This window comes from Macrotis lagotis, chromosome 1 (genome assembly GCF_037893015.1).
Source record: "Macrotis lagotis isolate mMagLag1 chromosome 1, bilby.v1.9.chrom.fasta, whole genome shotgun sequence".
Taxonomy (NCBI): Eukaryota; Metazoa; Chordata; class Mammalia; order Peramelemorphia; family Peramelidae; genus Macrotis; species Macrotis lagotis.
In genome coordinates this window covers 414,887,479-415,175,836 of record NC_133658.1, presented here as the reverse complement: position 1 = coordinate 415,175,836, position 288,358 = coordinate 414,887,479, and the positions used below count along the sequence as shown (strand labels likewise).

The following is a 288,358-nucleotide window of genomic DNA, read 5'->3' as shown; positions in this document are numbered from 1 at the left end:
GTAGGAGGAAAACCAAAATTGAGAAGTATTATGACAATACAAAGAAGAGAAAATGATCATCAGATTCAAATGCAACAGATTAGGTTTTGGGGGGGGGTTTGTTTAGGTTTTTGCAAGGCAAATGGGGTTAAGTGTCTTGCCCAAGGTCATACAGCTAGGTAATTATTGTCTGAGACAGGATTTGAACCCAGGTACTCCTGACTCCAGGGCTGGTGCTTTATCCACTGTGCCACCTAGCCGCCCCTTTTTTTAAATTTAATATTTATTTATTCTCATTTTGTACAAATAATTTTTATACATTAATAAAATATTCTTGTTTAAGAGTAAACAAAATATCCCCTCTCCCCCCCCAAAAAATATAGGCTTGCTTGAGCGATAAAGTAAAGGGGAGAGAAAAAATTAAAATCAAAATTAAAAAATAGTAATAATTGTAGGTATGGCCAGGTGGTGCAGTGGACAGAGCACCAGCCCTGGAGCCAGGAGCACCCAAGCCCATATCCAGCCCCATATACCCAACAATCACTCAGCTCTGTAACATGCCAGCCACCCCAACCCTACTGCCCTGCAAAAAACAAAATAAAAGAAAAAAAAGACCCAAAATAAAAGAAAATAGTAACAATAGTAGGGGTGGTTGGGTGGTGAACAGAGCATTGGCCCTTGAGCCCAGAGCACCCGGGTCCAAATCTGGCCTTAGACACCCAATAGTCACCCTGCTATGTGGCCCCAGGCAGGCCACCCAGACCCATTTGCCCTGCATCCCCCCCAAATAATAATAATAAAACATGTGCTTCAGTCTGTGTTCCAACACCACCAACTCTGTCGCGGGTGGATCACATTCTGTATGGTAAGTCCATCACAAAAGTTACTTCCATATTTTTCCACCATTGCCATTGCTGATCGCAACTCTCCTTTTGTATTTCTCCACTACCATGTACTATATTTTCTCTCTCCTTTCACTCTGACTCTGCTGTAGGGTTGCTGAGTGGCAGAGAAGACAGATCCCTGGCCCTGGGGCCAAGAGGCCCCAAACCCCCATACCCAGCATCCACCTGGCCCTATGGTCCTGGACAGGCCATCCAATCCCAGCCCCTTGCAAGAAGCAAAAAAGAAAATGTGTTATATCTGACCACTCTTCCCCCATGGTCCATCCTCTCCTCCATTATTCACATCCCCACCCCTTCCCCCTTTCCCCCTTCTCTCCTTCTTACTCCAGATATCTATACCCCATTGAGTATATATGCTGTTTCCTCTCCTAGCCACCTCTGATGAGAGCAAAGATTTCCTCATTCCCCCTTGCCTTCCCCCTTCCATATCATTGCAATAGCTCATTTTAATAAAGAAAAATCTTATTATATGAAATATCTTAGCCTATTCCTCCTCTCCTTTTTCTTTCTCCCATTACATTTCCCTTTTTATCTATTGACTCCATTTTTACACCACAATATATCTTCAAATTCAGTTTTCTCCTTTTCTTCATCTATAAAAGCTCCTTCTACCTGCTCTGTTAATTGAGAAGGTTCATATGAGTATTATCAGTGTCATTTTTCTATACAGGAATACATCCAGTTCATCATTATTAAGTCCCTCATATTTTCCCCTTCTCCTCCAATCTCTATGCTTCACCTGAGTCCTGTATTTGAAGATCAAACCTTCTGTTCAGCTCTGGCCATTCCAACAGGACCATTAGGGAAAAGATCATTAGATCTGGCAATGAAGAGATTATTGAAGCATGGGGAAAGTGCTACAAGAATGAAAAGGGGGCACATTTGTTTTGATTTCCAAAAAAATCTGCAAATGATACAAAAGCATTGACTTTGATTCTTGGTAAAACATTGTAACACTATTAAAGGAATGGTATAAAAAGAAGAGAATTTCCTTTTACAGGAAAATAGGTTAAACAAAAGAGTTCTCAGTTCCAGGAATGTTACAAATACTGCTTAAACCAGGAAAATGTCATGTCCTTATTTGTCCTTATATATTAAATAACACCCAAGGGCAAGGTTGTACAGGATCCAATTCCTGAACCACTGACCAACAACCCATATAATTCTTTGGGCTGCATTCCTAAGAGAGTGCTAAGCCAGCATTGCTCAGTTCCTAAACAAAGAACTCAGATTCATATAAAACAGGATATTTTGAGCCAGTGGGGGGGGGGGCTTATGATTCTCAGTTCCCCATATAGTTGGCTACTTTGCAGGGATTTTGTAAGCGTTTCAGCCTACCATTGCAAGCGTATGCTCCCCATCTCCCAATTTATTCTTTTCTGTCTTTAAATAAAGTCACTTTCACTACCATCTTTTGATTCTTCTTGTCATGGATTCCCACAATCCCTAATCTGTATCCTCTAAAGACAGTAATTAATATCATGAAAAGGATTGTGGAAACTTCTCCACAAATACCAAGTTGTTCTTCAGAGTAATTTTAGGGGAAAAATCAATGAAAAGAATCCAAATCCCCGAGTAATCACTGTCATTTATTTATATGGCCCTCCATATGTCTTCTCAAACTGAAGCACTTGATAACATTTTCTTTTGGAGAATATCCAGTTCAAAAGATGCAATAGATGTTTCATAAAAAATTTCAGCTTCTGAGAATCAAGCAATCAATTGATTAATCAATAAGTTTTTCTTAGATTGTTTTTTTTTTGACAAGGCAATGGGGTTAAGTGGCTTGCCCGAGGGCCACACAGCTAGGTACTTATTAAGTGAGCACCTAGCTGCCCCTAAGTACCAAAGATGTTAACAACAATTTAAAAAATTTGGAAATTGAATTTGAAATCTGATCATACAATCTGAAAAATATATGTATATAACCCATAACATGGTATTGGAAAATAAAACAATCTGGGCATCCCCTTGAGGCAGAAGAACTAGCTGGTCTGGACTAGACACCATCCTTCCAGCAGTCACAGAAACTGACTTTCTTTTCAAATTCAGTAGCCAAAACTGGGGGGGGGGGGGCGGAGGAGGGAGGGGGGGCTTGTTCAGTTAGGTTTGGTTTGGTTTGGTTTGCAGTGAGAGTTGGGATTCAAATTTTATCTCTCATATATGCTACTTTTGTGACCTTGGACAAGTCACTTAAATTCACCAATGTAGCATCTGTTCCTGGGCAATAGGATAATGATAAGAGACAGTAAGGTAGAAACATCTTTTCTAAAAGAAAACTAAAGTAGAATAAACAGATTAATTTAGGACAAGAAAATCAATTAGGTTCTGCCAAGGGTCATCTGCATTTGTACACCCTGTGAATTAAGAATTATTTTTGAAAAGTTTCATTGTATTTTAAGATGTAAAAACAGCAACATTCTTATCTGAGAAGAGTACAAAAAGAGTCAAATTTGACCTTCAGACTATAGTATATTAATGTGGGGAATATTTGACTAGAAAAAAAGGGGGGTAATGCAAACTCCCATGATATGAAAATATTTGACAATTAGATTCAGAGCTGGAAGGTGTTAAAGGATATCTAGTCCAATTCTCTCATTCTATATATAATATTCCATCTGAGGTCACTTCCCTAATTCACACTCGTATTGATTGGATAGGTCTCCAGAAATCAGCTAACTATCTTATAGTTCTAGAGCAACTCTTTAGGTTTGAGGGTTTCTGATAGGGTCATTCATAATCCCCAATCCATTGTGTTGCCCATTATCAACAAATTTTACCTTTTTTTAGAAAGGATTTCATCTTTTTTTAGAAAGTATATTTCCTAAATAAATATTGCAGAAATGTCTACATATGTATCTGTGCAGCCTCTTACACAAGCCCCCTGGAGAGTTTGGGCTTAAAGTTGCCAGAGGATACTTCCTCTCTCTCTCTTTTTGCAGTTCTTATAAATTTCCCTTATGTGTGAAATGTATATTGTTGGTCTCTGAGAAACAATACTTTATTCTGGAGCTCCTTTCCTCATTGTGTCTTGTTTGTCTTCAATGGATGTGGCATGAGGGGGTGATAGGTGATGCAGAGCTGAGCCTCACCTCTGACTGCATACACCTGGGGAATATCCTAAATATGTACTAGGTATATATACTGAACCCTTCACATAGTAAAGAGCTGTCCTTGACATTATGGTGCCTACTATAAGCAGAAAATGAGAAAAGTCAATAGCTGCTAAGTTCTTTGCAAGACATACATAAGTCAAACCAAAAGTTATCAGTCAGTAAACAGAAGGTGGGAACAGTGGCAAGAGGAAATTTGAAGAACACGTGAGAGTGGATTGCTGTATCACAGAAATGAAAACAGTGGGAAATAGCTCACATTGAATTGTGCTTAGAATGCACAAAGACAGATCCCTCAGATTGCTGGGGACAGCATCTACTGGTGTCCAGAGTCTTTCTGGAGATTGAGACCAAAACTTTCTAGAGAAAAATGGCTAGGAAATGACACTTTCCAGGATTTGGACCGTAACTGTTCTCTTACTAATCAGCCTAGGATGTAAGTCCCTTATTCAATTCCCTTGGCATTATAATAAATTGGATTTATATTCAAATACTTTGACAGACTTAATTGTTCTCAGAATAAAAACACAGAGGGAAGAGAGAAAATGAGTTAGATTTCTTGTATTTTTTAACTTTTTTCAGTTTCTGCAAGGCAATGGGGTTAAGTGACTTGCCCAAGGTCACAAATCTAATAAGTATCAGGTGTCTGTGATCAGATTTGAAATCAGAACTTCTAACTCCAGGGCTGGTACTCTAGCTACTGCTCCACCTAATTGTCCCAATTCTTATGTTTTTAGAGAGACTTTCTGAGTTTGGGCAAATGTAAGCCATATCCAATAGCCTAAACAAAGGGAGGGAGACATGCAAGTGAAGCCGGCCTCATCTGATATTCTTGATTTGAGATGCAGGGCTCCATCATAACTGAGCTTCCAAAGTAGCCAGTTACAGGACATTTAGAAGTCTGGAAAAGTGAAGAAGTGACATTGGGTTGGGGCAGGTGGGGTATGGGTGGAGGGGGGATGGGGGACCCCAGGAGGGTAGAAGGTGGACATTTCTTGAACTCAAAAATTTGTAGAAGTGTATTATCACAACAAGAGTCTTTCTTTTCAAAAGTTATGTCTTCCTAATATGTAAACATTTTAAACACAAATGTACACATACAATGTTCACTAGACAATTTGTCAGTGAAGACAGGGGGGTGGGAAGGGAGGGTAGAAGGAAAATTATGTGACATAAACATGCATGAGGATGAATGCTGAAACAGTTTCATATTGAAAAAATAAAATAAAATATCAATAAGAAAAAACTGATGTCTTTGCAGCTGATTTAGAGTGACCAAGATAGAGATCTACTGCTACTTGGTGGTAGTATAATTAAAGGCAGCACCAGGTAGCCCAAGCAAAGGATGCAAAAAGAAAGATCCTCTCCATCAAAGATCTGTTTCCCTATATCCCACCACCATTTTGCAATACACTCAGTTCCAGGATGTCTTCCCCAGGTAAAGGAACTGCTCATTTACAGACTGAGACAACTTGGATTGGAGGTCCAATTTTCATTTATTCAATTAATCAATAAACATTTACTGTGGGCCAGGAATTGTATTAACTGCTGAGGATACAAATGAAAAATAAAACAAAAAGTGAAATCAAAAGAGATTTTTTAAAAGTAATATATACAAGATAAAAGACAAGATAGTTTTGGGAAGGAGTATACCAACAGCTAAAAGTATCAGGAAAGGGTTAAAGTAAAAGGCAGTACTTGAATTGAATCTAGAAGGAAACCAAGTTATTCATTTATTCATTTATTTCATTCCTTCAACAATCATTCATTCAGGACCTAATATTTACCTGGATTTAACACTTCTTTCCTATCTCTATTTCTCTACCATCACTTGATTTCTTTTAGACCTACCTTAAATTCATTCCTAAACTTAAATTTACTAAATTCTCAACTGTCAACAAGGAACTTAGATAATGTCTTTTACTGACCACATACTAAACAAAACAAGGTAAAGGACTGATCTCTCAGTCACTCTAGTAGAAACTTCCTTCAAAACTAACATTGAGCTATTAACATAGTTTTTCAGTCATCTAACTGGTCACAAATCCACCCAGCTGGCCCATCACCTAGTCCACATCTCTCCATCACATTCATAAAAAGAATATGAATGAATTCATGGCAATAGAAATTCTGAATTCTAGGTCAACTAGGACTGCAAAATTCTCCTAATTTTCCAGTCTAATTACACTGTCAGTTAAGAAGGAAATGCAGTTAGGCTAGCATGACTAGCTTCAGGTCAAGACATACCAGATCTTAGTGATCACCCCCTTTCTCTTTCTAAATGTCCAAAAATCCTTCCTTTAACAAACTCTTTTGGAATTTTTCCAGAAATCAAAGTAAAACTATAGTCTTGCAGACTCTATTAATTCAACATTTTAAAAATTGATACAACAAATATCTCTCTAATTACTGTGGTGCTTCTCCAATTCTTCATCATCTCTCAAAGATCACCGACTGACTCAGCAATCATACTCACCAGCTCTTTCAGTACCCTCTGATGCATTTCATCCAAGATTGATGACCCAGATCCATTGGGGGCAGTTAAGTGCTCCTACTATTTCTTTAATAAATATTAGATTTCCGGGGCAGCTAGGCGGCGCAGTGGATAAAGCACCGGCCCTGGAGTCAGGAGTACCTAGGTTCAAATTCTGTCTCAGACACTTAATAATTACCTAGCTGTGTAGCCTTGGGAAAGCCACTTAACCCCATGTGCCTTGCAAAAACCTAAAAAAATAAAAATAAAAAATAAATATTGGATTTCCTTAATTATTTCTTTAATTGTACAGGAAAGTCAAGAATTGGGTTTCAACTATTGATTAACCAATTTGTTCTATAATTACAATTCTAAAAATTGTATGTAGCTCTTCAATCATATTTCTCAATACAAGTGATTATCTCTGAAGTATAAAAAGTGTCCATATTATACAATGGTTCCAATTTTACCTAATGATTGTAGACCTATATTTTATCCTGACATTGAGCTATATCAGTATAGAGTTCATTCTGATTTTTCATATGTTATTTTTATTTTAAAAAATCTTTCAGAGACAGCTAGGTGGTGCAGTAGGTAGAACACCAGCCCTGGAGACAGGAGGATCTGAGTTCAAATTCAGCCTCAAACACTTAATAAATGCCTAGCTGTGTGACTGTAGGCAAGTCTCCTTAGATAAATAAAAATTAAAAATAAAAAAAAATCTTTCAGGCATACTGAAATTTTCTCTTGATATGCCATTGTCACCAATAAATGTGGAAAGTAACAAAAACAAAGTAACAATTTCAATAATATACACACATGAGGTTAAAATGAGATAAAATTCACAAAGTGCTTTGCATACTTAGTATTCTTTAAATGTTACCTATTATTCTTGCATATAATGAAATTAGTATCTTTATATCTGTTACTTTATTCACTTGCAATACTAAATGGGAAGATAGTTGCTTATCAATTAGTTGATTAAAGTCTTTAGAAAGACAGATAATTCTGGGTGTCTTTTGACTCTGTAAAATAAAGGGGCTAAAAAAGGGAGTCTCTAAGACCCTTTCCAATTCTAATAGTCTATTAGTCTCTGATATCTGTCTGCATTTAATTCTATCTCAGTTTAGTTTCAATTTTAATAAGAGTTAACTATGAATCTTCTCAGTGACCTTGGATAAGTCACTTTCCCTCTCTGAGGTCTCAGTTTCCTCCTCTGTAAAATCAAGGAGTTAGACTAAATAATCTCCAGGGTTTCTTCCAATTCTAACATATTTAGATTTAATTGTTTAGGGGGTGGGGTTTGTGAGGGTGAGGCAAGGATAGCTCCAAGTTCTCTTTAAGTCCCTTCTCCAAAAGCATCTATTTGCTATAAGGATTGGCATTTCACCTTCCACCCAGTAATAAGTCTCTGAGTCTGAACAAACAAATTTATCTTACACCCAGTTACTAAAAAAAAATTCTTTAAATCAGAACATACCTAATGGCTTATATCCTTTTGGGATACTAATAAGCAACCTCCCCAGTGGCATCCCCATCTCCAAATGATTTGCGATCTTGGGGGGGGGGGGGGGGGAGAGAGAAATTCAATTTTTATTGGAGAGAGTGTACTAATGCAAGAGGAGGTCCCAGAACCATATTGGAGCAATAGGCCCTCATAACAAATGTGGGAGTATATATTCACTGACAGTTCTGTCACTTACTTCCCAGTTCTGGGTCACATATCCAGCATAGACTAAGAAGATCTGGGGTAAGGGGGACTGTGAAGACCCATGGTGAGAGCCAAGTTTAAAAACAAGCAGAAAGGTGACTCAAACTTCATGAACAGGGCAGGGTCTAAGTTCCAAACTCTAGACTAGTCTGAAGTCCAATAAAGAGAGAGAGAGGGAGGGAGGGAGGGAGGGAGAGAGAGAGAGAGAGAGAGAGAGAGAGAGAGAGAGAGAGAGAGAGAGAGAGAGAGAGAGAGAGAAATGATTAGTCATGGCAGGAATCCCAGACCAAAGGGAAGTTTGCAGTTTCGTCATTGAACCAGTAGAGGTTCCCAGATGACAGTGATTGAATCCATCAGCAAGTCAAGAACTTGCAGAGCTCAAAGCAACAGGATAGTTATCAGACTCTGACCTGAATCAGACCACTTTGGGAATACCAGTACTTTGCAGGTTTCCAGCCTAATCAGTCCCTATGAACTTAAAATAACACAATACCCAGAGAGAAGCAGCAACAGGACCAATCAATACCCTTCCTTTAGAAGTAAATAAAACCTAGCCCTAACAATCAAGTCTGAAATCAGAAAATTGTCTGAAAAAAAGGAGCAAAGAAAAAAGTTATCATGGTGATAAAAAGTTATCATGGTGATAGGGACTCTCAAAACAGAAATCCAGAAAAGAATGGTTCCAAATATCTAAAAGCAAAACCTCAGAAAAAAAAAAAAACTTGGGCAAAAATTCAAATAGAATTCCTGGAAGAGATGAAATAAGAACTTTTTTTTAAGAGTTTAAAAGTGAACACACTTTATAAATGAGATGACAGCACTAGTTGAAAAATTTGGAAAAGAAATGAGAGGGGTGGCTAGGTGGCACAATAGATAGAGCACCAGCCCTGGAGTCAGGAGTACCTGAGTTCAATTCCTACCTCAGACACTTAATAATTACCTAGCTGTGTGACCTTAGGCAAGCCACTTAACCCCATTGCCTTGCAAAAACCTTAAAAGAAAAAAAAAAGAAAGAAATGAGAGTAATGGGGGTAGGGGAATTAGAAAGAAAAGAAACAATTTGGCTCAAGAGTTATAAAATCTTGCCAAGCAAAATTCCTTGAAAATTAGAATAGACCAATTAGAAGGAAGGAGAATAGACCATATAGAAGAGAAAGAAGTGCAGGAGAAGGAGGAGGGGGAAAGAAAGTACTGAGGAGCCATAATCAGTGTTACACATGAATTAGCTCCAGGAAAGGAGTGGAGAGCTTCCAATATTCTTTGAGAAGATAAAGGTTACAGGCTTACAACTAAGCTGAAAAGAGCTGTATTTTATTATTGAAACTGAGTGTGGGGGTTGGAGGGAGGGATGAGAGAGAGAGAGAGAAATGGACTCTTGATGGAGGACTTCCAAGTGTTTCTGATGAAAAGATAAAAGTTGCATAGGAACTTTGAAGATCAGACATAGTAAAGATAAACAAAAAAAGCAAAAATAAATAATCATAGGGGACTAAAGAAAGGATAAACTACTAACTTTCTATTATGGGAATATGATATATGTGTCTTCTCTGAAACTTACCAACATCAGGGGTCATAGACAGAATCTAATCATAAGTATCATAGAACGGAATCTAATTAGTCAGAAGAAAGGACAGAAAGGAGTGGTTCTGTAATATCTCGAAGATTTTAATATAAGAAAAGGAAAGGGGAATACACTAGGTGTGGGTTCTAAAGTAGTAGTTTGTAAAAAAAATGGGAGGGGGCAGAAGCTAACACTTGAACCTCATTTTACTTTTTTATTAAAGATTTTATTTATTTTGAGTTTTGCAATTTTTCCCCTAATCTTACTTCCCTCTACAGAAGGCAATTTGTCAGTCTTTACATTGTTTCCATGGTATACATTGATCCAAATTGAGTGTGATAAGAGAGAAATCATATCCTCAAGGAAGAAACATAAAGTATAAGAGAAAGCAAGATCAGACAATAAGATATCAGGTTTTTTCCCGAAATTTAAGGTAATAGTCCTTGGTCTTTGTTCAAACTCCACAGTTGTTTCTCTGGATACAGATGGTATTCTCCATTGCAGACAGCCCCAAATTATCCCTGATTATTGCATTGATGGAATAAACGAGTCCATCAAGGTTGATCATCGCCCCCATGTTGCTGTTAGGGTGTATAGTGTTTTTCTGGTTCTGCTCATCTCACTCAGCATGCAAATCATTCCAGGCTTCCCTGAATTCCCATCCCTCCTGATTTTAATAGAACAATAGTGTTCCATAACATACATATACCACAGTTTGCTAAGCCATTCCCCAATTGAAGGACATCTACTTGATTTCCAGTTCTTTGCCACCACAAATAGGGATGCTACGAATATTTTTGTACAAGTGATGTTTTTACCCTTTTTCATCATCTCTTCAAGGTATAGAACCAGTAGTAGTATTGCTGGATCAAAGGGTTTTTGTTGCCCTTTGGGTGTAGTTGAACCTCATTTTCATTTGAACTAGCCAAAGGAAGAATGAATGCTCACACTTAAAGAGTTGGTTACAGAAATACATTTCATTCAACAGGAAAATAGAAGGGAAGGGGGAAAAGGAGAAAAGGAATTAAGAGGGTAATTTAATAGAGGGATTAGTCTTAAGCAAAATAAATTCCAACTAAGGCTGTTCAAAAATATTGATAGCAGCTTTTTTTGAAGTGGTAAAGAATGGGAATCTAAAGGAATGCACACAAATGAGGGAATGGCTCAACTATTATGGTACATAAATATATAAGAAACAGTGAAGGAGATGGTTTCAGATAAACCCGGAAAGATTTGCAACGACTGATGCAGAGTGAAGTGAAAGAACCAAGAGAACGATTTTTTCAATGACAACAATATTGAAAAGACAAACAGTTTTAAAAGACTTAGAAATTCTGATCAGAATAATAATACAATCATGATTTCAGAGGACAAATGATGAAATATTACCCATTTTCTGAGAGGTGAAAGGTTTGGAGTGCAGAATTATATCCAGATAGAGATATATATACTCACACATTACTCACACATGCATATATTTTCTTCCAGTTATATGCAAAAGCAAGTTTCAACATTCACTTACAAAACCCAAGTTCCATATTCTCTCCCTCCCACTTTCATTGAAAAAGCAATTTATTTGATATAGGTTAAAAATGTATAATCATAGGGACAGCTAAATGGCATAGTGGATGGCACAGCCCTGGAGTCAGGAAGATGTGAGTTCAAATATGGCCTCAGATACTTAAAAAAATTACCTAGCTGTGTGACCTTAGGCAAGTCATTTAACCCCATTGCCTTGCAAAAACAAAAACAAACAAAATGTATAGTCATGAAAAACATTACCACAATAGTCATGTATAAAAGTAAACATAATAACCCCCCCCCAAAAAAAGAGAAACTTCAAGAAAAATAAAGTAAAAAAAAAGATGCTTCAATCTGTATCCATCACCTCTGTCTTTGAGTAGAGTATTTTTTATTTTTTAATTTTTTTCAATTTAAATATTTTTATTTATTTGTTTTCTCCAACTACATGCATAGGTAGTTTTCACCATGTATTTTTTTGGCAAGGTTTGGAGTTTTTAATTTTTCTCTTCTTTAAGTTTCCCTTCCCAATTCCCCTGACAGCAATCTAATATAGGCTCTACATGTATAACCATGCTAAACATAGATCTATATTAATCATGTTGTGAAAGAAGAATTAAATCCAAATCAAATCAAATCCAAGAAAACCAATATTAGAGAGGAAAAAACAACATATTAGACAATTTTTAAAAATTGAAAATATCAAGTTTTGGTCTGCATTTAAACTTCACAGTTCCCTCTCTGGATATGGATGGGGGTTTTTTCCCATCACAAGTCTTTTAGAATTATCTTTGATTATTGTACTACTGAAATGAACAAGTCTATCATAGCTGATCATCACTCAATGCTGTTATTAGTATGTATAATGTTCTTCTGGTATTATTCACTCAACATCAATTCATGTAAATCTTTCCATGCTATTCTGAAGTCCCATCTTTCAGGATTTCTTGTAGAATAATAATGTTCCATCACATTCATATACTATAATTCGTTTACTCATTCCCCAATTGATGGGGAATTCTTTGTCACTATGAATATTTTTGTACATGTGGGTTTTTTCCCCTTTTTGTGATCCCTTTGGGATACAGACCTTGCAGCAGTATTGCTCTATCAAAGAATATGCACAGTTTTATTGTCCTTTGGTCATATTCCAAATTGTTCTCCAGAAAGATTGGATCAGGGGCAGAGCCAAGATGGCGACATGAAGGCAGGAATTCCCAGAAACTCATTTCCCCAAAAAACTCCAAAAGTCATCAAATTATGACTCTAGCCAAAATTTAGAGGGGCAGAAGCCACAGAAAGACTGAGTGGTACAATTTCCCAGTCCAAGACAACTTAGAAGTTCCACAGGAAAGGTCTGTTTCACCAGGACTGAGGTTTGGAAAGAGTTGCAGCGCAGCTGCAGCCAACCAGAGCAAACCAGGTGCAGCCTTCCAGGAACAGCCTGTGGAATGCCTCAGTTCCTGGGGGTGCCTGGGTCCATGGCAGAGGGGCAGTTTCCAGACCTCTTGGCCCAGGGATTGTCAGGGACCGCTTGAAGGGGCAGGGGGAGAACTCTGCCACACCAGAGTAAGAACATAGTGCCAGCCTTAGAGCAACCCTGCAGTGAGAACCTGCAGTAGGAATCAGCAGAGGTACAAAACACTTCTAGAGCACCCAGTCCACAGATGGCAAGGGGGTTGAGGGAGACCGCAGAGGTCTCTCCACTCTCCCTAGATCCAGGATCAGTCTTGGCCCCTATACTACCATAGCCAACAAGGACCCTTCTCACAGCTCAAGGGCAGAGGGGAGAGCTTGTGGTCATCCACATGCCAGAGCACAGGCAAGAGAGCAGTCAGAGCCTTTTATAAGACCTTGGAGGAATTAAAGTCCCTGTGGGGTATCCCAAAAAACCCTCCAAAGCCTTGGAAGTGTGGTAAATTGGTCATAGGCTATGGAAATGAGTAAACAATAGAAAAAGAAGAATCTAACCATATAAAATTATTCTGGTTCCATGGAGGATGAAAATACACACTCAGAAGATGGCAAAGTCAAAGCTTTTGTATCCAAAGCCTCCAAGAGAAATAGAAAATGGCTCAGACAATAGAAGAGCTCAAAATAGACTGAAAAACAATTAAGGGAGGTAGAGGAAAAATTGAGAGGAAAAATGATGGTGATGCAAATAAATCATGAAAACCAAATCAGCAGCTTGGTGAAAAAATACAAAAAAAAATGAAGAAAATAACATTTTAAAAACCAGTTTAGGCAAAATGGACAAAGTAACCCAAAAGACAAATGAGGAGAAGAATGCCTTAAAAAGCAGAATTGGCCAGCTGTAAAAGGAGATAAAAAAGCTCTCTGAAGAAAATAAATCCTTCAAATGTAGAATGGAACCAAAGGAAGCTGATGACTTTGAGAGAAATCAAGAAACAATAAAACAATACCAAAAGAACGAAAAATTAGAAGAAAGGGTGAAATATCTCATTGGAAAAACAACTGACCTCAAAAACAGATCCAGTAGAGATAATTTAAAAATTATTGAGTTACCTGAAAGTCATGACTAGGAAAAGATCCTAGACTTAATTTTCAAGAAATAATGCGGAGTGGCTAGGTGGCGCGGTGGATAAAGCACTGGCCCTGGAGTCAGGAGTACCTGAGTTCAAATCCAGTCTCGGACACTTAATAATTACCTAGCTGTGTGGCCTTGAGCAAGCCACTTAACGCCATTTGCCTTGCAAAAAAACCTAAAAAAATAATAATAATGCAGCAAAATTGCCCTGAGATCCTAGAAGCAGAGGGTAAAATAGAAATTGATGGAATTCACCAATCACCTCCTGAAAGAGATCCCAAAAGAAAAGGTTCCAAGAATATTATAGCCAAAATCCAAAACTCCCAAGACAAAGGAAAAATACTAAAAACTGCCAGAAACAAACAATTCAACTAACATGGCTCTATAGTTGGGATTACATGGGATTTGGCAGCATCTACATTAAGGTCTCATAGGGCTTGGAATATGATATTCCAGAAGCAAAAGAGCTTGGTTTACAACTAAGAATCAATTACCCAGCAAAGTGAACATGCTCTTTGAGGGGAAAAGATGGATTTTCAATGAAACAGGGGACTTTCAAACTTCCCTATTGAAATGACCAGAGCTGAACAGAAAATTTGATCTCTAAGTACAGGACTCAGGTGAAGCATAGAGCGGATGGATGGGAAGGACTAATAATGAGAAGCTTCGTGATGCTCAACTCTGTGTATTCCTTCATGATAAGAAGCTACTGATAACTCATATGAACCTTTTCATTTATAAGAGCAGTTAGAAGGAGCAAATATCATCAAGGCAGGAGGGAGGCAAATATAATAATATAATATAGTATAAAGATGGTGTCAATTGGATGATAAAGGAAAGTACTAGGAAGAAGGGAAAGGAGAGGTAAAATGGACTAAGATATTTCACATAAAAGAGTCAAGAAAAAGTTTTTGCAATGGAGTGGAAAGGGGAAGGGCAAGGGGAAAGGAGTGAGCCTTCATTCTCATCAGAAATGGTTCAGAGAGGAAATAACATATACACTTAATAGGGTATCAAAATCTATCTTACCCTAGAGAAAAAAGAGAGGAAAGGGATAGGATTAAGGGGAGGGGGGAGGGGAGAGGGAAATAGGTGATAGAAGAGAAGGAAGATAGTGGGAGAGGGTCCTCAGATACAACACATGTCTGAGCAGGGACAGGGTGAAAGAAGAGATAGAGAATAGAATAAATGAGAGTGGAGAGGAATAGAATGGAGGGAAATACAGAGAGTAATAATGATTGTAGGAAAAGATATTGAAACAACTTCTCTGGTGGAATTATGATAAAGAAGGCAACACATGCCATAGAGAGAGAGTCATAGGGATCTGAACACAGACTGAAGTACATTTTTTTCCTCTCTCAATATTCTTGAGGTTTCTCTATCATTTTTGGGAGGGAGGGTTATGCTTACTCACACAAGATTATTGTAATAATATAAAATAAATAAGCCAGAATTGTGAAAAAAATATTGGATCAATTCACGATTCCACCAACAATATATGTATCCCAGTTTTCCTATATTCCCTCCAACATTCATCATTTTGCTTTTTATTATATTGGCCTATCTGATAGATATGAATACCTCAAAGTTATTTTAATTTGCATTTCTCTAATCAATAATGATTTAGAGCAATTTTTCATATGACTATAAATAGCTTTAATTTCTTCATCTGCCTTTCCATAAGCTTTGACCAGGATAGTATTCTTTATCATAAGTCCTTCAGTTCTCTTAGGTCACAGGATTGCTGAGCCAATGCCAATGAGAATAAGACTCACTCACTCACTCACCCTCATCTTCCCCCTCTTCCACTCCACTGCAAAAGTTTTTTCTTGCTTCTTTTATGTAAGTTAACTCACCCCATTCTATCTCTCCTTTCTCTTTTTACCAATACATTTCTCTCTTATCTATTCTCCATCTTTTTAATATAGTATACCTTCAAATTCAACTGCCACCTGAGCCCTGTCTATATGTGTTCCTTCTAACTGCCCTAATAAATGAGAAAGTTCATATGAGTTATCAGTATCAACTTCCCATGCTGGAATATAAACAGTTGAATATCAAGTCCCTTATGATTTGCCTTTCCTGTTCACTTTTTTTATTTGTTTATATTACTTTTGGACCAGGTCAATTCAGAAATCTGCTTTGCAACTGTACTTGTTTGTTTGGGAGAAAGGCAGATTTTTACTGATTGATTAAAAAACAAAAATATAAAATAAAATCAGGATTATATATTATCTCAAAGTCCTCTTCCAGTTCTGACATTGTGATTTCATGATCACCATGACAAAAGTCCTACATTAATTCAATTCAAAAGTGATTTATTAAATACCTTCTGTTTTGTTTCTTTGTATGGTTTAGGGTGATGAAAGTTTAGATAACACTTGGTCAGTTCTACTTTGTTGAAACTTGCAAGATCTCTCTCTTTTGGGGATGGGAGTGGAGTTGGAAATCACTCTACCAATGTAGATTGGCAATAGTTATGCAACCTATTGTTTTAAAGAGTTGCCTGGGGACACCAAAAGGTTAAACAACTTGCACAGTACAGTCAGTTCTTTTATAACTTATGTTTCAAAAATGAAAATTTGTTCTAATGAAATTAATAAATATGAGAACATTTTGAGCATATCATAAATTTTAAGTCTGCTTCTTCATTTCTTCTGAAACATCAAGAATACACTATTTCACAATAACTCACAATTTGCAACTCTTCCCTTGTCCACTTCTATAAGAAAACTTCAGGTCTTTATTAAGGTACAATGTCATATTTATTAATATCTTTTGGTTCATTAGGACCTTTGAATTAGAGAAAGCTAACCAATCCATCACTACCCCCAAACATATCCCTTCTTCTAAGACAGTACAAGGCCTCTACATATTATAGTATTTATGTATTTCTTAACCATTTACCATGTATATGTAGAGAAAGGTATCCTCATCCTGTAGCATGGGGGTGTCCTTGTGTAACAATAAGGAAGGCAGAATAGGCATCTCTAGCCTCTTCTTCCCAGACACATCTCCAAAGGAAACTTTAATTCTTTTCAGGAGTGGAAGTAAGAGGGAGAGAGAGAAAGAAAATGTGGGATCACTTTGTTCCCCTCAGGGAGAGGGGATATAGAACTAGAATTAGATCTATATCTCCTTTAAATATGATTAATTTAAAGGACATCATTTCTAGGTTCGAGCTAAACTTCTAATCACCATTTATTAATAAGGAAAAGAACTCTATATCCCAAGCTCTATATCCAAGACTTGATTTCCTTCCCACTAAATACCAGTTCCACAATAAACACACATAGAGCAAACAGCAAAGAAACCCATTACTTCAAGTCAATAGAAATCAGAAAGAGTACACATAGGAGAATATACACTGTATAATACAAAGGGGATGAAGGGCAGAGCAAGATCTTGAATTCAGTTCTTCCTGATGCTGAAGTAAGATCTCTATCCATTCCTCAACACCACTTCAACTATTTATCCTTTCATTCCACTCCCACCTCGACTTCTGTCCTCTTATACCACCATAATTCAGGTACCTTCTCACTCTAGATTTTCCTTCCACCATATCAACCTTCTTCTCCCATTGGCAAATTCCTTTCAATCTACATTTTGGAGTAAGAACCAAGCTAACTATCATAATTCATTCCCCTCCTGGCTATGCTTCTAATCCTCCAGACTTCATAATCATATTTCTATGCAAATACATTCTCTATACCACTCCTCCCCCTTTCATCTCTTTTTTTATGTGCTGTTTCCCCTCATGAGAAGTTTCTTGAGGATAGGGATTATCTGTCTTTTTTGCCTATATTTATAGTTCCAGTGGTTAGCATCACACCTAGAACATAGGAAGAACTTAATAGATACCTATTGCCTGCCTACCTAGGATTTATGGTCTCCTGAAAGTGATGTTTGTCCTTCATTCTCAAAGACCATGGCATCAAGCAGGTAATACCATGACAAGCATTTGATTTGAATGAGGGGGGTGCTGTGCTAAGTCACCAGTCTCACTTTCTCCTCCAGAGTCATTTGGTCCAGTGGCCAAATATGAATCAGGATGACTGGAGATGACCCTGGATATGACGCTTTCAGGATTATGTGACTTGCCCAGGGTCACACAACTAGTGAGTGTCAGTTGTCTGAGACTAGATAAACTTCTCTCCTCCTCACTCCAGGACCAGTGCTCTATCCACTGTACCACATAGTTGCTCTTATCTGGACCACATGCTCAAAAGATGGGAAAAAGACTTGGTGACAGGAGCCCTTTCCACCTATATCCTTGGAAAATCTTCCTTTCCTACAGAGTTCAGCAGGACCATGGGGCATCAATGCATACCCAGTAACTGAAAGGGAACAGTGTTCCTGGTGTGCCTGGCTTACCTCCTCCATGGAGAATTCTCCTTCCTTCCTGATTTGTACATACTTACTTAAGCCTGTTGGCCTATCCAGCTGTCCTCTCTCCTCCCCCAGACTCCCTACTGGAGACTTGGGTTCTATTTTTAAACTTGCAGTTCAGCAGCAAATGAAGAAATCAATGAGATGGAGAGAAATGCTGCTGAGCGGAGATGGGGAGGTTCTGCTCTAGGTGGGTCTCAAAAATATGTGTGGCTCGTACCCAGACATCTCAGTTTCAGTTTAAGGACCAGCCAGCTCATGGTAACATCACAAGCACAGAAACCTGTTGGAGACACTGGGATGAACAGTATTACTGACCAAGGGAAAGATAGGAATGACCTAAGATTTAAACAGGAATTCCCCATGTTTCTTAGATGCTTTTATTCCTAGAACTACCTTAATCTGTTGAACCCAGAATTCTTTAGTTGGAAGGAACCTTGAAAAGCCTTTTAAACCATTCTCCACCCAGCTTCCTCCACAAAAGAACATATATACCCTTTGACCCAGCAATACCACTACTGGGTATATACCCTGAAGAGATGAGGGAAAAGGGTAAAAACATTACTTGTACAAAAATATTTATAGCAGTCCTGTTTGTGGTGGCAAAGAATTGGAAATCCAGTAAATGTCCTTCAACTGGGGAATGGTTTATAAAACTGTGGTATATGTATGTCATGGAACACTATTGTTCTATTAGAAACCAAGAGGGACAGGATTTCAGGGAAACCTGGAGGGATTTGCATGAACTGATGCTGAGTGAGATGAGCAGAATCAGAAAAACACCGTACACCCTAACAGCAACATGGGAGTGATGTTCAACCTTGAAGGACTTGCTCATTCCATCAGGGCAACAATCGGGAACAATTTTGGGCTGTCTGCAAAGGAGAGTACCATCTGTATCCAGATAAGGAGCTGTGGAGTTTGAACAAAGTACAAGGACTATTCCCTTTAATTTAGGAAAAAAAAAACAGATAGCTTATTGTCTGATCTTGTTACCTCTGAGACTTCTCTTCTTAATTTCTCTCTCATCACACCCAATTTGGATCAAGGTACAACATGAAAACAAAGTAAAGACTGACAGAGTGCTCTCGGGGGGGGGGGGGAAGCAAGATTGGGGGGAAATGTAAAACTCAAATAATATCTTTAATAAAAATAAATTTAAATTTAAAAAGAACATATGTAAATAAACTTAAAGAAGATGAATACATGGAGTGCTGCCCTCATATGTTTTATATGCTTGTTGAATATTGACCATTTTTAAATGAACCCAAATACTCTATTACTCTGTCATAGTATCTAAAATTTCCACTATTCTATGCAATCTGCTGTGGGGTAACTAGATAGCATAGTAAATAGAGTTCCTGTTCTGGAGTCAGAAAGACCTGAGCTCAAATCCTATCTCAGATACTTAGTAATATGTCCCTGGACAAGTCACTTAATCTCATTTGCCTCATAATGAGCTGGAGAAGGAAATGGTAAACCAAGTATTTCTGCCAACTGAAATGACTGAACAATAACAACAAAATTTGATCTTTTAAATTATGGTATTGTCTCTAGAAAACCTTCTTAAAATATAAATATGTTTATTTTCTAGTTACTTCAAAGATCTGTGATTTTGTCAGTGTGCATGTACTCCATCCACCAAGGTCTCAGCTAGTTAAAAAAAAAAAAAGCAACAGCAACAAAAAAGTCAAATCCCCTTGAAGTGATCAGTTAGTCTATAATCATTTATTAAGCACCAGACACTGTGCTAAGCTCTAGGGAGTCAAAGGCAAAAGACAATCTCTGTCCTCAAGGAGTTTGCAATCTAATGGAGGAAACCACATGTAAATAAACATGCTATTTATAGAATAAAAGGGAAAGCATTAGATTTAAGAAAGATTGATAAAGGCTTCTTGGAGGAGGTGGGAAAGAGGGCAGAAGGTGTAGAGAGATAGCATTCCAGTCATGAAGGACAGCTAGAGAAAAAATCTAGACCCAAGAGGTAAAATGTCTCATTCAGGGAATGGTAAGAGGCCAGTGTCACTGAATCAAAAAATAAGAAGGTGACAAGACTTGGAGATGTAAGAAGTAAAAGGACTAGTGGGGAGGGGGGAAGCAGATTATGATTTTTTTAAGAAAAAACTTTTCATTTCAAGTTTAGTTTCACTATTCCAAACATTTTTTTTCACATAGGGATTCTAATAGACAAAGGAACTATTTACTTTTTCTTGAACCTTATAAAGAAAAAAAAGTTGCAAATAAAAGTTTTGCCTCCAAGGTTAATAGATATGGACTTGAAGGAGAAGCAACATTGAAGGAATTTTATTTTTGCAATGAAGAAGATATAAAATTTGAATTGACATTTCAAAATCCAAAGCCTCCCATCTCATAATCTTATGTACAACTACAAAAGAAAACAATAAGAATGACTACCGATAGAGTATTTGGAAATTCATTCGAATCCTGTCCTATCCAGATAAAACTTATCTCTGGTCAAAAGAACAAAATAAGGCCAGTTCTGAACTGACAAATGCCAAACAGAAGATTTTATATTTGATCCCAGAAGTGATAGGGGGCCACTAAAGTAGATTAAAGAGGGGAATGACATGGTTTATCCTGCAATTTAAGAAAATCACTTTGGAGGCTGCATTGAGGATAGATTAGAGTGAGGAGAAATTTGTGGCAGGCAGACTAACCATCAAATCTAAGGTATTAGAGCCTGCACCAAGGTAATAGCAGTATCATAAAATAGAAGAGGATAAGGTGAAGCAGTTCTACGATGTGTGAGATGAGAGAAAGTAGGAGACAGGGTAGGTTGGAGAGATTTGTGAATAGAAATGTCAAAGACAAGGTCGAGACCTAAAGATGAAAAGATGCTTTATCATGTGAAGGGAGTTTTCACATTCTTTTTGTCTGGCCTATTACCAAGAAAATAATTCTGTTCTAATTAATTAATCCTGATGAATCTAGAGGTACATAATTTTCATAATTAGTTGAAGCTGGTAAGAAAGCTAATCAATATTATCAACAAGTATTTATCAAGTATCAATTATGATCCAAAAGGAGCTAAATGGCAGAGTGGCTAATGGGCTGGGCCTGGAGTCAAGAAGATTTTTTACTGAGTTGAAATCTGACCTCAGTCTCTTACTTGTTGTGTGACCCTGAGCAAGTCACTTAACACTTTTTACCTCGGTTTCCTCATCTGGAAAATGAGCTGGGGAAGGAAAAGGCAAACTACTCCAGTATTTTGCCAAGAAATCTCTAAATGGATCTGGAAGAGTCAGACATGCAAAACAATAACAATTATAAGCCAAGCACTGAGGTAGGCTTGGAGACACAGGTAAAAAGGAAACAATTTCTGCCCTAAAGGAACTTCCATTCTATCAGATATACATAATTGAGTATATACAACATAAATGCAAAGAAAATAATAGAATGCAGAATATGTCTCCTGAAGGTAAGAAAAGTTAGTGGGCTGAGAGGGAGTGTATTCCAGGTGTGAGGATCCACCATAGAGTATAGGGAAGAGAATAATGTAGAAGACAGAAAAGGTAAAACAGTGCTGAATTGAAAAGGCCTTCAAAAGCTAATGGTGGGGGCAGCTAGATGGCACAGTGGATAGAGCACTGGCCCTGGAGTCAGGAGAATCTGAGTTCAAATCCAGCCTCAGACACTTAATAATTACCTGTGTGACCTTGGGCAAGTCACTTAACCCCATTGCCTTGCAGAAAAAAAGAGAGAGAGAAAGAAAAGCTAATGGCAAAGCAACTAGGCAGAGCAGTGAATAGAGCACTGGCCCTGGAGTCAGGAAAACCTGAGTTCAAATCCAGCCTCAGACAGTTGATACTTACTAGCTGTATGGCCTTGGGCAAGTCACTTAACTCCATTGTCTTGCAAAAATAAAAAATAAAAAAAAAGCTAATGGCAAAAAAAAAAAGAAAAGCTCCTTAGGGCTATATTTGGAGAAAGTGGAAGGTCACAGAGGAATAGGACTACTGTTCATGGTGAATAGGATAATAACAACTTATAACAGAGAGGAAGAAAAGTTCTCTAAATCTTATTTAAATTCGATTTCTCTAGCAAGTAGAATAACTTTTGTTCTGTTATTAACAGAGGACTTGGACTGGAACTTTCTTGGGGATGGGCCATGCTATGAGTCAAGCCTGTGCCCTGGCCACTTCCAGCAAGATATGGACTTTAGCCTTTTGTATAAATGTTTTTAGACTGGTACCAAGTGTGTCGCCTCCCCTACCATCTTCTCTCCTATCAGGATATCTGTATCAAAAAAAGGAATGGTCACTAAGCCACAGGAGCTGACCACTGATACTTTTTAAAAAATTCTTTAATTAGTTTTATTTGTGAAATTAAATAAACCAGGGGCAGCTAGGTGGTGCAGTGGATAGAGCACCGGCCCTGGAGTCAGGAGTACCTGAGTTCAAATCCAACCTCAGACACTTAATACTTACCTAGCTGTGTGGCCTTGGGCAAGCCACTTAACCCCATTTGCCTTGCAAAAAACCTAAAAAAAAATTAAATTAACCCTACTTCGAAAGATTATATTTCACAAGGTACTTGATTATATTTCACAAGGTATTTGAGGTACAAGTCATAACAATTCCCTCATATTTGAAATTTTGTTCACAGACTTAAGTTAATCCTTTTCACAGTTAAATCAAATCAAGGTTTAATATATCTTTGCTCTCAAAGTTGATTATGATTTGTTTACTGACTAATTCAGAAAATATTGAGAAAAGACATTAATAGACAAAATACTGTATAGTTTATATATAATTCTTATAACCACATAAAAACTATGGAAGCACTTTTAAAGGTCAGAAAACATATAAATTGAAAGAAGCAACAGTAGAAGTACATAAAACCAATACAAGAAATTTTCAAGCTTTGTAGTTCTGCTCTTACTTCATTCAGTAAGAAGGTACCTATTGGCCAGTGATCAGATGAGTTCCTACTCCTCTCAAACAACCCTTAGTTAAATCTAAAATAGAATAGTCATTTATGAATTAAAATCCTAGTTAAATAACCAATTTCACAGTCTGTCTTAAGAGTCACAGGAGGTTGTGACCAGTGATACTTTGAAGTAAGCTACAACTCTTGTTTTCACTCACTTCCTTCTCCCTCTCTTATGAAAGTGTGTCTTGGCCCCCCCATCAACTCTTGATTTCCCAGGAATGGAGTGAAAGGATATGTTCTTTTCTAAGTGAACCTGAGACTGTATCTCAAATCCCTGGTTGCCTCTTCTGCCTTATGCTTCTTTCTCTGAACATATCTGAGACATTCAGTTTCTCTAAATTGTAGATGAACAAACAGTGATCCTGAGATTCTGATGGACTATTTTGGAAGATCATATTTCCCTGGGTTCCTCAGATGGTGCCAACTGCCCATCAAGAGATGCTTCTTACAGTTACTACGTTACTTCTCAGAGCAGAAGATAACCCCCAACAGGAGAAAGAGCCCAAACTATGCCCTGGCTTGCCAGAAGATATGAATCTCAAGAGCAAGTTGTTCAGAGTTCAGAGCTCAGGTAGTAGTAGTAGTAGTAGTAGTAGTAGTAGTAGTAGTAGTAGTAGTAGTAGTAGTAGTAATAATAATAATAATAATAATAATAATAGCTAGCATTTATATTGTTCCAACTATGTGCTAGCCAAATGTGATAAGTAGTTTACAAATACTGCCTCATTTGATCCTAACAATAACCCTGGGAAGTAGGTACTATTATAATTCCCATTTTATGGTTAAGGAAACTGAGGCAGACAAAGGTTAAGTGACTTGACCAAGGTTATACAGCTAACAGAGGAGACACATTTGAACTAAGGTCTTCCTGAGAACCAGGCCAGTCCTCTATCTGCCTTATCACCTAGCTTCCTGTGAAATTGAAATAATGTTGAGGAGTCCCACAAATTGTTTCACATTTTAAAGTATAAGTATCAACCTCCTAGAAGGGTATAATAGGAGTTATTGTCAATTTTCCCTTATGAATCTTTTGCACTTTAAGCCTTTCTTTTGTGATGAAGGGAAAAAACTGTCCTATACTTAATTTGTTTTGTACTTTGAGTACTCAATTTCTTCATCTGCAAAATAAGGATTATGAAATCTATAGTACCAACCTCACAGAAATATTGTGAGGTTCAAATAAGATAATGTACATAAACTGCCATATAAACTTTAAGCAGCATATGACAACTATTATTTTTATGATGTAGGTTATTAATAGTTATTATTAAAATTAATTATTTGAGAATATTTTATTTATACAAAGAAGTAATTTTTTATTACTATTAGGATAAGGTCCTAAAAACAAAATTAAAAAAAAATCCACTGTTATAATTAGTTTTGGGATTCCTATGATAGTCAGTCACGTTACTTAACAAAAAAGTTGGCACCAACATGCAGTTCTACCAAGGATATAGTAAAAATCTGTTTCCGTGTACTCTGCCAAGATTTAATTTTATCTTTTTATTTACTCTTTCTTGCTAATTTAGTGGATATGATATATTTTAATAATAATTTGATAATGTTTTAATTTAATAATATTTTAAGTTTTGTTAATAATTTTCCTATTAAGAGTTGATTAATAATTTTGTGCTACTAATACTCTGTTACTAATGTTATACTAAAAATGGTACTAATTATCCCTTGACAATTATCTGTTGGTGTTCCTTGATATACAACATATATATATATATATATATGTACATATATATATATGTACATATATATATATTATTCTCCCATATATTCTTTTACACCAAAAACAGGAAAGCTTGAAACTTCCCCCACTAATATCCTACAATGTAACTTGCCCACAAGAAAAGAACTGGAATAGAGATCTTGGCTCTCTTTCTGGATGGGGGTTGATATTACAGGCCTAAAGAAGGAGAGAGGCTTTAGTCATCATCTGTGTATAGCATGCAGCTGTTCAGTTATGCTGGACATACCAACACAGCTCTTACAAGTTAAAAACAGATCCCCTGTGGCAACAAGACCCATATCGCTAAACTCAGCTAACTTTTTGGGAGCATAAGGGAAGACAATAGTTCAATTTCATTTATGATTGAACTCAATTTTCCTATTAGGAACCTCACATGAGGTTGCAGGAACACATAAGAAAATGGTTACAAAAACAGATTGAAAATTCCAAGCTGCATTTTAAAAGTACAAGTTGTACTATCATAACATATTTATTTTATTATTGTTGCAGATGCCAGACAGAGATTGAGGTCAAGTCCCAAGACCCAAACCTTTTGAGATAAGGGGAGCTTGTGGCTCTCTTTTGCAATTATTTTTGTCCCTCTAAGTCACACTATTTATACTAAAATTCTCTCCTTTTTTCTGTCTCCTTTTGGGGACAGAATTCCACAACCCATATCCCAAAGAGAGTCAATGGTAGGAGTCAGTGTCTTAAACATTTCTAAGAATCATAGAATTTTAGAACTGGGAAAGACAACCTAGTCCAGGAGTTCTAGTGTAACTGGATTTTATTAAAACATTTAGGAAAAAGTCTCTTGGGATACTTTATTAGACAAAATGTAGAGATAAAGGCACAATTAATTGTATTTATTACTGACTTTAATGGATATGCCCAAGGAATTTTAGAAAAAGAATCATTATCAACCAAGGGAAAAATATCTCTAGTTGAGTGTCCAAACCACTTACCATATCAACAACAGTCTATTGAATTTTTTAATCAAGTATTTGACTAAAGATATAAAAAGGGCATCAAGTTTGCAAAGGATATGAAGCTAGGGGGATTATGTAATATGATGGGCAATAGAATCAAGATCCTGAAAGATCCCAACAGGTGGGAATGATAGGCTCAGTCTAATAGGATTATTTTAACAGCAATAAATGTAAAGTCTTATACTTAGCTTCAAAAACTGAGCCTCACAAGAATGAGATGGAAGTTATGTGGCTAGATAGCCGTTCATGTGTGTAAATGGTTTGACTTTGACTTCAAATGCTATGTGAACCAACAAGATATCATAGAAGCCAAAAACAAGCAAAAACAAAATTAATGGGTGAGGAGGATAATCATTTATATAATATCTAATATGTGCCACCATTGTGCTTAGTACAATGTTATCTCATTTAATTCTCAAAATAATGTTGGGCAATAGTAGTTATTGGGGCGGCTAGGTGGTGTAGTGGATAAAGCACCGGCCTTGGAGTCAGGAGTACCTGGGTTCAAATTGGGTCTCAGACACTTAATAATTACCTAGCTGTGTGGCCTTGGGCAAGCCACTTAACCCCATTTGCCTTGCAAAAAAACTAAAAATAAAAAACAAAAAAAAAACAATAGGAGTTATTGTTATGCCCATTTTACAACTGAGGAAGCTGAGGCAGACAGAGGGTGAGTGATTTTTCTAAGGTCAGATTTCAGCCTAGGTCCTCCTAACTCTAGGGCTACATTCATGATACCACCAAATTTCCTTCATCTAGTATATTATGCTCAATATTTGATGCTGTACTTTAAATGAAACACTGATAACCGTAGGAAGTACAAATGAAGTAATTAGGACCATGAGAGGAATAGAGAGTATGCCAAATATGGATTACTTGAAGGAGTTAGAGATGTTCAAATAAGAGAAAACTTGAAAGGGTTGTGATCACTGTCTTCTCTGCTGAAGGGGGGGGGGGGGTAGAACAGAAGGGGAATCTCTCTCCACTAAAGATCTCTTTGGGGGATATATTTCCCTTTAATAAAATTCAGGGGTGGCTAGGTGGCATAGTGGATAGAGCACCGGCCCTGGAGTCAGGAGTACCTGAGTTCAAATCCAGCCTCAGACATTTAATAATTACCTAGCTGTGTGGCCTTGGGCAAGCCACTTAACCCCATTTGCCTTGCAAAAAACCTAAAAAAAAAACAAAAAAATAAAATAAAATTCAACATACAGAAACCTAAATTTACAACACCTAAACAGGGAGTTTCTACTCATGTTACAATAGGATTCCTTTAAATAACCAGCTTCTTTACTTGACTTTTTAAAAATATGCCTCAATTTACAAAAATCTGATTAATATACATATTTCAGGGATACAGTCATTGAAAAAGTACAGTGCCCTGGTATTTGCAATTTACAAAAGTCTTGAGAGAAGTTTCTTGGCTAACAGGTATATTTTGGAAACCAAGGTCTAGGAAGGATCTTAAGTTTAGAGATAGAAGCTCTAATGGTCTCATGGATCATTTAATCCAACACCTAATCATAGAGAATCAAGTTCAACAAATGAAATCCAATAAAGTTAAATGTCACACAGGTAGTAAGTGATGGAGCTAGGACTTGATCTGGGTCCTCTTTCTGCAAATCCATCCCTCTCCCTATTGTGCCATGCTGCCTCTCCACCTAATTCTCCCTTGTTTCCTAACTCTCCCTAGCCTCAATGAACCTGGAATATATATTTGCTGAATTGTACATAGATCAAATAAATATTTTTGTCCTAAACATGCCAAAGTCTGCATGACTTTTTTAGGATTGCCTTTCCTTCCTTTTATTTTGAGGGTTAAATTAGATACTCTCTGAAGTCCTTTTCAGTTCTCAGTCTATGATTCTACAAATCTTGAGCTTCCAGTAAAGAATTCCTTTCACACATCTAAAAATATTTCTTACCCTACAGCCTTCCATACATCTGAAGTCTCTGCAATGAAGTCTAATATTAAATTTCTGGATTGAGTGAGCTTGTGGTCCCAACCTAAGTAGCTATGGGCTGTATCTCCTGCCTTGAGGATCAAGAAACACAGCTTGTATTTCCTTTACATGACAAGATCAAAATTCTCCACATTCCAACTAAAAATGCCTTGCTCACCATGAACCTTTGGTTTCTGCCTTGTCTTTTATCTGCCTTGCTCTTATTTAGATTTGAGGTGTAATTCTTAATGGTTAACCCAGGGTCACATACTTTTAGCCCCTCCAAAGGGAAGACTGGCATTCTCAGAAGAATGGGCAGCAATGGCTGTATTGTAGGGGTGGACCCATGGGGACCCTTCTCTCTTGGGGCTGAAAGATGCTTTAGTTTGTGTTCACACAGCTGACATTCCAACTGTGCCCCTCCTTACTGGGGAGTGGGAATATGCATCAGACAAATTCAATCTTGAAGGGACTTCTCTGTGGGTGCACATAGGACTCTGCCTTTGGACAGATCTCCATCATTGTCTCAAAGAGGCAGCATCCAGAGCCAGGGACAGAGTGGAAGACCCTAAGGCTGTGAGTACCATTGGAGATAAAATTTCTGGTTGGTTGACTGGTTAGATTTTCTCGTGCCACATTCATCCAGTTCATTCTTTCTATAGGACCGAAGAGGAAATTTCAGTGATCCTCTTGTGTCCCAAAGGTGGGGATGCTTGTGATTTTTTTTCAGAGAGACTATCTAAACACTAGTGTTGATATCCTGCCTCTACTTTTAGAGCCAAATTCTTTTCTTCCTTTCTTAGTCCCTCCCCCTCCCTTTCTTGGTTCCTTCCTTCCTTCCTGCTTTATCTCTCAGATCAGCAGTTTAAACTTTGGTCCAGTAATTCTTTTGGATTCAATCCGCAATAATGGGCTGCCAATAGCTAACCATTTAAGCTCTCAAGATCTTTTTTCTACCTTTCTGGTGAGATAGCATGGTTCACTGAATAGAGCACTACACAATTGGAAACAGGAACACATGGATTCAGATGTCTCCTCAGATATTACCTTAGCTGTATGACATAACCTCTCCGACCCTCAGTTTCCTCATCTATAAAGAAAGGAGAGTTGTCTTCAATGGCCTCTAAGATCTATATCCACATTTAAGTTTCCTTTCTTCCTCTTTCCCTTCCTCTTTTCCATCTCCTTCTCTTTCCTCTACTCTATTTTCCAAAAAAGAAAATTCTTTGAATACAGCATTGTTAGATGCTATAAAGAATACAAAAATTTAGTGTCCCTTCATTATCTCTGGGTCACCAAGATCTCCATTAAGCTTTGGTTTGTGAGCAACATGGAGCCAAACCAAGACTGGGCTTAGTTAATAAATTAATAATGTAACTAAATTATTATTATTAAATTAATAAATCTAGAAAGAGAAGCAACCCCTCTAGCAAGTTGAGCATAGTGCCTGTACACAGCAGGTTTCATTGACTGAATGAATGACCTGCTGAACCCAGCATCATCCAGGGCCCTTTCTAAATTAACAAATCAAAATTTACTTAAATAATTAATAGCTTGGGGCAGCTAGGTGGTACAGTGGATAGAGCACTGGCCCTGGAGTCAGGAGTACCTGAGTTCAAATTCGGCCTCAGACACCTAGTTGTGTAGCCTTGGGCAAGCCACTTAACCCCATTGCCTTGCAAAAAAAAATAAAAATAAAAATAAATTTTTAAATTTTTAAAAATTAAAAAAGTTAACAGCTTGATGATTAACAAATGAATAAACATGTTATTAATAAACTAATAAATTTTCATTAACTGCTTCTAAAGTCATATCTAGCACAGGAATTCAAATTAAATAGTCACTTGTCTTCCCACTTCTTGAATTGTGGTCCGGAATGAAATATGCATTTTTAGACATTTGGGTTTGTTTTGCTTTACTGTAAGCTTTTTTTTTTAGTTATAAGGAAGAGGGAAAGAGTTATATGCATGCCAAAAAAGGTGAAGGAAGGAAGGAAGGATTTTTAAAATGCTCAGAGGAGACCAAAAGGAAGTTGAGAAGGGTACACAGATAAGCAGGGAAGTATTGGTAGTACTGTGTTGAACTTAATATATTCTTTTAAAAAACCAAATTGTATAGAACAGATTTGTGGTTTTATATACAATTATATGTAATCCTTCTTTTCTGTTCCTTGAAAATGGAAATGTACATATTTGCTGTTATTTATCAAGTATGCATTGAAAAGATTTTGAAAAGTGTTTGTTAAAAAGTGATGAGTAGTTGGTTTCTATTGAAGAAAGAGAAGAAAAATTGAAATTAAAAAGAGAAATTGAAAGAGAAAGCAAATCTTCAGTTTTAGGAAGCAGAGAGAAACTGTTGAATAACTTTAAAGAATAGGGTAAATAAGTATAGGGTCAACTTCGATTTTAGTGGAATGAGTTCTTGCCTAGGGAAAAGAGCTAGATGAGTAATCTTTGTGCTTCCCTTCTAGTCCTGTCAACCATTCCACGATCAAAAATCATTCCTGGAGCTAGGAGGTGGAGAGGGAGGGATGGAATAGCACTGAAGCACCGACCATCCGGATGGATGATATCTAAGAGGCTAAGTCTTAGTACTTAGCAGTAACCATTGCCAAGGTTCTTGAAGTCCAAAGGTTTTTCTCTTTCTGGCCATCAGTGAAGACACAGCAGGAATCATTTCAGTCATAGCCAACATTCTTCAAATACAGAAGGAAGTCAGCAGAACAGGTGTTGAAGGCAGGAACTATTATTGTTTTTCTAAGTCAAATCAAGAGATATTAATAATGGTTTACATTTATATAGTATATTTAAGGATTTCAAAGTATGTTTATCTCTTTTGCTCCTTACAATAACCCTATAAGATGGATATTATTGTTGCTGTCCCTATTTTATAAATGAGGAAACTGAGATAAGTTAAGGGACTTTCCCCATATTACAGAGGTGGTATCTGAGGTGGAATTCAAAGCCAGTTTTTCCTAAATTCTAATCCTGCATTATGTCCACTGTGGCAGGTTCACATAGGCCACTCACTTGCTAGATTAAGCTGGAAATTGGCCAGACTGCTTTTTAAAGTAGCAATAAGAATGAAAATGAACACCATCAGGAATTCTGTCTCTGGACAGATTTTGTCATTTGGTTGAAAAGAGGCTCAGTGATTTGATGAGGACTTGAGTAGAGACCTGAGGTTCTGGCACCTGAGTGGCACCTGAGGTGCCATCCTGTGAGTAACACATTTCTAATCCTAGGAGAATATGATTTCTAAAATAAACTACTACTAACCAAATAAAAGGATCCTAAATTTAGAGTTAAAAGAGACCTTAGAGGTCATCTAGAGGAAATCTCTCATTTTATAGATGAAGAGATTAAGATCTCAAGAAGTCAGGTGACTTACCCACATTCAGTTAAGTACCCACTAGCAGAACTGGGACACAAACCAAGATCCTTGGACTCCACAATCTATTGCTGTCCCATTACACCATGCTATCCCTTAGGTAAGCCAAGAACAAATCAGGCCAAGTTTCTATTTGAAGCTAAAATAGAATCAGTTATTCCTCCTGAGAATAATTGCATACCTGGCTCTCAGCTCTCACCTTGATGTTCTTACCCATCTCCCAGAGGAGTTAGGTTGACTAATTAGCTGATACTGACAAGAGTACATCACAACAGGTGCTAAGACCTGTTCCTGGCAGTGGTTTGTGGCATAAGCCATTTCTCAGACTTGGTCTCAATTGCAGAATACATTTGGTAAGATGATGTCAAGGCCAGCTTGATAGACAAGTTATCTAAATATTTAGCCCCTGGCAGGCAGAGTTTGGCTCCACTATATTTTTAGTGCCTTTCTACTTAGCAGTCTAGTCTGCTGACAAAAAGCCAACAATCTGAATTCACCACCTTCATTTGTCCCTTAACAATTTGCATTACATGCAGTTTACCCATATGAAATTTAGCCAGAAGCTTTTGTCTTCCATTCTTCAGCAAAGCTATCAAGACCCATCCATAATTTTCACTGGGTATTGATAAAGGGATTTCCCAACCTGGGCAGTAGTCTGGGAGATCAGTGTTTCCTTGACAGCAACCATTTCCCTGGAGAAGAAAGTGTGAAATCCTAGTCCCTGGATAAGAACATGTAGTCCCCATCTACATCATGTCTTCAGTAGGGCTTCTACTAGAATCTCTAGCCCAGGTTGTCCTGACTGGAGAGAGAGAGAGAGAGAGAGAGAGAGAGAGAGAGAGAGAGAGAGAGAGAGAGAGAGAGAGAAGTGAAAAGACATCACTTAAGCAATAGTTTCCACTTTATTCCATTTGGATTTAACCCTGCATAATTCATTTGACTGCAATCTTGTTCAGCTTGACAGGAGAGATTTATCCAGCACCAGCTGTCCCATATTTTAAAACTATACAACAGAGGTAAAATTAGAACCAAGTGAAGATCATGTTCCTTACAAAGAATTCCACCATGCATCCCACAGATTCCCTGAGTTATTAGCCGTTGTCCCAAACATCATTATCATAGAATATAGGAATTTCTGAATTGGTAGGGACTTTAGAGTATAGAATGTCAGATCTAAAAAGGACCTTAGAACATAGAGCATAAAATGTCAGAGCTGGAAGAAACCTCAGGACATAGTATGTCAGAGCTGGGAGGAAACTTAGAGATCATCTAGTTCAACCTTCTCATTTTACAGAGGAAGAAACTGCCTCTCCAGGAGTCCAAGGTCAAACATTAAGTTGGTATCGAGGCCAGAACTCACAGCAAGGGCTTCTCTTTTCCAGTTTCATGACTTTTCAGTATTGTTGCTGCTGTTCCTGGATATTGACCAAGCAGTCATGCCAGAGTGGATACAATATATATCCTAGAAAATCCCTAACTAGGGATTTTAACATTTAAATTTGAGCCAAGAGATATATTTTATGAGATAGCAGGGAAATGCTACCAGAACAGAAGGTGAATGTAGTCCATCATCACAGACCCTATCACCTACCAGTTTACTGTTTCAAAAATTTTCCAACTTGCATCAATGGCTTAAATTAGACCTGGGCTCAGAAAAAGAACGTTCAACTGTTTGTGGAATCAAACAAATGTCTCCAAATGTCATTGAGCTGCTCACAGATAATGTGTGAGTTGATTTATCTGATGAGTGAAGATAATTCTAATAAAAATTCTTCTTGATTAAAAAAGTACATGTTTTCAAATACATTAACCACTAAATATTTCCCATGAAATCATCATTGATCTGAAGCTGAAAAGGATTCTAGGGACCATCTAATCTGAACCCCTCATTTTACAAAGGAGGAAACCAAGATTCTTTCCCAAGGTCACACAGGAAGTAAGCAATCTATAGATTTCTGACTATATATATATATATATATATATATATATATATATACATATATATAGTCTATTATAGACCATCACATCTCTCAATTTAATTCAACACAAATTTAATTTAGTGCTTACCTGTCACAGATTAGGATAAATAGTTCATTTCAAGTAAGCAAGGTCAATAAGTTTATTGTATTGTAAATAAGAGAGTATATAAGACAGAATCCTAAGACTTCTTCTATGTGGAATCTAGTTCATTTGATAATGAATTAGTTAATGAGGTGGCCCTTCTTGCAGATGCTTAACCACCACCCTCATTTCCATTTCCTACTGCTTGCCCCTTGATTTTCTCCATGTGTGTTTTTCTGTATCTCTATCTGTGTGTGTGTGTGTGTGTGTGTGTGTGTGTGTGTGTGTCTCCTTCCCCCAGTTAATTTTCAACTTTCAACTTCTTATATATTGGCTCCATTCATTCTACTTTCAAACGTCCCAAATCCTCCCCAAACAACCTTATTTGACCTGAGCTCAATGAATTAACTCTTCAAGCTACTGTTCTATATTTCTACTCCTTTTTGCAACCAAACTCCTAGAAAAAGCTGTTTACAATGATTACCTCCACTTTCTCACTTATCAGTTTCTTGAGCCCTTATAATTTGGCTTCAGATCTTAACTTAGTTAACTGAAGATCTTTTTATTTCTGAAACCAATATCCTCTTCTCAGTCCTCACCTTCTTTTACTTCTCTGTAATATCTGACACTGTTGACCACTGTTGACTTTCATCCAGATATTTTTTCTCCCCATATTTTTGAGACAATGCCACCCATCATCATACATAATTGCAGAATTATCACTATCCTAAGGCTTGTTGATGAATACACTCCAGGGTTCATTCCTCTCTCTACACTGTTTTTCTCAGTGATCTTCTTATCGACCATGGATTCAACTGTCATGGAATTTCATATTTAGAGAGCAACAATCAAGTTAGTTTGTCTAGAACATAGAATGCTTTGGGGAGGAATGTGCACTACCTGATGAGATAGGTTGAATCCAGACTACAAAGGACTTTAAATGATAAAAGAGAAGATTGTATTTTATCCCAAAGACAATGAGTCACTGGATAAAAGAATGGCATGGTCATGACCTTGAGTTTTAAGAAGGATAATTCAGCAGCTGTGTAGCAAAGGGTTTAGAGATTATAGAGACTTGAGTCCAGGAAACCAATTAGAGGACTGTTGCAATAGCAAAATTGAAAGACAATGAAAATATACACTAGGAAGATTGTACTGTGAATAGAGAAAAGGAAACAGATTAGAGACATTAAGGTGGTGGGATTGGCAAGGCTGTGATCCTTTTGACCTGTATGGTTGTTTCCATCTCAGATATAATGAAGTTAGCAAAAAGAATGGATTTAGGAGAAAAGCAAATGAATTCTGCTTTGAACATGTTAACTTTGGGATGGATGCCTATGGTATAATCAAGTAGAGATGACTAGCAGACATTGGAGAAACATTGGAGGAATGTATCTGACAATAGAAGTGAGGATTGGATATATCGACTTTGGAGCCAACTGAACAGAGATGACAATCTTATTTAGAGTTTATTGAGGAAAATAGTATAATAAAGGTTAGAAATACAGAGGGGGGTTTCTTGGCTGTTATCTCCAAATGTACAGTTTCACCTTCAGTTCTGAGCAAGAGACTTGCGTTGAATGTATCCATTCAAAAAGCAAATATTAAGCTTCAAATGTGTGCTATGAATCGGGGACACAAAGATCAAAATGAAATAATCTCATCCCATAAGGAGCTTACATTCTTCTAGGGATATAAAAGAAGAAGATAAATGTATATATAAAATAAATAATTACCAATATATATGTGAATGGTGGCAGTTAGATGACTCATTGGATAGAATATCAGGTCTAGAATCAAGATCTCAGACACTCACTAGTTGTATGATCCTGGCTAAGTCACTTTAACTTTTGTTTTCCTGGAGAAGGAAATGGCAAACTACTCTACCACTTTTGCCAAGAAAACCCCATACAGAATCACAAAGAGACAGATATGACTGAACAACAATAAAAACAAATAAAAGTTAATATAAAAGTATATAATGTCTTAAATTAAATTATATATGCATACAAGTACATAAACAAATATAAAATCTATAACTATAATTTACATTTTTAGAGAACTTTTAAGAATTGCAAAGTGCTTTACATATAGTATCTCATTTGAGTCTTACAACAACCCTGTGAGTTAGGTATTTATTATCATCTGTTTTGTATGGAAGGCTCAAAAAGGTTAGCTGCCTTGTCCATAGTCATATAGTTATTGAATATCTGAGAAAGAATTTAAATCCAAGTCTTATTGACTCCAATCTCAGCACTCTATTCACTAAACTGCCCCATCTCTCAAAACTGGGAGAAAAACCTTAACAACCAGAGGGCAGAGGAATCAGAAAAGGCCCAATAAAGAAGCAGCCCTTGAAGGAAAGAGTTAATTCTTTGAACCAGCAATTAGTAAACATTTGTGTATAAGGCACTAAGGAAAACACAGAGGGTAATAAGACTCAGCTCCTGCTCTCAGGGAGCAGTCTAGCAGAGAAACTTACCTTCAGATAATATAGCTATATCCCCAAGAACCCAGCCTAGAGCTAATATCTTGGAAGTTAAGAAGACTACAAGAAAAATATAAATAAATTTAAAAAGCTTCATGATCCTATGGTTAGAGCCAGTTTAGGAAGTAAGCTAATTTTACTAATGATGTTTTCCACACATCTCAGCCCTTTTATTATTATAAAAATTCATGACTCCGTGTTCAGTGCTCTTACGTACTGTGTGACCTTAATTGCCACTGAGTTATAGGAAACACACAGACGCAAGTTGGTACCACTTTTGTAACCTAGTATTCAAAAGTTGACTAGGATACTAAGAAGTTAAACGATTTGGCCAGGGTATATAATAATGTGCGTTGAAATGGAGAATTGAACTGAAGTCTTCCTGACACCAAGGTCAACTCTCTATCTACCATGCCCTGCTACCATAAATGTTATAGATTTCATGGGGTACAAGGAATATTAATGGAGGACTAGCACCTCTAGTACTGGATACTGAGCTCTTTTCAGTTCTTATAACCTTGATGTTCACCTGTCACCCAACTCTCACCTGTGGCCCCAAGAAACTGTAGTATGTAAAGTGGCCACACCCCAGTAAAGCAACTGGTTAATGAGAATAGGCAATAGGCCTCAAACCCATCAGTGGTAGGAGGATGTCTACCTCACAAGATGTAAAGATTTACTCTCAACAGAATGGGTAGATGACAACAATTTGTTTTAATGGCCATGAAAAATGTTGAAATTAGTGTTGTAGGGTGCTTAGAGATTAGAAGATACCAAGGTCATCCACTGCATCTGAGCCATCACCAGTCATCATGACTTTTTGTTTATTACTGGACTCTGATGACTCTGGAAAAGAGAATGAATGTGCAATTCTGCCTCAAATATAATTCACAAGCAAGTCAAGATATCATTCCATGATGTCACTGGTCCTCTTTGAAAATGAAGGATGAACAATAGATTTTGTACAACATAGAAATAAAAAAAAATTGACAAAGTAATAGGAGAAAATAAGTATATTTGTTCATTGAAAAAATATTTTTAAATAATAAAATGTGTCTCATTCTCCATCTCTACTATATAATCTCTCTGCCAAGAGGCATGTAACATCATTAGTCTTCTGGAGCTATTGCTGGTCATTGATCAGAAGTCTTTAGTTTTTTCTAAAGTATTTTTCTTTGTATTATTCTGATTATCATGTAAATTATTCTTTGTGAATAGTTTCTCATGCTGGACCTTACACAACATACCTAAGGAAATGTTATATAGCTACCACTATCAGACTACTTTGGGCCGGTGGGAAGGGCTTATGGGAGATATAGAGAATGATTCGACATTCCTTTAAGTTCCTTTCACAACTATAGGGGTTGATTATTAAGTAGAATCTTGTAGGTTCTATACCCAGAGGAGCATGAACAAAACAATGAAGTGAACTCAAAGTTATATTAATGCTCATTTACATTTCTATTGCTCTTTAAATTTTACAAAACATTATTCTCATATTTGTTCTTCCTCCCATTTTAAAGATAAAGAAATTGTGGCCCAAGGAAATTAAATGATATTTCCAAGGTCATACACTTGATATCAAAATCTGGAAGTGTAATTGCTTAGCTCAGAGGAAAAAAGGCAGGGAGAGGAGGAGGAAGGGGGTGGGGGGCAGGGTAGAAAGAGAACATAAGGGTGTTCTTTATCTGAAGGGCTATCATATGAAAGAGGCCTTCAAATATTTTGTCTAGCTACATTAGTATAAACTAGGTACAAGTTACAAAAAAGCAGAGATTAGCTTCTTAGAAAGTCAGACTAACGTTGAGAGCTGTCCATAAACTAGAATTGTGAAGCAGAGCTTCTTGTCACTGAAAGTGATAAAGTTGAGGTTAGATGACCACCTGTCCTCCTTAAATTGAGCTGAAGGTTGGGCTAGATGACCTCTAAGGGACAACTCTAGGATTCCTAATGCAGACTTCTCATGGCCACCTATTAGTTCTTCTTCCCATGTCCCTGGAAAGGTACAGAAAGTAGAGATTACTTGTATTGGCCACTGGGCAAAGACCCAGTTACCCTTGAGGGGAGTGCCATCCCACTTACCACCCACTGCCAAGTAGGATGCTAACAGGGAAGTGAGCCAGGGGCATCTTGTTTTTAATTTGCAAAGCTGGCTTAATGCTACCCAATATCCTCTTGGGGACTCTTCTCATTACTCAGGGCTCCACCAGCACACATGGCTGTAGAGGTGGTAACCTGATTCCCTGCTAACAAGGCGGTAAAAGTCTTAGCTGTCCCCAATACACATTTACTCCTTGCAAGAGAAATAACTGCCTGTTTGTGGAAGATAGAAAAAAATGAGTCAATTAAATTCAGAGTGATCTTAATACTCAAGACCTCAACTAAAGGGAATGAAGTTGAAAAACTATATCTATATATATCTATATATCTATCTATATATCTATGTATCTAAATCTATCTATCTATATATATATGTATATATATATCTTCCTTAAAGACTTCCATTTGGGGATCTAACTTCAAAGCATAAAGAGAATGAGGCAAAATTTTGGAGGTAAGGAGAGGTGTCAAACCCACCTCTACTCCCTAAATATCATTATTAATTTGTATTCAAAATGATCCCACTATGAGAGATTCATTCCTTTGCACAATAGCAATGAGTCTCCTCTTGACCTCTTTTAAAATGAAAATCAACTGAGGAGGAATAACACATTAAAACTATTATAAGTTTATTTGCTAGCTATTAACAAACTAGAAACCCCAGGGACCAAGAGAGAACATTTAGTACTGTCTCAGATAAGTCACTGAATATTGTGTGACTTACTCCCTCACCAGTTTGTCAGTATCTTCATCTGTAAAATGAAGAGTTCAACTCCAGTGATGTCAAACTGAAATGAAAATGGGATAATTGTGGGGTCACTTGTGTGACTTAGAAAACCACATATTAATATTAACTATGCTATTTATTTTATTTAATATTTCACAATTACATTTTAATTTGATTACATCTGAATTAGATTGTCACTAAGGCTCCTTCCAGCTAGAACATCCTAGTGTTATAACCTTAAATTTTGAAGTAGGGAAGGGGAAAAAAAAGTATGGAGTTTAGTAATGGTGGTGGGAAGGCAGCTTTGGGAACTTGAAGAGCTTACTGCAGAAAATCACTGAGCACTTCGGTCAAATCACTGAACTTTGTCTACTTCACAATCATGGTTTTATCAAGTCTCCGGCCCCCACTTATTTTGTTTTTATTATTGTTCAGTCATGTCTGTCTCTTTGTGATACTGTTTGGAGTTTTCTTGGCAAAAGTAGTAAACACTGGGATAAAAACTACAGGCTACTTTAGTTTGTCATAAATAGAGGGGGTATCTGGGAAGAGTTAGGCAACTGTTCTCTGCCCTGGTAGAAACTACATAAAGAGAAAGCTTTAAGCTAGATAAAAGGAGGACCTTCCTAACAATTAGAGTTGGCACAGTGGGTCTGGAGTCAGGAAATATCTGAATTAAAATCTGGTCTCAGACACTTACTAGTTGTGTGACCCTGGGCAAATCACTTAACTTCTGTTTGTCTCAATTTCCTCAACTGGGAAAATGAGGATAATGGAAGTGCTTAAATTGTTATGAGGACTAAATAAGGCATTTTTTGAAAAAAAAAAAGCACTTAACACGATGCTCGAGACATAATAGGTGTTCTGTAAATGCTTATTCTCTCAAAGCTGAAGGTATTTAAGGGGAGGCAAGAAGACACCTATTGTAAGGGTCTAAGAATTCTTCTTCAAGATCTCTCCTGACTCTGTGATTCCTTGTAGTCCTTGTTAATACAGTGTAAGTCAGTTTTCTCCTTGGGCTCTTCCTCCAGGGTACAAGTTATAACTAGGATGGGGCAAATGGATCTTTAACCAGAACACTAACATGGGAGGGGGAAGAGTGTACTTCTTTCCCAGGAAAACACTATTCCTTCTGATAATTACGATCAACAATGTATATCATTTTAAAGGTCTCTGCTGATACTCACTGCTGCAGCAGAGTTGACATCTCCTAAGGCCTTACCACCCACTTTCTCTTCCCACTTCTGCAAGAATAAAAGGGTTAGATCACCCCCTCTCCAAGTTCAATGACATTCACATTTTTCTGTGCTTTCTCCATGTCTGCTCCCCTCCCTCCCCCACCTCAAGTATTCTTGCCTTAGGGGCATAATTAGGGTTCTATTAGAAGCACATAAATTGGGGCCCATGAAAATAGTGTAGTCAACCATTGCCCCACAGAGCTACTAGGTCAATTCCAAATCACAATTTCAAGTGGATAAAAGAAACTCAGGCAAACTAAAGTTAAACAGCTAACATAATATGACAATAATTAATTAATTAACTTTTGCTTCAAATCAGCTTTTCCTGTAGTGTCTAAATACCTAGGTTCTTGGAAGACCAAAATTGTCTAAATAATGATACCTCTAATTTATTCTCTCTGTACAGAAACAACATACTTATAAGAAATACAATAAATTATTCTTTTAAAGGAACATCTTTAATTAAAGGAAGAAAAATAGTTTCTAAGAAGTATTGCTATTCATGAAAAGGAAAAAAACCTCTTCATTCTTTTTAGGAGCAATAAAGAGGTTCAGGAAATGGTAGATTATAGCCTTTTTGTTTATAGTAGCATCTGTCCAAACAAAGAGCTAATGTCAAATATTGTGATCTTCAATATGAAATGGGATTATTAGATAATGTTGGGATTTTCTCTTTCAAGTGAGATACAACTTCTGCTTCTGGGATTCAGATAATTCATCTTGGTAGAATGGAAAAAGTTTGTGGTTTAGACTCAAATGATTTAAACTTAAATCTTGGTTCTGTTATATTTCACCTCTATGACCTAGACAAGTCACTAAACCTCTGTGGATGCTATAAAACATATTTCTTCACCTATTAAAAAAAAAAGATTAGACTAGTTGGTCTCCAGAGTTTCTTTCAGTCCTAAAACTATGATCCTATGATGCTAATAGAAGGGATAAGTCTTTCCACAGATAGGAGAGAGTAACTATAATATTTTGGTTTCTTCAGAAACAAAGTCATAATCCATACCTTCAGATTTGCATGAACTGATCCTGAGCAAGATGAGTAGAACCAGAAGAACATTTTATACCCTAACAGTAACATGGGGGTGATGATCAACTTTAATGGACTTGCTCATTCCATCAGTGCAACAATCAGGCACAATTTGGGGGTATCTGTAACCAGAGAAAGAATTCTGGAGTTTGAACAAAGACCAAAGAATATTACCTTTAATTTTTTTTAAAAAACCCATTATCTTATTATGTAATTTTGCTATCTCTTATACTTTATTTTTCTTCCTTAAGGATATGATTTCTCTTTCATCACATTCAACTTAGATCAACATATATCATGGAAACAATGTAAAGACTAACAGACTGTCTTCTATGGGGGGGGATAGGGAAGTGAAATTAGGGGAAAAAATTGCAAAATTCAAAATAAATAAAAAAATAAAAAATAAAAAAGTAATTCATACCTTCATGATTTCTCTTCTCTTATATGTATCTTTCCCCACCCAAACTTCTTTCTCTTTTTCTATATAACCACCCCTCTTTATATATTCAAAATGTTCACATAAAAACATTTAATAATAATAATAACAACAACAACAATAATATCTGCTTTTGAGTATACTGGAGTTTTCTTTCTTTCTTTTTTTGTAAAGGAATAGGGGTTAAGTGATTTGCCCAGGATATTAAATACAAGGATATACAAAGTAGTTAAAGACAAGGTGATCTAGGAGAGGAGGCACTAGCAGTTAGGGGAAATCAGGAAAGATTTCATAGAGAAGGTGATGTTTAAGCTAAATTTTTTTTCACATGGTAGACTCTTGGTTTATTTATTTTATATTATTACAATAATTTTGTTATAAGAGTAAAAACCCCCACCAGAAGATGAGGAAACTTCAAGAATAGTGAGAGAGAGAAAAAAATGTACTTCAGTCTATGTTCAGATTCCAATGATTCTGTGTCTGGGGTGAATTGTCTTTTTTATCATAAGTCCACCAGAAAAATTGCTTCAATATTTTCTCCATAGTTGTTATCACTAGCTGTATTTCCCTCCACTGTACTCTTCCCCACTCTCATTTATACTCTCTCTCCTTTCCTCTTGTCCCTGTCCAAAGTGTGTTGTATCCAAGTACCCTCTCCCACAATATTCCCTCTCTTCTATCACCCATCCCCTTCTTCCCTCCCCCCCATTCACCCTTATTCATCCCTTTCTTCTCATTTTTCTCTAGGGTAAGATAGATTTCTTTACCCTTTTAAGCATGTATGTTATTTCCTCTCTGAGCCATTTATGATGAGAATGAAGGCTCACTCATTCCCCCTTGCCTTCCCTGGTTCCACTCCATTGAAAGAGCTTTTTCTTGACTCTTATGTAAAATATCTTAGCTCCTTCTTCCTCTCCTTTCTCTTCTTCCCAGTACTTCCCTTTATCACCCATTGACTCCATCTTTTTACTCTATTATACCATTATATTCAGCACTTTCCTGTGCCCTGTCTATAGATGCTCCTTCTAACAGCTCTTATAAATGAGAAAGTTCATATGAGTTACCAGTATTTTCTTCCCATGTAGGAATACAAACAGTTCAATATCATTAAGTTCCTCATAGTTAGTCCTTGTCCACCCCTCTATGGTTCACCAGAGTCCTGTATTTGAAAATCAAACTTTCTGTTCAGTTCTGGTTGTTTCAATAGGAAAGTTTGAAAGTCCCCTGTTTCATTGAAAGTCCATCTTTTCCCCTGAAAGAGGATGTTCACTTATGCTGGGTGGTTGATTCTCGGTTGTAAACCAAGATCTTTTGTCTTCCAGAATATCATATTCCAATCCCTACAAGCTCTTAATGTAGATGCTGCCAGATCCTGTGTAATCCTGACTATAGAGCCATAGTAGTTGAACTGTATGTTTCTGGCAGTTTTTAGTATTTTCTCTTTGACTAGGGAGTTTTGGAACTTGGCTATAATATTCCTGGAAGTTTTTCTTTTGGGATCTCTTTCAGGAGGCGACTGGTGAATTTCCCTCAATTTCTATTTTACCCTCAGCTTCTAGGATCTCAGGGCAATTTTGCTGTATTATTTCTTGAAAAATAGCTCTTAAAAAAGGCTCTTTTCCTGGTCATGACATTCAGGTGGTCCAATAATTTTTAGGTTTGTTTTTTTTTTTTGTTTTTTGTAAGGCAAATGGGGTTAAGTGACTTGCCCAAGGCCACACAGCTAGGTAATTATTAAGTGTTTGAGGCTGGATTTGAACTCAGGTACTCCTGACCCCAGTGCCAGTGCTCTATCCACTGCGCCACCTAGCCATACCCCAATAATTTTTAAATTATTTCTTCTGCATCTGTTTTCAAGGTCAGTTGTTTTTCCAATGAGATATTTCACATTTTCTTCTAACTTTTGGCTTTTTTGGAAGTTTTATTTCTTCCTGATTTCTCGCAAAGTCATCAGCTTCCTTTAGTTCCATTCTGTATTTGAAGGAGTTATTTTCTTCAAAGAATTTTTTATCTCCTTTTCCAGCTGGCCAATTCTGCTTTATGAGGCATTCTTCTCCTCATTTGACCTTTTGTTTTGCTTTTTCCATTTGGCCTAAACTGGTTTTTAACATATTATTTTCTTTAGTATTTTTGTATTTCTTTCACCAAGCTGCTGATTTGGTTTTCATGATTGTCCTGTATCTCTCATTTCTCCTCCCAATTTTTCCTCTACCTCCCTTAATTGCTTTTCAAAGTCTTTTTTGAGCTCATTCATAATCTGAGCCCATTTTCTATTTCTCTTGGAGGTTTTGGATAAGTAAGTGAAAGCTTCAATTTTGTCACCATCCGAGTATGTGTTTTGATATTCCATGGGACCAAAGTAATTTTCTATGTTCAGATTTTTCTTTTTTTTTGGTTGTTTGCTCATTTCCTCAGCCCAAGACTAATTTACTGCACTTGCAAGGCTTTGGGGTTTCTTGGGAACATCCCACTGGGACCTTTATTCCTCCAAGGTCTTATGCTCTCTAGACTGTGCTTTAATATGTAGATGACCACAGGCACTCCCCTCTGCTCTGGAGCTGTGAGGAGGGTCCCTGCTATCTTAGTATAGAAGGCCAAACTGTAACCTGGATCTGAGTGTGGGCAAACAGCAGAGTCCTGCTCCAGGGAGAGCAGAGAGATTTCTGCAGTCTCCCCTGACCCCCTTACTGTCTGTGAGCTGTGCTCTGGAGGTACAGCCTGGTTTCCCTGATTCCTGCTGCAGGTTCTCACTTGCAGGGCTGCTCTGAGGTAGGTGTTCCTCACTCCATACTCATTCTAATGCAGCAGAATTCTCTCACTGTCCCCTTCAAGCTGTTCCTGGTGATCCCTGGGCTGGGCTGGGCTGTGGCCAGGGCTTTTTCTAACCCCTGGTCCTGGTGAAACACACCTTTCCCGCAGAACTTCTAAGTTATCTTGGACTGGGAAAATGTTCAGTTTTTTTATGGGTTCTTCCCCTCTAAATTTTGGCTAGAGTCATAACAGCTTTTGGAGGTTTTGGGAGAAGGAGTTTCTGGGAAATGCTACCTTCACGCTGCCATCTTAGTTCCACCCCCCCTTAAACTAAATCTTAAAGGAAGAGGACTCTGTGTCAAATTAAGTAGGGAGTACCTTTCAGGAACATGGGATGGTTAGTGCAAGTCATGGAGACAGAAGATTGAGTGATGTGTGAAGGAGAGAAGGCTAGCTCAGTTGGCAAAGAACAGGAAAACGTGTAAAATCAAATGATAATTTTGAAAGGCTTAAGAAAGATGTCAAGCTTAGATAGAATGGAGGTAGGTTGTATAAGGCTTTAGACAGAGGTGTTTATATTTATCCTAGATGGTATAAACTACAAAAATAGGAAGCCTTTGAAGTCTTATAAGTAGGCAAATCACAAAGTCAGATACACACATAAGAAAAATCACTTTGGTTGTAGGATTTACCAGAGTGAAGAGAAATTCAAGGCAGGGAGACCAATGGCACATGACAATTTACAAATCACTTTCTATTTTTAGGGGGGTTTTTTGCAACGCAAACAGGGTTAAGTGGCTTGCCCAAGGCCACACAACTAGGTAATTATTAAGTGTCTGAGACCAGATTTGAACCCAGGTACTCCTGACTCCAGGGCCAGTGCTTTATCCACTATGCCACCTAGCTGCCCTACAAATCACTTTCAAGGGATAATTGGCATACTGAATGAACCAATTCAGGATCCAAAAAGATCTTGACAAACTAAAATTACAGGTTGAATCTAATAAGATAAATATGAAGGAGTAGTCTTGGGTTAAAAAAGAAATAACAAGCTAGTGCCTGATAAGGGAGGTAAGTTTGGGCCACAGCTCCATGAAAATGATTTGGAGATATTCAATATGAATCAGCAATGCATGAGCATGGTCACCAAAAGAGCTAACACAACTTGAAGCTGTGTTATGGGAAGTCAGTGTCTAAAGCAACCATACTTTACCGTAATCAGATTAGCTGAAGTATTCTGTTCAATTCTGAAGTTACATTTTTATTAATATTTTATTTGTTTTCCAATTAGATACAATAATAGCTTTTTGTAAGGTTTTTCAATTTTACAATTTTCCTCACCCTCCCTTTCCCCCATCCCCCCACAGAAGGCAGACTGATCATCTTTACATTGTTTCCATGCTATACATTGATCAAAATTGAATGTATTGAGAGAGAAATCATATCCTTGAAGAGAAAATAAAATATTAGAGATAGCAAAAGTATGTAGTACATAAGACACTTTTTAAAAAAAAATGAAAGTAATAGACTTTGATTTTAGTTTAAACTCCACAATTCTTTCTCTGGATACAGATGGTATTCTCCATTGCAGGTACTCTAAAATTGTCCCTGAGTATTGCATTGATGGAATGAGCAAGTCCATTAAGGTTGAACATCACCCCATGTTGCTGTTAGGGTGTACAATGTTCTTCTGGTTCTGCCTATCTCACTCAACATCAGTTCATGTAAATTCTTCCAGGCTGCTCTGAAATCCCATCCCTCCTGGTTTCTAATAGAACAATAGTGTTCCAAAACATACATATACCACAGTTTATTAAGCCATTCCCCAACTGATGGACATTCATGCCGGGTTTTTATTCACAACGCCGGCTTCTTTATGCTAGTCCGTCCTCTTACTCACCAGTCCAACGCGTGATGAGTCTTCGGGGTACCTTCGGCCCCCACTCTTTGATGGGGGAAGAACCAGACAGAGCGCCTGAGGTGGGTAATGAGTCTTTATTCTTCTGTGATCACATTCCCGCTCCCCCCCACCTCTCAGCAGACACTTTTATCCCCTCTGTCCTCCCTCCCATGAACTCTTACTCAATGAGGGGCCGAGTTCTGTAACATTCCCTTATAAGGTGATTATGTTTCCCCCTCTAAGCGACCGCCAAGCCTCTTCCCCCCACCCCCAACATCTCCCCCTTTCTGTTTTACAAGGTTATCACTTGGTGTGACCTTAAGCGGTGCTGAGGTTAGCCTTAAGCGGTGTCATTTCTACTGGCCTCTGATAGCCGGGGGCGAGGAACCCTGTCTTAGGTCATCTCCTTCAACCCAGGACCTTGCCCGTCCTAGGCGCCCGACACCCTCAGGGCCTGTCTTAGGTGGCTGGGTCAGGAGAAGTTGCCCGTCTTGGGGTTTACCTCGTCTTACCCCTAGGTGTCACATGTCATGCATGGCGGCTAGCCAGACTTGGGGATCCGCCGGGGGCGAGGAACCCTGTCTTAGGTCATCTCCTTCAACCCAGGACCTTGCCCGTCCTAGGCGCCCGACACCCTCAGGGCCTGTCTTAGGTGGCTGGGTCAGGAGAAGTTGCCTGTCTTGGGGTTTACCTCGTCTTACCCCTAGGTGTCACATGTCATGCATGGCGGCTAGCCAGACTTGGGGATCCTCCCCCGTCTCCATGGCCATGAAGGCTTTCTGAGTAAGAAGCATATAGCCCCTCTGTCGCCTAGCTAGGCGGCAGAAACAGACAACAAGTAGGGTGATTCCCAGAATCAGCGTCCTTGTTCACCCTCAAGGGGGTATCCTCCCGCCATCTGGCAATCCCTCCATGGTATGGGATCCTCGATGTCTTCCCCTGTGGCCACACATGAGGGGCCCCACCGAGGCAGAAGGGAGCCCCATCGATGTATTGGTCACTAGCAGGCGAGGGGAGATCGGGGAGTTCTGTGCTACCGGAAGGGGAGAGGGAATAACTCGGAGTATTCCCCATGTCGGATTTCCTTCAGATGGAGCACCTCCAAGGATCCCTACGATGATCAGAAGGCCTGAAAAAGAAAGAAATTCCTCTCACCCCGTAGGGTTGGGCATTAATCAAGGTCTCTTATCTTGTAAACAGGGAGCCATCTTTCTGGCTCTTCTATCTTATCCTCGGGATGAAATGACAGGTGGCCCTGTCTTCTGTTCTTTACCGTTACAGGGCCATGCCAACCTCCCTCTTCATCTCTCCACATGACTTTAGAGCCTGGTAGGGCCTTGGTGGGAGAGGGCAGGAGCGTTGGTTCTTTCTTAGCATGTCCTTTTGGGGAGAAAAATCTCTGGGCGGCTGTAGTGCCGTCATCCCTGACTTGTAGGAAATTCATGGTAAATAGTACCTGAGACAGGTCTGAATGGGTCAGTGACCTGCCAACTCCCCCTTTCTGTTTAAAAAGATAGGATGTAGCAGAGTATCCATGTAAAGCTGGCACAGGGTGGGGCTATTGGCCATTCCCTGAGGTAGGACGGTGAACTGATAACGTTTACTGGGGGCTTGGAAATTGATCGCGGGGAGGGAAAAGGCAAATTTTTCTTTGTCCTCCGGGTGGAGGGGAATGCTATAGAAGCAGTCTTTAACATCAATCACTATAATAGTCCACCCTTGCGGGACTGCAGTGGGCATAGGGAGACCAGGTTGGAGGGTCCCCATGGGTACCATGTTGGCATTTACTGCCCGAAGATCAATCAACATTCTCCAACTCCCCCCTTTCTTTTTTATGACAAAGACGGGGGAGTTATACGGGCTAAGGGACGGTTCCACTTTGTTCTCGTGCAGGAGGGTCATTACTATGTCTGTGAGGGCGATGAGCTTTTCTTTTGTCAGGGGCCACTGCTCAACCCAAATAGGTTTCTTATTAATCCATGTTATTCTGGGGGAAAAGCTCATCTCTAGAGTGGCCCCAATTAATTTCCCCGCAGGCTATCAGGGGTGGCAAGTGTCAGGTTAAGCTGGCTCAAGATATCTCTACCCCATAATGCATAAGGGAGGTCGGGTAGGCACAGTGGGGTGAAGAGTCCAGATTCTTCCAAAGCTGACCACCGTAGGGCGTGTGCTGCTTTCATGGCAGATCTATTGCCCCCCACCCCCGTCACTGCTTGAGGGCTCTGTAGGAGTGGCCACTCGCGCCTCCACTGTCCCCTATTTATGACAGAGCAATCGGCTCCAGTGTCAATTATCCCTTCGAGCTTCTGATTTTCCACCGTGACGGTTAACAGTGGTCGCCCAGAGCTGACCGGGTGGACCCAGTTCACATGAGCGGGAGGGGCCCGCAAGGGCAGCGCCTTTCCTACCTCTTGGCCCTGTTTTACCAAGGTGGGAAAGGGGTGGGGGTTTGTGACCCTTACGGATGTGGGACTTCCGGGACCAAAAATGACCTGGGTATGGGTGACTAAGTCCACACATCTCTCAGCCCCTGTGATGAGCGCTGGGAAAATATTTAGCTCAATGGGAATCATCGAGGTTTTCCAAGGCCCGATCTCTCTCTGCTGTGTCCCTTCTCTATAGTCAACCCTCACGGGGATAGTCACAGTAATGGGGCCGCTGTCTTCGAGCACGGGGGGCCCCGCGGCCGGGCCCCTCCCTTTCCCTTTTCCCGACTTCCCTTTGGATCGGCAGAACCTGGCTATGTGACCTGGCTTTCCACAGGAATAACAGGTCGGAACTGAAGTGGAGGGGGGCCGCTGCCTGCACTGTGCTTTGAGGTGCCCTGGCTTTCCGCACCCAAAACAGGTGGGTCTCACCTGCATACCGTGAAGGGCGGTCAGGAGGCTATCCTCCCGGTTCTCCATGGCAGTCACTAAGGCTTGAATTGAATCCTCGCTGGGCATGTCCAGCAATTTGTCAACAATTTCTTCTAATGAAGCGTCGGGGGGAAGGCTGCTAATGGCTGCGATCCCTTTGGGGCGAAGACCCTCTTTAATCAATTGTCTCATAAGTAGATCAGATCCCGGGGTGTCTCCCATTATACGAGTCACTGTCTCTTTAACCTCATTCACAAATGAGAGGGGTGTCTGATCTGCTCTCTGCTTCAGCCCAACCAACTTCTGTGTGGCTCTCCCCCCTTTCATGGCTCCAATCTTATCCCAAGCTGCAACATGTGTTTCTTTAACAGTCTCTAGCTCAAACTGGCCATACTGGGCCTGAACAGCAGGGTCAGTATAGGCTCCAGTTCCACACAGGAGGTCAATGGCTAAATCCAGGGGAGTATAACCCCGGGATTTTGCCAGCTTAGAGGCCTCTCTGCGGGCCTGAGCCTTAAAAGCTAAATATAAGGAGGCATCTAGGCACGCGGCTGCAATTTCGTCAAAGTCAGCAGGGGTCCAAGGGTGCGTAGCAAAGAGGTTTTGCATCAGTCTTTTTACATAAGGGGAGCTTGGGCCGTATTTAGTCACGGCCTCCTTAAGTTCCTTAAGCATCTTAAAAGGGACAGGGCGGTAGTCTCGGGCTCCGGTAAGGGGGTCCGTAAATACCGGGTAGAGGCCCCAGTCATCCCAGTCCACCTCCTCCCCTTTCTCTATTGCTATGGAGGCACTGGTGGCAAGTAGGCCGGATGGGCGGAGCCCTTGAGGGGATCTCTGAAGGGCGGACAAGGAACATGGGGGATTTTTTGCCTCTGTTTCCTGGCTGGGCCACCAAGCCTGGGGCGCGGCAGCTGTCCAATCAGCGCGGACTTCTCCCTCCTCGTCAGCAGCCTCCCGGTCCCACCTACTCACGCTCCTCTTCCTGCCACCCCTGAGGACTGTTTGCACCCCTCCCTTCCCGCGCTCGGAAACTTCCGGCCCTGAATCTCTAAGTGTGCCACATTCATCGCCCTCCCCCTTTTCATTCTGTCTCGGTAAGGAGGGGCATGCGGCATTTTCTTCTCCCTGGGGGCCCCTTGTTCCCCCATTGTTTCTTCTAAGTTCCTCCCACAGATACAGGGGAGGGGGTGGCCTTCCCTCTTCCTCTGAGCTCTCTGAATCCGATCCCGCCAACGAGCTACCCACCTGAGTGCTGATTGTTCGTGCCAAAGTCACCTTCTGGGGATGCAGGGCTGCATCCACTATCTTATACACTGTAAAATCCTTGGGGGTCAGTTTTCCCGGGCAGGTGTCATTATAGGAGGCCATCTGCTGCCCTACCACCTTCCATTTATCTGGTTGGATCCCACTATGTTGCACCCAAGGGCAGATGTTCCAGATATTCTCAACAAAAGCACGGCACGTCTTGATAGGTAATTTACGGCCATGCTTAGCGCAGAGTTTATAAAGCTGCCCTGCAATGACCTCTTTTTCCTCCGGCTCAAAGGCGGGAATACTATTCCGGCCCCCCATGCTGTCTACTAGCCGAGGCTGCAATCCTAACAGGTGGCAGAACTGGAAAGTTCCCGTTCGGCAAAAGAGAAGGAGGCAGCAGGGCACAATCAGACAGGCCAGCACGGCAAGGAGCGTGATTAGAGCAGAAGGAGAAAAGGAAGGGAAAGGAAGCATAGTCAACACAATAGGGATATGTCCCTCAGGCAATATCTGAGAGTAAACGCCCTCTCCTTCCTCCCAGTCAGAAACGACCGAGGCTGTCTGGAGAATCCGACCAGCGGATTCAGACGTTCCCTAGCAAATCAGGTCCCTGTTCCGGGCGCCACTTGCCGGGTTTTTATTCACAACGCCGGCTTCTTTATGCTAGTCCGTCCTCTTACTCACCAGTCCAACGCGTGATGAGTCTTCAGGGTACCTCCGGCCCCCACTCTTTGATGGGGGAAGAACCAGACAGAGCGCCTGAGGTGGGTAATGAGTCTTTATTCTTCTGTGATCACATTCCCGCTCCCCCCCACCTCTCAGCAGACACTTTTATCCCCTCTGTCCTCCCTCCCATGAACTCTTACTCAATGAGGGGCCGAGTTCTGTAACATTCCCTTATAAGGTGATTATGTTTCCCCCTCTAAGCGACCGCCAAGCCTCTTCCCCCCGCCCCCAACACATTCACTTAATTTCCAGTTCTTTGCCACCACAACCAGGGCTGCTATGAATATTTTTGTACAAGTGATGTTTTTACCCTTTTTCAAGATCTCTTCAGGGTATAGACCCAGTAGTGGTATTGCTGGATCAAAGGGTATGCACATTTTATTGCCCTTTGGGTGCTATTCCAAATTGTTCTCCAGAAATGCTGGATCAGTTCACAGCTCCACCAACAATGTTGAAGTCACATTTTAGAATGGGTATTGACAAGGATTTATCTAGAGGAAAGCAATCAGGTTGATAAGGTGGTATGGGAAAACACCATATGAGATCATTTAAAGGAATTAGGAACATTTAATCTGGAAAAGAGATTTAGTGGGATCATTATAGCTGTCAAAAGCATTTGAAGTCTGTCATGTGGAAGGATTAAAACTTTTTCTATTCTACTTCAAAGAGCAGGACTAGGAGCAGTGTATGGAGATTGTAGAAGAAAAGAAAACCTCCTAAAATTAGGGTCATTCAAAAATTGTACCAGTTGTCTTAAAAGGTAGTAGTTTCCAACTTATCACAGGTCTGTCAACAAAGACTGGATGATCACTTCTAGAGAATATTGTGTCCAGGATTATTGTTTAGGTATTGATTGGAGTAGCTGACTTCTGAGGGCCTTTCATGTTCTCAGATTTGGTGATCCTTCAGACTGATACATTAATACAAGTAAAGTATCACTCAGAGCTAAGCCTACCTCTAATACTATCCTTGTCTTCTTCACTCTCCTTTTTTTAAAAATAAAAAGAATCTTTCAGATCTTTCAAATGTTCCTTTTTTTCCTCTAAAGTAGTTCCATATTTAATTTTCTGACCCATAGACATTCAATTTAATCTTTCTAGACCTTGTCTTATGGCTATACCAAAAGGAAGGTAATTATAACCCTTTAACCATCCTGGCTCTCCAGGCAATGTTCTAATGTCGTCATTGTTTGTGTACAGAGCATGGACGAGCTGTATGTATCTTGTAATCTCTCCAGCATAAGGTGGCAAAGGTCTTGGATTCTCCATGTGGTGCTGTCTAATTCTGTCTCTTTTACAAAGAGCTCAAGTTACACTTAGCAAAGGTTACCATTTACGTGAGGCATGGAGCCTGCTAGAATCACTCACTACCAAGGTAAAACCACAGCTGTTTATGCTCTCAAGGACATCCCAGTACTGCATCAAAATCAACAATGAATGCTTTAGCAAGGGTAATTTTCAGAGACCTTGGAGTTCTAAAATTCTTAAACCTTGTCTCTTTAGTGCCCTGTGGTTGAGAAGTATGGTGTCAAGGCCAGTCAGAAAAAAAAAAGGCAGTTTTATTTTCTCATAAGATTTTACTGAGTTTATTTATTAATAATATATTGTCCAAATACATATTAAAATAATAAATTATTAAAATAAATTATTTATTGAGTTTCAACTAGTGTCAGGAACTTTGATAAATGCTGGAATTACAGAATTTTAGAGCTGGAATGAACCTCAGCAACAAAAAATTTCTTACTGTAACATATTGGGGAAGAAGTTATCCAATTTTGTTTAAAGAGCTACAATGAGGGGGAATTCACTATCTCCCACACTACTCCATTACACTTTTGGACTCTCTAATTATTACAAAGTTTTTTGTTGCTATCCTTGTTTTTTGCTGATATAGTCTAAATTTTTATTTTATTAAAAATTCTAACCCATTTTTGAAACCTTTTATCTTACTCTCACCAACTCCTATCAGCCTCATTAGATAAAAACCTATAGATTCAGAATAAAAGGTTCCTGTGGTCCCATTCAACGTGTAGGTCCTCTATAGCTTCAAGTATTATTCTTCTTCATTTTTTAACCTGTCTTTTTTTTCTTAATCTTGACCCAAAATTACTCATCTCATAAGAATATTTGAAGGCTAGTCTCTCCAACTAACGCAATAAAAAAAAAGTCTTTTAGGCAGCCTCAGTATATCATGTTAAGATCTTAAATGGTCTCCACAGCATCTCAATTAACCTTCTGAACACTAGACCATGAACCAGAATGGACAAAATGCATTAATAATAAGCTGAACAAAACTCTTCCATTCCAGCATCTATCAAGGATTCCTCCAATCCAATAAGGAACTTTCACTCACTTTTCTCAATCTAAAAATCACACGACACATATACAAAACTGCTTTGAGGTCACACAATATCTTTTGTATGGTTCTTCTGATTATTCCCAAGCTCCCAGAGGTAAGCTCTAAGCTCAAAAATTTTGCAGAGCCTGAGGAATGTAAACCAAATAGCCTGACCTTGTGCCTGAAATTTGAAAGCCCTAAGAAAGAATGAGCCTTAAAAGGCTCAGTCTGATATAATAGAAAGAAACAGTCTTGAAGTCAGGAAAACTTTAACTATGTGACCCTGAACAAATTATTTTCTATATCAATGCCCTTTAGGCAACTCTCCAAAATTACAAGCTAGAGAGGGTTACCTAGTATTAATAAGAGTTCTCTGTATCAGTTAAGTCACAGTTGTGAAGAAGGAAGGGGAAGAAAGAGGAGGGAAGAAGGGGAAAAGAAAAGGGGGGAGGAAAAGGGAAAAAGGAAAGAAAGAATGAGAAAAGGAGAGAAAAGAGGGAAAGGAGAAAAGAAAGGGAAAGGACAAACAGAGGGAAAGAGTAGGAAGGAAAGAGGAAAAGGAGGGGAAAGGGAGAAAGAAAAAGAAAAAGGAAAGAAGTGGGGGAAAGGAAAAAGAAGGAAAAAGAGGAAAAGAAGATTTAAATTAAGAAAAGGAAAAGAAAGAGAAGGGGAAAGAAAGAAAGGGGAAAAGGAGGAAAGAAAAGGGAAGAAAAAAGGAAAGAGGGAAAGGAGAAAAGGAGGGAAAAGGAAAGAGTGAAAGGGGAAGGGAAAGGGAAGAAAGACTAGGCAGGAAAAGAAAACTCTCAAATTTTCACAGCTGAGAGGCACCTTAAAAATCATCTAGGGTAAGCCCCTCATTTTATATATGAAAAACTGAAGCTCAGGAGGTTAACATATCATTGCCCAGAGTCTTATTATGGCTCTGTCACTGACTAGTCAGAACTAAAAGCAAAGTCTCTGGACTAGCCCTAGGAGAGCTCTACCCCAGGAGCTCTTTCCATTACATTATATAACATCTCAGTGATTTGAACTAGGTTTGTTCCCTTCTCAGGTATTGAATATTTAAATCAAATCTACCAGTGACTGACCCAAAGTAGGATTCAAGGCATTTGTTATTTCTACCAGCTCCCACTGACTACTTCTACTTTAGTTCAATTCAGTAAACATTTATTAGATACCTAGTGTAAACAGCTATTGACCTGGGGCAAGTCACTTAACCCTGTTTGCCTCAGTTTCCTCAACTGGAAATTGAGCTAGAGAAGGAGATGGCAAACCAGTACAGTATCTCTGCCAAGAAAACCCCAAGTGGTGTCTTGAAGAGTCGGACACAACTGAAAAACAACTAAAGAGAAAGCTTTGCTCTATATGCTAGAGAGATTTATATTTTGTATAAAACATATTCTCTATCCTTATAGAGCTTCCCAGTAGGGAGATATGATATGTATACAAATTTCCCCTTCTTTTCCTCCTTTCTTTCTTTTCCCTTCTCTTTCTCCCCCCCTTTCTCTTCCTTTTCTTCATTTAAATCTTCTTTCCCTCTTTCCCCTTCTTTTTTCCTTCCCCCCCACTTCTTTCCTTTTTCTTCTTCTTTCTCCCTTTTCCCTCTTTTTACATATACTATATAATATGTATCAAGACATAATAAGCAGAATCATAGTAACCAAACTAAAAGGTACCTAAGAGCATTTTTTGGAGGCAAGGAGGGTTAAGTGACTTGCCCAGGGTCACACAGCTAGTATCTGAGATCATATTTAAACTCAGTCTTCTGACTGCAGCGCCAGTGTTCTACCACTGTTTGACCCAGCTGCCCCTCTCAGAGAACATTTTTTCAAGTGAGAAAATTGAAACCCAAGGAGCTAGAGGAATTTGCCCACCAGCTCATGCTAACAGAACTAGAATTTGAATCCATTTCCTCCAACTCCCAAATTGAGCATTCTCAGTCCATTAGAGAAATACAAAGAAAGTACTCCATCAACTTCAAGGAAAATGTTTGTACCTGATGAGAAGATCAAAGAAAGCCTCATGGGAAGAAGTAACATTTCAAAAGATGGGTAGGAATTAGGCAGATGAAAAAGAGGGAGAACATTCTAGGGCTGGAGCAATCAGGTATGGAGGCCATCAAGGAGCAAATAAACTGTGGGTGGGATATGAAATTCAAGAAAGGACAGTGAAATAGGACTCAAGTGGGAGAGTGGCACCAGATTGTAGAGGGCTTTGAATGCCAATTAAAGAATTGCATCTCCTTTCACAGGAAAGGAAATCATAAAGAGAAAACAACAGACTAGGCATCATGGTTGCCTTGGCATTTCTCCCATGATGTTAAATTGTCCTTGCCCAGCACAAGACATGCCTGGCATGGGAGGAAAATCCACATGACCTTTCCTACAATGGAAGAACTCCCAGGCTGCTGGAGGAAATTAAACTTGGCATTTCTCCTATTTTCTTCCTCTTCTGACAAGCAAGTTCTGGCTTCAAGTTGTTTACAGAAACATGAACATTCAAGCTATTCCTGCAATGTTTCCAGGGTTTCCTATGGAAAGGTTCATGGGCAAATTGGTATATTTCTTCCAAGATGTTCTGGTAACTATTTACATTATCTTACTTAAATCCCACATTTTCAAAAGCATTTCATCCTTTCCTTCCTGAATTCCTTAGTTGTTCATCTTCTGTTTCTCTAGAAAACAGAAAAGCTTCCCCAGGGAATATGATGAAAAGAGGAATGAATCTGAAGTGAGAAGACATGGGTTCAATATTGCCTTGGCTCCTTGTATGACCTGGCACAATTTCTCTCTGGTTTTCAGTTTCTTCATCTATAAATCAGAAGGTTCGACTAGATAAGTTTTAAGGTCCCTTTCAGTTCTAAATCTAGGAGACTGTGTTCCCTCTAAAGATGCCCAGCTGATCTTAGTCAATGCTGCTAGCAGAGGCAAATGAAGCAGGAGCCAACAAGTATAGCACTACAGAGGCAGGTGATAAAATCAATTAAGCACTTACTATGTGACAGACATGATGATAAGTGCTTAAGGACACAAGGAAAAGTAAAAATAGGTCCTGCTTTCAAGGAATATAGATTCTAATGGGGAATACAACATGTAAATAACTATATAAACGACATATACTCATGAGTGAATGCTAATCTGAGAAAGGAGGAAACTAGCAGAGCTGAGTTTTAAAGAAAATCTGAGTAACTAGAGGCAGAGGGGAGGGGCCACAGCACTCCAGGAGTGAAAAACAATCGGTGAGGAGGCATGGAAGTGGAGCATCACCTTCAGAGAATTGCCAGCAGGATGGTGTCACTGGGTCATAGAGAATGAGGAAAGTAAAAAAGACAGGAAAGGTAGAAAGAAGACAAACAGGTTATTTAAAAATCAAATAGAAGTTTTTACATTTGATCCTGGAAATAAAAAGGAACCACTAGAGCTCATGGGATGGGGGGAAGACTCAAAGAGAAAAAAAACATTTTGGTGAGGGAGGGGTATGTCATGGTTACCATTTACAAAAGGTGGTCGAAACATGATCAGCATTTTAGAAAAATCACTTTGGCAATTGAATGGAAGATGGATTAGAATGGAGAGAGACTTGAGATTAATATACCAATGAAAAAGCTACTGAAAAGGGTTTGAACTATGGTGGCAGTCATTTAAGTGGAGAGAAGGGAACATAAATTAGAAATACTGAGAAAGTTTAAAAAATCATAAGACATGGAAACATTTTGGATATGTAAGGTGAGTGAGAATGAAGGATGACACTGAATTTTTGAGTTAGAATAACGAAAAGAATGTTTGGAAGAGGGGAAGATTGGGGGGGGGGAACTAATGGGTTTTGTTTTAGATATGTTGAAGTTTGCAATGCCTACAGGACATCCAGATTGAAATGTTCATTGGGCAGTTGGTGATTGTGTTTGGAGCTCAGTATGCATAGAGATAATAATTGGACCTATGGGGACAATAATATTTGTAAAGCTTGCCATACATGGTTGTTATGGGGATCAAATGAGATAATACAAAGAACCACTTTGCAAACCTTAAGGGATGATGTAAATGGTAGTTACTAATATTCTAGTTTAAAAGTAAAATAATAATAATAATAAAACCCATGGAAAGTTAACAAAAGTTTTTAAAAATCATGAGAATAATATAGAGGGAGAGAAGAGGGCCCAGGATAGAACTTTGGGAGACTCCTATCCATGGTAAATGATCATGACTAGGTGAAGACTCCATCAAAGGAAGCTGAGAAACAATCAGAGAGGAAGAGAACCAGGAAAGAATGGTGTCACCAAAAAAAAAAAAAACTAGAGAAGAGGCAGTGTCAAGGAGACATAGATTAGAGGTGACTAATGCTGCAGAAAGGTCAAGAATGATGAGTATATAGACACATTAACCTAATACATATATATATATATATATATACATATATATCGGCAGCTTCAAAGGCTCAGATTGTATGCCAATCAGTTCAAACTTTGCATGCTTTGGGTCTGTGGAATGGACTGAGAGTTTGGAAATCTGAGACTCTTCCATTAATCCAATTCAAGAAACACATCCTAAGTATATAATAATGGCAAGACATTGCTCCAGTCATTGATGATGCAAAAAGAGAAAAGAAAAATGAAATTCAGTCTAATCATTACACAAGCCAGCCTTTCAAGCACCCAAAGATGGTTACATCCCTCCCATTAGTTTTCTCTTTTCCAGGCTAAACACCTCCAGTTCCTTCAACCAGTAGACTCTTATGACATGGACCGAAGAGTTATTCTTCTGGATGATCTCCAGCCTATCCATGTCTCTCTTAAAATACATCAACCCAAACTAAACACAATGCCAATATGATCAGGGCAGAGCACAAAAAGACTTCCTGAATCCCTGTAACCTACATCCTTCTTCATGAAGCCTAAGATGTTATTAGTTTTTTTTGGCTGCCTTATCACCCTGCTGACTAACATTGAGCTTTCAGTCCAATGGTAAAATATTCCAAATCATTTTAGAATATCTTACTATTCAACTATGCATCCTCCCATCTTGGATTTTGATTTTTGAACATAAGTGTAAGACTTCATAATTATTATTTTCAACTCACTAAGCAGCTAAGTTGCTTGGTGGACCTGGAATTGGGAATTTTGGTTGGTTGTTCACATTGACAAATGACTTTTTATGACCCCTTTTGGGGTTTTCTTGGCAAAGATATTAGAGTGGTTTGACATCTCCTTCTCCAGCTCCTTTCATAGATGAGGAACTTCTCTCACTCTCTTTTTTTTAATTTTTATTTATTTAAGGCAATGGAGTTAATTAACTTGCCCAAGGTCACAAAACCAGGTAATTGTTAAATGTCTGAGATCAAATTTGAACTCCAGTCTTCCTGACTGCAAGACCGGTGCTCTATCCACTGCGCCACCTAGCTGCCCCTATAGATGAGGAACCTGAAGTAAATTGAATCAAGTGCCTTCACAGGGTCATAGGCCCAGTACTCAGTCCACCTACCTGCATGGTCTGAAATACCCAACTTCAAGTTCTCTCTCAGATCCTTACTAGCTATATAACATTGGGGAGGGGGGTGGCGGCAGCTAGGTGGTGCAGTGGATAAAACACTGGCCCTGGAGTCGAGTACCTGAGTTCAAATCCGGCCTCAGACACTTAATAATTAACTAGCTGTGTGGACTTGGGCAAGCCACTTAACCCCATTTGCCTCGCTTAAAAAAAAACCCTATATAACATTGGACAAATCATTTCACCTGTCTGCCTCAGTTTCTTCACCTGTAAAATGAGAATAATAATAGCACCTACCTCCCAGGGTACTTGAAAAGACTACAAGCCAAGACCAAAGTGAAGTGAGTATTGGTGCATGCTCTTCTGTTTGCAAATGATCATGCACTCAATGCAGCCTCTGAAGTTGAGATGCAACAAAATCTGGATCAATTCTCTGCTACTTGTGCTCATTTTGGACTTACAATTAACAAGAAAACACTGGTGGCTCCATAAGCTATCATTACACTATCCATAAACGATATACTCATGAGTGAATGCTAATCTGAGAAAGAAGGAAACTAGCCGAGCTGAGTTTTAAAGAAAATCTGAGTAACTAGAGGCAGAGGGGAGGAGCTACAGCACTCCAGGAGTGAAAAACAGTCGATTACATCGATTACAGCAAATAGAGAAGTTTTGAGTACTGTGGACAAGTTCACTTACTTTAATGATATACTTTCCAGGGAGGTACACATTGACCAGAGCTTGCCAGAGCTTGCTCAATGTTTGAGGGGCTCCAAAAGCAAGTGTGGGAGACAAGAGGTATTAGACTAAACTACAGAGCCATTTTGCTGACCTCTTTGCTGTATGCCTGTGAAATCTGCAGGAAACTGAATCACTTTCATTTAAATTGTCTTAGGCGAATTCTGAAGGTCACCTGGCAGGAGAAGATCCAAGACACTGAGGTCCTTTCTTAAGCCAAACTGCCTCACATTCCAACATTACTACAGAAAGTGCAACTACAATGGGCTAGCCATGTTGTTCAAATGCCAAAGACTATTTTATAGAGAACTCACAAAATGGGTCAGAGGCAGCATTGTTGTAAGGATAAAATGAAATATTTTAAAGTATATTTTTGTTTTTTATTAATATTTTATTTGAGGAGAAGTTAGGAATAGAGAACTGGTCCTGGAGGCAAGAGGACTTGATTTCAAATTGGATCTCAGACACTTGATACTTACTAGCTGTATGATCTTAGGTAAATCTTAGGTAAGTATTGCCACACAAAACCAAAATAACAAAAATAATGATATTTTATTTTTCCCCAGTTAAATGCAAAGACAATTAACATTCATTTTCTAAATTTTAAGTTCCAAATTTTCTCTCTCTCCCTTTACCTTCCCTTTCACTGATTTAGGTTATTGTTCAATCATGCAAAATATATTATCATCTTAGTCCGTTTGTGAAAGAAGACACAGACCCTGGGGTGGGGGGGGCAAGAAGAAATCACACACACAAAAATAAAGTGAAAAATAGTATTTTTCTGCACCAGACTCCATAGAGTTCTTTCTCTGGAGGTGGATAGCATTTTTCATCATTAATGCTTGTATTGCTAAAAATAATCAAATCGTTCATAATTGATCATAATTACTATTAAAAGATGTTTTCCAAGGTCCTGTTCATTTCACTTTATATCAGTTCATATAAATCTTTCTAAGTTTTTCTGAAATCTATATGTTCTTTATTTCTAAAAGCACAGTAATAATCCATTACAATCATATACCAGAACTTGTCCAGCCATTTCCCAAATGATGATTGTTCCCTCATTTTCTAATTCTTTGCCATCACAAAAAAAAGCTGCTATAATATTTTTGTACAGATATACCCTTTCCCCTTTTTGTGAAACACTTTGCAAAACTTTAAGTGATATTAAAACAATTTTATTTAAATTCATTCCAGTGCTGTCAACCAATGCTGACTGTCAAGATCTTTTTAGAATCTGATTCTGTCATCTAGTCTGTTCAGTTATCTCAGTTTTATGAGCATGCCATCTATGCCTTTATCCAAGTTGTTGACAAAAATTAATACAGGGTCAAGCATTAAATCATTAACAATAACTAATTCTTGTATTATCTAATTGCATTACCATCTAGTCCACATTTCCTTACCTTTTCCACCAAAACAATGCTTTAATTTAGAACTACAGCATTTTCTCTTCTGTCTGACCATTCCTTTTCAGTCTCCTTTGCTGGATCTCCATCTGGGTCATACCCACTGGGTCCCATTGGGTTATTCCCTTGAGGCTTTGACCTGGGTCCTCTTCTCTGGCTCTTTAGAATCTTACTTTTTCTCTTAGGAACCTATGGATTCAATTTATTTCTATTCAAATGATTCTCAGATCTGTTTATCTAGTTCTATTCAGTCCTTTTTTCTGATACCCCAGTCCCACATCACCAAAAGCCTGTTGGACATTTCAAACTAGGTGTCTTATAAACACCTCAAATTCAACAAGTTCACAACTGAATTATCTTTCTCCCAGAACCCTTGTATCTTCCTGACTTCCCTGTCACTGTAAAAGGCAACATCATCTTCAAGGTCACTCAGGTTTAGGTATCATCCTTGTCTCCTCTATCCATCCAGTTGCCAAGATTTATCAATTCAATATAAACATAAAAATATACAAGTATAAATATATCAACAAAAATGTCAATAAAAATTTCTCTAAAAATGTATCTATTGATCAGGGTAACTTATTTCAGGGTATTTTGATAATGGTTGGAACACTTTGATAAAAAGAACAAAGATATCAAAGAAATACTGAATAATTATATTGAGTTTGCTGTAAAACCTACTATCACTAGAGTAATCAATAACCTATGTTATCATGAGAATAAAATAAAATTTAATTTAAAAAATAACACATGCTATATAAGACCACCCCACATACATAAAAATTAAACCAAGACACAACTACATAGTAGACAGCTATTGAGGTCTTCAAAACTCCCTATAAACATCTTTCCTCGAATTAGATACTGTCTCTTTTTTACCCTATGACATCTACTGAACAATGACTTCCACATAGGCACAACTGATAATGACAGATAAGAATTAAAGGAGGTTTTAAAGTCTTGGGCAAGAACCTGAATACATCAAGGACACGGGTGAAATTTTTTCACTGCTGCCAATTGAAGACCAAGGATGACAAAGAGAAAGAAAGATTTGGATTTCTGGACCATTTTTTAAAATACTGGCTCCTGGTCAGGGATGGAATACATCCAGCAAGAGCTAGTAAGAATGTATTTGTAGGGGCGGCTAGGTGGCGTAGTGGATAAAGCACCAGCCTTGGAGTCAGGAGTACCTGGGTTCAAATCTGGTCTCAGACACTTAATAATTACCTAGCTGCGTGGCCTTAGGCAAACCACTTAACACCATTTGCCTTGCAAAAACCTAAAAAAAAAAAAAGAATGTATTTGTCTGGAGTCTTGGAAAATCTAATCAAAAGGGATTTTAAACTAAAAAGGAAGGACAAAATTGCCATATAATACACCAGACCAAATACAATAAAAAGTATTTATCTTCCATACTCATTGAAGAATAGCAGTAGAGATGACTAGGAATGCTGAGGAGACTACAAGAAGAGAAGCTGCCAATAAAAAGATATCAGACATCTGTACTATCACATCTATATATATATTGTGAAGAGAGAAGGGAGAGGAGAGGAGACTGACTCAAGTCAGGCTTACACCTTGTTCTTCCATTTAAAATGTTAGAATGAAATGAGGTGGGACAGCTAGGTGGCAAAGTAGATAGAACACCAGCCTGGAGTCAGGAGGACCCAAGTTCAAATCCGATCTCAGACGCTTAATACTTGTTTAGCTGTGTGACCTTGGGGAAGTCACTTAACCCAATACCAAAAGAAAAAAATGAAATGAGGCACTCAAAAGTAATTGAAGAGTTATCAAAAGAAACTTAATTTAACTCTGACATGGAAGTGATATCCAACAAGGGATATTCAGAAGAGATACAGTAACTCTTAGCTCCAGTAGATATATCGTATGGAGTCATGTCAGGTCATTAGGCAGTGTCTAGTGATTCATGTGATCTTGGAGCATCTTCCCCTGAGAAAATTTATTCAAATATCTGAAGGATTTAGGGTTTAGATTTGTTCTTCTTAAACCTAGAGGGCAGATGAAGGACCAATGAGTCGACATTGCAAGGTGGCAGATTTAGGATAGATATAAGGAAAAAACTTCCTTAAAATTAGAGTTATTCGGGGCAGCTAGGTGGCACAATGGATAAAGCACCAGCCCTGGAGTCAGGAATACCTGGGTTCAAATCCAGTCTCAGACACTTAATAATTACCTAGCTGTGTGGCCTTGGGCAAGCCACTTAACCCTATTTGCCTTGCAAAAACCTAAAAAAATAATAATAATCTCTGTTCTTATCCTTAAATTAGCTCAAAAAGACATAACATTATTTAAATACAATTTTCTAAATCTTCTTGGTAACATAGAGACATGCAAGGTCAAAATACACTTTATATATATATATATGTATATATATATAAAGTATATATATATATATATACATATATATACATATATATATATGTACAATCTTAAATTCTTAAGTCTGATTTCACAGTGGCTAAGAATCACAAAGTATTACTAGAACCATAGTATAAACCAGAGTTGTCAAATTCCAGTCCCTAAACTTCCAAGATTAAAATGTACCTGAGAAATATTTAGCAAAATAAATTAAAATGCAATACAAAAGATGTTATTTTGTTGTCTTCTAATTCAATATGTAGTCCCACAAGGAATTTCAATCTGAGTTTGACACCAATGTTATAAAAATAACTTGACCATCTACGGTAGGTGAAATATGAAAATTGTGTTAGTTCAGAAAACTGAGTTCCATAATTAATTATTTGTGCAGCATAATTACAACCTTGACTACTCTATGTAAAAAATAAAATTCAGTCAGCACCTGAAGTGGAAAATGAAGTGGAAATGTTAGTTACTAAAAACATCCAAAAACTATGCCCTAAAACATTTCTAATTCAAAAGCTATTTTAGGAGGATTAAACACTGAACTACATTAAGAATCACAGAATTTCAGAGTTGAAAGGAACTGAGAGGACATCTAGGACCACACATATTTGTATAAGAATTTCCCTCATGGTCATCTAACCTTCACATTAAGACCATTAATGAGGGAGAATCCACTAATTTTTCATATCCAATTCCATTTGAGGATTACCTCCATTGTTTCTTCTTTATCTAGAATAAATTTGCCCACCTGACTTTTCCACTTATGGTTCCTAATTCTGCTCTTCATGACAAAGTAGAATAATCTGATTCCTCTTCCTAATGAGAGTTTTTCAGGTATTTGACAGTTATCATACCCTTCTAAATCTTTCCTATTTCAGATTAAAAATCCCCAGTTCCTTCAGGTTGCCCTCCTATACTTCGGTCTTGAGAAATCTCATTATCTCGATCACCCTTCTCTGTAAACTATTCAGTTTAGTTGTGCTCCTAAATTGTAGTCCTGAGAAATGTACCTAATATTTCTGATGTGGTCTCTCCCAGGATGGAGTACTTTCCTTGTTCTGGACACTATACCTCTCCTGGAGTGTATGAGGTGATCAGAGAGGATTTAGGACCTCTGATGAGAGGGCTCAAAAAGGTCAAGGTCTCCTACTGCATCCAGGGCCATCTCCAGTTGTCCTGATCCATATCTGGTCAGTGGACCCAGATGGCTCCAGAGTGAAAAATGAGGCTGGTGACTCTGCACAGCACCCCCTCACTTGAATTCAATTCACTTGCATGTTATGGTATCACCTCCCTGATGTCACGGTCTTCTTCAAGAACAGAGGACAAGGGGTAGCTAGGTGGCGCAGTGGATAAAGCACCGGCCCTGGAGTCAGGAGTACCTGGGTTCAAATCTGGTCTCAGACACTTAATAATTACCTAGCTGTGTGGCCTTGGGCAAGTCACTTAACCCCATTGCCTTGCAAAAACCTAAAAAAAGACAAAAACAAAAAAAAAGAACAGAGGACAAACAACAACCTCTGTGGGTGGTTTGCCAGTTGGGCTACACAGATCTCCTTTCTTTCTTCTTACTAGTAACAGCTATCATTCTTGTTCTCCAAGACCTCTCTGAATCTTGAGGAGGACAAAGAGTAGAAGTAGATAGAGTTTCCAGTAACCTTCAAAACTGGATTGTCCATATACTCACTTTTCTGGCTACCTTGTATCTGTGAGATCTGCTCAAGAATAAATTCTTTTCAGGTGTATATTTTGTCAACTTTAAATATTTTAGCTATTTAAACATTTGTAGGATATGTGGGAAGGGAAGAGAGAGAGTTACATTAGATAAAGAATCACAATATTAATTTTTGACATTCAAAAACTCCAAAACATTTCCTCTCATCAAAACCATATAAGCAGGAGAGAGCTCATTTATCTAATAGCAAAATTAACCAGGTTGTCCTCTTGCATAAGAGTGAAAACAGTTTTTCATGACAAAATTCTCAATGCACAAATAAAATTATTATTTTTGTTCACACCAAAAATCCAAAATTAATGGCTTAAGGAGAATTCAGTAATCTAATAATTCAAAGTCTATATAGCTTTTAGGAAACTTCAGGTGAAATTTTAGCTATCTAAATTAAGAGGAGTAATAGTATTAAGCAGAGTGGTACTATTGAGTTATCCATCTGCCATCTCTCCCTTAGGATGTGAGAATGGACCACCTTCATTTTCATATGTCTTCAATATAAACAAATAATCAGAATTAGCACATTAGAGAGGTCAGAGTAGCATTTGAAATTAGAAACATGAGGAATGACTCTTAGTTTGGAGGATCAGGGAGAGTTACATGGAGGAGGGAGCATACAAACTGAAATTTCAAGGAAAGAAAAGATTATAACAGGTGATCTAGAGCAAGATAATTCCAAGCAGGAGATTGGCCTAGGCAAATATATGAAGGATGCTATAAAAGAACAATAAGTAGTCCATTTTGGCTGCATAATCTAATTCATAAAGGGAAATAGTGTGTGCTAAAAATTGGAAAGTAGCTTGGAGAAAGATTGCAGAGGGTCTCTGAAGGTCAGAAGCGCTACTTGCTTATGGCATAGAGATGATATAGTGGATAGGATAGAGAGCTGAGGCTAGAGTCAGGAAGACCTAAGTTCAAATCCAGCCTCAGATAGTGACTAGCTTGAAAGATTATGGATATGTCACTTCATCTCTGTTTGCCTCAGTTTCTTCTACTACAAAATGGGGGTAATGATAGCACTTTTTTGCAGGATTGATGTGAAGACCAAATATGATATTTATAAAGCACTTAGCATGGTATTTGACAATAGCAAATGTTTAATCAAAGTGTATTCCTTCCTCCCTTCCCTTCCCTACTGGGGAGTCATTGAAGGTTTTAGAGCAAAAAAGTGAACAAGCTTGTGCAATAGTTTGGTTTATTTTAGCCTCAGTTTGGAGCATGCTACACGATGTAGAGTAAAGTAGTAGAAGAAGAAAGAGACTTGAGGTACAAACTGATTAGAAATTTATTCAAATAGTCCAGAAGAAAGGTAATAAGGGTCTGAACTAAGGAAATGGCAAGTGAGTGGGATCTAGAGAAAGAATGCAAAAGATATTTCTTAAAAAGAGATTTGATAGGACTTGATCACTAAATGGATGTTTATGAGTAAGGAAAAAAGAAAAATAAAAAATGATCAGGGGTTTGAGCCTAAGTGACAAGAAAATTATGGCCATCAATATGACCAGAAAGGATAATGTTCAGTGTTGGAAGGGATATGGGAAATCTGGGAACCTAATGCATTGTTGGTGGAGCTGTGAATTGATTCAACCTTTCTGGAGAGCAATTTGAAATTATACCAAAGGGTGTAAGTGTGCATACCCTTTGATCCAGCAATGCCACTACTGGGTCTATACCCTGAAGAGATCATGAAAATGGGTAAAAATCACTTGTACAAAAATATTCATAGCAGCCTTGTTTGTGATGGCAAAGAATCGGAAATCAAGTGAATGTCTATCAATTGAGGAATGACTGAACAAACTGAGGTATGTGTATGTTATGGAACACTTGTTCTATTAGAAACCAGGAGGGATGGGAATTCAGAGAAGCCTGGAGGGATTTGCATGAGCTGATGCTGAGCGAGATGAGCAGAACCAGAAGAACAACCTAACAACAAATGGGGGTGATGATCAACCTTAATGGACTTGCTCATCCCATGAGTGCAATAATCAGGGATAATTCTATGGATATCTGTGACTGAGAATACCATATGTATCCAGAGAATGAATTGTGGAGTTAAACAAATACCAAAGATTATTACCTTCAATTTTTAAAAAAAGTTGTCTTATGTATTACATAATTTTTCCATCTCTAATATTTTATTTCTTCCTCAAAGATATGATTTTTTTCTCTCAACACATTCAATTTTGATCAATGCATAGCATGGAAACAATGTAAAGATTATCAGACTGCCTTCTGTGGGGGAGGGGAAGAGAAGGGGAGGGAAAATTGTAAAATTCATTACAAAATATTACAAAAAATGATAGGTAGAAATTACTGTTGTATATAATTGGAAAACAAATAAAATATGGATAAAAAAAAGAAAATAGTGGCCATGCAGTAAATAGAAATACAGAAATCATAGAATAAAATAGGTATAACTTTGAATGAGTCATCTTATCTTTCTGGTCCTTGTTTTCCTCTTTTATTAAGTATCCCCCCTCACAAGATTATTGTGAAGATAAAATTAAATAATCTATGTAAAAGTTTTTAGAAATTGTAAAGCCCTATGCAAACGTGAAGGATTGTGAGATATTATTATCAGCATTGTTGTCATCATTAACAGTGAAAAAGAGCACTCTTGGTTGACTTGCTCTCTCTGGTGCTTTACTACTTTAATACACCTGGGGACTATCTACCCTCTTGTATTGACTGAATAGATTGTTATTACCATAGCATGAAAATGAAACTCCAACATAATCTTCTTTTTGTTCCCTGTAGGTACCTAGGGAGGCCAAGGGACATTCTCTCTGAGGGTGTGTGCTTGGAATGTTCCATAGAAATGTCAGAGTAAGTACAGGGATGGTCCAGGAGAGGGTTTGTTTGTCATTTAATAGTGCAAAATAGTAAGTCTTCCAAACAATCCAAACAATTCAAACTTACTAGAGCAAGCTGGAGGTAACTGCTTTACAAGGGAGACTCAAGTTGATTTGTGATTGTTCAAAGTTCACTAATTACTTATGTAACCTTCGACCCAGAACCACAATTTTGGGTTTATATGTACCACCTTCAATCTTGAGAGCTTTTTAATTTTTAATTTGTGTTCTTAGAGAGCATCCCTGGGAATACCAGTATGTAGACCTCTATAGAAAAGATCTATGAATTCTTCATTCTAAATTAAAAAAATAGAATGAATCCAAGCAGAAAATTGCAAAATTCAATAGGGTATAGGGGAGGACTAAAAACTTTGACTTTCTTGTGGGAGGAGTCCTTCACCTTACCCAGAGATAAGGCCCTCTTTGACAGAGGAAAGTACATGAGGTCACTAGGGAAATTGGATCCTTCTCCATTGAACTCCAACTAGTAGGGACCTATCCCAACCTAGGTTCATAGTTTGTGGTTGAGCACCTCCATCACACCAAGTGAAATTTAGACCACTAGGAAGTTGACCCATTTCCTTCTAAGGAGCTAATGAATTATTTCAAAAAAAGTACCCACTTTCCAGTGACCTCTCCCCTTTGGTGGAAGGAAAAGAATCCATCAAAGAGAAGTGCTATAGGTCTAGAATACTCCAGACACGTTAGAGAGATGGAGTATACCGTGAGAAAAAGAGTCTACTCCATATTTAAGAATTAATAGGAAAACAAAAATTTTATACCTAAAAGCAGAAGAGCAGAAATAGTCAATCCTTCCTTTACAGACTACAATACAATACAAATTATATTTAATAAAAGACCATGGAAATATAGAGGACAAAATTAGAGTCAGATCTTAAAGAATATATGGTTAAAGAACAAATCATAGAAACAATCAGTAATTTCATTAAGGAAAATTACAATATGAATAATGAAACAACATAATAAAACTTATGGGATACAACAAAAACAGTAGGAAATTTATATATAAAGAGAAAGAACAGATCAATGAACTAGGTATGCAATTTAAAGAAACTAGAGAAAGAACAAAGTAAAAATCCCCAATTAAACATAAAATTGGAAATCCTAAAAATTAAGGGTAAATTGAGTGTAAGAAAACCATTGAATTAATAAATAAAACCAATAGTTGATATTATGGGGGGAAGCAACAAAATAAATAAACCATTAGTTAATATGATTTTTAAAAAAGAGAAAATCCAAGTTACTAGTATCAAAAATGAAAAGGGTGACTATATCACTAAAGAAGATAAAAATCATAGCAATTATAAGGAGTTATTTTGCCCAATTGTATGCTAATTAATTTAACAAACTAAAAAAAAGTGGAAGAATATTTACAAAAACACAAATTGCCCAGATTAGCTGAAGAGGAAATATCTAAATACATATTAGCAAAAGAAATTGAACAAGTCTTATATGAGTCTCCTAAGGAAAAATCACCAAGACCAATAAGATCAGGCATGAAATAAGGATGTATACAATCACCAGTATTGTTCAAAATTGTTAGAAATTATAGTAATAGCAATAAGAGAAGAAAAAGAAATGAAAGAAATCAAAATATGGATGAAATAATAAAATTATCTCTTTTTGCAGATGATAAGATGATGTACTTGAAAAATCCTGACAATTTAGTTAATTGAAAATAATTTCACCAAAGCAGCAGGTCATAAAGTAAATCCACATAAAGCATTAGTATTCCTATTTATTAACAGGATCCTTCAAGAAGAAATAGCTAGAGATGCCTCATTTAGAATAACTCTAGACAGTATAAAATGCCTGGGAATACATGTATTAAAACATTCCTAAGATCTAAATGAACAAAAACATAAAAAAAAAACTTTATATGCAAATAAAATCAGATTTAAATAAATGGGGAAATATTAATTATTCATGGGAAGGCAGGATAATATAATAAAAATTACAATTTTACCAAAATTAATCTATTCAATGCAATTCTAATTAATTATCAAAAAATATTTTTCAGAACTAGAAAAATAACAAAGATTGATTTGAAAGAACAAAAAGTCAAGAATATCAAAAGAAGGGGTGGCTAGGTGGCACAGTGGATAAAGCACCAACCCTTGAGTCAGGAGTACCTGGGTTCAAATCCGGCCTCAGACACTTAATAATTACCTAGCTGTGTGGCCTTGGGCAAACCACTTAACCCCATTGCCTTGCAAAAACCTAAAAAAAAAGAATATCAAAAGAACTAATGGAAAAATGAAAAGGAAAGAGGTTTAGCAGTAACAAATCTTAAACTATGTTATAAAGCAGTAATTATTAAAACTATGGAACTGGCTAAGAAATAGAAAGGTAGATTAGGGGAACAGAGTAGACATGCAAATTTCACAACAAATGAATATAGTTACCCCATTTTTGACAAGTATAAATTCTTAAATTTTGAGTATAAGAATTTATTCTTGGAAAAATTATTGGGATAGCTGGAAAGCAGTTTGGCAGAAATTGAGCATTGACCAATAGCTTATACCATTTATCAAGATAAAGTCAAAATTGATACATGATCTAGATATAGAAATCATTACAAAATGATTTGAAGAACATGGAACATATTACCTATTAAACTTATAAAGAATTTTGTTGGGGATGGCAAAATGAATAATTTTGATTATTTTAAATTTAAAAAGGTTTATACAAATAGAACATAGACAAGAACAGAAGGAAAGAAGAAAACTGGGGAAAAAATTTTATAGACAGTTTCTCAGATAAAGGTCTCATCTCAAATATATAAAAAATTTTGTCAAGACTTATAGTCATTCCCCAACTAGTAAAGAGTCAAAAGATATAAACAGGCAGTTTTCCAATATAGAAATAATAACAATTCATAGCCAAAAAAAATCTTCTGAATTATTATTAGAGAAATGCAAATTAAAACAACTTTAAATTGTTGTTTTACACCTATTAAACTAGTTTAAGTGATAGCAAAGGAATTTTGGAGAGGATGTTGAAAAATTGGGACCTTAATTCTTTGTTGGTAGATCTTGAGTTGATCCAATCATTTTGGAGAGATGTTTGGAATTATGCCTAAAGAGTTATTAAACTGTCTATACTCTTTGACCCAGCAGCTCTACTATTAGGTCTGTTTCCCAAGATGATTAGGGAAATGAAAAAGAGTCTACATGTTCTAAAATATTTATAGCAGCTCTCTTTGTGGTGGCAAAGAACTGGAAATTGTGGAGACACATGTCAATTGGGGAATGGCTAAACAAATTGTGGTATTTGCTCACAATAGAATATTATCTGCTATGAGAAATCATGAACTCAATGATTTTAGAAAAACTTGTAGAGACCTCCACAAAATAAGACCAAAATCTGTATAACTAATAACAACAGTAATATTTTAAGAGCAACTTTGAGCAACCATTCTGACTATTATTAATACCCAAATTAACTCAAAGATCTTATGAAGGAAAATACTACTTAAATCCAGAAAGGAATATTTCTATGTATTTGAAATGATGAGCTAGTTGATTTAGAAAAACATGGAAAGACTTCAACTTATAAAGTTTTCACCTTCAGAGAAATACATATGAAAGGAGGAAATAAGCATAGTACAGTCTTACATATATGTATATTAGTATATCTATGCATATATACCAATATCTATAAACATATATACAGATTTCTATGAATATAGATATCTATAAATATGTATATGTGCATATATAAATGTATATTATATATATATATAATATATATCCATGATTAATTGTAGCCTTCTTTGGGGTGGAGAGAGAAAAATAAAGTAAAATGTTTATAACAAAGAACAAAAGAAAACTAATAAAGAAGCAAAGGAAAACTGCACAACATTGAGAACAACATATTGTATTTACTAAATAGGTTTTCTTGAAATAGAAATTCATTGTTTTATATTGAATCCTCTTTTATGATATGCTATTTACATAGCAATGTTGTTTTTCCTCATTTTATATTGTGTAAAATTTAAAAAAAAAGAATTCATAGAAAAGAACAGAAGGAAGGCCAGGAAGAAAACACAGATAAGCAAGATATCTTTGAAAGTTTCATTTTGAATTTATTAAAGATGTAAAAGATAAAGCAAGTTGTATATAAAAAGATTCATAGTATCAAGTGTAATTCTCTTTATGTCCTATTTTGCATGTAGAAATGCTCATTTTTTTGGTTATAAGTTAAAAATGTAAAAATAATTATTTTTAAAGGAAAAGAAATCTAATTATCTACTTCACTGGAAAGTAAAGGAAAAATTATTTCAACTATTCATGGGCTCAGATCTGGGTCTGTTGTGTTTTACAGCTTAACCTGTCAGGTTAAATACATCCTATCTTATATTTCAAGGGTGTCCAAAATGTGGCCAGCCTGTGGGTTTATTAAACACTTTAGTAAACAAAGTTGAGCTGACACAGAGCTCTCACTAAAATGGCAAAATATAGTCTATTGTTTCAATAAAAACTTTTAAAAGTAAGGTTGGACAGTCCTGCTATATTTAATAGTGCTTGCATCAGATTTGAAGACCCTTTTCTTGTAGAGACCTAGATTAATTATATTCTGATATTCCCTTGAGACAGTCAGGAATGGAAGAAAGAAAGAAAGAGGGTGGAGCCAAACCCTGTAATCCCAAAAGGAAACCGTGTTGGGTCATAAGAGAAAAGTCATTTTTGAGAAGTCTCCCAAGGGTGAACCTCATCCACCAAAGCTATGGATGCAATTGACAGTTCAGAGGACAGAGAAAGTTGAAGTGAAATGTTGAGAACCACTGTCCATTAAAAATTAATCAGAAATAAAGATTAAACTATCTTTGAAATATTTTTGCATATCAATAAAAACAGGATTCCATTTTCAAAAATTCACTTAATATACATCTCTTAAGGAGCACACAAACTAAGGAGAGCCATTAAAAGTCTATGAAACCTATGATTTCACTTAATTGTATTCTGTTTTATTTCCTTCACAGAACAAAGAGGAAAACCACGAGTGTTTCTCTGACCATCAGTTCTCCAGTCCATGAAGACTCCAATAGCTATGTAGTTCGCCCCAGTTTCTCTACCTTAGTTCAACCATTATCTATGGACCGCCAAAGAGTAGGTTGGATTTTTAAACCTTTAACAAGATTCTCTATATTAGAAAGGGGATATTTAAAGTCATTTTCTTGAAAAGTGTGAGCAAGGAATACTTCTCAGCTGTGTTTTCCAAAAAGAAAAAAAAAAAAACACACAAGAGTGATGGTAAACAGAATTAATTTGAGAGCACTGTAACAGGTCAACTCGGCCATTTGTCACTGTTTCCAAGAGCTAGATTCCCAGACAGACTATGCCAGCTATCCAGGAATGGAATTCCCCTTTAATTGAAAAGAAAAGAGCGATAAAAACTTATTTAAAACTAAGAGATCTAACATGAACAGATGTACAAGGATTTAAAGGCAGAGAATATTGTATTTCAACATCTCAGCTGGTGGAGATGGGGGGATAAATGAGGAAAGGGTGAGGAGGAGGATTCATAACAGAATTTCCATACTTTCTGTTATCTGGCTTCCAACTTTATCATTCAACCAAAATTGTTCTCTGAAAGACACTAAAAATCTTTTGATTGCCAGATTGCCAAATGGTCTTTTCTCAGTCTTCATTATTCTTGATCTCTTTGTGCTTTTTGACACTTTTGATCAAATGATCCTCCCGGATACTCTTCTCTCTAGATTTTAATAACATTGCTCTCTCCAGATTCTCTTCCTACCTGTCTGACCACTCCTACTCAATCTCATTTGCTCTCCCAAATAGCATTGGGCTTTAAAGAAGCACCAGCCTTTTCAGATGGTACAGATGGTACATATCTCTGAGTGATGGGGGTGAGGGTGACCTAATGAATGGTCACTCTCAAGCAAGGTTTTAGCATAGTGAATAACCGAATTGTATACCCTTTTGTTTCCTGAAACAGATGTCAAGTCCCTGCAGCAGCTTATCTGGATCCACTTGTGGAGCACCCCCTGTCTTTACCAAGGTAGTTTATCACAACACAGCATAACCAAGTTTAGGGTTCCTACATAAATCAAGAACTGGAAACCTAAAGGGAGGAAGTGGGAGCTAGGAACCCTAAAAGTTATCTAGCACAACACTGGACTTTGTTCATAGCATGCCTTTATTCAATTTAAAATAGTCTAACCCCACCATTTCACAGATGGGAAAGCTGAGTCAAAGAGGGGAAGTGACCAGCAGATGACAAAAGCCAGTGGTTTACTCTGGCTCTCTTGATTCTTGCTCCACGACAATATTTCAGTAATCAAAGATATATTTATGTTCCCTCTGGTCAGGTGGAATACATTCTGTCTAATCCCAAAAAACAGTGATGGTATCTTGACCTCCAAAGATTTCTTTCTGGTAATGTCATTAGACAAAGCAGGATTTGTAATCAGTTAATTCTCCATATTGGAGACAGGAGATTAAGGATTGTACATCAGACATAAGTAAGGAACTGGGCAATCCAGCAGGATCAAACAGACAGGGGCTACAGCCCTCATGCTTCTGGACTCTACCTCTCTATCTCCCCCTGACCCAGAACCAGATCTCAGGAACAAAGCCTCTTAAAAGTACAAGAGAATAAGTGAAGCAGGCAGTTCAGGAGCATTTTAAAAAAAACTGGATTAGAAGTCAGAAAACCTAAATTCAAATCCCAGTTCTGCCATCTCTGAGCTATGTGACTTGGGGAAGTCACTTCCCATCTACTAGATGACTTCTAAAATCCCAACCAGTTCTGAAGTCAACAATCCTACAAGTGCCTACCATTGACAAGATAGGAAAACCAGGGGAAAAAACTTGATTTGAACCTAGACCACGAAAAAATACTTCAAATAGACACCTAGGAATCTTATTGAATAACAAACTATCAGAAGGGAAATTTAACCATTTGCCACAAACTTCCCTTATTCTTCTGAATCGCTCTCATATCATAGAACTGGGAACAGTGGAAAGAAGGCTAGTTTTAGATTCAGAGACCTAGGTTCAAATCCCTGCTCTGCCATTTTCTTCCTGTGTACCCTTGATCATTTTACCTCTTAGGGTCTCAGTTTCATCTGTGAAATGAGGACATTAAATTCATTACCCATAAAGTCCCTTCTATCCCTGAATCTATGATAAATATAATTCCATGGTAAAATAAGACAGCTCTCAGTAAAAATTCACAATTCTGTATCACTTCAAAATTATTTCTTTGGAAGAAAGATTTTAACAAAATTTGGTGCCAAGATTAAAATCTCATCCTCATTTTACAAATGAAGAAAATGAGCATCTAAAAAGTGAAGTGACTTATCCACCCAGGTCATTAGAGATGGAGCCAAGATTTGAACCCAGTTCTCCTGGTCCCTGTATTCATTCTATGACATCTTTTTTACCTCTCTCCTGGGTCTCTAATAATAAGGGGACCTCAGGTATTTATTTCCTCTGACTTAAAAATCAGTGTATGGTTTTAGTAAAATTCTTGTGACAAACATAAACATAAAATGAGTTAAAAGAAAACTAACAGGGGCGGCTAGGTGGCATAGTAGATAAAGCACCGGCCCTGGAGTCAGGAGTACCTGGGTTCAAATCCTGTCTCAGACACTTGGTAATTACCTAGCTGTGTGGCCTTGGGCAAGCCACTTAACCCCATTTGCCTTAGAAAAATCAAAAAAAAAAGAAAAGAAAAAGAAAAAGAAAATTAACAACCAAAGATTTTTTCATGAGTTCACTTCAAGCTTACTATTTAGGTCCAAGCAGATAGAGTATTGAAGCTGAAATCAGTAAGTCCTGGGTTCAAATTTAGCTCCATATTTTTACTAGCTCTGTGACTTTGGGAAAGTCACTTAACTTCATGATGCCTTAGTTCCCCCATTGGTAAATGGGGAAATAACACTTCCCTCACAGTATTGCAATGAGGAAATAATGAGATAATATTTATAAAGTCCTTTGCAAACTTTAAAATGTCATATAAAAGCCATCTAATATAATTGTTATTATTTTATATACACATATGTGATTAACCCTTCATACTTTTCAAAATGCTTCCATATTTATGATTTCATTTGACTCTAATAACATCAGTCTAAACAGAGCATTTATTATTATTTGCCATTTTACAATTGAGAAAATTGAGATTCTAGTATTATAGAATAAAATTTGTCCAAGATATCAAAGTTAGGTGGCCCATGTAGTTGATAGAGTGCCTGACCTGGAGCAGGAAGACGTGAGCTCAAACCTAGCCTCACAAGTCACTTAATGCTGTTAGCCTCAATTTCCTCATCTGTAAAATGAGTTAGAGAAGGGAATGGCAATATCTTACCAAGAAAATCCCAAATAGGGACATAAGCACTCAAATATGACTGAAATGAATTCAACAACAACAACATACAGCTATAATCAAATATCTGAACTGGAGCCCAGGGCTCTTTCCATTATACTACTATACTATTACTACTATTCCCTTTATATTACCCCAACCCTGATGCCCAAAGGGCAGAATTATACTCAGAAACCAACAATTTTTTTAAAGCACTGTAAATTTTCAACCAACCTAGATTTAAAAGGTGAGAAGTAACTATTAAGTTGATAGATAACGAAGGACTGTGTAGACTTAATATGGGAAAAAAAACAGTTCCAGGTTTACAAAGTCTAGAACAATGCACATTTCATTAAATATCAATAAGTTGGTAATGGTAATTTTGAGAAGATAGGAACAGATGAGAAGTAGTGTTGCAGAGTGAATTAAGGATCAGCTTTGGATTCAGGAGGACTGAGTTCAAGTCCTTCCTCTGATATCAGCTTTACACTCCTGAGCAAGTCATTCAACCTCCCAGTAGCCTGGGCAATACTTTAAGAATATAAATCTCAGCAGATTTAGTGTTAAAGGAAAACTATTTAAACCTATTCATCAATGTTGGTGAAGGGAATTTCTATGCAGGGAGCTCCCCAAATGGGTTAAATCACATATCTAGTAAAAACAAAAAGTCCATTTATCCTCTTAATGAAGCTGTGTTCAACCTTCAGTTTCTGCAAGACATCACTGCAACCAAGGGCCAGTTTGTTGTGTTCGAGTGTCAGATCCAGACCCAAGGGTCTGTTCAAGTTCACTGGTACAAAGGTGAAGAGCAAATAGTGGACTCAGATGGCTTCCGGATTCTCAGGAAAAGTATGTGGATTAATTTTTCTATTTGCTCTGAAAATTTTTTTTTCTCAGGAGAATAAACCCATATACAAGCAGAAGGAAATTCATGTATGTGTATGTGCATCTCCCTCATTTGTTAAAATAGTATATGAGATATAATCAAGAATATCAACAAGCATTTTATTAAACAGTAATTTGACAGCCAAAGAGATAAGGGTTAGAGATACAAAGAAAGGCAAAACACTTGGTCTCTTGAACCATAGGCACTCTCATTCTAATGGAAGATGATTACATGAAAATAACTAGGTACTCACAAGATAATTTGAAGTCATTGACTGTGAGCTCCCTGTTCTTCAACTCCTATCATTCATATTTTTCATAATCATTTCCTTTATCCTTCCTTATCAATATCAATACCTGTTCTAGGAATCCCATTCCATCCTGTACCCTCTAATACATAGCCCCTTCTGTCAACCCCTCTCTATCACAGTCTCTGTGACTATTGGCTCTTTCTCTACTATCTATAAATAAGCCCATTCCTCCCCAACCTCAAAAAAAAAAAAGCAACTCTCATTTGATCCTTTTCCACTATCATGCAATATCTCTCCTGTTCTTGGTGGCTAAATTCCTTGAAATGACTATTTATAATAGGTATAATCACTCCTCTCATTCTTATCTTACTTCTTCCTTTCCTTAAAATCCAGCCTCCAACCACTGAAATTGCTTTCTCCAAAGTTAATAATGATCTCTTAATTGCTGAATTCAGGCCTTTTTTTAATCTTCATTCTCCATGACTACTCTGTAGTCATTGACACTGATGATTACCCTCTTCTCCTTAAAACTCTTTTTTTCTTTTTTAAATTTTTTTATAATACTCTTTTTTTTCTAGAACTTTTCAGGATACTACTCTTTCCCAATCAGACCACTCTTTCTCAGTTTCCTTTGTTGAATCTTCATCCAGATAATCTAACCATAGACTTCGCACAGGATTCTGTCTTAGACCCAACTTCCTTCTATAATATTCTTCATTTACTGATTTCATCAGCTTCCATATGCTGATAATTCTCAAATCTACCTATCTTACCCTAACTTCTCTGCTGAGCTCACATCTCCAAATACCATTCAGATATCTCAAACTGGATGTCTAATAGACATCTTAAACTTAACATGTCCAAAACCAAATTCATTATCTTACCTCCCCCAAAACTTCTCCTACTCCAAACTTTCCTGTTTCTATAGAGGGTACAGTTAAGATAGGCAAGGCTAGGTGGCACAGTAGATAGAGTACTCACCCTGGAGTCGGGAGTACCTGAGTTCAAATCCGGCCTCAGACACTTAATAATTATCTAGCTGTGTGGGCAAGCCACTTAACCCCATTGCCTTACCAAAAAAAAGTAAAAGAAATAAAATATAGGACAAACATCATCAGAGTACAGCACCATCTTCCCAGTTCCTCCAGCTCATAACCGAGGTGTCTTCCTGGATTCCTCACTATCTCTCACCCCCTGCATCCAATTTGTTGCCAAGGTCTATTAATTTCACCTTGGCAACATCTCTTCAATAAGCCCCTATCTCCTCCAACACTGATATCACTTTTCTGCAGACCTTCAACCTCTTATAATAGGTGTGTCGACCTGCCTCATCTCTCCTCACTCCAATCCATTCTTTATTCAGCCACTAAAGTGATTTTCCTAAAGCTCCCTATCACCTCCAGGATCAAATACAAATTCTGTGCATTTCTCAGATTCAAAGCCTTTTATAAACTAGCCTCCTCTGACTTTCAGTTTTTTAAAAACTTATTCCTTGCCACTTACTCTTAGATCCAGTGACATCAGCTTCCTTGCTCTTCCACAAAAAGACATTCAAGCTCTTGGCTCTGATCATTTTCCCTGGCTGTTTCCAATTCCTGCAATGATCTCCCTCCTCTTCTCTGCCTACTGACTTCCCTGGTTTCCTTTAAGTCCCAACTAAAATCTCATCTTCTATAGGAAATTTCTCCCAACTCCTCTTAATTCTAGTACCTTTCATCTTGTAATTAATTTCTATTTATCTAGTATATAGTTTGTTTGTATGTTTTCTCCCCTGGAGCCAAGGACTCTTTTTTTACTTTTGTACATGGAAAAATTTAACAAATGGTTGTAATGTAATCTCAATCAACAAATGTAATCACAGAGAGAAGGTATCAACAAGAGTAAAGGGTAAGGAGGAGGAATGGGAAAAACCTACATAAAATGAGATTTAATCTGAGTCTTAAAGGAAGATAGGGAGGCTGGAAGATAGAGGTAAGAAAGAAGAGTTTTCTAGACATAGATAACAGTCAGTGCATGTGTTAAAAATAAGCGAGATACCAATATCACTAGATAGAGGAGTAAGGGAAGGGAAGCTGTAAGAAGACTGAAAATATATGAGGGAAGCCAGGTTATAAAGGACTTTAAATGCCAAAAGAAGATTTTATCTTTAATCTTAAATAAAATAGGGAGCCATCAAAGTTTATCTAAGGCAGGGGAGTAGGGGTGACATGGTCATACCTGTACTTTAGAAAGATCAGTTTAATACCTGAGTAAAGGATAAATTAATTTATGAGTCTGGTTGACTCAGAGAATGGTGGTACTTTTGATGATAATACAGAAATTCGGAATAGGAGAGTATGGGGAGAAAGATGATAAGTTCTGTTTTAGACATGGTAAATTTGAGATATTTATGGGATAACCAGTTTGAAATGTCCAAGAAATACTTGATAATGTTGGACTAGAGCATAGGAGAGGCTAGAGCTGGATATAGATCTGGAAATCAACTTCAATGAAATAATCATTGAACTCATGGGAACTGATAAGCTCAACAAACTTAAAAATGGAGAGGGAGAAGAGAATCCAGGACAAAGTCTTGGGGGACAACCATAAATAATGGGAATGAGAAGGAACAGTGTCATGAAAACCTAGAGAGGAGAGACTCTCCAAGAAGATAAGGATAACCATATTAAAAGCTGCAGAAAAGTCAAAAAGACTGAGAAATGAGAAAAGGCAATTAGATTTAGTAACTAAAAATCATTGTAATTTTGTCAGGAGAAATTACAGATGAATAATAAGATAGGAGGCCAAAAGGCAGAGTATAAAGAAGGAAGAGAAAAAAAACAGGAAATGTAGGTACCTAATGTAGAGTGTTTTTTCTCAAGGAGTGCTATACAACCTGAGCTAATGGGGAAGTTTAGAACAAGTGAGGGGAGGGGAGTTAAATTTATGTGCTTGTAGAACAGAGAAGCAACCAGTAGTTAGGAATAGAATGAGGATTATTGAAAAAGCAACCTTCTAGAAAAGAGGGAATCAAATGTTCATATAAAGGGGTTTGTCTAGGCAAGAAGGGTTACCTCTTGCTGTGAAACAGGAGTGAATGGCATATTAGGGAAAGACAGTTGAATGATGTGGAGAAAAAAGAAAGTTCTTAGCAAATAGCCTCCATTCTTTCCAGGAAAGTATGAGGTCAGGTTCTCTGCTAAAAGGGTTAAGGGAAGACAAATACTGGAGGCCGCTAGGTGGCACAGTGGATAAAGCACCAGCCTTGGAGTCAGGAGTACCTGGGTTCAAATTCGGTCTCAGACACTTAATAATTACCTGTGTGGCCTCGGGCAAGCCACTTAACTCCATTTACCTTGCAAAAACTAAAAAAAAAAAAAAAAAAAAAAAAAAAAGTGAGACAAACACTGGAAGGTTCAAAGAGGGTTGAAAAACTTCGGAATAGTCCCTGTGGTGAGTGGAATAGTAAACTGATTATTAGGGTTAGGGGATTCTATTCTAATTCATGCATGTAAGTTACTTAACTATTAAAAAAACTTCACATTTAAGGAAAATCAGAAACTATTACTTATTAAGAAACAAGTTTGTTTTCATAAATAAATCTATTAAATATATTCGGACCACACACACTAAAAAACAAGTGAAAAAGATTATTCCATTGTCACTTCTTTAAAATCAGAGCTTGTGACATATTTTTTCATATATCTATTCCCAACATATTTACACAATGTTAGGGGTTTGAAAAGTGTTTTTACTAAATTGAAAACAATAAATCAAAATAAAAGATGATAAGATAGATGAAAGCATGCCTGATTTCCTAAATAAATTGTTATATATTTTTCTCCAAAATAATTCAGAGGGATCAAAGAGGAAAAAACAGGTTTGTGTTTTAATATTAACTGTAATTGCACTTTATTGGTAGATTTATAAAAACTAGGAGATATATTCACTAAGCAGAAAGTGGATATATTTTCTTAAGATGATGGACTCCCACATTTTAAACCTTGAATTTAAAGGGAAAGCAGGATTATCCTTGGTTAAAAGGATCTACCAAATGTCAATCTGCAATGAATCATTCATAGATTTCAAAGTTGGAAAGAACAAGAGAACTTCTAGTTCTTACTTTATGGGAAAATTGAGAGGCTAAATCAGTTATCAGCTGGAGAGGGATTAGGACCAAGGACTCAATTTCTAGGCCAGTGATCTCTATTGCCTCTTAGTATGATCCTCATGTCCTTTCATTCCTACACTAGAGTCCATATCACCTAAGTATTTGCTGCCTTATCTCAATGCCCATTTTTCTCTCACCTACCTCTCCAGTTTGGCTACTTATAATCACTTTAATTCTTTCTTCTTTCTTTTGTTTGGTCTTTCAGAAGTCTGCTTCTCAGCTGTTCCAGGTAAGTACAGTTGTCCAATATTCTGATAGCATGGATGATAATAAAATTCAAATGGACCTCACAGTTCCTGATCACCAGGACTACCTGAGATTTTCCTTACACACTTTTTGGGAGTGGGGGGGGTTATGGGGCAATGGGGTTAAATGACTTGCCTAACGTCACCCAGCTAGTAAGTATTAAGTGGTCTAAGGTCAAATCTGAAATCAGATCCTCCTGTCTCCAGGACTGGTGCTCTACCTACTGAAGCACCTAGTTGCCCCCTTCCTTACCCCTTTCACTTTACCTGTCAGAGAAGTGAATCAGGAAAATTAGAATCCACTGGCTTCTCAACTACAGCTGTTCCAGTTTGAATGTCTGTGATGAGAAGGTACAGAGTCTGCAGAAAATGGAAAATGTGGTCAACAGACTTGAGAAGAGAGAAGTCATGTCCCTTCCAGACACCAGAGCACCCATCCTAGAAGTGGAAGTAGCTGTAGTAGTGAAGCCTGAGATAATAACAATAGCTAGCAATTACATGCTTTGCAAACAAAGCATACATCATCTCTTTTGGTCCTCACAAAAATTCTACAAGTCAGATACTATTATTATCCTCATTTGAAAGATGAGAAAACTGAACCTGGAAGAGCTTACTTCTTTCAGGATTATTTGTTCAGGATTATATAATTTGGTGTACAACAGGATTTGACCTCAGCTCTTCCCAACTCCAGGATCAGCATTCCATTCCACTCCATGCCTGAGAACCAGTTGTCTTAGATCATGTCTATATGATGCTTTAGCACTCAAGAAAAAAGCAAAAAGGTCAAATCACAACATCAAAGGATGTCAATGCTTTCTCTTTTCCAAGAGGATATTTCTACTTTAAACCTGATTTTGAACTTGTGAAATGTCACATTCTCTCTTCTGTTAAAGAGTTTTCAAGAACCAGTAAGCACGTGGAGAAGAAGGGTTTGGTGGGATAGCTAGGTGGCGCAGTGGATAGAGCACAGGCCCTGGAGTCAGGAGTACCTGAGTTCAAACTTGGCCTCAGACACTTAACAATTACCTAGCTGTGTGGCCTTGGGCAAGCCACTTAATCCCACTGCCTTGCAAAAAAAAAATGAGGGGGGACTGGAAAGAATAATTTTTCAGGAAAGTGGGGCAGGAGGTTGAGAATAACAGAGGCAATACATCCCCTGTTGTTGGCTTGAGGTGGGATTCAGGCCTTCCCAATTAGAGGTCAAATCAATCTTCATTTTTTACCCAACAACAGACTAAACTTTTTACTGAAATGAGTGATTGTGTTATTTTAAAACAATCACTGTCTTATCTGCAAAAAGGATCACAAAACAGAAAATGAAAAGATGTAATCCCTCCCTACCCCTGAATCCCATCTCACACAAACAATAGAAAATTTCAACTTTAGATAGATCAACACAGAGCTAACCTAAGCAAAAGTGAAGACAGTAGTTTGCCTTTACCCTCCCTAATGCCCTGGCATTCTCTCCTACCTACCCTTCCATTAAACCTGTACTCTGAACTATCTGGTGTGAATTTAAGTCAGCGCTTTCTCTTTTCCAGGGGGATATTTCTACTTTAAATCTGATTTTGAACTTGTGGAATGTTACATTCTCTCTTCTGTTAAAGAGATTTCAAGAACTAGAAAGCAGGTGGAAAAGAAGGGTTTGGAAAGAATAATCTTTCAGGAGGGTGGGGCAGGAGGTTGAGAATAACAGAGGCAATACATCCCCTGTTGTTGGCTTGAGGTGGGATTCAGGCCTTCCCAATTCCTTGATATTACAACATATTGGTATAATAATTATAACTATTGCTGGGCCTCAGGGGTTGGAGTACTTCATCCCCTCCCTCTCCATTAAAGGACTTGAATTCTCTGGCTGTACATAGTCCAGCCTGGGTTCCATTCAAGGGAGTTGGCTTCTAACAAGTCTCAGACTCCTATTCTCACATTCTATGGATCAATAAACCTACCACCCCAGGAGGGAATTATTGTGGGTTTAAGTTTGATTCATATCTAGGGGGTCCCTTAAGAGGGAAATAGAAAACATCCTCAATGAAACAGGTATGGAATCACTTTATTTTCTCTGCAGAACAAGAAATATTAAATAAATCCAAGTTCCATAAATGCAAATTAATTTTTAAAAATACTTAAACAAGTCTTGGTGACATAACTACTCTTCTCTTTTAGGTTTTAAAACTGAGTCTTAAAAAAACATCAAAACTAAAAGCATTTGTTTGGTCTATTAAAAAGGAATTTTATACTATCATAATTGGACATATCCATTTTGGGGTCACTTATATATTCAGGAAAAGAAATACCAAAAAAAGACAATTAGAAGCCCCAAGGCCTAGGTTCTACTTGCCTACATGAGGGGCTGATCTAGCTACCACATGGGAATAGTCACCATTTCTTCCAGGGTGGGAAGGGCAAGCACTTTTTTCCCCATACTCCTCCAGAAAACAGGCTTAAATAGACCTAGCCCTATCTGCAGCCAGGAAGAGAAAAGAAAACACATTGGATAGTTTATTCTCTTCTGAACATCCTTTGCACTAGTGGCCCTTTCTGCTTAGTGAAAAATGGTAGATAAGATGGGAATAAAGTCAGCTATGTCTGCACTATTGTTATTCTAACTTGCTTCCCCAAGAAGTTTATTAACTCCTAGTCAAGCTGTCTCTCATTATCTTCTGAAGGGAAAAAATAAAATTGGCCAGCTCACATGTAACAGAACCTTAGGATATTGCTTTCACCATAAAGAGTAACTAAGATCAAATAACTGGCATAATTTATAAAATCAAAGTCTGATAGAACCAGAAAAGATCTTATGGAGATCATCAGCTTTATATCCCATTTTGTAGATGAGATGACAAAGGCCCCAAAAAAAGTGAAAGATCTTGCTCAAGATTACAGAGGAGCAGAATCAGAACTCAAATCTAAGATTTATGAATGAAAAATCTTAAGGTTCTTCCTATTATAATATATTGTTAACTGTGTATGTGTTTTTTAATCAGTTACTTTCTAAAATTTACTAAGAGATTCTGGTAGAAGGTAGATTGGATTTTCTGAAACTATCATCCCATGGCTCCTGATTGCTGGAAGTCTTTTTCCTCTCCTTTGTAGGATATCCAAGAAGTTCTCCTGGTATATTTTATTGAGTTCTTTGTAGAGCCATGAATCTTTCTACCTACATCTCATCAGTTCGTGATGCTACCAATCATTGATCTTTCAAAGGACAACAATACAATGCTAGCAGGAAGATGGGAAGTCCAAAATCCTCTGAACCCTTAAAGTCCAAAATTTCTTTCTCCAGTCAAGGAAGAGTTTCAAGGGAAAGGAGGAAATTTAGATCAAGACAAAAGTCATGAACTTCTTCATCAGCACCTTCCCCATCCCCAACTCCCTCTCAGAGACTTTTCTGGTTTCTTCTGTCTCTTACTTAGTTCATTCAAGTTTGAATTTTGAAATGGCTCCCTATTTCAATCTTTAGGAAAAGACCAAGTTTCCTTAACCAAGTCAAAGGCACTCACTAGACAACTGTTTTTTAACTTAGTCTAAAGTCTTTGGTTGGTTGAGACATGTTCTTACTTTAAATGAAGTAGGGTGATTTGTTTCATTTACTCAAACTCCACTACTATAAAGTCATGAAGAAGGGTGGTTGTCTATTGCCCACATCAGTGGACAGATGTAGATGAAGAAGGCATGTGGAACCAGACTTGGTTGGTCTCTCTAAAGACAATTATTTTGCTCAAAGTTTTCCTCTAACTTTCTTCTTTTCTTCCCTTCTTTGCTTTTTTCCTTCTTAAAAAAAAACTATGAATTCCCTCTTATGCTGATTAGGTTGCTTATCATTACAGAGGAAGTTTGCACCTTGGTCTTGACAGAAGTTTTTCCAGAGGATACTGGAGAATTTAAGTGCATTGCAGAAAATGAGGCAGGGGCTACATCCTCCAGTGCGTGGCTTTTTGTTTCTCCAGGTAATTAATCATAATCTGGGCTGGCTCACAAAGCTGACGAGATAACTCTACCTCTTTCTGAACAAATGAATAATTATTTTTCAGGAGAAGAAATGGAAAAATTTGAAGATTCTTTGAAGACACCAAAGAGACAAGCTTTCTTAAAGCCAGACTCTTGCCCCTGGACCAGAGAAAACCAGGCAGAGGAAAGAGATAAAGACACTAAAACACCAGCAGATCAGGAAAACTCCATTCCCAAGGAGGATATCCACTTCCTTAATAACAGTTCATCAGAACTACCTCCACAATGGTAAGGGCAGAAACACCTAACAATTTGCAATAAGTCAAATACTGATCAATTCTAAACTCATTTCTAAGATTCTAAAACAATGCCTGCCCTGGGAATTGCACTAAATGGAAGATTTATTATAGGAGCTTGCTGTTGAAATCAAGAAATTCTCAAGTTTCAAAATAGAATTCTGAGTGTGCTTTATTATTATTATTGTATAAAGTGAGCCTGGCATCCTCATAGATAACAAGCCTGTCTTTACTCACAACTCTGGTTCATTGTCCTTGTCTGTACTACCATTTAGAGAGCAACAAAAAGATTTCATTTCAGTCACAATCACAAACCAGTCTACATTTCAAGCAAAAATACAGGCAAAACTTACAAACCCCACACTTGAACAAAGGTGGAAATTTAACAAAAATGTGAATCTATAAATCCTTCTGAAGGATTTCCTATAATGGTAAGATGAGTGCACTAAAATATTTTAGTAGTCTGAGTAAAAATTACCCCTTCCTTAACTGCTAAATAAACACTGCCAGTCCAGAGTAGTATGGGAGATACTTAGTAACATGCAGATCATAGTATGGAAGAAAGAATAAGGGAGACTAGGGGGCTAGTAGAGAGTTGTCTTTGGGCTATTCTTGAAGATTCCCCATACTATGCCCCTATCTCATAATTCCCAGTGCTTCTACTTACCACTTACCACTTATGTGACTCAAGGCAAGTAATTAGCCTCACTAAGTCTAAATTTGATTTGGCAAATAGAGATAACAATACTTGCACTCTTTACCTCATGGGAATCTTATGAGGAAAGTACTTTATAAACCTTCAAATGTTTGAGAAATATGAGCCCATCAGTCACAAATCACAGTATGACTCATTGAGCATAAAAAAAATTTAAAAAAATAAAGACCAAAGTTTCAATCTCTAATCTTTTAATACCCACTATAGCTGTCTTCTAATTCCAACTCCTAAAGTAAAAATGGGGAGTGAACAAGTTTCATCTCATGCTTGAACTCTGACATTTAAAGAAACTTGTTGTAACTATTTTTAAAATAGCATATACACTTTAAGTATTGAACAGACCAACAACTGTATATAAAGGGAATGAGTGACACTGAGCAGCTGTTAGAATTGAGTTCTTAGAGCTAAAAGGGCCCTTCAAGTTCAACCTCTTCTTTTTTTTTACAAATAAGGAAACTGAGGCCTAGAGAGGGAAATTAACACAAAACAAGAATGGCAGATATATAACTAGAACTTTGGTCTCTAAAATCCTGAAATAGTGCAGCAGGAAAAATTTCCATTAGATATTAGATATTAAAAAGAAAGCTCATTGTTGTGAGGCACTGAGTACTTTTATCAAAGAAGAAAGTCTGGCGTCCTTGAGGTACTAAGAAAAGTAGAGACAGTCCTTCTTGGCTCTTTCTGCCCTGGTACTCTAAGATTTTCCCCCAAACCTTCAATTAGAAGGTTCAAACCTTTCAAATAAAGCAAAGTAAATCTAAATATATATATATATATTATATATATATATGTATGTATATATATATATATATATATGCAGTTGCTATAAAGATTTAGGTAAATACAAGCATGATATAGTCAGAATCTGACATTAAAGAGCCAAGATGTTTGGGCTAATGACCCCTAACTTTTAAGGATAGGGTCATCAGAAACAACCTTGACGTCTTTCCCAAAATCTCACTTTCCTATTTCACTCATTATTCCCTTTTTTGCCGGTCAGAAACAGACTCCTAAACTGAAAGGGGCATCCAGATGACTCAGTATTCCATTCTTATGTCTTACAATGAGAAGGAATGGGAGTGGGAGGTGGCCAGGGAGGGAAAAGGGACTATAACTTTCTGTCTGGTGTATATAGTACATATTTTAAAGGGTTTATCTTTGACTCTGTCTTCCTCTCCTGGGATATCCCAATTCCCTTAGACTTTCCTTTTCCATTTCCTACTAAAACTTACTATCAGGAAAGGTTCTGAGGTCATTCATATAACTCGGTGAAAACTGTATTTTAAGTCTGGAAAGAAATTAGCAATAATTGTGAACTAGAAAGCTTTAATGACTGTAGAATTATCAATGAGGAAGTAAGGTGATATGGGAGGAGTCCCTTCCAGTTCCCCTAAAAATAACATCTAAAACCATATACCTATTCCATCTGCTCATAAAGCTAACCTTGCATAATTTCTCTAGTGAATAATAGTTTCATGCCCAAACCACATACCTCAGACTTTTCTTGAAAATAAAGGCCTTGGGTAAGTCCCTTTGCCTTTTAAGGCCTCAATTTTCTTATATGTTGAAAAAGGGAAACATAGCTAGAGTATTTTCAAGATATAATATTCTTTGACTTTTTAAAAATGGTATTAAAATCTAAGTGCAAACTATTGAGTACATTAATATTTTAAATGTGTTTGTTATCTATTATATTTTCTATTGACAGTCATACTAGTGAGCAACTAAAACAGATGAGTTTTTACAAATGGGAGTTAGCATGCAAAGATAACCCCGCTGATTTCATTCTGTCCTCTCACCATCCATCCACCCTCTGTAAGTGTTTAGATTTTCTTTTTCACTTCTGAAATCAAAAGAGAGGAGCAGAGCAGAATAAAACAGAAGTTCAAAGGAGAAATTTCAATAAAAGATGAATGAGCCATCACAGTCCAGCCCTCATCATAAAGATTGTTTTATTATTCTTATTGAATCCTGAATGTGCATCTTATCACCTGTGTGATCTTTTTTCTTTACTGTGTCTCATGTCCTCCTTGGTAAAATAAAATTATCGGATTTTAAGGCAGTTCTGAATGTTTTAGGTTTTGGGGTTTTTTTTAACTGCCTTTTGGCAGTCAGTGACACTTATAGAGTTATAATAATGCTTTTAAAAACATAAAACAGGGGGCGGCTAGGTGGTGCAGTGGATAAAGCACCGGCCTTGGAGTCAGGAGTACCTGGGTTCAAATCCAGTCTCAGACACTTAATAATGACCTAGCTGTGTGGCCTTGGGCAAGCCACTTAACCCCATTTGCCTTGCAAAAACCTAAAAACAAAAAACAAAAAAAAACTATAAAACAAAATACACAGGATTATGAAAGAAACCAATTATGCTGAAATATATTTATTAAAATTTATAACATATATAAACATGTATATATGTGGGCATGTTGCATACGTGTACATAATATTGGTGTTTATATTATATACATACATTCATATGTACATATCACCATAACTTCATGGTTAAGAACTCCTGCCATTAGATGCTTGTAAGATTTTTTTCTTTCATCTGAATCGAAGAATTGGTATCTCATATTCCCTAAAGAACAAATGTACTCAGAGAAGATAGGTTTGTTTGCAAAGAAACAAACCCAGACTCAGATCTCAGCTTTTGTTTTACATATAAATATATGTTCCACTGCACTCTCTAGACCTCATCTCTTTCTTGGGGTCAGCTGCTTTAGTCATCTTTTGGTTGACTAAAACCTATAGAACAAGTCTAAACTGTGGTGTCATTGATAGGGGGAGTTCCTCATTGAGAGCTCCCTATGACAATGAAATAATAGGTGAGTTTAAAAAAAAATCCTAAGAAGTTGCCCTTCTTATGTCAAATCCAGTCTTATAACACTACACCAGGTTTCCTTCTGTCCTACAACCATTTAACAAACAGTTCTCAATCATGGAGTTGATGTTTCATTTTGGGGGATGACAGGATTTGAATATGAATAAAGGAAAGGGCTTTAATAATCATCTAATCCAATCCTCTCATTTTTGCAGAGGAGGAAACTGTGACACAGAGAAGATAATTACCTAAGATTACATTGGTCATAAGAAGCTCAAACAGGAGTCAAATCTAAGTCTCCTAACTCCAGATCTAGCACAATCTTAACTTTCCTCCCTTTCTCTAATTCTCAGCTCTTCCCCTACCATGTTATTAAAATACAGTACAAAAATCAGTTTTAAAACAAAGAAAGGAATAAGCACTAGGAGAGCCAAAAAAGATTCGTAAAAGCTTCATTCCTTAAATGTCACTAAAGCATTTAGAAAACTGTATTAGAGGATCACAAAATGTCAGAGATGGATGGGTTTTTAGAGATTACCTAGCCCTACCCTTCTTATTTTTGATCTGATTGAAGAAAATGAGACAGAAAGAATAAAAAGTGACTTGTGGGAAAGTCACATAGCTAGAGTAAGAGATGCTACTTGAACCCAATACTTCTGCCTAGCAGTCCAGGGCTCCTTCCACTATACTAGGGCTGTTTTAAATTGTGGACTTTTACTTTGACACACCAGCATAGGTAGATAGACAGGCAAGTACATCAGATGTCACTGTTTGGCAGCTGATAAAAGTCACTGGTGTTATAATACTAAGTACAAGGTCACTATGATTAGTCTGCAAGGGACCAGAATGCCTCTCCCTGCCCCTCAATAGTGGGTGAACACAGGTGGTACTCCCTGGAGCTAGAGGTAAGTCTCACCTTTGTTTTTACCAGTTTCTTCCAAATCAGTGGTCTGTTCTACAAAGTTTATTTATGGATATAAGTTTAGGAAACTGTAAATGCTAGAGATCACAGTAAGAAGATTGAATAAGAGAGAGATATAAAATCTTTTCATGGCTGGAATAGAGGGTAGGCTTGAAATATTGGTTATTAGTTATAAAAAGAAATATTTTTCTCCTTGAAAAAGGCTATTTAATATATGTCTGGAGGTTATAGGGAGTTTTACTGCTTGAAAGCACATCCTAAATAAGAGACTTAAGTACTTTTTGGGTAAATTTGCTAGGATGAAAATAGCATTGCAGCCTAAAATTTTAAGGAATTTTGAAATAAAGACAATAACAGTATCATTTGAAATAGATTAGTTTTTGCCCCATGAACATAATTTTAGAGACACTGCTGAATTTCTAACTGGCAGTAATAAGAAAAATGGACTTTGAAAGTAAGTTTACAAATTCTGAAATCTCTTGCTAAGATGATGGACAAATTGAGACTTTCAAATATCTGTGTTAAAATTAGCTTTTTAAAAACATCAGTAATTTCCCAGTTGCATAGACAAGAACCAGTCCCAAAATGCACAGGCCAGCATGGCATTCCAAAAGTGAATGTGAAGGAAAATAGAAACCTCTTCCCTGAACCTCTCTATTGGCTGTACCCTTAAATTGTTTATCCTTTTGTTATTTGAAATGACAGCTGAACAATTTGATCTCATAAGAAGGGAATTTAAAACCTAACAAATTCTTCTTTAAAGCCTGCAATGGAATGAACACAGCTTAATGAAACAAAGACTTTGCTTTAAAATGCAATCTTTTTGAGAAGTCCTAATTATGTGTTCTATAGACTTCTTTCTCTATCCTTCAATCCCCTTTTCTGCCTCATCTCCCACCCCCAATAATTTAAAGACTTAATGTAGTTCCCATCTAAAATGTATTCTCTAGAGAGTATATAATTTGAACTTGAAATTATGGTTTTTGAGACTTTTCAAGGGTTCCTTTCCATTACAGTTTTGATCTTGGCTGCTGAGTAGTTTCTTTGTCTTTTCATACAACAGTAAATTTAAGGCTTGGATTCCAACTATATGTTATATCTTAAATCTGCCCTGAACTTTTTTTGATCAGGCAAAAACGACAACAATCCTATCTTCTCATAATCACCAAATAAGTAATTTTTTGCATATTTTAAGCCTTGTCTATGTGATAAAAGGCATTCACTCAATTTAGTTAAGCAAAAAGTTCACTCATCTAAAGTGAGAGTGAGTTATAATAGAAAAACCTCTGATCTCTCTCCTCTAGGTGAAGTGGTATGGACCACAGGCTTGGAAACTGACTTATGTTATCCCAGACATGGTTCTTTTTTCTGGAAGGGGGGAGGGGAATCACTGAAGACATCAGAAATGTTAAAGAAGAATCACTAAAACATTTATTTCTCAAATAAAAATTTATTTCCCAAAATAAAACATCCCCCCCCAAAGCTTTTGAACTTAGAAAAAGGAGACCTGGGTTTAAAGCCTGACTTTACCATTTACAACCTTTATGATCATAGATATATTCTAGATCTGAATACTATCCTCCTACAGTTCACATAACCTCCTTAAATCTCAGTGTCCTGATCTTTAAAATCTGGTCTGATTTCTGGCTCTGTCACTTGCTAGTTGTGTGTGACCTTGACAAATCATTTAACTTTTCTGAGGCTCAATTTCTCCAAATGTAAAACTGGAATAATAATACTACTAATAACAACTCAGGTTATTGTGAGAAAAGTGCTTCATAAGTCATAAAAGACCATTTAAATGTAGATAATTATATTTGATCCATGTATATAATGCAAAACATCCTAACTGAAAATAACTATATTGACAGCTGGTAGAGATAGCCTCACCTGGGTAATTATCACCCCCTATCAATAGAAGAATAGAAGGGAGCAATGACATGTATCAACCAAAAATATCAGGGAAAATATGTTAAGGTCTAGTTTCTCTCTTGGGATGCAGTACATACTGGGACACTTTCACATATGTAGTCCCATATTTACCCACTCTGGACCCACCCAGCTGGGCAAAGCTGTCAGCCAGTTACCAGTCAGGTGGTGGTAGAACAGACTGTGAGTTGTACAAATGGAAAATCCACTTGCCAATATCTGAAAGTTGATGACAGTCAAGAATTGTAGGCGCAGCACACACTGTTCTATGGCATTGTGTCCGTGTGTGGGATGAGAGGGAAGTGGGAAAGATGGACATAATTGTGTCCCTTCTAAAAAAAAAAAAGGTCTTTTTTTATGCTGCCCTGATTTTATTTTTAATAAATACAGGAAATGATTTGTCAAAACTTTGAAATGACCAGAGTCAATTATATTTGCAAATTTGTGTTTTAGTGATTATAGGGAGAAAGAAAAACCTAAAGAGAATATAACTATAACTGAAAAAGAAGTGAAAAGGTAATAACTAGATGGTTTGGTGGAGAAAGAGCACTGCTGGACCTGGACTCACAAAGACCCGAGTTCAAATTCAGCAACAGATGGCTACAAGCTGTGTGACCCTGGCTAAGTCATTTCACAGTTATTTGCCTCAGTTTCCTCCTCTTTAATAATAGCACCCACTTCCCAGGGTTATTATGAGAGTCAAAGACTTTACAAAGGCTATGTAAAATACTAGCTGCTATCATTATTATTACAAATTTTTAAATCATTAAACCCTTATGGTTAACTAATCAAATGAACCAAATGGAAAACAAACTCAGGATGAGATTATAAATTGACACAATGCAACATCCTAGAACCAACTTCTTGAACAAATTTAGGTCATAGACGATAGGAGATAAAAGAAAGCTTGGAGAGAGATCATCTAGTACAATTCCTCCTCTGTAAAAGAGGAGGAATAACTTCCCCAAGGTCAGATGGTAATTTTGTGATGAAACTAAAAGTGAAACTTGGGCATCTTCTGACTTCTAGTCCAATGCTCTTTGATTTGACTTTACTGAATTTTAAAATATCCATGTTTATTGAAAAATAAAACCTAAATATAGTTTAAAAGTTATTTGATAATTTCCTTTAGTAAAGTCATAGAAGGTAGGAATGAAAATGAAAAGAAAAATTTTATTAAAAACCCTTTAAATAAAAATTTTAGTTGCATTTAATCTTCATATCTCCTTTCTCATTTTGAAGGGACAGTATACTTCAAGAGAGAACTGAGCCATCAAGGCTAACATCAATCTCCTCCCCAGAACTCATCCAGGAGAGGCAGACCAAGCTTTGTTCTGACTCCTTCCAGACTCCAGTTTTTTCAGGCTCACCACCCCTAACTCCAGGAACCTCACTACCAGGATCAAATAATAACTGCAATATCACACCTTCCAATCCCTCCGTACACCAGCCCACCATGTTTAACTACGAGCGTCCAAAACATTTTATCCAATCACAGAACACATGCAGCTCCAGGCTGCAGCCTCCAGGGCCAGAGACTTCAACCTTCTCTAGCAGCCAAACCAAACAATCTTCCATCCTCATCCACCCCCGGCAATGTGCAGAGCAAAGATATTCTGCTTCTTCTTCAGTGAGCTCTCAGATCACAGTATCCTCCTCGGCTTTCCCGGCTTCTGGCCAGCAGCTTCCTGGCTCTTCCCTGGGACAAAGGTTGACATCCACATATAACCAGTCCCCTGCCAGCTTCCTCAGTTCTGTACTGCCATCACAACCTGATTTCAATAGCAGTAAAACCCCTACAGCTGTGGAATCCAAGTAAGTGTCTTTTAAAAGATAAGTCACAATTGCTTATTTGAATTGGCTTTGAGCTTTTAGCCTAGAAGGAACAGAAATTCTGAAGTGGAATAGATAACAGGACATCAAGATCCCTAACAACCTTCTGAATCTTCAACTATTATATCCTATAGTACCTAGGACTAAAATGTTGGCAGGAACTTCAAGAGATTCATCCTCCTTCCTCCAAATAGTCATTTTTCTTGTTATTATATCCATAGTCTGTGACACCCACAGTCAGGTGGTCTTCCGTTTTGTCTAACCTAAGGCCCCCTGTAATTTAATCTTATTTTCTCTTCTTATGGGCTCACTGCACATAAAGAACAGCTGTTCTTCATCCTCTAGATAGGATTTCCTCAACTACATTTAAAAGCTCTTAAGTCTTCTCTCAACTTTTTTTTCCCTACCCAAAGCCTTTTTTTCTCCAAAACCTAAAATACAACTCAAAAAGAATCTAGGATTCTGATGGAGTAAATGAGCTTACCTACTCTCATATGGAGGAAGGATTGTAGAGAGATGAGTTTATGGTATTAAAGCTTCTTGTCAGTAATTTAAGCCTCACTTCCTCCAACTTCACTGGCCTGGTCTAAATTCAGCAAAGATTCCCCTCTGATCTGTACAAAATGCACTATTTCCAGAGGCCCTAAAGCTATTCTGAGAGAACCTGATACACAGAACATAGTACTTGTGCCTTTTTAAAAAACATGACCCTCAGGCTTAAAGCTTATGCGGACTTTAAGCCTATCAGCTTTCCTAAATCTTGGCCAGCCCATCAGTGAGTTATGAGGAACCTTGAAAATTTTTTTTGTGGACACTTTGTACAATCCAGTCCAATATAAAAAGCATTTATCAAAGTCCTACTATGGGCAAGATACCACATGCAGCACTGAGTATTTAAAGCTAAACATGAGACATATTGTGCTCTCAATAAACCTAAATGGGAAAGAGATATGTAAACATAGTGATGTAAGGGAGAGGATGATAGGCATAAGAGAACTTCAGGCAGGGAAAAAAAAGAGCTTAAGAAAAATAACTTTCATTTGAGTAAGGTTAAAAGGAGATTTCAAGAATGGCTTCTTGGAAGAGGTGAATTCTGAGTAATGCCTCAAAGGAAGAGGAGGATCAGATTTGTGGGCCATCAAATCCAAACCTCTCATTTTATAGATAAGGAACTGAGGGAGGTCCAGAGAAGTGTCTTCCATGGACAAAGATTGGGCAAGGAAGGGAAAGTCCACTCCAGGAATAAGGGATAGTGAGAGCAAAGGTACAGAGGGCAAGAAGATCAGGAGAACAGAGAACTGCAAGGAGTCTGGATTAGAGAGCATAAAGGAATAAGTATATAAAAATATAAATATAAGGTAAGGCTGAAAAGGTTAAAGCCGTACCGTAAGGAACCTTGAATAGCAGGATCAAGGATTTGCACTGGATTCTGCAAGCAATGGAGAGTCACGGATGTTTTTAACTAAAGCAGTGATGTCAACCTAGCAGTGCATTTTATATAACTTACTCAGGGCCTGATCAAGAAGATAGATTGAGGGGATTAGTTTGAACAATATTACCAGTTAGGAACCTTCTCCAGTAGCCAACCAAGGCAAGAGATGATGAAGGTGTGAACTAGGGAGCCTGAAATGGAAGTAGGAAAAAAGGGGGGAGTTGAGTTGAGAGACAGAAAAGTTAAAATCATAGACTTTAACAACTAATTGAATGAGGGAGGTGAGGAAGAGAGAAGAGTTGATCAATAAGAATTCAGTAAGCATCTACTATGTGCTAAGTACTATGATAGACAGGTGTTGGGAACACAAGGACAAAAATAAAATCAGAACTTTCATTCTGTTAGCAAATTCAACAAGTACATATGTGTATGAAAAATGAATACTAAGTAATTAGGCAAGGAAGGGTACCAGCAGCTAGGGGCTTAGTCTGGGAATGAGGAAAAGCATCAAGTAGAAGCTCATCTTCTAAAAGGGGAAGGGAGGAGGAAGTGTAGGCCCAGCTTGAAGGACAGTTTGGCCAAATATTCAGAAAAGTTAGATGGAAGGTTGTATGCAAGAGAGATCCCAAAGTTACAAACTTGGGTCAGAGAGAAAAATAGTGATACCATCAACAGATATATGGAGAAGTTAGGAGAGGAGAAAGTTTTGAGGGTAAAAGGAGTAGCTTAGTTTTGAGCATGTTTAATTTGAGATGCCCATGGAACATCCAGGTGGATACATCTAGCAAACAGACAGAAATACAAGAATGGAAATGGGACAGGAGATATAATTTGGGAAGCAATCTACATAAAGATGATAACTAAAGTAATATTAATGGATGAGAACTTCAAGAGGGATAATAGAAAAACAGAAGAGATAGAATCTTGAGGACCTGCTGAATTTAAAGGGCAGGAATAAGACAAGAGGACAGGAGAAGTGTAATCAAAAGAGGATGAGAACTGTGAGACTGTCTTGTCATAAAAGCCCAAGAAGATCATCCATGGCTTCATTTAACCCCAAGGAGGTCATAGAAGATGATATTAGGAACCCCCCAAAATGCCTTTGCTTTTAGGAAGTCATCAGTTGACTGACTTTGGAGAGATTAGTTTGTTGTTTATATATGGTGGCAGATCCTTCAAAATCCCTCCTTCTTTTCCCTCAATTTTTCCAGAGGCCAATTATCCTCCCAGCAACTCAATTAACAACATTAAAGACAGGCTTACAGAGGAAAACATTTAGAATGAGTTTAAACTAAAACCTAGAAAGCCAAGAAAATTGATTAATGTCCTACAGCAATGTTAGAAACAAGTCATCATGTGGAAGTTCACTCTATTCATAATGATATAAGGACATTAGAAGTCACACATTAGAAAGAGCATTGGTTGTAGAGTCAGAAGTTTGGGATTCAAATCCTGCCTTTGAAAATGACTATCTCTGTGACTATCTCTGTGGATAAACCCTGAGTCTCAGTATCCTCAACTGGAAAAAATGGGACAAGTGACTAGATGACCTATGAAACCCCTATCAGCTCTCAACCTATGATCCAAAAAATAGTTGATCCTCCCTCATTTTACAAATGAGGAACAGAGACCCAAAAGAGGTTAAATGACTTGCCATTTCCTTCTCCAGTGATAATGGTCAATCTTTTTTGGCATGTTAAGGATCCAAAGTGCCATATATGTGTTAACCCATTTGATCTTCACAACAGACCCATGAGGTTGGTGCAATTACGATCCACATTTTGCAGATGAGGAAACAAGCTGAGGGAGGTTGAGTTGAGAGAGAGAAAAGTTAAAATCATAGACTTTAACAACTAATTGAATGAGGGAGGTGAGGAAGAGAGAAGAGTTAACACAGCTAGTAATTGTCTAAGGCAAAACTCAAACTCAAGTCTTCCTGATTCTGAGTTCTAGGCTCTATCTCCTGTGACATCTAACTGTTTGGGGCTTTGTCCATATGTATGATTCCTAATCTAGTTTAATAAATCCACAGGACCAAACACGTTTCATGGATATTGTAGAGATGGACCTATAATTTATAAATTTATTTCAAATTATGAGAACAAATAATCTTGCTTCTCCAGTAATCAGATGAATGTATTAAAATTCTCCAAATATTCTCATTACAAGATTAAAAAACTAAAGACAAGGGTGAAGTGCTCCAAAATGCCTAGAATCATTGATCTTCTTGGATTTCATTTATGAATAATATAGATATAAACTAAAGGTTTAAATACGTAAGACCATGACTGTATGTTGTACTTCTTTGTACAGTGCCTAGCAGAGGAATATCTATACACATAAGTATTTTTGAACATGTAAATTAATCCAAAAAGAGAAATTGTCCAATTTTTAATCCAATATATCAATGTATACTATAAAAATATATAAAATTACACAGTATAATATTCTACATACAATATGCAACTATTCAGTCATACATTTGGTCATACCTCCCCTTTCAGAATTATCAGTGACACCCTAAAAGATTCAATTCAAATTGATGAATGAAGATCAAAATATTCTAGATTACAGTTGGAAGGGCTATCTAATCTAATCTTCTTTTACAGGTCAGAATGATTAAGTATCTTTCCCAAAACAAAATAGCAATAAAGAGAGGTGTGATTTGAACCCAGGTTCTCTGTCTTCTTTCCATTGTATAATGCCTCCTTGAAGCATTATGTAGTACAAAGAACAGGATCAAGATTTCTGTTATTACACTGACCTCTATATTTACCTTTTAATCTCTTCTACTTCTCTTCCCCCCCATTCTATTCCCTTCCCTTTCTCTAATCTCCTTTGTGTCAGTCTTTACTTATTTTGGTCGTTGGTATTATGGTTGCAGATTTGATAATTTATATTATGGCTACAAGTTTGCACAATTGTTTCCTGCTTTAGAATATATTATTTAATGTACTGTTGTTTAACAGACTTTTATACTAAGACTTGTCTAGAGAAACAATATGAGAATGTGAAAATATACATTGTAAACACAGTTGAGTGCAACTGTATATACATACCTAGAAGCAGTGAACAAAGCTTTTGGTACCTGTCCAAACTTAACCAGAGGTAAGATCATAAGAAAATATAAGATTTTGTTGCAAAATGATCAAATCAACCACCAATCAAACTAAAAATATAGAACCATACTAGTTGGGGGCAGCTAGGTGGTGCAGTGGATAGAGCACTGGCCCTGGAGTCAGGAGTGCCTGAGTTCAAATCCGGTCTCAGACACTTAATAATTACTTAGCTGTGTGGCCTTGGGCAAGACACTTAACCCCATTTGCCTTGCAAAAATCCTAAAAAAAAAAAAAAAAGATAGAACCATACTAGCACCAGCATATTACCTTTGATCCAAATCAGTCACTTACTTTAAAATTTACCATAGAATCAAAGCCAACAGGCAGATAAAATAAAATACCAAGTGATCAAGTTAAAACCAACACTTGATTTCATGTGGTCAATCATATTTGAAAATAAAATATATAAATATACACATTTACACATATACACATATGCAAATTATATTTATACATTAATTATATACTATATAATTATTGTATATGTTTAATTAATACATATAATATTAATACAAAGGAATTAATGCAATCTTATCTGAATAAAGGCTGGACCATGTAGTCTCTAGTGGTCCCTTCCACTGTCACTTTTTTTTTAATCTTTGTTTTATTTATTGAAGGCAGTGGGGTTAAGTGACTTGCCTAAGGTCACATAGTTAGGAAATTATTAAGTGTCTGAGGTTGGATTTGAACTCAGATCCTCCTCCAGGACCAATGCTCTATCCACTGCACCACCCTTCCATTCTTTAAATATGAAAATATTGTCTTTCCATTATGTAGTGGAAATTTGGGCAAAAGAAGGATAAAGGGAATCTTTAGTATTTTCCTACTGAAACCAGACTTAGAATGAGGATACACTTTTTATAAAATGATTTCATTAGGCTCAGTCAGAAAAGAAAATCTCCAATCTAAGAAAGGATTAAAGGAGAAAAACAATAACTATGAATATTCTCTTACATTTAAAAGTCATTATTGATTTTTTTCCACTTGTGGTTATGATAAATTTGTCATTAATGACATTATAAATCTACACCAACATACAGTTTCTTAGTCTACTTTATACCTAATTGAGATCCCTACATTGTCATTCTCTGTTCCCTAATTTTTATACTTTATAAATGCATATATATATATATATATATATATATATCTATATTTAGGTTTTTGCAAGGTAAACAGGGTTAAGTGGCTTGCCCAAGGCCACAGAACTAGGTAATTATTCAGTGTCTGAGACCGGATTTGAACCCAGGTACTCCTGACTCCAGGGCCGGTGCTTTATCCACTACGCCACCTAGACACCCCCCCATATTTTTTTTTTTAGAAAACCAGAGTCCCAGAGCAAATTTTTTTTTCAACAGGTCCATCCTTTGTAGCCCACTACATCCATAAATGTCCTGAGAACCTCTTTTCTCCCTTCTCACTTCCACATTTTGGCACCTCTAAACTACTAAGGTTAACTAATGCCTTTTAAGCATTGATTTTGATCTTATGTGCTCTTCTGTCACTTCTCTCACTTTCCTCAATAAACCATTCTCTAAATTTGATTAGCTCTTATTCTCTGATCCAGTTTCCTCTGCTTCCACCCACTACTGCCTGTTCACACATCTAGATCAGAAGTAGCAACAATAGCATTAGTAGCAACAGCAGTCATTCTCCACCAACAAAGTCCTCCTTCAATTTCTGAGCATGGAAGGGAAGCAGATAGATCTCATCAACCTGCAAAGGTTTTGAGAATGGGTCCAGACATACATTTTGTGGTTAACATCATCATCATCACTAATGTTTCTATAATGCTTTAGAGTTTATAAATCATTTTTATACATTAACATTGCTATGGTCTTCACAACTCTATAAGCTAGCGATTACAGGCAGTATTAACAATAAGGATGTTACAGGAACTAAGGTTCAGAGTGTTGAAGTACCTTGTCCCATCATATAACCAATAAATATAGAGGTGAGATTTGAACTTAGGTTTCTCTGAGTTAAAATTATATAAAGACCAGTCTACCTAAGTTTGGAAAGGTTCATCTCCAGAAAGAAAATCATCAGATGATTTTTTTTTTATTTTAGTAACTCATGAAACCCTAAAAGGAGTTGTGATTTTCATGTTTAAAGGACCTTTTGAAATATTAAGGAATTAAGAGGAGGCAGATTTGTGGATATAAACTTCTAGAAATTTAAAAAACTGAATTAATTCCAGCTTAAGAAAACACACATGGTACACCTCAAAGAACTCCTTTTTTTTCTTTTCTTTCTCTTCATCAGTTACCAGCAGCCATCATTCAACCAACCTGTAAATGCTAAATCAGCCCAAGGTGCACATCCTAAACTGACACCAAAGACTCCAGATCATGAAATACAAGGATCCAAAGAAGCTCTGATCCAAGACTTGGAAAGAAAGCTTCGGTGCAAGGACAACCTTCTTCACAATGGAAACCAAGTGTGTGAAATATCTGATTATTAAGTACATAAAGCTCAATTATGAATTTCATTCTGATTACATCAGTTCTTATTGTTTCTAAGCTCAGCAAGTGATCGGATCATGATAGGTCGAAGTGAGTTTCTGACCCTGTTTTATAGTTCCTCTATCTGAAACTTTTGACTTGTAGCAAGTTATTAAGCTTGGGGCTAATATAGAAAAACTCTGAATGGCACAATGAAACTTTCTTGCTTTGAACATAATTATAGTGCTAGAGTAAAATGACAAATTCCTGATAGCCTCATGTTCTTGGTGAATTCTGCATACCCAGTTTTCATGAATTTTGACAAATAATATCAGTTATAATCAAAAAGTATTGCTCCTTGCAAAAACTGAATTGAAGGGAGTAGAAGTGTATTGATGACAGTCCACAGGACTATCTAATCTCAGATGCAATTGGAGCCTTCATCTCTGGTCAGGAGGAAAGAAAGGAGATAGGATCCTAGAGTGGCGACTCAGTGGTCATTGCATCACTGAGTGGCATGACTTCAAGGTAAAGTTCAGAAACAGTGGTCACTGTGGAAAGGAAGTACACATCACATCCCAGGAAGGAAACAAGCAGAAAGGCCAGGCACCTATTGCCCTTTCAAAACATTAAATTTACTTGTTATGAGGGGTATGAGAGTAGGCACTGTGCTAAGTGCTGGAGATACAAAAAGAGGCCAAAGACAGTCCCTGCCCTCAAGGAGCTTAAAATCTAATGGGGGAGACAATACACAAAAATGGGTATATAAAACAAGCTATGTACAGGATCAATAGGAAATCATTACAAGAGGGAAAACATTGGAATGGGGGTTGCAGAAGGCTTTCTGTAGGAGGTGGAGGTCCAGTGTCTAGTCTGTAATAGGTGCCCTGTAGATTGACTGGTTTTAAGAATGGAAAGGAGGGGGAAGATGGAGGGAAGGAGGGCAATTTGTCTCAACTTTAAGTTTTCAGTCAATCAGCAAGCATATATTCAGTGTTTACTGTGGCAGTGGATAAAAAAGAGGTGCTCCAAGAAAAGTATTATTTAAGGGTGACTGTACAAGTTCTCTCCAATGTTAAACTGGGAAGTCTAACTTATTACTCATTATTATGAATAAACCTGTGGAGATTTAGCATTATGTAATGAACAAAAGGAAAACTCTGATATAGGATCATAGATTTACAGCCAAAAGGGAATTCAGAGGCCATGGAGGCCACCTTCCTCATTTTGTAGATGAGGAAACTGAGTTCCAGAGAAGCTAAATAATGTGCACAGGGCCCTGCAAGTAATAACATCTGAGGCTAGCTTCTAACCTGGGGCCTCTGTGCCAGAGCCTGCCTATTTGGACCAAGCTCACCTGGAGGCCTCTCTTGCCCTGTGGGATGGAGTCTATGGCCTTTATTCACTAACCCTGACAACCAGGTACAAGTCACTCCCACATCTGGTCTCTCTGCAGCGGCTAACATATGAGGAGAAGATGGCTCGAAGGTTGCTGGGACCACAGAATGCTGCTGCAGTGTTCCAAGGACAGAACGATAGTGAACCCCAGGACTCAGCACAGGTCAATTTGCAATGTCTTCCTCCATCTGGGACACATTTCCATTATGACTTTAAAATAGGAAAGGATTTGTACATTTTTTTGTTTTTTTACTTTCATTTTTGTTTTAGGTTCAGATTTTTTTTATTTCATTGGAATAGGGAGGGGCTCCAGGTGAAGAAATTCCTTCTACCAATGAATAGCAACAATTTTTCTGCAGTAACTCTAAAATTAAAGGAAAAGAAACAGATTGGGAAACATATTTGCAAAGAACATAACAGATAAAGTCTAATATACAAAAAAATATATAAGAAATGGGTAACTATAAAACTGAGACTATACACTACCCAGAGAGTCTTAGGATAGAAAAGAACTGGCAAAGAAGGAAATACAAGTTTAGTAATCACATGAAAAGATAATGAAATACCTAACAATCAGACATATGAACATCAAAACAATTTTAAGATACCCACAGGCATGGCAAAAGTAGCAAAAAATTATTTAAAATGCAGTGTTGGCAGGGTTATGGAAAAACAGGTATCCTAATATACAATTAGTGTGATAGAAGACTGGTACAAACATTTTGGAAAAATAATAATACCATAAACAGTAAGAGCTATAAATCTTTCAACCCAGTTATTTACTTGCTAAAGATTTCCCCAAAAAACATCATTAAGAAGCAAAAAGGACCTAGCTTGCAAAAATACTCCTGGCCACTCTATTCATAATAATAAAAAAAAACTGAAAACAATCTATATGTCCAATAATTGAAGAACAGATGACAATGGAAATTTTAAAAAAGGCAAATGTTCAGGAGGTCTAAAAGAGGAACACAAAAACATTTTCATTTGTTAATTCATTTGTTTCTGCCTTGTTAAAGGTTAATAGTTAAGATTCTATGCATATTTATATACTTGTTTTTCTTAACAGTAATAAGGCTTAATATGTTTTGAATTTTGTATTATACATTTCTTAAGTATGAATCCATTAAGTTTCTTTTATTGGTCTTCTATAACTCCACACATAATTTGTATGGAACATGTCAAATTTGAGGCTAAGGGAAGAATTTTTCTAGGATAACATGTGCTCATTGCTGCCATTTTTTAGCATTGCTGCCAAGTTAAGTGACTTCATATCTATTCTCATTTTATTAAAGGGTACTCTGTACCTTGGACCTATTTTAAATATATCCAGGGCTCACCTCTTTCATTAGGAAACTGACAACTGCTAAAAACTCTCCTGTGGGTAGCCAGTATCTGTGACTTCTCATGAAAAGGGTCAGAAAGGACTTAGATGATATCTGAAAGTTTATTTACATTGAGTAAATTAAACTATAATTTATTTTAACTGATGAAGCCCCTGACAAAAATGCAGCACTGTCAGCTAAAAAAATAGAAACACTCCCTTAGATTCTAAATTGTTCATTCTGCTGCTTTTTCAGCATAGTATTAAAATATTGACATTCTCACTTTGTCTTATTCTCAAACAGTACAATTCAGAAAATGCAAGACTGCAGGTTCCTACACCACAAATAAGGTAAAGCCTAATTTAATTTTTTCCTACTGCTTAGCATATTTGTTTGATTGGTACATCTAAATTGGAGAATATAACCAAGGATTCAAACCTACTTCATGTAACCTACTATAATCTTTAGAATCATAGGATTTAAACCTGCAAGAGAAAATAGCAATTATCTAGTCCGGGGGTCTTTTAATATGAGGTCTATGAACATGTCTTTTAATTCCTCCTTTTAAAACTGTATTTCAATATGATTAATGTCCTTTGTAATCCTACCCCTACATTTTAAAACATTATTCTTTTATCAGTATTTTTATATATTACTAACAAAGTCCAGCAGAAAGATATAGAAAGAGAAATTCCATTTAAAGTAACGTAGACAATATAAATTACTTGGGAGTCTATTTACAAAGACAAACCCAGGAATTATAGGAAAAAAAACCCTTTCACACAAATAAAGTCAGATATAAACAACTGGAAAAATATTAATTGCTCATGGGAAGGCCAAGTCAATTATTAAAAATGACAATTCTATGTAAATTAATATTTAGTGCCAAACCAATCAAGCTACCAAAAAATTATTATATAGAGCCAAAAAAAATTCATCTAGGAGAACAAAATGGTCAAAAATATCAAGAGAACTGATGAAAAAAATCAATGTGAAGAAAGGTGGCTTATTCATACCAGAGCTCAAATTGCATTATAAAGTGGTAATCAGCAAAACAATCTATTTGCGGGTTAACAAAAAGAGCAGTGGATCAGTGGATAATTAGGTACACAATACACAATAGGAAATGACCATAGTAATTCTGTGCTTGATAAATGCAAAGATCCAGACTTTTGGGAAACAAATTATATGACAAAAACTGCTGGGAAAGAGAGAAACTAGGTATAGACCAACACTTCACTCTGTTTATCAAAATAAAGTCAAAATGGGTACATGATTTAGACATGAAGATTGATACCATTAGCAAATAGGTTCAAATCTATGGACAAACAGGATACTTTCAGAGAAACATGCAAAGACTTACTAATGCAAAATGAAGTGAGTAGAACTAGGAGAATATTGTATCCAATAACAATTTGGTAAGTATTATCAACTATGAAAGAGTTAGCTACTCTGATTAATCCAATGATCCAAGACAATTCTGTAGGGTCCTATGATGAAAAATGTCATTTACTTCCAGAGAAAAAATCTGAATGCCAATCAGACATACTGCTTTTCTTTTTTTTTAGTTTATTTTTCATGGGGAGGAGGGAGGGATGTTTTTTCTTTCACAAGATGACAATGTGTTTCCCATGCCTGAATAACCTTTAGTAAATTGCTTGTCTTCTCAATGAGGGGTGAGAGAATTTGGAACTCAAAATTACAAAATACAAATAATAAAAATTGTTTTTACATATAAATATTAAAATTAAACACAAAACATTATTCTGAAGAATTCTCAGACTTCCCAAGACTGCCAAAAAGCTCCATGTCACTAAAAAAATGGTTAAGAATCTCTAATCTAGTCCATACTTCATATTTTGGAGTTGAAGAAAATTAAACCCAATGGAAGCAACTTATCTAAGGTCAAATAGATAGTGAGTAGCTAAACTAGAATTTTCTAAGTCTTCTGACTCTATATACTTCACATGAAAAAACTTTATTATTTTAAATTTTCTGATATTCATCAATACTGGAAACAATGGAAACTGATTTTTTTTCATAGCTATAAGAGAAAAGATTTCCAGATTTTCAAATGTTTGTATGAATATATCTATTTTGTTAAAAAAAATGGATGTTAATGATAGAATCTTTCTATCATTAACATAAATATTATTGTATGTTATGAGTATAATAGGTTACATTTAATAATTGATATATTAAAATTGGTTTAATAGCTCAGATAATTATAAAAAATAATCAAGGTGGAATGAGATAATTCTAAATAAACAATTTGGTAAAGACAACCAAATTACAGAATTTTTAGGGTTGGAAAGGAAGGTCACCCAAGTCCAACCCTGGCAAGAATCCCCTCTACAAAGTGGTCCCCCTGCTTTTCAAAGAATTGCTACTGTTATAAGAGCCCTATCACTCCCAAAATGGCATGAGGTTTTGAGACCTTTCTCCTTTGACCTGCTGCAGCTTCAGATCAAATGCTGGACTCTGGTAAGAAAATAGATTTAGAGTCAGAAGGCAATATTTGAATTCAGGTCTTCCTGACTCTTGAGTCCAGTATTCTACCCACTACTTTGGGCTGACTTTAAGATTCCACATCTGTTAGATAAACTGGGATTTGTCTGAAAGGCAAATAGTGATGGTGATGCATAACTGTAATTAAAATGTGTTTTGTAGGAGTAGATCATCTTCAAGAGGAGATACAAATGATCAGGAATCAATTCTGGAGAAATTCTACCCTCCACGTTTTGTTCAAGTGCCAGAGAATTTATCTATAGAAGAAGGAAGATTCTGCAGAATAGACTTTAAAGTAATAAAAATGTTCAAAAACATTTAGAGGGAGTTAATAAGATTTATGCATGTTTACCTCACTGTGACTTGTGGCATGAATTTTTTTAACTTGAACTTTAATTTATCCTCTTAATACTCTGTCCTCCCATTGACCTACTATATTTCTTTTGCTCAATATATTTCTGCTCTCATTAATGCAAGGACTCCCTCCAAATGATGCAAATCACTGCACAGTCATACTCCTGCATGATGTAGGAAATTTATTTTTCTGGAAAAATAAATAAGAGACACATGTACTGGCTTACTGAAGAGGTTTGCACAAACATCTTTGATTAAAAGTTCTCCGTTTTGGAGAGGTTATTCTTGGAGGCAGTGGTTTTTATTGCTACCAGATTCTAAAGAGACCTCGGTAATTAACAATTACCCAAAATGTCACAAGAAAGGTAGGCCCTCTAGGACTAAAACTAGAATATGATTCTAATCCTGAAATCAAATGTCTTAAAGAAGGATAGATTGGTCCAAATATCATATATTTGGGTCTAGTTTCCATTTAAAATTTCTACCATTTTGTTCTTCTAAAACTCATATAGATGCCAGATATTTAATATTTACAAATGTATCACTGTTATAAATAGATCTTTAAATATTGTCATCTCCATTTGTTTTTTAACCAAAGGTAAGTGGATTGCCAGCTCCTGATGTAACATGGTATTTAAATGGAAGACCAGTTCAATCAGATGAACTTCACAAAATGATAGTGTCTGAAAAAGGTTTTCATTCACTCATCTTTGAAGTTGTCAGAGCCTCAGATGCAGGGACTTATGCATGTGTTGCTAAGAATCGAGCAGGAGAAGCCACCTTTACAATCCAACTGGATGTTCCTGGTAAGTGTCAAGATATATTCATGAATATATCTTTAAGCAAGAAAAATACAAGCACAAACCATTTTGGGGGGCCTACCCAGTTTAATCCTTTAAGTTGATACTTTGAGTTATTTCAGCAATGCTTAAGTATTAAAAACTAAATTAAAAACAAAAAAGCTTTTATCCTTAAACTATTTTTCTTATTACTAGGAAACTATTACTTTAGAATATTAAATATTTCTACCTCTTTTAGAAAAAAATGCAAAAATATATTTGTATTTGGCATTCCTTTGGTCTCTGATTATAAACTAACATATTTTAAATTCTCCAATTTTAGTCTTTTTAAAAATATAAACAGATAATGAATTAAATAAATCCTAGAGCAATTCATTGTTAATTTGTATAAAAGTTTAACACAGAAGACAGTGATGCTACCTTTTCTAAATCCTACATATCAAAGTAAAAATTGTTCTATGGAGTGTTCAAATTTGTACCAATAACAAGTTCTTTTTAATTTTACTTTAATTAAACACTACATAAAATGGGCGTTTCCATATAAATAGAAGTGGAAAAAGAGAATTGTAAATGAAACTGAAGATCTCTACCCATTCACTTGTCTGTGATTCTTTCTGGCTTTCCTTCTGTTTTATTCTGAGTATTTTTTAAGTTGCTACTTTTCTTTTTTTTCCTTACCACATCCCTTTGCATTCTCTTCTTCTCCACCTCACCCCCATTTTAAAAAAAGAAAAAAGCCCTTGGAACAAATATGCATAATTGGTTTGTTGCAGGGATTTTGTTTTTGTTCTTAAGTGGGAGGATGGAAAAAATGGACATTTGATAAATGAAAAAGATAAAACTTAATTAAAAAAAACAAATCTGCAGAGCCAAGCAAAACAAATTCTTACATCATCTTGTCCAAAAATATGTCTTATTATCCATCTTGAGTCCATCACATATCTTAGTAAGTAGGTGGCATATTTCATCATCAGTCTGCTGGACTTGTGAATGGTTATTGCACTGATTGGAACACTTAAGTCTTTTTAAGGTGTTTTTCTTTATGAGATTTTTTTAAAATAAATTGTCCTTCTGGTCCTGCTCACTTCATTCTATCAGTACTTACAAGTCTTCCCAGATTTCTCTAAAACTATTATTTTGTTATTTCTTTCACTGAAATGATTTTTTTTGTATTTTTGCAAAGCAATGGGGTTAAGAGACTTTCCCAAGGTCAAACAGCTAAGCAAGTATTAAGGGTCTGAGTCTGTATTTGAACTCAGGTCCTCCTGATTCTATGACTGGTTCTCTATCCACTGTGACACCTAAATGCCCCTCACTGCAATAATTTTCCATTATATTCATATACCATAATTTGTTTAGTAATTACCCAATTGATGGATATATCCTTATCTTCCAATACATTACTATATTAAAAAGATTATAAATATTTTTATGCTTAAAGATCCTTTTCCTCTTTCTTTGATCTCTTTGGCATTCCAAAGAGAGTATCATCATAATAGTAACCTCAAAATACCTATAATTTCCTGGAGTAACTTCCTGAAAAAGTTGAGAATTCAGAGACAGACTTATATGAATTGATAGAGAATGGAGAAAATAAAATCAGAACAAGAAATGCAACTAAAATAGTGTAAATAGTGTAGACAAAAACAACTCCAGAAAGTCACTGACCTCAAATTAAAGACAGTGCAAAGTACTATTCCCAGAAAATAGATGATGAAACATACTTCATTCCTCCCAAGAGAAAGGTAAGAGACCACATAAGAAGAATGTTACATACTATGTCAGACAATCATTTTGTCCATCCATTTTTACTTATTTTGTTACAAGGAAAGACTCCATAGGGGAGAGAAATGGCAGTAATATAGGGGAGTGTGTGTGTGTGTGTGTGTATAAAACTGGTAATGAGGAGACAATTATATTATACATTAAAACTTTGAGCAAAGTTATTATATACTCTCTTTACTTGTTTTTTCAACTGAAAAATGAGTTATAATTCCCACTTTTACCTCCTCTCAAATATGCTACTAACTCAAATAAAAGGAACAGGACTGAAGACTTTTATAGGGAAGATACTTAAAAATTCAAAGTATTATTATTATTATTTAGATCTTAACTTCATCTAATCTGACCTACCTGAAGAAAAATATCTTCAAAAATGTCCCTGACCAATGGTCCTCAAGTCTCTGTATGAAGTCTCTGAAGTCCTTCTTAAACACCATTTAATGAAGACAATTCTAATTTTGGACAGCTCTAATTATTAGGAAATTTTTTTCATATATTAAACAGAAATCTGCTTTGCTTTAATATTCTCCCATTTGTTCCTTTAGATAGGAGAATTTACAAAAGAATATCAAACATTTTTATAATGTAAAACTGTAACTACAATGCTTTAGAACTAGATGTGATTAAGATTTTTATAGATTCTCTTATATTACTGTCTTATCTATATCTGCTTTTAACATCTTGGGGGATAAATTTTACTTCAAAGTTTGTACATTTTTAAAGAAGAGGCTTTACAATATTACTTTGATTTGATTAATAAATTTTCTTTGCAATACATCTTTTAATACTTGAATTTTTCCTCAATTTCTAGCAAAGGAGCATAAGAGAGCACCAATGTTTATCTACAAACCTCAGAGCAAAAAAGTTTATGAAGGGGACTCAGTAAAATTAGAATGCCAAGTTTCTGCTATACCTCCACCAAAGATTTTCTGGAAAAGAAATAATGAAATGGTACAATTTAACACAGACCGGATAAGGTACTGCAAAATGTTTCTAGAACTATGGCTGCTTCTTTGTTTGTTTGTTTTTTTTTACTCCAATCAAGATTCCTTCATAACAGACCACATATAGAATGAAAAGAACATTTGATTTGAAATTCCAATCCCAGCTCTCCAGTTTACTCTCTTTACTTAATCTTGGTTAAATCACCCTATTTCTCTGGACCTTAGTTTCCTTATTTGTAAAATGAGCTGAGTGAACTAGAAAATCTTTAAAATTTCTTCCAAGTTTAAGGGGCTCTATGATTTTGTGATTCCTTGTTCAATTTGATGAAAAATACATAAAAACTTCAGTAAAATTTCATTATTTTAGATCTCTTTAATGAGAAACTCAAGGTGACTCAGAGACAAAATTTACCTTATCCAATTTATAAAGAATTTGCTGATCAAATAAATATCGGAAACAACACTGGGAGTGGGGTGGAGGAAAAATAAAAAATGTTTAATTTTAAGAAAATAAGCAATTGCTCAGTGTTAGAAACAACTTTTAAATTATTAAATGCACATATTTCCTAGAATCTTTGCATTAGAAAAGGTCTTTGATGGGGTGGTTAGGTGTTGCAGTGGGGGTGGCTAGGTGGGGCAAGGGAATAGAGCACTGGCCCTGGAGTCAGAAGTACCTGAGTTCAAATCTGACCTCTTAATAGTTACCTAGCTGTGTAGCCTTGGGCAAGCCACTTAACCCCATTGCCTTGCAAGAACCTTAAAAAAAAAGAAAAAAATTAAAAGGAAAAAGTCCTTTGAAATCATTTAGTCTAATCTCCCGATAACTAAAGAAATTCTATCTACATCATCCCTGACATTGTATGACCTAAGTCTGAATATTTTCTTTTTTTTAATTTTTTTTTATTTAAGGCATTGGGATTGACTTGCCCAAGGTCACACAGCTAGGCAATTATCTGAGACCAAATTTGCACTCAGGTCCTCCTGATTTCCGGGCTAGTGCTCTATCCACTGTACCTCCAAGCTGCCCGCAATCTGAATATTTTCAATGACAAGAAAACCTCTATATCAAAAGAAAGCCCATTCTAGTAAGCTCTTCCTTATACTGAGCCAAAATCTGCCATCTCTATACTTCTGCCCATTGGTTTTAGTTCTGCTTTCTGAAGTCATACAAAATGTAGTCTATACTCTCTTCCATGACATTTGAAACATTTGAAAACCGTATTTATGCTCTTTCCATCTTCTCTTCTATAGTTCCTTCAAATATTCTTCATATCACATGGTTCCAAGGCTCCTCTCTATTCTGGTCTCCTGTCCTCTGAATCTTCAACAGTTAGTCAGCATCTCCTTTAAATTTGCCATCAGAACTGAGTCCAGTTCTGCAGATGGGGCATAATCAGGGAAGATTACAGTGAAACCATCAAACTATCTCCATTAATGCAACATAACTTGAGGGTTTAGTTTTGGTTTTAGCATCCATATTACCCTACTGGCTTGATTTGACCTTGTGGTCAAATAAAACCCTTTTTTTTTTTTTACAAAAATTAATGTTACATTGGATCTCCTTCCAGCACTTGAGCAGCTGATCATTTTAAATCCTGTTTCTTGATTATTTTACTTATTATTATTCTGATGGAAATGTCATTTAAGGACTCCACAGAAATTCTAGTTTCTGCTATTTCCATTTTTGTATGTCTCTTTTCAGCTTGTACTATGATAACTCTGGAAGAATTACCCTACTGATTAAAGATGCCAACAAGAAAGATGCTGGGTGGTACACTGTATCTGCAGTAAATGAAGCAGGAGTGGTCACATGCAATACTAGATTGGATGTTGCAGGTATGTCAAAATGTAAATCAACGTTATTATTACAGATATATCAAATACAGCACTTGGGAACACCCCCCAATTGACATAATGGGTCCCCCCAAGCAAGGGTGTCTGACTCAAGGTGCTTTATAAGAGCAAATGCACTCAGAACTATAGTTTAAGAGCCCCCACCAAGGTGTTTTATCTTTATTAGTCAATGTATTCAATGTATTCAAATCAAAAATCAGTTAAGATAGTAAGAAAACCAACAATACACTATTTCTCCCATAAATCTGAGGCAAACCCTTCCACAAAAACACACAGATATTACCGTCATCAGAAAAAGGAAACATATAGAGACAAGCAAGACAAGGCACACTTGGGAGGAAACTTTAAGGCAAGAGCTTACCCCAGAGAAACAAATATTAAGCTCAAAAGGCAAGGTTGGTCTTCTTCCTTTCCTAGACATGTTTCTAGTTGTGTGTATATGTGACTGACAGCTTTGCCTCATAACAGGAAAATTTAATAATTAACACAACAGTCTATGTAATGTGAACACATCTCTTATACAAGTTAGTTTTTTTTCTACTTTCTGACAAAACAATTTCCATTTTAAATATCTCATATAGAACAGATTTCCTGACTTGGTTTTTGTCTGGTCTATTCCAGCTCGTCCAACCCAAAATCTTCCAAATCCCAAACAGTTAAGGGTCCGACCAACTTTCAGCAAATACTTAGCACTGAATGGAAGAGGTTTGGATGTGAAACAAGCCTTTAACCCAGAAGGGGAATTTCAGCGCCTAGCAGCTCAATCTGGACTCTATGAGAGTGAAGAACTTTAACAGCTAATGAAAATATGACAAATACAACCAGTAACCCTTGCATTCATTTAATTAAGATCTTTAAAATAAACCTATAGTGCAGTTAACAAACTATTGCTTTTATTAGGCAACATAACTACTAAATGGAATATTAACCTTTTGACTCCTGCACACACTATCTACTTTTCTGATTAAAAAAAAAACACACAAAATCTGTGCGTATGAGTTTGTAAATGTAGAACACTATCCTGAAATGTGGGGTTTTTTAAAAATTTGTCATAAATATTCAATGACTCCTGAATATGAAAGCTGTAGAACCTTTTTAAACCACAACTAGTGCCAATAACAAGAGCAGCCCTTTGGTATGGCTTTCTAAAGATTATGACCTTTAATGACATTAAAGTGTTATGTTTTAAGGAATACTGAAATAGTGCCTATTATCTGAGTGTTCCCGAGCTTATGTCAAAAAATAAAAAATAAAAATTTAAATACACACAAATGGCTGAGTCTGTTCTTAATACCAAGGATATCAATTCCTTTTGCAATAAAACCAGGGAATCCTGCTGTTTTAAGCCTCCATCAGCAAGTAGTCAGCCTCAAACTCTCTCTGCAGCTTCACAATTTCCCCTAGACTTGGAGAGTGATCATCTGACAGCATCACGGGTCTACCCTGTATTAACATCACTTGCGGACAATCTGTCAACAACAGCTCCAAGGGCCAAATTTGGATAAGATTTCTTTGGACCACAGGGGTCAAAGTCAAGGTCAGGGAAGTAGTCACTTTTTTTTTAACTGTATCAGAGGGTGCAGGGGACAGAGCACCAAGTCTAGAGTCAGGAGAACCTGAGTTCAAATACTGCCTCAGCCACATGCCTGCTGTGGGAGCCCGGGCCAGTCACTTAACTCTGTTTGTCTCCATTTTTTTTCTTCTGCAAAACGAACTGGAGGAAGGAAATACCGCCAAGAAAACCCCAACCCCGGGTCACCAAGAGTCCGACACAACTGAACCTCGGCGTTTTGGGAAGCGGATTGGACGTTGACAGACTAGTCCTCATCTCAAACAGTGTCAGAAACTTCCCCCCCCCCCCCAAATCTGGCTCCCCTTTATGACATGCTACAAAAACGACGTAGCCAAGGCTGTGGGGCAACCTGCGGGTCCCGTCGGGGCAAGCGCGCCAGGGCCGGGGAGGCGGCAACAGCGCCGCCGCCCGCCACGGCCCTCATCTGCCCCGCAGCGTGTGCCAGGCCTCTGCTCTGTCTCACCCGCTGCCCGCTCGGGCCCACCTACACCTGCAAGGCCCTTCGTCCCGCCGCCTCCCTCCGCCTTTCAGGGCTGCGTGTCATCTGCCGCAAGCGCCTCTAGTTCGCGGTCACATTCTCCCCTTAGAGCCCGGCCCGCCCGGCCCGGCGGCCTTTCTTCACAAAAGGCCCAACACTTTCATACAAGCTCGGGTTCCTCGAGGGGAGGCTCGGGGACAGACTGCGCATGCTCGGCAGCCCGAGGTGGGGGTGGGGGGCCCGAGCGCCGGCGGGAGGGGAGGGGGAGGAAGGACACCAGCTCCTGCGCTCTGGTGCTGAGAGGCCCGAGCCATAAGGGATGAGGGAGGCAGCGGGCGAAGGAGGGGCAGCCGCGCCCCTCCGCCCGGTGGGAACGGGCAAGAGAGAGGGCCCAGCGCCGCTGCGGCGCGGTGAGCGCACATCCGGGGCTCTGGCGCCGGGGGGCGGGGTAGAACGGCTCCCTCGGCGGAAGAGCGCAGGCGCGAGGAGAGGCGGAAAGGGCGGGGCCCGGGTTTCCCGGCAGTTCAAAAGGCGCCGGAAACCACCGGCACCGGGTCGGCCATGGCCAAAGTGAAATCTCCTAAAGGCAAGAGGCGGCATCTGGAAGCCACGGGTGAGGAAAGGCTGAGTCTGGCCTCCCCGACGTCTGCTGAATGACGGGCTTTGGGCAAGTCTCGCTCCCCCGTTGGAGGCTCAGTGTCCGCCGAGGGCTTCGGGCGCCCTGGGTCGGACCCTTAGAGGAAGGGCAGCCACGGCGGCTCCCGGCCCCCGCCCCACCCCCACCCCCACCCCGCCGTAGGATTTCAGCAGTAAACAACCCCGAGCCCGTTCTTGTGGACTAGTTAGTCTACAAACGTTTACGAAAGGGTTGTGTTGCGGCCGGGGATGCTGAGCAGGCAGGAAGCAGGCCGCTGTCAAGTAGCGGAGGCCACCTGGTAGTAGGTGGGATTGCGATGGGCCGGGATGAAGGTAGTCAGAGTTTACCCCACACACACACACACACACACAAAATGGCTGCTCCTGCCACCTCATTCCCTGCCAGAAATGTTAATATAACAGCCTGTCCCTCTGGGGCTTACTGAAATTAAAACAAACTAGCAGTGGGCTTGTATAACCAAGAATTCAAGCCAAGAGGGCCATCAACTCCACTCACCAAATGGATGATTTTGGGACTTTTCTCTCAGTACATCCCTACCCCCCCCCATCAGTCTTTTCTTGCCCTCCCAGGGGCAAGAAAGACTATATAAGAGAAAAGAACGAACTGTATGGGTCTCCCTGACCATGACATTACTCTTTATAGATGGACACCCAGCTATCGTGCGTGCTAATCTTAAACTGATTCAATTTGCCTTAACCAGTTAAACCAGCTAGTTGACCAAAAAAGCAAGTTATCTAATTATCCTGGCAAGTGTAGCAGTCAAGGTGGGCCCTTGTCAACATTTCCAGTAATGACCAGTTATAAATGAATGAAAAGAAAAACCTCCTAAAGTGAGAGAAAATTGTACATTTTATTCACAAACCTTGTAAGATATACCTTACAAGGTACGGGTACCTCACCTAGGCATGAGGCATGAGCTGGTCTTGGAACCTCAGGTAATTTATGGTCTTCAGAAAATCTTTCCCCTCCCTCTTGGATGTTCATAGACCCTCAGAGTTTGAGTTGCAGTCTAAAAGGCCCACCCCATTCCATGACATGCCCCTAATATGATTCCCCCCCCACATCATATGTCACATGATATGCTAATGAACCCCAATCGTCACAGGGGGTGTGTGAGTTAATACTCAATTACCTAATTTCAAACTCAGCATTATGTCAAGATCTCTAGGTCACTCTTGACCAGTTGAGAACTGTTTTGGGGTTTGCTATCCCTGGAATGGGATTAGGAAAACTCTTCCAGCCTTGTGATTGGCTGAGCCATTCCCCCTTTGTAATGGATTCCCTAAGGGCCCACCTCCACACCCTGTGAAGACCAACACACTACATTCCTCACAACCCCGCCCCCTTTTCTTTTCAATGACAACTTGGTCTTCACACTTCACCAGCAGTGTCTTCCTCAAATTAATTTACAGTCCTCATCCTTGATAGGACTACTGATTTTCCCTATCAATAAATATCTTTACCTCTTCCTTTTTAGAGCTGTACACCAGTCCTGATTTGCTGATAGAATCTTTTACTACAAGTTATTAACTGGATCATACATGGGAGACACACACACACGCGGCTAACAAGATTATCCCACTTAGGGCCAATAGTGAGATACCCAGTAACTGTTTTCTACCATGAACCAGTAAACCAATTCATCCTACAGGTACTAAATGGGCTTGTCCAGGTTTGGACTGGAACATGTGCCAACTTTCTACTATCCCTGGTTATCTTCTTTACCACCTGCCCATTGTCATCTGTCTTTAGGCAGCTGCTTGACAAGTTCAGTTTACCACAGCCTTGGCCAACAGGTAGTCTAGTACCAAGCTACGTTGAATACTCACATTTCTTGTTTGGTCAGCCAGCAAGTCCAAGGCCCTAGCTGTGTGATTGGTAATTTTTCCACTACAACTTGGAGTCTTATTAGTCTATTCAGGATAAACTGGGGTTCCATAGCCCCAACTCCCATCCTGTGCCCAGGTAGTAGGCCCTTAAGTCTAGATAACTCCCTGACCAACTCTTTGGAAACTGGGTCTAGGCAGTAGTCCTACAAATCCAATAATGTCCCTCTAGTGCTAGTTGGTCTTCCAGGAATAGTTTCCAATAAATGGATAATACTGTTCCTCCTCTTCCTAGGGGCCCTCTTAACTAGGCCATATAATCATCATGATAATAGGTACATTTCCAAAGTTGCTGTACTTCCTTCCACTGCAAGTGTTTATGCCAATGTCTTTAAAAAGGTCTTCCTGGTTCGAAAATCCAAATTAAATTCCTGATTTTGTGCCATTATCAACCCCAAGAATAGCTAATATACCTAGTTGTTCCTTAAACTATCTTTCTTGCAAATGGCCATTTCAACACTTTCCTTGCAAGTCCATACTAACTCATAATCAGTTTCCCTTAACAAATGCCCCAGTTTGCGCATCTTTACAAGGGATCCAGGTATCATCATTAATCTCACAGGAGTCTGAAACCACCTATCTTGTTGTTGAGTCCTGAATGTATGTACCCTGCTTCTGGACATGTGCAGACATTTGCTGCTCCCCAGGCATATATCTTGGCCAGTCACTTATAAACAATGGTCACCCTGAACTGACTCAGTCACATGCCACTGGTATCTCTCTCCTCTGGATCAGAATCCTGTGCCACTGTGCACCTCTGACCAAGGACTGAGAATCTAGGCCAGACCCGGGGTACCCAAGGCCAATTCTCAAACTGCTGTGAACTATGGCAAGTCCAACAGCCACACCAAAAGACTGGGCATTGACTTCTTCCAGCTAGACTCTTCTCCCACCTTTACTAACACCCTGATGTCTAAATCAGAAATAGGACTCACTCCCTATACAGCCTCATATAGCTATAATAATGCCACCCAATAATCTCCCTCTTTCTTTCTCAATGGAGAACATTTTCACCCTGCCTCCCCTCCTCCTTTCCATAAGGAAAAGGGCATAAGTAGGGGTGTCATAGAGTCAAGGGGAAGTTACAGATAAACAATGTACACATAGGTGAGAGATGGTGGAGATAACTGGTCCAGTGTCTCTCCTCTCTTCTCTTCTCCCTTGGAGGCATCCAATGTCCTTCAACAGCTTCTGAATCTGTTCCAAAAAGTCCTCTCCAGCTCTGGTGACTAGTTTAGACCTTGTCTTCTGGTAGAAAAACTGCTTAACATCTTATTCAGATCAAAACACATGCTTCTATCACTAAACAATGAGATTCTGGAGCTTATTACAATTTACATTTTGCCTTATTGCCATATTGATAAACATGGTTCACTTTTAACACAAACTTCCATTAGCATTTTACTACATGAGCAACCTCACAAGCTTGAGTCAATGTGATCATTCTCCTTGGGAATTTGCTCCATATACATACATTCAACAGTCATCTTTGTTCTAAGAATACCCAGCATCTGGCTTAAAACAATTTTAACCTTTGCTCTCATTACAATAACAAAAACATCCTTAGCCAAAATGCATATTTTCCCCAAATATTCCCATATTTTCCTTTTCCTGGTATATTTATCTAAACACACTTGTTTCTGTAAACTAGAACTTGAAAATGGAATCATCCTAAGAATTTCCTATTCTTCTTACCTAAATATCCCCTCTAATACAAAAGCTAAGGAAACTTAATTCCTATCTTAGCATGTAGCTGATAGCAGGTGTCACAGGCTATTAGATCTAATTTACCTAAAACTTTCCAGGACATTAAAGGAAATTTCCTTTATGAGTATTATATGTCAGTGTCCAGGCAGAGGTCACGTGGGTAAGTCAAATGTCTTAGGCCAGATTTATTCTTCCAGGTGAAATATTATCTGAATGTCATTTTGGGGAAAACAAGTCAAACGGGTCCAACCTCAGCCATACTGAGAAGCCACCCCTTCAGCTGCCCATCCCTGTCACCTGACATCCTTGGCCCATTGGCTTCCTTGGCTCCAAGAACATGGCATTTACCCAGTAGCATTTCTTTTTGTTGACTATCCTGATATCTGACATAAGAGAAAATTAAAAGTCCCACGATGTAAAATAGTTGTTTTACCTAATTAGAACTTCCAGTGAATGCAATTCACTAAATTCCAATTATAATCTTAATGGAGCCCCAATTAATGAAACCCCTACCTAAAGCTAGATTATCCTTCCTGGGTTTTTGCCTAAAACCTGGTATTCCAACTATGACTGGCCCTACAAGCCTGTCTCCTACCTCTTACTAGAGACATTGGATTGCACAGAGAAATATCAAATTATCTTGTGTGTATCTTTATTATATAGTGCTTTTACTTCAAAGCAAACAACCACTGCTTTGGAATATACATATATAGATCCAAAATATACCCAATTCACATGCATAGCTAGAAACTTCTAGACAAAAACTTGTTTACCTACTAGACATCCTCAACATACAAGTGGTTATTTTTCCCCAGGCAATTGGGTTAAGTGATTTGTCCAAGGTCACACAGCTAAGCAACCACTAAGTATCTGAGGCCTGACCTGAACCCAGGTCTCCTGACTCTGGGGCCAGTGCTCTATCCACTGAACCACCTGGCTGCCACCTAACATACAAATTACTTTTCAGAATTCTTTAAAACCATTAAAACATCTTAGGTAGCCTTAAATTTCCAACATGCATTATTAATTTCACAACAGAACAGCAATAAGAATAACAGAGTAACACAAATTATTAGATTGTACAAAGCAATCCTTCCATTATTACATTATTCATGAACCCACAGATCTATCCCAGAAAGGGTCATAGTTTTTTCACATTTTCCTTATTGCTCTTCAAAGCAATCACCTTAATCCCAGGCTTTAACAATACAGTATTTAAATAACATATTCACAATAGATAGCTAAACATTGCAAATATTATCTCTTTGCAGTTACAAAAGAGTATCACATAACTGATAAAAACATCTTATTCATCAATAAGTTACCTTACAATAGGGCCCACAATTGCAATTTGTTCAGAGCCCCCCCCCATCAGCTACCTGCAGTTACCAAGAGAGAAGTCCACATTCTTGACTTCTTTAAAATTAAACATACATTGTTAATAGACATTAAACATTAAGATTCTTATTTAAACATCTCATTTCCCTTAGAACAAGAGGAAAATGAATATCCCATGTTCTTTACACTTCTGTCTCTTTACCCAAATTCTCAGAATCCAATCTCATACATGACACATTTAAAACCCCAATGTAATTACAATTCAACTAACTTCTCAACAGTTTAGTTTTATAAAAACTAAATTTAGAGTACCTTATACAGAGAATCCAGCACTCACATTCCAAAAGCTCTATACAAAATGAAAATACAATTGTTAGCATTATTAAACTCAACATTAAAACCAATTAGAGATTTTTCCCAAAAGAAATCTGTAAACATCCCTGATAAGCTAGATATTTCTCTTCTTAGTAACACAAGACCACTTTTCTTTAACCCAAAGGTTTTACAATAGAGTTTAATCCCAAACCACATAACTCCTTGCAAAAGTTACAATAGTGTTAAAATAGTTTAATCCCAAACTAATTTAACAATCTAGGTTTTAATTCCTCCCATTCTGTACAAATTTTGTTAGAATGTTACACTAGTATCCCTCTTTTAAAACCCTCAGCATGCTTCCCAAAACTCTAGTTCAGAGACTTTAAAAACAATGAGAGTCATCACTCAGGCCACATGGCCAGCAGATATTCATTAAACATGTCCTTTCTTTTTTTTGCAAGGCAAACGAGGTTAAGTGGCTTGCCCAAGGCCACACAGCTAGGTAATTATTAAGTGTCTGAGACCGAATTTGAACCCAGGTACTCCTGACTCCAGGGCCAGAGCTTTATCCACTATGCCACCTAGCCGCCCCGGGATGACCTTTCAATAAAAGAGTCTTAACCCCTGGATCTTAGATTTTTTTTCTTTCCCAGTCACATATCCCACCAGTGGAGGGGTCTCTTTGCCTTTAAGGCTTAAGTACTTGAGCTCTCCTGTCTATCCCCCACCCCTCCCTGCACGGGTGGGTGGGGCACTTAGTCTAGGGTTCAAGTCTTAACAAGATGGTGGATGGGATCAATACCACCCATGTCCAACCCACCACCCCTTCCCCCAACCCAGGGAGAAAGCAGGTTATCTTTCCCAGACACTCGTAAGGATTAAAAAAAAATCTTCCCTCCTAGAACTTCTCAATCTTTCCCTTAAAAGTTCTCTCTTCTCTTAAACTCTTCTAAACTCTCCCCAAACCACAGCTTTTTCTCTTTATGAATCCCCCTCCCTTCCCTTAACTCTACACACCTAATACAGCTACCACTGGCTTAGTGAGGGAAGAGCTGATTTCCACACGGGGGCCACTGCACACTACTTCTTTCTCCCCCACCTTCTGAAACTCCTGGGCCCAACTCCGAGCTAGCCCTCTTTTAAACCTTAAGCTGTGTCCTCAGACCCAGAAATGCCTAAAACAGACATTTACACAAGATAGGACATAGAACAAATACACACACTCCCGTGGGAACATTCAAACTCACTCACACAGCATTGGATCCAATTGCCTTCCTTAATTTAGAAAGCATTTCTTTTTCTCCTCTTGGGCCCCCAGCTGTTAGCCTCCTCCTCTCTAGGAGCAGCCAGAGGATCCCACCTATTATTTTTTATCTTTTTCTAACTTGCTTAGGCATAATTTAGCATCCCCAATTATCCAGCATGCTGCATATTCCACCTCTTTATTTAAAGGTACCTTATGGTTCACTGTTTATCAGACCCAAGTCTTGGCCACTAGACAGACTGTCCTTGGATGGGGATTTGTGGCCATTCAGAATAGCAGTATCTGATGAACTTACTTTTATCTTTACCCTGGACAGTATCCTCGCTGTCCCAGCTAGCTCATTTCCTACCCAAAGGTTTCTCCTTGGGTATTGGATAGGGGAGGGTCTCTTCCTCCCCTCCCTGAGGCTCCTTTTTGACCCCTGGCCTCCCATCTAGGACTTCCTTTCCTGGAATTGTCTAGAATCAGCCTCAAAAGATAAAAACCAAAGTTTCCCTAACTTTCTGGGTCATTTCCACAATTTTTCATCACTCTCCCTATCAATGTCAAGGTTTCAGAAATCCACCTGAGGGAGCCCTGGAAAAGAAACAGGCATCTGGCTTGAAATCAAGCTATGAGCACTCCTTCCCCCGGTTGCTTCTGGGGCTTCCTCAAGGAGTTCTGCAGATCCTGGGAATGAACTCCAAAATTGTTATAAATGAATGAAAAGAAAAACCTGCTAGAGTGAGAGAAAATTGTACATTTTATTCACGAAGCTTGCAAGATACACCTTACAAGGTACAGGTACCTCAGGCATGAAGCACAAATTAGTCTTCAGGTAATTTATGGTCTTCAGAAACTCTTTCCCCTCCTTCTTGGATGTTTATAGGCTCTCAGAGTTTGAGTTACAATCTAAGAGGTCCACCCATTCCATGACATGACCCTAATTTGATTCCCCCCCCACATCATATGGTGCATGATATGCTAATGAACCCCAATCGTCACAGAGGGTATGTGGGTTAATATTCAATTACCTAACTGCAAACTCAGTAGCATTAGGTCAAGATCTCTAGGTTACTCTTGACCAGTTGAGAACCAGTTTGGGATTTGCTATCCCTGGAATGGGCTTAGGAAAACTTCCAGCCTTTTGATTGGCTGGGCCATTCCCCCTTTGTAATGGATTCCTTAAGGGCCCACCTCCATACCCTGGGAAGACCAACAACCTATATTCCTCACAAGCAGGCTCAAGCCAATGATTGAAGTTTTTGGTATGTCAGCCATCAGTTTGCTGAAAGACCTTTGTCACATCTGTAAAATGGAATAATAAACCTTCAGGCACATGAAGAATAAAATGTCCTAACTGACCTATCTCAGACAAAAGGAATAAAATGTCAGAATTTTTTGGTTAGCAGTGGAATAAGTTGCAGTGTTTGTTATGCTTCTTATTAAATTATTTATATACAGAAAAACCTTTGTTTTATGCTTTATAGTATCACTGAAACCTAAGCTGACCTATAAAAAAGAAGTAGAAATTAGATCCACCCTTCAGGAGCTGCTTATCTACATTATTTTTCTAACAGATTTATGTATATGTAAGTACACAGAATTAATTATGACTGGGTTAATCCTATAAATTTGGAGGTGAGTTAAAATTATATGTCATCTAAGTCAAATCTTTCCTGCTTGGCACACGATATTGATAGTGCTGAGCACAACTTTAGCCCTGCTCCGTTGCTTGCTTTGTTAATACAATTTGAATTTTGAAAATGGCTCCCTTGGCCACAAAGAAAGATGAAACAGGACAGAAAGCTAAAGGGTACAAATCCACCACCATTATCAGCTTGAAAGTATATTATTCTCCTGATGTGGGCGATTGCAGATATTGGCTTTGTGTGCGTAGTAGTTAAATTCTTAAAATGACTAATGGGCTCAATGAAGTAGCTAGATGATGGTTGGGCATTGCTTGATAAAATTTATGAATCATCAATAACGTGTTAAGTCACCATGATCACCCAAGGCAATCTGTATATCCTGGCAAGATTTACCACATAGATATAAACATAGGCTGCATTCCTTTAAACTTATACATAATTTGTAAACTGAAAAATAACTAATTTGAGGACACAGATTTTATTCAAGTTATTTGGGGGTGGGTAGTAGGGAAGTAGGAGGAGCCTATATTCAAAACAATATGGTATTTTATCTGATTTAATGGAAGTTAAATGGTTTTGTATAAATAGGTATAAATTAAACCTGGATTAAACATAAAATGTTGAAATAGACTAACCACATAAAATTCAGGTATTTCACAGGAAGCTGGATTTTAAAATACTTTTTTTTAAAAAACAAAATTCTTTCTCTCTAGTGACTTTTGGGATGGTAAGCACAAATATGTATTACTTGAACAAAGTTATGGCAACTCTCTTTTTGGAAACTTCTATACCTGGGAAAGACAGAACCAACTTTAAGTCAATTAGCACTATAACTGAGTTTTGGAAGGTAAGAGAAGGGGCAAGGAGAAGAAGCATTTATACCGTACCTACTATGTCCAAGGCATTATTCTAAGCATGACAGGAATATTATCTTATTTGATCACAACAACACTGATGCAGGTTATTATCTCTATTTTATAGTTAGGGAAACTGAGGCAAACAGATATTAAATTACTTGCCTGGGGTCATACAACTAATGTTTAAAACTAAATTGAACTCAAGCCTTCTTGAACCCAAATACTACAACACCTAGACTCATGGATTACATATATATGAGGTTCCCCCCCCCCCCAGCTTTTTTTGAAACTATTGGTTTCTTCATCTTATTAGGTTCCTTGAAAAAAAAAATTGCTGGGAATTTAAAAAAATGTTCACTTTAGGGGTAGCTAGGTGGCACAGTGGATAGTGTACTGGCCCTGGAGTCAAGAGGACTCGAGTTCAAATCTGGTCTTAGATACATAATAATTACCTAACTGGGTGACTTTGGGCAAGTCACCCCACTACCTTACCAAAAAAATATCTCACTTTATCCAGAAAAGAAGGATCTATTGAGTTCATGTTATGGATCTATATGGTATGCCCTGAAATAGGAAAGTATTTCTATAAGGTTACACATTATGGAAACTAGTTACCAATCTGGGCCAAGTATAAACAAAGGTATGGAAGAAATTTCTCCTTTCTGAGTTTGTGTAGTCTATAACTGCTACCAAAAATATGTTTGATATAATACAGAAATTATAAAGGTAAAAACCTAGATTATTTTATTATGCTCAAGCATAGGTATGAATCTCAGAGAAAACTTGAACAATCATTAGTATTTTGACAAGACTTATTAGAGGCAAAATTAAGTGAAGAGGGACAGAGAAATGGATATATATATATATATATATATGTATATTACAAATTTACATATTCCTCTTAGGCCATAAAAGTTAAAGAAAAGATAAATTCATAATTCCAGTGCTTCCTTCAATGCCATAAAAGAGTCTGATTTCATATATTCTCTAAAGCAATAATAGTCATCAAACAACTCCATAAGTAAACTAAATCAGATTACACATTAAACTCCATTTAGAGGATAAGTTTAGCAAAGGAGTTAATGACAGTTGAGAGTCATACTCTGGCTTTTTATCTAAGGAATGTTTAAGGTTTTAAATAAATTTCCACATCTCAGAGGAGAGATCTGGTCAAATGAAGTTAACTTTAATAAGAGAGAGACTTTTAATTAAACAAAACTTGCAGGTAAAATGGCCTTGAGTTCTAGATGATAAAAAGAAATAAAAAATTCTCACTACAATAGGAAAGAATAGTGCAAGTCTTCGAAGTCTTAGTTATGAGTGATAAATGACTACTTTTGCTGACCCAAATTATTTAGAATTTAGAGATGGTTTCAGCAGTCATCTTAGTCCAATTCTTTCATTGCTCCACTGTACAACATGTACCTCATCAATTGATGAGGAAGGTGACAGATAACCTTCACTAGGGCATATGTATTCAGGATCAAATTGTACTATGATCATCATTGTACATATGAATAGACTGCCTGATCAGCAGTCTTAATTTCATTTTGACTAACAATTGATAATTTCTATAGTAACTTTAAGGTTTACACGGTGCTTTCATAATATTAGGAGAGCAGACAGTTTATTAACTTGACAGTAAAACTATTTCTTTTACTGTGCACAGTTTATGGAGGGACCCCTTTTGGAAGGTCTATACTGGGAGACATGGGATACGACAGAGGTTTTGTATCAACTGAAAAATAGCAGCCGCCTCTACTATGAGAACATACTTCTAGGAGTCCCTCGAATTCGACAGCTTAAAGTCCGAAACAACACATGCATTGTCTATCCAAAATTTCAGTCTTTGATGGATGAATGTTTTGACAGATATACTATAAAAAATGAAGATCGATCTGATTTTGGTCCTAGACAGGTGCCTGAGTAAGTGTATGTAAATTCTATGTAAATTCTCCAAAGTAATTTATGTTGTTTCTAAAGTATATACTAAATATGACTTATACCAAAAAAGACAGCTGTTTTTCAAAGCTTTCTATTAAAAAAAACCAACACCACCTTTGGTAGGCTTTCTAAATTAGTGTAACATTGCTATATTAACAAATCAAGGACTATACACGGTACAATACATAAATCAATGTTGAATAAATAACAAAGATAAAGCCTCAATATACACCAAAAGAGGGTAACAATTTTTATGGTAGCCAAGAATTGAAAACAAAAGTAGATGCCCATCAGTTGGGAAATGACTAAACAAATTGTGGCATATGAATGTAATGGAACATTATTGTGCTATAAAAATACATGGATATGATGGATATAGATGGATATTAAGTATATAGAAAGACATATGAACTAAGAAAAAGTAAAATAGTTAGAATAAAAAAATATGCAAAGACTATAACTGTAAGGGAAAAGAATAGCCACAAAGTAATCAAAAAATGAATTTGTGAAATTATAAAGAACAAATTTAGTTTCAAAGAAGAAATATGGAAAGATACCTTCCCTTGCTTCTTTGTAAAGGTCAGGAGTCAGTAGTTTTTTCTTCTTTTCCTTTTTTTAAAAACATCCCTTATTATAAAGGATGGCTCTCTAGAAGGCTATACAAGAGGAATCAAGACAACACAACATTAAATATATCCAAAAATTTTTTTAAAAGAAATGCAGATCTCCTAAGCCTCACAGTATCATATTTTTCTACCTAATAGATGGAAGTATTCTCCTTCTACATCATCTCTTCAGCACTGGGGAGTTTTTGGTGTTTATGATGGTGGAGGATATATGTTCACTTTACCTGTATCAAAGACTGAGGCCAAAGAGAAATTTACTTTCCTTAAACTGAACAGCTGGATCACTAGAGGAACCAGAGTGATTTTTGTTGATTTTTCAACATACAACGCTAACGTAAACCTGTTTTGCATCATCAGGTGAGTAAATATAATCCTCTGTTAAATGTGATGTGCCTTTCAGTATTCTTCATGCTGCAAGGATTAGCAGGGGTCTTAAATCTTGATCTCATAGGATCATTGTAGATATATTTTTTATTTTTTTTTTGAGTTGTTTTTTTTTTGCAAGGCAATGGGGTTAAGTGGCTTCCCCAAGGCCACACAGCTAGGTAATTATTAAGTGTCTGAGGCCGGATTTGAACCCAGGTACTCCTGACTCCAGGGCCGGTGCTCTAGCCACTACGCCACCTAGCTGCCCCCAATCATTGTAGATATAGAAAGGATCTTCAAGACCATTGACTCCATAAATATTAGCTATTATTTTTAAAACTAGTTATTATTACTATTATTTGTGTAAACAAAAATTATATTTAAGTTAATTTAAGCAGACTAGGTAATCATGTTATGAAAAGGCAAAAGTCACACCCAAATAGGCCATAAAATGAGAGTTTATCTCAGTCTCCTTCAAAGAATATAAAATTGTCTACATAGGGGAATCTTGACCAGTAATGACAAAAATTGGGTTAAGGATAGTTTTTTAACATATAATTTATTCATATTATTATATCAGGCTGAAAATTACAATTAATCCAAGATATCTGGAACCACAATGCTTGCCTTCTTTGTCCTGATTTTTGTTTAATATTTATAACTTGATTTTTGTAAAACAACTTATACCTATATAATAATTCTGGATTATGACTAAGTACAGCAGTTATCTATCAGGAAATGTGCTTGCCAGCTAATAGTAATTCAAATTTAAATAACCCTTTGAGGGATAGCTAGATGGCACAGTGGCTAGAGCACCGGCCCTGGAGTCAGGAGGATCTGAGTTCAAATTCAACCCCAGACACTTAATAATTACCTAGCTGTGTGACCTTCAACAAGTCACTTAACCCCATTGCCTTACAAAAACTAAAAAAAAAAAAAAATGGCCCTCTGTGATTATTTAAAGCACTTTCCTCCTAACAACCCTATAAAGTAGGCAGTGAAATATTATCATTCCCATTTTTTAAGAGAAAATGGGCTTGAAGAGGTAAAACAAATTGTCCAAGGCCTAATAAATATTGGAGTCAGGATCTGGGCAAATTTTTATTTTTTAGAGACAATATAACTAATCATCTAGTTTGACCTAGACACTGATCATCTTAGAGTTGCCATTATAAAATAAACCACACCAAGAATTCTGTACCTCTTTTATTTTACTAGATATTTGTGTTCCTTTCTTATACCTTGTGCTAGAATTTCCTGTACTATGGTACAATACAGTATAGGAAACACTAAATGCCTACTATGTTTCCAACACTGTTAAATATTGGGAATACAAAAAGAGGCAAAAGATAGTCCCTGACCTCAGCTTACAATCTAATGGAACTGTAAGCTCTTTGAAGATGGTTGTAGTTTTTGTCTTTGAATATTAAACAATATCTCATAGCATTTCATACTGCAGATACTCAGTATTTGTTGATTCAAATTAGAAAAAGTATAGAGATTCCATGCAAAACTTAAAACTCAAGCTTTAAGTATGTCTAGATTTAAGTATTTACAAAAACATAGATTGAAAGTAGAAAGGAACTTTGAGCCTTCTACCTCACCCCTTCATTTTGTTTTTGTTTTTTTGTTTTTTTGTAAGGCATTGGGGGTGAAGTGATAATTATTGTCTGAGGCTGGATTTGAACACAGGTCCTCCTAGGCCAGTGCTCTATCCACTACACCACCTAGCTGTCCCCTAACCTCCTCATTTTAAAGATTAAGAAAGTGATACCCAGACAGGTAAGGTAACCTGCCATGGATTGAACTAATAGTAACCTAAAAAAGCCAGAATTTGGACCCAGATGTCCTGGTACCAAATCCAGTATTCTTTCAATTCGCCTAGCTTACTATTAAAACAAATTATCTTCACTCACTGGATATTTCATTAATAGTAAATTAAAGTTTGAAACTATTATGTAGTGTTTAGAACACACAGTTACTTTTCTAAACCACAATTTTGCAGATTAGTGGCAGAATTTCCTGCAACTGGAGGTGTGCTCACTTCGTGGAATTTTTACTCTGTGAAGCTACTCAGATATGTTACTTTATTTGACTACTTTATTGCTTCTTGTGAAATCATATTTTGTATTTTCATTATTAACTTTTTCATCCAAGAAATTAAAAAAATGAAAGAATATAAATATGCTTATTTCAAGAGTTTTTGGAATTTACTAGAGTTGCTGCTTTTGTTGGTGAGTATTGAAACTACTTAATGAAGTAAATCATTTACATCCAAGTAATTTTATCTCTTCTAGCATTATTTAAATGGGAAGGATTTTCCAATTCACCAATTTAAACAAAAATTACTGGGTATTTTAATACAATTTAATATACTGGTATCTAAAGAGAATTTGTCTTCCAGTTGGTCATTAACAGAGAGCAAGTTTTGTGGTTAAAGGAACCACTGTAGAGATCTGTCTTTTAAAGCACAAGAGGTGTCCCCTCCTCAAAAATATTTTCTCTTTATATAATGAAATTCCAGCAGTTAGTCTAAAGTACTGCTCAAATAACCACATCATGACATTGAAGTGACCCTGAGTTCTTGAAAGCTGTGGCAGAGGAGTCCCAAGCTCTGACAGGTCCTACAGTACCATGCTGGAAATATGAATTATTTGTCAAGTAATGACTCTTGGTATTGTGGGTGGGGACAGGGGTGGGGTGAAATCCATAAACCAGCCTAGATAAATCAGAGGTTGGTCAATGGTTTGTAATGAATTTCTAGCCATAGGAATCCTAATGCTAGTTGAGTTGCAGTCTGTATTGGTGAAGACAGTACCTAAAAATGAAATATAGAAGAGTTATACAGCAATTCACATCTTCTTAAAATGCAAATAAAGATGGATTTTTACTTTTCCCTTCATATTTACAATATAGAACACTGAAAAACTGTGGGGAGATAAATTCTGGAGTTTCTGAATGGCAAGTCTGAATGGACTTGGAGCAAGGAATTAGAGAAACACTTAAGTGTGAGATAACATGGAGGTGTAGTGGGTGTCTGGACAGAGGGAAGGGAGGAAAAGGACAAAGAAGAATATTAAAGATACAAAAAAATGGAAGAAGGGCACCAGAGACAACTTTTCCCTTGACCAGTCCTGGTCATTGGCACTTACTGGAATGGTGGGTTGGAGTGGTGAGGAGGAAGAGAGTAAGTCTTTAAGTTTTGTTGGTGGTCAGTTGTTTCAGTTGTTGATTATTCATGAACCCATTTTGGAGTTTTCTTGGCAAAAATACTGGAGTGGATTACCATTTCCTTTTTCCAGCTCATTTTACAAATGAAGAACTGAGACAGTGACTCACCCAATTTCACACAGCTAGTATCTGAATTCTTCACATCTATTCTACTGAATTAGACATAGACCAATTACAAATAAAACTGGATTAAGACTAAATGCTATTTAACAATGAAGAATTTAGTCTTATTGATCTTAGAAAGCAAGAGAATAAAGATCGGAGTGGGGATGATAAAAGGGACATTCTGCCAGAGAAGATGGGAAGAAATTAGATCACTTGTATATATAAAGGGATTTGTTGTGATACGAAAGGTACAGAAGGTGGTGGCAGAACTAATTTGTATGATGTGAGATAAAAGGAGAAAATACCATGAATGACCTCAAAGGTTCTTAACTAAGAGGGTAGCAACTTTAAAGAGATTTGAGGAAAAATAAAAAGTTTGGAAAACCCACTGTAATATGAATGTGATAAGTCATTTAAGGATGGGGATATAAATGGATAGGAGGGTCCAGCTGAGATTATGTAATAGGTCAGCACAATTTCATGATTTTCATTCAGCATTATATGAAGGCAGCAGATGGTGGGAGTAACCATTGAGGTTGAGATTTGACAGGACAAGATTTGGAGATGGGATTAGGGAACAATGGATTTGAAAGAAAAGGATGGGGTAGAGTTGAACTGTTTGCCCCAGAGTCAAGATGGGGGAGAAGAATATAGCCTGTGTGAAGGTGATAACCTAGGGAAAAAAACTGAGTCATGGTGAGTATGGAGTTGCAAGACAGAGGGAGAAGCAGAAGGGATTGTGATGAGAATTTCAGAGTTTACTAACATAAAAGTGATACTTATTTGTAAAGGATGGCAAGGTCAAGGGTATGACAGTATAATTAAAGTGGGATAGAGGAGTAGGTATTTTTTCCATAAGAATATCATGAAATATTATCAAATGATTTGCTAAAAACAAGGTAAGCTTTAGTTTGCCAATCAAGGTAAACTATTTATAGCATTCCTTTAATATACCAATCTAGTAGCACTATCAAAAAAAAAAAAGAAACGAAGGCATGATTTCATGAAGCCATGTTGGCTCTTCATAATTGCTCCTGTCCCAGGGATTGCTAAACATCCCTGAATGTATTTTACAACATTGCCAGGAATAAAACACAAGCTTGCTGGCCTTTAATGTGCAAAATCTATTTTCTTCCCTTAAAAAATGAAAAAGTCCTACAGTACCTCTCCCTTTCTGTCAACTCACCAGCCATTTTTGTTTTGACCTGTACAGTTCTAAAATAATTCTTTTCAAAGAAAACAAAAGCAAAATATGAATTAGGCAACTCTGCCATTCTATCATCAGTTCCTCACCATCCCATCTACCTTGGTCAGTAATCTTGTCTATTTTTTGAGCACTCTTTTTAACCAAGAGAAGACCACCACCAACCCAATATTATTCTTAGCTGTACTCACTAGCTTTGTTTTCACCTTTGAATTTGTCATCTATTACCTATCTTTGTATCTATCTTTATACCTATCATTTAAAAAAAATTTTAAATAGTTTCCAGTATCTTCCTCACTTGATTCATTCATCCCCATTGGCTATCATCCTATATTCTTCCTGTTGTGGCTAAACTCCTTGAGAAGGCTATTTTCAATAGGTGCCTCCATGTTCTTTCCTTTCACTCTCCAGTCTAGCTTCTACCCTCATCATTCAATTGAAATTGCTCTTTGCAGTTACCAATGATTCATTAATCATCAAATCTTAGTGGCTTTTTCTCAGTCCTCATTCTTCTTGATCTTTGCAGCCTTTGACACTTTTAGATTTTCATGACACATTTTCTTGGCTCTTCAACATGTCTGACCACTCTCTTTTTTTGATGGATCTAAGCTCACTATGGGCATCCCTTAAGGGTCTGTTCTGGCCATTTATTCTGATGGATTATTTCTCTTAGAAACCTCAACTCTCCTTAGTTATCTCTTCTATGAGGATAACTCCCAGATCTACTCATCTAGCCCTAATCCCTCTGTTGTACTATTATCTCTGCCTATTGAACATCTTGAACTGGATATCCTTTATACAACTTAAAATTTGTATAAAACCAAATTCTTTCTCCCAAAATTTGTCTTAATTTTCCTATTGATGAGGTTATCATCTTCCTAGTTTACCGAGGCTGGGTCATGACTCCTTATTCTCACCCCACCTCCACATTATATGTGGCCAAATTTTGATTCTGCTTTCATAAAATGCCCATTACCTAGACTCTTCCTCTCTTCTGACTCTGCCACCACTCTGGAATAGGCTGTTGTCTCATGCTTGGATCACTGCAGTAGTTTTCTGGTTGATCTTTTTCCACTAAAGTTAAGTCTCTACTTAACTGTCAGATTGATTTTCCTAAATCAAACTGGCTCCTAAATATAAAATTCTTTAACTTTTGAGCCACTCTTACATATATGTGTACGTGTATGAGTATATATGTAAAGCTTTGGTAACTTACAGCACTAACACATACAACAAATGTATTTTTATGTATAACATGTATATATGCAAATGTGTGTGAGAATGTTTAAAGGGTCAAGAAAGTAAGTAGTTAGCTCCCAGAGCATATGATCAAGAACTTAAGTTAGCCTTGGAAAAAAAGAGCTGTCTCCTCTTTCTGCAAAAGAGAGTGAGGAAAGATATAGGCAGAATTTTTTTTTTTAGATTTTTGCAAGGCAAACGGGGTTAAGTGGCTTGCCCAAGGCCACACAGATAGGTAACTATTAAGTGTCTGAGACCGGATTTGAACCCAGGTACTCCTGACTCCGGGGCCAGTGCTTTATCCACTGTGCCACCTAGCTGCCCCTATAGGTAGAATTTTGAGGTGAGGAATTGGGAAAAGGAGTAAACTATTACTGATGGCCTTTTCTCAGTAATTGGGAAGCAAGGATATAAGGGGTTACATCCATTAACATGGTTACATCACTTTCTCCAACAGGGTAGGATTTGGCAGTAGAGACTGAAAAATGAATAATGTAGGTTAACCTAAGGTTAACAAGATATGTACATTAACAGGAGTGCAAGGGATACAAAAGTACAAGACAGTGAATTGTTGAAATGGTTATAGCTAAAGGTTCAATATTAAAAAAAAAAAAAAAGAAGCTACAGCCAGGTAGAAGTAATGGACTGGTAGAATAAAGAGGAATCAAAGACCTGGAAGACTCTGTGAGTACAAAGAATAGGCTTAGGTGTAGTAAAACAGGGAAAAGATGGGAGAGGAGAGAATTATGATTGGAAGAGAATTTCACAGTTCAAAAATAATGGAGATTTGCATTGATGGTAAATTAGGTATTAAGAGTATTACAAGTCCTATGGATGAGTGTGGTGTTCTTCCCCTTATTTTAAAAATTGATTCCTCTCATTCTCCTTCCCTTTCAAAGATATGCTTGAGGCAGTCAAAATGTTTTATGGAATGAAATTCTCATCTAATTATTTTTATCTTTCCTTATTTAGCTGTCCATTTTGGCCATTTCAATCAATATATTCCGTACATCACAAGCATACCATTTACTTGGACATCTACTAGAAAAAACTCAGGAATATCCAGACTTCTATTTTCTTGCATACTGGCAAATTCGTTACAATGACATGGTTGCTATTAATATCTTCTTTGCATGGATTAAGGTATACTTATTTTATTCCACCAAAGTTTTAAAATCATAATTAAATAATACAGCTATGGTTTTATGACCAAAAAAAATCCTGAAGAAAAAATTTGTTACACAATAGTAAGTTAAAGGTGTTGGAGAGCAGCTAGATGGCGCAGTGTTTAGAGCACCAGCCCTGAAGTCAGGAGAACTGGAGTTCAAATTTAGCCCGAGACCTGAATTACCGTCACTTAACCCTATTGCCTTGCAAGCTGCCTTTTAAAAAAAAAAAAAAAAGCCTCTTAATTTAGCTTCAGTTCAATTGGAAAATTTCGATCCTCATAGTTAGCTTATATCCAGAATCTCAGAACAAATTTATTTTTTTCTTCATATGGTGTAGTGAAAAGTCCATTGTACTAGAAGTCAAGCACCCAAAAGTCTGGCATAGGTTCTGCCACTGGCTCTTTATGCGAATGTCATGGGCTAAAATTTGTTTCCTCCTCAGTAAAATAGGATTGAATTCGACCAGGGCTGTCCAAAATTCAGCCCCCAGTGGGCTTACTAAATGCTTTAGTAAACTAAGTCAAGCTACCATAGAGCTTAATGGCTAAATGGCATCATCACTAAAATGGCAAAGTCTCCAAGTTCCCTTTCCACTCCAATGCCTTTATTCTATGGTCAGGTAGTAATTGAGTATATTACTTTTTAGAGGCAACTTATTTCAGTAAAACCATTTGTATTCAACTGCCTTCTCACTTCCTATGCTAACACTGAAATCTTTCTCCAAATCAAATAACCTAAACATGTGTTTTTTGTATCTGACATATATACTCTCTGATCAGTCAAGAATAGAACTTGAGGTTAAGTATCACAGATCTAGAAAGACTACGACGATTCTAGGCCAGTTCCCTAGTATTGTTGTTAAAGGGCGAGAAGCATAACAACCCTTATGCAGAAATTGAATATTAAAGTTATCTACTCTAGCACACCACACAGCAACCTGCCCTTTCAACACTGTTTCTAAAGAAATCATGTTTTTGATCAAATTGTGTAAACATCATACAAATCCGGCTTCATTTATGAAATGTCACCAAGGCATCTCTATCTTCTCAATTTAAATGCAAATTTCTATTGAACTTTTGTTAAAAGTTATATTCCTTGGTGCTCTCTCCCTCATTCCAAATTATTTTCTTCTCTTTCAGGTTTTCAAATTCATAAGCTTTAATAAGACAATGTCACAGCTGTCAACAACTCTCTCCCGCTGTATCAAAGATATTATAGGATTTGCCATCATGTTTTTTATAATATTTTTTGCTTATGCCCAGTTAGGCTATCTTGTTTTTGGATCACAGGTTGATGACTTTTCCACTTTCGAAAATTCTATGTAAGCTCTCTTTAACAGAGTAAATTTACTGGGAGGGTGGAAAGGTTTAAAAACTTTTGTGGGTGGTGGTTGTGTTAAAACATTATGTCTAAACAGCCACTTGCAGTATCTCAGTATACTTACCATTTTCAAATATATACCCTATATTTTTTTCCCACAACTATTCAGTCCAGGTTATTAAAAGACTTCAGGTTTTAAACTTTCCCAATGCCTAGCCCAAAATTGTTAGCAGAAGGCTAAGCATATTATCCTTATCCTGCACACATCAGGATCATTTAAGATGGTTCCCCACAAGCCTGGAAATATAGGGACCTAATGTCAAATTATTTTGTATTTGTGTAAATGTTGCATGTCACATTACTTTCACTATATATTTTTTTAAAAAAAAAAACTGATTCACACACACTTTTTTCAGGAAATTGTTTATTGTTTAAAATTTTGGAACTATACTACCATCATCCTCCCAACCCCGACCCTGTATCTCACAAGTTACTTTACAGAGTTGAAATGGGTTCCTTATAGAAATCTTGACTTGCAACCATACTTTAACATTGCCTCCTAACAATACTATATCCATAGGCTGTTTTAGCTCTCTATAATGTTAGTATGCCTATAGTAGTATGATATAGTAAAAAAAAAAAAGGCACTAGACTGGGAGCCAGGCAACTGGGATTCAAGTCAACACTTGCTAGCTAGGTGTCCTTGAGCAAATTACATACTATTTGGGATTCCATAATGGGTCAGATTCTGTCTAGGCCAATTTCATCATATTGCAATCATTATGTATTCTTACTATTCCTCTCTAGAGAGAGATACTATAATGTTCTGGATAAAACCGGAGACCCAGAGAAGTAGAGTTTCTGTTTTGATTCCCCAGATCCTATGCAATTCCTCCCAGATTATTAATCTAGCCCTCAATAATTGGTTTTTATTCTGCTCTGAGAGTTCTAGATGGTAGATTCAGTTGAGACTATTTGGGGAAAAGAATGACTATTTCTGTCCAAGGGCAGTCTCTTGCCTTCCTTGGATTTATGGACCTCAATATCTCAGCACACACACACACACACACACACACACACACACACACGTATATATAGATGATCTCAATACACATGTATATATAGATGATCTCAATATCTTAACTGTTTTAAATATCTTAAAAATCCCTTTGTCAAGGATAATTCAATACCTGGCATGTAATAGAGGCACAAGGAATTAAATGAAGTTTCTAATGAGGTAGTAGTTTATTTCCTTTAAATGTCTTGTGGTTGACAAGAGATTAAAAAAAACCTTTTCCTCTTTAACTTTAACTGACACAAAATGTACTGAATTCCTGATATCATTAAGAAATTTGGCAATCACAAATGCAGATCCTCATAAACAAGTTCTTTACATAAACTTTAAGGGAAAAAAGATCATCTAGTTCAATCCTTTTAACTTACACATTACAGCATTTGCAGTAAATAGAAAATGGGGTTTAAAGTTAGGAATTTTAGAAACCTCTCTATCTTTTCTGCCTATAGAATGGGCTCTTATATAAGGAGCTCTATGTGATCTCTGGCCTTGGGTCAACACAAAGCATCTACAAGAAAAAAAATACAAATATTTACAAATATCTGTAATACTTCAACTTCTAGAAAAGGAAAAAGTACAATGCAAACATCATTAGAAAAACCTCACTATAGTCACTATACTCAAACCTTGAGAAGGAATGTTAAGGAATGTCAGAGACTTTGACCATAAATTACTCTAGTTCCAAGGCTTCCAAGTTCCAGTACCATATTTCTCCAGCCAATTAGTATCTTCCTTATGCTCTCCCTGTCAACCATGAACTACTTTCCTATTCTCTTCCCATCCCTCCAGATCAATGATTGAAGGTTAATAGGCCTTGAGATCTAATTCCTTAAACTATTCCCCTCTCATCAGATTTTCTTGTGCAACTAGAAAATTTTGATAGCAGTAGGTTCCTCCCTCCCCACACCCTCTCCCCCCTTCCTATGACATGCTTTGGATTCTATTTTTTCTAATGTTTTTCTTTTTTAAGATTTACACAGTTTCGAATTGTTCTGGGAGATTTTAATTTTGCCAACATTGAGAAGGCCAATCAGGTGCTGGGACCTACTTACTTCATCACTTTCATCTTCTTTGTATTCTTTGTCTTGCTGGTAAGAATGCCAATCTGTCATTGGCCCCAGTAGCTCACAGTGAGAGAAAAACGATGAAATTCCTAATTAAAAAAAAATGTAAAAACTCTCATAATGAGAGTCTACTGGAAACCACTGTCAATAATCTGTATTGTAGAATAGTAGGAATCCAGATTTCTTAATTCAAAGTAATAAGATTAATGATGTTTACAGATTAATCACTTGAGTTTTGGGGAAAGAAAAGCTACATCAGTCATTGAAGTCTTTAGTTATTCCTTCTGGAAAATTTCTCAAAGTTAGCACATACAACAACGTAACCTGAGCTCATCACACTTCTAATCACCAATGATAAAAAGGTCCAAAACTCAAGAACAAAGCTTCTACAAATCTCCCAAGATCAGAGCTCAAACACCTGCAGTGTGCCAAGAAAGCATCCATTCCTGTGAGGCTTGTACCATCTCACTCTCCTTCCATAGCTACAGCTTTCTCTCTTTACCACTCAAGGCACTCTAGATTTAAATGCTAAGAAATTTTTGGGTGGTTCTTTCAAAAACTAGCACTTATCAAACTCATTCAGATAAAAATTTACCAAATTAATTTCTTCTCCATAGAACATGTTCCTGGCAATTATTAATGATGCCTATGCTGAAGTGAAAGCTGACTATTCCATTGGTAGAAGTCCAGAATCTGAATTAGCCAACCAAATCAAAGCAGTAAGTAGCTTCTTAAATCAGTAAAGATTTTTATCCTATGGTCTTATTAAAGTTTTATGCCTTAGTAAACATCAGTTTGAATGATTTTTTCCCCTTGTAATGTTATTTGCGTTATTTCAACTTAATATAGTGAAATCTGCTTAATTCTCACAGGGACACAAAGTTCATAGCAACCAGAATCAATGAAGGAAGAACTCTTAACTCCCTGTATTTTTCTTGCACCAGTTGTGCTTGATAAATTGTAACATTGGTACAGTTAGTATCAGTGCTGAAAGACACAACTGTTGATGATGACCCTACCCAGAAGATTCCTGGCCCCCATTTTTCTGCATTGGAAAATAGTGAATTGGGCAGCTAGGTGGCGTAGTGGATAAAGCACCGGCCTTGGAGTCAGGAGTACCTGGGTTCAAATCCAGTCTCAGACACTTATTACCTAGCTGTGTGGCCTTGGGCAAGACACTTAACCCCATTTGCCTTGCAAAAACCTAAAAAAAAAAAATAGTGAATTGTTCAATAGGGAGATAATAAAGTATGGTGGAAAGAGTACCAGAATGTCATTAAATTATCTAAATGCTAGCTATCATTTGTTATTAGATACCACATTCAAACAGTTCAGTATTGAAATATCATGGTAGTAATTCAAAATTGCATGGCACAACTTTAAAATTTATAAAATCAAAGTTTTTTTTAATCAAAAATATTCCTGCAGCAGCTAGCTTCATTTGTATCATCAATCTTCAACCATCACTCTCCATAGTAGTTCAGTACCATAGTGTAAGAGGCAAAAAGCAGTAGGCAAGGAAGATTACTAGCCAAAAGATAAAGGTAGACAATAGTAGATGGTAAAATTTGATCTTGTCACTGTTTGTTTTGTTTAAACATCAAATTCTCTTATGTTCAGAGCTATACCAGAATCATGGAGAAATTAAAACTAAAGAAACCCCAAACTGAAGATCAAAATGAAGCGTAAGACTCTGCATATTGTTCTTTATCTTTCAAATGTTACTTTAACAATTAGTGTTATTAAGGGAAGCATTTCCTTAGATGTGCCAAGAACACATCCATTCCCAAGACTTGTACCAAGTACATTAATGTACAAAACCTCATGTCTGACTCTTCAGGATCCCATTTGGGCTTTTCTTGGCAAAGATATTGGAGTTAATAACTGGGTCCAGGATCACACAGCTACTAATTGTCTGAGGCCAATTTTGAAATTAGATCCTCCCTAGTCTGGGCCTGGTCCCTGACCTACTATGTCATCTAAATGCTCCAACTTTTAAGTAGTATATAACAAGGATAAGCTTTTGACTGTTTGGATAAATGACCTATAAGCTACACCTCCTGATATCTACTTTAAAAAGTGTCCTAGGGCAGCTAGGTGGCGCAGTGGATAGAGCACCAGCCCTGGAGTCAGGAGGACCCAAGTTCAAATTTGACCTCAGACACTTAATAATTGCCTAGCTGTGTGACCTTGGGCAAGTCACTTAACCCCATTGCCTTCCAAAAACCTAAAAAAAAAGTGTCCTAAAATTCTAACCCCCCCCACACACATGCATACATATATTATTATATCTCATTATACACATATATTCATCTATAATCTCCCCACTGGAATGCAAGTTTCTTTTTATTTATCCCCAGTGCTTGGCTTATAAGAACTTAATTTCATTTCTAAATATTTAGTTGAAAAGCTTTCATGAAAACACTTCAGGGCTGGGGACAAGAGGTGAGGAGGAATGGAACCCAACACTATAAAAACAACAAATTATGTTCCAATTTTCAATACCTAGCCATTTGCCAATTCCTCCATATCTCAAGGCCTCTGACAATGCGACATAATTGTGAAGAATTATGTATATATACTAAATCATCTGTAATGATAATTCAAATGCTCTTACTCCACAAAACATATGCCTCATTTCCTAAAGAATGATTATATATATATATATATATATATATATATATATATATATATATAAAAAATCTGAAAATCAGAACAAGTGAATATTTTATTCTCACTGTAAAACCTTCTGACTAGCACTAAGACCAACCCCTACTTTTCTAAATGATTTTTGTGATTTGGCATTATTTGATCCTTTACTTCTTCATTTTCTATTAATAGGAAAGAGAAAGACACAGCTTTCCAGTCCAGAAGAGACTTCGATGAAAAAGTAGGACTCATTTTTCATAAACAATCTATGGTTGTAATATAATTAAGGAGGGGGGCAAATCCTGCTTGAAGAAAACTTTTTGAAGTTTGAGTTGCAAATTACACACACACACACACACACACACACACACACACACACACACACACACTATATGTGTATATATATATATAATATATATATTTATATATGAAATACTGCATTATCAATGTCAACATCCTATCTTAACATTTTTAAGATGCCACATTCATGCCATACAGATGAAAAGCCTGGTTTTATGTATTAAAGTTTCAGCACATATACTTTTCTTTTTTTAACTTGCCAAGGAAATTGAAAGTGCAAATCAGATGAAAAAGTGGAAGGAGAGGCTTGAACAAAAGTATTATTCTTCAGAAATTCCAGAGGCTTACCAGCCTGTCACACAAGAAGAATTTCGAGAGTAAGTGAGCTCTTATATAGATCTTAAGAAAACCAAAGGATTAGTACATTGTGGCATGCAGATATTTTAGAAATAAGAATGTAGGGACCCCTAAATAGTTTTTTCTCTAATGGAATCCTAATTCTTTTGAAACATTTTTACCACTATCTCTAACTTCTTTTTAAAGAAACTAAAACTTGGCTAATCCATATTTAAGTGGAAGTCCCTAGGCCATTTACACATTTTACATTCTATAACTTCTTATCTTCTCAAAAGAGGTCCTTACATTCACAGGGTGATGAGACATTAGGAAACTGGATTTTCTAGTCCTAGCTTTGTCCCTGAAACATGATTCTGGTTTAAGCAGAGTACTTTTCCCCTTTGTTTTGGCCTGTTCATATGTTAAATAATTGATCTTAGATGATCTCTTAAGGTTTCTTACAGTTCTAAAAATGCTTTGGGTAATAATTTAGGAACTCCCAGAAATCAACTGTCCTTCATACACTTTGAGTCTTGCAAAACTGTGAAGTCTATTTAAGGGGACAATATTTTCTTCCAAAGGGGTCGTCTGATAGGTATGGGCTTCTAGTAATGATTTAAGTCACCTCACTATATCTTCTCTTTAATTTCTATTTCAGACTCTTTTTATTTGCAGTAGAGCTAGAAAAGGAATTGCACTATGTCAGTACAAAATTAAACAGAGTGATGAGAAGGATTTCTGCTACAAAAACATGACAGATTTGCAAACAAAGGTGAGATCACACTATGCCATTACAACAGCTTTCTTCTATACCACTTTTAAAAATCCTTTTTCCTGCATTCCCATCAATCTAAATCTAATACTCTGCCTATTGAAGTCCTGTCCAACAATCAAGTCTGTCAGTAACACTCCTGGGTGGAAATTTGCCAAAATTTAGGAAGATCTTGGATTGAATCCTGCTTCACATAGAAGTTTGATGACTCTGGGCAAGTCACTTAACTGTTTCTCAGACTCAAGTTTCCTCATCTGTAAGAAGGGAATAAAGCCACCATTGTTGTAGGGTTATTCTTAGGATCAAGGGATTGTTGTCACAGCACTCAAAGTCTTGAGACATTAAGGAGCAGCTGAAAAAGCAAGGCTAGAAAGTTTAAGATTTTTTCCCCAGGCACAGTCAGTAAGAGCCAATTTAATTCTTTTTCAGTTAAATCTTCTATTAATTTTCTTAACCGCTGATTTCAAATATTTACTTCTTAATGTTTAGGCCTCTAGAAAGAAAACAGATTCTTCATATACAAATGTCTCTGCTATACTTTACAATCTGAAGACTCTCCAGGCAAACACAAGTGTGAAGCAGAGTGTCTTACATGGCAATGTAAATAGTTTGAGAACACTTCAATGCTACTTCTCCAAAAATATTAAACTGCATACAAACCACTTGTGTGTGACAATGTTTGAAAACAAAAGACAAGTTTAACAACTCTAAAATTGCTTTGCTTCCAATCTTCACACCTAGTCTGTCAAGTCAGTTGGTTGTTTATGTATTTCTCCATTCTTTGACTTCTGACAATATATTCTAATCATACCCCTTAATGCTATGGATTCTATGGCCAAAAAACCCAGAAAACTCATTTGGCCAATTTATAGACTTCTTTTCAAAGCTCTTGGTTTCTCTGATATTTGTTTGGTAAATGCTGTCAGTTATACCCTTAGGACATGGGGTCACATTGAGACTGAACAGTTCTGTACCCCATAGTGAGCAAGCACAATTTTGCTAGGTATAAAGTAGCAGTATGGTATTTCTGAAGTCATTTTATAACACATAGCATATAGTGCTCCCAAAATAATCAACAAATGCTGGGATCTGACTGATTATACTGCAGTTATTTTTTTTCAAAGGCATCAATCTAAATTGAGTTTTTACATACTAAGACTAGTCACCACTTTCCGAGTCATATTATAGCTGTTAAACAGCACTAGTCTAGAATCTCCAATGAAGGACAATTCTATAACTACTATCAAACCTTCAAATCTTCCAAGTCAAATTCTATTTCTAAATTATAACAATTAAAAGAAGGCTATCTTCTTCCAAGAAATCCACAAAGTGGAATCTTTTCTTTCTACCCTTGTTGCCATTGCTTAAGGCAACAATCCTGCTACTACAGGGTTCTAGGTTTGTCAATCTAGAATAAATTGAGCTAGAGCTTCAAGTTTGAGGATATTATATGCCAAAAGGAAGTCCTGGGGCTGTTATTTTTTTTTATACCTGTTGGAAAAATAGGAAGTCATCACAATGACTTGGGACAATAAAGAGTAAGGTATTTTTTTATTACAAAAATCTATACAGTGAAGTGCTGGATATAGCAATGTAATTATATCTAGTGGACATATAAATATATATATATATATATTTATATCTATATATTGCTGATATATAGATATAGTTTTTACTTGTACCAAAGTAACACTCTTAATTTATCACAAAATGCCTAATTCTACCACTTATTGCCCAACAAGGATGGCACACAACACTTAAGAGCATAACTGTTACCATGCTTATCTACTAAACTGAACAGCCAGCCAAACACACTGTACAACAAACACGAAGCAGCTGTTAATTCTAAAATGAAACCAGTCAGATCACTCACTTATAAAAATATTGGAATCATATAGTTTTAAGCATTATAAAGGAGGAATATATTATTTAAAACATTTAAATAGTGCATATTGACATTTTGCATGTGGCATATAAAACACAAACATTCATGTACAACAATATACAGTACACATTAGTTTCAATGTTTGGATACACCCGTGTCTGCAGACTGATAGAAAAAAAAAGTAACTGAAATGTACATTGCACAATGGATCCAAATCAAAGTGATAAATGGTCCTGGTTTTAGTTTTTAAATTTCTTTTCTCTGGATACTTTATGAATAAGTCTTGTTATAAAAGGAAATCATCAGAACATAACTAGTTTTAGTGCTTTTTTTTGTTAAGATTCCCAAACTACATGTCCACTCTTCAATTCCAAAACCAAAAGATGCATTGCACACACAGATGAACTCTGAAGTACTATAAATCCTATTCATTTTCAACCTTGTGTTTACAGAACAGTCCCCCAAGTCTAAGAAGTTCATGCTTCCCAGTTTCTAATGATGTTTCCCCCTAAAGTATTTTTTGGTCTTTGATGAAACAAAGTGTGTTAATATTAGCTTGTCAGAAAACATGCATGTAAAGTCACTGCATGCAAAACATAGCACTAGTCAAACTGATACACTTACCCATACAGAAAAGCACCAGTTAAAAAATTAACACTTAAGTTTTGCCTGACCTGAATCTTTATAATGACTGCTGTATCATATAGCACAAGCAAGCAAATAATCACCCAACACAGTGAAAATGATCACCAGAATGACATCAAGAGGACATTTTTAAAGCTGAACCATCATGCACAGGAAAAAAAAAAGATCTGCTTACATTACAAGGGTACACCACTGCTTTCTGTTTCCTAGCTGCATCACACATTAACAATGTGATAACAGAAAATAAATTTTTGGGAGGGGTGGAGAAGGAAGAGAAGGATGTTGGCTTACTGTACGATTTTTTTCTCATAATTTTTAAGACTTAACCCATCAATCCACCCTAAGGTGCATGTAAAATGCAGTAATAATAGCCCTTGTTAAAAAACAGATTTACTTCAGCTATAACAATCATTTTTACTGATTTCGGCCAGTTTGAATCTGCTGGCACTATACAAGTCTAAGCACCATCAGATTTCCCACATGCTGATATGGGTAATAAGGTTCTCACATTATCAGTTGGGGAAGGCAAATCATGTCACCACCAGTTGTTAAACAATAACCAAGAAATGAACAGTAACTCAAGTCCTGTAGGCAGCATGTGATAATGAATCAGTTTTCCAAGTTGTTTTCTGTGTTTTTAAAATTACAATTAAGGAAGGTCACTTTCTGGTCTGTCCACTGCTTTCTTTGTCCAGGAGCTGTGACCACTGACTTGGGGATTAAAAAAAAAATCCATGGATTGATACTATCTTTGTGACACGTCTTTGTGGGATTTAAACAGAAAACTTCCACAGCAGGACTCAGAAAGGAATTTCAGTTTAGTTTTGGTTTTCCAGGAAAACACAGAATACAGTTGCATATGTATACATTTTTCTCTCAATTTTTCTTTAAGAAAAAGGCAACTAGAGTAGTTCAGTGTGGTGTGAAGATCTACATCTTAATTTTCTTCAGTAATGCAAAAAGAAGTTGGTAATAACAAAAAGCTTGTAAATTTTCGAAGTTCTTTAAAGTTGAAAAGATAAAATTCTATAGTCTTTTGGGAAAAGAATGTATCTGTAATACAAAACACTGAAGGAAACTGTGTGTTTGTTAAAGGTAGAGAGAATAGTTTCCTGTTAATTTGGAACATTTTATTTGCTCCCTAAAAGGGGCCTACTTGCCCTTCAATCATATTTTGTAGTGGCACCACAATAAAGTTCACATGAATTCTCTGAATAGTACATGACAAAAAATGAACTCAAGCAGCCAGTACACACGATGGTAGCTTCAGGGAATACAACTGGTTTTTATGATGTTTTGAAGGAGCATTTTTTATATGGATTTTGAAGAATCTTGTTTGCTGATAAGAACTTCAAGGAGCCTAAGTTTGGCTTTAATTTTCTTATACTCCCTGTACTCCTCAAGCATTGGAGTCCGATCCTCTTTCTGAGCATTCCTTTAAAAAAAAAAAAAGAAAAAAAAAGCATAACATTCAAAAAAGAAACTGTATTCCTTCCAACCTATAAACACATTGACCAGAAAAGGAATCTCAGATTTCTAGCAGATGAAATGTCAATGGAGTACAAAATAGGAGAGGACATAGAGAAAGAATAAAAGAAATCTAAGTCCCAGTCCCTAAGAGGGGTAAAGCCATTGTGATTTTAATCCACCTACATAAAGAGAGCTACTCTTGTATCAATGTCAATAAGGAATTCCCAGAATATATTTCAAAGGGATACTTTAATCAATCATACTTCACAATAAACTTTGCATACAGCTAAAGTTAGAACTTCACTTGCAAGATTTGGTCCCAAATCATCACTGTAATGCAAACAATCATGACATTTCTTCATGTGTGACATAATATTCATTGCAAGATGTTTGTAATGTCAAGGGAATAAGAAACTCCCTCTCCCAGTGCAAAGTCAGAATTGCCTGGGGCAGTTAGGGCTAATGTGACAGGGCCCACAGTCACACAGTTATTGTGTCAGAAATAGGATTTGAATTCATGTCCCCTATCTGCCTCCAAAGCTAATTCTTTTAACTATTACTAGGAACCCATAAATAATTGGTTCCTTGACTCCTTTCCTCCCTGGATTACCCTAAACAAAACCTACTTCTCCATAATCCTGTAAATATTTGATCAGATGTTCACTTGTATAAATTATGTGTGTGTGTGTGTGTGTGTGTGTGTGTGTGTGTGTGTGTATTCACAGCATCTACACTACATGTTGCTGATACTTCCTCATTTTGTGTGAGCAAAAGGGGGATTGTCAAAATGGTTTTTAAAACTGAATTTGAAACTTAAAATGTATTATGTCTGTGTGTAGAATTAGACCGATTTCAAATCACAAATAATCTACTTCGTATATAATAGTAACCCTGAGAGTTGTTAGAACAGAGTGGGGAGGGACTATCTCACTGCTTTGATGGTTACTTTGCCAACAACAAACCTTCCATTTTCTTGATAAAATGCTTCTTCAAATTCCCGTAATGTTTTGCGTAGCTTCTTTTTTTCAGCTCTGGCTTTCCAAAGTTGCTCTAATAATTCAGGCCTAAAAGTAAAATAAGGGAGAAAAAACAATCACTCAGTGAAGATCTATTCCTTATGAAAAAAATAGGATACAAATGTTTCAGTGTGTACCTATTCAAGCACTATTTTCTTGGGCATAGCACTTTAAATTTTATGAAGTGTTTTCATACAGTATTATATAAACATGTATCAATCAACATTTATTAAGCACTCACAAGTTTTATACAAACATACATATATTTGTTAAACAGCACTAGCCTAGAATCTCCAATGAAGGACAACTCTATAACTACTATCAAACCTTCAAATCTTCCAAGTCAAATTCTATTTCTAAATTATATATATATATCACATATATTATTTTAAATCTGGTCATCTATTCCTTTAAAATAATATAAATACCATCCATATTAGATGAATTGGCAAAGAATTTTTTTGGTACAGACTTGTAATGTCATTGATATAAGAAAAAAAGGAAAGTCCTACCAATATAAACTGTGTACTTCAATTTAACATAAGTGATTTCCCTGAAGCATAGGGTCACAATGTATCAGAGAAAGACCTTAAATGCACATCTTCCTGAGGACCGCTCTCTATCTACTACTGCCTTTCTATGAGGCAAAGAATAACATTGGGGCAGCTGGGTAGTGCAGTGGCTAGAGCACCAACTCTAGAGTCAAGAAGACCTGAGTTCAAATCCAGTACTTATTAGCTGTGTGACAATGAGCAAGTAACTTAACGCCATTGTCATGAAAAAAATTTAAAGTAACATTTCTGAATGGGAAACGACATATATTGTGTACTGAACATGATTGTTTCCCAAGGTCAATCCCTGATCTAATATTTTATTATATTCTACAACGTGGAAATAATAGGTCAAAGTGCATACATGGAAGCAGCTCGAGTACTTGACAGACGGAGGTCCAGAGCCAGTTTTTCTTGACTTTCTTCAACATCAGATTCTGAATTTTCCAATGAACTTGAAAAAGTCTGTGTTTGTGTAGAAGTTTTCAAGATATCATTTAACTCAGAAGACAAATTAACACCATCTTCTTCTTCTTCCTAAACAGATAGAAGATGCAAGACAACAAATCCAATAAGAATCATCGTTGTAAGCTTTTAGAAACCATTAAATTCAGCTTTACTTGTAAGGAACAGATAGCAGTCTTTTAAAAGAATACCTTAATTTCTTCAAAAAAATGGGCCGTTTCTCCTTCTATGATAGGCTGTAACATTTGACCTCGTCTCTTGGTAGATGGGGATCCCTAAAAAACAAACACCACACATGGCTTTGGATATCACTACTTCACTGGATAAAAATTCTACAGCCAGACAAAATTTAGTTTCACTTTGGTATAATACAGAAAAAAATTCCCATTTTTAAGCTATTATTCTAGTCTTTCTATCTTTAAAATGCTGGAAAATAACTTATAACTCATAAAACTTCATAACTCATAAAATCTTCATAAAGTATGGAGTTAAAAAACAAAACAATTTTAATGATGCTCATCAATAATGAGTACATTAAGAAATGCTTGTTTTACATACAAGAATGGGAGTGATGCTTGCCCTCGTCAGCATCTGCTTCACAAGCCGGTATCTATCATAGAGAGGTTTAACAATATGTCTCTCTTCTCTGGTTACCTGCAACAAAAGGGAATCCTAAGGAGGCTAGAAAAATCAAATCCAAATGTCTAAAACTTCAAACAGAACCTTCCATTTCCATGTTTAAAAATGGGAGTTTAAAGAAGACCAATAAATATGGGCAAATGCAAATTTTATTCTGGAGAATTTAAGAGATGATTCCCAAGGGATCATCTAGTTGGCATGGTGATTAGGATGCCAGCCTAGAGTCAGGAAAACTGATCCTCCTGAGATCAAATCTGATCTCAGAGATTCACTAGCTGTATGGATCTAACCTATTTCCCTCAGTTTCTTCATCTATAAAATGAGGCATTGAAGGAATTGGCAAATCACTCCAGTACTTTTCCCAAGAAAACCTTAAATGGGCTCACAAAGAATTGGATACAGTGGAAAAAAATTGAAAACAAATTCCCAAGAGAGGAATACAAAGGAGACCTTAAAAAAACCAAAACTACTAAACCCAGAAGGAAACCTTTCAATAATATATATGAAAATACAGTACAAATTCTTATTAAGAGAAATATGAGTTTTTCATCATAATCATCAGTTTGGCAAGATGACTCAAAAATGACCAACTATTGGAGCAACTGTGGAAAGACACTAATACACTACTGAATTATGACTTAATTGACATTATTCTAGAAAGTGGTTTTATACTAAACTCCTATCACTAAACAATACATTCTACCAGGCATACAACCCAAAGACATTAAAAGAGAAAGGATCCAATTATATCAAAACAGATATAGCAGCATTTTTTTGTATACTAATGAACTGGAGATGGAGAGGGTAGATAAAAATTGTGAAAGAGATGACTTCAGAAAAACTTGAAGACTTGTAAAAACTGATTTTGAGTAAAATGAATAGCTCCGGGGGAACAACTGGCAATGACTATAAAACTGTAAAGAAAAACAATTCTGAAAACTTAACAAATTTGATTTATACAATGAATAACTACAATTCCTGAAGAATGATGAAACAAAATTCTCACCTCTTGAAAGAAATGTGATTGACAAAAGGTAAAGAATGACACATACATAGACAAATGGTGGATTTCGTTTATCTATGCTTTTTGTTGCAAAGGAGGGTGGGAAATGGAGTGGAGGGGGAGGACAATGACAGAATTTACCCTCCCCCCCAATTAAAGACTCAATTTTTTTCTTTCTTAAAATGCACACAAAAAAGGGGGCAGCTAGATGGCACAGTGGATAGAGCACCGGCCCTGGAGTCAGGAGTATCTGAGTTCAAATCTGGCCTCAGACACTTAATAATTACCTAGCTGTGTGGCCTTGGGCAATCCACTTAACCCCATTGCCTTGCAAAAACTAAAAAAAAAAAACCATAAAAAAGAACAGAGAAAGTTGTAGGGGAAAAAGAGGACAGGAAAGAATTTTGGAACTAATACTGAATTTTCTACATTTTGTATATAGAAATGTTCGTGTTTGTTGATTTGTCAAGTTCAAAATAACAAAAAAAATTGGGACATGTTGGTATCTAAATGACTTAAACACAGATCCACATTTCTTCTCCACATAATAATAATAATAAGTCTAGGTCTTGTCTAATCTACAAATCAATTCTCCCCTTTTCTCTCTTAACACAAAAAAAAGAGGTATCTCAACTCCTTACCTAAACCCATTGCTCCAGTCTTCTCTAGGATCTTGCTAGTCATACTTAGTCATCTTATATTACTACTCTAATTGCCACTTTAACACGTTCCTATGCTTTTTTGCACTGTGCCTGACACAAAATAATTAATTTGTTTACTGATTACATACATGACTAACAATAGAATTTTACATTAAGAACTAGAAAATACCTTTTAGGCCATCAGGTTTACCCCCTCTCATTTTACAGATGAAAAACAGAAGAAGTAAACTTGTCCAATGAGGAATGAAGTAATAATATTTATATAGTACTTTAAGATTTTTAAAGTAATTTTTTCCTTTTCTCCTAGAATCAACTCTGTGACAGGTCACTGCTCTCTCCCTTTTACAAATGAGGATGATAAAGACACACAGTCCTACAATTTATATTTGAGGCAGTAGATAAGCCCAGGTCTCTCTCTTGGCTAGTGATCCCAAATAAGCACTACATGGGGTTGTCTTTCTCAACAATCTTTAATCCTTCTCTCTAATGGCTTTTTCTCATCTACCAAATATATCATTAAACAGGCCTTATGCTGAATACTGGGCCCAGTAATATAGGGAGTATATACCAAGGTACAGTCCTTAACCTTTTCCTCTTTTTTCTATACTCTCTCTCCCTTGGTAATCTCATTCAGTCAACATGATTCCAATTATTATAATTTTTATAAAGATAACTCCCAAATCTCTATCTCATTGCTGCCCACTTCCAAGCTCCTGACCATCCACTCCACTGGGTGTCCAACTTGCATAAGTTCAGTATATTACAAAGATGTAATACACTCAATGTGGTGGGAAAAGAATGAGACTTTAAGTAAGATGACCAACTTGCATAAGCTCAGTATATTACAAAAATGTAATACACTCAATGTGGTGGGAAAAGAATGAGACTTTAAGTAAGATGACCTGCCTTTGAAATTCAATTCTGCTACTTTACTGTGACCTAAGTGGTTATACTGTATTGAAACCGCCCTGAGTCTCTTGTTTCATCATCTATAAAATGAAGGTGTCAAGATTAGTTGAAATCTTTTTTAAAAAAAGTTTTGATCGATATTTTCCATTTCTTAAACTACCGTAGCACTCTTAAGTTCCCTTACCCTCCCAGAGAGCCATCTCACTTGACAACTAGTCAAAGAGTAGTTGGGGGTCTCATCTTCTATTTCTTCATTTGAGTTTCACTTGATCTTTATGATTTTGTTATATTTACTTTTGATTTTTTGTATCATATTTCTTTCCCTTTACATTGTTATAATTATTGTGTTCATTGTTTTCCTTGCTTTGCTTAACTTCACTGAATCAATTCATATAGATCTTTCTGTACTCAACACATCATTTCTTACAGTACAAAAAGTTCCAGGGGAGACAAAGGATAGGAAGGACAACTTTGGAACTAATTTACTGAATTTTCTATTCCATTACATCCATCTACCACAATTTGTTTAGCCATTTCTCAATCAACAGACATCACTAAGAATCAGTAGAAACAAAGTATTGTTTCAATTATTAGTTTTCACAAAAAATGGATTAGTTGAAATCTAATTGTTTCTATATCCTATGACTTTTTCCACTAAGCCTGCCCTTCATTCTAATATTATTTCTGTCAATGGAAACAATCACTCTCAAGCAATATTTATTAAATATCTACAATACATATGTGTTGTATGTATGTGTACAAGGGCTATATATATATATATATATATATATATATATATATATATATACACACACACATACACACATCCTATACATACAACATAGTTAATAAAGTATCCAGAAAGATGTAATTTAGAAAGCTGTGCTTAAGATGCTTTTTGAAAGAAGAAAGGTATGCTATGAAGCAGAGATGAAAAGAGAAGTACATTCCAAGCAAAGGGAAATAGCCATTCCTCAAATGATAAATGGTCAAAGGAACAGGCAGTTTTCAGAAGAGGAAATCAAAGCTATCAAAAGTTAAATGGAAAAAATGCTCAAAATTACTTTTGATTAGAGAAATGCAACTTAAAACAACTCTAAAGTACTACCTCCTACCTATTAGAAATGACAAATGCTAGAGGGGATGAGTGAAATTAGGCAAATTAATGAACTAGTGGAATAGAGAATAATCTGGAACTTTTTTTTTAGGAATTTTTTTAGGTTTTTTTTCTTTTTATGCAAGGCCCAAGGCCACACAGCTAGGAAATTATTAAGTTTCTGAGGCCGGATTTGAATTCAGGTCCTCCTGACTTCAGGGTTGGTGCTCTATCCACTGTGCCATCTAGCTCCATCTACTGTGCCTGAAACTTATAACTTTCGACTCGTGCTCTTTCACCCCAGGAACAGCAATACTAGGTCCATACTCCAAAGAAATCAAAGAAAAAGGAAAAGGACCTGTTCATTACAAAAATACTGATAGCAACTCTTTTTGTGGTGGCAAAGAAGTAAAAATTGAGAGGACACTCATCAATTGGGGCATGACTGAATAAGTTGTGATGAGAAGTGAAGAAGAGAGTGGTTTCAGAAAACATGGTAAGACTCATAAACTAATACAAAGCAGAACAACCAAGGAATCACTTCTATAGTAGCAGCAATTTTTCAAGATGATCAGCTGGAAAAACATAGCTACTCCGATCAATACAATGATTCAAGACAATTCCAAAGGACTCATGATGAAAAAATGCTATGAACCTCCACAGAGAACTGATGAATTCTGAGAGCATCAGGAAAGATAATTTTCTTCTTTGGTTTTTTTTTTTTGCCTTTTTTTATGATATGGCAAATGATGTTTTGTATGATTTCAAATGTATAACGAACAAATTGTTTGCCTTCCCTGTAGGTAGAGAACAGTCAGGAGGAAGAGGAAGAATAAAAAAATTTTAAAACATGTAAAAAAGGTTGATTTGAAAAGAAAAATAATCAGGTTTGAATATGCTGAGTTGGAGAAGTCTCTGGGACATCCAACTTGAAATGTCCAACAGACAACTGGTGATAAGAGACTGAAAGTCATGGAAAAAGACTACAACTGGATATATATGTGTGAAATCTAAATCCTTGTAAATGATGAGTGTACAAAAGCGACAAGAATGCAGGAGGAAAAAAGGGGATATGTGGAATCTTAAGAGTACACACCTAAAGTTAGGGGGTATAATAGTGAGCCTGAGTTAGATAAGTTAGGAGAACTAGGAGAGAGTATAATCACACAAATTATTCACACAAATACAAGAGAGAGGTTGGGAAGAATCAAGACTGAGAAAAAGAAAACCATCAGATTTTTAATTAAGAGATGCTAGTATCTTAGGAGAAAGTAATTTCAGTTAATCCATGAGGATCAACTACCAAAATGCTTGTATCCCAAAATGTGATTATTTGCTTTTATTTATTCTGCTTTATTTCTAGCCCATCACTAGAATGTTTCTAGTCAACAAACATTCATTAAGAACTTTCATCTCTCAGAAAGCTATTTCTTCTCTATTCCTAATATTACTAACCCTGATACTGGTTTTTATAGTTGTACTTATTTTTTTCCCCAAAACCATCTACATGAACCTTAAACAGTCAACTCCCTTATTTCCTTCCCTCCAATCTAACCTTAATACTGCTACCAAATTAATTTCCTTAGGCCTAGATTAGGTCATGTCACTGTTCTGGTAAGAAATATTTAGTGGCTCTCTACAACCTCCTGAGTAAAGTGAAAATTCTTATGTCTGCTTTCAAATCTATAATCTGTCCCCAGACTCACTTTCCAACCTTACCCATCTATACTACTGCTTGTCATATATGTTCTAGCCCAAGTGAATGGCAAGCATAGCCAATCAATGAGCATTAATTAAAACCTTTTTCTAAGTAGTAGTAGGGGCATAAAGGAAAAAATTAAAAATCAAATATCCAAATGGTATATTTTCTACAGGAGAATACTACATCCATACATGCACAGCAAGTATATAAGGACAAAATAAACAAAAGTAGCTTAAAGAAGAATATTAACAGTTATAGGGTGGGAGGTAGGGAGAGTAACTGTAGATCAGCAAAGAAGGTAGTACTTGAGTTGCAGTCTTTTTTTAAAAAATTTTATTTACATTAAGCAATAGGGTTAAGTGACTTGCCCAAGGTCACACAGCTAGGCAATTAAGCGCCTGACATCAGATTTGAACTCAGGTACTCCTAACTCCAGGGCCTGTGCTCTATCCACTGCGCCACCTAAGCTGCCCCTGAAGTGAGTCTTAAAGGAAGGAAAGGATTCTAAGAGGTGAGAAGGAATACATTGCAGATGTGGCAAAGTGTCAGTGAAAAGGCCTGGCTTGACAACTTGAAAAACACCAAGTAAGTTAGATTGGGGGGGGGGGGGGGACACAAAATATGTCATAATGGAAAGAGGAGTAATGATAATAAGGATATAAAGGGTTTTAAAATTCAAACAAGGGTGTTTATAGTCTATCCTAGTCAAGATGTGATGAGGTCTTGAATTAAAGCAGTGAAAAGAATAAATGTGAGGTGCTATGGAGGGAGAAGAAATAGGATTTGGACACTTGGATAAGTGATACTGAAGAGTGAAAAGCTACTGAAGATATAAAACTGAGCAAATGGAAGGATGGAGTTGCAGCAAAAGAAATAAGGATGTTCAGAAGAGGGACAGGTTTGAGGAGAAAGAAAATAAAATTGTTTTGGACATGGTGAATTTGAAATACCATGGGACAATCCATTTCAAAATGTCCAACAGGCAGTTGTGATGCAGGATTGGTGCTCAGGAGGGAATGAGCTGAAAAATATAGAACAAGCATAGAGATGATAATTAAACCCATGAGAAAAAGGTCACTAAATGAGAAAAGGACCAAGACAGAGTCTTGGGATATACCTACAGTTAGGGAATATGATCTAACAATCAAGCAAAACAGACTGAGAAGAAGCTGGCAGATGATATTATTAGGAAAGGATAGGGTAACAAAATCCCACAGAAAATACCATCACATTTGGCAATGGAGATAACTGACTACCTATTCTTTTAAGTCCAAATCAAACATCACTTCCTCAAAAAAGCCTTTCCTAGAACCATTCTGTACCCACTGGTGATAACTTTTCTCCATCTGATTTCAACCCAGCAAGATTACCTCAGGGATGCATTTAAGAATGCTACATTATCAGTTTATATCTCACTTTTCATTAATATATAAGTTCCTTGAGAGTGAGATTATCACAATCTTTGGTTTTATATATCCAACATCTAGCACAGTGTCTGGCAAATAGTAGATGCTATATGAATGCTTGTGGATTGATATTCTCTGCTACAAAAGGCAGGTAGGTGGCTCAGTATCCAGAGTTCATATTCAACCTCAAACTCTCACTACAGCCTCCTGAGTAAAGTTCAGATTCTTGTGCCTGCTTTCAAATCTATATTCTGGCCCCAGACTCACTTTCCAACCTTACCCATACAGACTACTGCTTGTCATATATGCTCTAGTCCAAATGAATGGGAAGCATAGTCAATCAATGAGCATTAACAAAAACCTTTTTTCTAAGTGGTAGGGACATAAAGGAAAAAATAAAAAATCAAATATCCGAATGGTGTATTTTCTACAGGGGGAATACTACATCCATGCACTCACAGCAAAGACAAAATAAAAAAAGTAGCTTAGAGAAGAAGGATATTAACAGTTATGGGGTAGGAGTTATGGAGACCCTAGATAAGTCACTACTCCAGTATTTCTGCCAAAAAATCCACAGACAGTATATGACCCACAGACTCCTGAAGTCATTTTTGACTAAATAACTGAACAACAACTAGAAAAGAGTTGATCAGCCAACAGCCTGGTAGAACCAGATTAAAATTCAACTGGAAATGTTTAACAAAATGGATAGAAATATAGATAATGTAAATAATGTGGTTTTCTACGTCAATATACAGAGAAGATCATCACGTACAGTTCAATGGGCCCTCATTTCTATTTGAATTTGAAATCACAGGACCAGACCATTAAGGATTGTTTAAAAGTTGGGGCCATAGCTGAATTATACTACATCATATGAATTATATATTACATTTATGTAATATATACAATACCAGTAACTAGTATTTTATATTACAAAATGTTACATATACGCTTATAGTCTATCAAGGGAAATACAATAGAATATAGAATATAAAAATACAGAATATAATCAAAATGAATTCCTAATAATTTTTTGTTTAACAAATAAATGGCACAGATAAAGTGCAGGGTCTGGAATCAGGAAGACTCTTTTTTTTTTTAGGTTATTGCAAGGCAAATGGGGTAAAGTGGCTTGCCCAAGGCCACACAGCTAGGTAATTATTAAATGTCTGAGGCCGCATTTGAACTCAGGTACTCCTGACTCCAGGGATGGTGCTCTATCCACTGAGTCACCTAGCTGCCCCAAGACTCATCTTTCTAAATTCAAATCTGGCCTCAGACACTTACTAGATACGTGACCCTGGGCAAATCACTTAACTGTTTGCCTCAGTTTCTTCATCTTTAAAATGAGCTGGAGAAGGAAATATGTTCAGTATCAAGAGAATCCCAAATGGGTCAGAAATCTGAGTCAGACACAACTGAATTAACAACAACATTTTTGGTTTGAAGCAGAGGGGGAGATATCAAAAAAAAAGCCTCATGGCACTTGAGCTGAGCTTTAAAGGAAGTTACTAGGTAAGGAAGGAGTGCATTTCAGGTATGGGAGACTTATGCAAAGGCAGAGAAAAAGGAGATGAAACATTGCTGTGTTTGAAAACTAGTATACAGGTCAGTTTGACCTGGAACATAGTCTTAAAAAAAAAGGGAATAATGTAAAAGAAAAGGTATGGTTGAGAGGAATTTTAAATAGCTGAATTTTTTCCTGGTGGCATTAACAAGATAATAGCTTTTGGAATAGAATAATGACACAGACAGATTTGTGTATCACTTTGGTAACTATGAATAGAGGAGAGACAAAAGAAAGATTGGATACAGGAAGAAAGTCAGGAGACTAATCCATCCAATAAGCTTTGATAAAAACTGAAATATGATAATAGCTACATGTATGGAGAAAAGGAAAATATTTGTGTTATGTTGTAAAAGTAGAATCAAGAAGGTTAGCTACTGATTGTAAACGGATGCTGAATACACAATGACTCTGAGGGTTTGAAGCGTAAGTGACTGACATGATGGGAATGCCCAGAGTCAGAAAGAGGGATGTGTTTGGGGAAAATATGAGCTTCACATACTTTCTGCTTGGTGATTAAACTAAAATGCTACTGTATTTTTTTAACCTGATAAATTATGTCTCTACGTTGTATTTTATACTATTTGGCTAAGGTGTTATTTGGGCAAACTTAAATTTTAAAAATACAATAAAAAATTGATAATAGCACACTTTGAAAATAAATTAGTTTATGACCCAGAGAAACCTTATAGATTAGTGCTCCTATTTTTATTTGAGTTTGGCATCACTGCCCCAGGCAGCAACAGTTCAGAAGAGAACACAAATCATTATCCCTGTTAAGGTTACCTTTTTACACTACAATAAAACAAGAGAAAGACAGTACCGGTCTTCCATGTTGACTTTCATAGTACAGAAGACTTTTTTGGAGAGAAGTTTTCTCTTCGGCCAAATGATCTTTTGTCATTTTCTATAAGAAAGAGACAATATTGACATACTCATTCACTTCTAAGGTTGAAAAGATAGTTATATTAATTTAGAGAATTAAAAATTAATTTAGAGAATTGAATTCCAAATTCCAAAAAATTTCAAATTCCAAAGCTTACTTGAATCTTATTCTTCCAATAAAGGAGTTTTTATGACTGAGCCCCTGGTCTCTCCTGCTCTATCTCTTTAAATACAAGCACAAAAGTTCCAAGTCATACATGGTTCATCTAAACAATGTATAAATATACGTGTGTGTGTGTGTGTGTGTGTGTGTGTGTGTGTGTGTGGGACCCCTTCTCAGAATAACATTCTTAAAACATAAAATACATTAAAATTACAAAGGAAATCAATTATACTGAAATAGTTATCAAAATATTTTTAAAAACATTCAGAGATCCCAGATTAAGAACTCCTCTGATCTGGATTGATGATCATCCCTTCCTTTCTTCAAAGATAAACAACTATGGAGAATAACTGCTACAATAACCATTGATAAACTATTCTAAATTCAAGACTGCTTCAGCCACTACTTTTCACAATGTCATTATTAAAGTATTTTAACCAAAACCCACTATAAAACAAACATTTACAGTTGAGAGCCCACTTTTTACCTTCTTCCTTTGATGAAACTGTCCCTTGTAATGTTCTATAAAAATGTTTTCATAGAACCAATTAACAATAGCAGACAGGTTATATTAGCTGGCCCATATAAAAATGACATGCCAAATGTCTATTTAAATGTTTTGTTATTTTCAAGATTTATATTTATGCAATATTAATATGTCCAATATAGCAATAATTTATGTTTATATGCATGTGCCTATATGTATGAACAGTTTGTGTGTGTATGTGTGTATATATATATATAGATATAGATATATAGATATATAGATATAGGTATAAATACACATATATATGTAGGCACATATACATAGTATATAAAAAATATAGGTAAATGTAAAAAGAGAGAGGGATTGGTTTTGGAAAGAAACTAATCACTTCACGGACCAAGAGATCTTCAAGTCATCTCTCCAATTTCTTGGTCCGTGAAGTGATTAGTTTCTTTCTGGTTCTAAAGATACAATATAAATATGATTCTATGACTTAGAAGCAACCAGGAAAGAGACTAAAAGGAAGCTTAAGGTCCAAACATAAATAATAGTGAACTTGTCAGCAAAGCTAAGTTATTAGTACTTTGTGGTTTTGGAGGGTTTTAGCAGGATGGTTGGGAAAAAGGCAAGGTTTGGTATCCCTCTTCAACAAATATTAAAAGATACAGATCATCTAGATTCAAAAAGCTCAGAAAAGAAATGTAGGCTAAAAAGATTCAGTGAGATCTAAAATAACAGAGAACTAGCTTAGAACTGGAAAAGATCAACCCCTTCATTTTACAGAAAAAGAAACAAGGTTTCAGGGAAGTAAAATACCTTGGTTCAAGGTCAAAAAAGTAGGAACTGAACTAGAGCTTAGGGCTCTCAATTCAGTATCCATTCCATTAGATCAGGCATTCCTAGTCAAATATATCTTTATGGACCTAGTACTAGGCAGTGGACAGGTATACAGGTCAGGAGACTTGTACCTTAAACCCATTTCTGCCTAACTAGAGCTTCAGGACTTAAGGCACTTCTCTCTGGATCCTCAGTTTCATCTTCTGGATCCAGAGGATATAAAATGAACCTTCCAGTTTTATCATTCTATGACACAGCAAAACAAGGAGAAAATTGGCTTCACTGGAATAACTGAAAAGAATTAGGTGAAGTTACTTTAAGAAGGTTCCCTAAAGGAGGGAAAGATTCCTCTTTCAGGAAAAAAGAGAATATGAAAGATAGGAGAGGAAAATGGGCAGAAAAAGTTAAGTTTGAAAAAAAAGGGACAGTGGGAATAAAAATAAAGGAGAATTTGTGGGAGGCTAAAAGGAATAAAGTATGTTTGGGCAGGGGAAGGTATTAATCGGAGAAAAGTTGTGAAAAACTGAAGGACTAGCCTTGATTGAAGAGTGTGGTATAATAAAAAGAACACTAAATAAAAGGACCTGGATTCAAAACTTCTGTATAACTTGGAGCAAACCACTTAATCCCTGTAGATCTCGATTTTCAGGAGAAATGGGAGTGTGTTAGACTAGATGACTTGTAAGGTTCCATCCCTTCCCAGTCTAAATGTATGGTCCTGTGAATAACACTACATTCGTTCCATTTATTAAGGATTCAACAAGTTACTTTGAGTTAAAAATCACATTTTAGCTTGAGTGTAAGACATGAAATCATGATTACTTTAATATCTTCTGGAAGGCTTCTTTCCACACGCTTCTCTTTCAGTCTTTTCAAAATAAGTTCAAGTGTTGCCTCCTTAGTGGGCTTTTTTTCCTTCTGTATGATCCTGGATTCTTCTTCATTATCTTCAACTTCATGGTCTAGAGAAGAGCCAAAGCTTTTTGGAAGAGTGTTACTGCGTGGACGTGTTTGAGGTACAAATTCCCCATCAGAGCTTTTGTGCTTTGCATCTACAATTCAGAATTCAACAGGACAAAAAGTGATTCTTTTTATGATAGAATAAGTCAAGAAAAAAAGAAATGATGTGTCATAAGAAAATTAATATATATGCAGCACCTCAAACATTTCAAGATGTTTAAATTACTTCCACAATAGATAATAACCAGGCTAGCCAATTTAATGAGTGAACTGACAATAGCATTCAGACAATGGTTTTGTGATTGAGGAGTTTACTTTCACTATATGTGAAGAGTTATGAGAACTGGTTTTGAAAATCTAAATAAAAAGGATCTTAAAATAATGGCTATTTGGGGGATTATTCCAGTAAACAGTTCACATTATGTTTAGTATTATTTTCAGTACAGTTATAAAATAATTAACTTACATTTCTCCACCTTCCCCCTACTTTCTGCACAGAAAATTTTACTTAGACACTACTAGTCAATAAGCATTTATTAAATTATTTACTTTTTGCTAGGCATTGTTATTAAGTGCTAGGAATACAAAGGCAGGGGAAAAAAAATCAGTTCTTTCCCAAGGAGTTCATATTTTAATGGAGGCAACAACATGCAAACGACTAAATATATAACATATGCAGTGTAAATGAAAGGTAATTTTAGAGGGAAGAGAATAGCAGTCAAAGAGAAAGGAAAGATTCCTAAAGAAAGTAAAATGCGATCATCTGTAAAGGAAGCCAAGGAAAGCTAAGAGTTGGAGATTGCTACAGAGAAGAAGTAAGTAATCTACAGAATCAAACTAATGAATCAACTTTTAATTTAATGTTTTTCTGAAGATCGATTTAATGAACTAGAATTGCATAATCCAAAACTATGCTAAAATAAATCAAGAATTACTTTGGAGATGCATAAGTGAGCTTAAAATAAAGCTTCATTACAGCTATTTTTATTGCATCACATAGAATACTACCAAAGAAAACAGGCAAGGGGCAGCTAGGTGGCACAGTGGATAGAGCACCAGCTCTTGAGTCAAGATGACCTGAGTTCAAATTTGACCTCAGACACTTAATTATCCAACGTGTGACCTTGGGCAAATCACTTAACCCCATTTCCTTGCAAAAAAAAAAAGAAAGAAACAGGCAAGATAATGAATTTTTATATGTACTCTTCAGTGAGAAGAAAGCTATCCATAAATCTTCAAATTCTTAGTTGCTATGTTTGGCAAATTCCAAATGTCTGAAACTTAGGAAATCATAGTTGCCCTGTTACTTACAAAGTCTATTCAAATAGTATTCTTACATTTCTGTAATGGAAATTAGAAAAAAGAGCAAATTTTCTTTTTTCATAACAATTACCAAGATGAAAAAGGAACAAATTTCAAAGTATTAATTCCTTGGATAGTGTTACATTTCAAGATTATTATATTTAAGTGGATATCAGTTTTAAAAAATAAAGAGTACACATATACCTTTAATTTGCTTCCTTAGTTTAGTAAGCTCTGTCATCCACTTCAAAACTTTGGGATTGTCTGCAATATCACTGTAGGAGGGCTGTAAATAAAAGTTTCAAAATGCATCCTTTATAAAGATTAACTTAATAGTTTTATATGTAAACTCTTTACAAGATATTAACATTACCACAAAGAAAATGTCAGTGATAAACATCTGTCTTAAAAATCCAAATCCTGGTTCAATTCAATTAATTATTTTATGAGAGGCAGCAGGGGAATATTGGCTAAAGAACTGGTCTGAGAACCAGGATGATCTGAGTTCAAATCCCAACTCTGATACTTACTGGGTGACCATGGGTAAGTAATTTAACCTCTCTCTCTCTCTCTCTCTCTCTCTCTCTCTCTCTCTCTCTCTCAGGGCTCAAAGTCAGTGGCATCAAATACATAAGGATCCCTGCCTTATTTCCTTAAATTTCCCAATTACATTTTTAAAAGTTCAGGTCTCATGACTCAAGCAGATCATGTTGGTTTTTTTTTAACACCTCTGCTTTAGGAAACTCTCTTAAAATACAGAAGTTGCAGAGAAGGTGTCAACCTGCATTAATAAGAGAAAACTTCCTCCTCCAGAAAAAGTTCCTTATAAATCTGAAATCACAGCTCCAGTTTTATTTCTATTTATTGTCTAATAAATAGTACCTGTTATCCCAGGCACTGTAGATACTAGGAAAGATTAAAACATTTATTTACTTATATTCCAATAATAGGGGAAAAACACAAATAAGAGAGGAGTCATGTTTGGCTATAAAGCACAGAAGATTTGGATGTGAGCTAGAAAGTACAGTGATACTAGATTTGGTTTTAGAGATTTTCCTCAAAGGACTTTGCTTTGCTGCAGAGGCAATAGGGATGTCACTAAAGATTTGTTGGCATAGATTAATGTGAAAAAAGAAGTAATACAAACAAATGTATACATCCAAAAGAAAAAAAAATATTAGTTTGGCAGCAGTCTGAAGGACAGTACTAGCTGAAAGAAAAAACACATCTCTGATGAGGCAACTGCAAACTGTTCATGTGGATGATGACACTCTATACCCAGGTAGCAGTGAGAAGAGAGACTGACAGGTATTTCAGCTAGAGCTAATAGCAATGAACTGAGTCCCAATCTAAATTCAGTCACTAAATGACTATATTACCTTAGGCAAGTCACTTCATTTCCCTGAGCCTCAGAGGTTCCTCCATCTAATGGATAATAAAAGCTGACATTTTAGATAGTGCTTTAAGATTTGCAGAACACTTTACATGCACCATTTGAGTTTCAAATACATTCTGAATGATAGGTAAGACACCATTTATCATTATATTCTACAGATTAGCAAAGTAAAACAGAGAGGTTAGTGACCTAAAGAAGGGTCAACCAGCTAGTGTTTGAATAGTTTAGTGGGATCAGAACCCTTCCTAAATCCAGTGGAAACAACCCCACCCCCAATCTAAGTGGATTGAACTAGATAACATCAAAAGTTTTAACTATCTAGCATACTATCATTCTATTTGTATATTTGGCAAACATTACTAACTCACCTTAATGTTTTTTTCTTTTTCAAATTGCTCTTCAAATTGTCTGATTTTCTTCTGTAGTTTCTTGACCAACTGATATGGTGTTTTATCTTCCCTTTTGTCATCTTTTGAACTAAAGGATGCTCTTCGAGGTCTGATTTAAAAATTAAGAGATGTTTACACACACATACACACACAAGTATTTAGCAAAGATGAATTAATATAGATTTTGAGGAATGTAGAAATCATTTTTAAGATGCTCCTTCCCAAAAATATCAAGACCAGTTCGTCTACATTTGCTAAAAGGAGAGTAAAGACTTCATGTGCTAAAGGTTGTCAAATTAACTAACACAACTTGTAATTCTGTTTGAAATGCTTTAAAACTACTTTAAATTTATTCTTCAAGCCATTCTGACTAAATAAAGGATAATTAATGTTGCCTAGGATTATTTCAGGGGGAAAAAAATCTACCAGAGAAAGTCAATTTGGGAGATGGGAGAAAGATAGGAAGATACTGAGAAACAAGTAAAGAGCAAAAGCATCCCATTCATACACAGGCTGATTTTAATACACTGGGCAGCTGGTCACTGGGACTCACAGAGATGACTTCAAGATCCCCCCACCCAAAACAAAACATCCACCCAGTACAAATTTCTTTCACAGATAGTTATTCTAGTAATTACAAAAAGTAGATGAATACCTGGCAAAAGAAAGTGCTTTAGATGAAGCATCCAGAGTTTCCGGATCATGCAAGAACCGCTGGCTTTGCCCAAAATCTAAACTACGATGTGACAATACAGGTGGACAATCTTCTTCAAGAGGATGATGAGTCATTCTCCCAGCCTGTGGGGAAAGCTGAGCTTCTCCAGATTCAGAATCCTCCTGCCAAGACTTAAAAGCAGGAAATGGTTCTGCAAAACAGAACACAAGAGAAATGGTACCATGGGTTTCTTATTTCCAAAAAGAATAAAACTTCTAGAGTTAAAAACAGCTATATATTCAGCATGAATCTGTATAATTTATAAGCAAATGAAAAGTGCATTTCATTAAAACTATATTCCCAAATACTATATGCTATTTCATAATTTAAAAACATTAATGCTTCCATGAAGTGATTATAGTTTTAAAACATTAGAGAATAACTACTTAATAGTCCCCACATAAATTTGATTTTTTACATTAAGGGACTTCCATTTTGAGTGTCTGTATGTGTATTTTTAAAACAAAATTAAAGAGACATGAAGAGACACTGTCAAGTTATTTGAATAGTCTAAGTTAGTTAGATATCTTCCTTTTAACATTTCTCTTTAAAAAGAAATAAAAATGGCATTATTCAGCAACCACTTGTATTTATATTCAGGAAGAAAAGAACCAAGTCTTGCCAAATGAGTCAGCTGATTCTTGGCAGTCAATGTGTAACTGTTAGGAGATGGTAGAGCTCTTTCAGGATCAAGAGGCTCTATGTTATGCTAGAGAACTCATTTGTAAGCAGGAGCTTGTAGGACCTGCCAAGAGTTCAAAAAATTCCAAAAATGACTAATTTATAGCCAGTAAACAGCTAATTTAAGAGTGAGACACTAAATCCAAAGTCTATTTATCCTTTACAGAATTCAAAAAGTTAACATATTTCAATAACTAATCAATAAAAATATTAGCAAGTCAAAACTCATGGTAACAATTTTATTGTAATAATTTTAGAGTAGTATACAGTATATTGAACAGAAAACATGTTAACATACTTTAACAACTGTATATACAAGTCATATAACAAAGCACACAAACAAGAACTCCACAAACACTCCAAATACAAAATCAAATTCACATATCATTTGAAACAAAGTTTGACATTTATAAATGAAGAATACTCCCCCCAATAAGAAAACAATAGGTTAATATGGGCATTATATCAAATTTTTTTTAAAAATTTAATTGTCTTTGATTCTCAGAGATTACATGACAGTGTCAAAATTTCAATGTGCTTTCTCCCTGGTCATGATAGTTAAGTATTGCCTAGTAGATTATTTTTACATTTGTCTTTAGGTATTTTAGAAGAGTTAATACTTCTTTAGAGTAAGAATATATCTTAAATTTCCTTCTGCCACCAAGATAAATCTGATAACTGACTTGAATTCAAAGCGTGCAAAACAACAAAATTCAGCAATAAAGTCATTAAAAAAAAAACCCTTGTACCTGCTTCCCAGTAAATAAGAAAATCAGTACCAAGTTTTATTAAGTTCTCCTGTTCAGGGAAAGAAAGGGGAAATAACCAAAGCCATTTTCTCTGGGTTGCATTTTTACCCATAAAGACATTCTCAGGAAATGGGGGCAGCAGGAGAAGGGCTAATTGTAAGGCAAACAAATCATAAACCATATAAAGGCAGAAAACTAAACTATGGTGAACCATACTTACCCTCCCCATCTCTCTGCAGATGCATTGTTTTGAAATCAATGAGGGGGAAAGTGATAGGGCATGACGCTAATAAAATGGAAAAAAAATGGCAAAAATACTAAAGTGAACACACAGCACAGTCAGAACAAACCATACACATAACTAACACAAAGCCGAAAGATACAGAAAACATTTTTTGTGGGCCAAGTTACTCAATCTACTCTTCAAAAAATTTTACCTAACAAAATTAGTACTGACCAAAACTTTGAAAACAGACAAACATATATTTCCATTTAAGTGAGGCAAAAATAAAAAAAAAAAATCCATGGTGCTTTTTAAATTTGTATTGGAGTTTTTTTTTAAAGCATAACACTGGAAGTAATGGAAGCATTCAATTGGATACTTAAAAAAGAAAGGTTTTCCTACTACTACACTGAGAACTGAACAATAACATTAGCAAGATCTGCTACTATCATATTTCAAGATTCCAGAGTCCCTTTAAGAAGAAAACGGTATACTTTTCCCCCTAAGAGCCAAAAACCGTTTTTAACAGCTACAATATTGAATATTCTGGGGCTAGCCATATACTAAAACTCTCTTCCAAATTCTATTATACTGATAATGCCATTCAGCTCCACCAGAAATAGAAGTCTCATATTATGTGAGGGGAAAAATGGAAATACTCATTAGAAATTACCCACTTCTTTACTAAGAACTGTCTATTATCTCAGATCTCTAGACATCTAAGTATGTAGTTCGTGAATTAACAAAACATTGCTTTCATCAAGTAAAGATGCTATTAATTTGACAGTGAGAGAGTGAGTAGCAAAGAGTATAGTATGTGTCTGGTCTCTGGATAACAATCTGAAAACACTGGGAATGAATTTCTTATGGGTCCCATGTTATTATTCCATGAAGGATCTCACTAACTTGAAATCTTTTAACCCTACCTTTGCTGTATGACAAACCTATAAGTACTCCTTTCCCTTCTTAGCCTAAAATGAAAGAACACTGTAACCCGGGAAGTAGTATCAGAAGCAATCTTACAACCCCTGGGATAATTTCAAATAGGTATAAAAATAATAAAGAAAATTTTATTCAAATACCTTATGGGACAGTCCTATCACTAATTTCAAAACATGTGTAGGTCTGGATGAGAAAAGAGGGGAGGGACTTAGTTTCTTTTTGAAATAAGCCATAAGGCTAAGCCTTTACATAAAGGTCTGACAGCATTTAAAAGAATAATCAACATGTCATGCTAATTAGTTATCCTGAAATCAATGATCCCAAAATACTACCTTGAGTCATTTATATTTTCTTACCAGACACAGCTGTATACCATTCTGGCTTTATTCTCATCTCAGAGAAGCCAATTGCCCGTTTATAGAAGAAACCTTTTATATGCACAAATAAGAGTTCTCTCCTATTAAACTCTGCTGGATCACCTGCTCAACTCAAAAGAGTTTGTTGGATGACTTAAAGGTAAATGAGTTGCAATAGTCTACTACTTGGTCTGTTTGATCTGTAAAATGTTAATATGAACTCTAAATGTATTTAACAAAGGAGTTATTTTTAAATGAAAAACAAATTGTCTCAAATTCATCTAGCTAAGATGAATGTGATACAACACTACACTAAGCATATCGAAAACCTAAACCAAATAAAGACAGTTAAAGATATTAACACTAGAAAGTCTTAAAGATTAAAGTTAGATGTAAAAATAAAAACAATGCAGATGGTTAAGAATTTTCACTAAAAGTACAATTATAAACCATAATGTTAATACTAATTCTTCATCTATACTCCTAAGTCAATATCATCAGAGATGATAACCCTAACAAAGGGTTGGTTGTTTTCTTACCATGATCTACTTAAAACCTGATTTAAGAAAGGAACAAAGTAAATTACCATATTTTTGGGTGCAGAGGTATGCAACCACAGATTGCTTCTTGTATTCAGAAAGTGTTACAACTTTCCTCTTAAATTTACATTTAGCATAGACCTCTTTTCTTTTTTTATGCAAATCCATGTCTTCCATGAATGGGGTCATTGTGTGGTGTTCCCCTTAGAAATATCCCTAAAAACTATACAGAAGTTCCATGAGAATTTTCCTAAATCCTGGCCTAACACAGACTGTAAAGTCCTATCAAAAAGATCACCTTCCTCACTTTGTTTCATTCAGTTAATGAGGTTGGTTAGGCCCTTTCCCACTCAAATGATTCCCAAGAACTTCAACTCAAACATTATTATCACAACAAAAATAAAATCCTACCTGGCAACCCCACCTAAGGGAAAAAATAATCTGGAGCTTGGTGTTTTATGTCAATTCAATTACAATGTTTGTTTTATGTCAATTCAGTTACAATGTTAACTTAGGGGGGGAAATGGATAAAATTACCTTCCCATTTATCACCATCAGAAACACTCTTCAGTTCTAAATGGGGGATATGCAAACATGCTGCTTCTCCATGAACACCACCACCACTTTCACCTGCTGGCACTTCTGATTCAGTGTTGGCATTCAAATCACATATCTTGCTACTAGAATCCTATATTTAAAACAAGGACTACATTTAACAACAGAGTGACCCAGTTTTAAGTAACAAGAACATACGTATACTGTTCATTATTGCACGTTTATGCATGTATACCCAACCAATTTGTCCTCATTTTCACTACCTAACTCATCATCAAAGTTTTCAGTTTTACAAGTTCTCTTGGTGGAAAATTAAATACAAGGGTCTTCCTTAGACTCTAGAAAATATTTGTAATTCAGATTCTACCAAAATACTAACCCAAAACAGTCACTTCATTACAACATACTTGTCAATTAAGAGCAATGGCTGTGTGAACACAAAATATCAAACATTCTAACTAGGGGAAAAAACAAGAAAGCTAAAAAAATGATATATGCTTTTTGAAATCACATAAAGGAAATTCTTACCAAAGCCAACTGTGAAGATCTGCCACTGTCATCAAATGGCACACACTCATTTCTAAAAACACAAAACAGACTAATTACTCTTTTTAAGAAAAGACTAAATAATCAGACATTTCTTAATTGAATTCCTTTCTTCCCCAATACAATTAGCATTTAGAATGTGAAAAGAGAAACTGGCAACTGGAAGTATGTACATTCTTTGGAGCCCTACATCTGGAGAACTTCACAACTACCCAAAAAGATCCACAGAATCTCTTCAGACTTACAAATAAACTCCTCCCTCTCCCTCCCCCCACAAAAAAATTCCTCCAAATAAACTATTTTTGAAAAGGAAAATCCACAACAAATGGAAACAATGTAAAGAAATTTGCTACAAAGGTGGCTTGTTTCAAGTAGATTTGGGAGACTATTTTTTTCCTTCTCCTTACTTGTTGGGAGTACATGGCAGTTTAAAAAATTGAGGGTTTGGCAGAATGTATTTGGTAAAATTGTACAACCCATGGGGAAAAAGGAGCACTAGCTACAAATGAATTTTAAAAATCATAGCTCTTCTAAACCATTTTTCTTCCCTCAAAATGTAAAGTAAAAGCAATTTTTTTCCCCAATTAAGTCATATCACTTTAAATTTTCACTAAAAGACTTCTTCCTTCTTACAAGGGCAATGTTATAAAAAACTGCGTTAAAAGGTTTAATATATGGCCTCTACCTATTTTCTCAATCAGGAACATAGGTAGTATTCAAATTCTATCAAAAACATAAGAACTGTGGAAAACTATTTCACACATGTAACCATCTATATCACTATCATATATGTTGCATCCATAGGTGAAGGCTATTCCTTCACCTACAGAAAATTCATGATTACAAATAGGATTAAGAAACTAAAATCTGTCATCTAATTTTCTCATTTTGATTCTTGCTGGATGTATAATGAACTGAACTGAGTAAAATATTTTCATTGGCCCCAAGGGCTTCATTTTATGTGTTAGTGTATGCTAAGTTGTATCATAGGTGACCTAGGCACCTAATTCTTGGCAGCATTAGTATTAAACATGCAAATCTTAATCCACCTAACCAACGTGCTCTTTGGTTTCAGAAACAAATTTGCTAACCTACACACAAGTTGAAGAGGGAAGAGGTTTTCCAAAAAGATTGAGTCCTCACTAAATGGATCCTTATTGCTCTACCAGATCCAGATGTCATCATTCTGGGGATGCCTGTTAATGATGTTAATCTTACATCTTCAGCCCATAGCTTCAACACTCCCTGGGCTGGAATGGGGATCATTCCTGCCTCCTGAAAGGAAGCAAAAGGGAACTACTGTGAGCAGGGAGTCTGTGGACCTTAAGAGTTTGGGGATCCTCCAGAGACATGACTCCAAAGAATTTACTTATTCTCAGAGAACAGGTTCCCTACTCACAATTATGTGATGCATTGAGGAAGTGATACAGTGGCATTAAAACAACTTAGGCTACGGCAACTGGTTTTTATCAATTTGGCAAGGAAATTTTGTATTTCCCAAGATTCATAAAATTGACTACTATTTTATTAGCAATATATTACTCTTTTCAAATAAATGTAGATTAAGCTCATATGCTAGAAAAAATCCATGATTTCCTAAGAAAGTCCCCCCCCCCCCCCAAGAAATATAGTAAAACAAAGCACATTACAAGAAACTGTCACATGAGCTTAAAGGCGTAACAGACACAGGTTCTGTTTGGTATACTTAAAACACTCTGGAAAGCATATATTCCCAAAAAGTTATAAAAATTCTACATAGGGTCAGTCATTAATTAGAATACTCATTAAATCAACTCCTTCCTATGTATGCCATCCAGGCAGGTATATAAGTAATACCTGTATAAAGTATCAGAACACACCAACAGTGAGTTCAAAAGGGAATAGAAATACCCCATACATACTTATGGAAGCAGATGTTGCCCCAATCCTATCCCAACCTATCCAAACTTCAGAGAAAATCATTCAAGGTGTTAATAAGTAGCAAAGAACATTGTGAAGCTTTGACTTCCTCTGAGAATAATTCAAAAGTTTTAGATGCTTCTAATAAGGAGGGCAAGGGCTAGTGGTTTTTCTTGAGTATTTTCTAAGGAATTGTCAAGTCAGCCTATACCACTGTACCATTATGCCACTGTAGAAATGTATATTTGCAAAGAACAGTCTTTGCAATTAGAATTAACAAGATGTTTGATTTTTATTATGTCCAAACAACCTGTGAATATAGACAATTCATTTAAATTTCAAACCAAAAACTGAAAAGTTACAATTCCCCAAATGAATCAAGGAAAATAAGATAATATGTACCTCTGAACATCTTCATCTTCCTTATGTTCAATACATGGCTCTAAAAGTATACCTAAAGACTAATGACAAAAACAGAATCATTATCATGCTTAATTAAATGATTAATTACCTAAAATAATTAATGTAGAACAAACTTTAGAGAAAGAATTTTGAAGTCAAGTACTTGTAGGGTAAATGGACAAACAAATGTCCAATTCCATTACTCTTTTTTCATATCATCTAAATTATGAATAGGAAAATAATATTAATTAGTACAGAGGAAGACTATCAATACCAGTTTCTCCTCAAAATCAGATTATCAAGGCAAAGTGAGGTCTTGCATCTGCCATTCCCACACATGATAAAAAGACAGTCACAATGCCTGCCTCCAAAAAGGAAGTATCCCAGGGCGGCTAGGTGGCGGAGTGGATAAAACACCGGCCCTGGAGTTAGGAGTACCTGGGTTCAAATCTGGTCTCAGACACTTAATAATTACCTAGCTGTGTGGCCTTGGGCAAGCCACTTACCTCCATTTGCCTTGCAAAAACCTAAAAAAAAAAAAAAAAAGGAAGTATCCCTATAGTACTTCTCTTTGTTTTTTCTCCCTACCTGAAAGAATATATGCAGATGGGATACCAGAAAGAATACAAGTTATAGTACCTAAAGATTTTAAGCCTTAATTTCCTAACATTCTCATGTCAATTTTCAATTTCCTTACTTGTGAAAAGAGGGTTGAATTAAAAGGTCTTGCAGTTTTAACTTTCATTTGGAGATCATTAAATGTTTAAATGAATTATTATAAGAGTATTAAAGTTAAAAATGTGGACTTTAACTCAGGTCTACTGGCTCCTATTAATTCCTTTTTTAAAAATTTTATTTTATTTTTCCAATTATGTGCAAAGGTGGTTTTCAAAATTCATCCATTTATAAGTTTATGTGTTCCATATTCTTCTACCACCCTTCCCCATGGCAACAAATAACCTAGCAAAAGTTGTACATGAAAACAGTGTTTAACATATTTACCTATTAGCCCTGTTGTGGAAGAAGAATTAGAACTAAGGGGTAAAAAAAACCATGAGTAAGAAAGAAAACACATAAAAGAAAATTTTAAAAGTGAACATAATACTGCTTTGCTCTGCATTCAGACTCCACAGTTCTTTCTCTGGATGTAGATGGCATTTTCTATAAGAGGTTTCTCCTTCCTAATTTTGACTATAAACAAGCCATTTGACCTCTTGTGAATCAGTTTTGTTCTTTATATAAAATGGATGGGATGATGCCCATACTACCTACATTACAGGGTTCTGGGAGGAAAACAATTTGTAAAACTCAGTACTATAAATGCAAGCTACTAAATTTCTTAAGTTTCATCAACATAATCTTATTATATAATACAATATGCAATACAAATACAAAGAGAGAATTTGGTTGAATCATAGAATTTAAAGTTAATAGGAATCTTAGAAATCATTAGTGCAGACCTCTCATCTTACAAATAAAACAACTAATACCAAGAGAAAGGAAGTGACTTTCCCAGGATCTTATCATCATCTTGGGTATATATAAATGATCACATATTCCAAATTAATGAGATAAATGAGGAGGATAATACACAAACTGGCCCGATCTAATTAGCCTAGTCAGGCTAATTACACATTTTCATCTATTTATGCTATAGCTAAATCAGCTAAATTAGTCCACTTGTTTTGCCCTGTATATGACATTCCATTTCACTTCCACATCATTGCATAGATTGTCACCTATTATTAGGAGCACTCTCTCTTCTTCACTTCTTGTAACTCTTGGATCCCTTCAAAGCACAGTTCAAGTGCCACCTTCAAGAATACTTTGATTCAACCAGTTATTGATTTCCCCTCATCTGCCAATCACTATATATTTGGTTCCCCTGGTTCTCCTTTATCAATAAATTATTTGCTTTAGGCACTAAGTTAAGTGTGGAGAATAACAAAGAAAAAGTGATAACAGTTCTTGCCCCCTCAATCTGTGAACATACTATCTCTCCCTAATACAATATATATTCCTAGAAGGTAGAAGCTGTCCCACCATCCTCATACACAATATAAGCTTAATGGCTGATTGATAATAGACATTAAGGTAAGGCTAATAAATGAGAATATGAAAATATGGTCATCCCAAGAAGGTTCCCAAACTCCAAACTCCCTTCCCTAAATGACCACAGACATAGCCTACTCATCTCTTTCTATCAAATCAATGTGGGTGGTTGTCCCAATGATTATGAAAGTGTAATTTTAAACAAGAGGGAGTTTACAGTATTGGGATTTGGTTATGATATATACATGCTGGTCAGAGCAATACAGCTTAATAAGATCCATGATTAAAAAAAAAAACATGAGAAGGAAATATCATCAAGAAATAGATAACAAATTTGTCAAGTTGATACTAAAAAGTAGCATTATCAGATCAGGAGTCAAATAATACATATATTAAGATGACACTAACAAACTATGTTTCCAGGCATAACTTCCCATTATCATCTTTCTCCCTTGGAAAAATTGGCTAAGTACTTCAATGGTTCATAGGAATATTTGTTTTTAAAATGAGTGGGGCAAGGGGGATGTATTCAAATGTAGTCTCTCCTCTCAACTATGCTGCTTACAACTTTGAGAGATGGTTATAAGAGAGAGAGGATGATCTTCTTGAAGATTAAAGAGGGCAGCATATAGAATACACAGTAGGAAATGATTATAGTAATCTTGTGTTTGAGGATAAGAATAAGCTTTTTGGTTAAAAAAAAAAACCTGTTGGGAAAATTGGAAAGCCATTTGACAGAAACTAGGTATAGATCAATATCTTACACCATTTATCAAAACGAGATACATGGAAATAAAGAGAGATAAAAGAAAAATAGGAGAATGTGGAACTTATTACTGATCAGACTTCGGACAGAAGAATTTATAAAAGAAGACAGCATTGTGAGATATGAAATGAATTTGATTACATTCAATTAAAAAAAGGTTTTATACAAATAAAACCAACATAGCTAAGATTAAGGATAAACAGAAAATTGGGAAAAAATTTACTGAAAATTTCTTCAAGATCTCATATATAAAATACATAAAAAATTTGTCAAATTTATAAGCATATGTGTCATTCTCATATTGATAAATGGTCAAAGGATATGAACAAGCAGTTGGAGTTATCATCTCACAACTAACAGACTGACTAAAATGACAAATGTTGGAAGGGGATGTGGAAAAATTAGTACATTAACACACTTGGTAGAACTATGAACTGAGAACTGAACCAATCATGTGAGAGAACAATCTTGAATTCTGCCCAAAGAGTTAAAAAATTCTGTACCCTTTTACCCAGCAATACCACTATTAAGACTATTATTCATTATGAACAAGGAAAAGAAACTACATGTCCTAAAATATTTGTAACAGTTCTCTGTGGTAGCAAAGAAATTAAAATTGAGGGGATAGTCATCAATTAAGGAATGGTCAAATAAATTGTGGTATATAATTGTGATGGAATACTACTGTGCCATAAGAAATGAGTTGGTTGATTTTAGAGAAAACATAGAAAAATTTGCATTGAATAATGTAAAGTAAAATGATCAGAATCAAAAAAAAACATTGCTCAAGAAATATTGTTCAAAGAATAAAAGTGAATGATTACACAAATCTGAGTTATATAAATATTCAAATTTACTATAAAGGATATATGAAGGAAGTTGCTATCCACCCTCCAGAGAAAGAATGATAAATAGATGTACACATGGGTTTTGCATATATTTATAAATATACATCAAACAGTGGCCCTCTCTAGTGTGGGGTGGGGAAGGACAGAAGGATATAGTTTGTAACTTAAAAGGTAATTTTAAAAATTAAATTATATTCTTTTTTTTTTTTTGCAAGGCAAATGGGGTTAAGTAGCTTGCCCAAGGCCACACAGCTAGGTAATTATTAAGTGTCTGAGGCCGGCTTTGAACTCAGGTACTCCTGACCCCAGGGCCAGTGCTCTATCCACTGCGCCACCTAGCCACCCCTAAATTATATTCTTAAAAAAAGTTAAAAGGGGAAATGAAGAAATTAAAACTTGGTACTATGACTTCAACATGGAATTACTAATAAGTTTCTCAATAATCCCAGATGCAATTATTATGGTCTTTGAAAATTAATCAATAGCAATATTCTCCTTGAAAACTATAGGTATGCACACATACATATTTATAGGCCAAAAACTTTAAAATCTATAAAATATTAGCATTTACAATACAGTTCAAGGAGAAAGCACCCTTTAATAATGAGTCTGAGAAAAAAACCTAGGACTATTTGAATCACCAGCATTACAAGAAATATGACAACAGTTTTGATTTCCTTATATTCCAAATTAGTTTTAGACCACTGCAGTAGTTCAGTTGGAATATAATTTTAACCCTGACCCTTCTAAGAAATAAAGTAAAAACTCTGAACTTAAGCTAAAAATGTAAATAAAAATAATGACTATAAAAATCTAGAACTCTTTAACTACCTTCATCAAGAATAGATTAAAGAAACTTTCTGGATAATTCAAAATTCATTTAAAAAACTTAGCTTCATTCAGGCTGAATCTTCTATCTATCTCAGCTATCTCAATGTCTACATAGAACCTGTTATTTCATCCCATTAAGTTTGAAATAGTGGAGAATAGAAGAGCCTGGGGTCAGAAAAAGTCAGACACAACTGAATGACTGAACAAAAACAAAGCACCTACCAATTCCCACCAATAAAGGGGTTAAGAGTCAAAAGTAATTTTTAGCTATCTGAATAGTTCAAAAAATTATTATTCTAAGAACCATATGAACAAGAGACATCTCCTTTTTCAAATACCAAAAGTCAAACCCTCTGAGTTTCAATTTCCCTCAGCAACAAAATGGGTAAGATAATGTACAGTTACCTACAGGAAAGTAAAACTTTTTGAAAATTGGACAGTCAATATAGTTTTATATTATATATATGTATAAATATATATATGAAAATCTCCAAAGAATCTAATAGCCCAAATCAGTAGCATATTAGCATAAATCTCGCTATAGTTCACACAAAAACTTGATCAAAAGATACACATATTTTTATCTGAGAAGCTATATGGTATAATGGATAGAGCTGGTCTCAAAGTCGGGGCTGGGAGGAGAGGGATGGAAAAGTTCTTTTAAGAGACTGGGAAGACTATCAATTTCAAAGATATTTTAAAGGTCAAGACGTAGTTCTTCAGAATGCTGTAGTCAGCTTTCTTAGTTGTTTATCTGGATATCTTTTTATAGAAATGGAAGGAAAGAATACCACTGGTATCAAATGAAATTACATAGATCACATGGCTGAGTGACTATCTACCCAGAGCCTTTTCACTTCACCTCTAACCCTTGTTTCCAGTGTGCAGAAGAGGATATTTCTTACATACCAAGTTTACCTGTCTCTTAGTATGTATCCTTTTAAGTCTTTTCTTTCAGAACAACTTTAAGTGCCTGCCTTACTCAACATGCCACACTATTACAAGATATATAGTACACTATTACAATTACAAGAAAATGGAATTTCAGCATTAGATAATACAATTTTTAATTTAGTGGAAATGAAGTTATTATAATTGAGATTTTGAATACTAAAAAAATCCTGAAAAAACCTAAAATATAAATATTAAACTTATGAGCAAAACTGCACATCAAACACAATAGCAAAAGACTTAGAAAGGTTCTCAGTAATAATATTTAGATGAACTTTTAAAAACTTTCAAAATAATATTTTATGTCTATTTGTTCATTTGAATTTATTGGTACTAATTTTCTTTGACATTTGATTAAATGCTTTAATTTTTTAATATGTTTTCTTTTTTACATTTCAAACATTTACAGATTACTCTCCCTCAGTGAGAGAATTCTTACAATGAAGTAAACCATTTAAGTAATACTACTAATGCTGTGATCTCATCTTAATGCATATTCAATATTTCAGATCTATTGGACCTATTTTTGTTAAATGTAGTAGTTCAATAAATGTAATAGTTCAATTTTTGATCCCAATAACATTGAAAAAATAAAAACAATTTCTTGTTATCAACTGTATCGTCAAGCAAAACAAATTCCCTCAATGGCTGTTCTGTCTCTCTCTCAATCTGGAATCCTTTACAATAAATTCAAGGACAAAACAAGGATGTATACTGTCAGCTCTTCTATTTGACTTAGTAACTAGAAATGCTAAATTTAATAATTAAAACAAAAGTCAACTAAAAATAATTGAAACAATAACTTCAGCAAACTGAAAGATATAAAATTAATCTATCCAAATTAGAGCATTTCTATACAATACCAAAATAAACCATCAAAAAGAAATGAGAAAAAAGATAAGTTTTCCATTTTAAATTACTATAGCATATTTTAAATACTTAGGAATCAAGATATCCACAAAATCTATAAAAATAACAATACCAAACAACAACTGCTTACAGAAATAAACACAGGCCTAAATAATTGAGAATATGTTCATTGCTTATAAACAGAATAAGTCAATACAATGAAAATGACTAAAACCCGAAATTTATTCAGAATCATATAAATCAAACTATCAAACTTTTTTACTTTACAAAACTAGAAAAATAATAACAAAATTAATGTGGAGGAAAGGCCAAGAATCTCAAGAGAAGATAATGAAAAGAAATGAGAACAAGAGTCCTAAAAAAAAGCCAGATCTCAAACTATTGTACAAAGCAATTATTAGTTAAAAATAATTTTAAATTAGTTAAAAAATATTGATGAGTGGAATTAAGTAAATATAAATAATATACAGAAGCAAACGTATCTAATATCCTAGGCTTTCTAAAAACAAAGATCCAGCAACTAGGATGAGGACTCATTTGACAAACTACTGGGATAATTAGACAGAAGTATGGAAAAAATTAGACTTAGACCAATACCTCACATCTTATAAAAAATTATGCTCCTAAAGGCTATATCATCTAGATATAAAAGGTTATATCCAAAACAAGTTTGAAAAAACATTAGAAAAAATTACTTATCAGATTTCACAGAATAGGAGTTTGTAATCAAACAAAAAACAGAATATCAGAAAAACAAAATGTCCAATTTTGAATACATAAAAAATTTCTGCACAAAGAAATCTAATAAGCTACCATTATAAAATCAAACAAGTAACTGGGGAAAAAACTTTGTAGTAAGTTTCTCTGATAAAAAGGGCCATTCCAATTGATAAGTGGCCTAAAGATATGAATAGAGTTCTCAAGGGAAGAAAATCAGGCTATCTTTAGCCATATGAAAAAATGCTTCAATCATTTCTATTTAGGAAGTAAATCAAAAGAATTAGGAGATTCTATTTCATTCCCATCAGAATGGCAAAGATAACAAAAAAAGGAAGACAACAGATGTCAGAGAAAGCTTGGGAAAACAGGTATACTGATAAATAAAAGGGTAAAATCAGTGGAATGTCAATGTTTAACAGCCAAGATTCACACTATTAATATTTCCCCCATCTTTTTCTGCTGCCTAGACAATCAACAAAATAATAAACCAATTCCTAATTTGTAGCATTTGACAATTTCTAGGTATAAATGCACACTGAAATTTTTAAAAAATAGTCTACCATCTCAGGGAAGGTTGAAAGGAAGGAGAAAAAAGAATTTAAGCTCAAAATTTTTTAAATGAATGCTTAAAATTATTTTTACATGTAATCATGAAAAAATTAATTATTATTAACAAATTATTAAAAAACAGACAGGTGGTACAGCAGATAAGAGTACCAGCCCTGGAGTCAGGAGGACATGAGTTCAAATCTGTACTCAAACACTTTTTAAAAAACCTCTAGCTGTGTGACTGGGCAGCAAGTCACTTAACCCCACTGCTTGCAAAAAAGAAAAAAACCAAAATGAATAAAATAAATGAGGAATGACTGAAATAAGCTGTGGTATAGGAATATGATGTGATGAAGTTCCATTGTACAGTAAGAAAAAAGAAAATAATGATTGAAAAAAAGTTTTAGGCTTAAAAAACTGATATGAAGTGAGGTGGGTACAACCAAAAGAACAATTTATACTATAACATAAGTATTATAAAAATGAAAATTTTAAAGGACTTTTTTAAACTAATGAAGGAAATGACCAGAAAAAGGAGAACAATTTATATAATTTTAGAAAGTTAAAAAACTGTGAAAGATTAAATTAAAAAGCTTTTGCACAGATAAAACCAATGTAATCAAGATCAAAAGAAATGTAGTAAATTGGGAAACAATCTTTACACTAATGATTCTGACAAAGGACTCATTTCTAAAATATACAGAGAACTGAGTCATAGTTTTAAAACAAAAAGCCATTCCCCAATTGAAAAATGGTCAAAGGATATGCAAAAGCAATTTACAGATGAGATCAAGGCAATCCATAGCCATATGAAAAAATGCTCTAAATCATTAATTATTAGAGAAATGCAAATTAAAGCTTCTCTGAGGTACCACCTCACACCTCTCAGATTGGCCAGTATGGCCAGGAAGGATAATGATCATTGTTGGAAGGGATGTGGGAAATCTGGGACACTATTACACTGTTGGTGGAGCTGTGAACTCATCCAACCCTTCTGGAGAGCTATTTGGAACTATGCCCAAAGGGCAACAAAAATGTGCATACCCTTTGACCCAGCAATACCACTACTGGGTCTATACACTAAAGAGATGAGGAAAAAGGGTAAAAACATTACTTGTACAAAAATATTTATAGCAGCCCTGTTTGTGGTGGCAAAGAACTGGAAATCCAGTAAATGTCCTTCAATTGGGGAATGGCTTAGCAAACTGTGGTATATGTATGTCATGGAACACTATTGTTCTATTAGAAACCAGGAGGGACAGGATTTCAGGGAAACCTGGAGGGATTTGCATGAACTGATGCTGAGTGAGATGAGCAGAACCAGAAAAACACTGTACACCCTAACAGCAACATGGGAGTGATGTTCAACCTTGAAGGACTTGCTCATTCCATCAGTGCAACAATTGGGAACAATTTTGGGCTGTCTGCAAAGGAGAGTACCATCTGTATCCAGATAAGGAGATGTGGAGATTGAACAAAGTACAAGGACTATTCCCTTTAATTTAGAAAAAAAAAAAAACAGGTTATCTTATTGTCTGATCTTGTTACCTCTGAGAATTCTGTTCTCTTTAAGGATATGATTTCTCTCTCATCACACCCAATTTGGATCAAGGTACAACATGGAAACAAAGTAAAGACTGACAGGGTGCTATCTGTGGGGAGGGAAGCAAGATTGGGGGGAAATTGGAAAACTCAAATAATATCTTTAATAAAAATAAATTAAAAAAAAAAACTGTGAAAGAGCTGCAATTTCTAGGCAACACTAATCTCTTAGTGAAAACACTAAATTAAATTAAAAAAATAATGAGAAAATAATGAAATGGGAAACAGCATATGGTATAGTAAATCAAAACAACTTTCTTGTTCTTTAGATCTTACCTGGCCATTTTCTTCATTCTCAAAAGCAAAATCAGGCTGAATTGCTTCATTTTCTAAATTTGTACTAGTCAATATTTCAGAGCAGTCTCCATTACTCTCACTAGCATTACTCTCACCAACATTAGCATCCCTAGTAACAAGGATGATAAAAGACAATTAGGCCACATAGAAAATAAACACTATACCAAATACCAAAATAAGATACATATGTGTGTATGTATGTATTTGTATGTCTGCCTTTTTTGTATACAAAGATATTTTCTATGCATTGCATCTTTAAAGATATGCAATTTATAATGCCACAAATAGCATGTGTGATTTGCTGTCAATTTGTCCAACAATAAGAGAAGCATGCTATGCACACAAATGTGCACGATAACTGACCAGAATAAAGGAAATGCTGTGGTCATGGAGCAAAACAAAACATCCTAAGAACTCTATTTCTATTGTAAACCTTTGGGAATAATTTCTACAAGAAAAATCTTCAATATTATCTGTACTCACACATACAACCTATATATTATCAAATACTTAATCTGAAATGCTTTTTATCTCTTTCAAATATTTCTCAGCTTCAACACCCAATTAAATTGATGCTCTACTGTATAATCCATAGCTAACCCTTACAAAAATTCAGACTACAGAAGCATAAATTAAGAGCTAGAAAGGACCTTAGGGGCCAATTTTCTGAATTGTTCAAAATTGAAGGATCATTAACTAAAGAGGACAAATATTGTCCTACTCCACAGTAAAATACTACATGAACTTTTTCCTGTGCAAAAGGAGATAATGACAATACTAAGAGAAAAACAAAAATCTAAGCCTTTTGCTTTTAAAGAAAATGAATAAATTTAAACAAAGTTTACTTAAAAATAAAACTTTCATATTAAAATCACATTAATTTCACATCAATTTTATATTCCTTAATTAGTAAAATATAAACAACTTCTTACTGGTTATTAGATCCTTCCCCATCACAATTTATATTTTTTGCTTCATTATTATGCACCACACCATGCTGCTGTAAATTCTTTAGATCATGATCTATGCTGCTCTGCAGATCAAAAAGATGCTGTTCCACAGCTGCTCTAATTGTTCTTTCCAAAATGCTATAAAAGAAAGGATGCATATATTTAAGAAAAAATGCCATAATATACCATTAATATTTATACATATATAATCTTTTGCATATGGATAAGTTTACATATATAATCTTTTAAATATTTTTAAATGTGAAATTTTAATTTAAAATTTTAAAACATTTTAAAGAATTTTTTTATTTCAACATTAAGCACACCTCTGGTAGTCTAGGCACTAAGACTCACCAAATTTATGAGCTACTGTCTCTGCTTTCATTGTATTTGTTCTTCTGTCCATTATCATATAACATAATTGCTAGGGATCCTTTCATTCATGGTTAACTGGTACAATGCCTACTATATAGTAAGTAGATATTAAATAAATACCTCTTAACTGACTGGGGTTTAGCAAGGCATGATATCTTTTGAAAGGATCAGAGGGTAAAGAATTGAAAAGGTAGAAGATAAATGAACTATTGATTAAAACTGTGAATGGAGAAAAGGGAAGCCAAAGCAAATGTGTTAGACTAGAAAAATAAGAAAAGAAGAATTGGAGTTCAAAGTAAGAACAATTAGCTTTAGAAGAAATGAGGCAGAGGAAAACTGGAAGAGGTCATGGAAAAAAACTGTATTAATTAAAAAGGAAACTATTGCAGACAGTAATATATGTATACTTCATAAATGGACAAAAATCTTAGCAATATAAAAGCATCCAAGAAATTTTTGTGCCCCCTTTTTTATTATTCAACATTATGATATATCACCATTACTACAGAGTTTTATAAAATGGGAAAAACACTGAAATAAAGAATTTGCATTCTAACAAAAGTAAGCTACTTACTCTGCAGAGGCTGGCAAGATATTGATGGGAGATATATGAGCACTGCAAAGAAAAGAAATTATTTTTTAAAAATTAAAACAACTCAGCATTAGCAAAATAAGGAAAATTATCTTCACCCATCAGGAAAATTCAATTATATGCTTTGAAGGAAGTATCATATAAGTATCATTTTCAGAATCTTATTGGCTAAGAAAATCACGTAATAATAAAGACAGATGAACCTGTCCCTTAAATTTGTGAAATAAATTTACCTCAACCTATACTTGCACTCTAATTACACAAGTATATAACAGAAAAAAATAGCTTTATTACTGAATATAATTAGGAAAAATTCACTAAGAAAACAAAAATCAGTATAACTGATGATGAATTTTTTTAATCTAATCTTACCTTGCTAGCTGCTTTATTTCCTCAAACCCAAATGCAGTTCTTTCAGAAGACAGCACCATTACCCAGCTTCCCTTTACTTGGTGTGCCAAAAGATAGGTAACAAAATAACTATAACTCCATGTGCCACTTAAACAGGCAGAGGAAACCAGTTATCTCCTGAGTCCAATCCAGTATATTCATCCATCTAAATGTCAATATAGGTTCTGCACTGCAAGCTGATTTCCACCATCACCATCACCATCACCATCACCATCACCATCACCATCACCATCACCATCACCATCACCATCACCATCACCATCACCATCACCATATTTGGATGTAGCATGGCTCTGCCATTGTCAGGCAGACAGTCAATATACATTTATCAAGTATACCTATATATGCTAGGACTGGAAAAATTATAAAGCCATTTAAGAGAAATAAGATAAAAGACTGGCAATTGATGGAAAGATTATGGGAGGAAAGGCACAATAATCCACTATTAATAGAAACAGCTTTATTAGAAATAGCTGTGAAGTGGTCATCATTGCAGAAAGCTTTAGAATATGACCCCAACAGAGAACTGGAAATTGAGAGAATGCTTATTAACTGGAATCTGAATGGAGTGAGCAGAACCAGAACACTGTACACAGTATCAGCAATACTGTGAGGTGATCAACTATGATAGACTAGCTCTCCTCAGTAATACAATGATCCCAGACAATTCCAAAAGACTCAAGATTGAAAACGCTATCCACGTCCAGAAAAAGAATTATGGAAACTGAATGCAGATCTAAGTATATTATTATCATTTTTAAAAATTTTTTTGTTTTTTTCCCTTTTGCTGTTTCTTCTTTCACAACATAAAGTGAAAATGTTTAATAACTGCACATGTATAATATATTGCTTATCTTTTAGGGGATAGGTTAGGGTGAGGAGAGGGAAAAAGTTTGGAACTCAAAATCATATAAAAATACATGGAACTAGAAAATAATTACAAAAAAAATTTTTTTAAATAACTTGGTTCCAATAAGTCACTAAGCTGTGCACACACTACTAGGCATATTTCCCCAAAAGACTAAAAAAATTTCAAAAGAACCCATATGTACCAAAAAATATTCACAACAGCATTTTTTGTTTTGACAAAAACTGGAAACTAAGAGAGGATCCATTATTTGGGACTGACTGAACAAGTTATGACATTTAGGAGTAATATAATTACTGTGCAATAAGAAATGACAAGAGGCAACTTTAGAGAAAAGTCTTGAAAGTCTTATATGAACTAATGAAAAGTTAATAAACAGCTAATAACAACACTATAAAGGAAAACAACTTTGAAAAGCCTTAAGATCTCTGATGAGTGCAACCACAACTTCAGAAAATAGATAATAAATATCCTAACAAAGAGGTGATGTTCAAGATGTTTTTGCATGTTTTTTGACATGAGACATGTTTTTGCGCATGAGAAATGTATGGGATTTATTTTGACTACTGTTGGGAGTCAGGGTCTCTAAGCTGTCTGACACAGTCACAGCAAGAAGACTCAAGGCAGTCACACTGCCTGATGAAACAACATTTCCTTCTTCAATATATATAGGGATTTTATGTATACCAATATTTATAGGTTTATTATTGATTACAATATTTACTCACCCTAATACTGGAATGACTATAAAGGAAGCATTCAGAAAAATTCCTTGAATAAAACAGATTGTAAACTCTGTCCAAATTTAACAGGACTGCCTCTCCCTGAGGCATACAAAAGGCTTCAACATTATGAAATCTCTGGAAAACCCAGCACTGGGAATTCCAAGGAGATACCAGAATATATACAGGGAAAACAGATACAAGATGGGTCTGACAGAATTCCAGGGAAATTAATAGTTTTGCCTCCCTTACCATACACAGGAATATATGAAAAAGATGGTGAGAAAATAGTTAGTACAGGTGACCGATATGTGAACTCCAGCAGCCTTAGTTTCAAGGGAAAGAATAAAAAACTCACAGAAACTGTGGCTTCTACCAACTAGGCCAGAAAGAAAAATTGGTTATTGTAAGAGTTAACGGATAGGTGGACAAGCATAAAGACCCTCACTACAGACTATTAAGGAAGTGTATCAAAAAACATTACCTACACAAAAAATATAAAAAACTTTCTATTAAAAGAATTGCTTAATTAATAACCCTAAATGAATTAACAATTATACAATATAGTAATAAATATGGTAACAGACAGGTTAAGGTCATCATGGTCTGAATAGGGATAAGAAATTAATTAACTATATGATTATTACTTAAACTTGTAATCACATGATTAAAACTTGTAACCATATGAACTATATGATTGATGATGAAAATTGTACACTCTTGTAACCAGGGAAATGATCTCAGCTTGCTTGCTTGCTTGAAACATACATGATTCTGAAACTATAAAAATAAATCCAAGCAGCTGACAATCAGTCAACCTGCTCCTGCCTATACCCACTTGTTGACTCAACTCATTTCACCAACTCTATCCCTCCTGTCAAGTTCCAAGAACCCCGCGGAGGCTGGACCCCCACAGACTACAAAAAATTATTAAAAGTTTTGATTTTCTTTTTTTTCCTTTCCTTAAATTAAATTAAATAGTGCAAGGTTGGAGGAAGGGAAAAAGGAAAAAACGATGAAATTATCAGTGGTTTCTAAAAAGAATAAAAGGAGGGTGGTTGAAATGTTTTCAAATGCCCTGGAAAACATAAAGAAGGACAGAAAGAAATAAGGAGAAGCAAAATAGCTTTCAAAGTTTCATGGTTAATATGCCTTCTATTTAAAAAGAGAAGAAGAGGCAGTATAATTTTTTTCAGCTTCTACTTTGTCTATGAAAATGCTCATTTTGTTTGGGGTTAAGTTCAAAATGACAATAAAAAGAAACTAAGGAAGTGACTGTCAACTGTGAAATGACTGAAAAAAATTAGAGCAAATTATAGCATAATTATAGTAATGTAGATTATATACCAATATTATTATCAATTATATCAATATATTAGAGCAAACTATTGCATAATTATAGTAATGTATATCACTATGAGAAATGACAAAATGGATTCAGAAAAATATGAAGGTCTTGTATGACCTAACAGTGAACAGAACTAGAAGAGAATACAATTATACTATAAATAAAATAACTATGAAAGACTTAGGAACTCTAATCTTTCTAATGAGCAATCACAGTTCCAAAATGATGAAGCATTATTTTCTACTCCTGGTGGAGATATCATGATGAACTGTAAATATAGAAAAAGACATGCTTTCTCATACATAACTAAGACATACTTTTTCATACGTCTAAGAAGTTTTTTGGCTCCATTATATTTATTTGTTACTAGAGAGGGGTTTATAGACTTCTGGAGTAAGTTATAGGATAGAGATGTTTACTCCTCACAACCAAAAAAAAAAAAAAGACTATGAATGAAATATTTAAATATTTAAAATATTTAATATTAAGATATTTAAAAACTACAAAGACAGTAGATGCAAGTTTAGAATGGGAAACAGTCAAGTAGAATGTTATAAGATATATTATAAGATATATTAAGAAGTATTTCTTAAAATATGTATGCAATACATTCACCTCATATACAATCCTTTTTCCTGTCTATTTCTTAATGAAAAAGTTCAGTTATTTATGATTTTCTAATTCACACTAATTTTTTAAATTTTAGTAAGAAAAAAAGAATTACTCTAATGATTTATAATGGTTTAAGTGTGTCTCACCACATGACCAAGATCTTTCCTTACAGATGGTCATTTAGTTGTATACAAAACAGGTTTTATACTTTTTTTATATGTGCTTGTTTTTAAAGATATATATATATAATGCATATATTTGAAATGCGGAAGTAAAACTGACAAAGACGACAGACTAATATTAAACAGTTTAATTGTCAGGTAACTTGGTAAAAATACATTAAGTCTAAGGATAACTTTTTTTTGTACTTTCAAAGACTGATATAAAATTTTAAGCAATTTTGGGCAATGATTTTGCAATTTTTTTTTTTTTTAGGTTTTTGCAAGGCAATGGGGTTAAGTGGCTTGACCAAGGCTACACAGCTAGGTAATTATTAAGTGTCTGAGGTCGGATTTGAACTGGTACTACTCCTGACTCCAGGACCAGTGCTCTATCCACTGTGCCACCCAGTCACCCCCCAAAAGTCCAATTTTTTTAAAAATTACAACATGAAGAAGAAAATGCCCAAGTCACATCACATGTGGAAAAGAAATATCCATGCCAAATTAAATTACAAATTTAACTAAGAAAGACAAAATTTAAGCCCAGAAAGTCAAAGTACACCTACCAGTAACATTTCATACTACAACTAAGTAAAACAACATGCTCCAGTGATTAGAAAAGCTAACTCAAATAACATTGAAATCTACTTTAGACTCAAGAAATTACTACTTATTATACATAAGTTAACTCCTACTTGTCTTAATCTCTAAGATAGGCAAAACAAGCTACATTCTATGAATGCTTTATAGTTAAAAGGTCACCAAGAGTCAGAAGATAATCCCTTCACCTCTGAGTCTCAGTTTCATCACCTGTTGAATAGGAATAAAACCACCTGCCCAACCTGACAGGAATGCTAAGATCAAATGAAATAAGATAGGTGAGGGCATAGTGCTATAAATAAACCTCTTATGAATAAGTAAGGTATTATTATGATTACTATTTTCAGGATATTGTGAAATTAAAATAAAAAGCTCTCAAAGCTCCTCTAATGAAATATGTCCAGGAAGCATTTATTCTAATTACTACTAAATTCTATATAATAAGACCCTGACAACAATAACATTTACACATCCTGTTTGGACTGCAATTTACATTTGAACTTTCTTGAGACTAACACAGAATTATAGAAATGTGCAAAACAACTGTGAAACTGGCCACAATGAATACTCAGCATTACTCAAGTAAAAATTCAGAAGTCTGATGATGTATTCCCCCAAAATAATAGGAAGAACCACAAATGTGTACTCAGACAATCCCATTTAAGGTAATAATCATTTCCTAGTATATAGTGGATAGAAGTCTCGAATGAAGAGTCAGAAAGACCTGCATTTAAATCCCCAACAGATACATAGTAGTAGGTCCCTAGGCAAGTCATTCAATTCCTGAAAATCTCCCTTTCCTCATTTGTGAAAGTGAGATAACAAGAGCACTTACTTCATAGGGCCATCAAAATCATAAAATGTATGTTAAAAAGTGCTATCTAAATGTGAGCTATTATTACTGGAGCAGAAGCAATTCTACAGTTGTTTTGTCTGCAGGGCTGAAACAAGATAGATCCTATGAAAATCAAATTAAATATGGTATGTGAAACACTACATAAAATATGAATAGACCTGTCAGTTACATGCAATCAATGTTGACCAGGATGTCTTTAAGAAAGGAATTTAGGAAATCAAATGAACATTTAGGAAATCCCATAATGTTATTCTTAATCCCCTCACAAGAGCGAGTAGCAATTCATAGAAGAACCCAGATAGAACTCACAGTGATTTCCTTCCAACCAACCAAACCAAACCCACTTAAAAAAAAAAAATCTGTCCATATTTTATTAAGATTAAATAATGAATGGGACTTAACTGCTTCACACCTAAACTCTTAAATGGTGTTAACTTTTATTTTAAGAATTTGAAAAATTCTTTACTTAAACTGACGACTCAAAAACCATCTCCTCCCTCCCCATTCACACATCACACACACACACCCCAAAAGTGAAATGAATTTACAGCCTTTAGCCTGCTAATAGATGAATTAAATAAATATTTACGAGTTTTTTAAAAGATCTAGGCTGTCACAGGATTCAATAGCACTTTTAATAATTCCAAGGTCAAAGATCAGCCTACCATTACCATAATGCCCCAAACAAAATAAGAAGTTTCTCACTATTCTAAGGTAGCAAAATCCCTGATACATCTTAAAGAAACCAGGCTCCAGAGTACTTTTCTCAACTAAACAATCAATTTCTGATACTCAGACAATTTTTATTTCCAAACATTAGGATTGAAAGCACTGCCTTTGAGTCATATATCCTAAAAATGAAACTAAATCCTCCTTCAACAGTTAAAGAAGTACTATGTTTATTCACTCCTGGGTAAATATATTTAAGAAAGGATGATAAACTGGAAAATTGTCTAGGAGAGAGAGAGAGTGCAACAAAGATGGAAAGAGTCCCCAGATTTGTACTTTAAATATAAAATCATTTTTTATATCTTGTTAACTTATATATTTGTTGATTACTAAGTTCAGAATTAAAAAAAATTAAATCCCTCCAATTTATTTTCTTGATACCTGCACCTTGTGGTAGTTATCTTCCTTCAAGGTACTGCTAGAAATTGATATTGGCCTACAAGCTTCAAAGTAATTATTAGGAAGTGAGTCTTAGAAAGAGGTGAGGAAAACTAAAATGAGAGAGTAGAATAATTGTTGTGAGCCCAGTGAAAAATTCAAGGGTAATTAAAAACTTGGTCTGTGACTTTTTTTTTTTTGAGAATCTATTGAGAACACTGCTACATAAAATTTTTTCAGTAATGCTGGTAGTCAGAATATTAAAAAATCAAAATATTTTACTTCCCCTCTTTTGAAAAATTCCAAGGGGAAAAAAAGCTACTTTCTTCTGTCCCTTTAATCCCCATTCACTGTATCATTTAATTTGCAAGTTAGAGAAGATGGTACAGGAATATCAGTTTTGCTTTGAGCTACTTAAGTTAGATAAAGAGCTTTATTTAGGCTTTATTGTCTTCTTTCCCCTAAATTACATAAATCTATAATATTAAATAAATGCCTATCAGTTGACTTATCAGAGCACCATTAAAAAGTTTACAATGATAAAAACTAACAGTAAAGATATTAAAAAAATTAACAGCTAAAAGACTATAAAAAGTTGCTATGAAGATACAGATCAACTGCTCAGAGGTACCTACACTCATTGGGAAAAACAAAAGGAATAAAACTGAATGTCCATATAGAATAAATAAAACTAGGGGTTTTGTTTGAGGTAGAAGGGATGGGATGAGATGGGATTTCAACTCCAACACCACCAAACTGGGACTACACACATCATTCAAATAATATTTGTAGAAACTGAAGGACAAAGGGTTGATTAATTATTTGAGACACAACAAGTGCAAAAACTTCTGATAAAAAATTTAACAGGCTATTTATTTTCCATTTAAACCAGTTTTTCATGGTCTTACATAATACAGCAAAGCTAAACAAAAAAATCCTCAAATATACTGTAAAGGTTTTAAAAAAAGATGTGCATTCATCAACACAACTGTCTACAGCAACCACATATGGTAAAAACAGGGCATGATTTCTAATTAGCATAGACACAGGATACATAGAATCCTAACACTTTTTAGCCAAAATAATTATAAATTCTGCAGATAGTTCCTACATATATACTCTCGAAAAATGTTAATCATTAGTTATTCAAATCATAGCTGTATTTATTAGCCATAGTACCAAATGACAAAGCCACGAGAGATATATACTAAATCACAAGGAATTTCTTTAATCTTTAGTCAAGTGTTTTGCAGCTCTGCTTACTCAATCCTTGCTTGTTCTCTTCTGCTGTTAAAAGAGATCGGCTCATACAATCAATTATTTTTGGAAGTCATAAAAAGCAAATTTTTTTAACTACTAGAGTTATTTATAAGTGACATAACAAGTTATAAAGGTCAATAGTTTCCTCAATGAAATACATAATCACAATAAACAATATTTCCTCTATTTCCTAAGCTGTACCAAAATTATTCTGATCAACTCACCTGTGTAATAGAACCTTGCAAGCCATTCTGAATATTGTAGCTATTCCGAATGTACATTTCTGATAAAGGGACTTCATTTGAAAAATCATAAAGGCAAGTTGATAAATGCTTATGAATATTACTAGGTTTGATTTCAGTGGCTCCCTTCCAAAGGCTGGGTACTTCTAGTCAGAGCTGTGCTAAACTCTGCAGTCTAAATAGCAGACTGCAACATGAGGTCACTACTGACAAGAAGCTACCCAATCAACACTCCAAAAATGTCCTCCCAAGTACTTTACTGCTTTTTTAGGTGGAGCACAATCAAGAATCTGGGTGAGATGCCACACACAGTAACACATAAGCCTGATCAAATATAAAACAAGGCAATCACAGATTTTCAAACTCTGCTTAAATAGTCTCTTGGGAACTATAATTTCATTCATTCATATAAAGGACATAAATGTCAAGTTGATTTTTAACCTACACATGGGAAATGAACAAGTAGAAAACAAGAATATAGAACAAGTACAAAATGGTCAGACTGTTAATAGTTCATGCAAAAAAATATAAAAAGATCTGGGGGAGCTTTAGCAAACTGAAAGCTAAAAAATAAATATTCTAGAATAAGTAACATGATCTTAGGGTACTTAAGGACAAGCAAAGTTTTCAAAATATAGGAAATAATTGTCATGTTGTACACTTCCCTGTTAAGACAACAGATCAATGTTTTTGTTTACTTCTGAGAGTTATATTTGTGAAGGACAAGCTAAATAGTGTCTAAAACCGTGGTGCAGAAAGAGAAGCCCCCAAGAAAGTATGACCAACCAATGGATAGAAGAACGATTGGTCACAACTCACCCTCCCTGTGATACCAAAACATGTGGCTTGTCTCCAACACAAATACAACTCTCCTTCACCTGTTATAACCAAACATACTCCAACTCAACTTTCTTCTGTTCTTGTACAACCTTCTGATCTTGCCTCCTTATGAGTTACACCCCCAAAAGTTATGACTTAATCCAACAAGGATACCCACAACAGCAGCTGACCAAATACCATAGGGAAATTTCATCTCCACCCCCCCTTCACCCTACCTCCTACTCCACTACACTCACGGGGGGGGGGGGGGGGGGGGGGGGGGGGGTGTCTAGTACAAAGAAGACAAGAAGAAATTTCAAGGCCACACCATATAAAGAATGAAAAGTTGAAGAACTATTTGTTTTCAACCTAGAAAAGAGAAGTCTAAGGTGGTGGGAAACACAATTAGCATTCTACAAAAGTGTTACAGATTGCCATGGGAGAAAGTGAAACTCACTTATCAGAAATCTCCACCCAAAGGCTAGATATAAGAAAATTCTATTCAGGAGAGAATGGATTCTGAATTCATTTTTCAATTCTAAGATTCTAACAGAAATCTAAATGACAGACTCAATAATGTTACAATTTGTCTCTCATGAGATCCAAAAAGCAACAACAACATTTATTCAGCTACACTAGAGGCAGCTAGATAGCTTAATATTTTAGAGTATTGGGCCTGAAGTCAAGAAGACTGAGTCCAAATCCAGTCTCAGACACTCACTAGCTGTGTGACCTTGGGCAAGTCACTAAATCTCTATTTGATTAGTTCTTGTCCTTTGTTATAGAAGACCACCAAAATGACATCACTATATTAGAACCAAGTTACAGTGTGTCCAACAATGGCTGATCAGGTCAATACTTGCTGGGAATGCTCTACCACAAGGACAGGTATAAACAGTCCATATGAACATCTGGAGTGGGTTCTCTAAACTTGCACATTTCCTTTGCATTACTTCGATTCTGCCCTGCTCATAGAACAACTTCTGTTCAACTAATCCACTGGAGAAGGAAATAGTCCAATATCTTTACCAAGAAAATCGCTTATGATTGAATGACTAAACATGTGCCAGGTATTATAAGAAGAATTGAGAAAGGCTGTCCCTGCTCTCAAAAAACTCACATTCTAAAGAAAAGGACAACATGCACACAACTATGTACAAATAAGCTACATACAGGATAAATTGGAAATAATTAACAGAGAGAAAGATTCAATGAAAAGGAACCAATAAAGACTTCAAGTAGAGTATGAGATTTTAACTGAGGATGTAAAAGAAGCAAGAGGTAGAGATAAGAAATGAAAACATTCCATGTGTGAAGGACAGCAAGTGAAAATACCCAGGGATGAAATATCTTGTTTGAGGAACAGAAATGAGGTCAATGTCATTGGATCCTAGGGTTAAGAGTGGGGGAAGGAGTTTAGAGACAAGAAAACTAAATAGATGGGACAGGTTATAAAGCACTTTGAATGTCAAAAAGATTTTAATTTTGATTCTGTAAGTGACAGACGGTCTCATCTTCATCAGTTGCCCAGTATACATTCTCTCCTCTTCCTTCCCCTCCACATATTCTTCCTCTCATTCCCTCCCATGCTTTCCATTTCTAAGTTCTAAAAATTTTATGTAAATCATTATTACTGTGGTGAATGTTCTACTACAATTCCTATGTGTTCTACTACAATTCCTATGTACAATTCCTGCATCTTACCAAACAAATATTATTTTTTGGTCTCTACTCCCCACATCTGTTATCTTCCCTATTAAATAAAATGTAAGGTCCTTGAAAGCAGAAGCTTTTAGATATTTTGAATTTGCTTCCCCAAATTTTTAGCACAGTACTTGGCACATAGTAAACATTTGTGGGATCTTGCAGTGGTGATATTCTCTGCCCAAACAAAAGATATCTAATCAACAGGGAGAAAGCCCAGACAATAAGAGAAAAACAACTCTAAAGAAGGATTGTACTTGACACTTGACAGGTCCCAGAGAGTCCAGGTGAATAACTGCCCAGCAAAGAAGATGCACGGTCCAGGAGGCACTGCAGTGCCAAAGGTCTATCCATCCAAGCCATCTTAGCATCTTCTTGCTACTATTGTCTTGTTCCCTTATAGACCAGCATTTTGCACACTCAAGTAGAGGTAAACCTACACCTCCTTCTTCTGGGATCTATGCCCGGGTCATTGGCAAGGTTAATACCCTCATCTTTGGAAATCTCATTCTGGAGGCCAACATAGCTAACTGACAACAATAAGTAAAAACTAGCCCATTGTATATATTGGTACATCACTGGTACAGTTTCATATGGCAACCAACCACTCAGCCCATTATCTGTCCATCTGCTTGACCCAACACCTTTCCCTGTACTCCAGTTTTTCACACCTCAGGGATAAAACTCCCTTCTATAATTAATGCTTCCAACTGTCTTCTCCTACTAGAATGTAAGCTCCCTAAAGTCAGGATGAGATTCTTTTTGGCATCACAGGACCCTGGCACATAGCCTAATACATATTAAATACTTAATAAATCAATGACTCATCTAAATTCTAAAACTAAGCAGGAATTTTAAACCTACAGAAAAAGAAAAGATACATTTTCTCTTCACTTAAAAAAAAAAGAAGAAATACTAAAGTAGATATTAAAACTAAAACTTTAACTAGGCTACCAGGTCTACCTATCATCTTTTTTATGGTTCCATAAATCTAGATTCTCAGAACTGGAAGAGAAAAGTAGAAATCTTCTGTGTTCAGTGTTTTCATTTTAGAGAAGAGAGCTGGAATTTTAACTCAGGTTCAACAAATCCAATATTTGTTCCACTATCCAACAATGCAAATCAGTATTTGCATGTGAAAAATAAGATTGGATTCAACTACCATTAAAAGATGTCCTAGAAAACAAATTTTCATTCTGTTTGCTTAGAGTAAGAACTTCAATTTTTAGGAATTTCCTCTCTCCAATTGTCATTCTTCCTCAGTCGAGGGAATATAAATCTATATTGCATGCCATAGAATACATGCATTTAACAACAACAACAACAATAATAATAATAATAGTAAAAAGCAATTTATATGACTTTAAATTCTGTAAAGCACTTTATAAAAATCATTTCACACTCTACTTAAAATACCTCTGGGAGGTAGGCATTATTATTATTTCCATTTTAGAAATGAGGAAATTGAGACAGACAGATGTTAATTCCCTTGCTATATTAAAGTTTCTAAAGTAAGATCTGAACTAAGGTCTTATAAATAGTAGTAATGAAAATTTATTCTCCCCTCCCCAATGGAAAATATTAGCATTCATGTTTAAAATTCCAAGTAATAAAGTCATATGCACTTTTACAAGACTTCTATACTTAAAGGAATAACCTAAAGTCATAGTGTAGGCACTTCCAAAATCCCTGGGAAGATTCAGTCTATATTAACTGGTTAGCATCCTGTATTATTTCCTTTCTCTTTTTTTTTTTTGTTTTCACCCTTAAAACCATCACAAAAGTCCTCCCTCTTTTCCCAAAATGTTCAATCTGGATTAAAAAGAGTTCCCAAAACCCTCTACATCTAGTAAAATATAGAACTCATACTAAAATTCCCTTCAACTAGTTATTCAAAAGATCTCAAAGCACAAACCAAAAAAGGAAAAAACAAGTAAGATACCTTGCTCATCCTGGAATTCCCTAAAAAAGAGATCATCTCAGGGTAGTAGCTAGGTGGCACATGCCCTGGAGTCAGGAGGACCTGAGTTCAAATGTGGGCCCTGGAGTCAGGAGGACCTGAATTAAAAAGCGACCTCAGACACTGAATAATTGCCTAGCTGTGTGGCCTTGGGCAAGTCACTTAACCCCATTGCCTTGCAAAAACCTTAAAAAAAGAGATCATCTCTAACACTTATTTAAGATCAAACTTTTCTCATACAAAAGGGAAAAATGAACTCCAATATTCATTAAATTACTTCTGGACACATAAGTTACATAATGTATTTTCCTTTCCCATCTCTAGTTAGGACATTGGAATATCACATAATTACTCATTTGGACAGATATTTGTTACCCAAAAAAAAAAAGAAAGAAACTGATCATCTCTCCTCATTTAAAGTTCAAGTTTCTTTTTTTACTTTAGGTCTTTTTTTTTTTACAAGACAATGGGGTTAAGTGGCTTGCCCAAGGCCACACAGCTAGATAATTATTCAGTGTCTGAGGCCAGATTTGAACTCAGGTACTCCTGACTCCAGGGCCGGTGCTCTATCCACTGCACCACCTAGCCACCCCCTCAAGTTTTTAATCTCATTTGTTACAATGAAGGATTTTAATTTAGTTGCACATAAAGAAAAAGCAATAACTTGTAGTCAGAAAGAATGATTTCAAGTCATGGTCCTTCCAATTACTAATGGTTATGACCTTAAAAAGAGTTACTTTGTCACTCTCAATAGTAGGTCTCAAAGCAGAAAAATAAAGACTATAAAGTAAAATAAAGAATATATTAAACCATCTCTAGAAGTTCCTTACAACTCTTTTCTTTAAAAATCACATAATTACAGCTTTTTTGAAAGATGCATTAGAGCAGATAAAAAAATCAAAGTTTACAAATCATTTAAGTATTTTAGTTAGATGGATGATCTTGAGTACATCATGAGTACATCACTTAAACTCTCTTAGCCTCAGTTTTTCAATGTCTAAAATAAGAATAAAAATTGGAGTTTTTAAATCATAGCATTAGAAAACATTAGCACTAGCTTCCAAAGATCTTACATATACTAACAAAATAAATAATATTCATATATGTGTTGGATTGAAGGGTGTTTCCTCTCAAATCTTTTGTGCAGAATCTGAACCTTTTAAAACAAAGCTATGCAGTTGTCTTCAATAACAATCACAAATGTCCACAAGCAATTTACCACACAAAAGTCCATTTTAACAAATATTAACTTCTAGGATTATATCACTGCACTCTAATTATAAAAACACAACGAATATTTCTTGGAGAATTCGTTAAAATAAACCAAATGATTTACTACTATTTGGCAACCACAGAAATTTCTTAGGGATTTTGTATACTCAGTTCCCAGGATTAGTCAAAAACCAAGCAAAAAAAAAAAATGTCTTCACATCAGATATTCCTCCCTGTACAACACTGCAAGTTTCCTCAAAACATCTACCTGATATCCTGGCAAATACATAGATAACGAACCCCCCCCCAAAAAAGTTCAATTTTAATACAATATTATCTCCTCCTGCTTCTTTTCATTAGATCAACTGTTTTTCCTTATCTTTAAATTTTTTGGCACTTTTCAAGACCTTTTCTCAGATTCACTGAGCTAGTAATAATAACCATTCACACTTGTGCTTTCCTGTGACAAATTTATGAAACAAATAGTACAAATTCCACTCCCAACTGAAGTTTAAATTTCTTTGAAATACTCTCAAAAAATAATCATCAATGAAAACCTTCAGTATCACAGAAATTGAACATAGTAATCTGTTCCTCTTTTCTATTAGCACTGCTAGGAAATTTTTCCTTCCAAGAAAATGAAATTCACCTTTCTATACTTTCCTAATAGGGTTTTAGGACCAAGCAAAATCAATACAATCTTTATCCTGTCACAACTCTTCAAATACTTGAAATTAGGCATGACTGTAGAACTCTTCCTAATTCTCCTACCTCCTACCTCCAAGCCCCTATTTGAGAAGCCTTTCCTTCTCAAAATCCAGTCAAATTACATCTTCTCTAGGACAAACCGCCAGTTTCTTCAAATGATTTTTGTGTGATAGGATTTCTTTTAGGAATAGGTGGTGTACATAAACTTTTTAAAAGTACAATTCCTGAATCAAAACAATGTTTTTTCCTAAAGAAAATGATTTGCTGCCAAAGATTACAAAATTTATTTCTATGGGGTTTTTCACCGTGCAGAATCTACAGGAACCAATTAAGTAAGGTATTATAAACAAAAATGCCTTCAACTAGAAAGAACACTGTGCAAAAACTATTTAAGTAGTCATTTACCCAAAGCAATGAACACGAAGGTCACTTGAGTAAGGAAAAATAGAAAAAAAAAAATTTACAAAAGTATACTATTACTGCACCATGCTAAGAATGCAAGTGCTCTCTGAATCTTAAAGCACAATGTAACTGTGAGAGGTATATTAAGCTCTAAGGGTGGAAAAACCATGTCTTAATTATTTTCATATTCAAACAACCAAACTACATATTATATGCCAAACTCTACATTAGTTTCCTGTGCTTTTCACATAGTAAGTTACTAATTGCTTGATGAATTAAGAGTAGAAATCATGAGGTTACCAAAAGGTACGTACCAAAGGAAATCATGTAGAATGGAGGGGAAAAAATATCAACTTCAACTCACGAGTAAATAATCAATATAAATAGAATAGAGATCTTTTTTTTCCTAAATACATGCCATGGGATTGTTGAAAGTGGGTTTAAGAGAGGACATAACTGAAAAATTCAATTTCAACAGGATGAATACTATCCAGAATACAAAATTTACTAAGAAGTAGCAATGATATACATGGCAAATAAAAAGACACTGCTATAAAACGTTTTAATAGATTCATTTTGTTCACCATCACAAATAGAAAAGAAACTACAGAAAAAAGGAAATAGGACTAAATCCTCAACCTAGCTATCAACCACTTAACATATTTAAGAAAGTAAAATCCTCATGCTTGCATTAAATGCTGGGGCTCAAGTCACTGTAACAACAAAGTCTTTCTATAGAATACAATGCTTAGGTACTAAAAAGAGGCATCAAATGGATGAATCACTTCTATGTTCAGTCAAGAAATAGGGGATAGGTGGTCTAAACAAATAATGGTATCAAATCTTTATAAATAAAAAATAACAAAATTAATCCTATTATATACATCCAAACTAGAAGAGTTTCCAGTTTCTGACTGGTAAGAGAAAGCATGGGTTTGAGTCCTGCCTTTCTCACTTACCAACCATGTGACCCCCATCTAAGCCTCAGTTTCTTCAACTACAAAATAATAAGAGGGAACCTTTCACTCATAATATTTTCTTTTCAGCATTCTCTTATTCTATATAAGCTGCAACTAAAAAAATCAGATTTTACATTTATTACCAGGAATTCCCAAAACTGAAAAAAAGTAATGTTTTCAAATGAACTGAGTTCTGTTTAGTGCTGATAAATTAAAGAAAGGAAATAACTTGCCCAAGATCAGAAACAGATTCTGGTTCAATTATGATCTTTTCAGATGTTAAAACCCCTAAGCCTATTTATTTTTTGAAAAGTCATTGAGAAGTATTTATTTGAACTCATTGAGGCTTCCCATTGGAGAAAGAAATGGCAAACCACAACTTGGAAGTGACTCTAAATTCTCAAAAAGACATTCAAAAAGAAATCACACTCTAGAGGGTCCTGACCAAAGTGAAAAGGCTTCTTGTGGAGCTAGTGACAAGCTATCAACTGAGACTGGGAGCCAATCAAGCTAAATTAAGCTTCTATGAACAATAGTGTAATAACTATATAATGAATTTTTGCAGTCAACTGATGCATATGAAATAAACTTTGGGATCTTTACATTTTACCTACTTTTATTCTTTATTCCCTTCCTCACTATTCGCAACAATGATTTTTCAGAAATAAAATTTTAATGCAAACTTTTTAAAAAAGTGATATTGGTAGAATGACAGTTCTCAGAAAATAAAATGTTTCTGAAATTTCCTTCAAATTAGAATGACACTGTCATTCTTTTTAAAAAAGTAGAATTTTTCTCATTTTGGTGAATAAAGAACATTTTAAAATAAAGCTTTACTTCCATTTCTCAGAGACATACATACTCAAAACTCATTATGCCAAAACCTTTTGGTTTCAGTACCTAACTAAATTGATTGCTATAAATTTATAATCACAGCTATTAAGTTGGATGTGTGCTATGTCACCCTTTAACAGTAAACAAATTGAAAAACATGCTACCTTGCAAAATATGGCATGATATAGTCCAAAAAGCAGACAACTTGACAACATATTTTTGATTTGAGTCCCAGCTCCATAACACTATACAAAAGTTGCTTAATTTCTTTAAAATTACATTTTCCTCACTTATAAAATTATACTTCACTATTAACTTCACAATGTTATTGCAAGGCAAGTGTTCAGTACATTAAAAATATGATAGGTATTTTTAATTATTTCACTAAGTTTTAATAACTAAATCTTTACCTTGTTGATGCTTTAACACTATTAGATTCCAAAATGTTCTCAGTCATCCTCAAGTGTACCACCTCTGGCATTTCTTTAGATTTTTCTGCACAATCTTCTGGAAGTTCTTCCGACTGCTCTAGCTTTTCATCTTCCTCTTCCTCGGAGAGTTCATTAATCTATTAAAAAAACAAATTTCAAAAGATTGACATTCAAATTATAATAAATTATTTAATAGGTCAAAAAAGTTATTACAAGAGAATATATGAAGCAAAAAATGTAAACAACTTCCTACATCCAAGTTTCACTTAGAGAATATTGTTGAAACTTATTAGGAAAGGGAAAGTGTGAGGGCAGGTAGGTGGCACAGTGGATAGAGCACTGGTCCTGGAATCAGAAGGAACTGAGTTCAATCCAGCCTCAGACTCCTGATAATGTGTGAACCTGGGCAAGTCACTTGCCCCACAAAAACTCAGAAAAAGAAAAAATAAAGGAAAAGTGTGGCCTGGAAAAGCAAACAACATCTCAAAGAAGAATGAAGTAATAGTACGTAGGAATCTCATTGAGAACATGATCAACTTTCAACCAAAAAGAAAACTTTAACATTAGAGCAACCTTATCCTCTGTCCAATTTTGTTACTATAGTAGATAAGTAAAGGTTTTTTAATTTCTCTCTGCTTTTGAGGTACACAAAATGAGTTCATTTTAATTCCAGCAATCATGAAAAAATCATCAAGAACATACATACACATACAAAAGTAACTATAAATAGTTTAAAACAGTAAGAGCTGTCTGAACATTTTATAACTTGTTTTTCCTAAAATGGGAACAATTTAAAAAAATCTGGAATGTGTTCCCTCAAAGTGACTATTTCAGGGAAGAAGTCTTATAAAAACTAGGTAATGGATGCTAAAATTTGAGAGAGTTAAAAAAAAAAGTAATGAAAAACGAAGGAGAAAAAAGGGCAAATATACCTATTCAAATGAGCAAATGCCCCAAAGGTAAACTTCATTGCCAAGTGTTCTTTTTGATCAATTTCTTATAAATTGATGACTAGGTATTTTAAGGATGTAAGAGCAATGAAAACACTGTAAGTGTTAAGAAATCACTTGATTTTACAATCTTGGATAACGGCAGAGCTGTCTCAGAATAAAAGTCCAAAGGTGGTTTCTGAACTCTGTGACAATACTGCAGTTCTGAAAAGGAAAATTCCATAAAAGCATCTTCTTTTGCTATGGCATCCAGCTTATCAACTAATAGATTATTTTAGAATTGGAGCTCAAAGGGACCTCAGGGGTTCAATAATCCAACTCTCCTCATTTTACAAATTAATAAAGTATGGTCTAGAAGAGGTTAAGAAATTTATCCAAGATCATAAAGGTAGAAAAAAGTAAAAGCCAATACTCAAAACTCATCCACTCTGCTACAAATTCAAATTTTTTGTAGCAACAAGTTAGTCAGTATTTTAAATTCTGTCTAATTTTAAAGTTTAACCATTATTGATAAAAATGTAAATGCATTTCCAACATCACTGCCTTTTTATATGATCAAGGTTCAAGTCTACTTTTTTCCCTTTTGGAAGCAGAGTTTGAAGTTTGGGTTTGGAGTCAAAAAAGCTCCAAGTTCAAATCTAGTCTCAGGTACTCTATCACATCTGACCTCTCTGTCCACATCAGTTTCTGCAAAATAGGAATAATAATACCACTTATATCACAGTACTGTTATGTGAATCAAATGAGATAATATCTGTAAAACACCTATTTCTACCCCCTCCTTTTTTTTAATGAGCGGATTTAGTTTAAGATAAAGCAGGCAGTCATTTAAGTGACTGTCCAAAGCTATAATAGGACAGAAAGCTCTTGGGGGCTAATACTGAGGCATATGAGACTGACAGTCCTATACTAATAGTTCCAGAGTAGTGGACATTAGAAGTTTGCTGGCCTACTTTTAATAATTCTTCCCTAGTACTCTATCAGAGGCTGTCATTTCATGCCTTCTTCTAGCAGTCTTTCCTTTCTTCCCGCTTTCTCATTTCTGATAAACTAGGAAATCAAATAGTTAGCTTTGCTGGAATTGTCTAAAGAAAAAAGTAAGAATAAGAGTGGCAGTCCTCAAGGGTTTCCCCAAGACAAAGAAAATTCAATTTGATAAACTGTATACACAGAATTTTTCTAGGCACTGGGGAGAAACAAAATTTAATTAAGACAGATCCCTACCCTCATGAAGCTTACAGGATGAGAAGACACAACACATAATGTGAATAATTATCACATATAAATGTATAAGGGGAACATGAAATACAAGAGGGAAGGGAAATACTAATTTGAGGAATAAAGGAAGGTCTCTTGTGAAAGAAGTAGCATCTGAAATGAGCTCTAAGAGCTGAGTAAATGCAATGTTACAATTGAGGCAGTTAGTTGGTTCAATGGATGGAGAGCTTTGCCTGAATTCAGGAAGACCAGAGTTCAAATTCAACCTCGGACACTTAATAGTTGTGTGACCCTCAAAGTCACTTAGCCTCTATTTGTCTTAATCCACTGGAAAAGGTAGTTGCTAAGAAAACCCCACAATATGCTCCATGGGCTAACAAAGATTTTGATACAACTAACAATATCAACAACGAAAAGAAGAATGTATTCTGAGGGGTACGGGGCAACAGTACTTGATTATAACGTGGTGCAGTCATATATAGAGTCCCAGATTTGTAAAGAGAGGACCAAAGTTTGAATCCTGGCTGCACTTATTATCTGTGACAACATAGAAAAGTCACCTAAGTGGTCTGAGTTCAGTTCTCTCCCTTTCAACCCTAAATCTATGATCCTAGGATTATAATCTTGCCTCTAACATTTGCCACACAATTAATTTAACCTCTTTGAACATCATATTCTTCAACTGTAAAATGAAGGTGATACCTGTAGTACCTACATCACAGAATCATAGGATTACTGAAAATAAAATGAAAACAATGTAAATAAAAAAATAATGTAAGTAAAATAATTTAGCAAACTTTAAAGTGATAAACAATGTCAGTTATTTATCGTTAGATTCTCTGATGGTAACAGGGAAGGTACCCCCCACCCCAAGACAAAGTTGAGAGGCTTTGTAGTCAGAGAGGGTGGAATTGAACAATTTAGCTGAAATATCGAAGAGAGGTTATTTGTTTGAGAAGTGAAGAGCTGAAATCTTAAAAAGTATAAGGGCTACCACCACATACAAATCTGTGGTACCTGACTGTAATCTGAGTCTTTACCTAAAAATATGCCACCCTAAGGTATTATTAGCATCGTGTGTGTGTGTGTGTGTGTGTGTGTGTATGTGTCTCACACACACACACACACACACACACACACACGTTTCAATTGTACCAAATAAAATATAACTTTCTTTTTACCCATATATTACCCAGGGTTAATTAGGAATGAATATAAAGAGAAATGTTTGGTGAATATCTTCCTAGAAAGTGTTTTATCAATTTAAAACAAAAGTCACAAATCAGAATATCAGAAACATAAACTATTAACTACACTGCCTATTTTTGTTATCTTATGCTGAAGCACACAAGAAGGCATAAAAGAAAAAAAAATGGCTTTTTAATTGAGCAAAAATTTATATGCATTCACTCTCCCAAATTTTAGGTTGAGATGATTCTGGGAATATGGATTTTATTATAATTTTTTTGTGCTAGCAATCCAGATACTAAAATATAACATATTCAATAAAATATATTTGAGATAAAATACATGCAAATTTTCACTTAAATTCAAATAAATTTAATTTCCTCTATTATAATCATCTCTAGAAGTAATCTGGTAAGACAACAGAGCCAAAGCTGAAAAGCAGACATTCCTTTCCACCCCAAAATAGTGATCAAATATAAATAAGAATTTTTCTAAATTAATAAGAACGAATTTTAGATATTTCAACTAAATAAATGTGCCATAACTCCATCCCCATGAAGCTCTGCAAGAATGAATGTTTGTCAATGTGCCTAAACAGGAGCTGGTTCAATCAATTTAACAAACAACTGTTAAGTTCATTTGTTACATGGATAAATGGGAGATGGATCAGTTCAATTTAATATACATTTAAATATTAAAGTATTAAATGCTTTAAAAAAGGAATGATTGCTCAGCTCTCGGTTTCTCAATAGTTCTTAAGCATCGAATTCATTTCAGATGCTACTTAAAACTGTTCTGTTTATGCTTCTGCCTCAACTCCACTTCTGGTGGATCCTCATCCATACTTACATCTCTTCTTCCTTTCATTGTTGTAATTCCCTTCTCTAGGGCCTCGTGAAATGCCTGCTCTCCAGACTCCAACTTGTGGAGAACGCTGCTGCCTGGCTTCTCAAATGTATAAAGAAACATAATTATATTACCTCCATCCTCAGATAAGATAATTAAGGATTCCATACTAAAGAGACTGTTCACCTTCTTTAGACTGTGTCAAACATGTCCTCTACTTTTCTCCTTTCTATAGTCACATTACTAAGAGAGACTCTTGATTCAATTTAATAAGGCTTATAATAACCAAATCACTGCATCAATAGTAACAAGACTGTGAATGAAGGAAACAAGTGGGTGGATAAACCTAATTTCACAAAACCTGAAATTCAAAGTAAAACAACATTAGCATAGATAGGTCAGGTCCGACTATATATTTAAGTCTTTTGAGTCCTGGAAATCCTCATTTATGGAAAAGAAAGAACCAATAGCTATAGCATTCAAATTTGAAATAAAAATTATTATCTTGTAAGTCAAATAAAGTTTGTCAAAATTACTTAGGAAAAAAATAGGTAAAATTTAAAGTAACTTCACTTGTATCCTAATATATTTCCTAGTATAAGAAAACATACAGCCTTAAACAATCAAATATAATAAAGCTGTATTATCACAATATTAAATAACAGATTTTGGTAGTTAGTAGGCTATGTACCTATGTACAGATATCCTAGGATTCATCCATCTACCCAATCCTATATTATCATAATTTTCTTCTCCTCTAGGCAAATTTTCCCTCCTCTTCATCTACAGACAAATACGTAAGTCAGTTTTACAATGTTATTCCTTACTTTAGCTGTTCTCATTTTTCAGAGCTAGTTCATTTTACCCATACCAATTTTCCAATGGTATAGCTAATTGAAAAACAATATAAAATACCATTGAAGAGAAGTAAATTAGATTACAGGGATCACAATCAAATGCCAATATTCAAATCCCAGAGCAGTCTTAATACAATTCAAAAAATTTCATAAAGGTGCACATACTATATATTGCAGAGCAGTTGTCATACAAATGCTTTATATCAAGTCCATGAGGCAAATAATTCTTTTAAAGAAGGTACTTCGGGGTGGCTAGGTGGCATAGTGGATAAAGCACTGGCCTTGGAGTCAGGAGTACCTGGGTTCAAATTCGGTCTCAGACAATAATTACCTAGCTGTGTGGCCTTGGGCAAGCTACTTAACCCCATTTGCCTTGCAAAAAAAAAAAAAAAAAAACAACCAAAAAAAAGGTACTTCATAATTTTCCATTCGTCTTACCAGGTTTCCTAAGTTGAGATTCACATCTGGTATCTGTCAACTTCAAAAGCACACCAAAATGTTCATGTGTCTCATACTCGGGCTACAAGCCGACTCATACATTTTATTACCTTATGCACACATTTTTGATTCTTAATTCACATCACAAGATGTAACATCTGCTACTGTGTCATTTCTTTAAAGTTCATAATGCTTTAAATAAAAGGTGCTATCCATGATTATGTTTTAAATAACAGAAGCAAAGTGGAGACAGAAATATTCAATGGGAAAAGACAAAAGATGGCAAGCAGTATCAAATATTTCTAAGTATTAAAGAAACTCCCATTTATCTAGAGTTCAGGATATAGAGTAATATCACTAATTCAGAAAAAATAAAATGTTACTGAAATACAAATCATTTTCAAAAAGATGTGCTTTATTACCTGCAAGTAAATACAATAACTAACAATAATTAGAGTGTTTCCAAGTACAGTTCCTTCCAGGCCTACTTTAATGACTAGCTGAAGCACTTTATAATCAAAAATAAACATTTGTTGACAAATAAGTTAAAAATCCTTTAAAAACAATTACAATTATATATTATTATTATATAAACCCATTTTCCATTTAAAAAAACTAGTGATTTCAATTCAGATGAAAGTCAAAAAACTCTAAATGGACTCAAAAATCAATGGAAACTGGGGCAGCTAAGCGGTGCAGTGGATAGAGTACCGGCCCTGGAGTCAGGAGGACCTGAGTTCAAACCCAGCCTCAGACACTTAATAATTACCTAGCTGTGTGTTCTTGGGCAAGTCTCTTAAACCCATTGCCTTGTTAAAAACTAAAAACTAAAAACTAAAAAAAAAAAAAAAAAAAAAAAATGGAAACTGGCTCCACACTAATAAAAAGTTATTTTTCTAAGGTGAGAAACTATAACCCTAAACTATTTAAATTATAAAGGAATAACAAGTTTTTTTCAAATTACAATATATCCAAAGAAAGAAAATTTACTATCTAAAAGAAAAAGTAAATGTTCAGTCTTATTCCAGGTTCAAAGCTTTTCCTACTTATTGTATAACTATTTCAGAAGTTTCAATTATTTCAAGCATCAAAATGACTTGAACACCTTGCAACTAGGAGAGTGCCCTTGATTTTCATTTCTCCATTTATCAAAAATTTAAATCAACAAAATAAATTTTAAGTTTTTTACCCATCTTCTCAGATCTAAATCCATCTCTATCATCTAATCTACTTTTGCAAATAAACAGATACCTAATCTTGGGTGGAAAATACAAAAATTTTTTCATAGTGGATGTCCTAAGGTATACATGAATTTTTTATTATAATCCAAATAGTACACTGAATGGTACATGTTAAGTTTCATACACCATAAATATTTTTGAATTCACTTTTTTTTAACAAATCATGCATTGTCTACAAGTAATACACAGCAACTAAAAGATTAAGAATCTATACTTACATCTTGTAAAGATAGTTATGGATAGATGGTTTAATTTTTAATTAGCCTTAAAAATAAGAAACTAGGGAGCGGCTAGGTGGCGTAGTGGATAAGGCACCGGCCTTGGAGTCAGGAGTACTTGGGTTCAAATCTGGTCTCAGACACTTAATAATTACCTAGCTGTGTGACCTTGGGCAAGCCACTTAACCCCATTTACCTTGCAAAAACCTTTAAAAAAAAAAAAGGAATAATAAATGGCCAAAAAACAAAAATACTCACCGGTTCAGTTAATGAACTCAAATCATTTGTAGATGAAAAATCTTCCTCTTCATTCTCAAAGAACTCATAGTAGTTTTCCAGAAATCCAGCCATTATTCTGCTTACTATTTCTTGCTCTTTCAAATCTTCCACATCTGTATAAATGCTAAAAATACAAATTTTAATTTAGTTAAGGATTCCTCATCAATACACTTGGCAAAAGGATTTCCCCCCTTATAAAAAATAAAATAAAATAAAAACTACTTCTGACTGTACTTCAACCACCTCAGAGATGTTTTCACCTCAGAGATGTTTAGTGAACAGTGGGTAACAAATTTTAAGTCAAGGGACAAGTACCCTTTTATTATAAGTTTTCAGAGGATTTATCATTTTTAAAAAGCCTCGGTTTTTCCCATCTGTAAAATGGCATCATTGTTCACTCTTCCCAAGTAAGTTGGAAGGATTAATCAAATCTATTATAAATAGCTCATAAAAATCTGAAATTTCTAAAAGGGACTGCATTTCATAAATAACAATGCTTCCTAAGTCCAAAACTTTTTCCCTCTGGGTTAAATGCATACATTTACAAAATAACTTACTGGAAGACATCGGGACCAAAGACGGCAGCCAAAGAATTTGCTGACCAAATTTCTTCATGATGTGATGCTACGTTGGCTAAAAATCTACACAGAAACTTCAACAAACTGTAATTAACAGGTGGAAGCTGTTGCAAGAGGAACCTCAACTTTCTTCCAAATTCATCTTCATTATTATAATCTGTAAAGTTTAATGACAGGTTTTTAAATTAAGTAAAAACAAATCTCAGATATTCTGCCAACTTCACATTACTTTATCCCCATTATCTTTTGACTTCCTGTAGTTAACAGCCTTTGGTTTCTTATTTCATTTAAAGAGGAAGGGAAAAGTTATTAATGGGTGAGGTAGAGGTGGGAAGGAAGCATGAGGATGAGAATTCATGCTTTCAAAGGTTAGAAATGCTTTCCCCCCATCTACTTCACCTTTTTTCTTTCTTTTTCCCCTTTTTCAATTTGTTGTCTGATACAGAAGCATGGCTTCATTATTCAACCAGTGCCAGCAGTCAAAAGGCTAACTCTATTTGGCCAATATAACTAAGTCAGCATTAACTCCTGAGGAAGACAAATGCATATAGAAGTAATTCCAACGCAAATGTCTCAGCAATACTTTTCCACTTGGATAAAAGAGAAAAAGCAACTTGTCATAACCAAATCCCATGTTTTCTCATTCACTCATTTGGAAAAGTACTGCTGACCACCAGGCAGGAATCTAGTATGTACCAATTACTGTTATTAGTGATAGAACTGCAATGTCTTATTAGAAAAAAGTAACTACATCTTTTCTGTAATACCAACAGAACTAAAAATAGGTGGCTTACTACTATTTGGTGATTGAAGGGGTAAGAAAAGTTGGTAACAGCTGGAAGTTTGGTCACCCTGATCTGTGCTTAACAATGTCGCTTGGATGAATGAACTCTTTCCTAAAATGAAAATTTTTTTCAGAAAAGCTCATTTAATTCAGTATCAGTCTTATGGCTAAGTTGAAAACTAAGGTGAAAGCAATAAAAATAACTTTTGCACTGTATCAACACACATTTATGTATCTTTTATATAATACATGAAAAATGGGCTTAAAGGTAAAGTTCATATTTTTCATCCCAAATGCAAATCAACAGTGGACTAATTGGTACAAATGAATCAGGGCTGAAGTCACATGTAAACTTTAACAAAAACTATCTATAAAAAGGTGCATACATTTTATAAATTACACTATTCCTAGTAGCTTTCTAAGGCAGAGAATATGTACCTGTTTGGGCTATTTTAATAAGCCTAGAAAATCAACTAGAGAACTTCAGAACTTCTTTAAAGGAAGGCAGACACATAGACACATTAACAATAATTTGCAACACTATTTTCTAAATTAAACTGTCACCAGGCAGGAATCTAGTATGTAACAGTTGTTGTTACTGTTCAGTCATTTCAACTGTGTTCAATTCTTAATGATCCTATTTGGAGCTTTCTTGTCAGAGATATTGGAAAGGTCTACCATTTCCTTCTTCAGCTCATTTAAAAGATGTGGAAACCGAGGCAAAAAGGGATGAAAGTACTTGCCCAGGGGTCATACAGCTATTAAGTGTGAACTCAGGAAAATGAGTCTTCCTGATGTCAGACCAGCACTCTATCCACTGTACAACCCACCTGCCTAGTCTATATTGATGCAATATACCAATAACCTGTCCAGACAAATGCATTTTCAAATTACTAACTTTTTAAAAAATGTAATAATGGTTCTCCATAACACTGTGTTGTAAGAATTATCAAAAATAAGCACTAGAGACATCTACAATCAAGGGAAAAACAATTATACATAAAGAAAATTGTTTAGGTCAGCAATGTTAATTGCTTAAATGACACCATACTTGTGGTAAAAAGTCCGTAATATTTTTGGCCAATCTTGAATCTCTCCATAAGTATATGTTAAATGACTGTACATGTATAACCTATATCAGATTACATGCTATTGTGGGGAGGAGGTAGGAAGAAAAATGTGGAACTCAAAAACATAGCAAAAGTTGTTTTGCTTTTTTTTTTTTTATAAATTAAAGTGTTAAAATGAGAGTAATTCATCCGGAAATAAAAAGTTTCATCTTCCAAAAGAAATTCATTATGCCAAGACGACATCTAATTCCAAATGCAAATACACATAATAGCTAGAATGTATGTAGTGCTTTAAGGTATCTAAAATTCTTTACAAATATTATTTTATTTTAGCCTCACAATCACCCTAGGAGTTAAGTACTACTATTTATAGATGAGAGTTGAAAAGCTAGGAAGTGTCTGAACCCAAATATGTATTTGCCTCTTTCTCTATTGTACCACCTAGCTGTCTTGCCAAATAAATGTGACAATCCAAACCAGCAAACAGGTATAAAACCCTGGTGACTGAGGAGTACTACTTTCACATGAATTAAATTTCACATGTCATTAAATATTATATTACAGCCTTTGATTTACACACTTTGTTCAAGCTTTTAAGAACTCAGACCATAACATTCTTCTTTAAAAATCTCATTTACTTTAAACTTAACCAAGGTGCACATATCAATCATCAAAAACTTAGAATACTAATACGGATCTGGATAGCTCAAGAATAAATCAAGAAAAAAAAGAATAAATCAAGGAAAAACAAAAACTAAAACTAAAAATAAATCAAGGCTTCTTTCCTAATCTAAGGGATTAATATATAAAAACTTTAAATAATTCAAAATATGCAAGAATATTATTACCATTAATACACACCAAAAAATACCAGAAACAAAAAAGGAACACATTTTAAAACTTTTTAAAAAAACATCTCTATTACTAGATAAAACTGGCAATGAAAATTCATATTAAATTTTCAACTAACGAGATTCAACAGACAACAATGAATTTTGCTCATCATTTTGCAACATTTAGTTGAATTAAGTTCAGTCATCAGAATGTAAAAAACAAAAACAGACACAATTTATCTCCAAAGACTTGTAAATATAAATTAGAGATTGCTACCAACTTAGTCCCATAAATTGGACAGATATAAAAACTGATACTGCATCTACTTCCTAATAACATTACTGAATATTATTTAAGGTTGCTTCAAGAATCATTTCTATGTTCAGTCAAGGAACTGAATGAAATGCAAAGAATAAGTTCAACTCATTCTCCTACATTGAGCTTCTCCTGATCACTTATTATACTAGTGTCTTCTTCCCAAAATCATCTTGTGGCAATTTGGTATCATAATAGGCATATGCTACCTATTTATGCATCCATTGTCTCTATCCAACTAGACTGTAAAGGTCCTGGAGGGTTGAGCTATTTTCACTTTTGCCTTTGCTTCCCTGGTGCTTAATTAATATTTGGTCATTGATTCATGTATATGCAAGTAATTTTTTAACCCAATGCCACACATCCCAAGTGTGGACATAAATAATAGAATAGCTAGAATACAGTAATAAAAATATCATGTCAGGTACTCAAAATTTCCCCATTTTTTTCCTTAAAAGTTTCTGATAAAACACAGGAGAGTCTCAGAAGAAATTTGGCCAGAAAATCGTCACAACTATAGAATCACTCCCATAAAATATCACCCATCAATCCTAATATACTATGCAAATAAACAAATGTCTCAAATATTTCCTTATTTCCCATCTGAAAAGCTATACAAACAAATTAAAAACTGGATTCACTTATTTTAGAACTTTTTGATTTTCCTTTAGATTGCTGCTTTATATCCTTCTGGATGGTATTCAGGGATTACCATGAGGCAGATGATCTTTATTTCTGTGTTCTGCTAGTAGGAAGCTTATGACAGTGGTACCACAATATGTCACTTAAAGATAACTGTTGGTGGCACTGTCACATTCAATAACCACTACATTTTCCTTTATTCCCACCCTTTTTGTTTTTATTTCCTCTTCCTATTCTCTACCTTAGACCTATAAAGAATATTCATGAGAATAACCATGTCCTACTAGCCCTTACACTAAGCAATTGTTGACTCCATCAAAGTCCATAAAGAAGAAAAATTAATCATACTCCTATAATGACCACTTAACCCAAGATGCCCCCCTTCAAAAAAGTGATATATGATACTAAGATCTTAGTCATCTATCAGGTTACCTTGAGAAAGTTGCATCAAGTGAATATGCAAGCTACCAGGGATGACAGGTTCTGGAAGTTCTTGAAGGAAAAACCTAAGAAGACTAATAGCTGAGGGAACATCTGCTTCCTTAACCAAATCCACATCTTCTCCATTGTCATATCTCTGCCTAAGCCACTCCACCGTCTCAGCATTTCCATTGACTTGAAAAAGTCCTTCTTGCTCCAGACCTCCTGTATGAGTACAAGGAAAAAATTTCAAAGCAACATTTTAGACCAAATATATATATATACACACACATATATGTATATACACATGTATATATGTACGTATGTATATGTGTATGTGTGTGTATGTATTTTATATACAATATATAAATCTTCCAAATAGTTAAAAATTTTGTTCAGTGAAAAGTAACCTTGACTTATACCCTTCAACTCATTATATAGCCGAATATGGTTTCTATACCCTACATCCTTAAACCTTTCCCTCCCTGTATTATCCCTCCCAGTGAAAAATACTCATTAAATTTCTACAAAAATACTCTTGGTTCACTGATAATTATTTTTAACTTGGTAATCCTTTTGAAGAAGTATAAGTTCAATTAAGGAATTAAGAAGGCTACCAAAACAAATATTTCTACTGTATTTTCTTCCTGTGTCTCAGAGATCAATGGGAAGAAGACAGGAGTTGATTAAAACAAAGGTCAAAGAATGCCTAGACTAGCCCTTTAAAATAGAAAGGAAACGTATACCATGTTCCTCAATATAGTCCACAACGTGGCGAACTATGAATGGAACCTCATTGTCTGGATGTCCTCCCTGCTGCAGCTCATCAAGTGGAATTCCAAATATTTTGTTAGCAAGTACGGAGTTGCAGTTACTCAAGGAAGGGGAGGAGCTCTTCCTCATATCTTTTTGCAGCCAGAAATCAAAGCTGTCTTTTCTGTCAAATGAAAGACAAAAAAAAGACTACAATGATTAACAGGTAGCAATATGACTAAATAGACACCAGAAATGGCTTATATCTGAATATGCTCTATGGATCCAAGTTAACTTTCCAAATTCTTGACCCACAAAAAAGAAACATTCCCTATGTTCACTAATTAAATTTTAGTACAGTTATCTAAAGTACTCTATTATCACAGATTCTGTTTTACTGTTTCATGAGTTTTTATGAAGCAAAACTTAAAATACTTAGTAGATCGAGATCATTAAATTTAGTACCATGGTCTGCAACAAATTTGCCTTCTAGAGCTTTAAACTAGTCTTTTCTTAACTTATTCATGAACTAAGACTAAGACTAAATGAACCAGATTTCTGGACCCTAAGAGACAGAGCTGGACTTAATGACCAAATTGTATGCCTACAAATGGCTTATAACAGAAAGATCCAAAAGACTGTCTCCATTCTACATCTAGAGACAATCTTCTGGCTCCACTACTTCCATAGGAGAAGCGAATATTACTAAGTATAGAAGCTTGTTACCAGGAGGTTAGGCCTTACCTGAACAATTGTATGCCTACTGAAACCATAAAATAAAGAAAATACAAAAGGATCATCAGTCCTGGACAGCCCTGTTCTCTCATGATGATGACAATAGTTTCAATGTAGAAATGGGGCCAGGAATACTATCAAATCATTCATAAATATTAATTTAACTGCCCTAAAAGAGATTTTAATCTAACAACAGATTAAAATACTCATGGAACAGCGAATTAGTACCAGAAAAGGCCAGTCAATAAGACACTTGCAACCACTGACCCATACATCTAATTTTCCATATCTATAAATTTTTTCTAACACTGAACTATTCATATATCAAGGTCATTACTGATGAAAGGTTTTCATAATCTATTTTCATTAATAGTCCACACAACCATCACATTCATCAAAACTTCTAGAAATAAAAGTTCCATTGTATTTGTCACAAAATGAAACAAAACAAAATCCTCTGACAGAGTAATATATAACCTAAAATGATATGTCTCCTTGATGATGATGCAGCAGGGACTTATATTCAATTATTCTCTGGCAATAAAGATCAAGCAAGGCATTAAAAAAAAAAGGGATGTACATAAATGCCAAATGTACTGTCACTTCTATCAAAAATGTCCTACCAAGAGTCTAAAAAGAAAAAGAATTTCCTATAAATACTATGAGATCTAGATCCTCCAATTTGTAACTACATCAAGCTCCATTACATTACAGGGCCTTCTTAAAGAGATCCACAACTATTCAAAGAGACTAGCTGGAAACTCACAAAGAAAAAATCAAATGGATAAAGACTGTCAACTCTTCTGATAATAACTGAATAGACAATAAACAATCCACTGAGTCACTGGATCTTAAGACAGAAAAAAGAACAGTGAACTGGTCCGAGAATCAAAATGACTAGTGTTATTTGGGAAAAGTATAGAAATTTTTCAGGAACTGCAAAATGATTGCAAAGATACCAAATTCTACCTGATTTAAAAATCTTTTGATTGCCAGCATTATTCTAGTGATATTGTATAGTTATAAATTGTGGAACACCCCAATAGAATTCTTTTTAAAAGCCCAAAATATGAAAAGTATTTCAATTTGCCTGGGATATAAATAGAAAAGGGAGTCCCTTTTTTCAAAGACTGCAGTCTTTGCTGTCATTTGTCCTTGGGACCAATGACATTAATGGATGATATCTTGAATCGTGCAATGAAGTGGATTTAAGTGAGGCAGAGTTGCACTAAGTCATCAGTCTCACTCTCTCTTCCAGACTTATCAGTGTCCAGTGGCAAGACAAAAATCAGAACTACTGGCTTAGTCCAGGGCTTTGGATCTCGATGTCTGACTAAGCTCTAAGAGCTCGATAGTGGTTGGAATGCAGTATTTAAAATTGTTTATCCAACCATTCTTCCAGAGGGAAGTCTTCACATACTTGGGGTAGATACCCCCTAATTCACAGAAGAATTTAACATCTGACAGGTGCAGCTTCTTGGAGGCACAGATTAAGTGCTGAATGACGCCAGACACCAAAGTGATTGAGCAGCCCTGAAAAGGGTTCAGGACAGCCTGAGGTGCTAGTTCTCCTTGAATACCTCACATACACTGCTTGCATTCCAATAGGAGAGAAAATAAGGTGTCATATGCAAGCCCCAAATCCATTTCTGATGTTGAAAGTGACAGTAGAAAAGACTCTGGTAGCAAGAACTTTCTTTTTCAGGTCTTCATAGCTGCAACTGAAAGAGAAAAGTAGTAGTAGGTGCAAGGTTGCTCCTCCACAAGAGTTGATTCCCTGGATGATGTCTGAGGGCACTGGACTGGAAGCAGATCAGAGGGGTGTAAGAAAGAGCGATTTTTCCTGGGTTATCTCCATTCAAGTCTAAGGAAAGGTGGTCATCATTAAGGTGATGACAGTGGTTTGGCAAGCATATGTAGCCCAGCATACACCTTGCCATAGATCCACACCTGTGGATGGCAATTTGTTGAGTTGGCTAATCCCTTTTCCAAAAGGGTTGTTCCCTGGGATTATGACTATAGGGGATACATTGAAAGCAGGAACAGTGAGCTCAACAATAGCCCCAGGGCTCTGGAGGGCAGGGTTCTGGCCTGTCTCCATTGGGTTCTGAGGGGAGCAGGTGTTCAAGGTAGTTGCAGAGTTAAGACTTGTCAGGCACATGCCACTTCTTGCTTCCCAGTCACGGTACCTTGCTGATTGAGCTTTGAAGAAGCAAACTACAGAGAAGCCAAAGGGCAATGAAGGCATGACAGGTCATAGCATATTACAAAAAACAACTTGCACCTATGATCCCAAGAATGGTAAGAAATAACAACTAGGTGATATATGGTAAGAAAAGAAGGTTGGAAGACCATGCAATTGAGAGCAATAAAAAATAGTCATCCAAATACCTGCACCAGTACTGAGAGAACACTAAGATGTAGGGGAAAGTCACAAATGCATTGAGTACATACTTTGTGGAGTAATTTAGGAGGACCACCAATGAAAATGAGAAAACATGGATGGGTTACAATGAGCATGGATGAAAGGAATTCCCACATCAATAAGATCACACATCTATTCAAGTACTGAAGTATAAGTATGTATGATACAAAAGTCAGTAACTATACTTTTTATAACTAGAGGAGCATTTTCATTTTTTTAAAGTCAGGTTTTAGGGAAACCATATCCTTCCATTTCCACTACCAAAAATTTTTATTTATGTTATCTTTTAAAGGAAATATACAAGTCTAAGTTCAAAGATTAAGACTTTGAGTTCTGATGAGTGTGTTTTCTGTAAAAAACAATAGAGGGAATCAGATAGCTAGGTGGTACAGTGGAATCAGGAGGACATGAGTTCAAATCCTGCCTCAGACACTTAATTACCTAGCTGAGTACCTTTGGGCAAGTCATTTATCCCCAACTGCCTTGCAAAAAAATAGAGAGACAAAAAAATGGAGGGGAAATAATGTTTCATATTATCTTCTCCAATCCATGACATTCATGCATGTTCTCAGAAGACTGGTATCCATCCAACTTTAAACTAGAATTTTTCTAAATCTCCTACTATGCATATATGCAAAATGGAAACCCTAAATCAGTTAACTGGGAAAAAATTATTTGCAGCAAATTTCTCTAATAAATGTTTCATGTCCAAAATATATAAAGAACAGATTCAAATTTGTAAGAACAGGAGTCATTCTCCTATTAGTAAGGAGTTAAATATTTCTTCAAAGGAAGAAATCTAATTACCAAATGAAATTATAACAATTTCCAAATGAAAAAATGTTCCAAAAATCACTTATAATTAGAGAAATACAAATTCCAATCACTCTGAGGTTCTAACTCACCCCCAGATTGGCAAAAAAGGAAAGCAATAACTGATGAAGGGACTATGGGAGGAGAGGCACACCATCACAAACTGCTGATAAAGATGTAAACTGATTCAGTCATTCTGGAAAGTAAAATGACACTAAAACCAAAAAAGTAACTGAATTCTGCATACCTTTTTTACCTAAAGATACTACTAGGCCTCCATTCCAAAGGAATTCAAGAAAACAGGGAAAAGACCTCATATGTACAAAAAACATCAAGTAGCTTGCTGTTATAGAAAATAATTAGATACTAGAAGGTCAACCATCAAATGGAAGAATTCTGGGAAAAAAATTGGGGTATATAAAAGTAATGGAATTATTATTGTTGTTACTGTTGGCTGTCCATTTTTGAAGAAAGCCAATAACATCATATTGTTAGGGTTAAGGTACAATGTGTTCAGCTGTTACTGATCAGTTCAATATAAGGCTCTACCACAGGTTGGGCACAATTACTCCATTGGAACATTAGAATGGAGATGTCTCTGGGTTTTCACAGTTCCTGTTTCCACTTTCTTTGCTCATGGAGTACAGTGCCTTCTTTGATGCAGACACATCATGCTGAGCAGCCCTGTGCCAACACCACCCACATCTAACAATCAATAATAAAAGTTCTTCAGAGAAACCTTCATGACCACCATGTAAGCACTTGTCTTATGTAAATACTTCATAAAATAAATAGTCTTTCAGGTAAGTATGTTATTTGTCATTCAGGCTACATCACCAGCTTATCAGAGTTGTGCTCTTTGCAGTAACATTCAAATGCTTGGCAGTTCAGCTTAAGAGAAGACTTCAGGGTCTGGGACCTTATTTGCCAAATTATCTTCAGAATTCTCCTTAAGACAGTTCAAGTAAAATCAGTTCAGTTTTCTGGCATAGTGCTGACTGTCCAAGTTTCAAAGGTCATAAAAGGAAAGGGAGGATTTCAGAGAAAACTGATAAATGATAGGGATGAAGTGAACAGAACCAAGAGAACAATTAATATATTTCAACAGTGTAAAGAAAAACAACTTTGAAAAGCTTGAGAATTCTTATCAATGAAATAAGAAATCATGATCCCAGAAGACTGATAAGCATGCACATCATCCCTCTTGGTGAAAAGATAATGGAAAATTGCTGTTGTGGAACAATAATACATATTCAGACATGATCAACATGGAAGTTTGTTTTACTGAATTCATACATATTTACCAAGAGGGTTTTTGATTTCTCTTTTTCCAAACAGAACGGAGAGAGAAGGGACCGAGCAAAAGGCTTTATCACCTCCCCACCTCCTCCCAAAAGGAGAGGATATGGAGTTTAATAAAACATTTCTTAAATGCACAAAGAAGATCAGAAGCTCAAGACAGTTTTGAAAGTTACATGTTTAAAAGCAAGTTGTACATAATGAGGATTCAAAGTTTAACGAACAATCTGCTTTTTTCTGTTTTCTTGTGTATAAGGAAGTGCTCATTTTAAGTTCAAGATAAAAAATAAAACTTTAAAAACAACATTCCCCCCCTTTCCCTCCCTTTCAACCACACTTTATTTGTGTCTCTTCTTATGTGGAGATGAGACATCATTTGTAATAAAATTACAATGCACAAAAATTTCTTAAAGAACTTACTGAACCTGTAAGTTCAGGGGAACAGTTCAGTCACAAAGGCAAAAAAAAAAAAAAAATGGTATTCCATGGCAAATATATAGACTACTACATTACATATAATTGCCACACTTGTGTGTGTGTGTGTATGTATGTATGTATGTATGTATTTGTGAGTTCATATATCAGTTATAAAAAAGGAATTGAGCAAAATGCATTTGACATTATCAGTCAAATCAGCAAAAAACATAGAGGTCTCTTTTTAGGAAGGAAGGGATTATTTATCATTTTAGAAAACTTACCTTTGAGTACTTAAACACCTAAGTTTAAAAAATGGTTTCTGCACCAGCTACCCTCACTGAGCAAGCATGCTTTTTTCATTTATGGCTGTTTGAGATTATGGCAGAAGATGAGCCTGTAGTTCCTCATTGAAGAAACGCAGAACTCGATCAGTACTTCAGCAGTTAATCTAAAATAAGAAAAAGCAAATTATTTCAATTTTTAGGTCACCTTTCATTTTCAAAAAGGCAGAATAACAAAGTCTACCCACAGATGATGCTAAATGATTATTCTACCACTGTCCCTTAAGTGAGTAAAGCAAATTCAAAATCCATGTTATAAACTGAATCTTTACTACTAAAAACCATCAAAACTTATTGATAGACTTAACAGATTAAAAAAAAAACTTTAGGGAGCAAAATACAGTCTAAGAAAGAAATGATTCCTATTAAAAATTCTTTTCTTGTTCCCTGTAAGTCCCATATTCTTGTAGTACTTATTCCCTCAAGCACTGCAGAAGATATAAAGATAAATGTGGCAACTTACAGTCTAAGGAGGAAAACCTACTTTAAAATGAATCATTCCTTCTAGTCTATACTAGTAAGTATGACTTCCAATATTTTCCAAAAAAGAGAAAGGCCTGAAAATTTAAAAGTGGAATGGGGGTGGGGGCCTGGAGGCAGGAGGATCTGAGTTCAAATCCATTCTCAGATGCTTAATAATTGCCTAGCTGTGTGACTTTAGGCAAGTCACTTAACCCTATTGCCTTGCCAAAAAAAAACCTACATTTATACTTTACATACATGTCTGTCTGTCTGTCTGTCTCTCTGTCTCTCTCTCTCTCTCAGATTATCCTGCCTAAATTATGAATAAACTATTAGAAGGCAAAAGTCAATTTGTCACACATATATTTTATTTCTAACAGTCCAGAAGAAAGCTTCTAGAAATAATAGCAAGTTACACTGTAGCCCTCAAAAATTCAGGTAAGCAAGAAGCATCCTATGGTGTGGTTTTCAGAAGTCTATTATACTCACATTTTATAACACCCAAGAGGAACATTAAAATTGTGGGGAAGTAAAGCCATGTTCATAAACATGTCTTTCAACAGATAATTATTTCCCAAACATCCTGAACTGCCTGTTTAAACATGTGCACTATTTAGCTGGAAAAAAAACTTCAAAGTATAAAATTATTTTTAAAGGCCTTTTAAAGCACTTAGGTTTTGGTTTTAAGATTTTTAATGGACTTCTATAAAGAGTCAGAAAAACACTGCCACAACATACAGGAAATTAAAGTGAAAAAATAGTTAAAAGCCTCTAAGCTTATTCTAATAAATGAGGATTTCTAAGACATGTTTGTCACTGTCAAATTAGGAAATCTCACAAATCTGATTAGCTCAAATGGCTAGGGAACCATGGTAATTAATGAGTTTCTTGGATAGATTGCTCAATTCTACTGGGCAAATCTAGCATCCCAAACCTGATCAAATGCAGCTAGTGAACAAGAACAAACTATGCCTTCCTCATTCTGATAGATCCTATGTGCACTGCTGTGGTCCCTAACAGCTACAGCTTATTGGTAAATGTATAGAAATATATATGACCCTGAATTTGACCAGAATAGAGAAGCTACATGCTCTATTCAGCAAAAGAAATTGAAGCGAAGTTCCATTTTAAGTAGCTCAATTGCAACTTGCAATAATCGTAACAAATATTTCTAGAAAACAAACCATATCATTTTCTATATAGAAAATAGAAGAAAAGCAAAATTATTTTTTGAAAATAAGGGTACAGTGGCACAGGAAAAAAATCAATTGAAAGTTAATCAACTTAAACTGGAGACTAATATTTCAAAGTAAAAAACTGTAATCAAAGATTTTTTTCCTCACTATCTTGAAAAGTCAAACCAAAGTTATCAAAATTACTATATTTTCTTATTTTTTATAAAATTTTGGACAATGCAATGAGTTGATTCTTAGAAGAATGAAATCAAGTTGATTTTTGAAAGGCATTTTTTCAATAAAATTATGTGATATCACAACAGGACATATCTCTCACTTCAAAGTTTGACCAAGGTCATAAAGAGGGTTACAATTGTGAAAAAATTCAATTATATCATCTCAATCTTTTGATAATCAAATAATTCTCTTTTGAACTTCAAAACCCAAAGAATAATGCAATGATGGTAATAAGTAAGGACTGGAGCTAATGTTCATCAACTAGGCTCCTACTGTGTGCCAGGCACTGGGGATAAAAAGATAGTCATGCCTTCCAGGAGCATATATTTTTATTAAATGTTGACATTTGATCCTCCCCAAAACCCTGGGAGGCAGGTGCTATTATCATTCCCATTTTACAGTTAGGAAATTGAGGCAAACCGAGGTTAAGTCACACAGAGATTATGTATACAAGACAGGATTTGAACTCAAATCTTCGGAATTTCAAGTCCAAACTCTACTCCATTGCCTCTAAGTGCAATAATCAATACTTCAGTTAAACTCTCTCTCTCTCTCTCTCTCTCTCCTTCCTTCCCTCCCTCCCTCCCTCCCTCCCTTCCTCCCCATACTTCTCTTGCCCCAAACAACTTGGCTTCAATTGTATTTTAGTCTCATCAAACTCTTTGTGACCCCAATTAGTTTTCCTGGCAAAGATTCTGGTTTTCGACTTTCTTCTCTGGCTCATTTTATAGATGAGGCAACTGAGACAAAGAGGGTTGAGTGACTTGCCCAGGAACACACAATTACTATCTGAGGTCACATTTGAATTCAGGAAGATAATTCTTCCTAACTTCAGGCCTGGCCCTCTACCCACTTCAAACCTAGCTGCCCCTACAAGTTAGACTAGTTTTTCCTTAAAAGGTATTGAAGTCATTCTCAAGATTTGATTGGTTCAGAGAACTAAAGACTAACACAGAATCCTTGTACTAGGGAACAAAAGAGCCATGAGGAGCTACAGGAACATTCTGATACTTGGCTAGAGTAGTACAATAGGCAACTCAGAGGCGGAGGAGGAGCTTGGACCAGCTCAATCAACTTGGGGTCTTCAATGCACACACTTGTTGAATATCCTCTTGCTAGGTTAAATAAATAGCCTTGTGTTGACTGCTGAATGCCCAATGAGTGTCTCATTTTACCCCAATATCAAACTATCAAACAAACTACCAAGGAACAAGCCCTAGTCAGGTCCAGCTAAAAATACATGGGTATCAATGTAGTACTTTGATTGTTTACCTATTATCCTTCAGTCTCTCTCTCTCTCATAGCTTATATGCTACAGCCTAATTTTACGCATCAAATCTTTGGTGGCCTTACTTCTTTGGAGACTGTGATATCATTATCACATTCTAGAGTTTAAAAAGATAAGTTTTCTATCAAACTTGTCAAAAATGACCATAAAAAAAAAGGAAATTATACCTGTTGGAGAAGACAAGGAATCTTAATGCTTAGTAGACTCAAATTAATATTTTGGAAAACAATTTGTAAATTATAGGGGGGATTTTTAAATCACTAAACTTTGATGCAGTGAAACCACTACTAGGGAATAGCTTGAGAAAGCTGGACTTCTCTCCCAAAGAAATCAAAGACAGAAAGAACCTATTTGTCTAAAAATATTTACAGTAATATTTCTTGTTATAGCAAATAGCTGGAAACTCAGGAGTAACCATCAATTGGAGAGATCACTGAACAAATTATGAAATACAGAAGGAATATTACAACACAATAAATTCATTAAAGGCATGGATTCTAAAAACCTTAGTGTATGATAAGCAGAATCAGGAGGAAAATGTATACACTGACAACAAACTGAAGGAATACTTTGAAAGACAAGACTAGTCACAACTCCAGGAGATTGATAACGAAGCATGCTTCCCGAAGGGGAAGGGCAGGAGAGATGAGGGAAATATATATAAGGAGGAAGTCAGAAGGGAAAATGCTGGTACTGCCAAGTTTTTGTACTTAAAAGCTGTACATAGCAAATTCATCATTCAAAATGCTCTCTTATTTTCCTGTCCTTTGACTTTTAAGCTCATGACAAAAAAGTGTTAAAAAGGATGAATTTTTCTTTTAGAGTATCTTGAGATGACTCAAAGCACAGAACAAATTGCAAAATGTAATAATAGATTTTCTTTCTCCAATTCAACTATGATCCATCTGAAGTGTTTGTTTTTTAGGTTTTTGCAAGGCAAGGGGGGGGGGTTAAGTGGCTTGCCCAAGGCCACACAGCTAGGTAATTAGAAAGTGTCTGAGACTAGATTTGAACTCAGGTACTCCTGACTCCAGGACCGGTGCTCTATCCACTGCACTACCTAGCCGCCCACATCTGAAGTGTTTGTCAAGATAAATGTATGACTTGGCTAACTTAATGGATTATTCATCAAACTATATATAATCTAGAAAACAGGTATTCTTTATCCACTTGAATTTTCTTATTTTAGGCTAAGCTCTTTTGAGTTTGCTGATGGAAATCTCATAAAATCAGTACAATGTTATTCTTACTTCCATGTGAACGTCATGCTAAATATACTCTATGACAATAGCAAACATTTAATAGTCAGAGGATTACTGAAATTTTCTGTTGGCTACACATGATCAGGAAAAAACCTGCATAATCTTAATTGATATATATATGATAAACAGAGGAGCCTAAACTGCCAAATGCCTTATTATCATAGCACTTCCTAATTTCTTTAGTTGTTTGATCTTAAGGATATCTACTCTAGAAAATTGTTTATAAATGTCTGCATTTTCCCCTTTTACAGGATATCCCAAAAAGTCTTACAGCAATTTTAAGCTTTAATAGTTTGGTTTTTATCAAGTGAATACAGCAAAGTATGCAAATACTTTCACTAAATGATACAAAGTTAATTAAGAGGAGGAAAACAATATGTACAATGGCCACAACAATGTAAATAACTCTAAAACAATCAAAAATGAATCTTGCAAAATTATAAAACACAACTTGACCCCAAAGAAAAAATGAAAGAAAACACCTCCCTTCCCATTTCTTTGTAGAGTTTGGGGTCCAAAGGTATAGAATGACATGTCAGATTTTTCGTAAGTATTGAATTCATTCTATTTTTTTTTCCACTTTAAAGAAAAATTATTTGATATAAGGGATAGTTCTCTGTCAGGTAGAGGGACAGGAATATAAGGAGAATCAGGTGACACAAGAGAAAAGATGTTAATAAAAATCTGTTAAACAACTGTTATTAAAGAGGCCCTCCATTGGTTTGTCTCCATTGGCATGTAAATTATGCCCATTTAGAGATGACAAAGTATACAAATAATACCCATTATTTTTTTTCCAAGCAAAACAGAAGAACAGCTCAGAGATTCTCTTTAGACAAAAAAATAAAGAATTCAATATTGGTTTCATTATATGCCATTCAATATCTTAAGAATTTCACAGATCTTGAAAATAGATCCTTCAGTGCTTTCCAATTGAGGCCTTCAGGATGGATTTTTTATGGTCATTCCACTTATTTTTGTAATTTCCAGTGTCATTTCTATTTCATGAGGCATATTGCAAACTAAAAGTTCAAATGTGACTGTCTTCACTGCCACAGACAAGGAATATTTTGTTATAAAGAAGTTCGTTAACTGTTCATCAGTTAAACTTTTCCAAACCTTTCTCAAGAAATATACTTCAAAAAGTTTGAGTGTTTATTAGGAACTCTATTTTGTTCAAATGAAACACCTGAAAAAAGCATTAAAAATATTATATAATGAATCTATATTCCAACCTAGAGTTGTTGCCTTGGTGGCACTCTTTCACTTCTTGGCAAAAGTATGATGGTTAATAGTTTTGGGGCTTCAGTCTAGCTACTACTGCTTTATATCGGTTAACCTTCTCTAAGAAAGGATAATAGTCTGAGTTGGTGAGTTTTACTTCACTTAATTCCTATTTTTCAGTGTCAACAGCTTGCTTAAATGTAATCATTTCATCTTTATTCTTTCCTCTAATTCAATGTTCTAATGCAAAGATAATAATGGTGATATACAAGATCTTTTCCAGCTCTAAATCTATGATCCTATATGTTATGTTATTCTGGCTACATAGACAACAGGTTTAGAAAACATCTCAGCAATAACTACTCTTTTTCCTAATTTATATTCATTTTGAGGGGGGGTGGAATGGAGGGAGAGGGGTTAATGTTCACTGCCAACCATTGTCTAGCTTCTTTTCCAATATTTTTCTCAGTCAATTTCAGGCTCCACCTTTGCTCTGAATTCACTGAATATCAAGTTGCACATTACTCAATTAGTTTACACCAAGTTCTTCATAGAATTTCTTCCTATCCAGGTTTTGCATGTTGACAACCATAAACTGCAATCACCTTTGTCAAGCATCTACTTAAACGCAAGGCATTTTGTCATATGCTAGGTATTCAAGCACAAAAAAAAGTCTCTGGGCTCAAGGAATTTACATTCCACTGAGTCGTATTCTTTTTGCTTGTCTTCATCATAAGCACTATAAAGAAAAAAAGCCCATGATGTATCATGTTGCCTTTAGAGGCATCTTTACAAACTGCTTTGTTTTCTGAGAAACTATCTTTTCATTTAGCTGCAATGTCCTTTTACCTTTTGGTTTCATTAAAAGGAAGGAGGACATGTAATAAAAGATTTACAGTCAGAAGGTATCTTGGTTGAAACTCTTATTTTATAGATGAGTTAACAGATTCAAAAAGGTTAAATAACTAGTCCTAGCAAGGAGCCAACTAGTACCAATTCTCATTGACTTTTAGATTTTCAGCATTAAGCATTTAAAACTCTAAAGGGTAAAACTACAAATCAGGATTTGATATACTGTGTTATCTAGATTTAAGAAAGTTATGGATAAAATGTTAATAATACAATTTAAACATTAAAAGTCTTAGCAAAGTAGCCTCTATCATAGCAGACAGAATTCTAAGGTTGTCTATCCAATTGCACATGTCTGTTCAAATGATATTCTCTATCCACCTGCTTTTTTCCTATCTGATTAAACCAAAGTCTCTCTTAAGGGCACATCTCATACATAAAGTTCTCAAAATTCTGGAATTTCATGCTAGCATCATGTTCAGTAATAATAGCAGCACATGGAATAATGGAGTGACTATGAAACTTTGAGTCAAAAAGACATAAGTTCAACTATCTCCCCTGATACTGAACTAGTTATGTAACTATTGTGAGCTCAAGCAACAGTAAGTTTTAAATTATATATTGAGTATATTCTGAACTAATACTGATATGATATACAATTACAATTATAAAACAATATAAAAAAGATATAGAACTCTATTATTAGTTAAAAACAATTTATTATAAATTTTAATCAAACTTTTCTACCATATTAGAGAAGCTTTGTAGCTTACAGCTCTTAACCTAGTTTTTCCCACAGCTTATGCTCTGCTCAATAAATTATACTAAACAAAAGGCATTTTGTTCACTCTCACTATGGTTGGTTTAAGGGAATATAGTTAAGAATATCTTCTTTCTCAGGGAATCAAATATGAATTGATTAAATGGCATCACAATTTCAGGGTAATCATTCACACTACAAAAGAACATTTCATTATATGAGGGAATCATTATTAGGGCATTTTTACATAGAATGTTCTGTCCCCCCTCCTGGACATTCAATCAACATTTTAAGAACACATTTATTATCTAAAATAAAATATTTGTACAATGCCCAAAAGAAAGTATTTGGGTATTGTCCTGCCCCACCTCAAATTACTGAAGTCAATAAAAATTAAATTTTAAAGAATGAATCATAGGACTTGTAAATAGTTGACCAAATGAAAGATTCAAAATACAATTTAGCTCTGGATATAAATGGTCTACTACTCAGCAATGTCTAGAATATGTTGTTGATTATCTGAATCCTTTGCTTGTGTCCTACCATTTGTCAAGCTTAGCCATTTGCCTTCTCCCCCCTAATGAAATACTACTCTACTAGGTGGCACAGTGGATACAGCATGGAGTCAGAAGACCTGAGTTCAAATCAACCTAAGAAATTTACTGGTGTGTGAACCTGAGCTGAGCAATCAATTAACCTGTCTCATTTTCCTCAACAAGTAAAATGGGAATAATAATAGCACTACCTCAAAAGGATGTTGGGAGAATCAAATAAAAATATTGTAAAATGAGTGTCTGGTACAGACATTTCATAAATGCTTGTTTCCTTTCTATTAAATCATTATGGAGAATGACACATAGTAAATCTCTGTTCCTTCAGGGTCTTACCCCTCTCACTCAAGCCTTCTCATTTCTCAGTCTGATTCCTTGTCCACTTGTCTGTTCCTTCCCCTTCACATATGGAAAACATGCCTGGATTTCCCCTTTCCCAAAAACCTATACTTAACTATACCATACTCCTTAAGCTCCTATCCTATATCTTCCTTTTCACAACAGAACTTCCAATAAAGAGATTGGTTGTCTCTATTTCTCCCCTTCCCCACTCACATTTCAACAATCTGGCTTCCAATCCTACACTCTGCTGAGGTTACTAAAAAATTTTTTTTAGGTTTTTTCAAGACAATGGGGCTAAGTGCCCAAGGCCACACAGCTAGGTAATTATTGAGTGTCGGAGGTCAGATTTGAACTCAGGTACTCCTGACTCCAGGGCCAGTGCTCTATCCACTGTGCCACCTAGCCGCCCTGTAAATCTAACTCGACTTTTCTCAGTTCTCACTCTTAACTTTAACTTCTGAAAAAAGTCAACCAATTCTCTTCATGGCTACTCTTATGGAAAATGACACTGTTTCATCCTCCTACTTATCTAACTTTGCTAGAAACTCTTTTCTCTAGATACAGTCATTTGTTGAACCACCACAAGTGAGTTTAATTTTCACCTCTCTACAATTGACTTCCCAATCTGTCCTTCATTCCAGGTTCACATTATCAGAACTCAGAAAAGACACTGGGTCAGAATATGAGAAATCATCAGAACGGCAATGATTAAACTCATGGGAACGGATAAGGTAACCAAATGAGAGAACAAAGAAGTAGAGAAAGAGAGCAGGAAACAGAAAACAGAACAGAAAAGATTCAGAAAAAATGTTGGCCTCTATTTTCTCAATATCAAAGGAGACACAATTATCAGTGAAAGTATGGTGGCAAGGAAAAGTAATAAGGGAGACTTGAGGAAAAAAAGGTCTGGAATGATGTCTGGGAGCGGCTAGGTGGCGAAGTGGATAGAGCACTGGCCCTGGAGTCAGGAGTACCTGAGTTCAAATCCGGCCTGGGGCACTCAATAATTACCTAGCTGTGTGGCCTTGGGCAAGCCAGTTAACCCCATTGCCTTGCAAAAATAAAATAAATCGTTGGAATGATGTCTGTAGTTAGTAGGATATCAAAGAGATACAAGGGCCTACTCTACTACAATGAAAACCTGGTTAAAAGTAGATAATGCAAATTTGTAGTAGACTAAGTCAATTCAGTTCAGCAAGGCTTCCCCAACTTCATTCACAGAATGTGAATAGGAGAAGTGAGAGAAATTCAAAGCTAAAGTTTAGCAAAACATGAGTAATGATACAATAAGGAGGAAAAGGATTCAAGAATAGGATACTATAAAGTTGAATTGGTTAATTTGAGTCAAGATTGAAAGGAAAGAGAAGACAAGGAGAAAGGAACTAAAGGAACCCAGCTCACCTGACAACCAGTCAAGCAAAGATTTAAAGAACACCAGATGAAGCAGTGATCCCAGCTCTGCCTTGTCGAGTCAAAGCATAATAATCTATTTGGGGGGGTGGGGGGAGGGAGAGCGCTGAATCAAAAAATAATCCTTTTTTATGATTCATCCCCCGCCCCAATAGATTACCATGGAGGGAGACAGAGGAGTGTGAGAGTGTGTGTGTGTGTATGTGTGTGTGTGTGTGTATGCCTCACAGCTTTCCCTCTATCAAGAGATCTCATAGAATCATACAATCATAGTAGGAGATAGTGCCAGAAAATTACCCACATGCCAGACAAGGCCTGAAGTCAATATTCCTGTAGAAGTCAAAGCTGGGCTAAGGGCACTGTCCCACCTACACCCAATGTCTAAAACCAGGAAGAGCTCAGACAACCCATCTGCATGTTATGAAGTCCTCCAAAAGGCTTAAAGCCAGTACTAACGGTACAGCAAGAGACAAGGTTAGCATAAAGCAATAGCAAAGTTCAATTACTGGGAAAACAGGCCCTCCATTAAAACCTAAGCAAACACCAGTATCCAGTGGCTTTTTAGGGATAAAGCATGGGTCAGACTCTACTCCTAGGTGGGGATTGCTTCAGTAAAAGAAGAATAGAGGATGGTGCGGAGGTCAACTACCACCCACAGTAGGCCTAAATTAAGGTCACAGAAGCAAAAACAAGGTAATTTTGGAAGAAGACCTGGTATGGTCCTGGCCACCTCATCCACAACTGTAGCAGTATCACCATCCAGATTACAAAGATAGGACCAAACCCATCCCAAATACAACAGTGACAAACACCTCTGGATAAGTATGTCTCCTTTAAATGTTGCTAATATTTATGATCTGACAGCCATCAAACAAGTTTCTTTGTTATTATATCTTTCAAGAAATCCTGAGTTTGTTTAATAAGGATGAGAAACACTTTATTGGAAATAAACCTTTAAGGCAGCCCTTTGATAAGATGTTTTCTACAAACAGTTAAGATCTTATGTTCTCGACATCTTTCAATTGTATGCTGATAAAAACGTATATGGCCTACTTTTGAAATCTTTACCTAAGGGAGTTGGTAAATTGTTTTGGAAATAGTTGAGCCTGGTCTTGGTAGAGCTGGTCAAAACTAAGATGTAAATAATCTTTAGGTGCATTTTTAAGAACAATGTCAAAGTCCTCAACAACACTATTTCCCAAGTATTGATATTCACACTCTATTCCAAAAGAACAATGAGTAAATGTATATCATTCTATTCTCTGATGCATTTCATAACCCTAAAATGTATGAATCATGCAGAGCATTTTATAAAACTAAGATAGCCAAGTTAATCCAAAATATGGCATTATGCATTTTCATTTCAACAAAACATAACAGATGACTATTAAAAATTTATTTTACAGACGCCTCATTTCATAAGACACATTTGGACTTCCCTATTTTCAGATAATCTATTTGCAAACATCTTTCCTAGTTGTGCAATTTTACAACAGCCATTACATCCTTTTAGAATTTGTTACCTCCCCATATTCTAATTTCTTTGCATCTAGTCAAAAACAATCTATTAAAAAACATTTACAGTATTAAGTTCTTACTCCTCACTTAAAGCCAATTCACTTGGAAATCATGGTATCACGTTCCGGATGTCATGGTCTTCTCTGACAACAAAGGATAAACAACAATATAACCAAACACTCTGAAGTGTTGGAGATACAAATATAAAAGTGAAGATACCAGTCTTAAGGAAATTATCTTCTAAGTGATGGGGACTGTGAGGGGGGAGACAGACAGGAGAATGGAGGGATATTTTACTTTGAAAAGTTAGAGAGACAGTGAATGGAACCACCCTTTTACAATAACAGTGGCAGAACTGATTTGATTATGACTCCAGAACTGGAAAGTAGGAGGAATGTGCACATTATTACAATAAAAAAAGTTAAGTCCTGGCTGAAATGAGGACTGAAAGTAGTAAACATATGGAAGTAACCATTAATCAGGACGGGGGCCCAACGTAGGAGCTCCAAAATGAAAACATTTTAGTCCTCTAGGACATAGTTCCTGGGTATAATTTCTGGTCCTAGTGGCATAATAGCTGTGAAGAAATTGCTGGAGAGCCATGGGGACAATTCAGCCCCAGGGCATGTGTTCCAAAGCTGAATGCATTACCTGCATGATTTCTGGTGGGCTAGTCCAAAGGATGTTGGTCCAAGTGGGGAGAGGGGAGACAGCATCAGGGCAAATGGCAAGATATCGCAGGTAAATAGCTGGATATAAAATATAAAATTATACATTTGATCTTCTTCCATACTTATTAATAATAAAACCAAGCCATAAGCTCATAATGCTCTTTTCATATGGTTGAAAAGAAATTGCTGGAGAGCCATGGAGACAATTAGCTAAAAAATCAGAAAGATGTAAAGTAACTAGTTATCACTGGCTTCTCCATATGTATGTAGAAAAAAACTGTAGTTACCAAAATGCCTCATCAGCCATAATGGCTACATCGCTAGTTCACAATCAACCAAGTCAAAATTCAATATAAAGAAATTAACTTAATTTGGAAGTAAGGAATTGGTAGTTCCTCCTGGAAACCACATCTCAGTTTAATTCAAAATCACATTTTTTGGTAGCCCATAAAATTTCTTTTATAGACAAACTGCTGAGATTTTTAAATTATCCCCAACGAACTATATAGTATTAGATTTAGTCAAAAATTCAAGAGCTTTTGCAGTCTAGTCATCTCTGTTAACTAGTTCTCTTAGTTTTCTGTGACCCTAAAGATCTGTTAATGATTGCTGAGTTTTAGTCATTCAACTAGTTCCAAATTCATCTAAATATAACATAGACTATATCTCTTACACAGAAAGCATGAGATATTTTATAAAATATTTTACTAAAAACTAGGTAAACTGTATCTATGGATATGCCTTTTCTATAAATTTAATTAATAACTGTCAAAAAAAGGAAATAGATTAGTCTGGCATGGTCTGTTCTTGATGACACAAATGTTGTTTATAATCAATTCCTTCCTTTTCTAGATATTCACTAACCATCACTTTAATAATGTACTTTAGAATTTTCCTAGACATCTAAGTCAAGTTCTAGTTTACCGATTTGATATGATTCTCTTCTTTTAAGAAAAAATTAAAGATTTACTTTCCAGGCCTGCCTCTCCCATCCTCCACAATCTTTTTGACAAAAGATCCATAATCACATCTCTTGGTATCTAAGGATATAATTTACTTGAACCAGATAGCTTGCATTTAAAAGCAACTTAGCACTATGATACTGTCATTTCTATGGCTAATTTTTAGGTCCTCCACCTAAACAAATAAAAGCAAAGTAAGAATTTCACAGCTCTTTGTTTTCCAATGATAATCATACCATGCACCCCTAGCAAAGGTTCTGTTCTTTTTTTTGATCCTCTTGCCCCTATACAACAAACATCCTTGGCTTTCCTCAACCACCTCACCTCATTTAAAAAAATCTTTTGAACTTTGTAACACCTGGCAGTATTCTTAAAATAAAGTGACATGCTTTGGTATTAACTTTTCATTTCTTGCTCTTGCTCTGGATTGCAACTTCTATTTTTCTTAAAACTTGAGTTTATGTGCATAATTTAATATATATATGTGTGTGTATATATATATATATATATATCACTGTCCTCAGACAACTCCCATATTTCTTTATCACAAATACTTCTTCAGAATTTCATTTTTAAGATTTTCACATCTCGGGGGTGGGGGGGGAGTAAGATTGGGAGAAAAATTGTAAAACTCAAAACCCAAATAAAATCTTTAAAAATTAAAAAAGAAAAAAAAGATTTTCACATCTCTTCAGGGTTGACTTTCCCTACACAATTTTAGTCTTTAGGATCCTATTTAGCCTCTTTCTTTGTACCCTTTGAATGTTCTTCCTGCAGCAGTTCTATGGTTTTTAGATTCTGACCTAAGACTTTGAAATCTTTGATAAAATTATCAGGAAGAGCCCATAAAACAAAATGGCTCATACAAAAAAAAAAAAATCAGATCCATACTTTTATAAATCTCAATCAGAAACACAGGAACCAAGGTTTAATTTTCAAAGAATATCATTTAGTAGGTTATCCCTTTTTTTTATTCTATAGTAAAACTCCTATAATTTGACAAGGTAGCATCCATCAACAGATGATAAACTGAAGGGAATTGGCAAAAAAAAATGCCTTCTTCCCATTTAGATATGCTAAAAACAGATTTTCTGACTAGACAATTCATTTCACAATGACAATCTTCTTTGTATTTCTCATACTCCCATAATCTTTAAGGGTTATATACTAAGCATTTTGTAAACCTTAAATTACTACATAAATGCTGTTATCATTGTTGTTATTATATTTGGGCATTGAAGGATGCCTATATCTAAGACTATACATATGAACTATGCCCATTTCCTTTTAGACAATTTATCAGCTAACACATTTTGTCAACTTACTACTCCTCTAGTCACACAAACAAGCAGTCATGCAGTTGCTACAGGACCTTTAGATACGTGGGATTTCTCAGTACTTGGAAAGTCAGGACTTAAGAGATTTGTTCTAACACAAAGTAAACAAATTGTGATTTTTCTTTTATCAATGTACTCAATTATAGAATAAGAACATTTTTCATTACATCAGCAGAAGCATAATTTTGTTTAAAATTTCCTAATCAAAATTTATTCATAAAAGGCTTACCTACTTAATGAGCCTATGATTTAAGCAACATGGTTCCAAATGGAATTCACTTCCCACAGACTTAAATATGGGATCAGCATTGTTTTAACACATTTATTCTCCAGTAACTTCTTAAAACATTAAGGAAGTCAAAATGGGGTTCTGGTCTATGAGGTCTCATTTAATATCAGCAAAGTGTTACCTCTTTTTCTTTAAAGAAACCCAGTATTTTAAAAGCTGAAGCACAAATTTAAGTTACCATTACCGGTTCTGAAAAGTAAAATTTAGTTTCCTTAGACATTTACTGGACTATGCAGAGGATAAAAAAAAAAATTGGTACATATATATATATATATGCCAATGTGTATATATAATATATATATATGCCAATGAACTCAAAATCAGCATAACTAAAAGTGCTCAACACTAGAATTCCCCTGCATTATTTTTTTCCCAAATGTTAATAGCATTGGTTGTTAGCCCACAACAACCTAACCATATTAGTCTGAAATCCTCCCTGGGAAAAGTAACATCCTAACCGACTCTAAATCTATCCTGCCCACATTAGGACTCCTTTTCGTTTCCAGATGTTCAATACACCGTGTTCAGTAATTGAGAAAGAGAAGGTAGCAACACTGAATGAGTAAGTAACTTTCACTTTTAAAATTCAATGAACAGTTTCATTTCTTATATTTTGATGCTTATGTAGGGCCAAACTGGCAGCAGTATCAAACTGACTTAAAAAGACATAAAAAATGTTAAAGGTGATAAAATGGATTCTACAATGTGGTAAAGCAACAATATTACATCTCTATATAAGGGGCTCTGATGGTATTAATGATATAAAAATGAAAAATGATTATTGCAGTCTTTAATGAACATTAATATTAAGCTAGTAGAAGATGCATTAAATATAATACAAGATAAAAATGCAATAAGGACGAAGAAAGATCTGGATAAAGAAAACAAGGAAAATTCTAGATACAGTACTTTCAGCAAAGGAAACATGAAGGAGAAGCAGCATCTAAATTGAGTCTTGGAAAAAAAAAAGAGAAGACTTAGGCAGAAATGTAAAAATGCATAGGGGATGGGAATAGTTATCTACTGTGATCAGGAAACGGTAAGTAGTACAATTTGGGTAGAATATAATAATTCAAGAAAAGAAATATAATGAAATAAAGTCAAGAAAATGGGTTGAGAGCAATGTGGTGTAGTAGAAAAAAAGCTAGCCTCAGAGTGGAAAAATTGTGTCTGAGTGTGAGAGTGTGTGAGTGTGTGTGTGGGGGGAGAGGGGGGGGGGGGGGGGAGAGAGAGAGAGAGAGAGAGAGAGAGAGAGAGAGAGAGAGAGAGAGTGTAATGGCATAACCTCTCAGGGTCTCAAAACTCTCAATACTATACATTACACATGAAATGCTCATCTAGAATTCCTTACACCTATGAAACCATAATGCTGATTAATAAAAGGTGTTGAAGCCCAATTTTCAAGGACCTGAAACAACAGCCTTGAGCAGTTTGTTTTACCCTGTAAGAGCAAATGAATGCCCTCAAATAAAGAGATTATTTCCCCCTACACATTATCTGGCAACTGGGCAAAGGGAGGATTCTTTCAATGGCAGTAAAGAGAGTAAAGGAGATCAAGTAGGAGAAGTTAACGGTTCATACAAAAAGTAACAAGAATGTGAATTAGTGTGGTGGAAGTTGAATTGTTAAGTATGGGCCAAAATAGTCTGAAAGTAGAAACCATAGGGTATAAAAGAGTGACAGAGAAAAAAAGAAGCAAAGATAAGGGTCAAACATCTCTCAGGGAAGAAGTAGCATATACTATATACTATTGATGCAAAATGGTATAATATTATCGTATATAAGCAATGTTGTGTTTAATGTTACTTAAAATATATTTCTTTGTTAGGGGGCAGGGGGTTCTATGAGGTGTTGGGGAATTATATCCATGTAAAGAAAATATCAATAAAACTTTATTTTAAAGGTTTTGAGATTGGATTAAACTTATGTTCCTTTCCTATTCCTTAGAGGAAAAAAACAGCAAATTTACACTACTCTACCTGAAAGATAGTTGAAGATCAAATGCTAGGAAGCATATTAAAGGACACACAGTGAAAAGTACAGGAAAAGTACAACTTGGAAATAAGTCAAGAGACTAAAATTTGAAATCTTCACTTTGAAGATCCTAAAAATCAAAAAAATTAGTAAATTAGATAATTATTAATAAGTTATTTCTTAAATGTTCTATGTGAAATAACATGAACTTTTAGAATCCAGAAAGCTCCCAAATTAAGAGAACCTTCACCTTTTACCTCTTTATAAAAGAGGCCTATCCTAGGTTTCTGTCATGTATACTGATATAACTTGTATATTCTGATCCCATATATATATAAAATAATATCTCATTTTATCCCCACAACCACCCTGGGATGTAGGTTTTATCCCCATTTTATAAATGAGGAAACAGAGGCACACAAAAACTATGTGATTTGCCCAGTGTTGCTCAGCAACTAAGTTTGTTGAGACCAAATTTGAATTTAGGTCTTCTTGACTCCAGATTCTATCCACTGTGGCCCCTATCAAAGTTGTTTGCCTTGGATTCTTTAATCTGAAGAAGGCTAATACAAAAGACTTATTAAAATGCAGTAAAATTAAACTTTACTACAATCACATCAAATCATATTTTCTATCACTGTCTTTTATCCCATCCCTTAGCAAAATCAGTAAGTTCTTTTCAAATGAGAAGAACCCCAGGCTCAATTACACTATCCTTTATACCCCTCTTCAAATTAACTACTCCTAAAAATAGACAAACCTAAAACAATATGCTTCAGGACTACACATGGAAAGCTAGGACTCCAGGTTTTAATTTTCAATTGTCACCCAGGATGTACAATAAAAAGATTCTCTTTGCCTTATTTTATTCACCAGAAAAAAAATGTATTAATTTTCTTCTCAGCAAAGACATTTTATGAATGTGTAAGATTCAGATAAAAGGTTAAAAAAAAGTGGAATTATTTCTTAAGAGTATAATTACCTCCAGAAATTTGCAATGCAAGAATATTCTTTAAATGTTAATTATCATTCTCTGGGTAGAGATAGCCATACCTCACTCTGAGATTACTTATGTAACATGTACGTACATACACATACATAATAGAAGTAGTCATTTTTATTAATGCAAGTTCACAATAGGCATTAAGACAACAGTAAATCCATTTCAGCCATTTTCTGTTTTTAAAATATGTGAAATGGCCTTTTAAATAATTAACACTTAAAATTTTCATTCCAAGAAAAATTTCATGGAACAAGCACCTACCTTATTCCTAACTCCAAGAACTTAAATGATTTTACATAAATCTCTAAGATTATGAGAAATATTTTAAGATGGGAAAGTGGGAACATGGGTTGAGAGTTAAGTTCAGTTGAATTACTTCCCTTCTTTTGTAAATCTAAATGTGAAATCGGTATTTCAAATATACTGAGGCTCTTAACTACAAATGCCACAAGCAGTAATGCTTCTCTAGCCGACCATCTGTATTTCCTATAAGGCAGCTACTCCACCTTACTAGGTAGGCTTCCAAAGAACAGGGTCATTTGTCTTTGTATAGCATAAGGGAGTTGGGGGGCAATCACATATACCCATTCAAAAATGATTTTGATGAAATTCTGCCATAATAAGCCTATTTTGTAATGCAACTAGAAAATCTGGTGTTTTCCCCCCTAAATCAGGTTTGTAAATAAAATGGCGTTTGCTAATTTTCCTCAGAGAACCATCATGCCTCCTGACTTGTCCCTTCTACCTCCAAAGAATGGATTCCTGCCATCCTAACCCAAACATTCTATCAAGGTATTCTTTCCATTTATCTAACATTTCTATTTCAGGCTCTGTAGCAAGCCCATGTGCTTGACAGTCCCATTCAGGCGCCATTAAGTGGGAGATTTAAAGAAGTTTGGAACTAGCGATCCTTGGTGACATTAAGGGGGGGTACGATTTTTCAAGGAGGCTAAACGCTGTCTGGGCCCTCTTGGACCCCCCAAGTCACAAGAAACCGGGTCAGCAGGAGGCACCAGAGACCAGTCGCCACCCGGCCCACGAAGGAGGAAGTGAAAAGGAAGGAAGATGGGGCAGAAAACAACTGGAGGCGGCAGCCCAGCTGGGGGTCCACGGGCGAGCGTGGGCTCGCGGCCGCTTGGGGGGTGTTGCAAAGTGAGGGCGCCCCGGGCACAACGCCCCCCACCCCCCGGCAGCGCCAGTTCTCCTCGGCCTCCCCTGCCCCCCTCGAGGGGCGTCTTCCCCAAAACGCGGGCACCCCCACCTGTCAACCTCCTGCCTCATTCCCCTCCCCAGGCGGCCCACCGCACGGGCGGGCCCGGGGCCACGGCGCAGGGACGGGGGGTGGGAAAAGGGGGGAGAGGGAAGGACAAACGGAGCCAGACGTGAAGAGACGGGGGCGAAGGGGGGGCGGGGGCTCGCGCATGCGCAGGCCGGGGCAACCGCCCGTTCGCTCTTACCGTTGGAAGCGCGACTCCCCCTTCCCCGGCCGCTGCCGCTTCTCCAGGACCCGCCGCGGCAGTGGCCTCACCCTCGGCGCCGCTCCGCACGGCGGCAGCGGTCGGGGGGCCAAGGCTCCGGCTCAGCGGCGGCCGAGTCTCAAGTCTTCTCCCGGGGCGGTCGCAGGCGGCCGAGTGTCCGAGGCGGCGGCGGCGGAGGCGGCGGCGGCGGCGGCGGCGGCGGCGGCCCGGGCGGGTGCGAGCCCCTTCGCGGAGTCACCCCCGGGGGAGGGGGGGAGAGAGGAGGAAAAGCGGCGCCGAGAGCCGGGGGAGGGGAAGGAAGGGCAATGGCTAGCGCGGCGCAGGCAGCGGCTGAGGCGCGGACCCTCCCTAACGGCGAGGGGAGGGAAGGAGGAGGGGCGGGGGCCGGGCCGGACGTGACGTCGGGGGGCGTGGCCGCGGGGCGCGAGATCACAAGGGCCGACCCTCCGGAGGGGCCGGACGGAGCCAGAGCCCCGGATGGCTTCCTCGAAAACAGCCCCGCGAGGCGGCCGGCGCGCGGCTTCTAAGTGCCAGCTTTCATACCGGAGACCCAGAGAAAAAGCAAGGGCGCGCCCCGGAGAAAACTGGCCCCACGCGGCGCATCCAGCCTTCAAAGGCGGGGAGCGCCAGATGCGGAGCCCCCCCACTCGGGGGGCCCAGGGTCTCTCGGCGCAGCAACTAGGAATCCAAGTCTCCCCACACCCAGGCCGCCGCCTTCCCACGGCGCGTGGGGCCAGACACGTACCCACACCTGCGGGCTTCTGGAAAGTTAAAAAAAAGAGGGAGAGGATGCGGGAAGCGGAGCGGCTGTGGAGTGAGAAAGAAGGCAAAAGGGGCCCTTTGTGACCGGGAGGAAGCCGAAGGCGTGAGGGAAGGGAAAGTGGAGTAGTCCCTTCTAAGAAGGGGGCATACCCCAGGACCCCGTGTAGTCAACTCTTGACAGGGAACGAGAGCACTAGTTAAAAACTGCCAGCCAGGTAACTGAGAGTTAAGTGATGCCACGGTGAGAATTAGGTCAGAATCGGGACAGCCCTCCTCCAGGCGCGCTATTTATTCACCTTACACACTGACAGCTCCATAGAAAACGTCTGAATGAGCTGGAGAAGATGACAGTCAATGAGCCCGCCCGGCTTCGGGGCTGCCTTCCAGCGCAGAGGCTCAAAGGGGCGGCGCCCGATGTAACCTATCAGTGGCTCGCCTAGCAACACCCAGACCAATCCGGAGTCCTCCAGCGCCACGTCACTCGGGCTTCCTCCAAGATTCATTGTATCGCATTGTCAATCACTTGAGGGTTCCTACTTCCCAGCCTTGTAGAAATGGGAGGAAGGGCACCGGGGTCTGTTCGAATAGAAGAGCCAGTGCTCAAATTCCCCCTTACAAGGAGAGGGCGCAGGATGTCACCTGCACCGAAAACTCCAAAGCCGGATGTCGTCAAACACAGAACACTGAGCAGAGAGCAAGTAAGAGGGAGCTTCATTTGCCTATGCCAGAAATTTGTAACCCAGGAAATAAAAAATTTTATAATTGATAGGACGCTCCACTTTGAGATGCAAGTAAGAAAAAATAACAGTAATTTCAGAGTGGCAAGAAATCTACAAAATCGGTCTTCATATCAAAAAAATGAGACAAAAAAAAATTCATGCGAATAACTACAAAATGTTTCAAATATTTGGCAGTCCACTTATCAAGAGAGATGCAATAATTATATGAACGGGACTACAAAACACTTCACAAAAAAAAAAACAAAATTGGGGGGGAAATTAATTACTCATGGTTAGACTATGCCGAGATAATAAAAATGGCAATACTATCTGAATTTATCCAGTAGTCGGTGCTATGCCAAACTACCAAAGGATTACTTTATAGTACAAGAAAAATAACAAAACTCATCCGGAGGGACAAAAAAATCAAGAATCTTAAGGAAAACAATTTTAATAGGAAACTCTGCAGTAGGAGACCTAAATCTTTCCTAAGTTTCCTAAAACTTATTTGATTAGGTAAATTTGAGAATTATAGGGGTAGATAGGGTTATTAAATCCATGATTGCTGGCACCAACTGAAGCAGTATAAATGGAAAAAAAGAAAGGGCCCTTGGTCAGAACCCTGTGGGACACCTACAAAAAAATATGATTTACATGAGGATTTAGCAATGGAAAATGAAAGGGAACTGATGACTAGACAGGAGATAGTGATGGTATTCCAATAACCTAGAAGAGTATTAAGAAAAGTGATCAGCAGTGTCAAAGGCTGTAGAGTAGTCAAGAGAATGGGAATTGAGAAAAAACAAAATTTGAGATTTGACAGGTCATTGCCAAAAACATAAAAAACTATAGACCAATTTCACTAATGGATGCAAAAATTCTAAATAAAATAGAAGCTAGAAGACAGTAGATATATCACAAAGATTATATATTGTGACCAAGTTGGAGTTATATCAGGAATACAGGAATAGTTTAACATAAGGAAACTACATCAAAATAAAAACTGATGCAGAAAAAACTTTTGAGAATGTACAACACTCATTCCTATTAATACTTGAAAGCATAGTTATAAATGAATTTTTGCTTAAAATGAGTATATTTAAAATCAGCATTACTTACCCTAGAGATAAGCTAGAAACCTTCCCATGAAAATCAGAGATAATATTATTCAATATCAGACATGTTAACAATAGCAGTAAGAAGAAAAATTGAAGGAATCAGAGAAGGATAATATGATAATACTTGAAAAATCCTAAGCATATTTTTATCACTTTATTTTTCTTGAGGTTTCTCTTTTTGGGGGGGCAGAGTTACGTTTAGCTTTACAACCTGACTGTTGCAGTAATATTTTTCATGACTGCACATTATTAGCACATGTCAAGTAACTTGTCCCAAGGAGGCACAGTGAGTTGGGAGGAAGAGGGAGAATTTGGAACTCAAGGTTTTGGAAGTGAAATGTTGAAACTTATTTTTGGATGTAACTAGGGCTAAAATGAAATAAAAATAAAATTCCAAAAAAATAAATCCTAGAGATTCCACTAAAAAGCTAGTTGAAAAAATTTTAACAATGACAAAAATCATATAAATTATTAGCATTTCTATATATCATCAACAAGACCCTGCAAGAAGGGATAGTAAGAGATAATCCTTTTAAAATAACTGTAGACAGCATAAAATCCCTGGATATATTCCTGCCAAGACAAAACCAGAGACCACACGAACATAATTAAAAAATGCTTTTAGATTTAAGAAAATAGAGAAATATTAATGGGTGGGCAAAGCCAAAATAATTCTTATTCAATACCATTCCAATTACCAAAAAAATAAGATGGAAAAAATATTGGAAGAAAAAGGACAATATCAGATCTTTATTATAAAGTGGTACTTATCAAACAACCTGGTACTAGCTAAGAAGTAGATGAATCAATGGTAAAGTAAACTTTCAATACATAGTAATAACCTGGTATTTGACAAATGTAAAGATTTAAGCTTGTGGGATAAGAATTTATTTGGTAAAAATATTAGGAAAACCTGAAAGCAGTCTGCCAGAAATTGAGTTTAGACCAATATCTTAAACCCTTCACCAAGATACCCTAAATAGATACGTGATCTATATATAGAGGGAGATATAAGTAAATTAGAACATGGAACATCTTGCCTATCAGACTTATGGATAGGAAAAAGAATTTGTGAATAATGAAATCTAAAGTTTTTTATTACACTAGATTAAAAAGTTCTTGTACAAATAAAACAAATGTATCCAAGATTAGAAAGAAAATGACAGGGGGAGAGGGAATTGTATAGGTTCTCAGATAAAAGCCTCATATCTCAAATATAGAGAGAACTCTGTCAAATTTATAAGAAAATGAATTATTCCCTAATTAATAATTCATTTTTGAGATGAAGACATCAAAACTATAAAATCATGAAAAAATGCTCTAAATATAGATTAGAAAAATGCAAATAAAAACTTTGAGATAACTCACATATCAGGTAGGGAAAAATATTGGAGGGGATGTGTGAGAAAATTGGGACACTAATATACTATTGGTGGCCACTGAAATGATTCAGTTTTTTGTTGAGCAAAATATGGAATTATGTCCTAAGAATTATAAAATCCTGTATGCCCTTTGACCAAGTAATACCACTATTCTCAAAGATGTTCAGAGGAAAAAATGAACTTAAATGTTCTTAAATATAGCAGTTTTCACTGAGGTGGATACCCATCAATTTTTGTTGCAGTTCATCATGTCTGACTCTTCATGAATTTCAGGTTTTCTTATCAAGCATACTAGAGCAGTTTGCCATTTCCTTCTCAAGATAATTTTTCCTATAAGAAAACCAAGTCAAATATGGCTAAGGGACTTGCCCAGGGTCACACAGCTAGTATCTAAGGCCAGATTTGAACTCATAAACATGAGCCTTCTTGATTCCAAGTTCAAGCTGTATCCATTGTACCACCTAGCTGCCTACCCATCAATTGGGGAATAACTAAACAAGTAGCGGTATATTATGATTAAATACTACTGTGCTGTAAGAAGTGATGAACAGGTTGATTTTAGAAATATATGGAAAAACTTGTATGAAATAATATAGAATGAAATTAACAGAATTAAGAAATTAACAGCAATACAGTTCAAAGAATAAATGTAAACAACTAAGTTATTCTGATTATTATAAGTAAATCAACTACAAAGACTTTTTTAAATTTTATTTAAGGCAATGGGATTAAATGACTTGCCCAAGGCACACAACTAGGCAATTAAATATCTGGGGTTGGATTTGAACTCAGGTCCTTATGACTCTAGGACCAGTGATCTATCCACTGTGCCAGCTAGCTGCCTCCTACCTAACTACAAAGAATCTTGAAAGATGCTATTCACCTCCAGAGAAATAACATAGACATATATATATATATATATATATATATATATATATATATATATAGTGAAGACACACATACATATATACCTATATCTGTGTCAAATGATGACCTCTTTGTGTTGAGGAGGGAGGAAGAGAGATAGTTTGGAACTTTAAAATTAACAAAAAAAATGAATTTAAAAAATTGATAGCTTTGGAGAGAGTAGCATCTCATAACATGCCTGACTCTTTATGACCCTAACTTCAGATTTTCTTGTCAAACATACTGGAGCAGTTTGCCATTTCCTTCTCAAGATCACTTTTCCTGTAAGGAAACTGAGGTAAACATGGTTAAGTGGATATGTCCTAGACATAAAAGATCACATCATAAATTAGAGAATGAAAGGGCATGTTCACAACCATTGATGGGGTTGTGAAAACAATGTCCAAACAATCACAAAAGTTTCAATGGATAATTTTGAGTACATTAAATTGAAAAAGTCTTACAAAACAAAAACAATGCAGATATCAGAAGCAAACAGTTAACTGAGCAAAAAAAAATTTGCACTAAGTTTCTCTGATAAAATCCAAGATATAAAGGGAATAGATTCACATATATAAAAGGAGCCATTTCCCAATAGTCAAGGGATGATCAGGCAAATCTGAAGTGTAAAAAAAGCAAGCTACTAATAATCATACAAAAAATGCTTCAAATCTAAGAGAAATGCACATTAAAGAACTCTAAGGTTCCATCTTGTGGCCATCCAATTGGCAAGGATGACAAAGGAAAGGACAATAGAGGCTTCCAGAGTATAGACACATGAATGAACTACAAGGAGAGTTGTGAATAAATCCATCAGTCCTGGAAAGCAACTTAAAACTCGGCTTTCTAAAGTCACTAAACTTTCTACTAGATGTGTCCCTCCAACTCCCACAATGAGATTAAATGAATGAGAACATGGAATAGAAGATAAAACCCAGGACTTCAGAGTTAGAGGATATAAGTTCAAATCCTGGCACTGCTACTTGCTGCCTTTGTGGCCTTGGACAAAGTCACTGAATACCTTTGTTCCTCGGACTTAACTCTTATTGAAAAGACCAGTCATGACTCCAGAAGACCAATGACAAAGCACATTTCCAACCTTTCAACAGAACGTTGATGGACTATCAGTAAACGATGAGACAAACATTTTCAAATAGTCAAGATGTGATTTCATGTGATTAAGCTAACATTACAAGGGAGTTTGTTTTTAAGTTTTATGTGTAGTGGGGATAAGGATTATCGATAGATACATCAAAACAAGCATCAATGAAGCATTTTTTTAAATATACAGAAGAGAAGATTTAGGGGGAAATAGACAAACCAGACAGCTTCTAGAACTAACACTGAATTTGGGATATACTTTTTTTTAAAACCTACATATAATGAGATTTGTGATTTCATGTACAATACTCCATTGTTACATAGATATATTCATATTTGTTGATGTTTCTCAAGAATAACAAGGGGAGGGGCAGCTAGGTGGCGCAGTGGATAGAGCACCAGCCCTGGAGTCAGGAGTACCTAAGTTCAAATCCAGCCTCAAAAAAAAAAAAAAAAGAATAACAAGGGTCAGGTACGTGATGCAGTGGATAGAGCACCAGCCCTGGAGTCAGATAGACCCAAGTTCAAATATGGCCTCAGACAATTTGTTTAGCTTAGCTTATGTGACCTTGGGCAAGTCACTTAACTCCATTGCCTTGGGAAAAAACAATATTTTAAAAGTATATTTTTAAAAATCAGTGAACATGTTAGTACATAGTGTGGTACAAATCCCAGAAAAGAATGTAGACCCAGAATTTATAGACATATTTCTAAAAAGCCACCCTCCAAAATCTGAAAATGAACTATTTCCCAGATCTCAAAGAAACAAAAAACTAATGTAGACAAGTTATCTGATTTATAAAAATAGGTAAAGAATCCTCACATTGATCCTGTAAGATAAGTACTATAGGGAATGTCCCATTTTACTAAGCTCAGAGATGTTAATTTGTCCATGGTAACATAAATGCTGCCAGACCTGGAATATGAAATTTGTGGATACAAAAAGAACAAAAGACAATCACTGTCCTCAAAAAAGATCATAGTCTAATAGGGTAGACAATATGAAAACAAAAATGTACCAACAAGTTATATAAGGATAAATAGATAAATCTATTTTTAATCATTTTTTAAAAGGCAAGGCCTTAAAATTAAAATCCTTTTTAAAAAAAAAAGTCACAGCCAGGACCAGAAATAATTACTATCAGGGAAAGTACTAAAGATGTCCAATTTCATTTCTTCCCTGAGTCTCACTGCAGTAGTTGTTAACCTGGGACCTGTGAACTTAAAAAAAATATATTTAAATAACTTTATTTCCTCTTTTCAATTCCTCTATTCAATTTATAAATTTTTAAAACAATTATTCTCAGAAGAGGTCCATAGCCATAGCACAAAAAAGGTTTTAGAACCCCTGCTCTGGATAGAACAGACTAAGAGAAATTTTATTTGGACTTGAAATTATTTGCATAGTGACTTAAATGCTAAATAGTTTCAATATTCCTACCTAATATCCTACTAAATAAGTGTTCTACTGCCATGAGAAATGAGTGTTACAGCTTAGAAGCATTTTTCAAATGACCATGTGCCAGGCAAAGACAAAGCATATCCTAACTAGTGCCTGTGTTAGTTTCCTGCTGCCTCCAGCCTCAGCTCTCATTCCTCTTCCCCATGGTGACCTGTCCTAGAGGTAGGATTTGGGGACAGGGAGATCCAAAACATTTCATGCTCCAGCTGGTCACTATGCTCCCTGGCTCTTCCAGAAAACGAATTATAATGAAATGCTCACAGCTCTTGACCTAGTGAAAAGAAAGGACAACCTCCGACAAGACAGGAAGCTACCATGACATCCCTGGGTAGGTACAGTATTAACCTATGAAGATCCTCAACATCTTGCAGTGGTTTTTACTCTTGACTTACAGATTTCTGGTGGTCAGTTACTGTTTATCAAATGAAATGGATTTTTTTTCCAATGCCTTAGACATTCTGGAAGTCGCTATGATGCTTCAATCTCTTATCATAAATCTTAAAAAACTTTCTCAGCTCAAATATCCACTCTTTCATCTTAAGGCAATCAAGATTGCCTGAAGATAAACAATGTTCCTTCATTTCTGGTATCTTATTTTAAAATGCCTGGCAGTCATTTAGATTCAACTGTGTCCTATTTAAAGACATAAGCTTACAGGTTATGAATATTTCCATAGATTGTCAACTGATCCTCCCAGCAATCCTTGGACAGCAAGTATTATCATTCTCATTTTATAAAAGAGAATGAAATCCAGAAGGTTAAGTTTCTTGCCTAAGACCACAAAGCAAGTTAGTGGGCAGCAAGTAGAATTGGTACTTTTCAACTTTGGTCTTACTCCTAGATCTATGGTATTCGAGTATACTCCATTACAGACAACAAAAAATAGCTTTTCCTTCTTGCTTAGGAAGACAGAAGAAAAATCTTTCAGTTATGATACCATTGGTTATTGGTGGAAAAACATTGGAATGAAATTTCATATTGAAACTTTTATTGACACAGCTTGCAAAACAGTTGCCTGTTTAAGACCAAATATACTGAGCAAAATGTCCCACACTCTTAGTATCATTTTAACACTTGTTTCTGGACTGTCTTCTAGCTATTAAACATGTTAAATGTATAACAGTGTACATTTACTTTTATTGGCTATAGCTTTATAGTCTCAGAATAAAAACTTGACTCCATACAAATATAGAAAAATACATATGAACCTCTTCAGAAAATAAAATTGCTTGAGGAAGACTGGCATTTTACTATTCTGGCTCCAGGAAGAGGGAGGATTATCATTAAATTCTATTAAACTGTTCCAATTACTTTTTAGCTTCTTAAGTACTTACCCCCACTGGGAAAAAAGGGCTAAAAAATAAAATTAAATTTTCAGCTGTAGAAAAGATTTTAGATGCTGAAGGCTGCTAGCCTTTCTAAGAAGTCTAAGAAAATTTTGTCTGGGACACATCTTCTTGTACCAGTATCACTCCTTGCCAAAATATATGCCTTTTTTAATTGTTGTTTGTTTGGGGGGGGGGGGTTGGCAAGGCAATGGGGGGTTAAGTAACTTGCCCAAGGTCACACAGCTAGATTATTATTGTCCGAGGGTGGATTTGACCTTAAATCCTCCTGACTACAGGACAGGTGCTCTAGCCATTATGCTACTTAGCTGCCCATAAATGTCCTTTTAAAGAAGTAATATGATGTGATAGAAAACATAGTCAGAAGACCAGTATTTTGAGTTACTTCACTGCTCAATCCTGACTAGCCTTCTCCCCTATAAAATGAAAGTATGGAAATAGGTGATCTCTGGTGCTCTTCTAGTTGTCATACATATGTACTAAACAGATTATTAGAAAAGAACAAGAGAAAATCTAATGTATGTAAATATATTTTTCTATAAGGGCTAAATAATAAATACAGAACACTGTTTGGAACTCAGCTACTCAAAAAACCCTTCCAAATATATGGAAAGGAAATTTAGCAGAAAAGAAATTCATTTTGAGAATGAATTTACACACAAGCCTATAAAACTCAGAATTGGGATCTGTAATATTTTACTCTTACTACCTTGCATCTTAGCCTTGTCCCCACTTGAAATAGAAATTGTATGATTAAATTGATCAAATAATGAATTGGGATATTTAAGCTTATGATTAAAATGCTCTAAACTTCTGAACATCCTCTCCCCTTAAACTCAGACCTTCATGGTTAAAAGTCTAATAGTAGCAATAGATATTTCCCCTTCTCCCCATCCTGTCTTACCATGCCCGTCCCACAAAAAACCCAACTCTGAAAGCCAATAAAACCTGATCTACTCAGTGCCAATAGCTTTCATTTGACCTTTCTAGCCAGAAATTCAAGTCACAAGGACCATGTCATTCTATAAAACTTCCTATAAACCTTTATAAACATAGGTGTTTGCTCTCTAACTGCTCATTCCCAGCATTTGATTAAATCTTTTCTAAGGCATTTTTAATTGAGACTTAATCCACCCTAGTCAGTTACTAACAAATTTCTTTCATTAAGTTCAAATTAAAAATTCAGCAAACATTAAACATCACTTTGTGCAAAGCATTGTGTTAGCTGATAAGAATACAAAGACAAAAACAGCCTTGCTCAAAAACAGTCAGATATATACTTCAGTGTTTTATTATTGACAGATGAATTTGTAAAGCATTTAGTCTTTCACAGTAGTTCTAAAAAGCCTATATGAACTGTGGAATAATAGGAGATCAGGCTTACCTTATAGAGACAATATACCTCACTTTACATATGAAGGACAGATTTTGAACTTCACATTGTAGCTATTTCTGTTTAGAACTCCTCTTTCCTAATAGATTATATACTCTGAAAAACAAGAGCCCTTGGCTTAACTACCTTTGAATCTCCTAGTACCTAGCATGCAGTAGACAGTTGTTCTTGAATGGATAGTCTGCAGTATAATCAAATCTGTAGTAAGGAAATTCAAAATAGGGCATTTCGTGTATTCACTTTCCTAAAATGATTACTCAGATAAGAATTTATGAAATGGAAAAAATATTCTCTGCAAAGCAATTTTTTTCAGTCAACAAAAGAAAGTTAGCTGTCATACTGTTCTTTGTAATAAATGTTCTTCTTAGAAAATAATGACCAACTGGCTGAAATTTAGCATCACAAGACTTTACCTTCCTGATGCCATCCTCCATTCCTCCTACCTCTGTACTGTAATGCTCATAAAATGTTATAAATGAACAGCTGAATTAGACCACAGACTAAAATAAATACTGTCATTGTTATAATTTATATTCTTTTTCAAAGTTTAAGTAGTTCAGATTTTAGAACAATTTGAGATTCAGTGACATGTTTTTGTACAAGGTATAAGTTTATAATTTTTAAAAATATTTAACTGAAAAATTTCTTCTCTTCAGCAGAGCTTTATTGATTCCAAATGAGGTCCCTATGATTAAATCATTAAGGAATCAGTTCCATGGGGAAAGTGCTGCATCTGTTATCCTGCACCTCACTATGTTCAGGCTGCCAGTTGTATAAAAGACCCTAGGGACCTTACAGGATGGCATTTCCCAGAGATCTTGTAGAGGAGGAAACACCTATGTCTCAGAAAGGAATCCAAATGTTGACTAAAGGCAGAAGGTATACAAAATTAACTCAGATTTCCAATATCAGATAATCTCTGTTCTGTTTTATATATGGAAAGGTGCTGACATGGGGAGGGGGGAGGGGGACTTGGGATCATTAAAGTCAGACTATAAAAATTAATAAATTGACTTGAGGTTCCTTTGAGACCTAATAATCTTTGCTTCTAAAGAAATAGTTTCCTGAATCATGTCAAGTCACTTTGTTGTGAGTCTCCTTAACTCTAATACTTGGAACACAGCACCTTTCATTTAACTTACTTTATCATTCATTATTTAAGCATTAAACTTCACTGTCACCCTGGGAGGTGAAAAAGGAATACAGAATTACTCCCTCCCCCTGCCCCAACATAACCCAATTGTTTCCAGGGTTTATTGAAATCATCATGCCAAAGTCAGCTGCCTACATGTTGGCTTTGAATAGGACATATTGTTTATATAACTCAGCTTTCTATTCCAGTTCATTTTTTCAAGTAATCACACTAAGGACTGTTTGTCTTGTCCCAAAATAACAATACAACTTTAGCTAGAATATAAGAGATGCAAGAAAATATCTAGAAATTGTCTAATCCAATCCCTTCATTTTGTTTTAAAATGTTTTGTGTTATTTTTATTTATTTTTGTATATGTATTTATAATCTATTCCTCCTACAGCAATCTCTCTCACCCTCCCTTGGCCAAGTGAAAAAGGAAGGGGGAGAGGGGAAGAGAGGGAGGGAGAAAGAGAGAAAGAGAGGCAGAGAGAAAATTGAGTTTATCATAAGAATACATATCTCAGCAAAACAAATTTCACCATTGGTAACACAAAAAAGTAAATGTATGTCTCTCTGTATTACCGATTTCATTACTTCTTCTGGAAAGAGGTACATGACAATCTCTTTATTGAACAAATTGATAAAATGAGGTGCAGAGTTAGGTAATGATTAATTATACAACTACATTAGTCAATGAAATTAGAATTCAAATCTTCGGATTCCTCCGAAGAATTCTGTATTCCAAATATTAAAGTTCGTCGCTTTGGTTGAAGTGACATAGACTAGGAGCAAAATCTCATGTCTGGAAGGAACTTCACTTGAGTTAATTTAATTTATTCATTTTTAAATTTTATCCTTTAATTCTAAATTTAATGAGCACAAAAAACTTCAAAATAACATTTCCATATACAAAGTAAAACAAAAAGATTATGTGAAACTATAAATCCAAATTAATTTTGTTCAAATTTTGTCTTCAGTCAACCTTTGAACTCCTTTCTGAAATATGGTGGTTTTTTTTAACCCCTCAGGATCCCTGAGAAATTTCATCCTGTAAGATCCCTTGGGTCTTTTGCATGCCCGGCAGCAATTATCTGGACATAGTGAAAATCTTTCAGATAATCTTTCCACTAAACTATTCTGCCCTGCTTACTAACTAGTCTGCTCTGTACCCTATCCTCAATCTTGTCAATCAGCTCTTCCCTAGAAAATAGATTTGGGAGCTTTGTCCTAAAAGCTCTCTGGGCAAGCCCATCAAATCTAACATATATTCTCAAAGATAAATGTCTTCCAAGGAGGACAAAGGTCAAAGCAAAACAAATAAGGGGAAATGGAGAAATAGTCCAACCTTGGCCAGGGTACATCCCACTCACCACAGTAGAGATGGCTGGTGGGACTGACAATGAGTCAGCACTGGAAAACTTATTTCTGGCACTAGTGAAGCACCTGCTCACACAGCTGTAACTAAAGAGAAACTTTGAAGCAGGGTAGACTTCTAATCAAATTCTGCATGGTGAACAGTCATTTTAGGGCTGCCTTCTGATTAAATCCAGATGTTTACTTTTATTATTCTATCATTAAAGAAACTTAAGAGGGAAAAGAGCAGCAGCTGTTATCCCTACATGTATTCTTTCCATATGTAAATAAATAGTCCTAATGAGAGGTGGGAGAAATGAAACCCATTGTCTGCTCCCCCTGCTACACTTAAATTAACCTCTTATTAAAAACTATGAGAACCTGCCAGGCCTTATTTAAGTGTCAATCCTATGAGCTTGTGTTGTGAATGAAAATCCAGTTTTGAAGCCCCTGTTGCCTTTTCCAGGACTAAAAGAATCAATCAATAGGGTTGTTTCACTCAGAAAGTCTCATGCAATTTTTATTTTTCTTGCCTATTGTTTCCAGTGGTGGCATTGAATATAAAATTTGCCTGGAACTTCATAGCTGAAGGAGGAGGAGGAGGAGGAGGGAACAAATCCCAGTGTTGCTTACTAGTATAAAGGATTAAGTAGTTACTAGAAGATGGGACTGATAAATTGTGATTAAAATTTAAATTAAAAATTACCTATATCAGGGTGGCTAGGTGGCAGTGGATAGAGCAACAGCCCTGAAGTCAAGAGGACTTGAGTTCAAATCGGCCTCAGACATTTAATAATCACCTAGCTGTGTGACCTTGGGCAAGCCACTTAAACCCATTGCCTTGCAAAAACCTAAAAAAAAATTATTTATATCTTCCACAGATTTCATGAATTATGAAAAGACATTTATGCTCAAATCCTTCCTGTAAATTCAGGAAGAAAGGGAATCTAGTCAGGAGGCCAGTGTAATAATTTGAGAGGTAATAAGGTCCTGAAATCAGGGTAGTTGTAGCGTGAGTAGAGAAAAAGGAGATGGAGTGATATTGTGAAGGCTGAATTGACAAGATTTGGCAATACATTCACTCACTACAGTAAAGATGGCTGTTGGGGCTGAATGAGTCAGCAATAATAAGAAGAAATTATGAATTCCCCCCCATTTCACAGATGGATAAGCTGAGATAGAGAAACATAACTTTTCTACAGTCACACTGTGAAATTGAGGTATCCTAGCTTCATTTGGAGGAAGAAGAGAAGTACTTACAGATATGCCGAATTACAGAGCACAAATGAACAGGCTACATTTACATCTAGAGGACCAATTCTTAACAGAAACAGAGGGAACTACTGAATCTATAGCAGTTTCCCTACTAATATCCAATTTTCCCCCATGTAATACATTTCATAATTGTGTTTAGGTAACTGTCCCTAAATTTTCATTTTACTCCTAAGAAATTTTCTTTGTTCAATAGTTGGTTCCTAGATTAACATCTTTAAAGAATAAATATAACCATACTATATACTCTCCTAAAAATCAGTGACACTTCTCTTTCCTCTTTATCTACATTTCCAACTTTTATCTCTCCTAATTCCATTCCTACATTTCAAATTACCTTCTGGATATCTGTAAGGTAAACCATTTGGCTAAGATGCAAATATGAATTTCCCTTAATCATAGTTGTCTAACTTTACCAGATATAAATTCCTTATATGGATGTAGTCAACTACGCAACTTGTTTATATGATGATATTTATGTAAATCTCAGATTTGGCATGATGCTAACTTTATTCTTGGCCCCTATAAATGTCCAGGCTAGGGGCATTCCACATAGACAACAGCAAGCAGAATGGACAAAATGTGGGCAATGGTGGACAGGGTAGAGTGCACAGCAGACCATGTGGACATAGAGGAGACTAAGAATATAGGGAACTGATAAGCAAAACTGAACTGTCTTACTGACAAAGAAAAAAAAAATTGACAAGAGTATCAGCCCCTTGAGGGTTTGGACTGTTGGCCTTTACACAGTCCTTCTAACAATGATGATTTATAAGGTTTCTAGACAAGCATTATGCTAAAGACAACTGATAAGCAAACTTGTGTTATGCAGATAGATTTATGTGGACTTAACCCTGCAGCATCCCACCGCCAAGGATGTACAATAAAAAAGTACAAATCTCTCCAAATTTCCACAGCATTCCTTTTGTCTCTCTGAATAAAGAATGTGCAAAAGCAACCAGGAGAAGAGGAGAAAAACCTCCAGCGCTCCCACCTTACAATTGATGTACCTATCCAGATTTGTCTGAGGCTAAAACTCTTCCTGGACTTGTAATGGGCAATGAGGATGGGAATCGTCTGAAACATTCTACTCCCCTCAATTAGATTAGGATTTACATTAGACCTAGTCTCCACAGGATTGGATTTACATTTGGCTCCAGTCGGCAAGATTGGATCTGACTTACAGTGTGACTACCTGTGTGCCTCATAGGTATCTCAAATTCAGCATTTCCAAGACAGAACTCTGGCTCTTTCTTTCTCCCAAATCTACCCATTTTCCTAATTACCCTGTTTTCAAAAAGAGCTCAATCATTATTCCAGTCACTTAGAGGTCCTTCTTAACTCTTTAACCTTCTTCATCCTCCACATTCAATCTGTTGCCAAATCTTGTCAATTCAGCACTCCATCTCCTTTTCTCTACTCATGCTACAACTACCCTGATTTCAGGACCTTATTACTTCTCAAATTATTGCACTGGCCTCCTGACTAGACTCCCTTTATCTAATTCCCACCTCTTTCCAAGCTGTGCTCCACAATGCTGGCAAAATCCACATCTAACTATGTCACTCCCTACTCAATAAGCTTCAGTGGCTCCCTGTTGTCTGTAGAATAAAATACAGACTGCTCTGGTTGACATTTAAAGTATTTGGCTTTGGGGTGGCTAGGTGGTGTAGTGGATAAAGCACCAGCCCTGGAGTCAGGAGTATCTGGGTTCAAATCTGGTCTCAGACACTTAATAATTACCTAGCTGTGTGGCCTTGGGTAAGCCACTTAAACCTGTTTGCCTTGCAAAAACCTAAAAAAAAGGAAGTATTTGGCTTCAATCTATCTTTTCATGTTATTCCTCCTTAGGCCTGCTGTCTTCTAAACCAGAGTGGCCTTCTATTTGTCCCACCTCTGTTCCTTTGCATAGGCTGTCTTTCTTACCTGGAATGCTTCCCCCTCTCATATCTGTTCCTTAGCACCTGAGCTCCCTTCAAGGTTCAACTTAAATTCCATTTCCTATAAAAGGCCTTTCCAGACTCCCTTAATTGATAATGTCCCCCCAAGTTAGATCTTTATTTTTATTTAATTTTATGTACATGTTGTTTCCCCTCAGTAGATAGAATACCTTGAGGACAGAAATGATTTCATTTTTGTTTTTTGTAATTCTCATAAAATGCCTGTGGAATTGAAATAATTCTAATCTAATGTTTAGAGCAGATTCTTAATCTTTTTGAGTGTGTTATGAATGCCTTGATAGTCTGATGATATCTATAGACTGCTTCTCAGAATGTTTATAAATGCATAAAATAAAATATATAGGACAACAAAGAAAACCAATATTGAAACAGTTATATTGATATATAGATTATATTTTTTTTTAAAGTGAATGGATCATGTTGAGTCCAGAGGAGGGAACCCAGACCAACATCAATATGATGCATAAGCTAGTTCGTTTATTGATCACAGGATACATACTTTTATACTCTACATTTACGTAACCAATTACATAAGCGTTTTAGCAAGCATTTTTTTCACATGCATACCTTGTGTATGTCTTAGGTGATTGTTTTGAGAACCAAACAGTGTTCTGATAAACAGAGTGAAGATTGTTTTGAGAACCAAACAGTGATTTGATAAACAGTGCAGAAGGTAATTATCTCAGAATGCGCTATCTATCTGAGCCTGGGAATATACCTCCTTAGCTCAGACATGCAGCTACTCCCTTGTCTAAGCTCTGAAGCACATCTTGCTTGTTAAAGCACATAACTATTTCTGTATTAACCCTTCATAGCTCTTAGCCTGGAACATATGTGACACAACAGGATCAGAAGCAGCTAGGTGATGCAGTGGATAGAGCACTGGCCCTGGAGTCAGGAGGACCCAAGTTCAAATCTCATATCAGACACTTGTGTGACCTTGGGCATATCAGTTAACCCTATTGCCTTGCAAAGAACAAAAATAAAAATAAAAAATAAGTAAAGTGAATGGATCCCAGGTTAAGAACTCTTGCTCTAAGAGCATTCAATTTGGAGCCATAAGACCAAGTTCAAATCTCAACTCTAGATTTTGTATATGTGAGACCTTAAGCCAGCCAATCATTTGCCTTCTCAATATAAACTGAAAGCTATAGAATCCAATGTTCTTTCAACATTCTGATCCTTTTAACAAAGTTTTGAAAGGAAATATAGACTAACAGTAAAAGATTCATCATTTTAGAAGTGGGAGGGACCTCACAGATCTCCTAGTCCAGCCCCCTCATTTTTTCAGGAAAAGATAAGGCCCTTAAACAGGCACTGATTTGATCAAAGTATATTGGTAGAAGTAGCAGGGCAAAGACAAACACATGCAACCTTGATTTCTTATTCTACATGTCTTCTTCCACTGCACTAATAGCCATGTATCAGTTCTGTGATTTTAGGAAAGTCACTCTGTATATAATCCTTCAATTTCCCCATATCAAAATCCCCTGATCCTTTTTTTTAAGACAATAGGGGTAAAGTGATCATACAGATATTAAGTGTTTGAAATTCCATTGGAATTTAGGCCCTCAGACACCAGGGCCAGTGCTCCATCCACTGTGCCACCTAGCTGCCTTCTCCTGATCTTTTTCCAGAGAAATAAGTTTCTTCACAAGGCATTAAGAGATGTAACCAGACATAATAAGGACAATCAAAGTAAATAAGTCACTGAAAATTTCTGTTTCAGCAGCTGTTTTTACCTCCTCTCCCCTGTAACATTCTAGGAGCAGCTAAGGAGCAGACTAAATCATCTGGAGTTGTCACTTTCTATCCATTTTGCAGTGATTTGCACCTAAATTTAGTGAGTCTAGGATGTAGGGTTACCCCCGGTTGAAGCACAGACAGAGCAATTGAGAGAAGAAACAACAGAACTACATGGATCTGCCACTCAAAGATCCTAAGTATAATATCCTCCTACCCAAAAAGAGGAAACAGACTTGAAACCTTTCTCTGGTCCTTGCTCTGAGAACAAACCATCCTCAGTCTTTCTCCTACATACTAATCAAACTTGTGAACTATGTTAAGTAAAAAATCAAGTGGTAGGGTGAAAATTTCCCTCTTATTTCCCGAAACTGTATTCTCCCTCTCTACTCTCTTGGACAGCATTAAAGTCAACCAATGAAGTATGTGATAACAGCATTACCTCATCAGTACAACATCCCATTGGCTGAACTATTTTTAGTGAAGCAAGCATATCAGCCAGTTAACCCTTGCCTGAAAGAGATACTAGGGGATCCTTTCCTCAAGAACAAGCCCAACACCCCACCCCCTTGCAGTAGGCAGCTGCAGAGTATTTTTAATAAGAGAAAAGGATGTAGAGAAAATCAAGAATGCCTTTCATAGAAAAAGCTTCACCAATTAATTGTAAGGCCTTTAGACTAAAAATCCCCTACAGCAGGTTAACAAATGTGACTAGAGAAAGACCTAGTGAAGTGAGAGGGAAAATAGAAGACGAGAGATGGAAGAAGGCAAAAGAAAAAGTTTTATTAATTTTTCCCCTAAGCCTATAATGGAAAATGGCAGGACAAAATAGCAATGTTCCTACAGATTAGCAATGATTTTGTGTGTTTCTTTCTGGAGACTGCATTCTTCTTTGTTGTTAGGGTCTTTTTTGAAATAATCACAATTATTTCCAACAATACTATTTTTTAAAAAACCAGTCACTAGTCAAAAGACTTGGAGTTAATTTTTTTTAAGTCTATGAATGGTAGCTAATCAAAAGTGCTAGTCTGTGACTTGAATATAAAAAGTTTCCATAAATTAATGAACAAAGCATTCAGTGAGCTGTACTCCTAGTATTGAAACTCCTTTTTTTGCCTCAGTTAAGTCCAAAAGATTGTTTTAAATGTGTTTCAGAAAAAGAAGCCACTTGCATTTGTGATTAAAGTCCAGAAGGAAAGCTTAACTCTGAAGACTTATTTGTTCCAGTCAGATATGGTGATTTATTGCTTAATAAATCTTTTTAACTAGCTGCCCTCAGTGCCGAATGTGATTGAGGGTCAGTTTTCATCTCAAAGAACACATCTTTGACTATAAATATTTTCTTCATATAAAGATTGTTATCAGAAAAACTACATGAGAGCTTGAAAACTCCAGAAGATGTCTATTTTCTGTTGTGATCTGAAAAACATTTATGCTTTACAGATCAATGGACTGGTTTAGCTTTACCTCAAACTCAGTGTCATGTTATACCTTAACCTATTTGTTGTGTCTTCCTGTCACTTTCTCCAGGAAAAAATCTCTCCCCAAAGATCATTAAATAATATTTTTGCATAACAGAACTCCAAAAAGAAGTCAGAAAAGACTAAAACCTATTTCCTTCTAAAGGGAGTGAATAAATTTCTAATTTTAAGAAAAACTCTGAAAAAGAAGTAAAAAGCATAAGCTGTGAGAAGACAGGGAAAAAGACCTAGGAAGCCAGTCAACATACAGATGTTCCTGAATACCATGCCCCATGTTGGTTTGGTCCCCATTTCAATTAACTTTTGCACACTTAAGAGTCTGGGATGGGGGGGTCGGAGCCAAGATGGATGGTGGTGTGAAGGCAGCATTTCTAAGAACTCTGACCCCCCCAACCCCCCCAAAAAAAACAAACAAAAATTGACTCTAGCCAGAATTTAGAGGGGCAGAACCCACAGAAAGACTGAGTGATACATTTTCCCAATCCAAGATAACTTAGAAATTCAGCAGGAAAGGTGTGTTTCACCAGGACAGGGGTTGGAAAAAAAAACGCATTGCAACCCAGCCCAGTGCAGCCCAGCCCAGTGCAGAAATCACCAGCAACAGCTTGAAGGGGTGGGGAGAGAACTCTGCTGCACCTGGGTGAGTGTGGAGTGAAGAGCATGGCTGCAGAATCTGCTTTGAGAATCAGGAGAAAGCAGCCTGCACCCCCAGAGACGGTACAGGAAGAATGCAGATTTCTCTGCTCTCCCTGGGGTAGAACTCTGCTGTTTGCCTACACTCACATATTGCAATTTGGGCTTCCATACTAAATAACCAAGCTGGATCTCTCCTTATAGCCCCAGGGCAGAGGGCAGCACTGTGGTCATCTACATATCACAGCACAGGCCAGAGAGCATAAAACCTTGGAGGAATAAAGGTCCCAGTGGGGTGTCCCCCCCAAAAATAAACTCCAGTGCCTTGGAAGTGCTGTAAATTAGTCTTGGGCTGAGGAAATGAGTAAACAACAGAAAAAGAAGAATCTGACCATAGAGAATTACTTTAGTACTATGAAAGATCAAACACATACTCAGATGTTGACAAAATCAAAGTTTTTGCATCCAAAACCTACAAGAGAAATAGAAAATGGACTCAGACTATGGATGAGTTCAAAAAAGACTTTGAAAAGCAATTAAGGGAGGTGGAGGAAAAATTGGGAGGAGAAATGAGAGCGATGCAGAAAAATCATGAAAACCAAATCAAAAGCTTGGTGAAAGATATTCAAAAAAATACTAAAGAACATAATATTAAAAATCAGTTTAGGCCTAATGGAAAAAGCAAAACAAAAGGCAATTGAGGATAAGAATGCCTTAAAAAGCAGAATTGGCCAGCTGGAAAAGGAGATAAAAAAGCTCTCTGAAGAAAATAACTCTTTCAAATGCAGAATGGAACTAAAGGAAGCTGATGACTTTGTAAGAAAGCAGGAAGAAATAAAACTCTGCCAAAAAAGCCAAAAATTAGAAGAAAGTGTGAAATATCTCATTGGGAAAAACAACGAACCTCAAAGACAGATCCAGAAGAAATAATTTAAAAATTATTGGGCTATCTGAAAGCCACAACCAGGAAGAGAGTCTACACTTAATTTTTCAAGAAATAATACAGCAAAATTGCTCTGAGATCCTAGAAGCTAAGGGTAAAATAGAAATCGAGAGAATTCACCCGTTACCTCCTGAAAGAGATCCCAAAAGAAAAACTTCCAGGAATATTATAGCCAAATTCCAAAACTCCCAAATCAAAGAGAAAATTCTAAAAGCTGCCAGAAACAAACAATTCAACTACCGAGGCTCCATAGTCAGGATTACACAGGATCTGGCAGCATCTACATTAAGGGCTCATAAAGATTGGAATATGATATTCCAGAAGGCAAAATCAACTACCCAACAAAACTGAACATCCTCTTTCAGGGGAAAAGATAGACTTTCAAAGAAACAGGGGACTTCAAACTTTCCTATTGAGAGGACCAGAGCTGAACAGAAAGTTTGATCTCCAAGTACAGGACTCTGGTGAACCACAGAGGGAGTGGAAGAGAGGGACTAACTATGAGGAACTTGATGATGTTGAACTGTTTGTATTCCTGCACGGGAAGAAGATATTGATAACTCATATGAACTTTCTCATTTATAAGAGCTGTTAGAAGGAGCATATCTAGACAGGACATAGGAAAGAGTGGAATATAATGGTATGGTGTGGTAAAGGAATGGAGTCAATGGGCGATGGGGGAAAGTACTGGGAAGAAAGAAAAGGAGATGAAGAAGCAGAGAGATTTCACATAAGAGTCAAGAAAAAGCTTTTTCAATGGAGTGGAGGGGGGACGGCAAGGGGGAATGAGTGAGCCTTCATTCACGTCAGAAATGGCTCAGGGAGGAAACGACATACACACTTAATAGGGTGAGGAAAACTATCTTGCCCTGTAGAAGAATGGGAGGAAAGAGATGGGATGAGGGGGATGGGGGAGGGAAGGGGGAACAAGTGATAGAAGAGAGGGAAGATCGAGGGAGAGAGTACTCAGATTCCACACATTTTTGGACAGGACCAAGATGAAAGGAGAGAGAGAATAGAATAAATGAGAGTGGAGGTACAGCAAGTAATAGCAACTGAGGGAAAAATATTGAAGCAACTTCTCTGGTGGACTTATGATAAAGAAGCAACTCACCCCAGAGACAGAGCCATTGAAATCTGAACACAGACTGAAGTGCAGTTTTTTCTCTCTCTATTCTTGAGGTTTCTGGGATGGGGGGGGGGCGGCAGGGGTTATGTTTATTCTTATAACATTCAATTTACATCAATGTATGGCATGGAAACAATGTAGAGACTGTCAGACAGCCTTCTGGGGGGGGGGGGGAATTGTAGAATTCAGAACCTTGTAAAAATGATAGCTACATATTACTATTGTATATAATTGGAAAACAAATAAAATGTTACAATAAAAAAAAGAGTCTGATATTCTAAACTGGCCAGTTTGTTCAGGATGATTAAAGATATTAAAGAAAAAGGTCCATTCATGGGAATGGCATTCCCCAAAAGGACAGCCACTACCTTTTCTACATTCTGTGCAGACATCCTGATCTTTGTGAGGCTCTAATAAATATCAACTACGGATAAGAAAGAAGTCATGGCACAGCTTCAACTGTGTTCAAAGTACATAATGTTTCAACCCAAATAACACTTGATTTCCAATGAAATCTTGAAACAGGACATAAAAGGACACCATATCCTTCAAATAGTTACTATTTGATATCTTCCTTGCCATGTAACCACTACCACCTCCTGAAAGAAAGAGGTAAAAATCTCTCTGTTCTCATTTCCTGCAACATGGTATTGGAGAAGTTCCAAATTCTTGTTCTCTTCTGTGAAATCAAAACCTGTTCATCAGACAAATATCATTCCTCTTGCCCAAGTACCCAGTCCTTGATAAGTATACTCTGTTCCCATTTTATAGAATTAGAAGTGGAAATCTGAAGCAGTTTGTTGAGGAAGTCAATAAGGACACTGGCAAATAAGAACATTGGCATCCTTTTTTCAGCTCTTCTTGATTAACTTTTTGGTTTTTTGCAAGGCAATTGGGTTAAGTGGCTTGCCCAAGGTCACACAGCTAGGTAATTATTAAGTGTCTGAGGTCAGATTTGAATTCAGGTACTCCTGACTCTGTGGCCGGTGCTCTATCCACTGCGCCACCTAGCCACCACCTGCGCCACCTAGCTGCCCCCTTCTTGATTGACTTTTGACCAAATACTACCAAGAATGAACATTGAGAGAAGGCAAGAATAGAAGTGAAGAAATAAAACAAATAATATTTTAGATCAGTTAACTTAACCTTGACAAGAGTAAATTGAATGATTAATAAATACTATCTGTGATGGTAGCTTGAATATAAATTGAGTGTATTTAAGAGGTTATATTGGATAAAATGAGGACAGCCTCTACAGAGGGGGAAAATCCCACACCTTAAAAATCTTGCACAGCTCTTTGTTGATAGGGCCTTGCTTTTTTATTTTATTCTTAATTTCAGTAACCAAGGAAAACAAAATCAATGATGAATCAATAACAACATTGCAATTCTCAATCTGATTCATTCAATAGTTTCCAAGTTAAGACCTATTGTATTGGGAGCAAGTGGGAGCAGATACAAAAATGAATAAAACTCAGTCCCTGCCCTCAATATGTTTATAATCTAGTAGGGAAGCTGACAGGATACACACAAAAAAAAGAATGTTACTTGTCCTTCATTATCAAAGACAACCAAAATGACATCACAATGTCAGTTACAGTGTGTCTGACTGAGGCTGATTAAACTAATACAATCTCAGAATGCTCTACCACAGGTTGGGCAAAATAATCTATGTGAACCCCTGGAGTGGTTTTTCTAAATTTATGTATCTCACATTTCCTTTGAGCTGCTACAATTCTTCCTTCCTTATAGATCTCAAAACCCTTACTGATAGGGGCACACCATGCTGAGCAGTCTTATGCCAGTGTCTCCCATGCTGTACAATCAATTCTGAAGTTCTTCAATGGGACCTTTAGGGTGTCCCTATATTGTTTCTTCTGACCTCTTTATGTGTGTTTCCCCTGTGATTTCTCCTATAAAATAGTCTTTTTGGCAAGTGAACATTTAACATTGGTCACACAAATTCTCTATAAACTATAATGTGAGGAATGCAAAAGAGAAGTGCTATGATCTCAAATGAGATAACATGTGATCCCTTAATCATTCTATATTGGGTAATGTGAGGTCATTATTTAGCTGATTCCAGGTATTATAGGCCTTTTAACAAGCTTCTCTTGGTTTCCCCTCCCAAAGATAAGATAAAGCCTGTCCTTCCAATCACAAGTTCTTCCTTAGCCCCCTGCCTTGAGGTGCCTTGCATAAGACCAATCCCATGACTGGGCTGTCATAAGGGTTCTGATAATGTTCTTCCAATTGGTTCTCTTTCTGACTATAAACAGTCCTCACCTTTTTCCTCAAGGACCCTAACTCACTAATCTTACAGGATGAAGGTCCCAAGTGCCAACCGTGCATTTCCTTGCATATTTTTGAGGGGCTGTGATCCCCTGAATCAATCCGGAGGGTAAACTGTTAATTTGAAACTAACAGATTAAAGGTGTTTGCTACAATAGTCAAATGATAAGCATATACTATCCCAGTACAGGCTTCTTTCCATATTCTTTTGATCAGTGATGATTTTTAATGCTTCTAGCTAAAGACAAAAAGCTAAACAGTCCAAGCCCTCAAAGGGTTGATACTCTTCTTTTGTGGGTTCTTATAGTGACTTTTTTTTCTTGTGTCCCTACCAGGTTTTTGGATTGGGGATCAGTATTTAATGATAGAAAGATCAGTACTTTGGGAATTAAAAGACCTTGATTACAGTCTCAGTTCTTCCCACTTTGGGCAAATTACTTCCCTGTTTCTTATCTATAAAAGGTAGGAATTAAATTCAATTGTTATGGTCTCTTTTTGCTGTAAATATTCTGTGATACCCTAGGAGAGTTTGAAGTCTTGACTCTCAAACAGTATCATGTTTTTAATCTGCACAGAGAGGCCCAATCCTAAAAATCATTGTAAAGAGAAATCAGTGAATTCTCTTTGCCAGTGAGTGTCTATCCTTGGCTCTTTCCTCTCTTTCTCCATAATCTCCCTTAGCAGTTTCTGAGTCACTGACAGTGTGACTCCACTCAATATCTTTAGCCTTGACCTTTTTCCCAAGCTCCAGACTTATTTCCCATGCCCTATAATAGTGATGCCAAATGCAAATAGAAATAGAATAGATGCCTTTAGGTCACACATTGATCTGGAAAACCCCAAATTAATGTTATTTGTGTTATACTGTATTTTTATTTACTGTATATTATTAAACATTTCCCAATTATATTTTAATCTAGTTCAGGCCTCACAAGGGAATTTTGCCAGCTACTTGCAGGTTCTGAGTTTGATACCCCTACCCTCCAAGGCATCTTCATTTCTATATCCCACTATTCATTCATTCATTCATTCATTCACTCATTCATTCATTCAGGTATTCAGCACAAACTGTGGGTCAGGCACTGTGCCCTTTAAGTGCTTAGGATATAAAGACAAAAAGAGTTAAGTCTCTGCCTTGTTAGAAGTTCACATTTTAGAGCTTTAAAGGAAGGTAGAACTTCCTCCAAGTAGAGATAAAAAGGATATCCTAGAATGGAGGCTAAAGTATGCAAAGGCATCGAGGTGGGAATATTATGTACATGAACTGAAGCATAGAGTGTACAAAGTAAAGTAATGTCCCAAAACCTGGAAATGTAGGTGGGAGCCACATTGCAAAGAACTGTAAAAGCCCAGGAGTGTACATTTTAATTACAGAGGAAGCAAGGAGCCCCTCAACTTTTTGAGCAAGAGTAATCTGATCAGCTTTGTGTTTCAGCAGCTCTATGGAAGATAGCTCAGAGAAGGATGCAAGGGAGACAAAATGGGACACTGTTGAAAGAGTCTCAGCAAGAAGTGATTAAAGCCTGTCTGAAGTAGGGTGTGACCAGTTCTGCATTTGGAAAGGAGAGGACCAGATGTAAGACATTGTACAGGCAGAATTGGTAAGATCTAGCACCTAAAAGGATATGAGGGAATAGTCAAGATTGACTCCAGGTTCTGAAACTGGATGACTCAACAGAAATAGGGAAGTCAGTGTGATAGAGTACTATCAAACTATAAGAAATGACCTTTGGATGGTTTCAGAAAAAACCTGAAAAGTGAAGTGAACCGAAGTGAACTGAACCAGGAAAACATTATACACAGTAATATAAATATTATATGATGATCAACTTAATCATTATATGATGACTACTTATTTTCAACAAAACAATGATCTAAGATAATTCTAAAGGATTTATGATGAAAAATGCTATTCATCTCCAGAGAAAGAACTAATGGAACCTGAGTGGAGATCAAAGAATAGTTTGGATTTTGGGGGGGAGGGGCTGTGTTTCCTTTTGTAACATAGCTAATATGGAAATATATTTTGCATAACTATATATGTATAATTTGTATCAAATTGCTTGCCTTATCAAGAAAGAAGGAAGAGGAAAATGGAGAATTTGGAATGCAAAAATATTTTAAATGAATATTAAAAACTTTTCACATGAAACTGAAAAAACTTTTAAAATGTTAATTAAAAATAGAGAAGTCAGGAAAAGTAAAGCATTCGGTGGTGAGAGGTAGAGAGGAGGACATAAGTACTGTTTGGGAATTGAATATTGACTCTGTGACATCTATAAAATGTTTCTCCAGGTAATGATGGGTTCAGAGCATAAGAGAATAGGGATGAATATATGATTTGGGAATCATTTACTTAGAGATGATAGTTAAGACTTATAGGAGCTGTTGAGATCACTAAGAAAGGGAGTAATGATGCAACTTGTCACATTATGGTCATGAGACATGCATAATTGAGCTATTTGCATGACACTGTGATGGAACAGATTCTAAAACTGAAACCCATCTGATGTAATCCATATACTCTTTATCTAATCATGACCACAGTGGTTTAGTGGAGTATGCATTTAGCCAAGTGTTTCAATTATGAAAGGCAATTATCACAAAAACTTATGAATCAACTTTAGTGAATTTGACAGTCAGGAAGAAGAAATACCCTTAGTGATATTCTGTGTTACAAAACTAAATGTTTGAGAAGAAAATGAAAATCCCTTTCCAAAAAATCTGTGGGATTGTTATCAGCATTAATACTGCTGAGATTTTCAGGCTTTATTTCCAGAGAAGAACGTACACTCATTCTTTAACAGAAGAATCAATGGTTTATACTTATGTGAAAATAGAAGCTCCACATGAGATTTTATTTATGGATATACTTCCTCATGTCAATCTTTGGCTACAGCAACAAAGATAAACAACTATTAAAGAGTTTTTTGACTTTGCCTGTAATTGAGCCACCCCACAATAGATCTACCTTGTCATTAAAAAATGCATATTTTTTTGTAATTGACTATTTCCTGTAAATAAGGGTCTACTCTACCTAAAAGAAAAAAGGAGGGTTATAGGACAACTTTCTTTATCAGAAAGTTAAATGTAGGCATTTTTAATAACTAAACAAAAAAGCATAGTAAAATGACCTAACTAAAGGCAACTTAGAGAGACAGCATAAATTTTAAGTCTACCTGTATTGAATCTTATGTCTACTTAATTAGTGTTTTTAAGTAATTTTCAAAATAAAACCTTAGAGGTTAAGAAGGTTGAAAAAATGAGAAAAGACCATTAGATATGGCAATTAAAAGATCATCAGAAACCTTAAAACAAGCAGTTTCAGTTAAATGATGAGGCTGGAGGCTAGATAACAAGGCATAAGAGAATGTTGAGAAAAAGGACATAGGAAAGTCTTTTGACTGTGAAAAAGAAGAGGAAATATAAGATGATAGCTTTCAGGGATGGAAAGATCAAATGCAGGCTTTTTTTTTAAGGATAGGGGAGATCTGGGCATGTTTGTAAACAATAAGCAAATAGTACAAACTGAAAATGAGTGAAAGATGGAGGCAGAGATAGGCGGACACAAGAGCAGACACAAAGAAAGGATGATTAATGGAACAGCCCCTGGAAATTTGGAATCAAAGATTTAGGTAAAGTGGGCATTGAAAAGAATATTGAGGTGACTTGAAGGGAGAGATGGGGAGAAGTAGGAAATTATGGAGTATATCCTTTATTATTCTATCTAGACATAAGGGGAGATCTTCTATTAAGAAGGAGAAGGAGAAGACTTAGAAAGGGATAAAAGACAGGGAACAGAAAAATTCAAGAATAAATAATGGTGTAAACTTGAAATGATTATTTATGGAGTCAAGATTTTGAAAGGAAGAAAGTGAGACCAGAGCAGGGATGAAAGTTAGGAAAGCAGAGTAGTAGCTGGAGAGTGTAAGCAAGATGAAGAAAATGGTTAGGAGAACTGAGGAATAGAAAAAGATAAAAAAAAAAATGGAAAGTTCCAGAAAAACTCAAAACTCAGCCTACTACCTATCAGAAATCATATGATTATATTGATAGATGCTGAAAAAGTTTTTGACAAAATACAGCACCCATTCCTACTAAAAACACTAGAGAGTATAGGAATAAATGGACTATTCCTTAGAACAATAAACAGCATCTATCTGAAACCATCAACAAGCATTTAAATAACTGGGCAAACATCAACTGCTCATGGATAGGTTGAGCTAATATAACAAAAATGACAATTCTACCAAAATTAAACTACCTGCTTAGTGCCCTATCAATCAAAATTCCAAAAAATTACTTTAATGAGTTAGAAAAAGTTGTAAGTAAATTCATATGGAGAAATAAAGTCATGAATTTCTAGGGATTCAATGAAAAAAAGTGCAAAAGAAGGTGGCTTAGCCCTACCAGATCTAAAATTATATTATAAAACATCAGTCATCAAAACTGTCTGGTATTGGTTAAAAAATAGAGTGGTGGACCAGTGGAATAGACTAGGTGCAATAGCAGGAAATGATTATAGTAATCTGCTGTTGATAAACCCAAAGAGTCCAGTTATTGGTATAAAAACTCTCTCTTCAATAAAAACTGCTGGGAAAATTGGAAGTTAGTATGGGAGAAACTTAGATTAGACCAACGCCTCACACCCTATTCCATTAGCCTCACCTCTGATTGCTAATGACTGAGTGCACACACTTGGTGCAAACACTAAGGATTTGGCAGGTGTATATGGCTAGCCTCCACTCTGCCTCACCTGCTGCCCCTCACTGCATGTCTCTGCTTTGCCTAAGTTTTTAGTTTCTTGGACTATGATTTCCCTCAAATGAAATGGGTTTACCATTTCTTAAACCTGAGAGACAGAAAATTTACCAATCCTCAGGTAGAAACCTAGGAAACTGAGTCAGTCAGAGGATTGTGTCTTCCTGCAACACTCAGCCCAGATCACAGAAGAACTTTTCATACTATTAATTACATAATCTACTTGTCCCTTGCTGACACTTGAGGGATATTCCAACTTCACTTACTTCATTCCCACATGATTGAGCAGTCTGACCTCAGTTCCACATCAGCACTCTTAATTCTTGGTAGGATAACCTTGACATCAAGTAATAACACCCACCACACCCACAACTACTTGATATCACCAGGACTTCAGGTGTGGTGTCCCCTACTTAAAGAACATTGGCCTTTACAAGTCATTCTGCAGTCTCCAACCTTCTAATCAGTGAGGATAATCTATACCTTGACCAAGCCCTGCTTCCTACCTTCCTTTCAAACCTGTTCAGAAGAGACTGTGACTTCTTCCCTGAAGTAATATACCCTAGTTTTCCACTAAGACCACCCCTCCCTCTTTGTTAAACACTGAGAAGCCAGATGGCATATTAGACACATACACATACACATGCACACACCCATCTCTACATCTCTTCAATTAACTCTGTCTTTAGGAAAATCCTAGTGGACTTCAGAAGCCAGTCTTTAAAAAAAAATAAAGGAAATAGCTTTAATCCTTGTCTCTACCTCTACTTCTTTTCCCTAGTTCAGCTGTAGCAATAATAACTTCCATTTATCAAATACTTTGTATATACCATAGATTATATATCTCCTCTATATGACGTAAACTTTTTTTTTTTTGCAAGGCAGTGAGTTAAGTGGCTTGCCCAAGGCCACACAGCTAGGTAATTATTAAGTGTCTGAGGTCAGATTTGAACTTAGGTACTCCTGGCTCCAGGGCTGGTGCTCTATCCACTGTGCCACCTAGCCGACCCTATGTAAACTTCTTAACAGCAGAGAATGTTTCTTTTTGTTTCTGTATTCCTAAGTGCTTAATAACTACATATTGATCAATTTATCAATTGTTACTTTCTCCATCTTCCATTTTTTTCTCAGATCTTTGAAAAAGCAGACTTTAGGATTAAAAGGGAAGATCAAAGGAGTAGCAGTTTGGCAAGTCTATATATATATATTTTAAAAAGGCATATTATTCCAGATGTCATTTCTGGGACATATAGCATCCATTTGTCTGTTTCTAGAGGTACACATAGTGTGGGGACAGTGTGTGGGCATGTAGACAACCCCATCTAGGTTCTGTAAAGACTAGTTTGTCCTTGACCAAGAATGAGATAGAGGGGTAGGTTTGTAAGAGAAGGAAAGAGTTAATATTGATAAGGTTTAGAGAGGGGTAGGAAGTTTTAACTGGTTGATGCTATGAACTCTCCTGAATTTAGGAAAGCCGAGACACAGAGATAGGGAGAAAAGGTTAAAGGAGGACTCTGGGTGAATCTGAGAGAAGGAGGAACTAGAACTGGTGATCCTGACTCATATCCTCTGACCTCCTCTAGCTGTTCCTGGGACTCAGAAGAATTGGGTTCTTGTCTTAGATGTTGCCTGTTCTATAACTGGCTGGCCTCAAGTAAGTCCCTCTCAAAGCTTCAATTTCCCTATCCACCAAAAACTAGGCTATCTCCTTCATAGGACTGCACAAGTAGGAATAATGAAAGGTAGGTCGGAATCCTGAAATCCAGATGCCCTTCCTAGATGCCATTCTGGATGCAAGTCCCTGGTCCCATGTAGTGTGTGTTGTAGAAATATTTAGAAGCAGAGGTCCTGGTTTGAGAATCCCTGCTCTGTTACTGATCTTAGACCCAAGTTTTCTCATCTGTAAAAATGAAGGGTTTTTTTGGTTTGTTTGTTTTTTATTTTATGAATTCTAAGTTTCTTCCAGCTCTAAATCTAATAATCTATGATAATATAAGGAAGTCATGTCGACAAACCCTTCTGCAATTTCCCCAACCCAGAAAGACTGAATACTTCCCTCCTTTAGAGGTATACAAATAAGGAGCTATTTCAACTCTAAAGGCTCACATTTTGAGCTTTCTGAAATTAATTGTTGATTCCTAGTCAGATGAAATTCTGGTCCCTTCTCACTGGGGATCAGGATAGAGCCGAACTCTGAAATGGTTTTCTGCTGGCAGAATTTTAGGAGCTGTCTATCTCTTTGCAATTTGTTTTCTAGGATGATCTAATAGTATCTTGCACATAGAACAATAGGATTGAGAACTGAAAAGGATCTTAGAGTTCCTCTGATCTAATCCCTTCATTTTAAAGTTAAGAAAATTGAGATTCAGGGTGATAAAATTCAACTCACAGCTTTTCAAACCTCAAGACTCTGTAAACTGGATCAATCTTGAGGTCTAACCTTTTCCTCTCTTTTTGGTTCATTATGTACTCACCCCAAAGTTTGCTCTAAGGCAAACTCCAAGATAAAACTTATGTAAAGCTTGTGTCCAGGCATCCTCAAATGTAGTTGTAAAGATTCCCAGCTCCCATACAACAATTCAAAATGATAGATGCAAATCAAGTGAGGGACAACTATTTTTTCACCTCCAGAAAAAGCACAAGCTGCAAAGGACTTGTAGAAGCTCATAAGCATATACAGAAAATATATATGGCAATCAAATAGTCCATAAACTCCCCCTGGAAAAGAATAAAACTTGAACTTGTAATTGGGACACACCTTTGACATTCCTGAAAGTTCCTCTTTTCAACAAGATCCTAAACTGTCTCTCCACCCCCCCCCCCTTTTCCTGCTTCTAGTATCACAATGTGGTTTAGACTCCACTCAGAGGGAAAACAAAAAGTTTCAGTTGCTCAACATGAACTTCCTTTCTCATTAGACCTTCATTGTTTGAATTATTTATTGAAAAGGCAGAGATTGACAAAATTCCCAAATGACAAATTACTCTTTAGCTTCCCTTCAGTTTCTGGGGCCACATGAGTGATTGTCTTCTTTCACCAAAGCAACACTTCTTAGGAAAGCTCCCTTTTTTTCTACAACATCCAGTCCCTGAACTTCAACTTAGGAACTCTAGAACTTTGGGAGCTATCCTTAAGTCCTATGAGTTCTTCAAATTGATCAAGACACTAGTTATGAGATGGGGCGGCTAGGTGGCGTAGTGGATAAAGCACCGGCCTTGGAGTCAGGAGTTCAAATCCAGTCTCAGACACTTAATAATTACCTAGCTGTGTGGCCTTGGGCAAGCCACTTAACCCCATTTGCCTTGCAAAAAAAAAAAAACCCTAAAAAAAAAAAGACACTACTTATGTCCACAACCAGTTAGTGTCTTTATGTATAAGGTACTGGGCAATTCAATAGACAAAACTCAAACAATCTCTTCTCTGATTACATGCTATTGCAGAATGCAAATATAGTTAAGTAAATGTTAAGCAAATGCAAGATAACTTGAGGAAAGAGAATTCTAAGGAGGGTGAGGGAATAGCTTTCAGGGACAAGGTAACATTTTTATTAGGCCTTGAAGAAAGATAGGTAGCAAAGGTAGTTCAAACCCAGGGGCTTTGACTCCAAATCTAGCACCCTTTCCTATTCAATTCAAATAAATACATGAACATTATTCTGCATTTCTTACTTCCTTTAAGTCTTATTATCAACTTGCATTGAATTGAATGCATAAAATTCAATTGAAAAAACAGTCAATTTTTCTGAATTGAACCTTGATTATTGCCCATAAGTTATGCTGTTTAAATTGCAGAAATTCTTATTCTCAGAGTTATAAATCTGTACATACCCTTTGACCCAACAATATTGCTATTAGATCTGCATACCAAAGAGAATTGGAAAAGGGATGGGGGATTTTTGGTCAAACTATTTGGACAAAAATATTTGTGTTGGAAAAGAATTAGAAATTGAAGGGATGCCCTTCAATCGAGAAATGACTGAACAAGGTGTGGAAAAGGATTATGATGGAATATTATGATTCATTATGGAATCTGATTATGATGGAATATGCTTTAATAAATGATGAGCCATTGATTTGTAGAAAAACCTGGAAAGGCCTGTATGAACTGATTCAAGGTAAAGTAAATAGAACCAGAAGAACAGTAACAGCAATATTATATAATGATCAACTGTGAATAACTTAACTATTCTCAGCAATATGATTCAAAATAGTTTCAAAGGACTCATTATAAAAAATATTATCCATCTCCAAAGAAAGAACTAATGGAGTCTGAATGTAGATTGAAGCATACTATTTTTCACTTTCTGTATTTTGGTATGTGTGATTATTTTATGGGTCAGTGTTTCTTTCACAACATGACTAATATGGTAATATATTTGCAAGACTGGACATGCATAATCTATATCAAATTGCTTACTGTCTCAGGGAGGGGACATGGGGAAGAAGGGAGAAAGAACATTTGGAACTCAAACATAAAATGAAATAAAATACAATGTCCTTGTCCATATACTCCAAAGTTTGTTTGTCAGTCTTGAAAGAAGACTATGATATCATATGAATGATGGCATGACTTGCACATTATTGACTCTAGTGAAGGCAATATTTAAAAGACATCCTTTTTACTTCCTCTTCCAGAACCTTCTTTAGCCCATGGCTGATCTAACATAGAAAGAACTTCAGAGAAAGAGCTAATGAAGTCTGAATGTAGAGTGAAGCATACTATTTTTTACTTTTCCATATTTTTGCGTATGTGATTGTTTTGTGGGACAGTATCTTCTTTTATAACATGAGTAATATTTCTCATGTTATAAAAGAAGACACATGAAGAAGGAGAGAGAAAGAAAATTTGGAACTTAAATTTTTCTTTAAATGAATGTTTGTTAAAAATGATTTTACATGTACCTGGGGAAAATATAAAATAAAATAAAATACTATGCCCCTGTCCATAAACTTCATTTCTTTTGTCCTTTATAATTAAAGAAGATCATGGCATCATATGAATAATGGCATGACTTGCACATTATGTTGACTATAGTAAGGACTATATTCTGCAAAGACATCCTTCTCACTACCTCTTCCCAAACCATCTTTATCCTATGACCTGATCTAATAGGAAACAGAACTTCTGGTCATGGTCTGATATACTGGGAGACCTTGGTCTTTTGGATGGAACCTTTCACATATAATTGAGACCCAATGGCATTACCATAATATTGGACAAAGCATCAGTATAGCAATTTTAGGGCAACAAGCTTGCAACAATACTGTAAAGCTAACCTGTCTCTCGATGGTCTAATAATAAAATATAATGCCCTTGTCCATAAACTCCAAGGTACTGGAGGACTTAAATGAGGAAGGACTAACCTTTGGAATCATAATGAACTATCAGAGCTTGGAGGGACTTTAGAGACCTGGTAGACTGGCCACTTCATTTTATATGTGAGAAAACTAAGGTCCAGAGGAAGGGAAATGAGTTGCCCAAGGTCACACAGTCAATTAGTAGAAGAGCTAGTATTCTAACTTTCAAACTAGGGAAGGCTGTTTATAACAGCCTTTCTTTTTAGAGAAAGTGCCTTGGGATAAGCAGAAGAGAAAGTTTGCAATTAAAATTTTTGCAACCAGTCCATTGTCTTCCTCACTCCACCCCATTCCCCCAAACCTCAGTTTGTCAACATCATTCAGCATTTACTAAGTACCTACATAAGGGTGCCTATAGATTAGGATGACAATTTTGATTATCTTAAATCCTTCACTACCTTTATGGACAAGAATGTTGTCCATTCATTGTATTCATTATTTATTCAAAATATGTTTGTTAAATTCCTACTATGTTCAATGATCTATGCTGGATTGAATGAGGAATGCACAAATAAATAAGACATAGTCCCTGAATAAGTAGGTAAGTTTCTATTTTCAGGTCACATGAGCAGAAAGATGGAGAATTAAATATTTTCTTTGATTCTCCACAATCTCTCAAAACTCTCCAAAAATGTCAAAGAGGAAGCAGTTTTAGCTTTATCCTTGGTTTAGAATACCCAGAATCCAAAAGAAGTTTAAAAAATGAACTGGGGATTTCTGGGGTGCAGCCAAGAAGGTGGCATGAAGTTACCATGCTCCCAGAGATTTTCCCTACACCATGTTAGCTGAAACCTTTGCACAGACATTAAAGCTACAGATTCCATCGAAAGAAAAAAAGGCAAAACAAGTTTTCAACTGTAAACATCATGGAGGATCATCAGTGAAGGTCTGTCTTTTCAGGGGGAAAAGGGGAAGTAAAGCCCAGCTAGGCAGAAGAGTGGGAAAACTAACAGGAAACTTCTAGCTACCATACAACCCACCTAGCAAGCCAGCCAGCAGATAGGGTCCCATCCTTAGACAAAGTCACAACCCTGGGAACACTGGACAACCAACAGGACTGAGTTGGGAACAAACCACTTCCTATGCAGAGTCGGGACATAAAGAAGGAAATAAACCTCTGCATAAGTAGTGCCTGGTTTGCACAGGCAACATCTTGGCAAGCAATAAGCCAGGGATTAGACCTCAACCCCAGCACAAAAAGCTTGGGACTATACTCCCTATACTCCAGGAGTAGATCTCAAAAAGCAAAATGAACAAAAAACAAAAAGAGCACTAACCATAGAAAACTATTCAGAGATGATAAAATGCCATCTTAGAAGAAGAAAGCAATGACAAATTTGCCTACATGGAAAATCTCAAAGGAGTTTGTGAATTGGACTCAAATCCAAAATCTCATAAAAGAGCTTAAAAAGGATTTTAAAAACCAAAGAAGAGGAAGAAGAAAAATGGAAAAAAGAAATGAGAGTCAAGCAGAAAAATTATGAAAAACTGAACAAAGAAATCAACTCCTTTAAAAGTAAAAATAACCAACTAGAAAAAGAATATAACTTATCAAAAAAATAAAATAGACCAACTGGAAAAAAAGAATGAAACTCAGCAAAAAAATAAAATTAACCAACTGGAAAAGGAAACATAAAAGCTAAACTGGAGAAAATAAAATCCTAAAAATTAGAATTGGACAAACAGAAACTAATGAGAGGCAGCTAGATGGCACAGTGGATTTCATACTGGCCCTGGAATTAAGAGGACTTGAGTTCAAATCCAGCCTCAGATACTTCTTAATTACTTAACTGTGTGACTTTGGACAAGAAACTTAAATCCATTGCCTTGTAAAAACCAAGAAAGAAAGAAAGAAAGAAAGGAAGGAAGGAAGGAAGGAAGGAAGGAAGGAAGGAAGGAAGGAAGGAAGGAAGGAAGGAAGGAAGGAAGGAAGAAAGAAAGAAAGAAAGAAAGAAAGAAAGAAAGAAAGAAAGAAAGAAAGAAAGAAAGAAAGAAAGAAAGAAAGTGTTGAGTCCGGAGGAGGGAACTCAGGCCGACATCAATATGATGCATAAGCTGGTTCGTTTATTGATCACAGGATACATACTTTTATACTCTACATTTACGTAACCAATTACATAAGCATTTTAGCAAGCATTTTTTTCACATGCATACCTTGTGTATGTCTTAGGTGATTGTTTTGAGAACCAAACAGTGTTCTGATAAACAGAGAGAAGATTGTTTTGAGAACCAAACAGTGATTTGATAAACAGAGTGCAGAAGGTAATTATCTCAGAATGCGCTATCTATCTGAGCCTGGGAATATACCTCCTTAGCTCAGACATGCAGCTACTCCCTTATCTAAGCTCTGAAGTACATCTTGCTGGTTAAAGCACATAACTATTTCTGTGTTAACCCTTCATAGCTCTTAGCCTGGAATACATGTGACACAACAAGAAAGAAAGAAAGAAAGAAAGAAAGAAAGAAAGAAAGAAAGAAAGAAAGAAAGAAAGAAAGAAAGAAAGAAAGAAAGAAAGAAAGAAAGAAAGAAAAGAAAGGAAGGAAAGAAGGAAGGAAGGAATGGAAGGAAGGGAAGGAAGGAAGGAAGGAAGGAAGGAAGGAAGGAAGGAAGGAAGGAAGGAAGGAAGGAAAAGAAACTAATGAATCTATAAGACATCAAGATTTCATCAAACAAAATCAAAAGACTGAAAAAAAATTGAAGAAAATGGGTTTTAGGAAAAACAAATGACTTGAAAAATAGATCCAGGAGAGATCAATGGAAATTATCTTTCAGAAAACTATCTTGGAATATTGTCCCACTAAAGTAGATCAAGAAGTCAAAACAGGGGCAGCTAGGTGGTCTAGTGGATAGAGCACCGGCCCTGGAGTCAGGAGTACCTGAGGTCAAATCCAGCCTCAGACACTTAATTACCTAACTGTGTGGTCTTGGGCAAGCCATCTAACCCCATTTGCCTTGCAAAAAAAAAAAAAAAACCCTAAAAAAAAGACAAAACATTCCTTGAAAGAGTACACAGAACCCCTCCAGGAAAAAGACCCCAGGATTAAACTTTAAAGGACTATCATGGCCAAATTCCAGAATTCTCAACTAAAGGAGAAAATACTGCAAGCAGACAAAAATAAGCAATTTAAATACAAAGGGACCTCAATCAGAATTACACAAGATTTAACAGTTTCAACATTAAAGAATTAAAGAGTTTGAAATATGATATTTTGGAGGGAAAAGGACACTGGATTACAATAAAAAAAATTTTACTACCCTGCAAAAATTCATCTTATTCTGTCAGGAGAATTAGTTGATGTTCAACAAAATAGAGGACTTTGAAAATTTCCTGATCAAAAGACCAGAACTAAACAGAGTTTTTGATCTTCAAATATAAGATTCAAGAAATGCATAAAAAAAAGTAAGAAAGGGGGAAAAAATAAATGCTAGTCAAGAAAATTAAATTTATACAACCTTACAAGGAAGATAACACTTCTAACTCCTGAGAATTGTATTTCTCTTAGGATAGTTAAAGGGTTGAAGATAGTTGAAAGGTTTGTACTTAGAGGATATGGATTAGGTTGGTTCTTGTCCTTCATTACCAAAGAAGACCAAAATGACACCAGTATGTTAGATCCGAGTTACAGTGTGTCCAACTCTGGCTTATCAGACTAATATGAGCTCAGATATTCTACCACAGGTTGGGCACAACTATTCCAGATGAAGAATTTATGTATCTCACATTTCCTTTGAGCTACTTCAATTCTGCCTTCCTCATACAGCACTTTCTCTGATGAGTGCACCCTAAGCTGGGTGATCCTGTGTCAGTGCCTCCCATGCCTTAATCTAAAGTTCTTAAGAGAGACCTTCAGGGTGTCCAAGTACTTGGAGTATTTAGAGGCTGTCTACATAAATAAATCAGAAAATGACCTTATTTTACAATGGGGCAAAGGATGAGAGTACAAAGAAGGGTTGGACATAAAGTGATTAGGAATTAATCTTGTCTTAATCCATACTTCAATTAACAAGGGAGTTTTAGTACAAAGATCGGCTTGCTAAAGAGACAGTAGGAGAGAGTGTACCCAATACTTTGGTTAAGGGAGGAATGTAGGGCTATGGTTGGAATACTATAGAGATGGAGGGAGAGAGAGAGAGAGAGAGAGAGAGAGAGAGAGAGAGTATACTTTGAGGGACTGTATAACATCATGAAAAGATTTTGCTTTGCTTGATGCTTTGGCTACAATTGGAGGGAGTATGCTGGGAGGGGGTGGTAATAAAAGGTTCATGATATGAATTAGCTTTGAATAATGCTTTGGTTCATGAGGATTCTAAGTCCATAGAGGGTACTTGGAAAAGGGGTATACCTATAAAGTGATTATAACTTATAAGGTGATTATAACTTGATGTGGTTCAGAACTCTCCAGAAGAGGGGAGAGTATGAGATAATGCTGCTTGTCAATCAATAAGCTTTTGAGAATAATTACTTCTATCAGGTCAGCTAAAAGAAGTATATTTTGTCAAAGGGAATGTAAATACAAGACAGGGTTAAAACAATAAAAACATAAAAAGAAAGACTATACTAGAAGACTGGGCACTAGTAGATAAATAACACCAGATGAAGATGCACAAAGACCCATTATAGTAGAGGGAAAGAAGGGATGGTGTGAACACTGAGTAAATTCTAATTAATAGATTTGACCCAGAGAGGGAATAATATACATTCCCAATTGGGTTTAAAAATCTATCCTACCCTATAGGGTAGTGGGGGGATGAAGAAAGAAAAGGGAAGAAAGAACTAATAAAAGGGAAGGTGAAGGTAAAAGTGAAAATAAATTTAAAGTTAAAATTTTTAAAAAGTTAAAGGGGAAAGGGAACAAAATATTGGTGAAACAAGGAAAGATAGCATGGAGGGAAATACAGAATTAGTAATCTTAACTGTAAATGTGAATAGTATGAACTCTTCCATAAAATGGAAGTAGATAGCAGAATGGATTGAAAAGCAGAATCCTACAATATGTTGTTTTCCAGAAATACATTTGAAGCGGAGAGATATACAAAGGGTAAAGGTAAAAGACTGGAACAAAATATATTATGCTTCAACAAAAGTAAAAAAATTCAAGGGTAGCAATCCTGATCTAAATAAAGCAAAAGCAAAAATAGATCTCATTAAAAGGAATAAGGAAGGAAACTACATTTTCTTAAAAGGGACCATAGATAATGAAGTTCACCCATTATTAAACACATAGGCACCAAGTGATATGATATCCAAATTCTTTGAGAAGAAGCTGAAAGAATTACAGGGAGACATAGACAGAAAAACTATAATGAGGGACCTCAACTTCCCTCTCTCAGAATTAGATAAATCTAATCACAAAATAAACAAGAAGGAAGTTAAGAAGGTGAAGAAAATATTAGAAAACTTAGAAATGCTAGTCCCTCTGGAGAAAACTGGATGGGGATAGAAAATATACCTTTTTCTCTGCAGTACATGGTACCTATATTGAAACTGACCATGTACTATGGTATCACTAAGTAACTGCTAGGAAAATATACAATGATCAGGTAGGATTTATACCAGGTGTCAAGAATGGTTCAATATTTGGAAAATATCCAATATAATTGAAAATATCAATAATAAAACCAATAGAAATCATATGATTATCTCAATAGATGGTAAAAAGTCTTTGACAGACTACATCTTTTCCTATTAAAAACACTGTAGAAAATAGGAATAAATGGAATTTTCCTTAAAATAATAAGCAGTATCTATCTAAAACCACCAATAAATATAATAGGTAATGGGAATAAACTAGAAGCATTTTCAATAATGGAAATTCGGGGGGGGGGGAACAAGGATGCCTATTATCACCATTACTATTCATTATAGTATTAGATATGTTAGCTTCAGGAACAAGAGAAGAAAAAGAAATCAAAGGAATTAGAATTGGCAAAGAAGATGCAGTTTTTGCTCTTTACAGATGATATGATGGCATATTTAGAGAACCCTAGAAAATCATGTAAAAAACTACTTAAGACAAATAACAACTTCAGCAAAATAGCAGAATAAACCCACATAAATCATCAGCTTTCATATATATATATATATATATATATATATATATATATATATATATATATATATATACTCGAGAGCAATAGATAGAAAGAGAAATTCCATTTAAAAGTAACTACAGGGGCGGCTAGGTGGCACAGTGGATAAAGCAGTGGATAAAGTACAGGCCCTGGAGTCAGGAATACCTGGGTTCAAATCCGGTCTCAGACATTTAATAATTACCTAGCTGTGTGGCCTTGGGCAAGCCACTTAACCCCATTGCCTTGAAAAATCTAAAAAAAAAAAAAAGTAACTACAAGTGGACAGAGACAAGATGGAGGAAGGAGTATAGACTCTTCTAGGTGCTCTCTCCAAAATATTACAAAAATCTTAAAATTATGACTAATTTTTCGAGAGAAGGAGCCCACAGAAAGATCCATTGAGGCAATTCTCCAGCCCAAGGTAACCTAGAAAATAGTGGGAAGAGTTGGAGGGGAGGCAGCAAACCAAACTGGAGCAAAGGAACTTCAGCCTCCCAGAAACAGCCCCGGGGTGCCTGGGAGCACTGCCAAGGGCAACAGAAGTGGTTTCTTGACCTGCACCCCAGGGAACACCAAGCACAATTTGGAAGATCAGCAGGAAGACCACTGCCAGAGTGAAGCCCAGGCCAGCCTGGCCCTCTTCAATGCAGCGCATAGCCCAGATCCCAGGAAACAGAAGCAGGCCCACAGAGCTGCCTAGAAGGAGCCTTCTGGCAGCTGCTCCCTGAATGCTCAGCCCCTGGAAGATAAGAGGGTAAAGGGAGACTGCTGAGGTCTGTCCTCTGTCTCTGGGACAGGACTCTGGAGATTTAACCACATTCAGACCCTGGTTGCAGTCTGGGTCCACTATGGAGCAAGGACCCTCCCTCACAGCCCCAGGTTAGAGGGGTGCACTTGTGGTCATTCAACAGACCAGGAGAGCAATCAGAGACTCACATACTGAGGTCCTTGTGGGGGTGTCCCAATAACACTCAAAAGCTCAGGAAGCACTCCAAAACCAGCACAGACTGGTAAAATGAGTAAACAGAAAAAAAAGAAAGGAACCAGACCATAGACAATTACTTTGGTCCCAGGAAAGATCAAAATACTCAATCTGAAGAAGAGAAAGGTCCAAGCTTCTGCGTCTAAAGACTCCAAGAAACATAGAAGTTGGGCTCAGGCTATGACAGAACTCAAAAAAAGATTTTGAAAATCAAGTAAGGGAGATAGAAGAAAAATTGGGAAAAGAAATGAGAGAGATCAGAAGTTTAGTTGAGGAGATCCAAAAGATGATTAAGAAAATAACATGTTAAAAATCAGCTTAGCTCAAATGGATAAAACAGTTCAAAAAGTTATTGAAGAGGGGCAGCTAGGAGTAGCAGTGGACAGAGCAACAACCAGCCCTGGAGTCAGGACTGCCTGAGTTCAAATCCAGCCTCAGACACTTAATAATTACCTAGCTGTGTGGCCTTGGGCAAGCCACTTAACCCCATTGCCTTGCAAAAACTTTTTAAAAAAAGTTATTGAAGAGAAGAATGCTTTAAAAAGCAAAATTGGCCAGATGGAAAAGGAGATAAGAAAGCTCCCTGAGGAAAACAAATCCTTTAGATGTAGAATGGAGATAAAGGAAGCTGATGACTTTGTGAGAAATCAAGACACAATAATTTAACCCCAAAAGAATGAAAAACTAGAAGAAAATATGAACTATCTCATTGAAAATACAATTGATCTGGAAAACAGATGTAGGAAATATAATTTGAAAATTATTGGGCTGCCTGAAAGTCATGATCAGGAAAAGAGCCTTGACCTCATTTTTTAAAGAATTTCTACAGGAAAATTGCCCTGATATCCTAGAAGCAAAGGGAAAAATAGAAAGTGAGAGAATCCACCAATCTCTCCTGGAAAGAGATCCAAAAAAAAAAAAAACAACACCCAGGAATATTATAGCCAAGTTCCAGAACTCCCAAAGTCAAAGAGAAAATATTACAAGCAACCAGAAGGACAAAATTCAAATAACATGGAGCTGCAGTCAGGATCACACAGGATTTAACAGCATCTACATCAAAGGCTCATAGGGCTTGGAATATAATATTCCAGAAGGCAAAAGATCTTAGAATGCAAGCGAGAATTAGCTACCCAGCAAAACTGAACATCCTCTTCAGGGGGACTTTTTTTTTTTAGGTTTTTGCAAGGCAAATGGGGTTAAGTGGCTTGCCCAAGGCCACACAGCTAGGTAATTATTAATTGTCTGAGACCGGATTTGAACCCAGGTACTCCTGACTCCAGGGCCGGTACTTTATCACCTGCGCCACCTAGCCACCCATCTGGGGGACTTTCAATGAAACAGGGGAATTTCAAATGTTCCTGTTGAAACAACCAGAGATGAACAGAAAGATTGATCTTCAAGTACAGGACTCAGGTGAAGCATAGAGAGGGAAGATGAAAAGGATAAATTATGAGGGACTAAATGATGATAAACTGCATGTATTCCTGCATGGAAGGATGATACTGACAATATTCATATAAACCTCATTTAATAGAGCAGGTAGAAGGAGCTTTTATAGATGAGGCACAAGAGAGAGCTGAATTTGAAGATATAATATATAGTAAAATGGAGTCAATGGGTGAAAGGGAAATGTACTGGGAGTAAGAGAAAGGAGAGGTAGAATAGGCTAAGATATTTCATGTAAAAGATATTTCATGTATCTTTTGCAATGCTATGATAGGGAGGAAGGCGAGGGGGAATGAGGGAGCCTCCATTCTCATCAGAAATGGCTCAGAGAGGAAACAGCATACACACTCAATAGGGTATAGACATCTAGAAGAAAAAGGAGAGAAGGGAGATAGGGGGAGGTGAGGGGGGATGTGGGTGATAGAGGAGAGAGTAAATCATAGGAGAGGATAGTCAAATATAATACATATTCTTTTTTAATTTTTGCAAGGTGGTGGGATTGGGTGGCCTGTCTGGGACCACAGGGCAAGGTGGTTGCTGGGTCTCTGGAATGGGATGTAGGTTTGGGGCCTCTTGGCCCCAGGGCCAGTGCTTTGTGCACTATGCCATTTGGCTGCCCCACTGCACATTTTTGAAGAGGGACAGAGTGAAAGGAGAGAGAAAATATAATAGATGGTACTGGAGAGGAATGGATGGAGGGGAATTACAATTAGCAACAGCAACTGTGGAAAAATATGGAAATAACTACTATGATGGACTTATGTTAAAGAATGCAATCCACCTAAGACAGAGCTGTATCAGAACACAGACTGAAATACATTTTTTTCCTGTCTTTTACTTTATTTCTCATGAGGTATTATATTTTTGTGGGGGAAGGGCTATTATGTTTACTCTTAAAACAAGAATATTTTAGTAATGTGTAAATAAAGAAAATTTAAAAAAATAAAGTTAACTGCTGGCAACATAAAATACTTGAGAATCTACCTCCCAAGACAAGCCTCAAAACTAAATACCAAGGAATCACAGTATGGATTACACAGGCCCTGGCTACATCAACACTGAGGGATCAAAGTGCCTGGAATGTGATATTCCAAAGAGCAAGGGAGCTTGGAATGCAGCCAAGAATTCACTATCTGACAAAATTAAGCCTTCTCTTCCAGGAGAAAAGATGGACATTTAATGAACACAATTTCAAAACACTTTTCAGACAAATAAAGTCAGATCTAAACAATTGGAAAAACTGTCAGTTGCTTATGGCTAGGTTGAGTTAATATAATGAAAATGACAATTCTACCCAAATTAAATTATTTATTTAGTGCCATACCAATCAAATTACCAAGTTACTATTGTACCAAGGTAGGAAAAAACAGCAACAAAATTCATCTGGAGCAACAAAAGATCAAGAACATCAAGGGGAGGCTTCTGGCCAAGATGAGGAAGAGAAGATTGGCACTATGCTAAGGTCTCCTGGTCTTCCCTCATATATTAAATGAAACAAACCTCTTAACAGAAATTCTATCAACAAAACCCAGAAAAAGAAGCTAGGAGAAGAACATCTACTAGCAAGGTCTGTCTCTGGGGATCGTGTGTGAGCTGGGGGCAGAGAGCAGAGAGCCAGCAGGGGTGGGGTGAGAGCCAGACTTACCTAAGATCAGCAGTGGAGACTTTGACTGTGGGAGCCATGGTCAGGGGTGCTCCAGCAGGGCTGGAGGGCAAGTTCTGTTGCAGAGTTGCAGAAGGCAACTGGACATCAATCTGTTGGGCCCAGCTGGTCTAGAGGACTGCAGGCTCCATACTTTCATTTCAGCAGAGTCCTCTTCCCAGAACAAACACAATAACAGCCCCACCCACCCCCAGGCTCAGGGCTCGGCAGCAGAGCTCCTTTGACTGAATGGAGAGGGATTAACATTCTTTGCTGCAGGACCCAGCCCACATAGTTCAAGGATAAAAAGTATCCAGCAGTGCCACCCACCCCCTCCAGGACTAGGGAGAGGGCCTCAAATCAAGGTTACAAACACTCCAGAGAAGACTACTAAGCCAATTGAGCAAAGCCTCTAGCACCCCATACTGGTTGGCCCACTTTAAACACAGTGAGCAAAGCCTCTAGGGATAAACCTCTGTGAACCAGCCCCTCCCCCAACACAAGATCTTAGGAAAATGAAGAAAGGCCAGCGGAAAGCAAGATCCATAGAAAACTATCTAGAAGACAAAGACCCTGACTCAGAGAGATCTAGAACTTCTGAGGAAAATATGATTTGGTCTCCAGTCCAGAAAGATTTCCTTGAATAAATCAAGAAGGAATTTAAAAGTCAATTGGAAAATCTGGGGGGAAAACCCAAGTGAAAATTAACACCTTGCAACAAGAAAACAAATTCTTGGAAAATACAATTGGGAAAATGTAAAAAAGAAAATAATTCCCTCAAAACCTCAGTTAGTCGAATGCAAAAAGAAAATAATTCTCTCAAAACCTCAATTGGACAAATGGAAAACTTCAAAAATAGAAGTGACCAATTGGAAAAGGAGTTGCAAAAAGCAAATGAAGAAAATTCTTCTCTAAAAAAAAGGAATGGACTCTGTGGAAACTAATGATCTCATGAAACAATAAAAATCTCTTAAACAAAACCAAAAACTCAAAAAAATAAAAGGAAATGTAAAATACCTCTTAGGCAAAACCACTGACCTTGAGAATAGATCTAGCAGAGACAACTTAAGAATCATTGGACTCCTTGAAAATATTGAAGAGAAAAAAGTGGGGACTTAATATTACAGGATTTAGTGATGGAAATTGCTCTGACATCATGGAACCAGAGGGAAAAATAGTTATTGAGATAATACATCAATCCCTTCCAGAAAGAGATCCAAAAATAAAAACATCAAAGAATATTGTGGCCAAATTCCAGAACTATCAGATAAAAGAGAAAATCCTGCAAGCAGCCAGAAATAAACAATTTAAATACCAAGGAATCACAGTATGGATTACACAGGCCCTGGCTACATCAACACTGAGGGATCGAAGTGCCTGGAATGTGATATTCCAAAGAGCAAGGTAGCTTGGAATGCAGACAAGAATTCACTATCTGACAAAATTAAGCCTTCTCTTCCAGGGGGAAAAGATGGACATTTAATGAAATAGGAGACTTCCAACTTTTCCTGATGAAAATACCAGAGCTAAATAGAAAATTTGTACATCAAACAGGAGACTCAAGAGACATGTGAAAAGGTTAAAAAAGGGGGGGGGGGGTAAACAAAAAAACTGCTATCCTGCTATCCACTAAAATGAAATTGGCTATATCCCAACCTAGAAGAAAGACTGTCATAATTCTCTAGAATTGTAACTCTATTAGAGAGAGTATACCTAGCCAGAAATAGTGGATACTCATAACTTAACCATGACTCTGATAGAATGATTTAAAAACATTATCTCCTTAAAAGGGAGAACAATAAAGAGTTGGGAAGATGAAGGAAACTGAATGGGGCAAATCGAAATACATAAAGAGGTACAAAGGACCTATTACAATCGAGGGGAAGAAAGGAGGAGGTGAGAACCACCTGAACCTTACTCTCATCAGATTTGGCTTAAAGTTAACATATACTCAGTTAAGTTAAGAAACATATCTTACCTTTCAAGTATAAAAAGGGGAAAATGGGAGGGTGGAGGAAAATAGGAACTAACAGGAGGAAGGGAGGGAAGAAGGGGCAAAGAGAAAGGGGAAGGAAATGGGAAGGGGTTTGGATATAAGGGGCCAAACGCACTGAAAGTGGTGGTGTTCAGAAACAAAATACTGGGGAATATGGATAAAGTGAAAAAAATGGGGGGAATACAAACAGAGAGAAAATAGCATGGAGGGCAATAAAGAATTAGTAATTATAACTTTGAACGTCAATGGGATGAATTCTCCCATAAAACATAAGTGAAGCAGAGTGGATTAAAAACCAGAATCCTACAGTATGCTGCTTACCAGAAACTCATTAGGAGCAGAGAGATGCATATAGAGTAAAGGTAAAAGGTTCAAGCATAATATATTTTGCTTCAGCTGAAGTGAAAAAAGCAAGGGTAGCAATCATTATCTCAGACAAATATTGGTTCAATATGAATTGCAAAATAGATCTCATTAAAAGAGATAAGGAAGGAAACTATACCCTCCCAAAAAGTACCATAAACAATGAAGCAATTTCAATACTAAATATATATGCACCAAGTGGTATAGCATCCAAATTCTTAAAGAAGAAGTTGAATGAGGTAAACAGATCATTAGAAAACCTAGGTATGATAGAACTTTGGAGAAAATTGAATGGGGATAGAAAGGAATATATTTTTTTTTCTGCAGTACAAGTGACTTCTATCAAACATTTAAGGAACAATTTGTTCCAATTCTACATAAATTCTTTGGAAAAATAGGTGAAGAACTCTGCCTAACTCTTTCTATAACACCAATATGGTGCTGATACCTAAACCAGCAAGTGTCAAAAAAGAGAAAGAAAATATCTCCCTGATGAATATAGATACAAAAACTCTTAAATAAAATCTTAACAAAATGATTACCACAAACTAACACGAGGAAAATACACTATGACCAAATAGGATTTATCCCAGGAATGCAAGGTTGATTCAATATTAGGAAAAAGTTAGTATAATTAATCATGACAATAACAAACCTATCAGAAATCATATGTTTATATCAATAGATGCTGAAAAAGCCTTTGACAAAATACAGCACCCATTCCTACTAAAAAACACTAGAGGGGTGACTAGGTGGCACAGTGAATAAAGCACTAGCCCTGGAGTCAGGAATACCTGGGTTCAAATCCAGTCTCAGACACTTAATAATTACCTAGCTGTGTGGCCTTGGGCAAGCCACTTAACCCCATTTGCCTTGCAAAAACTAAAACAAAAAAACAAAAAAACAAAAAAACAAAAAAAAACCCACTAGAGAGTGTAAGAATAAATAGACTGTTCCTTAGAAGCAATATCTATCTGAAACCATCAACAACCATTATATGCAATGGGGATAAGCTAGGGGCAATACTAATAAGATCAGGGGTGAAACAAGGATGCCCATTCTCACCACTACTATCCAATATTGTATTAGAAATGTTAGCTTCAGCAATAAGAGAAGAAAAAGAAATTGAAGGAATTAGAATTGGGAAGAAAGAGACAAAATTCTCACTCTTTGCAGATGACATGGTATACCTAGAGAATTCTAAGAAATTATCTAAAAAATACTAAAAACAATTAGCAACTTTAGCAAAGTCACAGGATATAAAATAAACCCTTATAAGTCATGAACATTTATATATATATATATATATATATATATATATATATATATATATATATATATATATATATATGACTAGCAAAATACAGCAGAAAGAGCTAGAAAGAAATCCCATTCAAAGTAACTTCAGACAATATAAAGTACTTGAGAGTCTACCTGACAATTCAGACTCAGGCACTTTATGAAAACAATTATAAAACACATCTCAAACAAATAAAATTAGATTTAAACAACTGGGCAAATATCAACTGCTCATGGATAGGCAGAGCTAATATAATAAAAATGACAAATCTAGCAAAATTAAACCATTTATTTAGTGTCCTGCCTATCAAAATTCCAAAAAAATCATTTTAATGAGTTAGAAAAATTGTAAGTAAATTCTTATGGTGAAATAAAAAGTCACGAATTTTCAGGGATTCAATGAAAAAAGTGCAAAAGAAGGTGGCTTAGCCCTACCAGATCTAAAATTATATTATAAAGCATCAGTCATCAAAACTCTCTGGTATTGGCTAAGAAACAGAGTGATAGATCAGTGGAATAGACTAGGTGCAAAAGGGCAGCAGGAAATGATTATAGTAATCTGCTGTTTGATAAAGCCAAACAGTCCAGCTTTGGGGATTAAAAACTCTCTCTTTGATAAAAACTGTTAGTAAAATTGGAAGTTGGTATGGCTGAAACTTGGAATAGATCAACACCTCCAAATGGATACAGGATTCAGACAGAAAAGACAATATTATAGCAAACTAGGAGATCAAGGAATAGTTTACCTGTCAGATATTAGGAAAGGGAAGCAGTTTATGACCAAGGAAGAGATGGAGAACATTATTAAAAACAAACTAGATAATTTTCATTACATTAAATTAAAAAGCTTTTGCATAGACAACACCACTGTAACAAGATCAAAAGAAATGTAGTAAATTGGGAAACAATTTTTACAACTAGTGTTTCTGACTAAGGCCTCATTTCTAAAATATATAGAGAACTGAATCAAATTTATAAAAAAAACAAGCCATTCCCCAGTTGACAAATGGTCAAAGGATATGCAAAGGCAATTTACAGATGAGGAAATCAAAGCGATCCATAGTCATATGAAAAATTGCTCTAAATCATTACTTATTAGAGAAATGCAAATTAAAGCATCTCTGAGGTACCACCTCACACCTCTCAGACTGACCAATATGACCGGAAAGGACAATGATCAATGTTGGAAGGGATATGGGAAATCTGGGGCACTAATACATTGTTGGTGGAACTGTTAACTCATCCACCCTTTCTGAAGAACAATTTGGAATTAAGCCAAAAGGGCAACAAAAATGTGCATACTCTTTGATCCAGCAATACCACTACTGGGTCTACACCCTGAAGAGATGATAAAGAAAAAAGGGTAAAAACATCATTTGTACAAAAATATTCATAGCAGTTCTGCTTGTGGTGGCAAAAAATTGGAAACTGAGTGAATGTCCATCAATTCAGGAATGGGTGAACAAATTGTGGTATATGTATGTGATAGAACACTATGGTACTATTAGAAACCAGGAGGGATGGTGAAAGAAATGAGCAGAACCAGAAGAACATTGTACACCATAACAGCAACATGGGGTTGATGATCTATCTTAATGAACTTTCTCATTCCATCAGTGCAACAATCAGGGTCAATTTGGGGGTATCTGTGATGGAGAATACCATCTCTATCCAAAGAAAGAATTGTGGAGTTTGAACATAGATCAAAGACTATTACCTTTAATTTTTTAAAAAAAACATTATCTTATTATATAATTTTGCTATCTCTTATACTTTATTTTTCTTCCTTAAGGATATGATTTCTTTCTCATCACATTCAACTTAAATCAATGCATACCAATGTTAAAGACTAATAGACTAGGATGGCTAGGTGGTGCAACGGATAGAGCACCATCCTTGGAGTCAAGAGTACCTGGGTTCAAATCTGACCTCAGACACTTAATAATTACCTAGCTGTGTGGCCTTGGGCACGTCACTTAACCCCACTGCCTTGAAAAATCTAAAAAAAAAAAAGACTAATGGACTGCCTTCTGTTGAGGGTGGGGGGGGGGGGGGGGAAGGGAAGTGAGATTAGGGGGAAAATTGTAAAATTCAAAAATAAATAAAAGCATTTTTAAAAAAAGAATATGTAGGGAACTGATGAAAAAAAAAATGTAAAGGAATGTGGCTCAGATGTATATACCAGATCTAAAGCTATACTGGGAAGCAGCAGTCATCAAAACTGCCTGGTACTAGTTAAAAAAAATAGAGAAATAAGGGCAGCTAGGTGGCACAGTGAATACAGCACCAGCCCTGGAGTCAGGAGTACCTCACTTCAAATTCATCCTCAGGCTCTTTTTTTTCCTGAGAAAAGCCAGCATAAAGCATTTTATTGCAATAATAAAACTTGAAACTCATACGTGGTGGAGGGAGAGTGAGTGGTCGCAGTTTCTCTTACGAAATCACTATACAGGACAGCAAAGGGGGGGGGTGGGAGTGGGAGAGAGGGAAGGTGGGGGTGGAGGGAAGGATATCAGCGGTAGGGGAGCTGAGCATCAAAAACAGGAGATGTTGAAGCTGTGATGACCAGCATCAGTTGTTTGGTTTTTTGTTGTTGTTTTTTTTTTGTAGAGAACATGCAACGATTTCCTGTGACAATGACTGGGCTTTCATTGTGTTGAAAATTTCCAGAAACAGCACCTTCAATTTAACAATCAATTCAAGTTTTTAGAATTTAGGTAGTTGTGGAACTTTGATGGCTACTGGAGATTTAAAAAAGTCCTCCAAATCCATTAGAAAACCACATGATGGGAAAAAAAGGCATCAACAAAGTAGGTTTATACTGACCCGAGTTGTCGTAGATAAGACACCAAGTGGCATGTCCAACACTGCATCAAAAAATATCTGCTTTCAAAAGGCAGAGGTTAAGAGCAGGGGAGAAGAAGGAGGGTTGTGTGGTAAAAGCAGCTTCTCCTTCCCCACCTTCATTTTGGACAGGGTGACTGATAGGCTCCAAGGAAATCATTCAACATGGAGAATATGTCAGCCCTCAATAGCTCCTCGATCTACTATGGCTTTACAGCAGCAGCAATTTTTTTTTTGTAATACATAAGAGATAAATTTCATCCAAAAAAATAAAAGGGACAAAGATTTTCTCTGTCCAAATAATTCCTATCCTAAGGTTAACCCATATGTGTGCTGTTAATGTTTGATCATACACTTAATCTTAAATCTATACTCAAAAGATTGCAATTTAAATCTAGACCACAAAAACAAAAAGATGAATGACTTGACAAGTTGAGGTTTACGGTGTATAGTTTAGGGACAACACATGTACAAGGAGGAAGAGTTAGAATCAAAGCCAAGTGATTACACATTCAATCGGGGTATATGTCTATAAAATGAATGTAGTGGAATATCAGGGAAAAGCTCCATATAAATTTAAATTCATGTGCATTCTTCTTCTTGAAGCTGAGACTCTGGACTCTTCCATGTGTCCAATTCAAGCAACAGGGAGCTAGGGGAAGAAATCATTCCTGTCATTCCAATTTTATAAGTTCCACATCAAAGATGAGAGTAGCATTTGGTGGAATGATGCCTGGATGACCAGTGGAACCATAAGCATAGTCTGGAGAGAGAATCATTTTTGCTCTCTGGCCCACACTCATCTGGGCAACTACTTCTTCCCAGCCTCGAATCACCTCCTGTTTGCCCATCACAAACTTGAAGGGTTTATTTCTGTCACGAGAGGAATCAAACTTTTTCCCATCTTCAAGCATCCCCGTGTGTGTGGTGCACCACTCAAGTCTGGCCGCGCTTGGGGAAGGTGCGCCCGTCCCGGGGTAGATGGTCTCCACCTGCACTCCCATCCCGGGCGGCCTTGAGCGAGTCGGGGGCGGCGGCTCGGCGGGGCGCGGGCAGGCGGCGAGGCGAGGAGGGCGCCGGGCTGCTGCTGAGGACGCGGCCTCGCGCGCTGCTCCCGGTGGGCAGAGGGACACACTGGCTCGCGCACCGGCCCGGGCGGCTTTTCACCACCACCACCCCTGCCCCGCCCATCCTCAGACTCTTAAT

The 288,358-nt window shown here is 36.3% G+C and overlaps 3 protein-coding genes and 1 pseudogene across 16 annotated transcripts; 2 read left to right on the top strand and 2 right to left on the bottom strand.

Annotated features, from left to right (window-relative positions):
- Positions 1-93,485: 93,485 nt before the first annotated feature.
- On the top strand, positions 93,486-113,045 carry MYOT (myotilin). Of its 2 annotated transcripts, XM_074212996.1 has the most exons (9): positions 93,486-94,056; positions 100,888-101,062; positions 102,523-102,627; positions 104,093-104,139; positions 106,460-106,592; positions 107,250-107,457; positions 110,045-110,210; positions 111,880-112,013; positions 112,653-113,045. In XM_074212996.1, the coding sequence occupies exons 1-9, from the start codon at positions 93,698-93,700 to the stop codon at positions 112,823-112,825; spliced, it is 1,500 nt and encodes a 499-aa protein (XP_074069097.1). In that variant the 5' UTR covers positions 93,486-93,697; the 3' UTR covers positions 112,826-113,045. The 2 variants fall into 2 exon arrangements, with proteins under 2 accessions (XP_074069097.1, XP_074069096.1); XM_074212995.1 differs by lacking the exon at positions 102,523-102,627 and having other exon boundaries at positions 93,612-94,056.
- A 1,516-nt stretch (positions 113,046-114,561) lies between these two features.
- On the top strand, positions 114,562-147,657 carry PKD2L2 (polycystin 2 like 2, transient receptor potential cation channel). 6 transcript variants are annotated; one of them, XM_074212990.1, is made up of 15 exons: positions 114,562-114,695; positions 122,720-122,821; positions 123,595-123,728; positions 125,408-125,664; positions 126,447-126,665; positions 128,680-128,908; positions 133,426-133,596; positions 134,762-134,943; positions 136,988-137,108; positions 137,699-137,800; positions 138,702-138,766; positions 139,923-139,971; positions 140,295-140,407; positions 141,025-141,138; positions 147,251-147,657. In XM_074212990.1, the coding sequence occupies exons 1-14, from the start codon at positions 114,644-114,646 to the stop codon at positions 141,119-141,121; spliced, it is 1,893 nt and encodes a 630-aa protein (XP_074069091.1). In that variant the 5' UTR covers positions 114,562-114,643; the 3' UTR covers positions 141,122-141,138; positions 147,251-147,657. The 6 variants fall into 6 exon arrangements, with proteins under 6 accessions (XP_074069091.1, XP_074069090.1, XP_074069095.1 ...); XM_074212989.1 differs by lacking the exon at positions 147,251-147,657 and adding an exon at positions 141,628-141,793; XM_074212994.1 differs by lacking the exons at positions 134,762-134,943; positions 136,988-137,108; positions 147,251-147,657 and adding an exon at positions 141,628-141,793.
- Positions 133,425-237,408, bottom strand: FAM13B (family with sequence similarity 13 member B). 8 transcript variants are annotated; one of them, XM_074212982.1, is made up of 25 exons: positions 237,314-237,408; positions 217,404-217,570; positions 211,427-211,617; positions 210,693-210,905; positions 206,595-206,772; positions 206,017-206,161; positions 203,008-203,103; positions 198,782-198,939; positions 181,569-181,610; positions 180,602-180,757; positions 179,649-179,778; positions 170,184-170,242; positions 167,865-167,916; positions 167,319-167,469; positions 164,942-165,007; positions 163,232-163,442; positions 162,556-162,685; positions 160,996-161,077; positions 159,352-159,581; positions 156,981-157,064; positions 147,729-147,824; positions 147,362-147,445; positions 147,070-147,242; positions 146,101-146,202; positions 133,425-145,103 (listed from the first exon to the last, which is right to left on the bottom strand). In XM_074212982.1, exons 3-25 carry the CDS (start codon positions 211,581-211,583, stop codon positions 144,980-144,982), a joined length of 2,919 nt encoding a protein of 972 aa, XP_074069083.1. In that variant the 5' UTR covers positions 211,584-211,617; positions 217,404-217,570; positions 237,314-237,408; the 3' UTR covers positions 133,425-144,979. The 8 variants fall into 8 exon arrangements, with proteins under 8 accessions (XP_074069083.1, XP_074069082.1, XP_074069084.1 ...); XM_074212981.1 differs by lacking the exon at positions 237,314-237,408 and adding an exon at positions 236,235-236,586; XM_074212983.1 differs by lacking the exon at positions 237,314-237,408 and adding an exon at positions 229,193-232,618.
- A 50,327-nt stretch (positions 237,409-287,735) lies between these two features.
- Positions 287,736-288,156, bottom strand: LOC141518526 (peptidyl-prolyl cis-trans isomerase FKBP1A pseudogene; annotated as a pseudogene).
- Positions 288,157-288,358: the final 202 nt, after the last annotated feature.

Coding starts and splice junctions, on each gene's coding strand:
- MYOT (XM_074212996.1), top strand. CDS start 93,698: ATGTTTAACTACGAGCGTCCAAAACATTTTATCCAATCACAGAACACA. Junction 101,063..102,522: donor TTCTTCACAATGGAAACCAA/GTGTGTGAAATA, acceptor GTCTCTCTGCAG/CGGCTAACATATGAGGAGAA. Junction 102,628..104,092: donor AACCCCAGGACTCAGCACAG/GTCAATTTGCAA, acceptor ATTCTCAAACAG/TACAATTCAGAAAATGCAAG.
- PKD2L2 (XM_074212990.1), top strand. CDS start 114,644: ATGGCCAAAGTGAAATCTCCTAAAGGCAAGAGGCGGCATCTGGAAGCC. Junction 125,665..126,446: donor GGTCCTAGACAGGTGCCTGA/GTAAGTGTATGT, acceptor TCTACCTAATAG/ATGGAAGTATTCTCCTTCTA. Junction 138,767..139,922: donor ACTGAAGATCAAAATGAAGC/GTAAGACTCTGC, acceptor TTCTATTAATAG/GAAAGAGAAAGACACAGCTT.
- FAM13B (XM_074212982.1), bottom strand. CDS start 211,583: ATGAGGAAGAGCTCCTCCCCTTCCTTGAGTAACTGCAACTCCGTACTT. Junction 210,906..211,426: donor GGACTATATTGAGGAACATG/GTATACGTTTCC, acceptor GTACTCATACAG/GAGGTCTGGAGCAAGAAGGA. Junction 161,078..162,555: donor AAAAAGAAAAAAACATTAAG/GTGAGTTAGTAA, acceptor TTTTATTTACAG/CCCTCCTACAGTGATATTGC.